Source organism: Colossoma macropomum, unplaced genomic scaffold (assembly GCF_904425465.1).
Source record: "Colossoma macropomum unplaced genomic scaffold, Colossoma_macropomum, whole genome shotgun sequence".
NCBI classification, from domain to species: domain Eukaryota; kingdom Metazoa; phylum Chordata; class Actinopteri; order Characiformes; family Serrasalmidae; genus Colossoma; species Colossoma macropomum.
This window is the reverse complement of record NW_023494804.1, coordinates 35,495,869-35,784,226: the sequence shown is the minus strand read 5'-3', so window position 1 is coordinate 35,784,226 and position 288,358 is coordinate 35,495,869. Positions and strand designations below refer to the sequence as shown.

Here is a 288,358-nt window from a genome sequence, read left to right as displayed (position 1 = left end):
CCTATGTACTAACATACCAATAATTCTGCAATATTAATTGATTGAATAGCAATTATAGGCTTTTAAATGTTAAACAGAATATAACGTGCTGTAGATCAGAATTATTCAATACTTATGTAATCAAGGATGTAATTAAATACAAATAGCTATTTAATATAAATTAGAATGTATAAAAACAGTAATAATTGTAGTCTTTTAAGAGTTAAAGTGAACAAAAATGTGCTGTAGATCATATAAATTCAATAATCCATGGCAAAAAAAGCTAAAAAATGCCACATGCAGGTAGAAAGAGTCTGGCAGTGAAGCATTTGGCCATCAACAGTGTTGCAGTTGATGTAAAGAGATTTTCCCCCCATCACGAGGTGTACAAACAGAACAAGAGGTGGAGAAACGCAGGCTAAGATGAAATAAACAAACCCACCTCAACTCCATCAGAGAGATCCAACTCAGATGAGACAACTTGGCAATGAACATCAAAGAGCATCATTTTGGCAAATACATTTTCAATTGCATTAATGAATTAATTAAATTAATTAGCCTGCCAAGATACGTGTATGTGGTCTGTTAACTTTCACCGAAAGTCCCCGGACGACGGGCCCGGAAACACTTTGATAATCAATTACAACAAATCCTGCTGCCACTGCATCATAAATTCTGAAATACTTAGTGTGGCTGGAGCAGCACCTGAAGGGCTATCCAGAGGGTCCTCATCATTCCACCATGTCTGCTCCCTGACACTATCTGCAGGAAGAAGGAGCACCTTGATGCTATCATCCCCAAACATCTGGGCCCAGGAATTAATCGAAAAGAAGGGTCGCTCAAGTAACCTGAACTTTATTGTGGCCTGATATGAACCTTAGCCTGCTTACTTCATGCTGATTGATAAAGCAGCTATACAACTGGCTGTCCATGTCATGTGCAGTGGTGCTTCTCACTCACAGCTCATTGAAAAAGGAAAAGAATTTTTACTGAAAGTGCAGATTCTAAACTTCTACATTTGTGTAGCATCGTGAGTTGAAGAGGAGATTTCATTAAGGTTTAAATTTGTTGAGAAGTTGTAAATTGTTGGATTGTTTTAAAAATCGTATTTTGCTCCAACAATATGTTTGCCAAGTTTTTCCAACTTGGTTGGAAGTATAGATTTGAACCTGCCAATATAGAATGAAAATAAAACGCAAATATAAAATTCAGGTAACCATGTAATAAACTATGTAATTATAATGCCAATCATGGCATGTAAAACAAAGCTCCCACTTTATATTGTGTCTCTAATAATTGTGTAGTTACACATGAATACCAAATGCAACAACTGTAACTACTGATGATTTAGTCAATGTAACAGATGGAACAGATGGAAGTACAGCCTATGTAATTACACACATGTATCAACTTTTGCTTAATGTAATTAATCAAGTATATCTTTTACACAGAAACTGTCCTGTAGTGTAGTGTTGAGGTTATACTTTAAAATAAGTGGACAGTTCCTGTGTAGTTGTTATATAGGTACTGTGTAATAATGCAGTGGTAATATAGACATTGCTTTGGGGGTAATGCAACACATTTAATTAATATCATAAAAGCTACATTTTAAGATAAGGGGACATTTGCTGTACTGTCACATATACATACAGACTATACCTGGTTTAATATTGAAACATTTACAATGTCACAGCACTAGCAGCATAAATGCTAGCTAAATGCTAGGAAAGCTGGCAGATACAGTGTAAGTAATACCTTAGTGTACATTATTAGATACTTCCTTTCACTGCTGGAAAAAAAGGTCCCACTTTATATTAAGTGTCTCTAATAACTACGTAGTTACACATGAATAACATATGCAACAACACTGTAAGTACTGATGATTTGAGTAATATTACAGATGGATTACAGAAGTACCGCCTATGCAATTACACATGTTATCAACTTCAGTTTTGCCTGACAAGTGTATCTTTTACTCAGGAACTTCCCTGTAGTGTAGTGTCAAAGTTACATTCTAAAATAAGTGGACAGTTTGTGTAGTTGTTATGTAGGTGCTGTGTGATAATGGAGTGGTAATATAGACATTGCTTTGGGGGTCATCTGCTGTACTGTCACATATACATACAGAGTGGTGTAAAGCTGAAACTGGATACAATGTCACAGCATTAGTAACGTAAATGCTAGCTAAATGTTAGCAAAGCAGATACAGTGTAAGTGATGTCTTAATATAAGTTATCACACAATTCCTTTTACTGCTGGGGGGTAAACTTCTAAAACTGCTGTTCCAGTCTGATTACAAATGTAATTAGATTTGTGTTATTACCCTTGTGCAACTACGTGAGAGAGAATAGGGTGTTACAACTATTAAGATACACTTGTGTAATTACATAAGGTGTATGTCTGTAATCCATCTGTAACAATGACTAATGCATTAGTAGTTATATTGTCGTTGCAGATGTTGTTCACATGTAACTATACAGTTATTAGAGACACTTAATATAAAGTGGGACCAAAAAAACTTCTAAAAAAATTCTGTTCTAGTCTGATTACAAATGTAATTACATTTGTGTTATTACCCTTGTGTAATTACATGAGAGAGAATAGGCTGTTACATCTATCAAGATACACTTGTGTAATTACATGAGGCAAAACTGAAGTTGATACACATGTGAAATTACATAAGGTGTACTTCTGCAATCCATCGGTAACAGTGACTAAATCATTAGTAGTTACATTGTTGTATATGTTGCTCACGTGTAACTACATAGTTATTAGAGACAATTACTAAAGTGGGACCAAAACAAACATACAACAAAACGGCAATAATAACTAGAATTCTAAGGATTAAGATCATTTTTGGTCAGTTCATTTGATGTCCATCATTATCAGTAAGACCATCAACATCACAACAGCAAGTTTGAGTTTCGCTACATGAATATGTGAAGTGGCAGAAAATCAATATAGGCTGCAATCTCAAGCAACCCTGCACACACTCCTAAATGAAGGGTATTAAAAACTGCAGCTCAAAAACAAGCCAAAATCTATTCAGTGGGAAGGTCATTACTGTATGCTGAAAAACTGAAGTAATGCACTGCATTTACATGATTGAAATGTAAATGAATGCTGCATTAATAAAATACATTATATCAACACAATTCAGTCTTTCAGTCTATTTATTTTTGCTAATAATTACACTGATATAACATACTGAATGGCCACTTCATAGACATCCTTCTATCTATATTCATTGTCTATTTTATCAGCTCCACTTACCATATCAATGCTATGCCCCTTTCACCTTGTTCTTCAATGGTCAGGCCCCCCACAGGACCACCACAGTTAGTGTGTGTTGTGCTGGATCAGACACAGCAGTGCTGCTGGAGTTTTTAAACACTGTGTCCACTCACTGTCCACTCTTATCAGACATTCCTACATTGTTGGTCGACCTTGTAGACCATGTGTTCATCTGTTGCTACACAGTTTGTGTTGGTCATTCTCAGTCCAGCAGTGACACTGAGGTGTTTAAATACTCTTGCAGAACTGCTGCGTCTGATCCACTCATACCAGTGCAGCACACACTAACACACCACCACTACGTCAGTGTCACTGCAGTGCTGAGAATGATCCACCACCCACATAGGACCTGCTCTACGGTGGTCCTATGTGGGTCCTGACCATTGAAGAACAGGGTAAAAGGGGGCTAACAAAGTGTGCAGAGAAACAGATGGACTTCAGTCTGTTATTGTAGAACTACAAAGTGCACCTATATGGTAAGTGGAGCTGATAAAATGGACAAACACTGAAGATCAGTGGTCACTGACCGTGGTTCTGGAAATCTACCTCCCGGCAAAGTGTGCTTTCAACCACAACCTGCCACCTCTGCTCCAGCTCATTAACCTCTTTAGAAGGTCTTGATTAGTTGGATCAGATGCATTAGTGTAAGGTCAGACAGAACACAATATGTTAGGTGCTAGTTGGAGCTAAACTCTGCAGGAAAGCAGATGTCCAGGAGGAGGGTTGGTGACCCCTGGTGTGGCCAGTCAGTGTATGTGTTATCCTTATGGAAATTATGAAAACATTTCAATCAAGTAAATTCAGTGCATTAATTGTTTTAAATACAGTCTCAGAAATTATGGTTCTTAAATGGTTCTTGGTTTGGATGTACAGTTCTAGGTAAAAACTTCATTGCAAAAGTTTGGGCACCTCTGGTCAAATGACACATTTTTGTTGATATTTTGAGTTCTCTACAAACTTACATATGGCATTAATTCTACATATGTGCAAACATATTGGGAAAAAAATGAAACAAAATATCAAATTTTTCATGATCCATTTTTCAATATGTTAAAATCAGCAAACAGTCTCACTTAGCAGCTCATAGAGTTGATTGAAGTCTTTGTAGTGTGTATAGTGAGGGCCACTCAATCCAGCGCTTGTGCTAAATCTGTTAGCTCTCCATCATCACTGTTTGACTCACAAATGTCTCTTATTAGTGCCACAAGCCTGGTAAGTGGTACCTCTTACCAATTCACAGAGGGACCATCCAGGAATCTTTATTCTGCGTCTGTTCTTCCAATACAGGTGGATGTTTATGACGACAAACATAATGTGGATGTGGACGGTTTCTCGGTTGATGCGCCCAAAGTCCAAGATGACCTGAAGAAGTCACAGGCCTCATTCAGGGGCAAGAAAACTTTTGAAAATGACCACATTTTCTGTGGAGGTTTTTAAACTTATTTTTAGCAGTCATTTTTACGGTTCTAGAGTTAGTGGTTCATTGAGCAAGTGAATAAAATCAAAGTTCCCACTTTTATTAACTCCACAGTGTGATATTCTAATTCCCAGACAAGCCATCCTTCCTTAAAGTGTTTAATATCATAGACCCCGCGCCCCACACAAACACAGCTGCGCAATCTCTCCTTTCAGACTGATCAGTTCTGATACCATCCAAATCAGAATTATCAGAGGTTACAATTTATCCATCTAAAGAATGTAAATGGAATGTAAAATCAGGATTATTTGCTCAGAAAGAGGCCGTCCCCTGAAGTATGCTCCAATTACAGTTGATTGCTGTGAGCTCTCGGCTTTCTCCCACTGATTACTGGCTGTATCGGCAGCTGCAGCAACTCCTGCTTCGCATTGCTGCCCACTTTTGGGAGGGGATGTTTGGCTGTGCAAGTGATTGGCCAACACAATGGCAGAGTGTTTAAACTGATTCAGAAATGATTCGCCAAGTTCCAGTGCGAGATTGAAATTACACAATGCCCCCTAACGCTAAATGCTAATCACTAAACATGCAAATGAATTTCAAACACATCACTAGTGCAGTTTGTGTTCATTTCAGTGTGCTTATCTCACGGCACTCTGACTTAATGAAATTTTTGTTCTTAGAGGCCCAGTAAGTGGTGCTGCGACTGGCATGCTGGTTTGTCGCCCTGAGATGATACCATGATAGAGAGAACGTCAGCAACATCACACTATTACACCACTTACTCTAAACGTACTAACGTCGCTGTTTTTTTACACCATCATCTACGCAAGGATGCTTAACACTAGCCACGGTGCTGTTTGTGAAATGATTGTGCTGAAAAGACTTGTCAGGCTTTATTAACTTCTCAGCAGGGCTGCGCAACGTGAAAACATTGTGTGAGGAGAAATTAATTTTCTGTGAATACAAAAAAGATCACAGTTGCACAAGTGCAAAAGAACTTCACGTGTAGTGTACATACATCCAAGAGATGTTCTGCCAAGTCCTAGTACACATGATAATTGTAGTACATTGAAATAAGCAAATCTAATTCATGAACCTCACCTCACTGTGTGGTGGTGACGCAGGTTAGGCTCTGTTGTTTATGGTAGTTGTAGTCCATCAGGTAGTTCAGACACTGCATAACAAAAATGTTTGTAAACAAATAGTCTCGCCATGTGCAAAAAGCGCCAAAGTTGTTCAGTTTGGAGCTGTAGCAGCGTATGTGAAGTCAGCTATGATTCGAGTTTTAGTGTAAGCCTGTTGATAACAAATGAGTCAGCCCAAAAACAACTCTGTTTTCAGAAGCCGAGGAATGTCCTGCTGGGCTCATTGCCTTTGCTATGTTTAGCCTAAATTCCTTTTCAGAATTAACTCAAGTTAAAACTCAAATATGAACTGCTTAAAACCCCAGGCTTATTACACGCAAAGGATTATTATTCAGTAATTACAGGGACTTCAGTGCAAACTGGTTGAGCTACTCTTAGGTTATAGAAGTGTGTAATAAAACTTTGGGTCTGCTGACAGGTTGCTGGCCATTTAAGGGGTTAAGCAACATTGAGCTTTCAGGCAGTGTGCAAAAATCTGCTTGGTATTTGGGGGTCCCATGTTGGCTCACCAACCCAGGGTTTGCTGGCTGCTGACTCACTCACCATAGCAGCATTGATGTTAGTTTCAATGGCAGCATGCTTGATTTAACAACTCTTGTTTTGGAAACTCTTTCTTCTAGGTTGGTAATGTGCTCTTCTACACATTGATTGAGATCTGCTCTTTTGTCTTTGCTTTTAGAAATGAGTAACAATGCACTTTTTCCACCAGTCTCTTGTGTAATTGGGCAAGTTTTCAGATTTACAAATATGTTAAGACACATTGTACAGTTTGTCAGAGGTGTCCCAGGTACTACAGTTGCAAGCCTTTTGAGGACCAGCTGGGTGAACCAGTCAACTACAGTGCCACCAGACCAGTGCAGCATCACTAGTTAGTTAAGAAAACCAAATACAGAAGCTTGAAGGGTGAAGACACTAAACAATGACCTTTCCCTCAATTGGTATTGGAGTGGCTGTTTTCCTTAAAGGACAGCATAACTTCATAATAAGTTTATTTTCAGGTATCCCCAAGAATTTTGATTCTGAGACATTCAGGGGGTCCAAGAGCTTAATTAGGGGGTTCTTGAGCCCCAAACCCCCCTGTATTTCGCCTCCTGTATTGAAATGTGGCAGCAACCATATGCACAATCCTGCTGGTGTGGGTACACGATGTGTGGGTTTTGTCTCACAAAAATGCTATGCTAACTTTTTGACAGGTTACTTCACTTTTATAATGTCATCTCCTGAGATTGAGGCTCAGGGAGGGAGTGGGAATGCAATCAAACATCAAGTTTGTTTATTAGGCTGTATTTTTTTTTATGAAGGACAGCCAACTCTCATGCTTTTGGGTTCTTTCTCAGGCTTTCATGCCATGCAAAGGCATGCCATGTCAGCGCACAGCCAACCAACCAACTAACGAATCACGGTTTTGCCTGAAGTGGGGAGAAGCTTTAGAAAGCTGGAGCGCCGGGTTCTTCTCTTGCTCCAAGATCACTCTGATAGTGCTCCACAACCATAACACGTGGTAAATTCATCACGCCTTCTGTTCAAATTCCTGTTTTGGGTTAACTTTGGCTCCTCATTATGTGCTGCCAACGCTACAACACATTACTCTTCTTCTGTCAGAAATGAATGCATCCTTATATCAAAGACTATTTTATGATTTCCAAGTGCCAAAATATAATTATTGTCAGGATGTGCCCAGACATTTTGGAGGGCAGGGGCTGTTCGTGGTATGAATCTCAGTTTAATTTATTGCATATCGCAGTCACTCACCTCAAGAGTGCAATTATGTTTCAAAAAAAACAAACCTAGTGTTATGAGTTTTTCCAAAGCAGCCAAAAAAACTGATGTTTTTTATTATGTGCATGAATTTGAACCCCAATCACCAGCATACACTGCCATGGTGTTAGTCATTGCGCTATGCGCTACTGCTGCTATGAACTATTTAGTTCATTTAAGAGCTCCACAGTATCTTGTATAAATTCTTGTTTTTTACAATAATGAAAACTTGGTGTAGCTATCAACACCCCTTACTGCCAGCATTATGTTTAGATGTTGTTTGAAATAACTCCATTATGAAATGTGAAAGCTTCCTTAAAGAGATTATCAATGTTTCATTGGTGGAATTTGCAGTGCTGTGGTGATGCATGACATGCCAGAGTTTCTGCGGTCAGTACTGCACCAGAGGGGCCGCTCAAGAGCAATGAATCTTGTAGAATCCAAGCCAACCCACAAGCTCTGTTCCCAGAGTGAGACTGAGCTGAAAAGGACCTTGAAGAATGGCGGAGACGATGTTAAATACAGTGACACATACCAACCAAGAGAGTGCTTGCTTCACTGCAAAGGCGTATGTGCTCGAGCCCCTCCTGTGCACATGCCTGATTATTGTGAAGAGTGTTTCAGGCCTGCAGCTCGAGCTGTGTCTCACCCGGTTCAAAACTGGCTTTATTAGCACAGAAACTCTGATTGCAAGAATGAAGCGTAACAATACCTGTGAATGCAAAATCTCATTCCAGTCTCACTTTAGCTACCTGGAAATATCACTTCGTTCACCTCATCAAAGATAAAAACCTTGTTAAGTAGTCATTGTAATTTTTACCCGATTTTCTCCCCAATTTAGTCGTCTCCAATTCCACCCGCTAGTTAGGACTCTCCCAATCACATGATACTATCAATGCTAGAAGGGTGAAGGCTAGCACAGGCTTCCTCCGAGACCTGTGAAACTAGCCACCGCATATTTTCGAACTACCGCTCACACAACGTCATTGGACAGCTGAACGCGCTTGGAGGAAAGCGCCAACCGCTGGAGCTGTTACATCAGCTAACAGATGCCTGCGCTGACTAGCATCGCGTTGAGTGATAGTTAATTTCTCAAATATACTGCCATTTACTGTAATTTAACAGTTAACCGTCAACTGTAGTTCTACTAGTTATTCTGACATACAGTATTTTACCGTAATAACAACACACACACACACACACACACACACACACACACACACACACACACACACACACACTTTCTAAGCTGCTTATCTTTCTGGGTCACAGGGGGAGCTGGAGTCTATCTCAGCAGTCAGTGGGCAAAAGGCCATTATAACAACGGTTACAACTAATTGAAATAAACACAAATGTCTGTAAAATGACGATCATTTGTTTGTGTGAATTTACATTATATTTCTGTAAATTAACAGCGTGTTAAAATACAGCATATGTATGGTTTATTTACATGCATTCAAACAAAAAAAGTGGTATTGATCATTAAAGTTTACAGTACTTTTACAGTAAAAATACTTTTTTCCCTTTTTTAAAACAATGTGTAAAATCTGAGGAGGGGCCCAAATTTTTCTTAGCCTCAGACAACTAAAAAGCTTAATCTGGCTCTACATGGATAGAACAATACATTGAACTGGGTGGTGCAAATACAGTACTCAGTTTAATACTGATTATGCTGCATGAAGTAAAATAAAAATTGAACTAGAGAGCCGACAATGAGGGCAGATAATGAGAGCAGACTCTCTCTCTGAGAAGAGAAATATTGCTTCTCTTTATCTGAAAATGGAGAAAAAGCACTCTCCTCATAAGTGTAAATTAGCTTGTGGCTAACTTGTTATTTTAAAATACTAAACTTTTATAATGCTAAATGCTCTAATAAACTGAAAATGGAAACACTGACATATTAACATGAGGTCCATTTTCAGGCACTTCTTATTTTGTTGTATCAAACTGAGACACTGCATCAAATCCAATTATGATTTCTGTCATCGTTACATCCTCAGAAATGGCCCATGATTACTTGGAATAAAATCCTATCACATTAATTTAAATTAAAAGTAAAATATGTTTTTCCTTCTACTATAAAGTTATGATTTGGACAAGGTTTGTTACAACAGCAACAATATTGTATTCTTATTGAAAGCATGTATTTGACTCAAATAAATCCAAAGCAGTAATGCCATACTTATTTCAGCTTTCTGTCACTTTAGGTGCTTTTACAAAGAAAACAAGGCAACAAGGCAAAGGGGAGAAATCTTAGCCTTGTCTCACTGTTCACAAATCTCCAGAATGGTAACTTTATAGGAAAATGAAAGAACATTCTTATCTTGTAATGGAAGCTATTGTAACAAGATTTTTTTCCAAGTAATTTGGGGCCGTGTCATAATATATTTATCATGATTCAAAGGGTAGTTAGCGGTTTCAAAAGATGAAAAAGTAAAAAAAATAAAAATAAAAATACCAAAGTGAAGAAAGTTTTCGCACGACACCAACAATTTGTTGGTTATCATTCAAAACTACAGTCAAGCGAATAATTCATCTCAAGAGTCCTGGTCCTCCACACCTGCCCTACCTAGGTAATTGCTTCTACTCATACATCCTGACACTAAATTGCAGACTTCTTTATCCAGCTTTCAGTCAACGAGATGCCCTGCCTTCTAAGAATAGCCTAATTAACAGCTTTCCAGAGGCAGGTTTAGGTCTGACACAATGAAATAAAAGTTTCAGATTCAGTAACTCTCATTTTTTTGTGATTTATTCATGCAGAAAAAAGGCAAACATTGGTTTTCCAAACATTAATTTCAAAGAAACATTTCATTTCGTCTGTACGATTCTCCGAAAGAATAATGGTGAATGTCTGAGTGGGTAAATGTTTGTCCAAAGCTCCTGCACTAAAGCACACTGACAAGCATTTTTGTCCAGTACATTTTATTCCACGTATGAACCTTATCAGATCCCATTAAATTAAAGCAGACAAACTCACCAAGTTATCGCCAATAAAGCGAGCGCTGTCTACAGGCATTACCTATATTAGAATCTAATAGCCCCAGACCCCTCTAAGAAAATGAATAAGCTCCCCTAGACACACAGCATATGAATAATTTAGGCTCTTTCGCAAACCTGAGCTGAATTAGACTGCGGTGCTTGGGCTCGGCTCAGCTGCACAGTCATTCATATTCCTGTACTGTTCAGCAGCCCTGCTAAAGGACCTCTTAGCGTCCCTAAAGGAAACAGCATGTCTGTTCAGAGAAGAGTGTGCTCCTGACATGGGCTTTAGTGATGTTTTAGCCACGTTGGCGGTCTCAAAGGCTTAGCTGGGGTTTTAGCGAGTTCAAGGCCCAGGAAGTTGGTCTCTTAAAGTTCACCCTGGGATTGACATGAAAATGGAAAAATCATGTGAAACTTGTTGGAATGGCGTAAGCAAGAGTCTTTGGAAAAGCAACATATACCCAACCTCACATCGTCTTAATCATTAATTGTTGAAAACTGTTTTAATGAAGATTCTAATGAATAATAGCATATAGTTGAATATTAAACACTCTAGTACTTTAATCCACATGATTGTGCACACGGGGAAAATATGTAGAAAGTAAAGCATTTATCAGTGAAGTATTAAAGTATTAACAGTAAAGAGCAACACAGACTGTGTTAGTGCCTAATGAGGCAATAACTGCATCATATTTTTGATGTCTATAGTTCACCCACTAAAAAGTGGCAGTTTTTTCTCCTGATTGCCACTGCAACCATCACAAAGAAAACAAAAAATGACTTGAAAAGCACCAGAGGGGTTCATGTCCGTAAGCAGGCAGTCCCTTATTAGTCCAAGAGCTGTTAAGGATCCAAGATCCTGAACTTAACAAGCCCTGGAGCAGGTTAGGCGTGCAGCCTAAGTTTACATGGTGATATCCTGCTAAAAAGTGATCCACCATTGTGTTACAGAACATCAAGGGTAAGATCGAAATAAGCTTGAAGTTAGCAAGCTAAGCAAGAAACCCTGCTTTATGAGACAAGCCCCAGGTCAGCCTGTATGACTGTAAAAAACAAAAAAAAAAGGTTGTTGATGGTCAGTTTAGTAGTCTTTGTAATCTTTGTAATCTTGTGTATCAGAGATGTTTGTTACAATATAAAACCTATTAAATAATGGTGGGATTTTGACCCCTTAAATGACCTGCTAGCAAGTTTTATTACACTCTTTTATAACCTAAGAGTAGCTCAATCAGTTTGCACTGAAGTCCCTGTAGTTACTGAATAATAAGTTTAAGTAAGTAATCAGCCTGGGATTTGAAAGGGTTAACTGATATCAATAAAACAGTAGCAGGGACCCGGGAAGTATGGGTGCCAAGGGTACGGCAGCATCCCCTGATTTCAGGACTATTTTACTGCAACTGCAAATATAAAAAGCACAATTATGATCTTTAAAATAATCATAAGAGACCAACTTGTGATTGTTTTAGAGTGGATTTGGTATTTTTGTGTTTTATACATATGTATTATATATATATTATGCAGTAAATTCTACTGTGGCTGTGCACTGTTCTATTTAACAGTACTTTTTCATTACAGGCCAGTTCTGGGCCAAACAATCTATTTAACATTATTGTGTAAAAAATGAAGACTAATGCAATAATGTCTCGTGTTTTAAATACATTTGTTTTTTTGTCAACCATTACATCTCCTGCTCAGTGTGCGAGTGTTTGAGTGCAGAATCTCAGTGTGACTGTGGGCATGACACACTCGGTTACACAAATGATTGGTCGCCCCCCAGCTCGTTTGCATAAAGTTCATCCAGAGGGAGTGAGAGCAGAATGAGCAGGATGTGCATCTGCGGTTTGATGTGTCAGTTAGATGTGTATGTTGTCACGTCTCACCACATTATAGCACATTATGACACGTTTTGTTTGATGTTTAAATGCTCAAAATGTCAGCACCTTCAACTTAACACACCTTCCTGTGTCCCTGGACAGCAGAATTGTTGACCAACATTAGTCAGGCCCTATTGAAAATATTCATAAAATGCATAGTCACATTTATGCATTTGAGAGATACTGTTTTCCAGAGTGGCTTACACTTGCATTCTGTGGCAGAAGTGGGTGAACTTAGTGTTAGGAGTCTTGCCCAAGGGCTCTTATTGTTATAGTGTGGTGTGCATGCCCGGGCAGGGATTCAAACCCCAGTCTGTTTTGTGGAGGTTGGTGGTGCCACCAACCATGCTACACCAAACCATATTCACTTCAAACTGTAATTGTAACTTTGTTTTAAATTAACATGAGTTCAAAGCACATTAAAGTCTGTGTGATGAAAATTCAGAGACTTGTTAAATGGTTTCCAACATGTTAAACATGCTAGAAAATAACTGCTGAAAGCAGGTGAAAAGACGGAACTATGTAGTACTGAACTACGGAGTTAGACTGCCAAACTGTTTTTCATCATTTTATTTTTCAGGATATTTTAGGTGGGCCTGAAATCAAAGCTCCATGACGCACTGGAGCCATACTTAGCATGACCCATCCCCCAACGCTGTAACATTACAAAAACTACAGCGTATTAGCTTCAGTGGTTCTCCTGCTCGATCACAACATATGTTTTGTCCTACATTATTTATTGATAGCCTGTATTGATAACTGTATTTGGCTAGGTTATTATAGTCAGTAATACCTATTGCTAACTGGCATATATGGGAGAAAAAAAATGACCATTCTCTTTCAAGATGAGAGGAACGAAGTTGATTCTTGGGCAAGTCAGTGAACTCTGGCTACGAACTGAATTCTGGGTCTGGTGACTCAAACATATATGGTTGTACAGGTCCAACAGAGCTGCTAGACAGAGCATTCATTTTTTGGGTTGTAGTGGTATTTGACTAAAGTGAAGGTGTATTCTGTGTGTCTGTGCCAGCTAAAGTGATGCGAAGGGCTTCATTTCAATCCAAGAGAGGCTTTGTTTCCTAACCTATTGAGCTAACAGATATGCTTACATTAGAAATTGGCTTCCTGCTCATCAGCTTCTTGTTCAAATATTCCCATTCCACCTTAAATGGTGCAGCAGTTACATTCTGGCTAATACAGAGCTGAAGTCAGCTTTTTGTTCAAAAATTCTTGTTCCACCTTGAATGGTGCAGCATCTACAGCCTGGCAAATGCGAAGCTGAAGTCAGCTTCTTGTTCAAATATTCCCGTTCTACCTTAAGTAGTGCAGCAGTTAAATACTGGTCGAATATGGAGCTGACGTCAGCTTCTTGATTGAATATTCCCATTCCACCTTAAGTGGTGCAGCAGTTATATTCTGGCAAATATGAAACTAAAGCCAGTTTCTTGTTGGAATATTCCCATTCCACCTTAAATGGTGCAGTAGTTACATTCTGACGAATGCAAAGCTGAAGTCAGCTTCTTGTTTGAATAATCCTGTTCCACCTTAAATGGTGCAGCAGTTACATTCTAGCAAATACAAAGCTTAAGTCAGCTTCTTGTTAAAAAAATTCCCATTCCATCTTAAATGGTGCAGCATTTTCATTCTAGCGAACACAAAGCTGACATCAGCTTCTTGTTTGAATATTCCCATTCCACCTTAAATGGTGCAGCATTTACACTCTGGCAATTGCAAAGCTGAAGTCAGCTTCTTATTCAAATATTCCTGATCCACCTTAAATGGTGCAGCAGTATACTGCTGTATACTTCGTATGCTGGCAAATACAAAGTCTTGAGAGAGGCTGCACCTTTCCCTCGATTAGGCATGAATTTAGGAGCTTCAGTGGACACGTCCCCAGCGTTTCAGAGCATTTTATGCATTTGCCAATTTTTTCAATTATTGAAATTTGGCTACGTTTTTAATGACACATTTTTTTTGTGGGGTGACAAAATCAGAACACACATTTACTACTGCTTTACGTGGTCTTTAAACTCCTCGCATAAAGAAGTGTAGAAGAATGGCATTTGTGTTCACATTTCAGAGACATCACTTTCTCCGAGGAAATTCTATGAAAATGGCATGAAAACAAGCTTAGCATATCAAACGGCATGTGTACCAGTGAAACTGTCCAATGTGCCCTGCTCTTGTTTAGGGAAATGGAAAAGTTGCTTGAGGACAGATATGTCAGCTCCACTAAAGGAAAACACTTTATTTTATGCTCCAGTGTGCTCTCACGGAACGCAGCTTAAATTTGCTGACTTCTGCAGAACAGCGGGCAATTTCATAAACCACTTACACTGTGCATAAATACTTTACTATGCAAATACAATTTACTAGCAACAAATGTGAAAACAACCTTAAAATAGAAATACAGCATATGATATGTAAACACTGCAGTCGTTGTCTTCCTTTCACCTTTTCTCCCCCCCCAAAGCGTATCCTGCTCCTGTTCATTCACTGATGGCTGGAGTACATTAAACATGATTAGCTCACTAGAAGTGAACAACATGGGACAGAACAACTTCAATACGGATAAACAGGAGCTTTACGACATCTAATGTCATTTGTGTCTCTCGGCGCCTCAGGCAGCACTCAAAATGTAATCATGTTGCGAAGGAACACAGACATCCAAATGAAACATTAATTAGGAATCAAATGGAAAACAAACAGGTCCTGCAATAGCAGGAAAAGCAAAGCAACTCGCTATAAAAGTGTAATTACTTGCCTTGTCATGTTTGACATGTTAAAGCACAAAGGTGCTCATTTAACTGCTTTTTAAAAACAGACGCGACCTTCACGGCGCTGCATGGCAGCACTCCATTACTCCACGAGTCGCTCTTTTATAGATTCAGCCCTGAGCTTTTGGGTAAGACGACGTTTGGAGTCAGACATGTCAGTACGGAAGCTGCCTCGGCGCTTTAGCGGTTACAGGCCACCTGCTGTCTGCAGGCTGTTCGAAAAAACGCGCCTCTCTTCTGTTACCCCACTCCCTCGACCGTCCCATCTGCTCTTTTCTAACAGAGTCGGCCGCAGAGGCATGCACACTCACTGCCGTTTAAGACCGTTCTCATCACATAATGTCACATCTTAACTCTGGGGCATTTTATTCGGTTGGTGCTCGTGGGAAGATCACTGTGTTTAAAGCAATACTTTAATTAAAAATCGAATCCAACTGTCTTTGTATCCAAAGTGCAGTTAAGATATATTTCATTTCCAATCAAAATGGTCATTAAATACGAATTATTCAGTTTTCAACATCAGCAAAAAGCAGAATATTTAGGATAAAAGAACAGAGAAGCCTCAACAACTAAACAATTTTTCACAATATGTTATTTAATGTGTCCATGTTTTACTTTTACTACAGCATCCATTCTTTTCTGGAGGCTTACGTTTTGTTTTTCAAAGAAATCTGCAGGGATATTTTTTCCACACCTCCAAAGTTCAGTCTTAGAAGTTGGTTGCATTTTCTGCTTCTTGTTATCTAAGAAATCCCAAACACTTTCAATAATGTTGAGGTCTGGACTCAGGAGTGGTCAGATCGGTGCTCCAGCAGCTTCGTTGTTTTTTTGGCTATTTCCTTTTCTCAGTAACAGCTTCTCAACAGCTAGATATCTTTCCAGACTCAGTGTTGAGTCGTCCTCTCACAGTGGAAGGATGGACAGAAATACCTGTCGATTCTTTCAGATCTGAAGTAAGAGGAGCTTGATTTTCTCCTCTTTCCTAAAAGGTGAAAGTACATTTTGGCTTGGTTTGATTTAACAAGTCTTGCACGATTGTTAGGAGTCCCATTTCTCTAAATCTTTGGGAATAGAGTTAGCCCCACATAGTCAATATAATTCTATGCTCAGACCAGTATTTAGGTAGTTTTTGGATTGCAATGTTGAAACCTGTGACGATTGAGTTTAGTATTTCTGCAGCTTGTTTTAAATTCAGCTTAGTCATTTTCTGAGAGGAAATTAAAATGTTCCTCTGAGACCCAAGAACATGCAAAGCAACAGACTCAAGATTCAAAAGTATAACACTGTTTCAAAGCCTCAAAAGGAGATTTACAGCAAAATGTGTAATGAAAATTAGCTTGAACAACAAAGTCCTGATAGGTCACCCACATGTCCACTCTGCCAACTGAGCATGTTCTCTAAATTCACTTAGAAATGTTCAGGAAATCTGTAGAAATGTATTAAAATGAAGTGCTAATATGAACCCAGCAGCTAATGAGCCTTGCATCAATCAACACAGTGCAAAAATGTCCAGCATCTATATCGCTGTTCAGGCTCATAGAGCAGGCAGCTGCTTGCAAAGGACAAGGAAGAACGTTCACATGGACGCGCAGATAGACAATCAGAATGAAACTGACACAATAACATTAGCTGTGGCCAGTTTAGTTTAGATATCGGACGTTTTGTCTACATGTCGGTGGAGACTATGGGTTCCTGGCACACAGCATAGAAGCTGCAGTCCTTCATTTTGAAAGCACTTCACAGGTTTATATGTTTAGTGCAGAAATAATGCTGTGATGGGATGAAACTGTAAATTCCTGGAAGGTCTGTATGCTGTATGAATCAGACAGTCTTTCCCATCTAAATGCAACCTATATATAATAAAATAAATATTAATAGTGGAAAGAGGCTGGGTCACATGTGGCAAATGTGTTTTTAACCATAGGAGAACAAATATCAGAACAAAAAAATGTAATAATACCAATATTGACACTAATACTAATACTAATACTGACACTAATGCTAATACTAATAATGAATACATTACAGGGATTGTTTATTGTGCACTGTCAGAAATAAGGTGCTGTGTAGGTACATTTTTTACATTTTCACAATATAAATGTACCCTGAAACATACAACAATAGTTTTAAGGTACTTTTTACCCCCAGAGGAAAAGTGCATATTTATACCTTTTTCCTTTACCTTTATTTATACCTTTCATAACCTAATGTTTTAAAACAGAACAACAAAACGAAAAGCTTGGAGACAAGACAGGGTGTGAGGAGTCATTATAACTTGAAAATACACATAATTTCAAAGGATTATGGTGAAATTATGCTCCGTAACTAAAGCAACTGAATACGTCGCCTTGAGGGTACCACCCTGGTGAGGAGTGTAGGATGCTCAGTTGTAAACACCGAATTTCAACAAACCCCACTGTGTAGAGGCTGTACTTCAGCCTGACTAGCTCTCACTGTGAGCTGTTTACATGTTTCAAACCGGTGCTATATGACAGCCACCAAGAGGGAAAATTTACGATGAAACTTAATTTTATGGTCTTCAAAGCGAATCCACTATCCACTTGCTGTCAGAATTTGCATGTAAACATTGCTATGGGAATACAAGAATGTGCAAAAATGTGCAACGATGTTCTACTTAAACCTCTTTAACTACACCAAATATCCATGTTCCATTTTACCTTGTGCTGTTTTGTACCCTGCCTTCCCTACATTTCATATAAACTGTGTAAATTTGACTATTTGACGAACCATCACCATCATTACATCAAAGTCATACGCCTGTTCTTCCACATAAATGAATTAACAACATTATAGCACGCATGTGGCTTGCATGGTTACCTTAGCAACAAGAAGGCCGAAAATGATAGGGTAAACGTCCAACTGGTGAGGGAAAAAATCAGTGCCATTCACTGTATGTTGGTGTGGTGTAGAGTACTCGCAATTTAACTGCTATTCCACATTCTTGTGGGATAATAGGGTTAAATGGGCAAATGAGAGATGATTGACTCAATTTGTTCCTCTCAATTGTGGTCATTCCGAAGGCAGCGAGGGAGTAAGTGACAGATAAATAGATGTAAGATGGACGTAAGAGCAACCTACATGTGATTCTTGAGAGGTCACATGCTCCTCACTCATCCCACACCGCCTGAAATAACTGACCCTCAGCTCCATCTGGTTCCACGTGTGTGTGTGTGTGTGTGTGTCTGTGTGTGTGTGTGTGTGTGTTTCTGTATGTACGTGTGCCTCCATGTTTCACTCAGTCATGTGGTGGGTGGTTTGGCAGTCAGAGATATTTGCATGCTCTCTGTCCCGCTGTTTAATTTGAGGATGTAATTGATGCTGGCATTGAGCACTCTAGACGGAGAGCTGGGCTCCATACTGCGCCTATCTCTTCCACCAGCTTAAAACCTGCCTGCATTACTCTCTCCTGACTTCTCCTCCGCTCATGGCAGCTGTTCTCCGCCAACATGTAGCTGAAAGGATCGATTCCACCCTGAAATCTGTGGACAACTCAATCTCGCTTCAGACTAAGACTGGACGATATAGGTAAAATATAATGGCATAATGTTTGAAGACATGTTTATAACAAATGATACAGTCGTGTCATAAAGGTTCAACACCCCTGGTGTCCATTATTAAAAAGATGGATCTTAAAGGGTTCTTTAGTAAAGACCAGGAAACTATGAACACTCAAAGCAACACTTGCACGCTTTAATAGTTCTTTGAATGGTAAAATAGTTCTTCAGATTGATGGAGAATGTATTGTATTATGGTTCTATATAGAATCTTTTAGAGATTTTTAAGGGTTCTATATAGCACTGCTATTGTTAATGTCAAACTTGTAACAATAGCAGAAACCTTTCTGGTGCTGAATAGAACCTTTTTCAAAAAGTCATATCTCTGAGTGTTCATGGTTTTATATAGAACCACGGTCTTTACTAAAGTACCCTTGAATAACCATCTTTTTAATAGTGTAAGTAAAGATAAGATATTGATATTGGATATTTCTATTTAGTTGCTGACTTTAACATACTGAAAAAAAACAAAACATGAAATATAAAATAAGCCATTTTTTGTGCCATTTTCCCCCTAATGTGTTGAATTCAGATAAATCAAATGAACAGTATTGTGTTTTAAAAGGTAGTGTGTTCTCTGTAGAGGATGTGTTAACTTGTTTTCACTTAGAAAATCAACAAAATGTGTCATTTGACCAGGAATGTGCAAACTTTTGCATTTGACAGCTGCTTTTTCTGAGGTTTGTTAAATTCAGTGTTTGCAAAATAAAACTTATCTAAGAAGGAACAAGTGGAATAAAACAATGAAGAAAAATCAAAATATTCATAAAACAGAAATACATAAGATCCAGTCCAAAAAATTGAGCCGACTTTTATTTAGCAGTTTACATGGTTCTTATTCACTGATTCTGTTTGGTCTTTTGTAGGACACATGCAGTTGTTCAGTGTTCTTGAAGGCCTACACACTTAAACAATGATTCTTCAAGGGTTCTTTAGAATATTTCTTCAGATTGATGGAGGTGTGTTGGTTCTATACAGCTCAAAAAAAGGGTTCTTCTACTGTTACAGGCTTGACATTGTAACAATAAAAGAACGCCTTTTGGTGCTGTATAGAACCCTTTTCCAAAAAACAGTGTCAAGCCTGTAACAATACAAGAATGGTTTTTGGTACAATTTGTTTGTTAGAGGCAAGACATTATTTTTTGAGAAAGGGTTCTTTATAGCACCAGAAAGGGTTCTTCTACTGTTACAATGTCAAGCCTATAACAACAAAAGAACCATTTTTGGTTCTACATAGAACACTTTTCAAAAAACCAATACCATCTACAGCACATTCTCCATCTGAAGAACCATTTCACCATGCAAATAACCCTTTTAGCATGCATAGGGTCCTGTGAGTGTTCATGGTTCTATATAGAACAATTTGCTAAAGAGAGTGTAATGATACCCATAAGATGTGATTTACTTACAATAATGATAATATATCACCACTTTGCTACTATAGCCCTACTATAGACTCAGAATGGAAAGTGCTTTGGCCACAAGGAGCTATCATATTCTCACAATTCAGGGACAAAGAATGGCAGCTCTGGTCTCAACCACTCAAGGCCATCACTTTATAAATACCCTGTCTATATTGTGACTAGTGAGGGAAGAGATGAAAACTTCCCATCATGAAATAAATGACCAAAATGATCATAATATTTTGCCATTATTAAAGTTGTTAGCATTCTAATTATTATTATTTTCTCTGGTGGTAAACAAAAAGTAATTATCTCTCACTCTTAGCTCATTAAAAGTGTCAGAATCTCTGTAGAAAATGCTGTTTCTAAACTTTCAATCAGCACCATGTTTGTGTTTGTAAATACAAGATTTTAATTTGAATTGAAAAAGTAAGAAAAGAAGAAAAAAAAAAAAAAAACATTATCCACATTTTCACTGTGTGTTTTTCATTTGGTGAACCAAACATTATGGGGGTTATGCCCCGCCCCCATGTTGAAATTCAGATTAGTAAATTACAGTGTCAATAATTTCCTCTTTCGTTCATAATCTGCTGTCCTGTTTGCAGTTTTATGTAAAAAGAACTGTCCATGATAGATTCATGGAAAGTCATCAAGAAAGCAGAGCTTCCCAGCGTCATTAGCGCTTTGTTGGTTTCTGTTAATTAGGTCTTCTTGTTCATCAGTTATCTCTAAAGTTACTTTTGGGCTGCAACATGTTCTATTTGTGCTAAAGGTTAGTTTTTAGGCATTTTACTGATATCTTTTATATTAAGCATGTTTTATATTAAGCAAGTTTTCCAGTTCAGCCTGTATTACTAATATAAAGGTAAATAATCAGCTAGACTGTGAACAGCTCCTGCATGGTCTGTCACAAGAACACAAAGGAGTGGGATCTCCTAAAAATGAACAATTCTGAGCATTTTGTTGCCAGTTGTGTTACTTATGGAGCATTTCAGTAAGTGATTTTGCATACCAATGTTCATGTAGTGCTATCATCAGCTGAGTGATTGCAGTAAATCACAGAATTTAATGTAGCTTTAATGTTTTGAGTAAGCAGTCGCATTGCTCTTGCAATTCGTACAGTACAGTGAAAAATATTTACCCCTGATGTCTTCTATTTTTGCATACTTGAGCAACTGAATTGTTTCAGATCTTCAAACTAAATTACAATAAGACAAATGGTGAATCTCAAATTGCTCCTTGCTCCCCACTCCCTATATAGTGCACTGCACTGGCCATGAAACTATTGCTGCTACACACTAATAGTGCACTAAATGTTAAATAGTTAGTGATACAACTTATGGCTACATATAAATGGCCTTCTGTTGGGCACATAATGTGCTATCTGAGTGTAGAAGCCTTTATTTCATGAGCTACATAGTGCCCTACATAGGGAGTGGGAAACCAAAGACAACCTATGTAAACACAAAAAAATCACATGTGTCAGGCTCCACTCTTCACAGGTCAGGACAATGCAGACTTCAGCACAGCCTCAGCTGATTATCAAGGCCTTTATGAACTGAATTCAGAGCACTAGATGAGGGTAAATGCTTATCTCCGCAGCACTTTGGCCCAGAAGGTCCCCAGTTGGGCAGGCCTGATTTAAGTGATCGTTTAATTCTTTAAAGGAACTTAATTATTCCAAGTTAACACAAACTAGCCCTGTGTGCAAAAGTAATCATCCCTTACTTACTCAATCAACCAATTAGCCGAACTTACAAGTGTTATAGAACTGAAAATTGTATTTACATTGGCATTTTTGATTAAGAAGAAATTCATACACTGAACTGACATTCTATGAACCTTGAACACTGTTGTCACCTCCCTTCAAATACCACACAAAGGCAAAATAGCACAGTACAACATGCCAATCCCAAAACCCTAAGCTGTTACTTAACCGTCTTGATACATTAATATTTACACCACAAAATTTACATACACCAGGGCAACGTTCTAGCCCAGCAGGTGTTGAGAAGAATGACACAATAGAAGAGCAACAGCAATGAAAATGGCAGGCAATGTGCAGAAATGCATTTTGGGCTGCGAACAGGATGTCGGCACTTTTCATACCCTTTCCTGTTCATCTTTGAACAAGACTGAAGTTATCAAATGAGAAAGCCAACTCCAGCTCCCACATCCCTTGTTCTGTATTAACTCAGCAACATTGTAAATGAGGGTCACCCTCAATGTTCTCCGAGATTAAATAAAGGTTGATTGATTGACATCTCTAACAGGATCCCAGACATTTTTAACTTAGAGTTGTTAGTTTGCTCTGCACATTTCACTCCGGACAGTTTCTTAAACCTTGGACAGTATCATACAGGTTTGGCTCAGCGTTTCACACTGAAGAGACTTAAGAGAGGGGCAGGTTAAACTCTGTTAGCATCACAACCCTGACCACAACCTATAAGTAGCCATGATTTGTAATTGTATCTACTTTTTGATATTTGAATCCAGATCATCTTAAGCTGAGAGCTTTGTAGTGAGCTAACAACTTCACAACTTTAATGTTTGCTGCTAGCAAGCTCCAAGTAACTAGCATTGCTAACTAAATAGTATGATTACCTAGCTTATTTACACAGAGGTTCATTTTATCTTCCTGCCTGTGTCTATTTTGACATGTTCTCACTGCAAACCAGCAAATCAGAGCAGAGCTCATCAAATTATTCATGAGCCCTCCAAAAAGGGAAAACAGCTTGTTTTACTTTAGGGCCAAATCATAAGGTTGTAAATGGGCGAGTAAAACTGCACCTGGGCATTTTTCACCATAAACAGGGTTTCTTCTATGTAGACATCAGAGAACAATTTAAAATACTGACTAAATGCATTCTATGGCACCTCTAATTTGTAATTGGGATAAATGAAACTAGACACCCACAAGCTTGATTACTGCCAGCACTGCTGAATCTAAAGATCACTGAAATAGAACATTTCTAGCAATGTGAGGAAGGCTAAATGTTCTCAACAAGCAGCACATTATACTGCAATCAGAAGAAAGAAAGTCATTGAAATATATCAGAAAAAGTTACAGCCTAGTCAAAGTCTTAGATTGAACCCCATTAAGATGCTGTGGCAGGACATAAAAAGGGCAGTACGTGCTCTTAAGCCCTCCAGTGTGGCTGAGTAAAATGAATTTTGCAAAGAAGAGTGGGCCATGTTTCTCTACAGCAGTGTGAAAAACTGATCTCCAGTTGTTGGAAAAGTTTGGTTGCATCTGCTGCTGCTAAAGGTGGAACAAACAGTTATTAAGTTTACTTTTTCATATGGGTGATATAGGTGTTGCAGAAGCTTTTACCTTCCAACAAAAGAAATGATCATTTGAAAACTTATGTTTCCTCATGTTCTCCTTATTTTACATTATATGTGAGGATTTGAAACCATTTATTGCAACAGATATGTACAAATATAGGAAATCAGGAGGGGGCTAATACTTTTTTCATGGCACTGTAGCTGTTCCATTAGTGGAAATCAACTGATTTGAGGCAATCATTTGCCACAAAATATTTAAGCAGTCATTTGTTATTAGTTTAACAATTTAACTACAGTGCTTTGTGACTGTGATGGTAACTTTACAGGAGAAGGAAACGACCGACTTTACTTTTAATGTAAGTCAATGGAACCAGAAATTTTTCCAAGTTGTTTTTGGCCATTTCTTTTGGTCCATTCTTCATGAAATTTACACACAATTACACACAATGCAAATGTCAAATATGTCAAAAACTGAAAAACCACAAATTTTTTACATATGAGGTTTATATATATATATATATATATATAGTTGTAATCCAATATATATGTATATATGTGTATATATATATATATATATATATATATATATATATGTGTGTATATATATATATATGTGTGTGTATATATATATATATATATATATATATATATATATATATATATATATACACACATATATATAGATTACAGCTATGTAAAGATGCTTTGTCCTGCCGAATGCTTTGCGCAGAGACTGTGGTTGTCGTTGTTTACTTGTACTACTCATATACTGCAATATATTATTATTAAAACTGATAACTGTCATCTCTAATGGAGGCTAGACAGCAGACTGAGTTGATGTGGAAGTTAATCTCAAATGTACACAAAGCATCCCTGTGATTTCACTGAACTGCTGACTGCCAATATGAGAATTATATTGGAATTCAATATGAATAACGTGCTCTTTAATCACGGCATTTTAAAAATCAGCCAACAGCTGTTACCATCAAGCTGTTTAACAAAAGCACAATATACACAATGCAACACCACAGATGGGCTCCAACTCACACTGTCCTTCCACTGAGTAAAATCACACTGCCTACTAAACACAGCTGTGCATCAGGTAAAAAAGACACTCGTTTATGAAAGCGAAGAGAAATTTAGAGTTTAATTTAGAGTTTAATGAAGCCACTGCAAGCACAACAGGTGAAGAATGATGGACGTAAAAAGTGAATTCTTTAATGATGCCACTGTCATGCTTGAGCATAAGAGCAGTTCTTTCTTATTTAAAGACAAATTTCAAAGCTTGGGAGAAACCTTTCATTTCAGCTGCTAAAACGTCAAGATGAAACACCTGACCTCCTTTCACCTTTCCTATCTGAGAAGATAAAAAAGAAAGAGGTAGGCCTACAACCCACAGACAACACAGAAAAAGAGAATTGTACATGCATCCGCCTACAACAGCGAAGCAGGAGATTTAATGTGGTCTGATTGTTATCAATTATGAACTAATTAATAATACTATAGCAACTATAAACATATCACTTCTAAGCCAGCTTAGAAGGTCTTCCATACATTAGTTAATGTTAATTAACTGTAATCTTTCAGCTGCATGCTTACTTGAAATGTTTTCATGTTACATGATAATCGATGAGTATAAACACTAAGAGTGTCACAACACTCCACATGACCACCAATGATAAACAACCAAACAAACAAAAGAAAACCCTACAAACTTTGCTGTGCAGCTCTTGAAAGTGGATAAAATGGGTAAGTAATGGTGCAGTAGTTACATTCTGGAACATGAGGAAAATTCTCAGATGATTAGCGAAGCTGTTTGAAATGGTGAGCGGAGAGATCAAACCTGAGCTGGAATAAAAGAAGAAATTCTCACATTTATCTTCTGTTTGGAAACACTTAACTTTTCCAGTCAACGGCAACACTAATAGGCAAAGAGCAGTTGACTGAATGGTGACAGTGTGCCAACATTGCACTAGTACTGGTGCGAAAACCTCAACTATGTTAAAATTATTTGTAAAGATATCACCCAAATGTCTCAGTTACAGGAGAGAGGAGAAAACATGAGTCGCAGCAGCTGCTTCTCCACACAGGATGCAAGCAGCCAATTCTGAACGGGTGAATTACAAAAACTCAGATGCTAATTTGCAAATGGCTTCTGATTTGCACCTCTGTTCAGTTGCGGAATCCTGGAATTTTAAAGTTTATTGGGAGTTTATTGTGATTGAGCCATATTAGAAACTTCTGTCTCTCCTCATTTCATCCAAAAGGTAAGAGACACACTTTATATAGAAACACAAGATCTGACTGTAAAAGAACTTGTAATGCTCAGTTTATTTAAGATGTAGCCACATTTTTTTACATTTATTATGAGCCGTGCAGCATCATATACATATAAATTTTGCACTGATATAATATTATTATTATTTCATTTATTTTGTGTCTTTGAAGACAATGACTTGTGCTAGTTAATCCTTTAACAAGCACAAGTCTTTTTGTTTTTTTTGTGATCATTTTTTAATTTTCTGTTAATCAAGCAGCTCTTCATAACAACAACACAAAGTCAAAGGCAATCAAAAACAACCCCCCTTCCCTCACCATCCCAGTGGTCCTTCCATCCCCTTCTTCTGTACATACACATCAAACCGTTTATTAAATAAATGAAGTTAATAAAAAGAAAAGAAGATGTTACATCATTTGTTCTAATCTTCCCACAACATCAATACAAAGCTGTCTCCATGTCTCAAGAGCAGATGTTTTAGCCTTATTGATTCTAGCTGTTGCCAATTCTAACAATGTTATATTGTTGAAATAACCAATGTCATCAATTATAAGTGTTTGTGGAGGGAAAAAAAATACATTTCTGGAATTAGATTAGATTAAGTGACCCTTATTAGTCCCACAATTGGGAAATTTCAACTCCGCAATCTAACCCATCCATGCAGTGAAACACCACATACACACTAGTGAAGACACAAACTAGGGGGCAGTGAGCACACGTGCCCGGAGCGGTGGGCAGCCCTATCCACAGTGCCCAGCAGTTGGGGGTTAGGTGCATTGCTCAAGGGCACCTCAGTCACAGACTGTCGGCTCAGAGGATTGAACTGGCAATGTTCTGGTCGCGTGGCTGGTTTCCTAACCTCCAGCCCACAACTGATGGATATTACCCAAAATTAAAAAAGAAAGAAAGAAATGTAAAAGTAACGCTTTCATTTCCTTAGTAATTCTGATTCAAACGTACCATATTGTTACGCAAAAATGGCAATACGTATTCTATTGTGAAGTTTGCATATCGTTATACTTCTAATGTACAGGTAATAACAATGACCAAACATATGGCAATAAATCCTAGTAGATGGTCATGTTTGAGTTGCAAGTTTACTTATATGTTATGTGGTATGAATATGCCTGTATGGACTGTCAATCAGACTTCATAAGCAATTGATAACTAATTGTACAATGATACACAGGCTTGTGTTTGAAAGAACAGTAATTAAGTGCTGACACATGTAACACATACACAGGGTATTACATTACACTGATCAGGAAACAATAACACTAAAACCTGTGTCAGCTTTTAACAATATTAGTCAAACACAAGTGCAAACAACTAATTGAGTAGAAATCACCTGAATTATTCCTATGACCAGTAACATTAATAAATGAAGAGCTAACAAATCTTTATAAATTACTTGAAAACTGTGCAAATAATTCTATACATTACGTAGATAAATTTGTAAAACCACAACTAAAGAAGAAATTAATAAAGTGTTACCAAAAAATGATCCAGGGAAAACTTTGTTAAAAACATTAATTTGGCCTGACAACGCTGTGCCATTAGTTTCCGGTTGGTTGCTAAGGTCTTGCTATGCTAACCCTTGTGGTTGCTAAGATGTAGTTAGGCCATTGGTATTGTAATAAAACATCATAGAATAATGACTATCTGACTTCAAGCCATGCATCCAGACTCGCTTTTGGTATTATAGTTTTATGAATCACAATGCATCAGTCTGAAATGACTTATCTACTGCACCAATTTTGATTATAATCAATTAGAATAATATTCAGTAAAGAATCCACTCTTTTGGCCAATATAACATTTTAAAATTGAAATAAAGGCTTGATGTCTGCATTCCACCACTATATAAAAAGTTCCTTCATTCAATTTTGATTGTCATTTCAGCCATTTTGAACTGAACCAAAATAGTCTAGTTGAATTGTGATCAAATTTGAAATTTTTATGGTGAATTGAGATGTTCTCTAAAGAATCGTCATCAAATAGGATTATAATTATTGTTGAGGATTTTCCACCCCAAGTGGTTTTGTAGTGCAATAAAGTGGAACTGTGGAATTTCTCAGTTGTGTGAAAAACAGTTTTGTGTGTGTGTGTGTGGATGAGCAGTGGAGGAGAGGTCAGTGGGAAATCACTGTGGCACTGCAGAATCATAGCCTGTCTCCTCCTTGTCTACTACTGCCACACTGTCAGACACAGGAGTGCAACAACCTCCTCTAGTCCGCCCACAGAGATCAGCCACAGCTCATGTAAATACGCCACGTCTAGCAAAGTTAAATGCGATCCAGTCCCAGAATTTCGGCTTATTTGCATTGCGTTTTCCAGGTACATGCACCCTGTACTGACACTAATTGTCTATTTCATCAGGTCTGCTTATCAAATAGGTGCGCCTTGTAGTTCCACAATTACAGGCTGTAGTCCATCTGTTTCTCTGCATACTTTGTTAACCTCCCTAACCCTGTTCTTTGATGGTCAGGACCACCACAGAGCAGGTATTATTTGGATGGTGGATCATTCTCAGCACTTGGGAAATGGGAAATGGGAATTTGAGACTCAGGAAATGTTGATGTGTGAGGAAATTTATAATAATAATGATGAAAAATAATATTTTAATAAAATCTATTTTCCAATAATTCACATGCTTGTACCACTACTATGCACAAATAGCTAAGGATGGAGGATTCAAGCAGCCACCATTTGACGATTCAGGATGGGCGAAACAAATGGCTCCACAGGGAAGCTTATTGCTTCCAATTTGCACCTTGGATACGGAGAGTCTTGGATTCTGCAGTTTGCCGGGAGTGATTGAGCCATGTTAGAAAATGCTTTCACACACAATTCAGACAATAAGTAAGAGTCACACTTTATACAGAAACAGAAGATATTTAATGCTCAGAGCTATAATAACACACTTCTTTGCCAAACACACATGTGCAACATCTAATATACACCTGGCACTTCTGTTAACACTGCTTTTCATTTATTTTATGTAATCTATGAACATTACTTATACCAGTTATTCCATCAACAAGCACTGCATTGTCTTTTTGGGAAAAAATACCAATGAATAAATAAATAAATAAACGCAAAGGCTACATTAGCATTTTATGTCAAAGTGTGTATTAAAAATGTATCATATCATGATGCAAGTATGGCAATATATATCATATCATATGACTTTTATATGACTACACCCCTAGCTCACAGCAACATCATATGACTTCAATTAATGAGACCTTCATTACAGAAAAACCAGCCCGATGGACAGAATGAAGTGCTACATGCAGTAAAAGTGATGTTGAAAGGAAAGAAGTAAAGCAACTTCAAATGGTTGGCTAGCATTTAGTTTTGATAGTAATGTACTAGCTAGCTCTTCGTATGTTTCAGACCACATTCCTTCAGCTGAATTAGCTTTTGAACTAGCTACTAGCATGTTTGAATAATCCTGTTTCTGTGATGTCAAAAAAAATAAATAAATAAATAATTAGATAATTATTTCACTCCCCCCAATTATGCTGAATTTATAAAGAGTGTTTCAGCCTAGGTTGCTTTCTGAGTGAAGGCAGCCAATTGGAACAGAGCTCATTTACATATCAGTCTTACAGGAAAACAGCAACAAAATGAGTCGGTTTATTTCAAAGGCCTGATTCACAAATACCACCTCTGTGTTGCTTGAGCATCAAGGCAGTCTGACTGATACAGCTCACATACACTGGCCTTTCATTAATACAGCTTTATGCTGCGGAGCGGAGTGGCAAGAAAGCTATAGTCATCTTTTATCCAAATGGATAAATATTCCAAATGATCACTCTGCTCAATAAAAATATCATCTGCAAATGAGAATGGTATATTTGTTTACCCTTGACAGCATTCTGACTTGTGATTGAATGTTGTTTGCTATCCAGTGTTGACCAGAGGAGGATGGGTTCCCCTTTTGAGTCTTGGTTCCTCTCAAGGTTTCTTCCTCTTGCTCTTAGAGAGTTTTTCCTTGCCACTGTCACCATTGGCAACGCTCATGGGGGCTTGGACCAGGATTTTTCTGTAAAGCAGCTTTGTGTCAACACCTGTTGTAAAAAATGCTATATAAATAAACTTTGACTTGATGTGACTTGATTGGGCAAATTATTCAAGCCTGGTAGACCAACTGGGAATTAAGTTGAATGAATTGAAATTAAATTAAAGAATCAGTATTTTCTGTTAAATTTTCATTTCTTATTTCAGTGTCTTTTGCTGTGTGGTGCGCAGAAAAAAACGGCTCCTGGTCTATTCTGTAAATACCGTGCTGCTTCAGTGCAGCGCCCTCGGACGCTCTGCCGCTCACACCACCTGTGTGAAAGCACCGAAATGAAAAGATATTTCGCTCACGCTATGCAGAGGTAGTATGTGTGAATAGGAACACGGGAAGGTGGAAATTGCCCTGTTAAAATGAATGACTGTTTTTCATTCATAACCCCACACAAGTGGATTTTAGGGACAAAAATAAATGAAAAGAAAAATGTAGGACGCAGTATACACCGATCAGGCATAACATTATGACCACCTCCTTGTTTCTACACTCATTGTCCATGTGGTGGTGGTGTGTTAGTGTGTGTTGCGTTTGTACAAGTGGATCAGACACAGCAGTGCTGCTGGAGTTTTTAAACACTGTGTCCGCTCACTGTCCACTCTATTAGACACATCTTCCTTGCTGGCCCACCTTGTAGATGTAAAGTCAGAGACGATAGCTCATCTCTTGCTGTACAGTATGAATTAATCATCCTCTGGTCCCTCATCAGTGGTCACAGGACGCTCCCCACAGGACGCTGTTGGCTGGATATTTTTGGTTGGTGGACTATTCTCAGTCCAGCAGTGACACTGAGGTGTTTAAAAACTCCAGCAGCACTGCTGTGTCTGATCCACTCAGACCAGCACAACACACACTAACACACCACCATGGTGTCAGTGTTACTGCAGTGCTGAGAATGATCCACCACCCAAATAGTACCTGCTCTGTGAGGGTCCATGGGGGTCCTGACCACCGAAGAACAGGGTAAAAGGGGGCTAACAAAGTAAGCAGAGAAACAGATGGACTACAGTCTGTAATAGTAGAACTACGAAGTGCACCTATGTAGTAAGTGGAGCTGATAAAATGGACAATGAGTGTAGAAACAAGGAGGTGGTCATAATGTTATGCCTGATCGGTGTATCCTTTTAAATAATCCTATGTTTATTGTTATCTCAGAATCAGAAATATGAGACATATTAACTAGATTTAAGATAATTTCATCTGCCAAAATATACAATTTTGCATTATAGATAGTTGCACCACTTAAGAGCCCAGAACCTCAATCAATTCAAAAATGTGCATTGAGGGAGCCCCCGAATCACTAATCCTGCCACTGATTGGTGTTGGTGCTTAAGTCTGCAGGAAAGCAGATCTCCAGGAGCAGAGTTGGTGACCAACACAAACTGTGCAGCAACAGATGAGCTGTCATCTATAAGTTTACATCTACAGGGTGAACCAACAAGGAAGATATGATGTCTAACAGAGTGGTCACACAAAGTTCATGAATGGACCAATAGAAATGGACCACAATTACGTCAAAAAATATTTTCCATTAACTTGCATTCAAAGTTAAGAAGATTTTTTGCATCATCTGTAAAGTTACCATTTTGAAGATACAAGGTTGTGCTTCACCACTGGCATTATAATGTATTATACTGCATTGTATTGTATTGTAAATAGTTTAATGCATACAGTTTACCACTTACAGGCATTGGCTTCTCTATTAGAAACACTTGCCTTGTAGGTTCACCTAGTTAGTGGACAGTCAGAGACTGCAGCTTATTTGCTGTCACACGATTTGTGTAATTCATCTATAAGGAGATAAAAACTTCATTTTCATTGCTTTGCTTGGTTGTGAACAGGCAGATGAGGCATGCCTGGGGCTTGACATACCACACAAACAAAACAAGTTATTAGGCTGTTGCATCATAATTTATGGCCAAACTAAAAGAAGCTTGTTAACTTAGCATAAATTAGCCTTTAAGGCATAGTTTCTTCTGAAGTTTGATTATTTTTTCTAAATTAAAAAAAAAAAAAAAAATCAGAAGGAAATTGTGGAAGGAAATTAGCCGAATATAACGTATCAATCTGTACAAATATTGTCCTTGCCACTAAATGAATTTTTTTTTCACTACTGCCTTCATTGAAAATGTAGTGAAACCAGCATCACAGCAACTATGCAAAGTCATCTGTCTCTTCACTACAAGCACAAATGCAGTATGTTCACAAAGTGCCTCTGTAGCTCGACTTCAATTATCAGGCCTTTGAACCAAATTTGCATAAGTACTCAGTGGTTGTTGTGATGTATAATTACTAGCTCTCATCCCCTTGTGTTGCAAACACGTATTCTCAACGTTTAGTTTCTTTAGTCTTTCGCTCTCCTGTGATTCTCTTTTTAGGTGTGCTGTGGCTCATTACTGTTCTAATATTGATCTTCAAATTTATGGCAGATTTATTGCTGTGAGCTCAATACCCACTGATTCATTAAGCATCGTGATATTGGTGCTACATATTTATATAAAATACTTAGCAAATGACTGGAAAAACCACTCTGCCTGATACCATTATACTAGCACCACACTCTACCATGCCTCTATAGTGTCACTGCAGTGTTGAGAATGGTGCATCACCCAAATAACATCTGGTCAGATGTCTTGGGTCAGAAACTGACCAGTGATGAATGGGTAGAGGGTGGCTGACAAATTGAGCATGAAAAGAGATTCAGTCTATAATTGAACACTCTTAGAAGCCTTTTTTTTTTAAGTGTTTTGGTTTGGAGGTACAGTTAGGATTTTTTTTTCATTGGCATAAAACATTACATTATGTGACATTGAGTAGGTCTGTGTCTGGTGATTACATTACAAATCTGACCTTTAAACATGTTGGTTGATGTGATATCCTACATTAATACCACATTTGTTGTACCCAACACAGATGAGATTTTTCCTTGAAAAACTTCTGGCGCACACATTTTCTAAACCGCTTATCCTTCTGGGTCACAGGAGCCTGTCCCAGTGGTCACTGGGCAGAAGGCAGGACACACCCTCGACGGGTCACCAGCACAAGGAGAAGATGCAAAGTCCACACAGAAAGGACCCTGGGTTGCCCAGCCGAGGAACTGAACCCAGGCCCTATCCACCTCGCCACCATTTTTATCCAATTTCATACCCTAACTAAATCACTGTGTTATGGAAAATTCCCACTTGCTAGCTAGTTCTCCACCTATCAATCAATGCTACCAAGCTAGAAGAATGAGAGCTACCACATGCTTAGTCCAAGACATGTGAATCCAGCTTTCATGTTTTTTCAAACTACTGATAATGCTACGTCATTGGACAGCTTATCATGCTTGCCACATTAGCTAACAGATGTCCATGTTTGCCAGCTTCACACTGAGTGATAGGGTAGAAAAATGGCCATCCTTCCCACCCAGAGAGAGGGAAGTCAATTATGCTCTCTTGGACTCCTGGCCACAGATGGCTGTGGCTTCACCAGGGATCGATCTCCTGATGATAGGGCAAACGCTTGGGTTGTGCCACTTGGAAGCCCCCATTTGAGGTCCTTCACACTCACACATGCTTGTTCATAAACCTGTGATATTTCTTTAGGGAACCAAAAGGTGTACTCCAAAGAATGTTTTTGTGGTGTTTTCACCGCAAGAGTATATGTAGTAAACCTGTGTTATTTATCCAAGAATTTGTAGACATCTGCTCATCCAAAGTGTCCTCTGGAATCAAAAGTATTAATATGAAGTTTGCTGCAGTTTCAGCCTCTACTATTCTAGAAAGGCTTTACACGTTGGTTTGAGTATTTGATTGAACAAGAGCAGTAGTGAGGTCACATACTGATGTGGGATGATTAATTCTGCATCACAGAATTCACATTATCTCTCCAACTCATCCCAAAGGTATTGGAGCTTCATTACTTTAGAGAACTTAGGGTCACTGCTAATGCTGGGCAGCTTTAAACCCCTGCAGCTGATGCTTAGCAATGGGGACCATGACCCTAGGCTCCTATATGGAATAAGTGTCTAAATACATTTGTGTCCAAATACAGGCAGGCTTATAGGATGTTTGACCTCACTAGTCATTATATTTTGCTATGAAGGTTGATGTTTGTTATATTATAATACTCATGCAGAACTCGTGCAGTAACAAAGTTCATGGCAATATGGTCAAAAAAGGGCAAGGAACAAGGTTGGCTTTAACACATGGGAATACAACAGGATATTGATCCAAATGTGCCTTTGGAACTATACTGCAGGCAGTGATGGGTCACATTCAAATAGCAGCTGAATTAAATTGCCCAGTAGGTCAGATCGCCCATTCTTTGAACCTTACAGACTCTATAAATACTCACTGCTATACAGTTTTCAACGTCCAGCCTGAGGTTAATTGGGATCAGGCAATAAGGTAGGTCTGTGTAGGTGGACGGCAACAACTGAGGACGGCAACAACTGAGATTTTATCCATCGGTGCAGTTCACTTTCTCTGAATCTCTGAATGTCCTTATCTCACATAAGGTTTTTTTCATGTAGTCCTGGGATTTGAAAGCTATACATTCTGTCATTCCTCTGAAATACCTTCTGCAATCCCTGTACTTGTAATACATTCAACATATCACATTCCTTTCACTTCTAAACTGAAAGGGAAGGGCATGACTGTTGAGGTCATTCTGACCACTCCTCCACCCCCCCACCCCCTGAGCTTTAGCTTGCTCTCTTAACAGTCCCCCGCCACTCCCTGTAAGTGCCTGGCTCAGAGCCATTTCAGCTGTAAGAGTCTCTTTCTCTTGGATCCTGTCCAACATAATCAATCAATCTAGAGCTGACAGTGCTGACACCATTGTGGTGCAGGTATCGTCCCTCATGCATTAGGCCAACAGGGAAAATGCTATGGTTATGACAAGGTCATCGCCAGAGATAGGGGTTGTCAAAGGTATTTAAAATATGCATAAGTAAACAAACAGATAATTACTGTTATGAGAAATCAGAATTCATTTACCAAACATTCCACTGAGCCACTGAAGAACAGGGTAAAAGGGGGCTAACGTGGAACTTCTTTTTAAAACCCTCTTAGGCAGTTTTCATGAAGATTCTGATATTCACCAGTGTTTTCTTATTTGGGATTTGTTCTTAGGTAAGAACAGAATCTACACACTCAAGAGCACAAAAGTGCAAACAATTCTAAGGTTTAAGAACTCAAAAAAAAAATCTGATTACTTTTTCTTCGGACCTTTAGGAAGATATTGGTAATCACAGCCCATTGTATCTTCAATGATGTGGTATCGATATAGTTTCTTAATATCTGTTAAAATAACTTACAGGACTATTCTAGCATTTTTTATCATAATCTCTATCTGCTGTATGTTAGCATATGGTTGATTACCACAGACAATTTTTCTGTGCTTACTGATCTGAAACATGTACAATAGAAGTCGAAGGGCAGATGCTGAAGTTGTTATTCTAAGTATGCTTAGAGTCAACAGGTTTCCTGCTCTTTATTAAGTACAGGGAGTATCAGACATATGGTGAATGGTAATCAATTATATACTACAGATGTGGCAGATTAAGATTAAGTTGGATGCTGGAATATCACATTAACTCCTTAAACTGTAGGCATATGATTGAGTTATTAATCTTATGTCTTACTATTCAGAAGATACCACAGATGTTCACAGGTCCAGGTCAAGTCTTGAGCCTGTGAGGTGTCCAGTCTCAAATCTCTAATGTGTAAGGGCAAGTTTTGAGTCTTTAATAGAGAACTTTAATTTAGTCTCATTATAAGTTACAAGCATTGCATTGCACAAAAGCAAACCCCTACTAAACAGCTGCCATGTGTTCAAATAACAAGCTGTCCAAATTAAAACATGCTGTACCTTCAAAAAGTGCATAGTCATTACTGCATTATTTAGAGGCTGAAATTGCCTATAGATAACTTAATTAATTAATTCCTAATAAGGTCAAAGTATCTATGTAGGTGCAAACCATAATTCAATTCCTAATTACTGTCAGGCTTTCTCCAGGATCTGTGTTAAACACAGGCAGCATGGGTTCATGGACTTCATTTCCCAGTATACAGAACAGCTCTTCTCAAAAGGTGGCTCTATTTGAACTCTAGTTTTCTAGCTAGTTCAGTTCATTTTATTGGATGTTCACCAGGGGTTAGAACTGTCTGAAGTCATGTCATCATGGAGGTCTGAAATTAACACAACCAAGCACGAATTTTCTGGCTAGCACTAAGCTAAGCTTGGAGCTAATGTTTGAAATAGTCCAACTGTGTCCAAGGCTCCAGACAGCGTCCCATCTGTTTCAGGATAAAATGTCTGTCAAATACGCAGTCATATTAAATCACGTGTATTACATAGTCATGTTTAATACAGAAACCTTTGAGTTCCCTTTGTAAGTAGCCTTTTGCTATACAGAGACTTATTAACTGATGACTTTAATCATGTTTGTCTGAATATATGAACACTATTTAAAGACTATTATTGCTCACCAGTCTATAGAAACCAGATGTGACTTGTAAACAAAGAACATCTTTTTGTGCAAACTTGAAGTTGTGTTTTTAATGTTTATTCACTGATAAATTCCATGAATAACATTTTATTGCACTCTACTGAAGTATCTGTATTTCAAAGTAAGTGACGTCTTTAATTTTAAAGTTTATTTTGAGATATTCAAGATCAGACAGAATATAAATTACGTAGTGGAAAGTGGAAGTGCTGGACAAGGTTGGGGAAAAAGCAGGCCTGGTTTATTGCTGTAATGCATTGCTGTTGGAACAAAACCTCATATCTCCAAAATGGTAGCTTTACAAGAGAATACATACATTTTTAATGTACGTCATTGTAACCAATTAATTTTGGGCCATTGATCATGAAATGTATATACACTGTAAAGGGTAACATTTTCAAGTTATGTCAAAGACTGAAAAAATGGAGATACACGGTTTTGTTCTGACAACAGTGAGTAGTAGGATCATGTAAAAGGCTGATCTATGTAAGATATCCTGTACTTGTAATTTAAAAAGTCTGTTTTTTTTTGTGTAAAAAGTCCTACCTCCTCTAGTAGGCTGTCTATGCCCCTACAAAAATAATTTAAATGATTGTCTAGTCTGTCGTTTTTTTGGTTGGAATGCATTCTAGCTAGATAATGTAATAGCTGATCCAGCTGAAGTATTAGCTAATTTTAAGGAAGGTGATCTGTAACTTACTCAAACTAGGCTAGCAATTGTGCTAGTGAGCTTACTTGCTAACTGAACTACATACATTACTACATTACACTGCACTGCATTACTTCTTTTAGCATGTGGTTCTGTCCATCTAACAGAATTATTTTATTTGTCTGTGATCAAATGTTTATTTTCAAGCTCCACTTGGCAAAGAACAAGTAGCAAAATGGGCCCCACCCACATGGCACCCATCAGTTTAACACTGATCAAGGGAAAAAAAGACCCTCAGATAAATATATAAAGTAATACAAAACAAACTAGTGCAGTACAATGAATATAATATAATACCAGCCTTATTAGCACAATACTGCTGCTAAAAATAAAACAGATCTCATAATAAGACACATAAGAATTCTTCTTAGCTGCACTTTCCAAAGCATTTAATGTCCCCCAACTAGCACCATGGACCCTTGCAGTTTAAAGCTCCGTATTAATAAAATCCACATAAGTGAAGATTCATTGCTGCCAGCACAGAGAATGAGGAAGCTGCCAGTGTAAAGCTAATATATTTTTGCTGGCTGTAAGACCAGCCAACCAGATTCGCTTTACAGCAATTTAAGTTATATTGAGCCATTTAGAAGCAAAGTTTGGACTGTGTTTGGAATAATTTTATTGAGAATATCTGAAAACTGAAGGTTTTTCTAAAATGAAAGGCTCATTATTTGAAGCCATGTCAAACATGGCGCCACTAAGAGCTGCTGGACAATGGCATTTCAGTACAAAGACTGTGTAGTAACGACCATAGCAAAACTGACAGGTAAACTCATACATGTAAGCTCGGACACAAAAGCTTTCATCTATTTACCTCATTGGTCGGAGGGCCAGTTTTGTTCACATTTTTTTTCCTCAGGCTGAAACTTTACAAGTCAAAAGTCACAAGTCTGATTTAAGTCGTGAGTCAGTCAACATGTGAATTGAGTATGACTTGAGTCTGAGTCACTGACTCGAGTCTTCATCTCCGCTAGCTAATGTGTTAACTTCTATGAGACTCATATGTAAGTGATATATGAGAGTAATGAAGTGTGAATCAACATATTGACCCTTGCAGTTTGAAGAACTAAAATATCCACTTGTACAGTTTTGAGGAATTTTTGAGCACAACGTAAAGGGCGACAGGGGTTTTCATATGTTGTAAGAGTTTTTCTTGTGACAGTGACCTCATACATGCAAGCCTATTTGTTTCACTTTTAACGTTTTCAAGATTGGAGTTTTTATCCAGTGTACTGTACATCACCATGCCTTGCACATGCCTCCTAAATATCCCTCATTTGTCATTCAGCCACCCCATGTCTTTCCTCATTCCATTCATTAAAATAACTTCAAGAGAAGAAACAGTATCAAACTGCAGCACGTGCATGTTCCCTGCTGGGGCCGAGTATGGAGAGAATAGCGGAACAGAGAAAGAGAAGCTGAATAAATAAGACACTGCTCTGCTGGGCCAACAGAGTTAAAAAAAAATAATAAATCAGATTCAAACAGCACAGTCCCTGTTGCTTTCACTCGCAGCTTGAGTTTCAGAATATATTTGGCCTAATTTAAATTTGGATAGAGAAAAAAAAATTAGCTTGGTTCTAATAAATGACTAAAGCATTGCTTTGTTAACTATCAGCAACATGTGTACTATACAGATACTGTGAGAGAGTTTGCAAGGTCTCAAACGTAAGACTGTTCCATTCTCTTTCTCTTTTCTTCATAGTGTGCTTTTCATTAGCCATCGTGTGTTTGCTTATATGTATTAAGAAAATTTCAAGGTCATTTGGCCTGTAAATAATTCGCAAGGTCTTTCTACAGTTCTGAATATAGAACAGCACTCTGCATTTAATGAAGAGAATGCGGCAAAACATAACTAGCATCATTCAGTAACCTGTCGTTTAATGGAGGTATGAGGCACATTTGCATGTACACTCTTATAGAGGTGGAGTGATGCCACAGAAGAACCACTTTTGGATGACTTTTTAGAGCAGTAGCTCTCAAACTGGTCATCAGGACACATAGACAATTCACATTTTTGCTATGTGTATCCCTAGGATTTGGGAGTGTCGACTAGCTGGAAGGTCATGAGGACCAGTTTGAGAAACCACTGCTTTATAGAACCATTTTGACAAGAGAGGTTTAGAAGTTTTAGCCTCCATTTGGGAGGCATCAATACCATTTTTTCAGACCAGGTATGTGTACATGTTTTTAGGTACTCGCCGATTTCAATCTTGGTGCCATAGTGAGTAACCTACCTAGAAAGAAGTAATTGTTAGTGTAAATGAGTGCAGCTTACTTATAATAATTAAGATCTAGCTGATTTTAACCCCTTACTAAGCCATGAGCCAGCCGGCAGACCCAAAGTTTTATTATAAACTTCTATAACCTATGAAAAGCTCAATTATTTTACATTGAAGTCCCTGTAGTTAATGAATAATAAGCCTTAGTATGTAATAAGCCTGGAATGTTAAAGGGTTAAATTAAGTGCCTTGGCCAGCTATACTATGTTAGTTACCTTGGATCGGGTGGCATTACAGTGAAGAAAAGTGGGCTTTGTTTCTTGTCAGAAAGTGCTTCTGTACAGCTGTAGGTAAGCACATTTCATAGTTTTGATCTCATTCAACACAACAGTCTTACACAGTAGCACAGTGTCAGCAGGAATCACATCAGAGGCTAACACATCTGAGGAACTCATGTTTCGAGTGGTTCGAGTCTTTTTGCCTGTTTTATTGAAGTAGCTGTAGCTGAATGTTCTCACAAGCCAGGCATTCACTGTGCGATTTTAGAAATCTTGTTCTTGGGTGACTCACACTGTAGATTTGAGAAGACCATCATGTACAGACAAAGCCTACAATTAATGTGCTCAGACTATAGGACAGTGCTCAGCCCTATTAACATGCTACATGAAATGCAGCCCATACAATCAACTCTGTCTACAGACAGTTATCAATAAAGCTGTTTCAACAACTGCCATCCGACTGCAACGGCATTGGAAACACTTCTCTGTGTAAGCAGACCCTCATTCACTGCCAGCTTGAGTCGTTTGTTCATTGGTGTGGCAGTGTACAGTAGGCTTATGTCACAAGGTATCAGCTGGTCTCAAATGTTGGTATCAGTGCATTTTTATGAGGTCGAGTATGAGTCAGTGAGTAGAGCATTGGCCCGATACCAGATACCAGTAACAGTGTCGATGCATCCCCAGCCTCCATATAATGTAAAGATATTATTCCTGAGCTGCCCAAGGTTGGTCCATAAGGACATTTGATTCAGCTCACCAGAAATCTCCCCCATCATCTCAACCAATAAGAGAACAAACAGATTGTTATACTACATATAAAACTTGATTTGCATTTTTGTTTGTTAAAATTGTATTTTCAAGCATTTTATTTACAAAAAGTAACGTAAACATTATAAAAGTTATAACCGATCTATCTTCTTTATTTGTATATTGTTTGGTCCTTTCTGGCCCTTGACCCACTACAGACATCGTTGACCCCCTAAGACCACCCTATTCTACATCAATTAAACTGTGTGTTGAAGCACTATTTAAGAACCTTTTTTAAGAAAAAAAATTAATTTCATCTAAAAATGTCAAAATTCAACAGAAATATCTTTATTTCAGAGTGTTCCGTGAATTTTACTGCACTTGCATCTAAATGAATTTTCCAAAAGTTAGCAACATTTAGCCTTAACTCAAAAAACTGTTATATACATCACTGAAAAGCTTGTTTTCTGTACAATCTACCTACAACATGTGTTCTGAGATTTCACAGGTAATGCAGCTCTGAGGCTCTTTAAAATCAGCTTTTCTTTACATTCAGAACAAAAAATCCTGGTTGCTAGCATGTGTATTCATGAAATTGTACCCCGTTTGGAGGAATATGCTGGATTTTGTACTACAGAATGACATGAAAAACATTTTCTAATAACGATGCAGAGTTTTTTATTGATTAAGTAATAAAACAAACAGAGGACATTGTTAAATAAATATTTTAATTTTAATTGTAACATCATCTAAAGGCTAGAGTTTTTCTTTATAAAAGATGCAAATGTACGCAGACATTCATCATTTGCATATTAACACATTTTTTTCAAAGCAAACTACAACACTTGTAAGAATATCTGCAATCAACTGATGATTCATTGTGATATCTAGTTTTAAAAAATGACCCGTAGTGTCTTGCCTTACGAGTGCATGTCTAGAAATGGTTAACCCATTTTTTTTTTTTTTTCCTCAGAATCACTCTGCATGTTAAAAGCACTCGTGCTGGAGTGTCTGGATGGCCCTAATTGAGCAGAAGGAAAACACATTCTTCTCCGAATGGACATTTAGAAAGTGAGACGACTGCACAGATTGAGTAGTTTGTGAAGAAAATCATGGCCATTCATGCTCCAATTTAAAGCTGAAATAGCATCCATCTGAGATGGAGAGGCTTCCACAGCTTCATCACAGCAGGCTGACAAGAACAGCCCACTCTTCGATTATCATACCTCCAATATGAAGCTTCCGCAGTTGTTGGTTTCATTCAAAATGCTCATGGAGGTAAGCACAATCAATTTGCAGCTATTTACGCTAGCTCAACCACAGCAACCGCTTCCAAAGAATATCAAATAGGCTTGGAGATGTAAGTAAGGGATACAGGTATGTGTACAGTAGGCACACCAATGTAATCAGAACTCTATTCTATTGGTTTGCCATAACGGAACTACATTGTATGGATTTAGCAACCATTTCCAAAGAGTGTAAAATCGCTAAAAATGTAAATCTGACCTTACCATGACCCTCTCACAAGTAAGTTCTTTCGCAGCCACTGTTATGAGGTTAAACAAGCTTTACAGAATGTTGGCACAAATCCTATTCAACCTAATGGGCAACAGTAGGGCACCACCCAGTTTTTAAACAAAATACCTTTAGAGTGTTATTAATATCAATTGATATTCATTTTCTATTGCATATGAAAGATCATACGCTTCTATAGCGTGGGTGTATTATGTAGGGTGTATTTATTTATTTATTTATTTATTTTTTTGCAATTTTTTGTTGACAACTTCTAAAGCTACCTAAGTTTAGTGTGTTATTAATATCAATTGATATTCATTTTCTATAGCATATGAAAGGTCAAACACTTATATAGCATGGGTGTATTATGTAGGGTGTATTTATTTCTTTATTTCTGCATTTATTTATTTATTTATTTAGCAACTTTATATTGACAACTACTAAAGCCTGGCATCTTAGTGACCCATAGCATACTGATAATAAACAAACACTGCACTTACCCGAATAATTAATAAAAAAAAAAAAATAATAAAATAAAAGTTTTACATGACAGTTTCTCATTAAACAAAATTTTGTCATCATTATGTAAAGCATGTCCACCTTCACAACAGAAGCCAGGAAAAATATAAGTACAGGTTAGGGCTGTCAAAGTTAATGCCTTAATAACGCATTAATGCTATAAATTATTAACAGCCCAACCCTTTGAACCATCTGTAGCAATGCAGGCTGAAAGCCAGCTGTTGATGCACTGCAGTGGGACTTTAGCCTGCATGACAGAATCCACAATTGTATCTCTCTCTTTTAAATACAACTTTTAAATGGCCTATGACAAATTACTCTGGACAATACACACTGAAGACCTATGGATAAATCAATGAGCAGAAAACTAACAAAAGCAATAGCAATTGGAAAACTAATATACAGGGGGATTCAGAAAGATTCATCCGATTTCATAACACCGTATTTTTACAACCATGAGGCACCTAGGAACCAATCACATACCAATTGAAAGAGGGGGTCATAGAGTTTCTGACTGTCACCGGAAGGTGGCTCCCTTCAGTCTGAGAGGAGATGGTGACCCCTGAGCAGAAAGCGTTTCGCGTTCTCCACTTCAATAAGAGTGAATCTGTCATAACTGTGCAACGTGATTTTCGTCGGCATTGAACCTCCAACAGCTCAGAGCGTTCATCGTTGGCGCCACATCACTGGATGATCTCCGAAATCGTATTGAAAGAGCCGTGAGTACAGTGACATCCAACATGCTCAATGGAGTATGGCATGAATTTGACTATGGTGTTGATGTTGTCTGTACAGCTGGAGGAGGTTCATATTGAGCACTTGTAAAATTACATAATAAATTTTATGCTCATTTAAACCATTTACAATTTGCTGAATTGTTCTGTAATGATTTAAAAGTGAAATAAACCATTTTGAAATCTGATGAAATTTTGACCTGTGCACCCTGTGTGTATATATATGTATATATGTATATGTATATATGTATATGTATATACACACACACACACACACATACATACATACATACATACATACATACATATGTGTGTATGATATATACACTCATTGGGCTTCATTCACCAACTGCTCTAAAGAAGAGATTTCTTCTTAAAACCCATTTATGCAGTGTTCACAAAGATTCTGATATTCACCAGTGTGTTCTTATTTGGGATTTGTTCTTAGGTAAGAACAGAATCTACAGACACAAAAGCACATAGGTGTGAACAGTTCTGCAGTTTAAGAACACGTCATGAATCTGACGTAGACTTTTTCTTAGTACCTTTCTCAGGAAGCCATTTAAGAAAAAACTTAGGAAGATATTGGTGAACAAGGCCCATTGGTCAGAACGTGCAGCCACTGTTGCTCTCACTGGATGTTGGTGATGAAAATTGGAAACAGCGTTCCCTCTTTTGGAAATCGTGAATTTCATGCTTTCATGTTAATGTGAACCCTGTAAGCACACAATAAAAAAATAATAGTCCTGAATTATGGAGAGCAGTAAAAACATTCTGATGTAGCTCATGTTGTTCACTCATATAGCTATAACAAAATGCATGGCCTTTAAAAAGGGGAAAAGAAAATCTTTCTTTAAGGTCAAACTTATCATGATACAATCAAAAAAAGTTTGAATACCTTGGACATGTTCATTTTCTAATTGCAAATAGACAAACATATAACACATCCTCTACATGGAACAAACTTTTTAAATATTTTAGCATTTTCTTACATTTTTTTTACATTTTTCTGCAAATTTTAGAGCACAATTTTTGTTTACATATTAAAAAAAAACAAACAATATATTGTTAGAAATAAAGGTTCTGTCCAGGTACATTTTCCATTCATCAAGGTACAAACAATGTAAATGTTCTCTCAAAAGGTTCAACAGTGGTTTTAAGGTCCAAACGTGTGCCTTAAATACGTTTTTCCCAGTGGAAAAAGGACACATTTATACCTTTTCATAACCTAATGTTTTAAAACAGAACAATAAAATAAAGTCTGGAGACGAGACGGGGTGTGTGGAGTCGACACAACTTGGAAAATATAATTTCAAAGGATTATGGTACAATTATGTTCCCTGACTAAAGGCACTGAGATGTACCCTTGAGGAGCTTGAGGACACTACCCCAGCGACAAGAGAGGTACTGCCCCAGTGACAGATTTGTACCTTTTCTTCTGAGAGTGTATTATAAAATCTCAAATGTGCCATAACCTTTCCACAAGCCTCATCACCTTCAATTCTTTTTTTCCAGTGTGTTAAATTCAGCACAATAAACAGTGATTGTGTATTAAAGTGTGCAGAGGTATTCTTTACTGAAGATATGTATGTATTTTACATAATCAACAAAATGTATCATATGAGCATATTTTATGGACCTTTAATCTTGCGATATTAATGCGAGCACAAATGCCAGATTTCGACCGAGCAAAGGACAAACCCAACCCCAACTCTTCCCTGCAGCGTTTCTCAAATCATGGAAATGCAAGAGACAACATGACTGTCTTCATTACACGCTCATAACAAAACTGCAGTCTGCGCTGTCTCCTTGTTATTCCGCGACTGTTAAAAACTAAACAAACTCGAACAAAGCAGCAGCATGCCCTCATTGCCTGTGACATTGCCCACTGGAAGATGTGCCTTTTTAGGAGAATGACATCCATGTTGAGCAGATTGCCCCAGAAAAAGATTTGCTTTCCACCAATCAAAACGGTCTTTTGTGTTGACTCCCTGACTGAAGGCCCAGGAGCCGCAGAGCACCAAATGCAAAATGACAGCTGAAGAAAATAAAGGCTCAGCTGGGCCGTCTGATTGGCCAAAGCTGACCTCCCTTATTCTCTCATTCTCTTAACGGCGCACAGCTTCCAAAGGAGGCAACAGGAGATCAGATATATTCTTTAGAGCTTTTGTTGTTTTCTGGAATGACTGTATTTGTGGGTGGGTCAGAGATAGTTGCTTAAATCGGATTTGAACGGATTGGTGAAATGACTTGAGATCCAACTGGCAGGACAGTAGTTGGAAAAAACAGTTCTGTAGCAGCAAAATGAGACTGGAGACAGAAGCTATTATGCTATATATTTTGACAAGACAATAAACTGCCAATGTGGGCACAGTTTTCATGTCCAATAAAGAGAATAACTGCTTTTTCTCCATTACTAACAGGCAGTAAAGGTACATATGGTGCCCTTAACATCGTTGCCTTAGGGGCTCCCCCGTGCGTACGCTGCCTATAAATATTAATGAATTGTACAGATGGTGACACCTGAGTTAATCTGACATCACAAATATGGTGAACCTGAAACCCCAGCTAAATAGGGAATCACCACAACACAATATCTGTATTATTGGAGAGTGCTTCGGGGCTATTTAAGGTGCTTCCAGCAGACGTGTTGGCTTTTCTGATGGCTGACGTAGACGTGATATGAAATTGAACAATTCTCTCTGATTTTCAGCAGCTAGCTGAAGCTCCCATTGTGTCTCCACAGAGTTCATAGAGATATAAAACCTTTGATGCCTGCTTGCAAATATCTGACCTGGCAACCATGGCATTTTTTTTTCTCTCTCTTTTTTTTTTGCCGATGACCTAATATCTACTCTTGGACTCATTCCGACTGTCCTTGAATACTGCAGAGTGCAGCAGCTGTCTAGATCGCAGTTCGAATTAAATGCTTGTTCTTCTAGTTTCTTTTCAGAATGAGATTTATCAGAACGCACATGCACTTTTTACATCTTTGTACTTTGCGTGTCTCTCTCAATTCATCATTTCCTTCCTCAGATCTATTATCAAAGAGTGGAGTTTGAAGGCCAGTGTGTTTATATTTCAAAAGGAACAGCCATCAGTTTAAAAGGCAATATCATTAAAAGGCCCCATCAGAAGTATCCAAAAAATGTCTCCTGTATTCAACTGGGGAAAAGCGCTGTATTGTCTTGAAGGCCACAACAGCACCTGATGGCATTTTCACTGAGTGAAATACATCATTGGATGTCGCAAACATGTTAAAAAGCTTCATCTAGCAAACGCAATCAAAGTGCCAATGCTTTCACAGGACTTGATTCTGAATTTGCAATTAAAAAGGCACACTATTGTTCTCTCACTACAATACCCAGCATGCCTTATGCAAATGCATCATTAATACTGTGGTGTCAGCAAATCGTGACTAAGTCTAGACACTGATATGTAGGCTAATAAATACAAGCAAGCTAGCATTACCTCAATCCTCCAATAAAATCATACAGAAAATCATGATTACCAATATTTAGTACAAAATTGATTCCATAGACGAGTAAAAAAAGAAGCAGAACTGAGGTAAGGCATCTAAATGGCCAGCTACCTTGCTAACTTTAGCTTTTAGCTGGTTGTCCTCATCTGACGAGTCATTTCTTTCATTCAAGTGTACGTTCTCACCATTGTAAACAAGACTTGATACTAATAATTGTTTGTAACCAATTATTGGTTAAAAGTTTCTTTTTTTTAATAAATAGGCCAAAAAACAAAAACAAAAAAAATAAAACTTGACTTAACAAAACAATTCCGAAAAGGTAAAGAAGTCCAGAAGCAGGGGCGCCTGACAAAACTCGCTAATTACCAGTAAGAAATAGCAAATGTTCTCAACGATAGTAAAATTCTCTAAAATTACAGTCATTGAAATTCTTAGAAATACTGCCTTTTACTGTAATTCAGCAGTTTTACTAGTTCAACTAATTGTCATACAATATTTTATTCTAATAATACGAGTACCAACCATTAAAATAAACACAAATGTCTGAGAAATAAAGGTGTTTTTGTGAATTTACATTCTATTTATGGTTTGAAATGGTTTAACCTTTTTTTTTAATTAAATATTATATGAATGGTGTCCATTGAGCTCTGTTTCTTACTTTGAGACAATGCATTAAAAAAAACTGCGCTGTCAGCATGCATAGTGCCAAATTACTGCTGATTCACTGAGGAGACATTTTAATTAATGACTCTTTTTCAACTGAGTAATCAATGAAGTTTAATCAAGTAACAGCCCTAGTTGTTGATATACCCACAAAATATCTCTGAAATGGTAAGGAAAAAAAAAGTCATTTACTTCAGCGTATGTTAATATAACAAGATTATTAGATTAGATAATTAGACTGTTAGATTATTTTGGCCTATTTCAGCTCCTGTATTCATCATGAAATGTTTGCAAAATTTATAAGGCATCTGCCATCTGAGCTTTTGATATGACGGCGACAATATATTACACACTCAGTACGATGCAGTCTTAGTGCTTTAATCTTTATGGTCAGCTGAAAGATTATGGCTCTAATCACTTGATCAACAAAGACAAATCTGAAGACCACGCATACAGGTTGCACAGATGGCATTGTAGCATTTGCAGCAAACAGACCGCAGTCGAGTAGTAAGCATGAGCTTTGTGACATAAGCCAGGGGCTGAATTTCTTATAATAGCCCTCTCAGTACATGGCCTGATGGACAGACCTTTGCACCACCAGCCTACGGCCAACTAACCAGACCGGGTAACAAATGACCGATGCTCAGCAAAACATGGAGCTCTTCAAGGGCACAAGCTCTCCTGATGGCATATGGGCCTTGGCATCTGCAGCTTAGCCTGCTGCCTGGCACCTCCTGCCCCCTCCTCATGCTTCCCTTTGGTCTTGGGTTCTGCCAGGGCGAGGGAGCAAATGTTTATTTACCAGTAGACTAGTAGATACAGAGGAGTGCTGCTATTTGCTTTTATTTTCCTGCCACTGCTCAGCGCACAGGAGCAGCATTTCTGCTGAGCTGACTGATTCAGTGCTCGCATGCATCTGCTCTTAAAACATACAGAGAGAGAGAGAGAGAGAGAGAGAGAGAGAGAGAGAGAGAGAGAGAGAGAGAGAGAGAGAATGGGTTTGTCATGGCACACTCAACACCTCTGGCAAGGTCATAAAAATATTATTATTTCATTTGACAAGCTGGTAGAATAGAAGCATTAGGGAGCAAAGACACTCAAAGCATACAAACAGCCAACAAGGATGTCCTCATTCAGTGCACTGGCTTTGTTGCTTGCAATTCTCTCCCAAATCTCTTTGGATGAAGAGGAAAAAGCATACTTATGCATACGTATTCAGTGGCTCATTTCCAACATATCACTGTTAGAAAACCTTGTATTATCTGACAACTTTAAATAAGAAGGGAAAAAATGTCCTTAACTTGATTGTATGTTAATATAACCAGATATTATTCCAAGTTAATTTGGATCATTTCTAGTGGCCCATTTGTCGTGAAATTGCACAATTCCATTCCATAGTTCGGATGGAATTCCTGTGTGTGAAAGTAAACCAGCAATGATGAGCCACTCCCCCCAAATAACCCCAGAATCTGTCCTGTGTGGACTCAAGTATTTGGGAAAGGGTGAAAACGTCCTTAAATAGAAACCATGGGCAAATTAAAATACGTCTGTGGGCCACGTTTGGCCCTGGGGCTGGATTTTGGACACCCCTGATCTAGCCTTCTAGTGAGGCGAAAATATATTTGCCTCAATTATAACATCATTTTCAATAATAAAAAACAAAAATAACAAGACTTTATTCCAATAATTTTGGACTATTTTTATCGACCCATCTACAATTTTTACACAATGTAAAGAACAGGTTGCTTAATTAAAATTGAAGATACATGATTTTCCTTGGACAGTGATAAGCTTCACTCATTCAAGAGACATTTCAGCTTAAAACTAGCATTTCTTTGTTCACGTATCACCATAATTAATTACCAGCTGCTCTTTACATTCTGAATTCATTATGAATGGACCAGTAGAAATTCTTCTAAATGACTTGCAATAAATAATTTCTCTATGAAAGTTCATTCAAAAAAGGACAAACAAAAATACACAGATGATACTGATAGAGAGGGTAATACATACAGACATGGTATTCAGCTTTCTTGCAGTAATGTTAACTGCCTGGCTTGATTCTACTTTATAGCCAAATAATAAAAAAGGAAGAAGGAAAAAGGCTCACCCTTATGTATCCATCCTAGTCTAAAGTCACTCTTAAGACTGTTGTGGCACCACAGAAGGAGGCAAATTTGCATATTTACCTCAGATGTAATGATAGTTAAAGTGGCTGAAGTGTCTCTTTGCCAATTAATACTCAGAGTATATATATATATATATATATATATATATATATATATATATATATATATATATATATATATATATATATATATATATATATATATATATATCTGTACAAGGAGGGAGAAAATTCCACTATACAAAATATCTGTTCTTGGCCCTCTCTTGTGAAATCTCCACAGTCAGTGAATATCCCTTTGTGTGGATTTGGAGATATGCTTTGGATTATTGTCCTGCTGAAGGATCCAACCATGACTCATTCTTTTGATGTAAAATCTCTTGGTATTTGATGCCTTATCCTAACAAGATTTCCAGAGCTTCTGGATGGTTCCACAACATGATCCACCAGCACACTTCACAGTGGACATCAGGCTCTTCTCTGAATGACTGTGATTTATCTTTGATGTTTGTTGCCAAAATGCTTAATTTTTGTCTCCTCTGACTATAGAACCCAGCCCAATCACGACTGAATTCCAGGCACGGGTTTATTAGGACTTAGAGTTCTATACAGAACCATTTGCATGCTTAAATGTTTCTTTGCATGGTGAAATGGTTCTTCAGATTGATAGTGAACGCATTGTATATGGTTCCATATAGAACCTTTTTGAAAATGGTTTCATATAGCACCAAAAAGCGTTCTTCTATTGTATCAAACTTGTGACTGTAGAAGAACCTTTTTGATGGCTGCTGATGGATGACTGGGTGTTCACACTTACAGGTGCACTATATAAGATATTTTGTTCAAATCTAAGGGAACCTATTATGGTTTTTCCAGTTTTCCATATTTCTTTGTGTGTTATACAGCTTTGTGTGCATGTAAATGGTCTGCAAAGGTGCAAAGCTCAAAATACACCCACAGGAACTACTTTTCTCAGCTGCCTGAAGTGCCTCGTTGGAATTCCAGCCCTGTTCCTTTGTTACAAGATGATGCAATCTCATAACATAAACTTTACTGCCTTGCTACTGGTAAGCTTGGCACACCCTCACACAACGCACAGCAACAACTGGAGGCTGGAAAGAGTTTGTTGAGTTTTGTAGTCGTATCAAAGATGATGACCTGACTTTCAGGATTGGACTCAAACTGATATGGCGAAACCGATAACCCTGGAAAAATTGCCACACTGGTGTTTACAGCTGCTCAGGAGAGAAGGGTCTTGTTGGGGGCGGAATCACTCTGGTGGTGGGCTAATCAGAACAGAGGCAGCGAAGTGACCACACTGGGATCATCAGGGTGGGTTGGGGGGGACACAGGAGCTCTAATGAAGCGTTTTAAACAGAGAGTGAATAGAGATGTACAGTATGAGGGAAAAAAATGCTTTTGGAACATTGAAGCATGTAAATCTATTTTGGCAGACCTCAAAAATAAAATTCTGAACACTGAAAAATAAGCTATAATAGATTCCCTTTAAAAGAAGTAGCACTACTGAGTCAGGAGGGAAAAAAACCTGATAAAAAAATTGGTGCCAGTGCGCAGCTACAAGTCACGCTGTTAAGCCTAGAAATAATAATTTAACCCTTTCACTAGTTCAGTCCCACCAGTGGGATTTTCCATGGCTTGTCCCTAGATAGTACAGTCCCACTGGTGGGATTTGAACACTGGATTTGGTTGCATTTAAACAGTGAAGCATTTAATGCAAAAAAATGATTCTGATCAGTAAGTAATCCACCTGTGCGAAGTGTAGTAAAGCAGAGAAAGAGCCGAGTGACACTTCACGGGCGGTGTTATGGGCAGAAAGTTCAACACCACATCACACATCCCACTAAATGTATAGACTAGAGAAACTGGCACTTATTGGGCTTTCATCAGGTTGAATTCTTAATAATCAGCCAATGTAAACATTATATGATATTATACACTTTGAACACCACAACCAGCAAAGAGACACAGTGTATATTTCTACATTAAACTACTCAATTACCAAGCCAAAATGATGAGTGGAACTAGTCATCTATTTCTATTTCTTTTTTTTTTTTTTCTTACAGCAAATTTGGTAATAAAAAGTGTACAGGACAGTACATACATCAGTGAATTAATATTTTTGATATTTATCTTCAAGCTGAATATTTTTAAACTGCAAATGTGAGCAAAACTGTCCTAGTGTACAGCCCCACATTCACTCTATGGTTCAGTTTTACCCACCCTAGGTTTTTTAATTGGTTACCTCATGAAATGTGACACATGATGAGTGTAGCTTTTTCACCGAAGTTGAACACTGTTTAACTTGACGTGAGGATCTGGAGCAGAAAAAAACATATTCCATGGCAGAAAGAATGGAGCGTGCAGAATCTGCATCCTGCTGTAAACTATAGTTGTGTTTTGGGTGGAATACCTTCTAAATGCAGCCTTAGAATGTTTAAATATATGTTTGAATAAAAGCATTAGAAGTTGTGATGTGTTACTACACTGGCCAATAAAAACTGACCAAAAAAAAGACACAGGATCCATCATCTGATCTTGTTTGCATGATTCCAGTGTTCTGCTGATAACCAGGAACTGATGCTGCATAACAATCTCATTCTAGAACTGCAGCTACTTGCAAGTTAAAAGGACTCACTCTAGGGGATAAGGGGTCAAGCTGGAGATTTTCTGATCATGTCATATGTCTTTGCATATTAAAGTCAGATGCACAGCCTTAAAAAGAAGGTCCAGCTTTAGGTCTCAAATGCAAGATCAACATTATACTATTGAAGATATGATGACAATAGTAGATCATTAACTCACATCCTCAGAAGACACGTCCTTCACCAAGTTCTGACTGGGATTTTTTAAAAATAGTATTTCAGGCATTGCATATAATCACATATACACATTCCTGCCAGAGAGGTCTCCAAATCCTCAATACTTACATAGTGTAGCTTTAAGGCCCAATCCCATTTCCCCCCTACCCGTACCACTTAGCTCTAATCCCTCTATTTTGCACATTCACACGTAGGGGTAGGGTGTCCCAATTTTTGCTGAGGTAGAGGGGTAGGGTGAAGTGTTAGTGCTACGTGGCCCTCCAAACAGAGGTTTTCAGAGGCACACTCCAAAAGGAGTGTTATGAGAAAAAAGAAAAAACTGGCAAGATGGCTGTGCAGGCCTCAGAAATGCTGCTCCATTTAAGGTGGTACGGGAAAATTCGACCAAGAAGCTGGCGAATAGCTGACTTCAGCTTCATATCACTGAAGAATTAGGGGTGGGTGATAAAGTGTCGCATCTCCCATCTTTGAATGCATATGATGTGCTAATTAAACTAAAGACTAGCAGAGAGGTTGCTGAAACTTACTGCTCCTCTGTCATCTGCAGACTGGCAGGGTCGCCTACAAAGCACCACTTGTATCCTGTTAATGGAGTAAAGTTCTTTTTTTATTTGAGGGTCCCATTTCGTTTCATTTTTTTCATTTTTACCTGCTACCCCTTGTAACTCAATTCCAAGGGGCAAGGTGACACTCGAAAACAAGGGGTAGGGGTAAAAAAAGGAATGGGATTGAGCCTAAGACTCCGTAAAGGTGTGCTTAAAAGATCTGCAGCACCGAGATAAAATCTAAATGGGATTATGTGTTGATTACATTTTGTGAAAGACAAGAATTTATATAGGTGACAAATGTTGCATATGCAGAAAAATGTGTTTTTTTTTTTTAATAAGGACTTAATTTTGCCACTCTTAAAGGTTCGATTTATCTTATATTTTCAGTCCAAGATCAACAAAGACAAATTTTAAGAGAGTATTTTGCTCATTTTGATCAAAGGCATCAATAATCCTGAAGGACACTGTACAGGCGCCATGTACACCAGAATTACAATAATGTGAGCCTACCAATTTTCTCTTCATAAACTTTCATAGATTACCATTTTTGATGAATGAAAAAGAGCCCGTTTATCATGATAAACTGTGTGGAACGTTGAACAGAAACAACCTGAGACTGTGCTAACAGGTTCTTTCGCCGTCAGTTTGATTAATGAATCCATTAACGGGGGGATAGGAAAGTGGGATGGCTTTAGATGCTCCAAAGAAATACTATATGAGCTGCAAACTCTTTGAGGAAGTATCAAGTTATCAAAAGCCAAAAGGTCATACAGACAATTTAACCTTTTCCTCCGCAGGGATAACAGGAATAATCAATATAAATGCACAATGCACTGAACTGCACAAAGAGCCTGAATGACTTTTATATCCTTTTCAGTTCAAATTGCATATCACGACAGAACGTGTGAGGACAGTCTTTAATGCCAGCAGCAATTAGATTTGCTCCAGAGACACTTCATATTTACACCAGCCTCTTTCCAGTAATTCTGCTGAATGCTTTTCTGAGCTGGAGAGACAGTGTTATTTCCAGGCTCATTATGCCACAAAAAGCTGAGGGAGCAAAACATTGTTCTCTAGAAGCACAAACCCATCAGCCATAATGAATCAATCATGGCAGTTGCAATTGATGAGAACAACAGGCGAAGGTGCTGTAAGTGTATGCTGAGCAGTATCATTGCTCTAAAACCTATACCACAAATCAATAGCTTGTTCTGGGATGGACTATGATGCGTTTGAGGTGAAACATGCTTTTAATTTCTAGAATGTCTCTGAAGTTCTCTAGTAACCAATTCAATTAACCAACCAACCAATCCATGCTCTGCTCGCAAATGTGTTATTTCTTAGCCACTGTTGTGAGGTTTGACAGGCTTTACAGAATGTTGGCAAAACTCTCATGAAACCTCAGGTGAAGTATGAACATTCATAGTGTTGTTGTAATCAGGCTTATGTTAGTATGATGGAAAATTCATTGTTTAGTTCTGATTATCTAGGATACTATGCAAAAGTGAGAAACCACCCTTTATTTATTTCAACATAAGATAGCTATTATGTACAAATTATTCACTTTTTAGAAGATATTTCTGAGGATATTAGATGTAAGACAATACACTTGCATAAGAGGAAAGTCAAATGAAAATGACTTAAAAAGAGTTTTTTAAGACTCCTAACAACCGTACAAGATGTGGTAGATCATCAAAGCTGTTTCCAACAAATAAACAGTACTTAAATCTTTCATTTTCATTTGAGTGATAAAAAAAAAACAAGCTTCACTTTTGTTTTCAGTTCTGAAAAATCCACTGGTGTTTCTGTCCATCCTTCCACTGTGAGAAGGCAACTCAGTGCTATGAGTCTGAAATGGTGAGTAGCTGTAAAAATGCCCATACTGAGAAAAGGAAATGGACAAAAACAATCAAACGAAGAAGATGCTGGTGTTCTCAGAACAATGGACTGACCACCCCAGAGTCCAGACCTCAACATCATTGAATGTGTTTGGGATTACTTGGATCATGAGAAGCAGAAAATGCAACCAACGTCTAAGACTGACCTTTGGAGGTGGGAAAAATATGCCTGCAGATTTCTTTGAAAATCTGTAAGTAAGGCCCAATCCCATTTCTTCTTTTTCCCCTACCCCTTGTTTTCAAGTGTCACCCTAATTGGTTGAAATCTTGCCCTACAAAACAGCCCGTCTTCAGTGATCGCAGAGAAGGGAAAGGTTCAGCGACCTCACCGCTGGGCTTTAGTTACGTTTAGGGCATCATATGCTTTCAAAGAGGGAGTATAAGACAATTATTTATTATTGGCCACAGCTAACTCTTTGGTGATATGAAGCTGAAGTCAGCTATTCACCAGCTTCTTTTTCGAATTCTCCCATCCCACCTTAAATGGTGCCGCAGTTACATTCTGGCACTTCAGGCGTCAGAACTGCTGGACTATTTAAGGTGGAACAGGAAAGTTTGCTAGCTAGCTACCGAGACGTTAGCATGCTATTAGCGATCTTTTATGCTTGTTATAAAGAAAACAAGCATAATACATTGAAACAACAATAAACTAAGATAATACAATGGTTATTGTAATTTTTTAACAGAGAAAATTTTCACATTTGTGGGTTTCTTCAGTTGCTCGCACAGCCATCTTGCCGGTTTTTCTTTTTTTCTCATAACGCTCTGTTTGGAGTGTGTCTCTGACAAACCTCCATTTGGAGGGCCATGTAGCTCTAACACATTGCCCTAACCCTCTATCTCAACAAAACATTGGGACACCATAACCCTAGATGTGAACACGCAAAACAGAGGGCTAAAGGCTAAGTGGTAGGGGCAAGGGGTGAAATGGGATTGGGCCCAAGTCTCCTGAAAGGAATAATAAATACTAAAACATAAATTGATTTTATTTAGTGAACATTTTAACTGGAAAACAAATAAATGAAGGTGGTCTCTGACTTTTGCACAGTACTGTACAACAACACAGTTTAAACCCGAAGCACAGCATTTAAAACTGGATCTCAGCACCATGTAGTGAATTTAGACTCTAACCCAATTCATTATATTGACAGGCTTTTCCGAACATTCCATCCAACATTTGCTACTAAAGTGTATGTTTACGGGCAGAGCATGGAAAGGTCCATTATCTGTTAAGAGATGTCAGTAACTAACACAGTAATGCTCAAAGTACACAACAGTGCTTCTGTTAATTCTGTGAACTGAACTGCCTGAGGACTAGTGGATACCTGAGGCTTTGGTTAATTCAATCAAAATAAACAATAACCTGGATTAATAAGAGCACAGCTATTAAACTAAAGGGGGCTTGCCTGAGGTATTTACTCCACATAAATGCGACACTACTTGATTTAATGAACTCACCCAGGAGGGAATCTAATAAGACTGATATTTTTAGAACATGCACCACGTATACACTATGTTGAGCGTCTCAATAAAAGTGTTGGATAACACTAAACATCCAGTTCGCCTATGTAACCTTGCAGATAATTGGCAGATGTATCGGCTAGCGGCGAGGAACGGAAGTGTGAAAATGTGGCCAGCTGCATTCTTTTAGTCCCTAGACCATAGATAGCTCATAGGACAGCTGAGACACAAACCTGAAACACAACTGAAACCCTCGAGAGAATCTGCATGAAACACACAATACGGTTTAAGCTGTGAATCGCTGTGAATGTGCTGCTGATTTATTCATTCCACAGTGAATTTTCGTGATCAAGTATGTATAAAGATTTAGCAGTTTTACACTTATGTACGAATATACTGTCAGTACAGATGGCCTATCAGTATGGATGGATACAAGTATCAGGCCAAAATCAGCAGAACATGCTGGATTGGTAATAGTAGGGAATAAAACAATGAATCTGATTCAATCGTGTAGTAAAATGTTTAAGTAGTTTGAGCATGAAAGGCTACTATTAGATGCTCATTTTAAGTAAAATATTTCATTTAAATATAACTCATTAGATTGTAGCAATATTGGCTGGTTTCAGTATTAATAGTTGGATTTCAAGAAGTGATTCTGTGCTCATTCATTCGTTTCTGAAGAAATGGCTTAAAAATTAGCATCCATAAACAGCACTGTCCAAAAGTCAGGGACCACCCTTCATTTATTTCATTGCCCGTTAAAATGGCCATTAGGCACAAGTTATTCATTTTCAGCATTAGGAAAATTACACAGATGCCTCAACAACTAAACATATCTATTTTTTTCAGTATTTAGTGTCCACTCTCTGTCTTTATCACAGCTCCCATTCTTTCAGGACTTGTGTTCAGTTTTTCAAATAAATCTGCAAGAAAATTTTTTCCACCTCCAAAATTCAGTCTTTGAAGTTGGTTACATTGCCTGTTTCTCAAGATTGAAGCAATCCCCAAAACATTCAGTGATGTTGAGGTCTGGACTGTGAGATGGCCAGTCCATTCTGAGAACACCAGCAGCTTCTTTGTTTGATTGGAAAATTGTCTTCTTTCCCTTTCTCAATAACTGTATCCTGACAGCTACACATCCTTCCAGACTCATATCATTGAGTTGTCCTCCCAAAGTGGACAGGATGGACAGAAACACCTGTGGATTTTTCAGATCTGAGGCAAAAGTGGAGCTTGATTTTCTCCTCCTGCTCAAAAGTGAAAGCTGTAAGTCCTGTTTGTCTGATGGGGATAGTGTTGGTGGTTTACCAGGTCTTGAACAGTCGTGCATCCTATTTTCTCTATATTTTAATCATTTTTTGATGTGCAGTTTTGGAAATTCTTTTTTCCTGCACTTGGTTTTATTTGACTTTCCTCATCCTAATGCAAGTGGATTATCTTATGTCTAATCTTCTCAGAAATCGCTCCTGAAAAATGAATAATTAAAATGAAGGAAGGGTGGTCTCTGAGTTTTGCACAGTACTGTTTGCTACATAAATCAAATTCACTGATGTAAATTCAAAACACATAAAGAGTCCAAATGTCAGTAAAAATGCATCAAGAGAGATCAAGTCTTATACCACACATGAAGCTTATACAAAAAAGAAAAAAAAAAAACATGGTATTTTGTTTGTCAGCAGCTTTTAAAAACACATTACTTACATTCTCATGCTACAGTTTAACATTGAGTCATCATTGAGTAAGCGTCCTTCACTCGCTCACTTTGCTCTATTCTCAGGCGCAGCTTTGTCTACTCTAGAGACCTCAGCAAGTTTGACACTAGTACTGCAACATAAAGACCATAAACAACTTCTGTATACAGCCTTTAGAACTGTGCACAACCTTCCTCCATCCTGGCACTTGTTGTTGTTGTTATTATTATTATTATTATTATTATTATTATTATTATTAATAATAATAATAATAATAATAATAATAATAATAATAACAACAACAACAAAAATTATTTTATTACTATAGTTATAATAATTATTATTATTAATGATAATAGCGGCAATAACTTTATTTTGCACTTTCTTCATGTTAATGTGTTATTAACATGTTACTATTATGTTATTACTATGTTATTACTATGTTAATCATAGTTTGTAGTCATGTACATTTTATGTTTGTGCTATTACATGAAAATCTCTGACACTTTTGACTGTACTTTAAACTTTAATCACAAACAACACACTAATCAAAAAACAAGCATAAATCCACATGTTAAAAAAGCAATATTATCCAGTTGTCAACTCTGCTTAACTCCTCTAAAAGCACAGCACTGACCAGCATGGGCATTCCCTGAGGCACCAGTGGCCTTCCTTACCTGGATAGACGAGCAGAGCGATGAGCCACGCCACGAAGAAAAAGCACACAGGCTTATGCATTCTTCAAAGTGTTGTGATGCTGCTACTGCTGCTGCTGCTCTTTCTCTAGTGCCACACAGAAACACGCACTCCTTGCGCTCCTCTTGCTCCTGCCACTGTTAGAGTGTAATTAATGCTGCAGAAACCAGCCTGTTTTCACCCTCTGCTGAGCATCTGGTAAGATGTAGAGGCAGTTTAAAATCCAGCGCAACTTCGATGGGCACAGCGACTGAGTTCCCATTGATTATTTTCACAGGCACGGAGCACTAGACGAGCTGCAGCGAAGCCCCACCCCTTGAGCGCGCTGATTGGCCAGTGCTGTTGGCTGAGTGACAGCAGCAGGCATCTGGTGCTCCAGAACCGCTTCAGCTAAGCTGTAGGAGATGGATCTACAGGAGAGAGAGAGCAAGTGCCTCAATAAAAGCAATAACCACCTTTTCAATATCTGCTCTGCCAGGGCTTACTTACTGGAGCTGCTACTCTTTCTCAAATAATTTAGCCTTTGTGTCTTCAGACAGGCAATTTCCTATTTGGGTAACAGTGTTGAAAATAGACCACTGGATGCTTGCCAAGACATTGATATCACGTTGTTGTGATAGGCATCATAGTGAGTGACAAAATGACAAGGTGACCTTGTGATTCCACACAGTTTTCTCATGCATTTCCTTCACGCACTCACCATGCAAACAGACATCATTTTTCCTTACACTAAACGGATCTCCCGGAACAAATATTGATGCACCATGTCAGAATAAGTCTTGGCAGCGGCTCAGAGATATGTACAAAGTTGAGAGAACAATCACGACTCCGGCTTACCTACTGCTGCAGTGTAGGCGGAACGTTTGCCAAGGCAAAGTGACAGTACTGCAAACAAAGCGAAAGCATAAATTAGTAGAAAACTAGATTACTCTTGCAGGCAGGACCGAACAGAGCGCTTAGTGTCTTCAGTTAATAACATACAAGTAAATAAATGCTGATTTGTTTTTGTTTTGTTTTTTTTTTTTGTTGCTACCACACTCTCAAAAAAAATTGACTGAACTGTCTGAGTGTTACCCTCAATGGTATGTGTTGAGTACCTTGGGTTAGAGAACATAATTGAACATAATATTTCATTGCAATTATATTGTAATTGTATTAACTCTACACATCTGTCTTAACTCATGCTTTTTTGATGGTGTTCTCTTTTGAAACATTAGGTTAAGGTACACAATTGGACCTTAAAAAGACTCCTGTACCTTTGAAGGTACATTTACATTGTTTGTATGTGCAGAGTACCTTTTTTCTGACAGTGCAGGAAAAAAACAACCTCATAATTCGGGAAAGAAAATCAAATATAACCAAAATATATAAAAATATGTATGATAATTTATCTCCTATAAGGGGATGACACATCCACCTGTGCTTGTGGATTTCATTAAAAAAAAACCCTGGGGATTAATACAGAGCTGGTCCCCCTTTGAAACAAGCCTGCTTTCTTCTGTGAAGGCTTCACATTTACATTACATTACAGGAATTATGGTCTGGGGTTGCTACAACATTGTCACATTCCAGGGAACTCTGTGGCAACAGTTTCGAGATTCCATTCGGACAAGAGCATTAGTTAGGTCAGACACTGATGTTGGGTGAGAAGGCCTGGCTTTGTTCGATGTTATTCCCAAGGTGTTGAATGTGGTTGAGTTCAGAGCACCGTGTAGGCCATTGAAGTTGTTCTACACCAAACTTGCCTCACCATTTGTTTATAGACTTCATTTCATGTACAGAGGCATTGTCATGCTGAAACAGGATAAGGCCTTTCCCAAATTGTTGCCATAAAGTATGCATGTCACTGTGTGCTGCAGCATTAAGGTTTTCCTTTAGTAGAACTAAGAGACCTAAACCAAACCATGAAATACAGCCCCAGACCATTATTTCCCCTCCACCAAACTTTACAGCATGATGCATAGTGCTCTCCTGGTATCAGTCGAACCCAGATACATCCACCAGATGGCGAAGTGTGATTCATTATCCACAGAATGCTTTTTTCATCAAATCCAATGGTGGTTTGCTTAACACCACTCCAACTCTTGTGTGGCTTGTGTGGCTTCTCAGTCATTTAAACCCAATCAGCAACTGCCAAACAGTTTTGGTGCTGATATTGCTCCTTGTGGCAGTTTGGATCTCAGGAGTGAGTTGCGACCAAGTACAGACAATTTTTACATTATATACTCTTCAGCACTGTGTGGTCCTGTTCTGTGAGCTTGTGTTGATTATTACATTACAGATGAGCTGATATTGTTCACAGAAGCTTCCACTTCACAATCACAGCACTTACAGTTGTCTGGGGTAGCTCTAGCATGGCAGACATTTTGTAACTGACTTGTTGGATAGAACGCAGGCTATGAGAATTCCTTGTTCTATACGCCACTGTACACTGATAAACTCAGTATGACTTATTCTACTGTAGATCGCACGACTGTAAGCTTGATTTTATGCACGTTAGCAAAGCAAGTGTCAAAAACAGCCAAACCCACTAAATAGAAGGGGTGTCTGTATACTCTTGGCCATATAATGTATCAGAAAAGCCTTTTGGAAGCCAAATTTCACCATCCAGTCCAACTGTTATTCAAACCTACCATTTCTCTTGAAATTGTATTACAGTTCTATCACTGCCTACATATATCTGCATCATTGTTACCATGATACTGTGCTTTTAGTAGATGGTAGGATTTTGTATTTGGGGTCATTTAACCTAAACTCTAATAACATTTCTCAAAATGCACAGTGTCAACATATTCTTATGAAACTGCCTTTGCTTGTGGTTTGGACCTGAGTCATGGTCTGTGCTGCCTTTATTTGTGTGGACTTACCCATGGCCGACGCTGTTTTCACCCCAGGGAGAGTATTACGTAATGGCCACTGCTGGGTGGCTGAGTCTGTCAGACGGTTAGAGGCGAATTCCGCCAGGCTGCCGCAAAAAGAGAAGACTATAAACAGACAATGGCCATCTTTAATCATATCAAGTGTGAGCCTGGACCTGTCAGCATCTGAGTAAACTGCTAATGGCCAACACTGTGGCCTCACTCAGCAGCTGACCTTTCAAACAACCTTGCAGTCGATTCTTTACATTCTGAGATGAGTTGCCTTGTTTTCCAGCGAGAGAAGGCTGAGAAAATTTCTTCAGAAATGTTTCAAACTCCTGTGGGTGTGTTCAGGGAGAAAGGACTGCTAACAACTTGATCTGCTATATCATAGTTAGAGCTCAGGGTTTTTTATGTATATGAAAAAAGGAGAAAACAAAAGGCAAAATAGTGTGATCTCACTTGGTAAAAAGTACGAATTCGATGAATATGGATGGCAGTCAAAGAGCCATGTTTTGAATTTAATTCCTATGATAATGCAGTGTTGTAGTTTCCACCACAGATCCTAACACTTAGTAATAATAATGACATAGTAGGTTTCAAAGTGCACATTTTTGTGTTTTCACTCTTCTAACACCTGAAACAACTCATCAGGCAATTATCAGGCCATTCATTAGCTTTTCACAAAGAAAGTACAAAAATATGCAGTGCCTGGAGTGCCATGAACTGAGATTCAGATCAGCGGGCTGCAAGTGATAATGCTTTTTTATTGTATTATAAGAGACCTTTTTAAATAACCACAAATCTACAAGGCCATTCTAATGTGACTTTATTCAGAGAAGTTCAGTATTATTTATGTGGTGCTTTTTACCACAGACAACTCCTAATAAGCCTGTTAGCGAGCAAGCTGAGGGCAAACAGTGGCAGGAAAAACTCCCCAAGAGCATTAGGAAGGAAAACTGAGAAGACCCAAGTGATGAGATGAGATACTTAAGAACCTTTTTAATGTTTAAAGAATCTTCACATAATGTAAATATCCTGGCTAGATGACATCCAGCTATAGACTATTGCCTGATATAACATTGCAGGACAAACAGGGCATTTGGAAATGGTGTCTATCAAGTTGTCCAATCCACTTCGTCATAGGCTTACCCAAAAATGTATATCTGCCTATGCCACTGGATGTCAACTAGCCAGAATATTTGCATTCTACAATATGCAATATGCTCTAATCATATTGACTACATGCATTAAAGACTGACAACAACATAACCGAGTTAAAATCAGAATGCTGAGATGTACAAAAATGAAGAAAAACAAAAGAGCAACCTTACTTTTGATGACAAAGTAGATGTTTGCTTTAATATTTTGACACAGCTTGTTTTACCTTTGCAGTAAAAGACCAATATACATACCGAATTCACAGAAAAAATGAAAACGATCACATATTTTACATTTGTTGACATTTTGGACATAAAAAGACAATCTGCTCTATTGGGATAAGAAAATTTCACAGGAACATCACAAAATTTTGTTTAATTATGTTTAAATTCAAACACTGATATGCTGATAAAGAACTGAAGGCAATGGCAGATAGCAACGGGTGCTACACAGTGATTCTAGGTCTAAGAAAATAGGGTGAAACTTGGGATTGATTGATTGGACTGTACCTTGCACATTCAGCAATGATTTGGAAAATGTAATGATTTTGATAGGCCATAATACAATGACTGGGATCATAAAAAACAAATCAAATTTCATTATCTTAAAATAGCTTTATTATATTATTTCCCCCATTTGGCTTGGTAGGCCTGCGATTAATCTGTGTTCAAACCCATGGCAGTGCCCCTGTTACCACCATTCACATTGATGAATGATGGTAACAGGGGCATTGCCATGGGCTTGATCACAGATTGGTCACAGGCCTCCCCAATCACATTTCATTATCTTGAAGAAATGCAGCTCAATAATACTGTTTCCTTGTTTGATTGCATATGGCTGTGATCAGTCTGTGATCAAACCCAAATCCTTTGTTACCATTCTTCATTTGTGCGAATGCTAGTGAACATTAGTTTACACAAGTACAATATTACCATTAGTGATCATGGTTGTTATTGCTCTTGACATGAACTGGCTGTTTATTATTCAGTAAATTCTCCTGTGAAATTAAATTATACCAACACAGGCAGGAATAAACTGCATAACTACCCAACATTAGATTTATGGCTAATACATTCCTTTCAAGCCTAAAACTGCAAGGTAATATTGTAGGAAACTGTAAAAAATAATTGTTTAAAGATATATGGTTTTGATAAGGTCAGTGCATAACTCTATAATGTATTCACAGCATTAAGAATTGCGAAGTGAAGTCAATACAGGACTATCATCATGCATCTATTGGTTTTGCACCAAATTAGAAATTGGATTTTCAGAAAATGCAACATTGTCCTATACATAATTGGAGGGTGCCACCCCCCTTGTGCAAGTCCAATGTATATAATCTTGCACATGGCACTGCATTTAATTGGTAGAGAACAACAACAACAACAACAACAACAACATTGTCCAAAAAAACATGCATCTCCATTTTTTTTTTTTTGTTTTCGTTTTTACATCATTTGAACAGCAGCTTCCTTACAATTGTGTGAAAACTGCATGATAAATGGAGCCAGAGAAATGTTCCAAAGCCACTTGGAATATCTCCCCTTTACATTAACCTACATAAAAAGTGAAGAACTTGACTAAAATTGTTATTCATTAATTTATTAATATATTTTTGGACAATTGATCATTGGAAAAAAATAATCATTTTTTGCAACATCATATAAAATGGTAGATGAAAATGTTTCTGCTAAAATTCATATTTAAAAACGTATGGGACAACTTTTTTTCCCCTGCATATCCCCCCCCCCTCCCTCTTGGAGGGGACCATCTGGCTAGTGACCCCCAAGGTAATTTGATTTGAGAGCCCTGACATAAAACATTTACATTTTGTGGAGGTTCTTTGAAAATATAATTCACAAAAATGGTCCTGTACAAAACCATCCACTAAAAGATTCTTTAGGGAACCAAAATTTGTGTTTCTATTGCACTGTTCTAAAGAACCCTTTTGGGAGCCTATACTTTGTAATGTGGTTGTTTGAAGACTCTGGCTTAGCACACCCTAATGTGTCATCCAAGCTCAACAAAACTGCACCTCTTTTTGGCTAAGCAGACCTGCTGCAGCAAAACTGGCTGATAATCATACCATCAGTAATTTTGGGTTGTGATTTCCGTGGTCCTGCTGATTGATATTCATGAAACTAATATACGACAAGGACATATTCTTAGGACTTTGGAGCAATGGCTGCATGATTAATACTAATGTATAAAACTGCTCAATGGGACTGGAATATTGATGGCACATAATTAATCCTATGATTAATTTATCTTAGATAAATCATAATGAAATCATGAGCTGGTTTGCCTTTCAAAGAACTCGAGGTACCTAGCAGGAACTTTGGAGCAGATGAAAGCATGCGGTGACCTCGGTCAGAAATCGCTTACACCTCAGATTCAGTTTGACTTTTGAAACATTTTGTCCTGTTTTTTGAACAATCCACTGAGTGCATCAAGGGGAATGATTACACGAGCGAGAAACCCCACATCTTTCATTGTCTTGGACTGGAACGACTCCAACAATAAACTACTTGATTGCTTGATTAATAAATTACTCGGAAGCAATTTCTTTTTATTGTGGGCCAATGCTGAAAGCTCTGCTGTGCCTCGTTCTTAGCGATTAGAGAACATAAGGATGGGTTTGAATTCCTTTAGAGTTGGAATGACAGTGAAACCAGCCTGCTGTGTTCTCCTGAGGGAAGTGAAAGCCCTGATTCTTCCAGGCCTTTTAAACCCTCAGTAGAGTACAGCTTTACCTGCTGTGACCCTGGGACAAATAACACCTGTTTGACCAGGGACAAACAGCACCTGTTTGGCTGAGGACAAATAGCACCTGGAAGTGCTGTGCTGCAGCTGTGCTCAGTGGCTACACCACAAGGGAAATGCGATGGTCTCTGTAATTATGGGATGCCACCTTTTGTTCAGTGGACTTCAATGGACTTCAGGGTTCTGAGGTGCAAGAGGTAAGCCTGCACTGAGATGGACACAGACAGAAGACACACAGAACAGACATTTTCTATAGTCCTGCAAGATGTTGACACACATATAAGCACACTACTACTCCTATTTTTGTGGGGCCTTTCCATTGACTTATTGTATTGTTGTAGTCACCATGTCAACCATTTTCTCTATATCTTTTAATATATATTTTTTTTTAACTTCTGTTTTGTCACTTATTTTTGTTTGACTTTCCCCTTCCTTATGCAAGTGGATCATCTTATCTTGGTGTGAAGCATGCCGCCAATGGACTGTTGAGCAGTGGAAACATATTCTGTGGAATGACTAATTATGCTTCTCTAGTCTGGGTCTGGTGAATGCCAGGAGGACGTTACCTGCCTGACTGTATTGAGCCAACTGTAAAGTTTGGTGGAGGAGGGATAATGATGTGGGGTTGTTTTTCAGGAGTTGGCCTAGAACCCACAGATCCAGTGATGGGAAATCTTAATGTTTCAGCAGACCAAGACATTTTAGACAATTCTATGCTTCCAACTTTGTGGGAAGAGTTTGGGGAAGGCCCTTTTCTGTTCCAGCATGACTGAGCTCCAGTGCACAAAGCAAAGTCCATACAGACATGGCTGGGTGAGTTTGGTGTGGAAAAAACGTAACTGACCAGCACAGAGCCCTGACCTCTACCCCATCGATCACCTTTAGGATGAACTAGAATGGAGATTGTGAGCCAGGTAAAGGACAATTTTGCTCTTCTGGATGAATGGGCAAAAATTACCACAGACAAAATCACAGAAAGCTTCCTAGAAGAGTGGAAGCTGTTATAGCTGCAAAGGGCGAACAACAACATATTAATACCTATGGATTTAGAATGGGAAGCTCCTCTAGGTGTAATGTGTAGGTGTCCCAATACTTTTGTCTATATAGTGTATAATCTCCTCAGAAATATCTCCTGAAAAATGACTAATGTGTACTTAATGGCCGTTTTGACAAGGTGATCTCTGACTTTGTGCAGCACTGTGAGTACTTTAAGTAGGTAAACTAGAGTAGGTAATAATGTACATTCTTTCAAAAATATGGTTCGGCAAGGGTTATTTAGTAGAGGCAATGGTTATATATAGAAACATGAGCATTCAAAGAACCATTTAAATCCAAAAAGAGTTCTTTGCATGGTCAAATCGTTCATCTCTATAATGGAAAACCAATTCTGTATAGCACCAAAAAGGTTCCACTATTGTTATTAGTCAAAGAACCATCTTTGCTAAGAGTGCATGCAAGTACAGTAATGAAGTGCATGAAATTGTTTTCCATGGTTATTTACTTAAGTCTGCTGATGCAGCAGACAGAGATTGGGCTGAAAAATATTTCGAGTCTCGTAATTTTCAAAGATTCATTAAAAAAGTATTTTTTCCTCACGGAGAACATCAAAATGTTAATTTTTCATCATCTTAGAGACATTTAGTCTTCAGAAAGAGCTAAACATGGCTACACATGCACAAACAGTTCTGGCATAATACATCTGAGAGCAATTGGACGTTTGTTAGCTCTAAAACACGTTTCAAACGGCATGCTACATTACGCGGCATGTCATTAAGACAAGAATATCATACTGCTGCAGTTGGCAGTGCTTAAATAATAAGAAAGAAAATCTCCAAACATCATCTTCCCAGATCGACCATGCTGTGCCGCTTATGTTCAAGTTAATGGCCAAGATGGGCAAGCTCATATTAAATGGGCTGGTATGGGGTCTGATATTGGCTGTGTGTGTGCAAGAAACTTCTTCAGGGGACGTTTTCAGTGCGTGTTTGATCTAGTGTGGGACTATTAGCTCTGCACACCAGCCGTAGTACAGATGGCACCAGCCTCTCCCACCTGATTTAGCCCCTAAAAGGCAGTGAGGGAGGAAGAGATAGAGAGATAGAGCGAGAGAGAACAAGAGAAAAAGGCAGAGTCAGTGAGCCATTGACTGTCTGAGCTATTCTAATGAGAAATGCCACCTTCGATCACTCACTGACAAAATCTCCATTCAGAGCACCGCATGATGCAAGAGAAGCTTCAGCAGCTGCAAGTACATACGAGCCTATTCAACTTTAATGGAAGTCGCATAGATTAAATGTCGCGATATCATGGCCGTATTGCTCATTTGAAAGTTATATCTGGTTCCATCGAAGCATCTTTAAAGAGAGGGTATGAATACAATAAATGCATGAACGAGGACTGGTTCTGAAAGTCTTGCAGGCACGCTCCAGCATTTTTCAACCTAATCTCCAACTGCTATTTCTGTAGTATCCTAGCAATTACCATGGACAGTAATCTCCCTGGACTTGAAATAAACAGAAAACATCTTGACAAAAAGTCACATTGTCAGTACTCTGCAAAACTGCTATTGAGTACAGGTTTTCTATTTCAACCTCCAAAGTTCAGTCTTAGAAGTTGGTTGCATTTTCTGCTTTTCACGATCAAAGTAATCTCAAACACATTCAGTGATGTTAAGGTGGCCAGTTCATTCTGAGAACAACTATGGCAGTGGTTCCCCAAAATTTTACAGTCCTGTACAACTTCAGACACTGAGCCTCTTGCTATGTATCCCCTCTCGCTCGCTCCTTACACATACACTTACAGGCATATTGCCACAATGCCATGTCATCGCCACACACCACACATCTCGTCAATTTTGAAGACTTTTATTTTTCTGCGCTGTTTGAACACAGCAGCCGTCCTTTACCTTGTGTAAAAAATTTCATGGTCATCATCACTTTGGAGATACTTCTCTTTTTTTCAGACAGCGACGATATGTAAGAAATTTAGCCTTAATTTCAATGCCTCAACCATGTTTATGATGTGAATGAACTAATCAATTAATTCTACCATCATTAGTTTCTGCTGAACTGGGAAGGTTCTCAAGTGAATCACTGCGCTCTCCAGCACAGCCTTTTATACAAATAATAATGGTGACATTTTATTTTGAGTGGTCCTTTTTAAACAAAATAAACACTCAACAGACTCTCAGTAACATATTAACACATCAATGATGTAGCAGCAGCGAAAACATTTAGAAGATTATCAAGAAATGTAATATTTGTGTAACTACAATTTGCTTATACTCTTCTGAATTCGGTTGTAATTTTATTTGGAGTCCAAATTATCTGTAGATGTTTAACCAGAGAGGAACTTTGCTCATGTATCAGGTTTAATACTGATCATCTCAACATCCTCATAAAGCTGTTATAGAAATGCTGCTCACACCATTCTGTACGTGGACTAGGTTTTGAGTTGAGGTTAAGGTTAGGGTTAGAATTAGGATTAGGACCAGGGTGAGAGTTTGGATTAGTAAGTAAGTAAAGTTTATTTATATAGTGCTTTTTACAACAGGTGTTGTCACAAAGCAGCTTTACAAGGAAATGAGCATTACAAAAAGAAATCCGGGTCCAAGCCCCCATGAGCGTCGCCAGTGGTGACAGTGGCAAGGAAAAACTCCCTAAGAGAAACAGGAAGAAACCTTGAGAGGAACCAAGACTCAGAAGGGGAACCCATCCTCCTCTGATCAACACCAGATAGTAAACATTGTTAGTATAAAGTATTGTAGTACAAAAACAGGGAAAGAGGTGGAGCAATGATTAATTTGAATAGTTTAGTTCATGCAGCAGCAGCAGCAGCAGCAGCATCAGTGGGGGGGATTAGGTTTTGAGTTGAGGTTAAGGTTAGGATTAGGACCAGGGTTAGGGTCAAAACTAGGTTTTGGGTTGAGGTTAAGAATAGGGTTAGGATTAGGGCCAGGGTTAGGGTTAGGATTAGGTTTTGAGTTGAGGTTAAGGTTAGGGTTAGGATTAGGACCAGGGTGAGAGTTAGGATTAGGTTTTGAGTTAAGGTTAAGGTTAGGGTTAGAATTAGGACCAGGGTGATGGTTAGGATTAGGTTTTGGATTGAGGTGAGGGTTAGGATTAGTTTTGGCTAAGGTTAGGGTTAGGATTAGGGTTAGCATTAGGGTTGGGGTGAGGGTCAGAGATTAAGTTTTGGTTAAAGTTAGAGATTGGGTTTTGGTTAAGGTTAGGATTAGGGTTAGGATTAGGGCCAGGGTGAGGGTTGGGATTAGATTTTGGGTTGAGGTTAAATTCAGGGTTAGGGTTAGGATTTTATTCAACCTAAATAAATACTTCTTTCAATCAACATAGTTTGTTTTTATTTTTTTTTTTTTTTTTAATTGAGTTGAATAAAACTAGTTCACTTGCTTGTTACCACATGTAGTGTTTTGTTTTTAGGTAAATCTGATGAGCCACTTTTTCACAGTGTATGCTTGACTGATAGTTGTAGACATAGTTCAGACAGTCTTTTTACTGTTTCAGTTTCACTGCCACTTAAGCAATATACTATATAACAGAAGCAAATGGGCAGATGATTCAGCACAGGCCCACTGACTTCCGTTATATGTGTGCTTTGAGTCAACAGGTTTTCTGTAGACAATTCAAAATGATTGTTCACAGTAATCAACTGTACTAGTATGGCAGTTGGACAATGCCAGAGTAGTCCTTTAAAGATAAAGTGTTGCTCAAACTGGTAGGTCATATTTTGGCTTTTTGAACCACAACAAATCTATAAACCTGCAGCCAATAAACTATTTTTATGTCTGCTCCCTAGCGACTTCATAGCTGTCCCCTTGGTGCTGTGGCAGTAATTCCTGTGTTTTAGGAGAATGTGTGCTAAATTGATGCAAATAATTAAAATTCAAGGTCAGCTGTAAGTCACAAAGATATTAGATCCGCACAGCATGTGTCCCTTCTTCCCTGAGAACCGTCCCGCTAGTTAAGGGCGCTAGCTCGTAATAAGAATGCCTAGACATTAGCGAAAGTGGCCTAAATGAATTTGGAATGAGAGAGAGTAAGAGAGAGTAAGAGAGAGAGAGAGAGAGAGAGAGAGAGAGAGAGTAAGAGAGAGAGAGAGAGAGAGAGAGAGAGAGAGAGAGTAAGAGAGAGAGAGAGAGAGAGAGAGAGAGAGAGAGAGAGAGAGAGAGAGAGAGAGAGAGAGGGAGAGAGAGAGAGAGGAGTGCAAGAGTGAGAGAGAGGAGCAGATGGAGCATGTAATTATAAAGGCAATGACTTGGCAGACTAAGGAGGCATGTTAAAGGAATTATTGTTTTCCCACGGATAATAAATCTTATTTTGCTTTCAAAACTTCCTCTCTCCCCGGTAATATGATTTGTCATTTTCACAGTAATTCTTTCACCCTCTACTGAGGAATAGACAATGTCTGAGAAAAGCGGGGAAGCACGGCTCCCTCTTGACTTTCAGAAGTGCAGACCTCTTGGCACGAAGAGCAATTGCTGCAATCAAGGAGTGAGAGGAGAGTCCAATAACTATACAAAGCAGCTACAGTTAGAGATGAAACCAGCATCAGTATCGATACCATCAGTCGATATCGGAGAAAAACAATCTGATCTGATCCCTGAATTTGTGCCAGAGGAACTTTACACTGGTAATGCATGTGCATTACTAAGTGATTAAGCTACTAATTAACATGTCAGGAACTTTATTCAGAGACACTTTGTTTGTTATGGAACCAATTTAAATCTTGGTAAATAAATAAATGAATAAACTATCATTATTATACTAAAAATATACTTTGCTTACTCATTTTGTAATAACTGTGAAGAATTCATTATCCACTTATTTTGGGAATGTAGATACTGTTATGATTTTGGACTGACTTGAGTAGAAAGAGTGACATTGCTAGTAGGCTAAAAGTTGAGTATATACTGTTTGGAATTGCTAAAAATTCTAAAGTAATTCGAAATAAACTTATGTTGTCAACCATCTCTTAATACTATCAAAAAAATATTTATTCAAGTAAATGTGGCACTATAAATGTAAAGTGAATTAAAGTGGTAGCAGTAGTCACGTGCAGTCAAACGTTAACATAAGAACAAATAGTTAAAGACTTTTAATGTCTCGGGTTACAAAAGTGGCCAAAATTTTGTTTTGAATTTGTGAAGCTCTAAAAGAGTTTTTCATTCATTTTATCATCAAAGACGTTTCTCATCCTAACCATAGACTTTCTACCCTCCTCCCATCTGGTAGGTGTTACACCAGCAGGCTCAGGAAGAGCTTCTTCCCTGAGGCTGTGAATCTGCTGAACTCCACACCATCACTTTAACCACATCTTTGCACTCACTGCACTGTTACCGTAATTTATGTCCTAGTACTATTGCACTATTCATATTTGTGCAGACAGTCACTGTACATGTTTTTACTCTGCATTCTTATCAGTTTACATAAGCTGTAATCTAATGTGTTTTCTTCTGACCGCTAACCTATTGGAGCTCTACAAAAGTAAAACATGTTTTAATGCAGTTAAACTACCAAATATGGTGCATGTAATGTTAAAGAGTCTACTATAGAGGAATAATAACTGCTGATAATCCTACCTATTAGTTGTTTCCTATCATATATCTTGATGCTGCTGACATTTTGGACATGCTAGATCATGGTGACCCAGTACAGAATACATGCAGCATTTCCAACATATCAATGTCCTGCCTAAGGTTTTTTCACTGTTTATTGTTTCTTTTTCTTTTTTTTTTTAATGTTTTAATGTTTATGAATGAATGATGAAACTTTTGACTGTGTAATTTCCCACTACAAAAACTTCCTTTCAGCTTTTCCAAAGCCCTTTCTAAAAAGGCATGAGGTTTATGATAGCGTTGTTGCTATACAAACAGAGTAACCATTTCAAGTTATTTTGTCTTTTCTTTAAACACTGCATTTACTGCATGCAGTGCTCCAGTTCCCTCCTACAGACTGAAGTTCCAAAGAAAGGCTCATTATATAAAGCCGTGTCGAACTTGACAGGTTTTACTAGGAGATTACTTTTATACAATGCAGTGCATGAAGCTAAGCTCAAATTCTCTACTAAGAACTTGAGGTCCCGACTTGCACAACATACACTGTACTGATACTATGTAGAGGGATATTATCAGGGCTCTATTTGTGAAGGGGGATGTGAAGGTAAAAAATGATCTCCAGGTTTGTGATGTTCCCAACCAATTGTGCTTCAGCTTCTTGTGGGTGACTTTGGCCTCAGGATTTTTGCTGGACCTGGCAATCCTGACGGCTACAAAGAACGGTAAAATACAGTACGGCAAGATCTGTAGACAAATACGCACAAGAAAACTGTAACAAAAAAGGACAAGTTATTATTAGAAAAGTGAAAGCAGTTCTAGTTTGTCACATAAAACATACTTTGTTCTATATAAATAAAGTATGCTCCATATACTGTACACTCCCTCTTTCCTTGAACCCACCTTCCCCCCATGATTTTTTTCATATTTTGACCACTTGATATTATAACAGGTTTTTTTTAAACTGCTAATTATAAAGACGAATGGCCCAAAAGAAAATGTGTGGCATACATCATAAAAACGTTACATGAATACTTGACACCAACATCAAGTGGGTCTGCGGGCTGTGTTATACTGTGGGAGGCATTTTGCTGGCATGGTTTGGGTCCACAACTCTGGACGCATGCCGATGCCCAGCATAGTTTGATTTCCCTGTATAATCACACCTGGTTCAGTTCATCTGTTAATTGTTAATTAGGTTTAGTGTTTGAGTAGAAGAACTGCCAAATTGTGCTGGACACTGACCCTTAAGGGCCGGAATTGTCCTCCTGCCTTAGAGTAAATGGTCACTTGAGATTATTATTACTGATCTCTTTTAACCTATAATTAAGCATTTCAATCCTGATGGGAGTGGCCTGTTCTAGGATGACCGTGCCCCACCCACAGGGCATGAAGGAAGGATTTGATCAGTATGAAACTTATGTTTGTGGGAGATTTTGGACGGATGTGTTTGGACTTTTGGAAGAGTAGTGTTCCCTGTGTAAACAGTTCCAGGTGCAATGAAGCTGTTTTAGCAGTCTGTCATGGCTCAACACATTACAAAGAAACCTTATGTTGTTTTTTATATTCATCAAATGTCTGATAGCGACTTCAAAATGGCAAATAATGGTAAACAAATAGGAACTTATAGAAATAAATGACCTTAAGGGGTATTTCAGAGCTAACGTCTGTTCAGCTATTTTTAATGTGTACTTTTCCATTAATTATTTCAGATAAAATCAAGTGAGGGGGTCATTTTAGGTTAATTTTAGATCACACCACAGTGAGTCACTACCAGTAGGCAAATACGCACACACACAAACACACACACACACACACACACACACACACACACACACACACACACACACACACACACACACACACACACAAAACACAAAGCGGAGCATGTGATCTCTAAGCACCCATTTGTTTATGTAGATGATTTAGCATTTGGAAGTTCTAAATTAGAATTAAAAGGGCTCCTCTAAGTCACTTAACCTGTGAGACTACATTCATTTCTGCACATTTACACGACGGATGCCACGACAGTTAGTGATTCTTCCCCAAGGGCTGCTGAGTGAACTGAGCAGAAATAATTATTTTCAGCGCCATGTTTCCTCAGACGTCTCATCCTCAGAATAATGAATGAGGAATTCAGGCAATGAATAAAAGTACACGCTGTGGAGACGCTGGTGTGTTTCTGCTTCAGCACCACACGCTTTAGGCTACATGCAGACATTCAGTTAAATCTTTGTTTAACCACCACAATATGATCTTTGAAGACTAAACATGTTGTGCAAGTTTTGCAAGATGTTTACCAATTAAATTCTCATTTTATTAGTGCTTGTCAAAATACCTGAACATTAGTTTAGATCACTAAGTTCAAAGGTTTGTTTATTTAGAATTGCCACACTGTTAGGATGGATCTATTTTTTGTTGGGTAACTATTCAAGCTAACATTAGTATGGTGGCAAGCTTAGTTTTGTTTATCAACAACAACATAGAAAAAAAACAAACAAAAACACAAAGAACTAGAAGGAGAAAGTTGGCTTGACAAAGCCACTCCTATGAAATCCCATAGCAAGTGGTTGCTAAGGCATTGATAGACCATTAATATTACATCCCCAGGTGGTTGCTAAGGTGTTGCTATGTTATCCCAGTAAGATGCTAAGATGTTGCTAGGCTTTTGCCCAGCCACTCGGGTAGTTGCTAAGATGTTGCTACAGTGTCCCAAGTGGTTGCTAAGGTGTTGCTAGGCAGTTGCTACGGTATCCCACGTCCCAAAAGCATAAGTGCACTATCTAGATATTCCTATATAGGTGTTCCTGAAATGTTTTGTGGCTCTGGCTCGAAAACTGTGACCCATGAACACAGCAGCACAAAAGGGGGCCCATAAATAAAATGAAGAACATTGTCAAGTTAATTTAAAACGTCTGTGCTTTTGTGAGCTGTGACCTACAATTTCTCATTAGGTTAAAAGGAATTTTGCCAATTTATCTGTAAAGCTTGTACAATCTAACAACAGTTTATTTGTGGATAAACAAAGTCTTTCACATTGGTTTGAAATGAAATGTATAATTATAGTGCCACTATTATTTACAGTGGTGGTGATACGAACCAGAGGTTTTAAGAGTTTTATGCCAGTGGGTAGTGCCTCACTTGCCTCACAGCAAGAAAGACCAGGGTTTGATTCCCCAGGTGGGCGACCATGGTCCTGTCTGTGTGGGTTTTCTCTGGGTACTCCTGTTTCCTCCCACAGCCCAGAGACATGAAGTCAGGCCAAATAGAAAAACTAAATTGGCCCTAGGTGTGAATGTATACGTCTGTAATGGACAGAAATCTCCACAATTAACCATTTCATATCAAGCCAATCTGAAGGACTTTGTTTACATCTCAGACACTTTTTTATCGATGAATTTTTCTTTTTTTTTTTTTAATCGATGAAATTCCCCTTTAATTGAGTGAGAGCTTTTGATTTCCACCCTAGACCGCATTCATATGCTTTCTTGCAAATGACCACAAGCTTGTCCAAGCCTGGGACACTTGATCAGGTTAAAACTAAATTTGATTGGAGCATTAGGGCCAGCCGCCTGTGGCACCCTTACTGGCCATTAGAATCTCTGTCCTGCTTCCATCAGCTTGCTATGGGCTTTTAAAACCACAGAACAGACGGTCACTGCTGGCGGTGGCCAGTCCATTTTTGTGAGGGCAAAAGGACCCATGGAGGGCTGCCAAAACATATGCACACTTATTCTTTCCAAACCAGTCACTCTGAAGTATGACTGTCTCTAAGGCTAAAGAGTAAAATGGACCTCATTTGATTTTAATCATAGTTTTTGTGCCTTTAAGACTGAGCTCCACTTAGCATATAGGTGCACTTTGTAGTTCTACAATTACAGACTGTAGTCCATCTGTTTCTCTGCATACTTTGTTAGCCCCCTTTTACCCTGTTCTTCAGTGGTCAGGATCCCCATAGACCATCACAGAGCAGGTACTATTTGGGTGGTGGATCATTCTCAGCACTGCAGTAACACTGATATGGTGGTAGTGTGTTAATGTGTTAGTGTGGTCTGAGTGGATCAGACACAGCAGTGCTGCTGCCTGATCAGTGTATATATACATGTAAGAGCAAGAGCACAAGGGTGACCTTTGAAAGGGTACAAAAAATTGGTGTAGATGTTGGCCTTTTCAAGCCACTTAAAAACATCTGTGGTTTTGCGAGTTGCACGTCTGGATCCTTTTGAAGGCAGCAAGCATAATTAAAATAGCCAGGAACAGTGTAACGTTTAACTGTTTTCTTCCAGGAATGACACTTCATTTCGGTGTGACACTGCTGTAGATCATCATATAGAAATGTGCCCATGGATGTGACATCAAAACCCTGACGAATTCAAAATAGATTTACAACATAGTTTCCAAACCCAGACTGTATAGTTTGGGGAGTGAATGGTATGTTTTGGAACTTAAACATTGTTTACATGGTACAAAAACAAATAAACAAATAAACAACTGCATTTTGTTTTTACATGATACAGTCTCTTTAAAGTCAAAGAAAATAGTATTCTGTTATACTCAGCAATGTGAACTCTTTTGCAAAGATATAATGCATTTATTCAGCATTTTTTCAGTATTTATTTTGTTCTCTGATGTCTACATAGAAGGTTTGCAACTTTGTTTGGGGCAGAAAACGCCTCAATGTGGTTTTACATGGGAATTTACAACGCTGTGATTTGGCCCTTGAATGAAACAAGCTGTTTTCCCGGGTTACATTGAGGCCTAGCAATGGTTCCCACAGAAGCAACATGTGCAGATAGACACAGGCAGGAAAATAAAATGAACCTCTGTGTAAATAATACTATTTAGTTGGCTATGCTAGTTACTTAGAGCTTGCTAACAGCTAACATTACCTAAAGTAGCTGCTTATGTTCAATCTCAACAACACACAGTAAATTAAAGTTGTTAGCTCACTACAAAGCTTTCAATTTAAGATTATCAACCATCAAAAAAATGGATAAAAACACACAGCATGGCTACTAACAGCTTGTGGTTGGGGTTGTGATGCTAATAGAGTTGGAACTGCCCCTCTCTTCTTAAAAGCTGTAGCATTTAATGTGGAATGGAACATTTGATTAAGAAGTTGGGGCCAGATTCACAAAATTGTCTTAAGAAAGAAAATCTTCTTAAATGTGTGTTTTTTCTTAAGAAAAAAGTTACAAGAAATTGTTATTCTTTGAATACCTTCTTAAGGTATCTTAAGGTGAGGCGTGTGGGGTCAGTGGTCGGTGTGGAACTGGACTCTGTGGTTAAGGTGGCTGAGAGAAGGACATTGCACAAACTGCTCTCCATTATGGATGGTGATGGCCACCCACTGCACACCATCATCATGGACAAGAGGAGCAAGTTTAGTGGCAGGTTGCTGTCACAGAGCTGCTCAACTGACAGATTCAGGAGATCCTTTGTCCCTCGAGCCATTAGGCTCTTCAACTCTTCCCAGTGGGGCCAGAAGAGAAGAGAGAAGAGGGAAGAGGAGAGATAAGGACTGAATCTCTCATGCTAAACTACAGGTTCATTCTATCTATCTGTACATATGGACACCTTACTGTATATATTGCACTTTCTGCACATCTTATCGCACATCTGGACACTCAACACCTAGACGCTTTATTTCAGTACCAGTATATGCACATATTTATTCAGTATTGTCATTAATGCTGTTCTCTGCACCTTCCTATACATTCATTCACTGCAAGATTCACTGCACTGCCTTTTTATCTCCGGTTATAGATCTTTATGCATATTTTTGTACATTTCTATATATGCCTGTATATAAGTTTTTTTTGTATATATTCTTCTTTTTATTTTGTATCACCCTTATTATTATAACTGTCCTGTGTTGTGTGACTGCTCAATTTACTTCGGGATCAATGAAGTATCTATCTATCTATGTATGTATTTATCTATCTATGTATGTATTTATCTATCTATGTATGTATCTATCTATCTATCTATCTATCTATCTATCTATCTATCTATCTTAAGAATTACCTTATTTTCTTTCCTTAACTATTTTCTTAAGAGTAATTCTGAGAAAAAGTGACATCCTTGACTATTATATTCTTAAATGTTTTCTTAACTTTACGATTGCCTTACACTTGAGCATTGGTCTGTCCTCCTTATTCAGTCATGACAACATAAATACAGTTTTCTGTTCTATGGCACCTTTAAAACCCACTATGATTGTTTTATATTAACCTGCATTTTTTTATATTCAATCATTTTATGCGGAAGATCTATAAACAAGAAAGGAGGAGAAAAAAATGTCCTACTGATAGACAATCTGTATTTCCTTTTGTTATGAGGAAATTATTACAATCCTGGCAGCACAAGAAAGAAAAAAAGGAGTATGGCCGCATTCCTCCAATTATCTGAGTCCTTGTGAAAGATAAAAGACACTCAATGAAATGATTTGTTAATAATCAGCACAACAGTTCCGCCTCAGCAGACCATAATTAAAGCAGACAGGCGGGATTGGGCCCATTTATCTTAAACATCAGTGATCTGTCTGATTCACTGTAAATCTGCAACATCAGAGAGAGGGTGAGCGAGAGAGAGAGAGAAACAGCGGGACAAATAGAAAGAGAAAATATGCAGTATGTGTGCAAGATATTATTTACACATTGTCTATAAATCTTCTATATCAAGACTGAATAGAAAACTCTGAGTCAATATAACTATATGTAAATATGAATAAACTGTATGCAAAATGATTCAAATATCTGAACTGCCCTGAAAGGACTCAATATTTTCCCCCCGTAACATTTGTTGGCTTTTGTGCACATTAACCCTTAGAATTAAGTCTCTACACTCCCCAGGATGGTGGCCTTCAGCCCTGGTCCTGTAGAGCTTCCTTGCTGCAGAGCCTAAATCCTACCACAATTTGTAACACCTAGAAGAGCTAATCGACCTCTTCCCAAGTCCCTGATAGGCTGGATCAGATGTAGTAGAGTTAAGTAAAGGGTGGGGCAACTTATTGGATACAGGTTGGAAGGAAACTCTGCATGAAGGTAACTCTCCAGGACCGGGATTGGAGACCACTGCCCCAGAATCTCTGGCAGTTTCAGACTTGCATTTCTCACTTCTACAATTTCAAAAAATGATTGGTGCAAGATCCGGTAGACCACCAAAACTGTCACCAACAGATAAACAGACCTTTCTTCTTTGAGAGAGAGGAGAAAATCAAACTGCTTTAGATCTGAAAAAATCCACAGCTGTTTCTGTTCATCCTTCCACTGTGAGAACAAGAACACTAGGAGTCTGGAAGGATGTGAACCTGTCAAGAAGGTGTTACTGAGAGAAGTAAGACACAAAAAAGAAGAAATCAAGCAAAAGAAGCTGCTGTTGTTTTTAGAACAACCACCTGACCACCCCAGGGTCCAGAACTGAATATGTTTGGGATTACTTGGATGGTGGGAAGCAGAAAATACAACCAACTTTTAAAACTGAACTTTGTTTTTGGAAAAATAGCCCTGCAGATTTCTTTTAAATCCTATATTTTCTATTTTTTGTATTTTATTTTTTCCCTTGAGGTCAACATAACGTTTGTGTGGTTTTAACAAAATGGGCTTTTTAAATTCCCTGCACAAGTTCAAAGCTGGAGAAGAACTGCAGTGCTAACACCAAGACCAGATTTGTTCACAGTTGGATGAGAATTCATTAACTTGCAGTGAGTGACGAAGTCGAGCACAGCTGTGGGATGCAGTCTTGAGTCAGCCTGGGGACCCCCACAAAGACTGACTGTCAGAGCTCATCACCATTCCTTCGGACAGGGGCCATAATTAGCCTGCATGCCGAATGACAAATTCTGCATCATTCAGCTCACATCTCTGCACGACACTGTGGCTAAGTAATGTTGGTCCTCGTCGTGTATCTTCTGTAATAATATCCTCTGAAATGTATTCCAGGCTTTGAAGGCCAGTCACATTACATTTACTGTTATGCAGCAAATACTATGGGGTGCAGAAATGATTCATTGCGATAAAATGATCTGAAAGCAGTGATTCAAGTGCATTAATAATATTTGGCAATATTCACTAAAATATGCCCTCATCTTTTAGCCAAAATAAAATTTTTCACCTATTTTCAAAACTCTAAAAAACCTTGAGATATTTTCCTGTAAATACTTCCCACAGTCACATATGCCTTAATCTCTTTTCACAGTAGCCATGAAATGCAATTTCCACCTATTATGAAGCTCCCTTAGTTTAACTGTGCAACTTTTCTTCAATAATGTTGAAGGAACACACTGACCGGCCACTTCATTAAAACCTCCTCCTTGTTTCTACACTCATTTTATCAGCTCCACTTACCAGATAGGAGCACTTTGTTGCAGACTGTAGTCCATCTGTTTCTTTTGCTACTTTGTTAACCCCCTTTTCACGCTGTTCTTCAAGGGTCAGGATCCACCAGAGGAACCACCAAAGAGCAGATATTATTTGGGCAGTAGATCATTCTCAGCACTGCAGTGACACTGACATGGTGGTGGTGTGTTGACCTGGTATGAGTGGATCAGACACAGCGGTGTTGCAAATAAAGTATAGAGAGAAACAGATGGACAGTCTGTAATTGTAGAACTACAAAGTGCTCCTATCTGGTAAGTGGAGCTGATAAAATGAACAATGAATGTTAAACCAAGAAGGTAGTTTTAATCAAGTGGCCAGTCACTGTATATTTCAATGTAATGCGTATGATTTATGCAAAAGGAAGTGAACTGGATTTTGTCTTTGTAGGTAAGCAAGCCAGTCAACAATGGTTTTTTGTATTTCAATTTTTTTGGAGCGACTGCACTTCATTTTTGGATGTGAGGAAAGCTGCAGTGGTGCTGTCTGTTTTATCTCATCTTTGTGGAGAGATGTGAATTGTTTTTACAGCAGGGGATTCCCTCCTCTTTCAACCCTCACTGCTCACTAGCAGCTCAACATAAAGAGCCAACAGTGTCCCTGTTAATCTGACAATGGCATTACTGGGACGTTATTAAAATGAATTGAAAATATTAAAATAAATTTGGGTTTGTGGTTTGTGAAAGTTTACCTAGATGGACTCGTAGTAACTAGTAACGGAACCGGTTCTCTTTCCCTTTCAGGTGAATTGGATTTTTCACCAGGCATATTTTACTGATGGTCACCATGGCTTGCTGGTCCATGAAAGGTTCATGCAACTTCAAAAATATGGTGTTTGCAAATGGTGAACAAAACAGAGATAAACTGATTCAAGATGTTGCTTATTACCTCAATCTTTGGTATACACACTGTATTAAAAAAAAAAAATAAAAAAAATAATAAAAAATAAAGATTCTGAATCGTACCTAAATAGTGGCACTGAATCAAATCACATGGTGAAATGTGAGGACTCATGATGCAATGAATCATTTACTAAAGAAGAATCTATCAAAAAAATCATTTACTCTGGAAACTCAGAGATTTACACCTCTAGTAAACTGTATGTAAACACCCTATGGGTGTTTCCTGCTCCTGGCTGAATGAGAGATGGAGAGATGGTGAATGACAAGCTGGACTGGAGGAGCAGTGACCCATTAGCATGAAGCACTAATCAGAACTCCATGTTCATGTATTAAAACTAAGTCTTGAACAGAGAACAGAGCAGAGCGAGTGGGCAGAGTGGGCGAGTTCAGCTCCTACGGCTGCGACTGCCTTCTCAGTAGGTGGTCTAGTGGCTGCTTTAACATTTCTAAGCCCCCAACCACGGGCATTCACACACCAAAACCCATAATCATTGTTCTACATCTATCTTTTCTTCCTCTATTTCTCCCTCTCTGACATCCTACCCCCTAACCCTTAGTCATCCAGTACACACACACACACACACACACACACACACACACACACACACACACACACTGTCCTGTTTTTGTAAGGATTTCCACTGACCACTGTACTCCAGCTAAATAATGCCCTGCTCACCCACTTCTAACTTTCACTTCTGCATAATTGCTGAGATGTAAAGAAAGTCATTGAAAGTGTTTTGATGTGAAATGATTGTACAGAAACTTACCAAATCAGATGCCTTTACAGTGGTGGTGATAGGAACCAGGGGTCATGATATCTATAACACAAACATGACCATTTTACTTACTAGCCAAAATCACCAGTGAACCTCAACACGTCTAACTGAATGTTTATGTACATAGTTTAATAATGGTAAATCTCAAATCAGTTTTCTTTTAGGGGCTACTTTGCCTTTCTGCATCCTGGATGTACCCCTTCACATTTTTTACTGTAATTCATTTTTGGCCAAAATCCTCTCAAAACCAAACCAATGTTTCAGGTATCAGTCAAAATATTCATAATCATTTAATGTAATCTTTTAACTTCCTGTTATGTAGCTTTAACAGGCATTAAACACATCAAACATCTGGTTCCTATCACCACTGTGAGCAATTTTGACTCAGTAAGTTTCTCTTGAGCAAAGCATTTTCTATCAAACCACTCTGAACGGCTGTGTTTACATCTTAAAGGTCTTTGTGCACAGAGCATGAATTTTTTTGTGTGATTTATTTAGACGTCACTAAATGAATTTGAACATGTGTAACTGATGATATCTTGCAATTTTTCAGATGGTAGTAGTGAGAAATTATTTTACTGGTCTTCTGTTTGATTTCTGCGAACTTTCAAAACATGAATCATGGTCGTCTATGGTGACAACCAAGCTGTCCAATTGTCCCTGCAACTACAACTTTATGACAAACATCAGAAGGATTAGTTCATTTTCATCATACGTGCTGCATCTCCAAAAGCAACTCATACTGAATTATTGATATAAAAGCTATATATGAAATAACTCAAAGTTTCAGCTTCTTAATGAGGAGGTAAAAGTGTCCATTCTCCTTTCACTTTTCCAAAGTAAAAAGTAGCCGACCCAATGTCACCATTTACCTTTGGGAGGAGCAAAGTATACATTAAAAAAAGGCTGGTGTATATAATCTTGATATGGAAAAATAGTGTCCAAATCTTTTGCATTTTGATGACATTTTCTGTTGTGTTTGGTGTATAAAGGCAAAAATGGTTCAAATGTCATCACTGTCCAAAAATCCCAACTACCTCCAAAATAGTAACTAAGCAAAATCATATTAACTTTAAATGCAAGTTAATGTAAATAGATTTTACTGCAGTTAAACTTGGATCATGGCTGTTGTTCCATTCATCATGAAAGAACAGCTGTTACATACAAATGATAAAAAAATAAAAATTTTAAATTCAAGGCAAAATAGATTCAATTATGCATTTAATTTATTTTATTTTTTGACTGTGACTTCCACTTTAACCTCAGCAACCAAAGGAAATCTCTCTTGGATATTACTTCCTCAAATATGTTTGCTCACCATACATGCTACAACTGATACATTTAAAGGAAAAAAAGAGCATTTTTGACCCCACAACCTTATAATTTTCATCTAGGAGACATTTGGTCCCCACAAATCAGTTAATACATGACCACACAAACACACACAACCTCCCTATCATCATCCCCCATTTCTGTCCTTCCCTCAATCTCTCTTGCTGTCCTTGATTACAGCCATGTGGCTCCCCCAGCATTGAGATTTCTCTGCTGAACCGACCCCAGTGCTCAAGCACCAGTTTCTTTCACTCACACACACACACACCTCAGCGCCGGCACAAAGCATCTGCTATCGCCGAGGATCATGCCGTGTTAATGTTAGCACAGGGCCTAGCGCTCATTTGCAGTGGAGTGAATAATGATGACATAAAGCTGAGAGATCACTTCCCTCTCAATCCTCTCCTTTCCTCAGTCATCGCTTCTCAAAGTCACTCTGACAAAACAAAGCCTGTTGATGCTCAAAGAAACCCACTTTACCTTCCACGCAGGGTAAATAAATACCTGCTAAGAGAAATAAGGAAATTCCTCAGTGAGCCTTGCTGTAACTGAAATGCTAATGTGTTCATTTGTGCTTGTCTCAAAGCTTGATGTAAAGGGGGTTAAAAAAAAAAAAAGAGGGCAAACTCCGTATATGACATAAATAGACTCTCGCAGATAAGAGTCTATCGCGCAGCACGTAGCCGCCTTCTGCTTATCCTGAGGGAGAAAATGTGGCAGCGAAGATGTTTACAAGAGTAAGGCTGGATAAATGCACACTTAAAGCTTACCAGAGACAGTTTTAAGTACCATTCTGTTTGTTTTCCTCCTCTAATGGCCACATTTTTAATCTTTCTTTTTGGATAGTGACTAGAGGCGAGCAGGCGAACAAGGAGCTCGACACATGGTGGGGTGTTGTGTCACTGTGACATGTCAACAGTGACTAAAACTAGACGTGCCCTGGAGATATTCACAGCTTTAATCTATTTTTTTCCTCTGGTGAAAAACAACATCGGAATCTGATTTGTGACGTCATAACAAGCGTGAGTTGTTTTGCTAAGGATACAATGTCCTGTAACCTACAATATTAACATATTAGCAGGCTGTTGCTGATCAAAACATGAGCGTGCTAATTATTACTATAATTGCTGATTGTTATCATTTAGTCATGGGGAATGGTATAATCATAGAGATCATAGCACACGGTTTATGGAACCCTACAGACGGTCCATGCAGCTTTTTTAGTCTCTTGAGCTTTGGGTTGTGTAGCGTTTTTGAGGCCAGCGCAGTGGTTTGCTATGGACAGCAGTTAGGAGCGCATTCGCCAGGCCTGAACTCCGCATGGACCTGCTTGTTGTCTGCTCACATTTACATCAAAGGTGTCACGCCTCTGATGTCTCATAATGTCAAGGTCGATTTCAATTCCATAAATCTGAGCGCAGTTGCTGATCTAGGGGGGAGTTTTTTGCAGATACCATCTTAATCCCGACATTGTTTTTTGCTTTTAAAAGAGATTGCCTTAATTTTCCATGCGCTGATAACTGTCACAGGCTTTTGTGCTTTTTTTAAATCTAGATTAGAGAACTTGAATGTTCCTCCAAGGCATTCCAAAACACTGGCAGTGAACTCTGTCTCTGTAAATTATGATTAACAGGATTTGCTCAAATGCTTTAAGCCATTGCCTCGAGCTGTTTGTCTTAATTTAGTTGCATAACTGGTGGTAAAATGAACAATATGCACAAATAAATTGCGTTAGGGCAGCACAAATGAGTTAAGGCAGTCACTTTGCATTGGCGTAACCTCGTCTACTGGGGTTTACAGTACAGATCGTGAGAAAGTTCTAAGAAAAAAGGCAAAAATCAGTTTCCAGAGGAACCCAAGCGTTTTGCTTTACATTTCATCGAAAGTAAATTACAGCTTTGGCGAAGTCAGAGATTAATTTGAAAGCACTTCTCAAAGCGAAGGTGTAGACTAGAGGAACGGAGCAGTCCGCTGACACAGAGACGGATGAAGCCATCTAACACAGCAGTAATGACATTTTCTGCTTACTCAGTTTGCACTCTATTGGCAAGCTCTCATCACATCAGCCCAGTGGGACAACGCTCATCTGATTTACAGCAACATCAGGCACTCTGTAATTGTTTGATTTGAACATGCGGGAATGGCATGATGGAGTATAATGGCTCATGACTAACTTTGCTTCAAACAAAAATCTACAAATGAAGAATTTGATTTGGAAATTTGCAGAGATCTATGACAATACACAACACGATCAGCGCAGAACTCCGTCTCCAAAGTACCAGACTAACATCTCAGCCTTTTTCACATTTAAAATGCAGTAGCATTTGCCAAAACATTGAGTAGGACCAAGATACTCGTGAGATTATTGCACATGAACTCCACAGTCTGGTGGAACAGTATACTATATAAAGACTATTCTGTTGCAGTGAACACACACTTTTATCTCTTATGCCTCTTTAGAGCTGCACAATACTGAGGGAAGAAGTCACATTGTAGTATTTTAGGTTTTTGCAATAAATATTGCAACATGACAAAAAGTCAAAATTTACCCAGATAAACTATTCCAAATGGAGCTTATTATTACTCTAACAATTGAGACGCAATAGAGTGGGAATTAAGGCTAATCTTTGCAGACATGCAGAAAGAGACAGATTATCTAATATATTTTATTGAAAGTCAAAGGAAAATTAGGGTTTGACAGAGAAAATGGGTCTCCTAACAACTGGGCAAGACCTCCTAGACCACCAAAACTGTCCCCATCAGATAAATAGTACTTAGTGCTTTCATCTTCGACAGAAAGAAGAATATCAAGCTCCAACTTCATAGATGTTTCTGTCTGTTTTTCCACTGTGAGAAGACAACTCAACACTAGGGGTCTAAAAGGATGTGTAGCTGTCAAGAAGAACCTCACTGAGAAAATAAAATACACACACAAAAAAACAAAGAAGTTGCTGATGTCTTTAAACTAGTGAACTGACCACCCCAGAGTCCAGACCTCAACATCACTAAATGTAATTGGGATCACTTGGATCATGAGAACCAACTTCTAGGACTGAACTTTGGAGGTGTGGAAAAACATTCCTGCAGATTTCTTTGAAAACAAGAATGAAAGCCTCCTGAAAAGAATAGAAGCTGTAATAAAGGTAAACAGTGGACACACCAAATTCTGAAAAATCTGATTTGTGTATATATGTATACATGATCTATGTTTTCTGCTTTTGCAGTATATCTTCCACTCCATTAAACCCATTGGTGAACCCCTAGATGTGATGTGGTTAAAGAACGGCCTGCATTATTTTGACCAAAATAATTTCTGTTTGTTAAATCACACAATTGCCTTGATTCATCCAAATGCCTGAAGAACATCTGTGATTGGTCAGGATGCTCACAGCACACAATAAAGCAGTCAGTGATTGGTTAGAGGTGCTTTTGAATATATTAAAGTTCTTCAATATCAGTATTATGAAAGCAAGGTCATGTGATGTATAAGCGCCATTAGTTAAGTACAGACAGACAGAGAATCTTTACAAGGCGGCTAAAACTTAACTAATTTATAACTCTAATAGTTGACACATGGCTGTGCCAAGCATTTGGATATTATTAGAAATACACACAGCTTATATGCAATCAAACACACATACACTCATGCTTTTCAAAAATAATAAGTGAATGGAAAGTAACACAGTTAAGTCTCAATATTATAACATTTTTAAACAATTTTTTAAGCAAATATTGATGGAAAGAGAAATCTGCTGTATTCTCAGAACTCAGAACTTTCTGACTCTTTGGCCACTGAAGTTGGAATTCCCAGTTGCCGACTTTTGACATTTACTCAATTCAGATCAATTTTTATTTCATAAAACATCATCTGTTGTGTTCTGGTTTTCAAGATGCCTATCATTTTTCATGACTTGCCATACATCACTATGAGGCAGACATCCATATTTATCTGAGCAGAAGCATTGAAATGCATTAAAATCAAGTCAAAAGAACCAACTTCTGAGTACAACACAGCAATAGTATAATAGCAAAAATAATGATTTCCTTTCTAGTGTAAAATGTCTCAAGCATCTTATATTGAATCTCACCAGCAAAGCTACATCACTGTCAGTTTCTATCAAATGGACCTCTTGGATTTTCTTTAAAGAATGCTAAAAGCATAGAATTCAGTCCAGTTCTGGGGTACTGGTTGACTTGCAAATTAGTTTCTATGACTAGTAAAACTGATCTCCAGGGACAAAAAACTCAACCCTGAAAACAAACATGACCCTTGTGGCAGATGCAAGTCCTAACCCACACTCAAATGAACATGAAGCCAGGCCTACTTCAAAGAAATAAGGACTTGAGTAGAATTAAAAGTAGCTTTGAATAGAAGAACAAAAGTAACAGATCAATAAACCACTCAAGTACTAAGATCCTTATAGAACTACAGCAGAACCTCTTAGAATATCCAGCATCTGAACTGAAATTTGCAAGACACTATTCTTATGTTTAATCTTCAAAATGAGAGGTGTAAGCAACAGCAAAGCAGCACAGATGCTGAACCAACACAAAGGAATGAAATTAAACCCATAAAGAAGATTAGCAGCTCAATGTGAATGGCTAACGTGGAAATCAATTAAATGTAGATTACTTACCTCACAAAAATGCCCATAAACAACAGTAACTGAGTAAACACTATTACTACCCAGCCCTGATAACATGCCTCTGTACACAAATTTACTACACCTAAGTCAAACGTAGGCCAAACAGGAAATAAGAATTATAAACTTTCCGGAAAAAGACATCGCCACCTAGCCTCCTGGAGCAGAACTTTAAACAAGTACCTTTAGTCAAAATGACTGAAGAAAGTAGAGTGTCATAGAATAGTTAGCACATTCATTTTCAATAATATCACTGATTTGGACATATTCCTCCCACGAGTGATTGCTTTGCCATGTTTTCATAAGCTTAAGAGCTCAGTGTACAGGGTATATTTGATTCTGTTAAATCACTCTATTAGATAGCAGTGGAAGTGCTACTTTACATGTATTAGACCAGCGACAGGCTTTTCACAGTTAGGTCTATATTTGCAATGTGCACTCAGAGAGAGGCCAATCAGTAAAGGAAATGGAAATTCCGAATGAAAATTGAGGGAAGCAGCCTACGGTGTTTAAAAAAAACATGGCATGACACTTCACACAGCTGGCGGTTTGGAATTCAGTTTTGTGTCCCACCTTTTCTCAGGCAGTCTCTCGAATCCGCAACCTTGTCAACATCATTATCTTTTTATTTTCTGGCAGATGAGCTTGGAGAATTGCCACACATGCCCTCCGACGCCTGTTCGTGCGACTGTAGCCGTCTACAGACACCGTCTTGCATTTGACCATGAATAAATCAAGCACGGTTTGAACGAAGCCGGCTGAAACCAAACACTTGGATCAATTTTTCAGCAATGCTCATCAGTCAGGCCTTTTACAGAATATAATCGAATTTAAAGGATTCTTGGGCAGCATGGAGTGGCTCTGGAACCCTGTGACAGACCCAATTTTTCAGAAGTTTCCTTTCTCCAAGACTGATAGCATTTGTGAGTCTCCACTAGCACAAAAAATATGGAAGACTCTCTTTAATTTCAAGACGAAGCGCACTGAGAATTTGAATATACCATTGCAAAATCACATGACTTCAGGCTTTCAGGTCTGGCAGATCTATTATCAGGGATGGCGCCAAACCTACTAATTAAGTGCACAATGAAAGAAGCTCAAAGTGCTCTCTGATTATACTGAATGTCACTTTGAATAAAGTAGGCCCAAATAATCATGTGCTATGTGTACCATGTTGAAAGGGAGAACTAAAAGGAGAAAAAGCGTTATTTGTGCATTCCACATGCTGGTGTTCCCTAGTATAAATCAGCCCTGCTAATAGATTTTTCACCCAGTGTTGTGTGTAGAAATATCCTGCAGTGAATAGCTAATGTACCGTAGCAAATTATCTCTGCAGTCAAGTCGCCATATTGTTACAGGGGAATGCTTTGTCACACAAAAAGGGAACACATAAACAGCAGAAAGTAACCTTTGAAATTATCCGATGTCTGTTAACTTAATGTGTGTGTCATCCAGCACCCACCTATACTATAAATCAAATTTCATTAATCATTTAAACAGGAAATCTGCCAATTTTTAATGCATAATTATAGGGTTAAGAATAATCTGTCTGATGCCTGAGACATTGTTTTATGTTAGTTTTGTGAGAAGCCTTTGGTCTTAAATGTACTGTTTTAAAGCACACTGATGGTGGAGAGGTACATGCAGGGCTTTGTAAGGCAAACTAGTCCCCAAATAAAATGTATTTATTTCACATTTACTACTATTTTGCCACTATCAACATTAAAAATGGAAACTCAGAAGACACATGAAGGTTAATTGGTCATATTGGATTGCAAGTAAAATGGATATTTTAGCATTGTGATGTCTGGTTACTATCACCACCACTTTATGGAAATCCCAGTCAGTGAGTTTCTCTACAATGAACCTACATCAAACCTCTCTGAATGACTTTACGTCTAAACTATTGAATTGAGCAGATGTTTGAAAAAAATCACTGGAGTTGCCCTTCAAAAAAATGCTGCTGGTAATCATGTATTGGTGTGTGTTTCAGATTTTCAGATGTGTACAGTGAATATCTTGTGTATACAAGATACAATGTATAATGCAGAGGGAAGACCTTCAGGGTCTTCTAGGCTATATATATATATATATATATATATATATATATATATATATATATATATATATATATATATATATAAAACATACTGCAATAATGCTTCTATTAATGCATTTAAACTCTACAAATACATTTTAGTTAATTACATTTCAAGTTGGAATCAAAGGGGTTTAATTATTTAAAAGCCCAACACAAAGTTATAAAATCAGGATTTATTTTTGTGTGTGGTGTCTAGGTATCCAAGCAAGCGCTCCCATTGGTTAGCTTTGTAGCTGAAATGAAAGCCTTACACATTAGATTAAATTACCTCTAACATAATAATGAGATGGGAGTATAAACAATCAATCACGTTTTTAATTTCCAGTGGGTGGGACAAGTCCCTCTTGTCCAGGAGTGCACAACTTTGGTCTTGTCCAGCACAGTTTAATGATTTACCCTCTCAAATACACTTAATTACACCTATCTGTTATTTAGTGAATGTGAAATCTCCAAACTGTGCTGGACATTGGCCCTCCAGGACCAGAGTTGTGCACCCCTGCTCTAGACTTTCTGGAAGTCCATAATGTCACTGACTGTTAGTATGAGCAGCAACCTGACTGGTGTTTTTTAGTCAGATATTAGAAATGGAAAACAGCAGCAGTGCTCTGCCACAGCAGGCCAGCCTCTTTGCGAAACTGCTACACATAAGGTAAACGTTTCCTACAAGGTTCAGATGTCCATGTTTAATCTAAAATAAATGGACAAAAATATTTTGGTGAATTGCCATTGGTTTAGCACTAACATACCACTTGAATCCCATAGGGGAGCTAGTAGAAATCAGCATTATTGTACAGGTGGGTTTTTTCCTTGTTTTTGATTGAGTTTTGTCATTTATGATCTCACTGGAGGGTCAAGCTCTAATAGTTCCCGTTTGTCACCGGTATAATGCAAAACTTTTTGTGCCTGTGTCTTTGTATTTATAGTATTACTTGTTTACTCTTTGGATTTCGTATGTGACCAATAAAGTGATTGTGAATCTGATATTGTGACGATGCAACAGAATCCAGACGCTTGCGGATAAAAAATGTACACCAGGCTTTATTCGAGCACGACAAAGAAGAGGTCAAAAAACATGCGTGGGTCGTAACCAGGAAGCAGTACAATATTACCGAAGTGATCATAACCAAAGCAAACAACACCAAGGGAGTGATCCGATATCGTAGTCAAAAAAACAGGCCAAAAAGTCAAAACACGTATCCAAAAACAGTCAGCAAAAGTACAAGAAGGGACAGGCAAAAATCAAGGTCAGTGAAACAAAACGTGGGTCATAACAGGTAGTGGCAAACAGATAATAGAAACGCTCAGCAAGTTCAAGAAGAAACAATACCTCGCAACGACTAAGACTAAAGCCCGGGCTTATAAACTATACTAAGTGGGTCATATGACAATAAACACAGGTGAATGTATTTAGTACTCCAGTGAATGAAAGCGCTGATAGGTGCGTGCACAACCCTCCACAGTCATATGATCTCCCGAGGGGTTGTGGGCAATGGAGTCCTCCTGAGGCGTGACAGATATGTAGTCTTGTATGCTTTGTTTTGTTGTTTGGGGATACTTGTTCAACAGTGACGATATGCTGTAGCAGTCTTAAAGGAACACAATCTTAACACAAACAGCATGTTTAATTCTAAGATATGAAGAGAGGTTATGTAAAAATGACTATGTTTAATGCATAAAATGCCACATAACATCATAAGTGGTCCTGAAAGACATGGCCCTTTAAAATACACAACATAATTGAAATCATCTTCGTGAATTAATTTTGAGGCACTTTTTCACCAGCATGTTGTGTCTTTTGTTGATTTCTGGCTGCTGAGGAGCAAAAGTGGGCAGGACGCAGACAATCGGCCCGAGCAGCAAGCCTTACAGAGTATTTGCTGCTGGAGAGTTAATATTCTGTGTAATCAAGGGAACTGCAAGGGATGGTCAACATAGCGGAGTTTGAATATTAATGAATATTTGCGAACGGAGCAATCCAACATTTGTCTGGCTGGAAATTATTTGAGTTGGGAGAAGAGAAATTAGCATACTCGCTAACAAAAGGCAGAGATAATATGTGTTAGTCAGGCTGATGAACTATTGATTGAGATTAATGCTTGTGCTTTTGGGAGTGAGCCGTAAAACAATAACCTATTACACGAGGTAATTGCTCGTATGAAAAATCTATTATATTTCTATCCCTTGGCCAGAGCAAACGACTTTGTAATATTTATCAGGACTCTGTGGACCAGAATTTATTAACTGACAAGCGAGTGGAAAGTCTTCCAGGGTAAAATGAAAGTTAGACTGTTAGAAAGTTTGTGGATATTCAATTAATTCATTATGAATATGTGCAACCACTATTATTGACGCGTATTAATGTGTCTGGATGAAGAAATGTGACATGAATCATGAATCATTTGAAAACAGACACTCGCTGAATGTTTTAGGTCTGCTCTGTTCTGCGTAAGAAATCTTGTGAGGAAAGAATTGTGTTGTGTGAAAGTTAGTGTGCGAGAGCAAAGTGATGAAGTGAAAAATATGATATATATCTTCTCATTCAGCTAAAATAGAACGTGTACTACTTCTTAACAAACCCCAGGGCATGTCACCGACAGCCGCCACTCTCTAGAGCCAACAGTTCAGGCTCAACTCAGGTACTTTACCTTAAGCTGACATTCCAGTTGTGCATTCATTTAGAAATGGTCAGTAGTCCCATCAAATGCATTTCATCTCGCTGCCGTCCTTAATCAATATCCCAATATCAACACAGTCATGTCCGACAACTTAATATGGTGCCATAAAAAAATGCTACTGAACTTGGGTCTAAAATGATGAACGTTTTACTGCATATGTTTAAATATCTTTCTTATGACGATCAAATTTGTGTTAAAACATCTGCAGTCTCATGTGACCAAAATATAAAATCAACAAATTAGTTAGTAAGTAATATGAACTTAAGTTTTAGTCAAATTGCTTGATCATTTTGAAAATTTTCTTCTGATTTGAGCTCAGACATCCTCATAGGACCAAAGGAAAATAGCATTTCAGATATAAACATTAATGGTTTAAGTGCAGCTGTATGCAAAAGTTGGCACATTTAAAGGACATTTTGAAAATAAGTACACATCCACATTTAATACACATTTACTGTTTATTCACTGGCCTGTGTAAAAGTTTTATAGTTTGTTTCATTTTCTTCCAACTCAGCCAATAAATGAGGAGTTTCATTCCAAAGTGATTTATATCCATTTGTAACAATTTTGAATTTTATTTTTTAAAAAAGCAGCAGATTTTCATTTGTCTAATGAAGGTGATATTAATCATAACGCAGCATTGATATTTCTTGTATGTGTAAAGCCCACTTTCAACATAGGATATCAGGAAAAAAATGTCTTGAAATGGTCTGTGTTTTGCAACAAATCCCTTCAAACAGAAATTGGGCAGTAAAATTTGAAGAAAAGTGCTATATTTGATTGGTTCTCTGTAAATGATGTGGTAACTTATTTTCACTTGGAAAATCAGTAAAACACATCATTTTGACCAAGAATGTTGAAACTTTTACATTCGACTGTAGCTAAGATGTGCAATAACCTCTCATTTCCACAGATACAATTTAACACGGTCAAAAGCCAAACAAACCCCATAGATTTAGTTTAAAAATGTTTTACCGACTCATACAGTTGTCAGTACACTGTCATAAGTGATGGCACTCCACAGTTTGCAAAGGAGATTTCCACCATTAATAAAAAAAATCATAGTGGTTACATGTGAAATGGTTCATTGTGGAGCAATGTACTAATTCAGATCCCTTTGCAGTGGTGGTGATCGGAACCAGGGGTCATGATGGCTACACCACAAATACAGACGTTTTTTATCTGCGATGCTGATAATGGTAAAATAAAAAATAAAAAAAAACTTGCCTCCCAATGCACTGCATGTATCTCTCTGTCATGAAAAAAAAAAGTTTCAGGCCAAGAAAGTTTTTCAAAATTCAAAATCATAAAACAATGTCTTATAAAAAAAAAATGTAAAACAATGGCACCAGGCAACGTATTCATAACTATTTTGTCTAATTACACTTTTTGAGGAGCATCAAAGAGTTTGGATGTCTGGTTCCTATTACCACTGCTACGAACAGTTCTGTCACTAGCTTTCTCTAGAGCAGACCACTTCAAATTAAATCACTCTGAATGATTGTTTACATCTTAATGGATGAATTATGCAGAAATTATATGCAGAAAATTCCTCTTAAAACTCAGTTAAACAGCAGAAATTTACAAAGTATTAACATAAATATAAAATTTTCTTATTTGAATTATTTTAGTGTTGTAATTTTTTATGTTTAGATAGTGGTGTTAAAATTAACATGCTAGCAATGCATTCATGTGATAAACGATTAAAACCATGATTTTTTTTAATGCCATAAATATGTTTGTTTCTGGTTAGACCCTTTGAATCATCCATAGTTCCAACCAAACCTCACAGCTCACTGTTACTATGACTCTGTGGCTGTAGCCCATCACATACAAATACAGATTTGAAATGGCAAGAAGTTCCATATAACAATAAGCTACTTCCATGCTGTAAATTTCTTAGTTACCAAATTATCATGTCTGAAGTATCATTTAAAAGCAAAACACATCACCCAAGCTGGCAATACCAGTTCTGCACTTTATGCTGGACAGTGCTCAAAGGACACTGTGAATTGTGAATAAATCAACAATCAGCAAACGAACAAAAGCAACAGCAAAGTGGAAAACTGCAGTTACGCTCGAGACAAGACATAGCGTAGTGGTGTGAGGATCAGAGGGAAACAATGGCAGAGGATTTGGAACACGATGATGTTCTTACTGGATGTAGGTAATGAAAATTGGACATGTTCACCCTACATTTCTGTGATTTTGAGGTTCAGCAATCAGCAGGACTCATCCTCACTAGCCAGCATGATTTCATCCAACTGCAGAAAAGTATCAGCCAGTAATCCAGCTTGAAAAAACACTCAGAATCTGCTCCAATTAATTTCATTATATCTCTATTTAAATCCCCCATTTCAACCCCCTACTGAGGTAACAGCAGGCATGTTCTGATAAGTAAGACTGGGTCAACTTTTACTCAAAACGACAGAAATCAGGAAAATATTTTAACAGATAAATATTAATAAACTAATCCAATACTACATGAATAACAATATTTAGCTGTCTTTCTAATTACATTGATTTTAAATTATTAAATAAAATTGAAAATAAAGCCTGTCTTGCTGTCTATCGGATTTTCAGCACTCAACATAAATCCAAGAGGACAGGAAATGGCTGTCTTTTTTTAGTCAGTAATAAGTTCTTGGTATCTCACCACTTTCAGCTCACAGACAATTTTATCTAACATGTTCTAAAAATCTGAGCTCACAACTCAAATTTTTTGGGCCAAATTTTAGAAAATAAGACAAATGCAATTAATCACAACTATACATGAAATAATGTGATTAATTGTGATTAGTCATTTAGACCGTTTCACAGCCATAGTTGTAACATGATTTCCTCACACTAAAGTTAATGCTAAAGAATAGTATATGAGCATGACCCCAATAAATCCTCTAAACCGAAGTTTTCCTTACGTCAGAGGTGTTTATGATGTAAAGGAAATCTCATGAAGATCATTACTTTATCTGATGGATTTTTTTAACAGCACCAAAACATTTGCAGGACTGAAATAGCAGCCAGTGTTTTTAGCCAACTGGTATATTGGACAAGCTTTAGTCAGCCAGTTTGCAAACATTTTTCTAAAACCAGGATTTAAAAACAATTGACATACTATGCTGTCAGTACACCAGGCTGCCACTTTGGACTTTTCCACAAATGACATTGGATATTGAGCCGTGCCAAGACGACAGCATTGTCTATTGATAACATATTGCAGAAATCCTTTTTAATGCTCATTGTAGGATCTTTTTTTTTTTTCTCCCAAAAAACAAACCAGTCGAGCAGACAGGAAAAAATTATGGGTAATGTTGGCCTACGGGAAGGTACATTAATTGATCGTGGAGTCTGTCTTGGGATGTTCTTGACACATCGACAAATCCTCACCAGACAGGTTGGAAATAAGCTTTTAAGGACAGCATACACTTACACCATTGATTATTCGTGGAAGATCAAAGTATGAGTGCATGCATATAGATAGGCTGAATATTCTGCAGGCCTTGTTTGGCTTGCGCAAACAAAACCACTCAACCTTGTAAGTAAATGGCGTGTCTGAAGGCAATCAAAAACGGCTCTGATTGCTTTTGGTGTCCAGTTGCTCTGTGTCAATGCTGTTTGGTCATGCATAGTAAGAGGCCCGTCCCACCTCCATAGCATGACTCACACATGGCTGATTTCACATCAGCTGCTAACTCCTAGGCATGTTTTCAAATCAGAACAGGTTGCCATATCCTCCAATCTGCCGTGCTTGGACGTGTTTTGGAATTGGCTGCATTTTTCGTATAATTTTAGTTATTACATCACGATCGATAAAGACCACCAGTGTTGCTTAGGGCTTCTTTAAAGATACTCCAGCACTAGAATATCCTTTGAAACTCAAGAAATCATTTATGGAAATAATCGTGAGTTTGAGTGACTCCCACAGTTCAGCACAACCTCCTCCATGACTTCTGTTCACGAAACACTGATCTAGCATCAACATCACTTATGTACTTTCCAGACTTTCATCACTGGGTTGTAAAACAGAGCGCTGATCCAGAAACAGTCCGCCCACACTGAGATTCTGTGTGAATATGACCTCTGGTCTTGTTCGCTCTGTATACTATTGCTCCAGCTTTGTGCATCAGACCTTGATATCTCCAGGATGCCTTTACACAGTTTCCAAGGTGACCGAACGCCCACTTTCTGTTGTATTTTTGGGAGCAATTAGCCTCCTGAAAAGGCGTTTGTCTAAGGCCTGTCTTTGTCCTTTAATGTCTTCCCATAATTTAATTGAACACAGAGCCACTGGCCAAATGGAATGCCCTTCTGGAGTAATAAAAGGAGGTCTAAAAAGAAATAAAGACTAAATAAAGACCAAAACCAATATGTTTGAAGCATTTAATCCAAGAGTTTAATCCAAATTATTTCAAAAGTATACACACTAGCATCTGTTGATATGGCAAATATAATTATGGAAATTATACCCATCCTTATGGTGCTAAAATGAATTATGACCTTCTAGATATGTGCCATAAGGACACCTTAATATGAGCAACACTTCTACCTGGTGGCCATATAGTGAACTACAAGCAAATGGAGGAAGAAGAAGAAGAAAAAGATGAACAAGGACAAGAAGAACAAGACTAAGAAGAAGAGGTTTTAATGTATAATAAACAGGCCAGAAAGACTAGTTCTGAGCTAATGCCTTAGAAGAACCACTTGTGGTTCCCTAAAGAACCTGTAAATTGATGGTTCTGCAAAGAATCATTTTTGTAAATGAGATGTATGCCTGTGAAAACCTTTTGGAACATTTAAAGGACCTCCATATCATGAGTTTGTTCCCAGAACAGTGCATCCAAGCAAAGAACAATTGAGGAACTTTTAAAGGGGAATTCTACCAGTTTGTCCACCAATTTCTGCATAATTCAATTGTTGGGTTGTCTTTCAAAATGGTTTGATGTGAAATCATACACTGTAGAGAAACTTACCAACTAATTTCTTTATAATGGTGGTGCCATGAGCCAGAGATTGTGATGTCTACAACACAAATATGGCCATGCACTATCCAAAATGACCAGTAAACATATATATATATATATATATATATATATATATATATATATATATATATATATATATATCATTTGTATATGTCATTTTGAAAATGGTAAGTGAGTGGGTAATGTCGGGAACTATTTTGCCTTACAACGCCTTGCATGAACCTCTCCACAATGAATGTTTTGTAGCGTCCTGCTACTGGTTGGCACTGGCGTTGAGAGATGCTGGAAGTGTGGCTAGGCAGATGACCACTCGCATAGGCTCACGGTAGCACATGCCGTCCAACAAAAGGACTTGTGTTGCTTGGTGTTGTTAGTTGTTAGTATAAGTTGTGTACATGTGTTTATTGTGTTATTATGTGTCAGGGTGTGTGTTTAATGTTTGGGCTTAGTGTGTGAGGGTTGGTCAGGGTGAAGCCTGTGGCTAGTGGTGACCTCCCCTCTGGTTGCAGTGTTCTGTATGCGCTTTTCTTGCTTTGTGTTCAATAAAGAGTACTTTTTTCAGCAGATCATGGCTGCACCTGTGTTTCTTTGTTCTACTGATGCTACAGTATTTTAAAAAGTGCACTTTAGGCCAAAAGCTTCTCTCAGAGCTACTGAGATCTATTTGCAACAATCAGAAATCAGGCAACATATTTGTAACTATTTCATGGACAGTTTTCTGTGAAGTAGCTTTTAGAGGCATTAAACACTTGGGACGTTGGTTCCTATCACCATCATAGTGAAACATTCTGACTCCTCGAATGGAATATATATATATATATTATGGCCAGCTAGTATATTTCATGGCCAGCTATTATATTTCAGGACAAACCAAATCAACAGAACATCTGCTGTTGTTCAAAAATCAGACACAACTAGATTTCTATCTGAATGCTGAACGTTCATTAATAAAAATGTCAGTACAGACAGTGTTGAGGTTTGTTTTTCTTGCTTCCACTCCCCTTTGTCAGAATGAAAGTTACACATAAAGCTGCACTACCACTGGAAGTGTGACAGGGCGACCTTATCTAACACAAGGCGCGAGGCGTATGACCCACTCTGCTATGCTTGGCCAGTCAGGGATTACTGCTCCGGCACACGACTCGAATTTAGATTTATAAATGTGGCCTGATAGTAAACACTTTCAGACTTCAATAATGGAAACCTTTAAAATGCATTCAGTTCAGGTCGATATGCTGGATTTCCTACGACAACATCAAAACTACTTTCATGCATTTGACTTGTAGCCACCAGCCATATTTTAAAAAACCAATATCAGTGTATGGCACATTGACAGGGTGGCTTCATATCATAAAGGAGCATCAAAGCATCACATATACACAGGTCCTTCTCTGGCTGGGTTGTAAGTGTCCATGTATGTATGTATGTTTGTATGTATGAACGTATGTATGTATGAATGTATGTATGTATGTATGTGTACATCTCAAAAATGTATGCCAACTATTTCAAGTGCCTTTAGATTGGTCTCTTTGGGGCAAATGCAACAATTGCTCACATCAGTTCTAAAAAAATGAAGCTGGGGGGTTTACAGGGGGCTCTCTGTTGAAATATTGTTCTTTGGGTGAAGGTAGTAGTCATTTCTTTTGTAATCTTGCCTCATTAATCCTGTTGCTTTCCTGTGGGGACAATCATGAATAAAGAGTAGCACTTTTCACAGAGTGAGAAGATTCATACTGTGGGACTGATGTTAAAGGAGACATATGCTATATTTTCTTGTAATTAATTTCTATGAGAGCATTTTCAACCTTTCTTTATCACTTAGACTCAAACAGATTTAGTTGCTGCGTCTTTAAGACTGATATGGATCATTCTAATGAACTGGTTCAAAGTCTAAGTTCAAAACAAATTTGGGACTTTTAACTGATTTAGATGTTAGACCACAATCCTTATTCTTTAGGTGACCATAATTATGGTTTGTGACAGAGTTAGGGCTAGAGTTTGAGACAGGGTGAGGGTTAAGGTTTAAGACAGCCACTTCCCAAGACAAAGTACCCTATAAATGATGATTTTGTATATATTTAGATTATTACAACCTCATCAACCTCAATTAATGCCTTGGGTTTTAAATAAATCATAACATAATCCTTGCAAAGAGGTCTGAATACTGAATTATTATTTAAATAGTTTGAGCAGCTGTGCTTGTAAAACCAATAGAAATGCTCCAAATTGCTTTGAGTAAAATCTCTTTACATTAACTTACATTGAAAGTAAAGTGAAATGGTTTTACCCTTTCCTGTACAGCTACTATTTTGGAGACATTTGTTTTTCTTTGGACAGTGAGAATATGTAAATAACCTCTGTTCTGATTACGTCCCCTCTTTCAGAAAGAAGTCCAGGCTGAAACAGTCCAAGCTGGGCCAGACTGAAATCATTTTTTCAGGTTAGGATATTTTTGATATTGTTGCTGTTGGAAGAAAAATTTGATTCCATTTTTGTTGTTGGGTTTTTTTCACACTGTGACAAAATTTCATGACAAACAAAGCAACATAATCTGTTCAAAAGGACTTACAAAAACATCTTGTCATGTTAACATTAAAAGTTAAGAAAGTTTTGTCCTTCTTCTGTAAAGTAATGTTTCTGGACAATATGTTGGTTAGAAAAATATAGTCTGAAGATCACAGCTTTGGTTCCTGACTTCTCGCTGCACTGATATGTTAATTTCCATCAGCAGCACCAGATTTACTTTAGTAAAGGACTGATTAAGTGAACAAGGTACTAGATGGTAATTGTAAATACTGGGCTTCCTTGAGAAGAACTTTAAAAACGGTTAAACTAACACTCTCATACATCCAATCAGAACATAACGCTTGTCTGCTTATTTATATTGACTCTAATGTTAGTGTATTTTAAAGAAAACAATGCTTACTGAGAGGATATGTGGATTTACTCATCATTATAATTGTTTATCTAAGCAAGTTAAGCTTTTTAAAGGGTACATAAGTCTTATGTTGTACCAAATGCCCTACATAAGTATGATACCAATCCATGAAAAATGACAGCACCATAATCAGCTCAGTCACCTAAAACTTTAAAAGCTGTGAACACTTGAATAAGTGTGTGAATATTTAAAGCGTTGTGTCAAACTTTGTTAGATTTGTTTTATAAATGAGAAAGCAGGGTATAAATTTGCTAACATTAGTCGCCAGTGGGCTTAAATGAGTTAAAGCTCAGTGATGACTTCAAACAGGCTAGGCAGAAACTACAAATGTAAGTATGTCTGCAATGTGATTAATCAGTTCTGTTGGCTTCTGATTGAGCAATATCAGCTGTAGTAATAGCAGGTCTGAGCTGAAAAGCCAAAACGGGGCTATTTTGTAAGCAAACGCTGAACATGCCAGCATTGATAAAATCAGTTAGCTAGTCTGAAAAACAGCGGAGATCATCCTTGTTGGTGGTGGGTTAATCTGATGCTTCCTGACAGAGAGAAACAGCCTCCAGCAGTAGCTAGCTAGCTGTATGTTGAAGTGCTGATGTGATTACAAGTGGCTAATGTTTTTTTTTTTCTGACTGACCTTTCGACATAAGTGTCAAACTGTATTGTTTACCTAAACAAAATGAGTTTTTTGATTATACATGGCTGTGTATGGCTATAATACAAGAAATATAGTCAGTTTTGCCCTTACGCTTTGGACAATAACGTCAGTAATTCTGTTGCGTTCAGATTTAGTTTCTCACTTTTTGTTTTTACTGCAGAATAATCAATGTGTTCAGACTGTGGCTGGTGGGGTACTGACAACTGTCAAATTGTGTTGTTGCAAACACAACAACAAAATAGATATTACCCCTAGTGAAAAATAACCCAAGGCTTCAAAGCATCTTTCCCCAGACAAAAGTATAGAGAGATGATGGTCATTAGAGGGACAAAAGTTTAGTTTCTGTGTCCCTTGTGACACGAAGATGCATTAGCAAAAATATATTTACTCCTAGATCTCACCCAGCTGATGAAGCCACAAGAGACTTTTTGTTCTGTTATGTTTTGTATGTGTATTTAACTGTGAGAGAGTCTGTTTAAGTTTTCAAGCAAAACAAATGTCTGATTCATTATGAAGAGATTAGCACAGTCTCAGAATAACGGTACTAAGCTGTCACTGGGGCAGTGCCCCTCTTGTCACTGGGGTGGTATCCATCAGTTCCTTTATTTAGGGAATATAATTTCAATGGAATATGGTACATATAGGTATGTATTTCTCTGTTGCACCATGGTGGCACACCTCACAGCAAGAATTGCCTGGGTTCGATTCCCCGGTTGGGCGACGCTGCTTGGTCTTTTCTGTGAGTTTGCATATTCTCCCTGTGTCTGTGTGCTAAACACACCTACACTGTTAGAAATAAAGATTCTGTGCATTTATGTTTTTTGTTCATTAAGATACAAACAATGTAAATGTTCCCTCAAAGGTACAACAGTGATTTTAAGGTCTAATTGTGTATATTAAATGTGTTTGCAGGTGAAAAGCACAAATTTGTACCTTTTCATAACCTAATGTTTTTAAACAAAACAATAAAATAAAAGCCTGGAGACGAGACGGGGTGTGTGGAGTCAGTACAGCTTAGAAAATAGAATTTCAATGGATTATGGTACAGTTATGTTCCCTGACTGAAGGTACCTTTATTTCTGAGAGTGTATAAGTGTAGCTGTGCTGTGCTCTACAATTACAGCTCTGCTTGTTCACATTGAAGTCAGGGTTGGACGGCACATCAGGAGTACCAGGCCTGGGTTGCATCTGTTTTGCATAGGTTTGTACTTAAGTTTGTGTGTAAAGTCTTTATTAAGGCTAATTAATCTTATTTCTTCTTTTTACCCCTACCCCTTGAGTGTCACCCTAACCCCTTGGATCTGAGTTACAAGGGGAAGTGGTGCTCTGTAGGTGACCCGGCCCGTCTTCAGTGATAGCAGAGAAGCGAAAAGTTCAGATCCTCGCTGCTGGGCTTTAGTTACATTTAGGGCATCATATGCTTCCAAAGAGGAGGTAAAAGACAATTATTTATTATCGCCCACCGCTAAATCATTGGTGATACAAAGCTGAAGTCAGCTATTCACTAGCTTTTTGTTTGAATTTTCCCATTCCACCATAAATGGTCCAGCAGTTACATTCTGGCACTTCAGGCATCAATACGCCTGTTAGCTAGCTAGCTACTGAGACATCAGCATGCTATTAGCGATTTTTTATGCTTGTTATGAAGAAAATAACCATAATACATTAAAACGACATTAAACTTAGATAATACAGTGGTTATCATAACTTTTTATGGAGAAAATGCTCACATTTATGGGTTTCTTTAGTTGCTCATGCAGCGTTCATCTTGCCGGTTTTTCTTTTTTTCTTATAACACACTGTTTGGAGTCTCTGACAAACCTCCGTTTGGAGGGCCATGTAGCCCTAACACTTCACCCTACCCCCCTATCTCAACAAAAATTGGGACACCCTTACCCTAGACATGAATGCGCAAAACAGAGGGCTATGGGCTAAGTGGTAGGGGCAAGGGGTGAAATGGGATTGGGCCTAAGTCTTTAGTTTCACTCCTTACTTTCAGACTATCCTTTTACTAAATTTGTACCACAGATCATTAAGTCATGTCTTAGCCACTAGCAACTAACTAATGTGTATGTTGCTTAAAATGATGATAACATGTTCAGAACCAATCTCTAAACCTTCTGTAATGGGTTTTTCTGTAAAAAAATAGAGAATAAAGTAGAGAGGAGAGCAATGTGCACATGTTCAACTGAATAAAACTCAATATTAAGATCCATTGTCTGTTTATTCTTTCATATTTCCTTGCATGCCTGGATATGGTTTCTGGAAAACTGATACAACAAACATTAAGTTTAAACAGTTCAGCAGCTGCTACATCTCATTGAACTGGAACCTGTTAGCTTCATGTTCTAAACCAGAAAACCAGAGCGATGATCAGTCTGTAAGTAACATCACAGTATATCTCTGTTGTCGGGAAGAAAGACTTGTATCTCCATTTTGTGACGTTCTTCAGTTTTTGACATAATTTGAAAATACCTGTTACCCTTTGCATTGTTTGTAAATTTCATGATGAACAGACTAAAAGAAATGACCCAAAATGACTTGGATAAAAGTCTGGTTCCATTGACTTACATTAAAAGTAAAGTAGGTTTTTTCTTCTCCTGTAAAGTTACCATTGTGGAGATATGAGGTTTTCTTTCCGACAACAGCGATATTCAATTTAGTGTTATTAGCTTAGTTAACCAGATTTTTCATGCTTACTTTGAGGTTTCCACTGTTTTCCCCTATACTTATACCTGCTTACCGGTAAGCATAAATACTTAGTAACTGTTAAGCTCAACATTAAAACTACTTTGTATGATCCAACATATTTTGATTTATTAAAGCACAAACCTGATCTTAGTAAACATTTATGTTATAACTTGCCTAAACTGGCTTACAGATGGTGCAAACAGCCCTGTGAGATTTCCCATTGGCCTGTATATTGGAGTATATTTGTCTCAGACTCAAGGCTGCTTTTGCCTGCTCTGTTCTCAGCCATGTAGCACCATGACTCAGGTGAACTCCAAAAAAATTCACACTCTTAAATGCCACGGAGCCCACTGAGAGTGACTGTGTCATGTTTCAATGGCTAATACAACAGATGCACACGCACATGCACTCCCCAAATGGCGCACACACATCACATGCAACAATACAACCGCTCTTCATGAGCCACTGACAGATGAAACTCAGGCAGACAGCTCATCTCTCAGCATGCATATTGCATCAGAGCTACACAGCTAACAAAACCAACACTCTGCTCTGCTTACTGCAGTGTTGGAGGACTGCACAGTGCATCGGTAGTACTGTAGAAAGCTCCTTAAAGCAATAGTTTATGGAAAAACAAACAAAAAACAAAACAGTAAATACATAGCTTTCTACTTAACTCAGATGTAGTCAATCAGCTAAGATACATTGGGTGTCCAGAGCTGTGTATTGAAGCTATAAGGCTAACGTAGTTAACAAATAATAGAAGATTATAACCACCAATTATCATTCAACAAACTGCATGCATAAATCAGAAAACACTTACCTCAAACCTTGTTAAATTGTCAAATTATCTCAAGTAGACTTGTTCATTTGGTTTTTGATATATGACATACTATTATCTACAAAACTCAATTCCAAAAACAGGTGAATATATGCTCATTCCAAATTGAATGCCTACAATATGTTCCAAAAAACTTGAGACAGGATCAAGTTTACCACTCTGTTAACAACACTTAATGATCGCTTGGAGACTAAAGATGCCAATTCATCCAGTTTTAAAAGCAGATTTTTTGCCATTTTTCCATCATACAAGTTTTCAGCTGTGCAGCTGCATGGGAAATAATACATAATACACAATACTCAATATCATGACAGACGCTGGCATTAATCTTTATACTTGTAACAATCAGGTATCTACTTTGGCGTGGCGTGCTGTGTAACAAACTGAAAGGCTGACTTGTCAGACCACAATACACGTTTCCGCTGTGCCTCAGTCTATTTTAGATAAGCTTGAGCCTGAAAAAGTCTTTTTTGAGCAGCATTTTTGACATTGTTGACATATGGCTTCTGCTGTGGATAGTACAGTTTGAACTTGCAATTGTGGATTCAGCAACAGTGTTTTCTGTTCCCCATGTGGTCATATCCATCACAGCGTACCAAGCCTGCCAGTTTTAGTGGTGAGCCTCGATCCATCCTTGCTTATAAAGGACTAGGCCTTTTCTGGATGCTTCTTTAATACCCAAGCATTATGGCATCATCTGTATGGGACATCTTGGAAAATTTCACATTGTCTTTAGTCTTACATTGTCCCTGTCTAAATGTATTTGAAATGTCTTGCAGGTGTTCATTTCAGAATAAGTATATATTTACAAAAAACAATGAAGCTGGTAAAGTAAATCTAATTAAGTATCTTGTGTTTGTAGTGCTTTTGTTTATATACAGGTGAAAGTGGATTTACAAGTTACTGCTTTCTGTTTGCATAACTTATTTTAAATTGAGATTTGCATAAAAGTGGGCAAAAGTACATTGCTTATCAGTAGCAGCAACTATATTTAAGCCTGAATTTTGTCCATACTTTTGAACGTTTTTTTAGATAGCAATAAGAAACCACACAAACAAGTCTGTTTGTGTGGTTTTGACATTACATACCAGCTCAATGCAGTTTGAGGCAAGTGTGTGCAGATTTAGATATGCAGTTTGCACAGTGCTAATTGCTTGCTATAAGCTCCAGTTGCATGATACATTAGCATTTTTGTAACTTCAGTGCAAAACTAAAGAGCCAATTTCGGATACAGCATGTCTTGACTGATCAAACACAGTCAGGCTAAGGGAGGAAATTCTGTAATTTGATGAATTGCTCAAACTAGATTTTCTTAACCTTAACCCATTTCACCAGTGCAACTCTTTACTGGGGTTAAAAAATATTTTGCAGCCCCCTTATTGGCTTAAACTGACAAACCCTAACCAAACCAACAGTCACTGCTTTACTGACATGTTAAACAGAAATTCTACTAATTTTTTTTTCTAATTGTTTGATGTAAGCAAATTCTAAAATGGGTTATTCTAAACTTACTGAGTCAGAATTTTTCACAGTAGTGGTGACAAGGGACCACACTTCTGAAGCATTTAATGCTGCTGGATACTAATATGTGACCTGATGTCTGATGCATTGTTTTCTGATAGTTTTGAGATATACTTTTAAAAACTGATTTTTGGCAGAGGGGTGAGGCAAAATAGTACCCAAAGAAAGCATATTTCTTTTGGATAAACCACTATTTTCAACATTTTATGTAAAAAATCAAAAGACACATGTAGGCTCACTGGTGGTTTGGGATAGTAAATAAAATGTCTATATTTGTGTTGTAGACATTGTGACCCCTGGTTCCTATCACCACCACTGTAAAGAAACCCTGAGTCAATGCACTTCTTCACAATGTACTAATTCACCTCAGAACACTCTGAATGACTTTGTTTACCTCTCGACCCGAAATGTTGAAAAATCATGGGAATTCGCCTTTAATGGTGTAATGTAAGCTTTGTGATTTGTGCTTTGTCTGTTGAAACTGTTAATAGGCCTATGTGCAAACCTCATTGACTAGCTGTCAGGACACATAGCACATTAATACAACTGACCTTTGTTGCACCTTTACAGCAGCTTCTAGCGCTGCTAAACATAGCTCTGTCAGCACTAACAAAGGGCCCAATGACAACCGTAATGGAACAGTAAGAATGTATAATTTGAGTAACTTTCTGGTCACCAATCATAGCTTTGACCCACAGTTTCCTTCCAATCTGTTTCCACATGAAAGCAAGCACTTCAATTCACCTGATTTTATCAGACCCACGCACACACCCAAGCGGGAATGTGAAGGAGCAGAGGATGAGCGGGGACCGTCCTCGTCCTGTGAGTGGCTGTAAACAGGCTGTCATTTGGCTTTCACTTCAGCTCCTGTTGACTGACTGCAAGGTCAGCATCTCCTGACTTCACACCTTTCAGATAACGCGCACGCCGCTTTGACACGGCTGCGGAGCTGCCATACCCGGCTAATGCCTTGAGACTGAAAAAGCCTCTTTGTAATAGCAGGGATCCAAAGTGGCATTTTTACCTTCCCTTTAACTTTGGGAGGACGCTGCTGAGCCAAAGAGAGACGGGGGGCGCAGGGGTTGGGGGGAGGGGGTGTTACTTTAATCTTTAAGTGGTGCTCTGGGTGAATAAATTTGAGGAAGACGCTGCTTTTTTAATTTGGACATCTGTCTTCATATAGAGGGCCCCTTGAAAACAAGGCCAGTGGGTATCGATCTTGTCATAAACTTTGCGAGGGTGCAGTAATTTGGCTCTCGCTGAGGTGCAGGTACTTTTCACCTTCCATTTCAGACTGGAGGAGTAACATTTAGCAGCAGTAATCAAAGCCAGCCAGCAGTGGAGCATGACAAGAGCTCTCTCTCTCTCTCTCTCTCTCTCTCTCTTTCTGCTGTGTCTTGGTCTGTTTCCCACTCTTTTTCCCTTCTGTCTACCCTTTTTTTTTTCTCTCTCTCTCTGCTTCTGTCTCTCTCTCTCTCTTCTACCCTCACATGCTTCTTTCTTTCTCTCTCTTCCTCTTTCTTTGTTTTTTTCTCTGTTTTTCTCTTTCTGTTTCACTTTGTCTCTCTTTTATTCCCGCTCTTCTTCCCTCCTATCTCTCTCCCTCCCTCCCTCTCTCTCTTTCTCTCTCTCTCTCTCTCTCTCTCTCTCTTCCATTCTCCTCTCTTTCTTTCTCACTCTCTCTCTTTCTGCTCTCTCATGGTGTCTCTCCTAGTCTTTTGTTCCCCACTCTCTTAAATCTCTATCTTTTGTTTCACTCTCTTCTCTCTCTTTCTCTTTCCTTCTGTCTTCTTCCATCCTTCTCCTTTTCCTTCCTTCTTTCTGTCCCTCTCTCTTTCTTCATCTCTCTCTCTCTCTGTTTATTTATTTATTTCCCTCTCTTTTATTCTCCTTTCTCTCTTTCTTGGTCTCTCTCTCTCTGCTCTCTCTTGGTCTCTCTCCCAGCCTTTCGTTCCAAGCTTCACTCTCTATCTTTGTTTTTTCTCTCTCTCTCCTTTCTGCTTCTGTCTTATTCTATCCTTCTCCCGCTCCTTCCTCTTTTCTGTCCACCTCTCTTTCTCCAGCTCTCTCACACGCATTCTATTCTCTCTCTCTCTCTCTCTCTCTCTCTCCCTCCAGGAGTAGGAAGCCATTACCACAGTCATGTTGGGCCAAAGCAAACAGGGTCCAGGCTTCACACAGTGAGCGCTGCATCCATCATCACACTGGCCCTATTATTTGCCGTTCCTGCACTCAAATGCGTACATCACTCTTAATTGGACAGTAGTGGGAGACCCCTCACGACGTTTGGCACCCCAGCGCCGCAAGTCACGGCCAGATACAAAGGAAACAAATTAGTGATGAGAGGAATAATTGGCTGTCATTTCCCATCTCGGCACTCGTGCTGCTGGAGCGCTTGCTGTGGCTCTGGAGAAAATAGAAAACGAGGGGGCCTGAAATCAGCAAGGAGCTCCACAAACAGACTCACAGGAGAGATTCTCTGAATATAAGCATTACCTGTTGGAGCACTAATTAGATAATGGGCTCAATCACTTGAGGAAGCTTTCAAGACCCTGGCTGAATACAGGTAGTTCGTAATGGGAGATTGCTTGTAATTAGACATGGGCCTTTTCAATGCACCATCTTCTTTCTGATGTACTCAGACAATCTGACATGAAGACAATTTTCTCCATATAAACACTGTGTTTCTTCCTAGAGGCTTTCTATGAGTGCACATTGAACTACAAACATTAGTCGAGGAGAAACAATTAGAAGTGCGGGGGTACCTTTCTGAAATGTGCTGTAATATAACCATGTGTTCTCTGTCAGTTTGTTATAACTTCATTAGACTAACCCATTTTATTTTGAGGAAAACATTGTTTGTGTCCTGGGAATGATTCCAAAGATTCTGCACATTTTGTTGCATTGTTGTAATGTCTGCACTCAGTTCTTTCAGCTGCTAAACCACCTTTAGAGCAGAAGAATTCCAATGTTTTCTTTTAACGTCAACATGAAATCAGAATAGACCTCTCTTTATCTAGTTAGTTCATGCTCATATTAAGCATAATTTATCATATAACACATTTAAAAGACAAAATTCTTGTTTTCTGTTCCCTCAAAATGTCGACTTTTGACCTCCTTTAAAACACCTTTTGGTTTCTGATTATGTCACTGTGCACCAGCAGGCAGGGAAAATAATATTAAACAGTAATAGCATATTTCACCCCACCTACCATTGAACAAAATACAAAGCTTGCTCAGAGACCCTCCCCAATATAGTTTTCACTTGAAAATGGTACAGATAGACAATGCTTTCTCATTCATACTGACTTCAACCATCTGGACCCCACAGCAGCCTCTGCCGGCCACTCTGCATTTCACTGTAACACCGTGGACAGCTGTGATTTAATGTGGTGAATTTTGACAGAAAAACACAACAATTACAATCATCTTTGACACAAATTACATTTTAGATTGTAGATATTTCATTTTCTAATAAAAATTTCGCAGTTTTTGATTTGTAACAAAAAGTTTTACACATGTACACAACACTTTTTTACGATGAATCCCTCTACAAGGATGAGATTGCATTCAGTTTATCAGATATGGAGACAGAACTGTCTTCATTACTTGTTGTAGTCAGTTTGTTTCATATCCATGTTACTGATTTATCTATATTCCCATTTTTATTACGTACTCTTAATATTACACATACAGTGCCTATTACAATTTCCTTTTTTACAATTTCTCTTCAGTCCTGAACTGATAACTGTGTCAATTTCTATGCCTTGGTTTTGCATTAAAAAGGTGGGACTCACCTTCAAAATGAACTTAACTATGATTGGTAATTGTCATTTTTACCTGGTTTCATGGTTAAACATTTTGTTTAATTTAATGATCAATAAGTCTCTTAATTTGGAAAATGATCAGGAATCCACATGAGTGCTCTAGAATTCTGTTAAAGTCTTAAAACAACAGGACAAGTTGCTATTATATTACAACGCCAAATAACTTCACTAAGATAGCCTATTGGAAAAATATGTTTTTTAAACTAATCCTCCCATATATTATGACCCAGTCTAGGTTTGGCCACAACATAAAAAGAGAAATCTGTTGCCCTCCTGGTTCCCCAACTTACACATACAATCAGTGTTGTGATTATTAATTTTTATTATTAATTTTAAAGCACTATTCATAACTCACACAAATGTCTGCAGTTACTCAGAATCATGTGTAGAATAAAACAAAGTTTATTTATTTCTCTGTTGAGTGTGAAAATATGAGCAAAAACACTTGTTCTGTGGCCACTAGCACAAAATGCTTATAACATTAGCTTCTTAGCTAGCTTATTTCACCTTATAGTGAACTCTCTACAAAGTAATAATTCTAAAAAAAGATCAAAACACCATCGTAGTTTACATTCTAATGAACCTATTGTGATGTTATAGTGTTACAGATGTGGTAGAGTATTGAATTTGCGAAAGTGTTGTTCAGCTGTAAGCATTACCAAAGACAGAGGACCCTTCAGTGGGATTAGTACTGCTTATAGCAGCTCTCCCTACTTTTGAATGCTGGAAAACAACAGTAAAGTCCATAATGTGCTTGGCTACATTTGACATTCCAGCCTTAAACACGACAGATTTTACAATTATTGCCAACTTTTTGTCCATTCTGCTTGTTTTTACTACATTTCTCTATATAATCCTTCATGACAACTTGACCCTAAATCTAAATGAGTTTGTTTTTGCTGTTTGACATGCTGAGCAATGAACAGACATTTTTAAGTTGGTTAATAATAAATAACTAATGGAGAGTTCTTAACAAATGAATCTCAAATACACTAAGCTACAAAATCAGTTGTCATAAAATGTTATTTTACCTCAGGAAGTGTCAGAAAAAAACAACATAAAAATCTATGCTGTCTGACATAGAAGGTGTTGTGTCAACACCTACAGTGCCTTGCAAAAGTATTCAACCCCCTTAAAAAGTCCTCAGACTTGCAAACCTATATGCTCAAAATTCAAGCTTCATTATTTCTTAGCAGATATTCAAAAATAAAAATAACTAAAAACTGAAAAATTCTACTTTCATATGTATTGTAGTGTTCAGCACTATTAAAAGAGACACTGCTGAAGTCACAGAAGTTGGGAATGGCGTGCAATAGCGGTTAACCTCAGAGCTAGCCGGCACTTTCAGGCTCAGCTCTCCTTCCACCGCCACAGCTCTCTCACTGCACGTCCAGTCCGACTCTCCAGTGGTAGTGACGCTCTTAAAGATACATAGTCGCCTCTATCCTCTTCTATTTTGACGCAAACAGAGTGCTCCATCTCTCTTCTCAGAGCCATGTAGCTTAGCTGAGCTGCTCTTGGCTGAATAGTCTGAATCTTTCCCATCAGCGAAATCTTTACTTCTGCCACCAAATGTTGGGTTCACCGCTATTAAAAGAGACACAACTTACCCAGAAGTTGTGCTGCTTTAATAACCAGCTGTTTTTGGCCACAGCTACGCTGTATGTAAGCAGTATGCTCTAGCCTGCCTCACTACATCTTCTATCTCTGCCATCAGTGCTAGATTGATACTCAGTTCTTTCCGATCTACACACCAACACAGTCAGCAGCTGCCCTTCCCAATAAGAGTGCTTGTAGAAAAACTCAGCTACAGTATTCAAACCCTACACACTAGTACCTGGTAGAACTACCTTTTGCTGCAACAGCTTTAAGCTTCTTTGGGTGAGGTTTTATGAGCTTTACACACTGTTTGGGGGAGATTTTCTTCCCAGCAGATTTTCTCCAGGTTGCTCAGGTTGGTTGGATCTCGCTTGTAGGCTGCAACAGCGCTACTCATTCTTGATTAGACTGAGGTCTGGACTTTGTCTTGGCCATTGTAGAACATTTACTTTTTTGTTGTTCAGCCACTCCTGTGCTGCTTTGGCTGAAAGGTGAAGTTTCTTTAGCAGGCTGAAGCAGGTTGTCTTGCAGTCTCTCTTTGTGTTCTGCATCATCCATCTGTCCTTCAATTTTAACAAGATGCTCAGTCCCCGCTGAGGAAAAGCATCCCCCCAACATTATTCTGCCACCATCCATATTTCACTGTCGGGATGGTGTTTGTTAAAGAATGGGCAGTGTTAGGTTTGCACCACACATGGTGTTTTTGAATTTTGATGCTTTCTGGCAAACTACAAACATGCTTTGATGTGTTTTTCCTTCAGTAATGGCTTCTTTCTAGCCATCCTCCCATTCAGGCCAGTTGTATGCCGAGCTCTTGATCTTGTTGACTGGTGCACCTTCACTCCAGCCTCAGCCACTGAACTCTGTAGCTCCTTCAAAGTGATTGTTGGCCTCTCTGTGGCACTCCTACTCTGATGCTGGGTTTTGATGGATGGTCTTGTCTGGGCAGTGCCTGGGTGGTATGATGCAGCTTCCATTTCCACACACTTGGATATTATGTTGTAGCCTTTTCTCATCTTGTGCATTTTTATAACTATATCTCTAATTTCGTTTGAATGCTCTTTGGTCTTCATTTTCACAGCTTTCCTTCATTTTCACAGTCTGATCAATGGTACTTGAATTAAGAATGTATTTTTTAATGATTCACCGGCAGAGGCCAGTTGTAAGTCAATTGTGTCCATATTGTGTACTTTTTAATGATTCACTGGTAGAGGCCAATTGTAAGCCAGCTTGTTATAATATCTAATAATATCTTTTATCAGTGTAAACTTGGAGCTTCCACAGCACAGGGGTTGAATACTTACGCAAACAGTATAGCAATTTTGTTACAGATTAAAATCATATATATATATATGATTGTCAGTGTTTCAAAGTAAAATATGACTCCGCACAAAATATCAAAGTGTCATTTGCAATGCAGATGAATCTGATGACTTTTAAGAAGATGAATACTTTTGCAAGGTGCTATATGTCATAAGTTGATAAAAGCAACCTTTATGACAAATGATGCCTGTTGGAAAAAAAGCCTTTAAAATTGGCTGTCAGCTGTCAAAAATGGCTTATGTAGGTATTATGTTGCCTTATGAAAACTGCCCTTTAGTAAAGTGCTGCCTATTTTTCAAACTCAAGTCAAGTCCAATCTCTTGGGCCTCACTAGGTCATGTAGCTAAATGTCATATAGCCCCATAGCCCCCCTTTCCAAATAAATGTACATTACTAGTTCAAATCATCTATAGCATGTTCTCTTTTATTCTTTATCATTCAACCACACCAACATGACTCCAACTTTACAATACACTGTGATGGCAGGGTGCGACTGAGGACAGCGCTGCTGCTGCTGTAAGGCTGTGCTGCCTCTGCTGTGCTACCAGAGATTTGCTAACGTAACATAAAAAGTGGAACCCCAAGCTCAGCTAGTCATATCAGACCTTGAGAGTTTTAAGACAATCATATCAGACCTGGGGGAGAATCTCTGGTTTTTCTCCCTCCTATGTGAGCTGGCAACTGCTGAAGTTGAAGATAATATGTTGGCTAAAAGCTCATCAAAATAAATATTAGATCTTATTCAAAATCTGTCATATACAGACTGAAACAGCAAGTAGTTACAGAGTGAAGATTCATCTACAATATGGATTTGTGGTAAATTATGGTCAGCATAGTTAGGTATCAGGTTCCAGCTCAGTTGCTTATTAGCTAGCTAACTTTGGGTTTACGTGAGGCAAAGAAAAGGTGGCTAAGGTTTGGCTAACACTAACATTAGCTAGCTAGCTTTAAGCCAACTACTTTAAGAATTTGAGGAAACTTCACTTTGTAGTGAGTGTGTGAGAGTGTGAACGAACAAGCGAAATAATGTTATTGACTTTATTGAGCTCTTGAAATTCTTTGCTTTTATATTTCACCCCTATTTGCCATACATTTTTACAGTAAGTTACTGCCAATGAAAAGGTCATATAGTGTTGATCATAACATCATAATGTGGTTTTATGTCCCTCAAGTCCTCAACCTGCAGATGGATGTTTTTAGTCAAACTAAGAGACAGATCTACTGTGTGCCAGTTTTACCAAATAGCCATTTTCTGGTTCATGATGAACGGACATTTCGATGCCATTAAAATATTGTCCTGGGGGACTGTCCTCCCAGTCCCTCCTAGTACAGACTTAGCCCTCCTATCCATAAATCTCTAGTGACACTCCTGTCCAATCCCATGACAGCCATAATTCCAACTGATTCATACATGTCATCAGTGCCAGGTGAATGAATCATTCAGATTAGTGTGTGGAGTTTGAGCATCTACACACATACACTTCCATCCACACACCCAAGCCATAAATAAATCAGTTCAGTGATGGGATTGAGTAGAAATTTTATCTTCTTTCATATCAGGATCTGAGCGTAAAATATTGTTCACAGATTCTGGATCTGGATCAGTGCAGTTATGACTTTACTAGGAATAAATAACACAATAAATAAATAACTGAACTAATATCTTCTACACTAATATGCTCTTACTTTCATATCAAATACCTTTTCATAGGAACATGTCATTTTTGAACTTTATAATACAAGAGAGATTGCGTGGTACCGCCATTGCTTTTCTAATACCAATACTGAAATGTTGACCATCTGCTGATGCTGATTCGGTATTTGCTTCACTAGAAAAATCACTAGAAAACCAGATTCTCCAGGCAGGATCCCTACAAAACTCTTGCTTACATCATTTTTTCACATTTCATACTGCAAAAACCAAAGAGTTCATTTCTGCTGTATGTGTCACTTCAAATGTAACTCAACCCTGCCCCCATGTGGGCATGCTTGAAGGTGCTATGTTAAAAGAAGGAAATGTGAAGTAATTGATTGAAGATTTTAGACTTTTAAAACTTACATCTTACATTACAGAGTCTTTCAAGTCCCTCCCTGATAGAATGGAGCTACATTGTCCCCCTCTCTCCCCAAATTAGTATACTGGCATCCATTACAGAGAAAAGCATTTATAATTGGCTTCACTGTCCATAACTGCCAGGAACAATGAATGTGACTTCTTTTATCAAATTAAATATCAAAGATCCAATAAAAGTAGGCATTTTCTGGCAATGCTTTTTAAAATGCAAGCGCTGTATGGTGTTAGAAAGCACTAACAAACTCCAAAAAAGGTTCAATATGGCATAATAATGTTCAGCATAGAGCTATATAACATTTTATCCGGTTCAAAAGATCTAGAACTTTCTTTGGCTGTGAGCGCAAATAGCTCCACTGAAAATGGCAATCTTTTTGAAAAGCAGTTTTTAACAACTCTAAATGACATTCAAATGATCAATATTTCATCCCAGCCCTCTTAATGGCCACCTCAGAGAGAGAGAGAGAGAGAGAGAGAGAGAGAGAGAGAGAGAGAGAGAGAGAGAGAGAGAGAGAGAGAGAGAGCAGGGGTAATGGCTCTCACAGTGAAAGTGCAGCAGATGGACCAATAGACTGGGCAAAAGAACAAAGTAGCACTTCTCCTCCAAACAGCCCAATTGGCCTATTCCATAACAGAGTGGAGACCAAAACAGCAGGAAGTAAAGCTGATGTAATATGTGAGGAAAATTATTACATTTTGTTGCAATGGTAAAATATTTTGATGAAAATGTTTCTACTTACAGTTCTCAGCCTTGATTCCTGAATTTGAGACTTCAGAAGATACTGCATCACTTTTGGGGCCAGAAAACTAGGACCCAAGCCTTGGGCCTGATGTTCAACTAACTAATATTTAACAGTTGAACTGTGTCAGTGTGGCCTCAATGTGTAAATCTTGCTTGTCCAAAAGGTGACACTTTATTTTGAGTGGTCCTTTTAGATGAAACAAACCCTGAACAGACTCTCGGTAACATGTCAAAAACATATGAGGGTTAGGATTAGGTTTTGGGTTGAGGTTAAAGTTAGCATTAGGATTAGAGTCAGGGTGAGGGTTAGGACTAGGTGTTTGGTAAGGTTGGGTAAGGTTGGGTTTTGCCTGATGGAAGTAACACATTAACAAAACATCTACTTAATGTAAGTAATATATCAACAGAACATCTACAAGATATTTACTTAAATGTATTCAGATGCTTCAATACTGCTACTTCACCGATATGTTGTTGCTGTGTTACTGATAATCTGTTAAGAGTTTATTAACCATCTACAAAGGACCACTCAAAATGGTGTCTTGGATTCATGAATAGTGAGTCACTTTTGACAAACTACATACAATTCCTGGCAAACATAATAGTATTGAACAATTTAGCTTTCAAAATTCCTACTTTACCTGCTAAAATATCATTGCTGTCCAAAACAAAACGTATCTCCATTTCTGTCAATTTTTATTTTTCTACATTATTTTAAGCCTCCTTTATGTTATGTGAACATTTCATGATGAATGGACCAATAGAAATGCTCTAACATCACTTAAAATGAGATCTCTTTACATTAACTCACATTGAAAGGTAAGAGTGTTTTTGCCCTCTCCTGAAAAGTTACTATTTTGGTAAATACTTTTTCTTTGGACAGTGATGATATACGGAATCATCATGTATAGGGTGCTTTCTATTGGGAGGCGTCTGTCGTAAACCCTAACCCATAAATTTCGACTTGTAAAAATAAAACTTTTTTATGTTTTAATGAAAAATATTGTTATTACATGTGTATTCACCTGTTCAAAGCTATGTTTGTTAGTCATGCACTGGCTAGCATTTTTGAGTTCTGCACCAAATGAGCGAAAAACAAATGGTTAATCCTGAAATCAGTGATCAGTGAAAGTCCTCTTGTTTATAAACCTTTCAGAATGTTTTGGCCATATTTTGGAGCCATAGTCTGTATTTTACAAAATTGTTAATAGCGCATTTAGCTGCTGAAACACTGCTAATTTCACAGAGCTGACATGAGTAAACCTTATCCAAGGTTAGTTAACATGTTGTACTATTAATCTGCTATACTAGCATGTCATGCTAATATTTATGATACATTATTAGGAGTTTTCAATCACAATAGCCTTTTGTCAAAGATCATTATGTCTGAAGGCTGTCCCATTTCATAGGATCCTCCAAGAAATGCATCCTTGTTTTGCGAGAAGTTGAAGAACATAGATAGTATATCTTTCAAAATCTACAGTCTCCAATGATCCAAATACGTTCCATGTGTTGAAGGCTCCTTGAAAGGCTCCTTAAAAGTAAAATTGTACTCACAATTGTCATTTTCTAAATAGTATGAACATTTAGCATGTTTCTTTCTTAACACAGTCTATGCTTTATAACTTTTTCAAACTATTTCTAGTCCCACACTCCTTGGAAAACTGGTGTAGGAGGCCTTGGGCCTGATTTTCAACTAACTAATATTCAAATGTTCAACGCTGTCAGTGAGGAGTCTAAATATGTAATCCTTGCTTGGGTTGTGCTTAGAAATATGTAATTTATAAGGTACCAGGAGATTGTAAACAGCTTTGAGGGAATTAAAGAAGGAGACTGAGAGCAGAGACTGAACACATTTGAAATATGAGCAGTGCAGACATCATTACAGGCCACTGATAGTTACAGTGTTTTAAAAAGCACTCTGAGGGAGTGGCTGCCTCAGGCTGAGCTGCTATCACGGGGGTGGTTTTAGAATCTGAGAAAGAGCCAAACAAGTGGGACGATGATTTCAGAGCCACACAGAGAATGCTAATAGGAGCGGGTGGTGTTTCCATCTGAAACATAACCTCGTTTTGTTTTGCCACAAAAACAAAAAAAAAAGCAAATCAGATTATATGTTGAGTTTGAAAAGCCACACCCCAAGGCTGGTTATGCTTGTCTGTATCTCAATAACACGAGCGAAGGTGTCAATTTGACGGCTTGGCAGATGTCTGAAATTGACTGAGAAAAGCATGAAAGTGAGCAACACTGTCTGTCAGCTCCTGAGGCAGGCCATTGCTGTTTACTCCTGATTGGATTTTTTTAAAAGAAGGCTTATTTGGCTCAATTTTTTTTTGCCTTGGATGGAAAAACAAATCAAAACCTAAATAAACCCTCCTTGAATTTAAAGATCCATGTTGTTTTTGCGTAAAATCAATGCGGTAGACTTCAGGTAAAAACACAAGTATAAACTTTATTTTAACTGTTTATAAATGGGGAAAAAGTCAAGTAAAGATCTTGGTCAAGAGCAAAAAGATACAACAAAGAGAGAGAATATCACAGACAAATAACATAAGAATAAATAAAGAAAACAAACATCTTCAAGCGATTCATTCTAATGGAGGCTTTTTTGGAGAATTTCCTGGGTTTTCCTGAGGTACTTTGGTCTATAAGGATTCGGTCTGAACCTAAAAAGAACAGTCAATGGAAAATCTCCATTCAAGATGTGTTTTTTTAAATCAAACTACAGAATAACTTGTAGCCTAGAGGGGATCTGGCTAATCTATGGTGCCTCCCCTTAATATGCAACCCTCTTACAATGATGGTTCGGTCCATTGGCGGATGCTTAGCCAAAACAACAAGTTGTAGTCTCCTTCAATTCATGGTACCCCTGGTGGTTAGGCTCTGTAAAAAAACAGAGAGGGCTGTTAGGGGTATCAATTCTACCATGGACCAATTTCTTTTAAAGCCTCCTTTAGAATTTGAATACTGAAAAATCTGATGTGATGTTTTTAAAAAGAAGGCTTATAGAAAACAACTGCCTTCACTCATTCGAGCCACCCAACAGTGAAAGTATTACTTCTGCACAAATTATACCAAAAGGCAACTTAAATGACTCGAGGCAATTTGTTTTCATGGCAATCAAAACACAATAAGACAGATGTTGCACTGGCCACTATTGATTGTTACTTGATTTACAACTCAATGTACACAAGTAGATCTAAGTTCACATTGATCAATGTCATGACAACCTAAATAATCTGTTTATCTCCACTTTTGATATACCCGGCCTTTTAAAACTAGGCTAAACCTCGGCTAAACATACCCTGATATCTTGCATTAATAATCTGAGGGAGAGATTACGTGAAAATTTTCTGAACGTCCCATATGATGTACACAAATATGCCCACCAGCAGGACACGCTTGAATATGTAGATGAGAGTAACTGTACCGAGCGTCATGTTCTCCTCCACCAGAGGGCGCTCTTCAGAACAGTTCACCACGTTCCCCCTGGCAGCCCCGAGCACGGTCATGATGTCCACCAGGTTGTGCTTGCCCTCCTCCCTGGCCTCCCTCAGCTCCTCCTCCAGCTCCTCGGCAGCCTCAGCTGCCTCCTCAGCCTGATCTTCCGTCAGCATGCCCTTACCCTTCTGCACCTGAGGGGGCGCCAGAGAGCACAGAGCTCTCAGGCGGCCATAGGAGCGAAGGTGTGCGATGTTAGCCCGTAGAAACAGGAGCAGTACGTTCAGGTCATTGAGCGGGCAGCCCAGCTTCTGGCCGCTTACAAGGCCCAGGGCAGGAAGCACCTCATACAGGGACAGTAAGTTGGTGTCCCAGCAGAAGAGGCGCAGCAGACTGAAGAGGACGACTGGAGCTAGTAACACGTAGATGGCACCGCTAGCCACGCTAATGACCTGGAAGACCATCAGGCTGGTCATCTTACATTGGACCAACTCCGGCACCCACGACTGCTCCCGGAGAAGGCCGGTGCGCACAAAGCAGCTGAACTCGTCCTGAAGGAAGGCCGAAAGGTGGAAGTAGACCAGGTACAGGCAGGCAGTGGACATGAAGGTCAGCAAGAGGAAGCCGCGCAGGAAGAGCATGCTGACCAAGAAGTAGGAGCCATGTTTGCACTGCATGTATCTCTCCAGCAGGGGATAATCAAAGTAACGTTTCCTCTTGGCTCTGGTAACAGCAAATTAAACAATTTCTTTGAAGCAGATGACCACTTTCTTTGGACAAAGAGATTTCAATAACAGTTTCAATAGTAGGCCTAATGAAAATCTTACAGCATATTCATATTGCTTTTATTCCCATCTTACAATAAAGTATCATAAGAAGGAGTGCCTTGGATTCGATAACAATGAGTGTCTTTCATCTCTGATAATCGACATTAAATTTCTGCCAACTTAGCACTCATCATGCAACTATTTAAAAATTCTGTCCAAATTCCTTCTTTCATGTTTGAAAGCTGAAACTGAGAAGAATCATAAGTAATTGTCTCTACTGGCAAATGGAAGACAAATAGAAGACCAAAGCAAAGAATGCCAACCCACTTGGCTTTCTCCCTTACCTCTGCAACTCCATCTGGAAATCCTGCAGGTTCTCTGCTTTTTGTTTGAGATCCAGGATGCTCTGAGCCAAGCGCACGGAGCGGTTGTAGGACTTGTCCAGCTCGTCGATGATGAAGAGCAGGTCTGAGCCCAGGCTTGGCATAGCCAGGAACTTCCAGATCAGAGCTGGCAGGTACATCATCATTGCCATCATGAGCAAGGAGTAGGGGAATATCTAAACAGTGCAAAAAAAAAATCAAAACCCTTCATTAGCTTTGCTTCATTATAATTAAAGACAAAGCTCACTTCAAAGCCATGTTGTTGACATATTTTTAATGCCTAGATGGGACTGTTAATTTCACATTCATTAGATCTCTCTGTCAGGAATAGACTCTAACACGTTTTCGAAAAGCAGCAAATTTCAAAGCTCAGAAGAACAAGTCAATATGTCTAAAGCTTTGTAGCTTTTCTTGTTAGCAATGTTGTGAAGAGACCCCCACCTTGTGCACCCACAGCGAGTGCTCTTCGAAGTTTCCATTTGTGTCAGACTCATGGTGCATCAGCGAGTCCCAGCAGTATGTGTCCACATATGCAGCCTGCTTCACTGTGAAGTTGCTGGGAGGAAAACAGCTAATCTGTGGACCTGAAATGGCAATGAAACAAAGTTGGCTAGTTTTAAACAGCCTTAGTTTAAGTAATCCTGGCCCTAAAGCAATAATTTACTCTGACTGTAGTCGATCTGCCAAGACAAGTTTACTTCTCAGCTTTTGTGCTTGAGCTGTTAGGCTAATGTAGCTAACGAGTAATGGAAACCTAAGCCTTGCTAATTAGCATCATGCAAACAGCATGCATAAATCATCACACACTTGCCTCAAATTGCGTCAAGATGTTAAGTAATCTCAAATAGACTTGGTTATGTGGTTCCTTGCACTGTATGACATGTAGTCATATGCAAACGTCTGGGCGCTCCTAGTCACAGTATGTATTCTGTTGATTTTCTAAGTGAAAAAAGGACATATCCTCTACAGAGAACACACTTTTGCACATTTCAATGGAAAATTACTTATTTAATTATTATTTATATAATTTGAAGTATTAGGGAAATAATGAAACCAAAATTGTGGCATATTTTTAACAGTACATTAAAATTGTGCATTAAAGTTGCATAAAAATGCCATATTTGTTTGGTCCCTTTAGAGGATTGCTAAGTTATTTTCACCTGGAAAATCAACCAACCATATAGTTTGACCATACTTTGTGTAACCCTGTCAGTCTGTAAAATCAACAACAGTTTGTTTGAAGATTGAAATGGTTTTAAAATGGATTTTCAGATGCAGGTTATGTCTAGTCTTGAATTCAAGGTATTTTCCACTGATGATTCCTAATTGGAAATGGATTAAAGAAAACCAGCCCTGAAGGTCAGTCTCCTTTGAAGCTAATTTTAGCTCAAGTTTAATGGCATGGTGCAATTGAAGTACCATGTTTTGTTCTCTAAAGGACCTTTCAATTGAGAGGTTTGAGTTGGGTTTTTTGAAGGACCACTGTAGTGAGAGATCATTTAATGAATCAAAAGTAGTTAGCTCTAAAAAACTCCTTTGGCACTGTTATCCCACCAATTTTTTTACAAATTTGGGAAAATGTAAATAAAATCATGGAGTGATTTGATGTGAAATATGCCGTTCTAGATAACCATGCTGAGTCAGAATTGCTCACAATGGTGGGGATAGTTATGAATATGCTGGATATGTATATGTTTATGACAGTTTTGAGGTAAGATTTTGGGTAAATGTTTTAAACCATAAGACAAAAGACACATATTGGTTCACTGGTCATTTTAAATAGTAAATTAAATGGCTATATTTACATCATACTCATCATGACCTCTGGTTCCTATCACCACCATAGTCAAGAAATCCAAGTTTCTCTACAGTGCACCATTTCAGATCAAGATTGAGAGTGTAGGCATGAGAACTACACCCTACTGTAGGCAACGTATCATCAGTGTATCATTGCTATCATCACTGGCACCTGGTGAAATGGAAAAGGCTGTGTGTGAGAGCAGGGTGGCACAGTTTTCCTAAATTCAGGGTTTATTTCAGGAGTACAGCTGGTAGAAACCACAGCAGCTGCAGCAGCAGGATGAACACCCTGACTGGTGTTTCTACTTTGGAGGAGCAGACCACTGGTCCATGAGGGTGTGACCCCACCACTGAGCACAAGCCAGGCCCCTGCTTTTTATAGACTGCTTAAATATCGGTGTCTCCCTCCAAAACGCACAGTCAACCCCCCAATTTACTTACCGTACAAGACATTCCCCACAGCCGCCCTTTTTAAGGACAAGTGCAGGGCAGAGAACATGTCTCGACAAATTACACGATACATGGAAGACAGTTAAAGCTGGAATAAACATTTCTTGTTTTCTTATTTCACAGTATTTGCCTAAGTGGAGACTGAAGTTTCAAAGATGACCCTATCAAGAAACAGAGCGTTAGCAAAATCAGTTTGTTAGCTGGAAAGGTCAGTATTTTTGCCAACATCTCCTCAATCAGAAAACTGGATAATCCCACCCCTGGATAGCTGTGTTTTGCAAACATTTCCGAACGCGGAACGTGACCAGGAACCAGCCTCTACCAGACTGTACCAGACTCTGCTTGCTCTGCACGTCTGCTGCTTTAATTAGCATATCCTCTGGTTAGACTGAAATAGAGAACTGGGAAAGAGCAGGCTGACTGTAATTACAGACCCTTGTCATCTTTCCACGTCTCTCTTAATCATCCTCATGCCAATTAACATCTGTGTGAGCTGATTGCAGACCAACTCCAGAGGAACTGATTGCAAACTCAAAGTCAGCTGCCTGCCCTGCACAGACAGTTTCCTCTGGCAAGATAATGCTAGCAATGTAGAGGCATTTGCATCTAAATCTCCAGTGGCCTGTCAGCCTGGAGCCTAACAACCTTCCAAAACAAATGACCATTACCACCTTGCAAAAGGTGATTAAATATGTTGATTCATGTTCCAAATAATGTTAAATCAACATTATGACATTAATGGTTGACATTTAATTGCAGAGCAAGCCAAATAAGCCCAATTTCCACCGGCCAAATGAATATCCAGCTAATATCAAAGCCAATATCAAAGGTTTAAAAAGCCTGTGCCGAGCAGTCAGTCACCAGCCCACATTAGTCTAACACCTCCTCGACATCAGCACCAGCTAATTCTATTGTGCTCTTATCTCCAGTATGTCACCCTTTACAGTTTTTCGGACAGGGAGCTAATTAGCTAACTCCAAGGCGCTAACAGTTCTTACATAAAACTTAAAAATAACTTTTAGTAGGCATACATAATTGCATCTACTGAGCTAATGTAGAGTTGGAGTTCATACAACTTTCTTTAAAAGACTTCTGAGCCAGGGAAAGTCCAGTGAGTCCCAAAGGTCAGCAATGCCAGTGCTATTCTGCTTGTAGGTTTGTGAAACAAATTAACAAGTTTGTTTTGTTCACTGTTTCTGTGATTCATACTACTGAAACTTGTTTTTAAGGAAGACTGTTAATCTACACTCTTAAAAAGATTAATTTAAGGGTTATTTAAGGATTCTTTAATGAAGAGAATGGTTCTAATTAGAACCATGAATTCTATAAATACCCATTTCATTCTTAAATGGTTCTTTGCATGCTGAAAATTGCTCTTCAGATTGATAGAGAATGTGTTATATATGATTCAATATAGAATCTTTTGGAAAATGGTTTTATGTAGCACCAAAATGAGTTTGGCATTGTAACAATAGCTGAACCTATTTACCATGCAAAGAACCTTTTAATCATCAAGTGGTTCTATATAACTCATAATTCTGTATAGAACCATTCCCTTTACTAAATAACAATCAAACAACCATCTTTTTTAAGAGTGTAGGATAATCGGTATATGGATATACGAATTGCTGATCCTAGATCAGCGCTCATACATATGGATATTGACAGCAAAAATGCTAACCGATGGAGATTTCTCGTGCAAACGCCAAAGACACCAGCAGCAGTGGAAGTCCCACAGACACAAACTTGATGACTTTGTCTAAGGGCAGCTCCAGTTCCAGGTGGCGGATGCGGTTGTCTCCATTGCTGTCCCGAAGCAAGGCATCAGACAGCACGGCCTGAGCGGCCGCGTTGGCAATGGACATGTCCGAGACTGTTGAGACAAAGATTTACTGATGACACACATGTAATGTTGAATAGAAATCAGCTAAACCAGCAAACCAAGCTACACTCTTAAAGAAAAAGGTGCCAAAAATGGAACGTTTGAGTGATGCCATAGTACAGCCACTATAAAGAACCTGTCTACGAACGGCTCATTAAAGACCAAATGTGCCAATCAGGTGTGTTAGATGGGTGAAGGTTCTTCACCTTTTTCAAAGTGAATGGACCTTCCACATTCTATCCAAATCTTATTTCAGCTAAAGTGTTCGCATAGAAGCGCATGTCTCAGAGAGCCATTTACACGCCTTTATTTTTAAGAGTGTATGTGCACATAAATGTCAAAACATAAAAAAGAAAAAGTAGAAGTGTTAAAAATGTCATTAAAACCCTGGATCATTGCATTAATTACAGTATTGTAGGAAAACACTGACTTGATTCAAGTCCCATGTGCTTTTTTTATAGCTCAATTCTGCTGCACTTTCTCTTTGTTGAGGAAATCATTACTACATTTTGGTTAATTAGAATCCATTGATTGCCAGTTTCTCGCATGGAATTATGGATTAATAACTGAGAGATGTGTGTGAAAAAAAGCAGTACCTTTAGTGCTCCTGATGCAGTGGCTCCAGCAGTGACCTGGTCCTGAGGCTAGGGAAGACAAGGGGGTGCTGGCGAGGACTTTAAATACTAGAGGAGGGCTGAACTAAACAGGAGGCTGGACTGAACAGGGTTACCGGGTAATTAAAGGGGTTATAGGACTCTGGAGAACCCATAGGGCAGGAGCAGCAGCAGAGAGAGAGACAGAACAGGGGAGCAATTAGAGAGAGAGAGAGAGAGAGAGAGAGAGAGAGAGAGAGAGAGAGAGAGAGAGAAAGAGAGAGAAAGAGAGAGCAGTAGAATAGAGTAGGGAAGGGCTACAGGGCAGTACATCCCTAAAATGCGTATGGGGCTGGTGGCGCCCTTCCACTTCAAACACGCCTGGCTTTTGTGGCTTTTTCTGCTCCTGTCATTGCCCTCACTATTTATATAACGCAGCCCAGAGCAGACCTACCACTTCACTGTTTCACCATGAGAAATCTGGAGAACTGCCACAAGTCCAGTTATTTCAGTGCTGCTCTCAGAGCTTTTTGGAAATTCAGTTACTCAAGAGTCCTGTTTAAATGCACAACAGCCAACATGGCTGCAAGTTGCACGGAAAATAGTGGCCTTCATGTTACAATGATCCTTATTTCCTGGATAAAAATGGCGACTGTACATGCTATTATGTTTCAAAATTATGAAATGGCTGGAGGTCTTTAAGGACAGCATTGTTTTTGGTTTGTCTCCATGAGCAGATAAGAAGTAAGGCTAGAGCAAACTGACCAAACACCAACAAAAACAAACCAACACACACATTTAGGTGGTGTGCCATATCTATATGACTGTTGTCAGAAGAAAAACTTGTATGTCCAAAATGATAACTTTACAGGACTTTACACTTTATTTTTAATGTAAGTCAATGGAACCAGACTTTTTCCTAGTCATGTTGGGTCGTTTCTTTTAGTCCATTCATCATGAAATTTACACACAATGTAAAGGGCAGCAGGTATTTTCAAATTATGTCAAAAACTGAAAAATGTCAAAAATGGAGATACAAGGTTTTCTTCCGACAACAGTGATATGTGGCTGTTGGGTGAGTCTAGTTCACTTGACTCATTTGACTTGGTATTCTAAATGAAGGTCAGTGTTTGTTGCAGAACGTTTGGTCAGTGTGCTCCAGCCTCAACAGCCTCTCCTCATTGAAACACAACTAAAATAATCCTGTATTTAAAGAACTATCGCCAGTTCATAGTTTTGCTCTGTAGTTTTACTCGCCAAATCATTGTTTTGCTCTCATAGCTCTACACTCTTAAAAACACTTGAATTTGTATAGAATCTTTACACTATGTGGTAATTCTGTAACCTTCAAAAGTTTCTTTGGGTTCCTAAATGCTTCAGTGTTTCAATAAGTTTCTTCTCATGCACACATGATTGGCTAATTTTGTTCTTTAAAGACCAAAATATAATTTAAACGATAATCAAAAGTGGTTTAATGGCATCACCCCAAAGAACCTGCATCTTTATTTTTAAGAGTAGCTTCTTTAAAGAAGAGTCCATTATAGATCATTTAGAGAACCAAAAGTTCTTTTATTGCTCCAAATAACTCATTTTGTATCGTTAATTTTGAAGAATGTAGAGCGAGGAGCACATCTAACATCTAAGACACCAGTAGGACCTGGAGCCAGTATTGAATGTGATGAAGTACACTGAAAAAAATATGCATTAGATTTACTTGGTCTAAATGTGTACATTATATATACATGAGAGATGGATGTAAAATGTTTTAGTGGAAATGGTGGATAATTTAATTCAAGTAAGTTGAGCGCATCACTTTTTTCAGTAGACCCAGCTCGACAAAATAAGAATTAACCACATACCGAGAAATACGAAGATCACATGCCCTGAAATACAGGCCACATGTGCCATGAGCAGTCTGTAATCTCTGATTATTTAAGGGGGAAACCTGGGCCAAAGCGATACTCTGATTTTAGAGAACTGTAATCATCATACTGCAAAGTGCCACCACCACCCTCCCACCACCCAGCTCCTCCTAAAACGACCCAGTAAACATGCACATGCTTCGCTCTTAGAAGACAAGAAACCGAATGCCTGTCCTGTGTTGGAAGACAAGATGTTTCAGTGCACTACACTGTTAGAAATAAAGGTTCTGTGCAGGTACATTTTTCATTCATCAAGATACAAACAATGTAAATGTTCCCTCAAAGGTACAGCAGTGGTTTTAAGGTCCAGTTGTGCACCTTAAATATGTTTTTCCCAGGTTAAAAGTACATTTTTGTATCTTTTCATAACCGAATGTTTTAAAACAGAACAATAAAAAAAAGCCCGGAGACAAGACGAGGTGTGTGGAGTCAATACAGCTTAGATAATATAATTTCAGTGGATTATGATACAGTTATGTTCCCTGACTAAAGTCACTGAGAAGTACCCCTGAGGGTGCCACCTCAGTGATAAGAGCGGAACTGCACCAGTGACAGTTTAGAAACTTTCAGGCTCTTTAAAGTAGCTTTACTGTACTTTTCAAAGTTCCCATAATTTACAGCATTTAGTACATTAGTAAACATTAACAAACCAGGAACTTGACATTAACCAGGATAATAATAATCCTGTGAAGTAATGCTGACAAACTAATTAAGACCCACATTGACGTATGTGTTTTTTCATCCATTACCAAAAAAAAGGGTGACAATTTGTTTGGGTGGTCCGCTTTAGATGCTTATTGATGCTGGTCTTTTAACTAAATATCTGTTAAACTTTGCGTTTCCAAAACCCAAACCTGTCATTCTAACCCTAATCTTTACCTCATACCACAACCTAAATCCAACCATAAACCATAATCAAGGTCCTAATCCTAACCCTCACCCTAATACTGTTGATAATCATATTATTTACACAATACAGTGTGTAAATGTTTTGATAAGTGTTTGTAGAAAACATATAGAAGACAAATATATTCATTATCAATGCTTCAGTTAGTGCCAGCAAACGCAGGTCTTCATTTAGTTCGAATTTAAACAGACATTAATACAGATCCTAATTACTTTGTTAACATCAGTAATGTTTATTGATGCTGAGATTCATGGTTTGTTACTGTCAAACAATGCCTGATAGTTAAGGGAGCTTTAATGTAAAGTGTGACCAGAGTAGATTTGATGTAGACAGAGTTCTTTAAAGTGCATTTGACGTAAGTGCTGTTCTGAGAGGTTTTCATTGCATCGAGTGAATAGCTCACCACCCACACACACACCACTCACCCCACACACTCTAATCTATGCTTTCAGTGTAATTTTTGACATATGATAATGTTGGCACACTGATATCTTGACTTACTCTCTAAAAAGGCAGCACAGTTCTAAAAATGTTCATAGAAAACAACAAAGCAGAGGATGGAGTTCACCTATAATCCTTAACCTGGCAGGTATTCTGTGTATCTTCGCTGCTAAAAATAGTAAAAATATATTACTCCAAAATAGAATCTTTACAGGAGAGGGAAAAAAAACTTAACTTATAATGTAAGATAATGCTTAGTTTTATGCTAAGCAATTTTGGAGCATTTCTATTGGTTCATTCATAACGAATTTTTACACAATGTAAAATACAACCACTGTGTTCAAATCATGTCAAAAAATAAAAATCAACAAAGACGGAGATACACGTTTTAGACAGTGATGATATGCTGCATTAGTAATGCAGCTCCTTCAAATAGGTCAGTTTAACTTGTATTTGACTGGGTGTTGTTCAAAGCCTTATGACTGAAGACTGTCATTTTGTAAGGCTTTGTTTTTGTCTTTTAATAAAAACTACATGACGCAACAATTGCAAATTGCAACTGATGCCAATGGGGGAAAAAAATAAAAACACAAACCAACCACCTATAGTTTCATCTTTATATCTGTAGTCTGTAGTTTTATCTCTCATGCCCTTCCAAGAGCTTTGTAGTTGCCTGGTAAAATGTGGATTAAGATTAATTAGAAATAAAATACAAATGCAATGTGTATAAAAACTATTTTTACCATCATTATTACATCATCATAAAAACCTCATTTCTCTGAAATGCTAACTGTATGGAGAAAAAACTGAAAAAAATGTTCAAAAGTTCTGCATAATTCAGTGATGAGATGTAAACAGTCATTCACAGTGCTTTGATGTGAAATGGTTCGTTGTAAAGAAATGTACTAAACTAATTTTATTTACCATCCAAAACCACCAGTGAGTCTAGAGTTAGGTTTTTTTTCTGGACTGTTTTTCATGTGTCTTTCTGTTATGAAAGGTTTGGAAAAATATGTTTAAGATCAAAACTTTATCTCAAAATTAATGTAAAGCAATGTCTCAGACATCAGACAAAGTCTTTGGTCTTTATTTCACCCTGCATGTACCTCTGCACTGTGAATGGATCTTAAAAAGGCCAAAATCTTATCTCAAAACAATGAATCGTGAATCAGACAGTGTATTCTTACCTATTTTATGTATTAACTTCTTGTGAAGAATCTTTTAGTGTCATTAAACTTTCCAGACATCTGGTTCCTATTATCCCCACTGTTGACAATTGAGACCCAGTAAGTTTCTTTTTGGAATAGATCTCACATCAAATCACGTCACTAAATGACGCTACTTATATCTAAACAATAAAAAAAGAGAAAAATCTGTGCAATTACAGTTTAATATTTGTTAATATATCAAAATTATATTCCAAGTAATTGAGGTGTTTACGACCCTGTTTGTTTTGTTGATTTTCTAACTGAAAATAACACACCCTCTACAGAGAACACACTTTTATTCTTCTCCCCAGTGCGTTAAATTCAGCACATAAACAGTATTGTGTATTAGAATGTGCAGAAGTGTGTTCTCTGTAGAGAGTGTGTTCACTTATTTTCACTTCAACAAATCAACAAAACATATAATTTGATCAAGAGTGGCCAAACTTTTGCGTACAGCTGTATCTATTGGTCCATTCATCATGGCATGTTAATACAACCAAAAAAAAAGGTTGGCTAGTGTTTTTAATTGGAGTTATGATGTATCAATATTGATGATATGCTACTTTGAAATATATAAGGTAGTTTCTTAAACGAAAGTAAGATTACTTTTAGAGAATGTGAAAAGTTGTGCAAACAAGTGTTGGACAAATGTTTTAGTGAGTTTCCAGACGATATAAGTCAACTGTTGTAACTCTCAGTTCATATCATGACACAAATCCCCATGTTTTTAATGTCGACAAAACTGATTGTTTTTTTTTAACTTGTTTGTTTTTGTCGCTGGTCATTTAAAAGATAAAATGTTTGTTTTTCCACCATTTTCCGCTTTTACCCTCCTCTAAGTTTTGATTACATCACCACACACCAGATGGTGGGGAATATATTATTGACCAATAATATGATCATCATTAAAGCTAGAGCAGGTGAGTTTGTAGAAAACAGGAAGTGTAAGTTAGTTTTTGAAACAATCCAACAACAAAAAATCCCATCCACTACTTTCAGCCCTCCTTCCAAAGCCACTCCTCTAAAACACATGAACATACTTGGCTTATGAACATATACACACACAGATCCCAGACAAGATGAACACAGCTAGCTTACATAGCCAGCTTAGCTAACATTAGCGTTGTACTAAGACATAATGTAGCTACAGAAGCAGCTGGCTATGTTGACTACATAATTCAGGAAAATAACAAATTCCCCCATGAACAAAACAGACCAGATAATTACCTGTCCAACAGAAAAACAGCAACCTTGACATCACTTTCCAGGCCTTTCAAGCCCTTCAGGTTGTACCACCATTAGACCGATGTTCACTGTGGTTTGACCTCTTACTTTATCTAACCTCTCGTTGTTCCAAGTTATTTCTACTTCTGTCTTTCTTTTCTTTCTTTCTTTAGCAGTTCAAGCTGTAGTAGGTACATGTGTAACTTTCTCTGCAAGTAGGCCATCTAATTGTTTAATTTGGGTTGGATGAAATGACTGGACTGGGTTTTTACACTCCTGTATCCTCCACAGGTAACGATTTTTTTTCCTTTTTTATTGTCAGGGCATTTGATTGGTTGATTTCTATCAGGATGTAAAGAGTATTTCAAGTAATAAAACAAAATATGTTTCTAAAATAACTCCACCTTTAGCCAATAATATCATCATTTCACCAGCCCATCACCACCACCTATCATCAAGCATATATACATATACTCATCTATTTAAGAGACCACCCCTAAAAGTGTCTTGCCCTCAGAAATACTTTTAAAGGCAAGAGTTTAAAATGCATTTTCAAAAAATTACCTTTTTATCATGTTAGTTTGTGTGGATGGTCACATTAAGCATGATTCATCATGTCATATTATTATTATTATTATTATTATTATTATTATATTATAATCATATTAATATTATTATTAATTTTCTCTTATAAAAGACAAAATTCTCACTATCCAGTAATCTTTGATCAAACTGCAGGGACTTTTTTGCCATCTTGAAAAAGTCTTCTGAGTTTTGATTACATCACCATGCTTTCCAGCAGGTGAGGAAAAATAATGTTAACCAATAATACCATGTGTTACCTCCCTCTCAGCCAGCCCAGAGACCCTGTCTACCATGTTTCACTGGTCAGTATTTCAAGGTACAGAAGGAAGATGAATTTACGTTGACTTCAAGAAAATCCAAAATGTTTTTAGGGGCCTGTACTAGAGCAGTGAGCAGTGAGCAGTGTGTTATGTAGAATAAGAGGAGTTGTAAGAAGTTAGACATTCAGCATCCACTAAAATCATCTCTTTTAATTATCAAAAATGGTCTATTGAAACACAATAGATTATGACAACGATGTGTACAAACAAAATAAAAAGCTCCCCTATCACCACTTGCTCTGGAAGATCCATTTAAAAAACAAAAAGACCAAGAAAAAGGATAATGAGAAACATATACTTCACAAAGACCAACTCCAATAACATCCAAGAACAGCTTCGTTCAGCTCTAGACATCACATCAGAAACAGGTGCTTTAGTTTTGGAGACTGATTAAGCACAAAAAAAAGCTCGGGAATATCTTCACAGCTTCTGTCCCTTCACAGAGAGTAGACAGAGGGGGTTCCAGCAGCTGAAACGTTCTGTAAAGACGCTCATGTTCATTCACTTAAAAGCAAGCAGTGCATTGGTGCTGCCTGATTCAAACGTGTGTATCGGCTGCACGTGAGAAGAAAATAAAAATACATCACAGCACCACAGTTATTTCCAAAAGAAGGTAAACCGAAAGACTGCAGTGGTGTTGATGTATTTTATTCCTGTGCTACTGCTGTCCACCTCTGAATCAGGCAGACTCAATGCACTGTGTTTTTCATTGTTCCTGCAGTAAACATCTTGAGGAAGTCTGTGGTCTGGAAGGAGCCACCGTTTTATTTTCTTCCGTGAATGAGATGCTTCGTGTGCCAGGTTGGCTCCTCCCACATTTTCCTTTTATTTATTTATTTGTTTGTTTGTTTGTTTTTCTTGTCATGAGCAGGAGAAAAGTGAGCCCGCTGAAAGTCTGAGGCAGGCGGCCTTCGGAGTCATTCAGGATTGCATCATCTGAGAGTTCCAGGCAAATAAGAGTCTTCTAAGAAGTAGCGCAGTTGAAAACCTAAAAACATAAATATCAAGCAACTGGGGGGATGCATCATAGTCTAAGGGGTAAACTTTGTGCTGTCTGGTCTGTTTTGAATAAGTTTGTTTGCTCTGAAAATGCATGCCCAAAAAACAAACAAACAAAAAAAAAAAACCAGTCATCTTGGAAGGTTTTGTAAAAATGATCTCATGCTGTGTGGGTTTCACCTGAGAACCAATAGAACCAAGACCAAGAAGAACCATTTGGGGACAGAAAACAAGGCATGAACGCATGAGAACGTATCAGGATGGACGGTAGACGGCGGGTTTTGTTAATATAACTGAAGCTTCTCTTTAATCTCCCAAGGCCCGACAGTTTAAAGTTTTGCATGTTTAATTTGAGCGCATTCATCAGCTCTGTAAAATTACGGAGTAATTACAGCACCGTAAAAAAGATTTACTGTTAAAACAGTGAGAAACTTGGCTGCCTTCAAATGCAGAGTTCATTGAACATCAAGCCATAAGTGTACACAACAATCTCTTATTAACTCATTATTTATGATATTAACTAATTATTTAGAATAATTATTATTTATTATTCTATTGAATTATTATTTGTCTCATACATTCTACATTTTGAGGCAGCCTGGTTAACTTACTTGGTAACAATTTATAAAAGGGCAGCATTCATAATACTTTATGACATATACATAGGCCTTTCATAACCATAACATCTATTATGTATATAGTCATCTGTTAATATTTTAGCTTAAATTGTACCTTGTGTTGATTTTTAAGTGAACTTATCCTCTACAAAGAACACAGTTCTTCATATTTTAATCCATAATTACTGTTTATTTGCTAAATTTACATGTTGGGAAAAAATAATCGTAAAATGGCTTGTGCAAAAGTTTTGGCTCACTTTATATTTTATATTTACTTTTTCTCCAATATGTTGAACTTAGACGTTTTTTTTAGAATTTATACACTACAATTGGCAGGAAAATGCCATTTTTTGCTTCTTCCCTGTAAATGATGCGTTATCTAGAAAGTCAGCAAAACATGATGACCAGCTGTGTTCAAACATTAGCACACAACAGTACATTAACCTTTATAAAGGCTTATTCCAACACGCATCAGTTTCTGAGGTGAAAAGATGTACAAAATGGACAAAAGTAGCTTCTGACTGATGCCTGCTAGAAAAAGCCTTTATCAGAGTTTATGTAGGTGTATGTCAGTTGTCATGAAAGGCTTATGTAGGTGTCATGTAGCCTTATAAATGCTGCCCTCCAGTAAAGTGTTACCATTTTAACACCAAATCATGTTTACAGTGTGGAATTCACAGCCCATTTCTTTTTATGGGAACCTCCCTGTCCAACTGGATATTCCAAAGCACTTGAGTGTCCAGTGGAAACCTCTGGGGGCATCGTTTAAATAATGTGCCATGACTGTGTGTCAGGGCACTGATGTCATTTCCTGTGTGTTACTCCAGCGCCTCGCTGTGATCGAGGCGCATATCTCTTCTGCCAGACAGCTGCCTCCCTCCCTCGCTTTCTTCCTCCTCGTCTTCCTCTTCCTCCTCCTCCATCCCTTCTTCCTCCTCTTCCTCTTCTTCCTCATCGTCTTCCGTGCCGTCCATGGAGTCGTCGGCCCCGGCCAGCATGGCCTGCTGCATGGCCAGGGTGGCCGAGTCGGAGGAGAGCGGCTGCAGGCTGTCCATGCCCAAAGAGCCTAACAGAGACACAAACATGCTTTACTACATGATGGATAGAAATCTTAGGTGTGGAACTGTATGGAAGAACATGCCATCAGAAACTTAATCATCAGCTTATTTACTATCATTTTATTCACAGATTCTGTTTATCTTATTATAGGTGCTACCATATCGTCACTGTCAAAAAAAAACAAAAAAAAAACAAAAAAAAAACTTCCATTTTTTATTTTTTGACATCATTTAAACATGATGGCCAGTAGACCAACAGAAATACTCCAAATTACTTGAATTGAAAGTTCTTCACATTAATTTCCATTAAAAGTTAAGAATATTTTGCCTTCTCTTGTAAAATTACTATTTTTTTCAAGGACAGCAACGTTATGTTTCTCATCCCACCCACCCTTGTACTTTTTGTTCTGATGGTAGATTTGATATATTTTCACACACTTACTGGGAGTTCTTTTGGACTAGAGTTTTTTAAAATATTTTCAGACATTTACAGCAAAACTGTTCCAAATAGAGCCCATCCTTGCTCCTAAATAAACTCTGAATATAATTTAAATTGTGCTAAAATTGTGCTATACTGAGGGGTGCTGTGAGGGTGGGGGGTGCTGTGAGGGTGGGGGAGTGGTCTGGTTGCTGCATTCTGTAACATGTACTCTGCTTATTGTATTTAATATTAATACATTGGAGCTTTTCACAAAAAAAGCACTGTAAAAGTGTGCATGCCTACACTTTACCTATTCATTGTTATGCACATACTATATAGAACTGTATATTTAGTAGAGTTGTGTGCAAAAATCAAAAAAAAAAAACCCTCAAACACTTTAATGATAAAATTTCAACTCTATCAATATTTAATTTGTCCACTCTTCACTTTTGTGTACTCTGCTGCCCTTTAACTTATCCATGCTTCGAGTCTTAAAACGAACCAGTAGCAGCTGACATTCTGTTCCCCTTCAAACAGACATGAACATTCACACAAGCAACTACACAAACACACCTCAGCTGCCTTGCAGATGCCTTTCTCCTGTGCATTTAAAAGACTATATTTCTGAGATTAGAATTCACTTGCATAAAGAAGTGAAAAATTGAAGGGAAAAAAAAGTCACAAAATAGGAGTTTAACAGGAGTTCAAAATATAGAGAAGATGAGTCTCCTAACAACCGTGCATGACCTGATAGACCAGCAAAACTGTCACCGTCAGAAAAAAAACACCAAAACTGTCACCATTAGAAAAAACACCAAAACTGTCACCATCAGAAAAAATACTTTCACCTTTAAAAATTAGGAGAAAATCAAGCAATCAATTTTGCTTCAGATACGAAAAAAATCTGCAGGTGTTTCCACTGTGAGAAGACAACTCAGTGCTAGGGGTCTGAAAGGATGTGTACCTGTCAAGAAGCCGTTATTGAGAAAAGGAAATAGACGAAAAAAAGAAAGTTTGCAAATTTTCAAGAAACACTAGCCACGTCTACATGCAGCCTAATAATTCGACTAATAGCTCAATCGGAATAGAATACGTCCATGTATACACCTCAGTCGGAATAGACTAGCCCGATTGAGGCCATTCGGAATACAGTTTCTATCTGATTGAACAATTGATCCATAATCCTGTAAATAATCTTTCAAACAGAAGAATAATATCCATGTAAGCGCCTGTATCTGATTACATTCCCAATAAAAAAGTTTAAGTACGTTCTGTGCATGTGGGTCATAGTGAAAGTTTATAATGTTCAACATGGCAGAGCAGAAACTGGTCTGCAGAGGAGGTGGTGGGACGGGCGTCCAGCTTATGTGTCTCAGAACACGACGTCTTCCTCTCGGCCTTCTTTAATAAGTACATGTGAAGTACGTTTTCCTGAGTCTGACATCATTTTAAAGTAATTAAAAACACAAGTGCACAAACTGAAAACTCGTCTCACACTGACTGGACCTCCCATGATGTTCGTTGTCATAGTAACGTTTACACTAAGTGGTTCATGGTGCATGAGCGTCATTTTGGATCTGATTACTGGTAGTGAGCATGTAAACAGAGATTTTCCATCAGATTGTTGAGTAGAGTGAGCATATAAATACCTCAGTCTTAATCTATAATCGGAATGTATTCAATCGGAGTGGCAAATCTTTGCATGTAAATACAGACACTAAAACTAGGCATCTGAGATGTGGAGTAAGATTTTATAGACTTACGAGCCAAAATTTGCAGTTGGAATTACTTGGATTGTGAGAAGCAGAAAATGCAACCAACTTCTAAGACTGAGCTTTGGAGGTGTGGAAAAACATCCCTGCAGATTTCTTTAAAAAGCTGAAAGCAAGCCTCATGAAAAGGATGGAAGCAATAATAGCACTAGTTGCTTGATGTTGTTACTGTGTTAACATTACAAAAGTGGACTTCATTATAACTGTTTCCTCACTGGTTATTAAACTTGGTCCATTAAATAAATGTACACTTGCTTTGTTTTCTCAGATTGAGTCTGTGATCTTTACAAACATTGAACTGCATCTGCGTTAGGTTTGGGCTTTAATTAAGATTTAATTTGCTGTTATTAAGTGCAGTGTTGGAATGACTGACTGTCTGAGTTGTTGGCGGAGTGCGGGCCGTGCGTCTGCAGCACTCCAGCCACGATGGAGTCTGGCCAGAAGCGCTGCGTGGGTCTGTGCTGCGACTTCATCTTCTTGGCTTTTGGGGCAGGGTCAGGGTTACTGGCGTCGAGCATGGGCTGCAGAATACGCCTGCGGGCATTGATAAACCTGTCAAAGGAAACAAAACAGAGGGAGACACAAAAAGAGAATGAGAAACAGTCCTGTTCTGGCCATCGCATTGACAAGTACTTCATGTTAATGAGCACTAGATGGAGCCACTTTGCTATACATTGCAGTGGATGAACCCACACCCCTACTACATAGCACAACAGCACGTCAGAGCTGGTTCTACTCTCAGTCTTACCAGTTGTTCACTTGCAATAAGGTGAGGTTAGTTTGTGCAGCGATCTGTCTTTTCTCATCTTCTGTGGGGTACGGGTGCTGGAAACAAAAACAAAAAGAAATTTATAATTGTCATATGATCTGTATAAAGTAATAGAGAAGCGTTTACTATAATGTAATGGCTACATAATGTAAATATACTGGCATATCATTACTGACATATTAAAACCTTGTAACTCCATTCTATTTCTTGAACCATTAAAATATACCAGCTGTTGCTGAGATTGTGTGAAGGATTTGTGATGAATGGACCAACAGAAGTAATCTGTTAATGTTAATGTAATAGGCTTTGTTAGTACAGCATCGATATCAGTGAACAGGTACAGACATTAAATCCTTTAAGACTCTTTTAACTACAGCTGTATGACCTATTCCAGCTCCATGAACAGATCAGGGCTCTATCAATCTAATCAGCCCAGTTCTACGTCCAAAGGAAATGGCTAATCTGCCATTAATCATGTAACACTCAATGTGATTAATTCATCATGTTATATTCACTGATCGCACTGAAGAATTTTCAGGAGAGAGATGAAAGAATGGAGCACGTCCTCCATCCCTCGCCCTTACCATGAGGTGCTGGAAGAGCCAGGAGCGCATGATGTTGGTGGCATGTTTGGGGAGAACGCCTCGCTTGTTCTTCGACTTCTTGTCATCGCTGTCCAAGAGGGAGGAGAGATCCAGATTCACCTTAAATTACAGACAAGAGAGAGAGAATGAGAGAGGGTGAAAGAGAGAGGCAAGAAAGGGGTACAGAAAGAAAAATACAGAAAGAGATGAGATAGGGCAAGAAAAAGTTGGAGCAATAGAGAGGGAAAAAAGGAGTGGAGGAAGGAGAGAGAGGCAAGAAAGAGGAGAAGAAAGTCAAGGAGAGTGGAAGAACGGGAGATTGAGAAGTAGAGAAAGAAGGAGTGGAAAAGAGATATAAAAAGAGAAAGAAGAAGGAGTGAAAAAGAGAGAGGGGCAGAGAAGTGGGAAAAAGGGAGAGAGAGAGAGAGAAGGAATAGAAGGAGAGGAGAAAGAGAATTGAAAGAGAGGGAGTTGAAAAAGAGCGTAGAGAGAGAGGAAAGGAGAGTGAGAGAGAAAAAAGAGAAGAAAGAGGGAGAGACCAAGGAAGACAAGAAATAGAGAAAGGGAAAAGAAAACTGGACAGAGAGGGAGAGAGAGAGAGAGAGAGAGAGAGAGAGAGAGAGAGAGAGAGAGGAAAGAAAGAGAGGAAAGGGGTGTACAAAGGCAGAAAGAAAAAAGAAAGAGACAGAGGGAGAGAGAGGGAGAGAGAGAGACGAAGACAGTATTAGAGAGAGAGAGAGAGAAAGAAGAAAGAGATATACAGAGAGAGAGAGACAGATAGAGAAAAAGAAATAGTCAAAAAGGAGGGAGAGAGATAGAGAGAGAGAAGAAAGAAATGTAGAGAGAGAGAGATAAAGAGACAGTTTTCAAGAGAAAAGGAGGGAGAGAGAGCGGAAAAGTGCAGAGAAAGAGAGAAGAAAGAGGTAGAAAGAGAGAGAAAGAGAGATGAGACAGTATTAAAGAGAGAGAGACAGTAGAAGTGGAAGAGAGAGAGAGAGGGAGAGAGAGAGAGGAAGGGACAGTGAGAAAGAGAAAATAAAGGAGCGGAAGAAAGATGGAGAGTGATAGAAAGAGAGAAAAAGTGAGAGAGAGGGGGAAGAAGGAAGGGGAGAGGGAGTCACAGAAAGAAAAAGAAAGAGAGAGAGGGAGGGATAGTTGTTGCCACGGAAACAAAGAGTCGCCACTTGCCGTTCCTTTGCCAGGGCCAGAAATGCCCTCAGTCACCATAGCAACGCAATCGGAGTAATGATACCTAAAATTAAAGCCGGGGAGGGAGCGTTTATAGAGGCCTTTCATCACAAAGAGCGCCACAGCAAATCTGCTCTCCTTTTAATCAAACTTACTCAGCCTCCACTGCAACAAGACCCAAATCTAGATACCGAGCTGCACACAGACAGGAAACACACACACTCACACACACACTCACACGGGAAACAGCAGAAAGTCTGTGCAATAATGTTGCTGTTTGAAGGTTTTCCACTCACCCATTTAACTACAAAGGCCAAAGTATTCAAATGAGTTAAATATTATTATGCAATTTTTGCCCCAGAAAAAAAGTCCTCAGTCATTTGGAGATTGCGAAATATTAACATTTCAGAGCGGCTTCAGATGCATAATCCAGCATGGCCTCGCGTGCTGATAAATAAATGAATAAAAATAAATTAAAAAACATTTCCACTTTAAAAATGAGGATAATTAATTTCATGCCGCTGCCGCAACCGAAAGTCATAAAAAGCGAAAAGCCTCCCTACTGACTTTTGAAATAAATAAATAATAATCAAGATCGGTAAAAAAAGAGAAAAAAATCTCCACATTATATTTGCAGCTGAGTGTCACGTGGCTGTGTTCCATCCCCCACCATACCCCACACACACACACACTCACACACACATATATACACACATACCTCAGCCCTGGGAGTGTGTAAGTGTGTGTTCCAGGAAGCAGGGTGAATTAATTGGAGGCTCCATGCAGGGGTATCATTACTGGGAGCTTGTCAGGGATGTAGTTATGGGCTCAGCTCTATTCCCAGCCTGCGTGTAGAGCAGAGTGTGGGCCTGGGCCCTAGGTAACTCACCCCAGCTCCGGCTGTCTGTCAAAACCTGCCTCACCTGCCTGCTACTGCTCCGTACAAACACACGCATGCAACATGCATACAACTGGCTACTCTGGAACCAACGCCAAACAAGCTCGAGGATGCTCAGCCAGTTCTAGCAAAAAATCAGCAGCGCAGCTTTACTATTCATCTATCTATGCTCCGCCCACTTGGCCAACCTGGCAACTATCAAGGTTGTCAAGAACAAGCTTCATAGAACATGCAGGTTTTGCCCAAAAATCTACATTTAGAATGCTGTATTTTACTTTGTACACGTGCGAAAGGTCTAAAATTGTTATTTTTATGTGTAATCTATTGTATATTATCAGGATACTTGAGCCATGATACAATTCTAAAGATTTTTGATATGCTAAGTTTTGCACTTTATTGTTTTGACTGCATGTTATTCCTCCAATATAGAACTAGCATGTTACAGAGCTGTAATAAGTAGGTAATAACATAGTAATATTGTTGTAACAATATTACTATGTTAATGGTAACAAGTTGTACTTACATAATAATTACATTAAAATTTTCTAGTTGTTGCTAAATAGTACGTTAGTAATTTTAGTGGTAAAAGAGCAGTAACAAAATGGTCAAACAATGGTAACAAGTTGTACTAAACTAAATATTACTATCTAATTGTCTAATTGTTTCTAAATAATAAGGTAGCAATTGCTAAGTTGGTTATAAAATGGTAAAATAATATTAATAAATTGTTCTAACCTAAAATTACATTCTAATTTTGTAGTTGTTACTAAATAATAAGTTAAGATAAAGAAACACAAACATGATGTGTAAAAATAAGTGGTATGCTGTGAGTTTCTTCCATCACTGAACTCATTTCTGAGCCTTTTGCCGGATCTGTGTTTAACAATAGAGAATTAATATTTTGTTAACTGTAACTACAAAAGGAACATGTGATGTTGTATTTTCCAGCCCTGATTCTGTGAAATATCAGTATATTTACCTCATCTGTTCCTGGCTAACAACACTAGTATATTGGTCAGCCTACACACAAAAGTAATAGAACAACCAAACAACCATGAGTGATTATAATGCATTAATGTCATCAAACTTTCGGTGCAATTACCCACATTATTTGCAAGAACCAATGTTACCACCTGATGTGAGATGCAGTGACTGAGAAGATGGAAAGAAGTAAGTTCGCATTTTACAGCTCCATTTAGTTTCTCTATAATTACAGCCTGTAACTATGTCTGTACATCATACTGTGACTGACCACTTAAAGTCATAATATGTAAGACACAAAGTAGAAACAAAGTGATTTAGTATTTTACAGCACTAATAACACATGGCTTTAGCAGAACCACTTCACTGTTTTTGGAGTAACAACCCTTATATTATAAGCCCCTAAAAGGATGTAAAAAAAACTGATGGGGTGATTTGTTGATTAGGCAGAGATGATGCTATAAGAGATTCACTATTTTTTCCTATAAATGTATATATAAAAAAAGAATTTTATTTAGAGGTAACTACAGTTTGTTCTCCCACTTTTATCCACTGTTGTGTGTTATCCACTGCACTATCAGAGCATTCCTAATAATAACCCTACTAATAGACACCTTGTTCTTATTAGAAGGAAACAGCACCACCTTGTGGATTGTGACAGAAATGCAGTTTAGTATTCTATTAGTTAATTAATTGGGATGGATATATTAAAATATTAAAAATTAAATAATAAAATATCAATTCTTGAGTATCAATGCAATTTTAAATATTGTGATATTATACTGTATGATTTTTTTTCTCCCAACCCAATCAAGCTAATCGAGCTAGTTTTGAGTAGCTATAACAACATTGTCCAGCTTGGTAGTGCATTTTAATCTGGAATCCAATGTTATGTAGAGAATCTAGACAAAAGATCACTACAATTACTTTTAAATCATTTTTGCCAATGTTCTCTAAAGCTTTTCCAACCTCACAACAGTTGCTACAAAAAGGGTGGTGCTTGTGGTATTATCAGGCTGCTCTACGACCTATAAAAGGATTTCTGTAACTTTCCATACCTCAAACAATTTAAGTTCTAATCCACTTCTAGAACTTGACGAGTGTGTGTGTGTGTGTGTGTGTGTGTGTTTGAGTCACCTGTGTGTTCTGGATCTGGATGGTCCCCTGTGGTAGAGTCTGGGTTAACACCTGCCCCTGAGAGGTCACCATAGCAACCGGCTGATACAGGGTCCCACCTGCGGGAACCATTCATACACATACACATACACACACACGTAAAACACAGCAGATTGGTAAACAGCACCATCTTTAAGAGCTACAGTTCACCATGCTAATGTCTTACACTCATATCAAACTAAGAGGAACTCTAACAAGCCACTGAACAGAACTGAATTCAGCCAGTGTGGGTTTATTTCACAGGAGTGTATTATATGGGAAAAAACATAGCTATGTAGAATACAGCACATTACATAGTAGGCAGTCTTTCTAAAGAATCATCTAAACTATTGAAATAGGTCCCATATTATTTAAAAAACTTTCAAATTTTATTTTATTTTTTAAATAAAAGAGTTTGGTGCAGCATGTAAACACTGGTTCATTCTCCAGCCCATATAATTCTCGTTCCCCAGTCTCATACAAAATGTCTCATCTTGAATTCGGCTTTTTTGTCACAAAAATCACGCTGAAGTTATAAGGACAGATGAGGCACAATAAATGACAGCCAATTAGAACTATGATCATTTACATATATTAGTCTTGAAGGGGAATTCCACAGATTTTTCTACATTTCTGCATAACTTAATGACAAACAAAGTCATCCAAACTGGTCTGAGGTGACAGTGGTAAATATATTTTATTTAATATCCTTAAAATGATCAGTGAACCTACACATGTCTTCTGAATATTTAGATATAATCCGGATAAAAGTATAATCATAATTAATATTTTCTTACTACACTATTTTGCTTTACACAACCCTACACGTACCTCTCCACAAAAAATGTATTAAAAAAAAAAAAAGATTTTAGGCCAAAACCTTCTCTTAGACCTATCATAAAACAAATGATCAGGCATCATGCAATGTATTCATAACCATTTCATATAATAGCTTTCTGTAATGAAGCTTTTAGACAAATTAAACTCTTTAGATGTCTGTTTTCTATCACGACCACTGTGACAAATTCTCTGAAAGTTTCTCCAGAACTGGGCATTTCAAATCAACCCACCCTGAATGACTTTGTTTATATCATAACAATCAACTTTTTCCATCACTGGAATTCTTTTTTATAGACACAATAACTAAAACAGCCTGTTTATTTCTAAGGGTTCAAGAGAAGTTGGAAAATGGTCATGTAAAAATGAATTATGACCATTTTTGGTACAGAAAAAAATTAAGTACAAGAAAAATGTAGGATATGGCTCCATAAACAAACACTGGAAAAGCTTTTGTTAAGCAGTAAGTAGCAATTACTATGAAGTTATGAGGAACTGAAGTGGGGACCCCCAGGTCCATCCCTCTATCTCTCTCTGAGCAGATACATCCCTAAGCTGTCTTACCTGACACCACCTGTGAGTTAATGGTAGTCATGGTGACGTTGCTCTGAGGCAGAGAGCCGGCAGGGACCACGATGCCTGAGGGATTAACCGAGCTGGACACGTTAGCGAGTGAGGGAGAGGAGTTCTGCAGGAGATCCTGGAGAGAAGGGAAGGGAAGGGAAGGGAAGGGAAGGGAAGAGAAGAGAAGAGAAGAGAAGAGAAGAGAAGAGAAGAGAAGAGAAGAGAGTTGAAGCCATGTCCATAAATGACCTGTTTGTCTTACACACTGAATGAACACACTACACTTCTTTGTCTCTACCTGCGGTAAGTTTGTGTGTGTTGGCGAATACGGCCCACCCAGGTCATTGCGTAGCAGATTGTCACTGTGCATCTTCGTCTTCAGACAGGTAATGTAGCGGTTGCAGAAGTCTTTACAGAGCTCATTCACCTTCTCCAGCTCCAGCAGGTGGATCCGCAACACCTGAATCGCCTTCACCATCTGACACACATACACAAGAAACGGTCAAGAGAACAGCTGTGCACGAGACACATTTTATTAAAAGTAGAGTTTCCTAAATGTTTCTTCACTTGAACCTATGTTTCTAAGAAATACTTTAACCCTAATGAACTGAGTGTCTCCTCAGCAATCCGATCTGAGAAATATGTCGATAGCCAACTGACAACTTTACAGGAGAAGGAAAATACCTTTACTTTTAATGTAAGTCAATGGAACCAGACGTTTTTTCCACGTCATTTTGGGTCATTTCTTTTAGTCCATTCATCATGAAATTTACATACAATGTAAAGGGCAGCAGGTATTTTCAAATTATGTCAAAAACTGAAAAACGACAAAAATGGAGATACAAGGTTTTCTTTTGGCAGCAGCGCTATGTATGTCCACGTTGGTCAGAGTAAAATGCATCAATGGCTATCGCGTTTCCTATCACTGCATAAAAGATGAAAAGGCTTCTTTTATTGTTGGATGTACTTTGATTTTTTTGAGCACTTCAAAGCATAATACTCAATCAATTCTTATTACTGTTTTGAGTAATGATAAAACGTGACATGTTCCTATTCATGCATTTTCTTGCTCAATAAGATCATTAGTGAGAAAAAATGAAACATCTATGAATTTTTGGATTTGTTACACCATGTTCTTTACATTTCAAATAAAAGGAACAATGACAACACGGAAAAATCAAATGATTAAAGGGAGGAGCAGATTAAATGACAGAAATAGCCATGTTTTTGCACTGGGCTTAAACAGCTACTTGATGTAGAAACTTTACTATTATGTAGACCAGGGGTGCACAACTCCAGTCCTGGAGGCCACGGTAGCACAGTTTGGTAGCTTCCTTACACAAACATACCTATTAAAACCTTCCAATCAATGGATAAGTATAGTCAGGTGTGTCTGAGCAGGTAAATCACCGAACTCTGCTGGACCTGGACAGGAGCTGTGCACCCCCAATGTAGACGTTACATTATATTACATTATGCATATGTTCTTTACATTTTTACAAAGGTTCTTCATAGAGTGGACAGAATCCCAAAGATGTAAAGTGGAGCTGAGGTCAGGGCTCTGTGCAGGCCATCAGAGTTCCTCCACACCAAGCTCATCAAATCATGTCTGGACTTTGCTTTATGCGCAGTGGCACAGTCATGCTGAAACAGGAAAGGGTCTTCCCTGAACTTCTGCCACAAAGTTGAAAGTATATATTTGTCTGAAATGTCTTTGTAAGCTTTAGCATTAAGATTACCCTTCAATGGAACTAGGGGGCTGAGCCCAAACTCTGAAAAACAGTCCCAGACCAGTATCCCTCCTCCACCAAACTTTAACACTGGCACTAGTGTTCTACCAGCATCCACCAAAAGTGAAGATTCCTCAGTCCAGAGAACATATTTCCACTGTCTTGTGTTGGCATTCTTTACACCACTCCAGCTGCTGCTTGGCATTGCACCTAGTAATCTTAGGCTTGTGTGCAGCTCCTCAGCCAATGAAACCCATTTAATGAAGCTCCTGACACACAGTTCTTGTGCTGATGCTGCTTCTAGAGGCAGTTTCGAACTCTGTATAGAGCGATGGCCTACAACTTTGTGGCTGAGCTGTTGTCCTAGTTGCTTCCATTTCACGATAATAACAATTACAGTTGATTGAGGCAGATCTAGCAAGGCAGAAACTTCAGTAAATTACTTGTGGCAAAGGTCACTGAGCTCGTCAGTGTGACCCATTCTACTGCCAATGTTTGTCTATGGAGACTCGATGGCTGTGTTTGATTTTTACACCTGTTAGCAATGAGTGTGGCTGAAACAGCTGAATTCAAACCAATATAGTGTAGACAGATAAACTCCAGCAACACTGCAAGGTGCACCTATATGGTGAGTGGACCTGATAAAATGGACAACAAGTGTAGATACAAGGTAAGTGTATCTAATAAAATAGCCAGTGTGTGTACAGGAGAAGCTATAAATATTTACTGAGATTAGAAGAAAAATAAAGAAACTTATGGGCTCACAAATGCGTGCTCCAATATTTACATATAGAATTTAACCTTGTAAATAGCCAGGACCCGCCACTGGGCCCAAAGTTTTATTACACACCTCTAAACCTAAGAATAGCTCAGCCAGTTTGCACTGATGTCCCTGTAGTCACTGAATAATTAGCCTTAGTAAGTGAGATTTTAATGGGTTAATAATGTGTAGGTGGATATTGTGCATGTTTGCAACATTTCAGACGAGATAATGAGCAAAATATCAATGAGAGACATACGAGAATGATTGCAGACAACTATTAACCAATAAAATGCCCATGCAATACAGATGACAACTGTCTATCTAGCAAGTGTGCTGAGAGTAATTCCACTCAGATATTTGAACAAAAGAACATAACGCAGAAGTAAAACTGATTATGAGTTCCAAGTGCATAAGAAATCAGATACCTTGTTCTTGTACAGGCATTTCTGCACCCAAAAAAGTATCTGTTGAGACTATCACAGCTCTTTTTCTTCTGGTCGTGGCTAAACTTGCGTGGCTAACTCCCCCATTTCCACAGATCACGTGCCTTCAAAGTCAGCACTCAAGGACGAGCGAATGGGCTAAAAAGTGCTTTGCCAAGGAGGAGATAAATCTGCCAATTACTGCGGCTCGTTTCGTCGGGGCACCGTGCCATCCCTCGCCCGGCACCGCAGCGGCACGGCCGCCGTAACCGCGCCAATGAAGGGGGGCCCTGCGCCACTGGTCCATCGTAAAGCACACAGATGCAGAGTTAATTGACTGAGCCGCAGTAGTCGGCCGAGAGACCTGGTAATGATGAACATTGACCTTTCCCCCCTTTCCTCATTCGCCTAATTTCTAATTACTGCTAGCTGTCAGGCGGGGGTGGGGGGTGGAGGGTCCAGGAGAAAGAGAGAGAGGGAGAGAGAGGGAGGGTGAAACAAAGAGAACAAGGGCTAAAGGAATGCGACAGTTCTTTGGTTTAAAATTCTTAGCCCTTTAAACCTGAAGCTTCTTATTTAGTTACTAGTCTTATGACATATTCAGGTACTATTATAAATAATTCGGTAGCTCCTCTAAACTAGTTTGTAAGTGGAACTGTGGAGCCAAATACAAGCTTTTGCAGTTTAAGGGGTTAAAACTCCCATGCAAATATCTATCCAGTGATACAAAGTATTGTGATTGCCTCTACCAGCAGGGGGTGCTATAGTTGTGTAGTGCAGAGTGGATGGGGCATGTTGCACAGCTCGGTAAACTTCAATGTGGACAGAGAGACAATATCACTCGTTAAAGCCTTGCATCTCCAAAATGGTAACTTTGTAAGAGAAAACAGAGAATAAAAAACTTAACCAAACCTGTGTTAACATAGCTAAAAGATATGATAAGTGTACTTTTTAAAAATGTCCATTGTCCATTAAAGTGTTCACACAACGTAAAGTGCTGCTGCCATTTCGATGTTATAAAATAAAAAGTGGAATTATGAGGGTATTTTTTAAATAATACTACTACTATACTGCAATAAATAATATTTTGTGAAGTGAAATGATCTTAAATCTAGTCTATCTGTCTAATATTTCCCATTTTGAGAGGGCTGTGCACTTATAATAAGATTATCTATCTTATTTCTAGACATTTTTACTTATTTTAGGTCATTTTATCAAGTAAAATTATCTCACTATACTGGCAGATAATTTAGCTGGTTTCAAGCACGTTTCTTAAAACAAGCAAAATTATCTGCCAATATAGTGAGAAAATTTTACTTAAGAAAAGCACTTAAAACAAGTATAAAATGTCTAGAAATAAGTTAAATAATCTTAAATCAATCTTACAATAATCTTAACAGAAGACTGCTGTGCACTGCTGTTGCTGCTACTAATAATAATAATAATGATAATAATAAGCCTTAATTTATATAGCAATATTCACTGTACTAACAAAATCTTGAAGCAGTATAAGTTAAACTTTGAAAAGATAAAACACTACGCTCTATATAAAATAATAACACAATCACGAACGGGAGAAATCAGGACACAATACGTCCAGGCATAGCCTAAACAAATATGTTTTTAATCTAGTTTAATCTTTGTTTTTAATCAAAAATTGATATTCCAGAGTTTAGGAGCTGTACAAGAACAAGAGCTTCCACCAACTGAGGTGTAAGAGACCTTAAGAGTTTGCAGTAAACCTGCCTCAGCTGAGCGAAGTGGACTAGGTGGGATATGTTTCAAAAGTTCAGTAAGGATTGCCAGAGTTTGGCCATTAGGGGCTTTAAATGTTGTAAGCAAGACCTTGAGGCATAGGCATGTTTAGCCCCTTACAGTGTAACTAGACAGTTACAGTGTGACTGTGTGGTGTTTTGGCTCCAGTAAGTAGTGCAGACGAGGTTTTCTTATCACTCAGCACCAACACATTACAGTCATTAGCAGTATTCCTCATTTTTGTTGCACTGAATCTCAGATCCCTCTTTATGTTGTTCTTGTTGGCTATCTGATGTTTTTTTATCTAGCAAGCTAACATTGCATGTTGTCAATCAATGACCGTCCACTGTTTGAATTCGAGAGGGAGAAGTGAGCTGTTGTGCCATTGGTAGGCCTATAAGTTGATATTAAAGCCAGGGTGCTACACTTGTACTGCCTGTATGCATATCAGCTAATTGATGTTATAGAATGATAGAAGATATGATGACACAGGGTGGGGGCTTGGCTGGTCTCATTTAGCACCCCTAAAGCTCTGATCTGAGAATCACCCCTGCCTTGAGCTAAATGTGAAACTTAACAGGAAGCCAGTTTAAACTGAATAGGACTGAAGGGGAAGGTTTTTTCCTGCTAAAGGATATTCTGCTGTATTCTGAACTAGCTGGAGCCTATTTAGAGAGATTTACAGAGACAACAGGACAGCTATTAATATGTTACAGTAATTTAACTAGCTATGACATCATGAAGAGTAGCGACTGCTCCCAAACTCTTGAGCTCTCTACCTCAGTCTCTTCGTGACTGCTCTACTTCCTCTTCTTTTAAAGTTCAACTTTAAAAACTTCTCTCTCTTCACTGCTCACTACTTTTCTTCTCCAAAGTGTTAGGTCCTTTTTTTCTCCTCTTTGTGAAGCGTCCTTGGGTTTGTGCGCTATATAAATTAAACTTATTATTATTACTTTAGAGAAAAATGTGAACTTTTTGGAGACACTGAAAAAAAGGGACGCACTGAATTCACTTGATTTGAATTTGTACATTGCCACATTATTAAGTACATTGCCAAAAGGAAGTACAGTTGTGTTGATGCAATATAGGTCCTGTTTACACCTTGCATCAACAAGCGTTTCTGGTGATTGGATCACATTTGGATTTCACTGGTCTGCATGGAAAGCCAGGTGTAAACACACCAGGAATAAATGTGATCGCATTATGATCAGTCAGTTAGATCAATCGTAGTACATTCGGAGGTGGACAGGGACAGATCATGACCACATTTAACAAGTTAAGTGTAAACAGAAGCATTTTTATAGTCTGCATACAATTACATGAGCGGAGTTGAGTTCTGACTAGCAGGTAAGAGAATAAACAATGATATGAAAATTGGAGGAGACATGAGGCAAAAAACCAATAGCCTTCTGGGGAAAAAAGCAAACAAAACCAAAACGGAAATGATGCATGTGTTGATGCGCTTTTCATTTCGGGAAAGTAAAATCGGACCTCATTTGGCCTCACTGGGGACATTTTTAGTGAAAAGTATAAATGGAATCTGTAGCATATCCAGATATGATCCTTGGGGTAACATACATTAATGCAAGGTGTAATCTTCTGTGTACACATCAGTAAAATCAATCACTTTAATCTGTGCTTAGAGATGTGAAGAGTATCTTGATTTTTCTGTACTGACCAGGTTGTCCAGTTCAGGGTCCTCGCTGAAGAAAGGCTTGTGGTCCTGCTCCTGCTGGTGCACAAAGTTTTCGATGTCCACGTCAAAGCTGGCCGAGGTGATGCACTCGGAGCCCTGCGTGGCCTGCTCACACTTCTCGAACAGCAGAGCCAGCAGAGGGAACAGGGGGTGCCTGCAGGAGAGCACCAGGGTGGACATTAAGGACATCGTCAGTCATGACAATCATCACAAAAATGCTAAGCTGTTTATAGAGGTCGTATATGTTTTTGAGTAATGACATATGTTCATAACAAGAAAAACTTGTATTCCTTTCTTGGAGAAGGAAAAAAAAACATTCTTAACATTATTTTACATTAATGCGATGAGATTTTATTCCAGTTCATTTTGGACCATTTCTATTGGTCCATCCCTCATGAAGTGTTCACATAATATGAAGGGGCAGCTGTCACTCTAATCTAGTCACAATAAATACAAAAGGTATGCATTTTGATATGGCAGTGACACAATGTGTAGAATTTAAAATCAATTTTGTTGATCTAGATCGTCTTTACTTATTGTATGAAAGCCAAAACTTGATTCTGGTGATATTCAAACAGTATTATCAAGATTAGATCATTTAGACCATATCCTTCATTTTCTTATATTTTATTTTTGCCCTTGAGATCCATTTTGATATTTAAACAGACTGTTTTCGTTATAGTGCCTTTAAGACTGATGTATGTAAATAACCTCTCTTCTGATTCGCTGCTCTGTATTGTGCCTAATTCAAACAGCAGCCAGGACTGAAACACTCCATATATCTTCAGTGTGAGTGGGTGGAGCTAAACTGCTGTAGAATGAATAAGTGGATATACGTAAATGTGTCCGTTTGCAACATCACAAAAAAATGGAGTTCAAAACTAAGATGTTATAGTTTCCATGTAAAGACTGCATGGACTGTGGCATCAGCAATATGTTTTCAAACTTTAACAAAGTTTATATACTACATCAAACTCTTTTATTTAAAAAGAAAGAGAGAGAAATGTGGTTCTCCATAATACAGGCCCTTTGAAGCACCTTTATATCTCCCAGCAAGTGTCAACGCCTTGAGATGTTGGGCCTTTTCTCACTTGAATCTTATTTTGAATCTGACCAGCACTCTTTGTCTCTCTGATCAATGTACAAGTTCTCAAACATTTCTCAGATAATACAGGCAAATCTCAAATGTACACTCTTAAAAATGAAAGTTCCCAAATGATTCTTGCACCTTTTTGTAATTAGATGTATGAAAAGTTTTTCTATGCACAGTAAAATATCAGTCGAACCTTAAAAATTTACTTTATGTGGTAAAAAGCAATTAAACTGGTTTTGCTCCATTTAAATGAAACTTTTTAATGAATCAATGCAAAGAAAACTTTTAAAGTCTTAAAAGTAGAGTAACAAAACCCGGTCCTCAGAGTCCCCCATTTTTGCTTCATCCCTTTGTGTTGTGTTGTGAGTCAGGCTGGAGCAAAAAATGTGGACCATCAGAGCATTAAGCTATGTTCTTCTCATTTCTTGAAATCATAGTAAATAGAAAAGGTCAGTACAGACTCAAACCTGTTGATACAGAATGTAAACTGAACATAATATATAATTATGTGCAAAAGCTTGGGCACCAAATTATGCTTTTCTTGATTTTTTACATGAAAATAAGTAGAATAACACATTCTACAGAGAGCACACTTCTCAACATTTTAATGTATAATTACTGTTTATTTGCTGGGTTTAATATATTGGGAAAAACATATATAAAAAAGGAAAAAATGCAATATGTAAGTGTGTTCTTTGTAGATGATGTGTTAACTTAGTTACTGTGTTTTCACTGAGAACATCAATAAAAAACATAATTTGACCAGGAGTGTCACTTTACAATATGACTGCATATAGTTACATTCAATAATATTTAAAAATGAAAATAGTAACTCCAAGGGTTAAAGCAGAAATCCTCCTCTTTTTTCTATCCTGCAGTAAATTAAGGATCTTGAAGCTGGGTTCATCTGACTCACAGAATTCTTCATCATATAAATTTGTTCCAATATCACTTACAAAACAGCTGTAATGTTGTACAGCAGAAGCTTCAGATTAAGCAGGGAGACATATAACATCATAAAAGCCACTGTGTGTGTATGACAGTGTGTGTACGGTGTGTATGTGCCTGTGTCTGTGTGTTTGTGCTGTGAGCTGAAGGCTATAGAGGCGGTGGGACTGGGTGAGGGGCCTCTGCTCCAGCTGTAACCCACCGCTCTCATTTGCAGCCTTTAATAGCCCGCTATATTAGACTCTAATCTGCCTGATCCCAATTTAATGCGGCTCCCTCCAGTCGACGTGAGGCGAATACTAAACAGGCTCACAGCGGAACACACAGACGATCCTGCGCTCCCTCTGGGCTCGTACGGCTCTCCTCCGCCACGCCGGCCGCCTCCACTACAGCGCACCCTGGAGGCCATGAGCTTACTTATCTCTCCCCCTCCATCCCTTTAGCTCTGGATCATAACCCCGACACAGCCTGCAGCACCACAGCCTGAGGACACTATCAGTTTAACCCCCAGAGGCTTGTTTTAGCAGGCCTGGATGAGGGGAAATGACCCTGAGTTTTATAATTACCATTCAAATAAAGGAATAAATGCCAAACACACAGGACCACCAAAAAATATCTCGTTTGCTGTATTATCATCCTCACTCACACTCGCTGCAGAACAACTAGAAACTGAGCAATGACAAAACTGTGTGGATAAAATAAAGCTAGAAAGGGAGTAACTCTACTATTCTGTTTGAATGTAGCTATGTAATTAATACTTAATTACATAGTTTTTATGTCATTAAGTAGTAATTACTAATTAATTATGTAAAGTACTCTTTAATTATATAGTATTTATGCCGAATTGTGTAATTACACACTAGTTATGTAATGAATTACATGTACATTCAATTTTGATTTGATTTTAATGCTGCATTTCTGACGTTTTTACTTTAAACATTAAAAAATGGACAAAAAGTGGCAAAAAGTACATGACAAAAAGGCTGCATGAACTTTAGAACTTTAGAAAAATAACAATAATCCCCTTTTATACTTAAAACGCAAACGTGGTATTTACTAAAAGTTCATAATGTGCCCAAGGACCAAGGTATGAGTGGGGGCCATTGCTCTTTAAAGTTGTGCAGATCTGTTAACTCTTTTAATATGTGCCAGCCAAATTAAACTCTTAATGCTGTTTATCTCACAACACATGCAACTAATCATCTCAACCTCAATCTTCCAGCCAGACACACACAAATACACACATATTTACACATATAGATACATTCACACATGGGACTGGACTGTCAGTGCAGACATGGAGAGAGAAAGAAAGCATCTGCATGGTTTAGAGACAGTTAACCTGAGAAATTGTAAAAAAAAATAAAACAAAATAAAATAAAAAATCTGATCTGAGATCAGTTTGTGACTTTTTGTAATTATACAGTTAAATGAACAGTGATCAGCTGACCCTAAATCAGAAGTGGTGCTCTGAGGCACGACACATGCTATATGAGCCATGGTATCATATGTTGTAGGAAAAATATTGTTGTTCTATAAACAAGCCTGCAACACTAAAGAAAAACTGACAGAAGCTCCACCTTGGCAATGATGCCAAAGCCCATATATTTTATCCCCTTCTTGTGACGTCAGCACTCATAAGAACAACACTTCAGCTATTTAAACCACTTTTGGGATGAAAAGTATGCTTAAGTACTGAGTGATGTACTTAAAAATACTTGAGTATTTATGTCAGCAATCGAAAGATGACATTTTATGAATTAAATGGCATTGTATAGACATAAGGCCCTTATACTAAAATGATGGACATGTATAACATGGCTATAACACAGCCTTAAAATGATTACAAATGATGTTTAGGAATTAAATTCCATTGTACTGGTATAAGGCCCTTATATTGAAGTGATGGACATTTATAACACTGTTATGACACAGTATTCAAATCATGATAAAAGATGTTCTATTAAGTAAATTCCATTGTATTGATATAAGCTCTTATACTAAAGTGATATATATATATTTATAACATTGTTATAACAGTATTCAAATGATGACTTTTTTATAACTGCCATTGGACTGACACAAGGCCCTTATACTAAAGTGATTTTAACACTGTTATAACACAGCACTCTAACAATGACAAAAGCTGTTTTATGAAGTGAATTCCATTGAATTGACATAAGGCCCTTCTACTAAAAAGATGGATATTTATAACACTATTACAACAGTATTAAAACTGTAACAAAAGATGTTTTATTAGGTAAATGCCACTGTACTGTCATAAGGTCCTTGCACTAAAGTGATGGACATTTATAACACTATTATAACAGTATTAAAACAATAACAAAAGATGTTTTATGAAGTAAATGCCACTGTACTGTCATGAGGTCCTTGCACTAAAGTGATGGGCATTTATAACACTGTTATAACACAGTATTAAAACAATGACATAAGATGTTAAAATAAATGGCATTGTATTGACATATGATCCATATACTAAAGTGGAACATTTATAACACATTTGAAGTATCATTCCCAAGTAATACATTTATAAGACAGACATAAGAACAATGCATATTAGTTCTAGATTTTAATGCCTCATTTTTTACACATATCTCACACCTCGGAAATACTGACATTTGTTGTACCTAAATACTCAAATATCACTTTGTACATATAGTGTTCTATATTTCTGCTTGTGCTATAAGGTCCCTGTGTTGGTAACCTTTGAATAAAGTGTGATCAGATGTGTTTTTCGCAATATTTTGGAGAATAAAATGATCAAGACAAATTTTTAATAGGCAGTGTAAACATCTGACTCCTGAAACTAATCATTTTCTGCTCAAAGCGCTGAATACTTGTCTGAGACTGTTCACTGTCTTACAGAAGCATGTTTAATAAGCTGACTGTATTATACTTCATGCTGACTGTGGTGCACGGGTTCAAATAAAAACAGATGCTGCAGCCATAACCCTGTAGTGGGAGTGTGAGGTGTTGGAGCTCCTGGTAAAGAGCCAGAAACAGGCCCTATCTGCAGTGCAGAGGGGGCTGGAAATCCACAAGCGCCTTGGGGGCCATTACCACGCCCGTAAAAAGTGCCATTTACAGAGGCAGGAGTCAGCAGAATCACTCCAAATCTGATGCAGAAAAGAGACAGAACTCTCCTCCATCAATACCTTGAAGGCTCTGAGATGGGTTTCCAGAGTTTGGTGACTTCAAAGGCAGAAAAACACTGAATTCATCAAAAATGTCTTATTTGTGTAGAACTCATGAAGGATATATATATCTCTAGTGTTAAAAGTGCCTCTGTTTTATAGTGTTACATTTTTCATGAGTTGATTTTACTGGGAAATCTTACTAGGCTTACATAATCAGAGCGCTCAGAACACTTTTGAAGAAGTGGCTGCAGTAGAAATGCAACAGCTACAGGCTTTACACATTTTTCCTCCTACCCCAAATGTAGATGATCATCTCAAGACTTGTTTGGTGTCTGAAGTTTGCTACCTTAGTTTTGCACTGGAGCTACACGGCTAAAGTAGATAACGTAACCAAGGCTTCCGGCCACTGGTAGCATCATGCAAGAAGCACTCCTAAATCATAGCACGCCTGCCTTAAACTACACTCGTACAAAAGATGGTTCTTCAAGGGTTCTTTAGTAAAGAAAATGGTTCTAAATAAAACCATGAGCACTCAAGGACCCCTTTGCATGACTGAAAGGTTCTTTGCATCACAAAATGATTCTTCAGATTGTTGGAGAATGTGTTGTATATGGTTGTATATAGAACCTTTTTGAAAAGGGTTCTTCTATTGTTGCAATGTAAAGCTTGCTACAATAGAAGGACCCTATTAGTGCCATTGAGAACCCTTTTAAAAAAAAGGTTCTATATTGCTGCTGTCGGAACAAAACCTCATATCTCCAAAATGGTAACTTTACAGGAGAAGGAAAAAACATACTTTACTTTTAATGTAAACCAATGGAACCAGACTTTTTTCCAAGTCATTTTGGGCCGTTTGTTTTGGGCCAATCATCATGAAATTCACATACAATGTAAAGGACAACAGGTATTTTCAAATTATGTCAAAAACTGAAAAATGTCACAAATGGAGATGCAAGGTTTTGTTCTGACAGCAGCGATATAGAACCATATACAATACAATCTCCAACACTTTCACCATGCAAAGAACCCTTTAATCATGCAAAGGGTTCTTTGAGTGTTCTTGGTTCTATAGAGAACCATCTTCTTTACTAAAAAACTTGAAGAACCATCATTTTTAAGTGTGTATGTTGAGTTATCTCAATAGATATTTATGATTATGTGGATTCTGACACTGTATGATATACTGTTTCTTCAAAAAATGCACAAACGTACAGACAAAATTCAGGCTATTAAAATGGCTGCTATTTCTGTTACAATAGACCACACATCTAGGACAACTTCTTAAACTTCTGGTGCTGGATTGCAGTGAAACAAGGGTACATCCCCCTCTAAAACCTTCTCCAAGTCCCCTATTCTGTGCTCTTTTAAAGTCTGATATAACAAAAATAGTTGACGCCGTCACAAGTCGATGTGAGATCTCTAAATGTTAATGTTGACACTGAAAAAAAGGTGGCACAGCCTAAATGTTTATTCCACTGTAGCATAACTACATCACTGCATTTAGCCTGGCAACCAGGTGTTTAAGTCAGCGTTTAGTAAGGGTACAAAATAAAACAGCCAATGAGAGGTAGGCAGCTCAGTGCCTTCTCACTCAGTTACTACTATTACTTTCCTACAAAGCACAAGTGCCTTAACATGAAACAGATATGATTGAGAAGTCTGAATTAACTTAGTGCAGCATGTTTAGCCACACTGCCACAAACAACTTGTTGTTTTTTGGTTTTTTTGGATTGTAACCCAATTATCTCCCCAATTTAGTCATCGGCAATTCCACCCGCTAGTTAGGCCTCCCCCAATCACACGATGCTATCAACGCTAGGAGGGCGAAGGCTAACACAGGCTTTCTCCAATTCCTGTGAACCCAGCCACCACATCTTTTCGAACTGCCGCTCATGCAATGTCATTGGACAGCTGAATGCGCTCGGACAAAAAGCGCCAACCACCAGATCTGTTACGTCAGCCAACAGATGCCTGACTAGCATCGCGTTAGGTGGTGGGGGGAGAGGGAGGGGCCATCCAGAAAAAGCGAGGCCAATTGTGCTCTCTTGGACTCCCGGCTATGGATGGCTGTAACATCACCAGGGATCGAACTCGCGATCTCCTGATGATAGGGCCAACGCTTAGACGGTTGCACCACTCGGGAGCCCCAGCGACAACTTTTAACACGAGTTAAGTCATAAGTACACTGAACTTCTTTTTGAAGTGTTCGAAGTACACATTAACTTTGGCAGTGTGAACTAGTTCCATTACAATGGAGTGCAATTGCTAAACAAAAGCAGCTAGACAGCGAAATGCGATTGATAGCTAATGGAACTGTTTTTCCTCGTAAGAGGTAAAAGAGGTATAAGAGGTCCTATATATATACCTATATAGATAGGTTTTATCTATCCAGGCTGATGACAGGCCTGTTTCATTGGAGAATGATGATGAGCGCAACATCACTCAGAGTTCCTCCTCCATGAAGTGTTCGATTGGTTTTGAAATTTAATGCAATTTGAAGTCTTAATACCACTCAAATTTGCCTCAAAACATCTCATGATTGTGCCCAGACATTCGTGTTATGAGATGACGCTCGGCCCAACGAGACTCACTGTGTTAGTTATGTCCATATTTTGAAAAGTGATGTATTGAATTTACTCATTCCCACATAAATAAGTTACACTATCTTAACACAATTGCCTCAAGTAAGTAAACAGAAAGGCCAAATTGTGTAGATGTAGTAGATTCATGTGGAAATGATTCACACATTTAAATCAAGTCAATTTAATGCATCACATTTTGCAGTGTATGTAGATATAAGTGTGGAAGGAAAGGTTGGACTTGCTCACAGATCTTTAGAGTTTAAGGGGTTAATATGATTTGGCGTGTGAAAACGAAGCGTGTTTTTTTCAGAGCGAGCGGTAGCTGCTGTTGTTTGGGGAGCGCAGTGGGCCACCCACAGGCTGCAGGGCGATGGGGGCGTGCTACCCGGTGTGTTTGCCATCCTAATCAGGGCGAGCCAGTGGCTGCTGCCTTTATTAAACCCAGTCTGAGGTGCCCCCACGCTGAGACTGCTCATACACACAGTCTTTCTCTCTCTCACTCACTCTCTCTCTCTCTTTCTCTCTTTCTCTCTCTTTCTCTCTCTCTCCCCTCCAGGCTACATGTCTGGAGCTAACCTTGCACAGGGGGCACACACACATGCACACGCACACACATACAGCGTTCACCATCAGGGTTTATGAGGGACCCCTGCTGCTGCATTTCAATCAGTTGCGCAGTTCTCTCTCTAGCCTGTTTTCATTTCTTCTTCTTCTTTTTTTTCTTCTTCTTCTTCTTCTTCTTCTTCTTCTTCTTCTTCTTCTCTCTCTCTCTCTCTCTCTCGGGGGGTAATGGCCCATAGTGATACACAGCCATGTCTCTTCTCTGGTTTACAGGCATAAAGGGTTAAATAGAGCTCTATAATACAATAATACAGAGGAAACAGAAAAATAGAAAAATAGGGGAAAAACATATCAAGGTTTTCCCAGAATATGAGGTTTGTTAGAGAGGGGCATAGGGGGCCAGCGGAGTCTCCTGTCTCATCAGCCTTTTATTACACAGGGTGGTAAGCTAGTGTTCATTTGGCAAGTTAGTCATATAGACAGGACATTTAGCTAATTTTGTTATAATGATTCTCTATGTGACAGATTGGAATCATATGGGCACAGTCATTTATACTCTGCAAGAACATAGGTATGGATGGCTGTAACATCACCAAGGATCGAACTCGCGATCTCCTAATGATAGGGCCAACGCTTAGACGGCTGCGCCACTCGGGAGCCCCAGCGACAACTTTTAACATGAGTTAAGTCATATGTACACTGAACTTCTTTTTGAAGTGTTACACGTTAACTTTGGCAGTGTGAACTAGTTCCATTACAATGGAGTGCAATTGCTAAACAAAAGCAGCTAGACAGAGAAATGCGATTGATAGCTAATGGAACTGTTTTTCCTCATAAGAGGTAAAAGAGGTATAAGAGGTCCTATATATATACCTATATAGATAGGTTTTATCTATCCAGGCTGATGACAGGCCTGTTTCATTGGAGAATGATGATGAGCGCAACATCACTTAGAGTTCCTCCTCCATGAGGTTTTCGATTGGTTTTGAAATTTAATGCAATTTGAAGTCTTAATACCACTCAAATTCACCTCAAAACATCTCCAGACATTCGTGTTATGAGATGACGCTCGGCCCAACGAGACTCACTGTGTTAGTTATGTCCATATTTTGAAAAGTGATGTATTGAATTTACTCATTCCCACATAAATTCACACTAAACACAGTCATTTATACTCTGCAAGAACACAGCTCCTTTCACCAGATAAGGTGTGTCAGAGTTTCCTTAGCCAGGTTTCACCCCTATTTATATGGTTGGTATTATAGGTACCACTCTGCTTGCTATGTTGTAGACTGGGGTTTGATCCCCCACCTGGGTAAGCACCCTACACCATACCAATAAGTTCTTGGGCAAGACTCCTAACAGCACATTTGCCTATCTGGTTAAAAATGATACAACTGTAAGTTACTCTGGACAAGTGCATCTGCCAAATGGCATAAATGTAAATGTGCATGATTCCTTATACTGGTTCCTCTAGTCTTGTCTCTTTCTCCATCCTAGCCTTGCTTACCTTATTAGTATTTCCAACATTTGTATGTTTTTTTCTATATTTCTGTGGTTCATTCAGTGTTCTTTAGATTTTTTTTCATCAGTTTTCTACCAGTCTGTGTTCTGATTTTGTGTTTCTCTGTTTATTAGTTTGTTTCAGTGTGAGCCTAGTTCATTGTATTGTCCTAGCTCAGTGTTTGTTTCATCTCCTGCTAGCCAATGCTCCTGTGTATCTCAATAAAGTTCAGCACTCATGCTCACATCCTCCAGCCTGGTAATCGTGACAGACGAAGAAAGCTGCATGACAGATAAACCACTATTGCACTGTGATGGCTGAGCGATATGTGAAAATCAAAAGCAGGACAATAGGATATGTGAAGATGCTCTTTGGAAAGCTTTACAGCAGAGCTTCATTCATCCATGAAATAACTACCATGAATTTTTAAGTAAATACTACAAAACTATTTGATGCTTTGTCTAGTTATAAGTGTGAGAAATTGAAACTTGGGCCCAAATCTAGTCTGTTAGAGGTTAAGGGGTTAAGAATGTATCAAGACATGTAAATCAGCCTTAAGGTTTGTGTGGCTGTTCCTAACAAAACATTCGTGAAGAAACTGGAGCCCTACATGTTCACAGAGAAAGGCCTCCACACACAGTGGAAAACAAGCTGTCTTTAGGGCATTGCAACACTGGCCTTTACAAAATGTTAATTAAATGTGCACCTACCACATTTCATTAAGTCGCATACCCAGTGCATGAAAAAATAAGTAAACTAATTTGTTTAAAAAAGTAAAAAGAAAAAAAAAAAAAAACTACAATTCACCAACTCTTAACACATGGATGTTAGAATGTTAGATGCTATAAAGCACGTTTGCCTTTGCCATATTGTTTCAGTACATTAAATTCCGTATATTTGTTATATGACATTATGTGATGTAGATGTGGACCATGAAGCTGCGTCACTGCATCTGATGTAGATTTACTATATCATAGAAATCATTGTCAGCCCTCTGTTAAAGGTGAAAAATGTAAAAAATAATTCTACATAATCAAACATTTAAGATGTAAAAAGATGAAGCATTTAGTGGCTCCACAAGCTCAAAATGTTTATATGTGTGTATTATATATAGATTCGTCCTAGCGAGAATTATTACAGAATATTAGGGGGCCTCTTTCGAGTAAATCTCCCTGTATGTATGTCTATATATATATGTATATATACATACATACAGGGAGATGCACTCGAAAGAGGTATCAGGCATAACCATATATATATATATATATATATATATATATATATATATGGTTATGCCTGATACCTGGGACGCTGTTTTACAAAATTTTGGAGGTAAGATTTTTGGTCTAAAATACATTCATGGAGGACCGATACATGCAGGGCGTGGTAAGGCAAATTAGCAAAAAAACAAAACTATTTTAACATTATCAGTAAAACATATAAAAACTGAGAAGACAAACGTAGGTTCACTGATTGTTTTGGATAGTAAATAAAATGGCTACATTTGTGAAACCCTGGTTTCTGTCACCATCATCATAACCATTATAAGGTAAAGTTGAAATCTTGTATTGTTTGTACACACTATTATTATAAATAATAATAATAATAATAATAAGAAGAAGAAGAAGAAGAAGAAGAAGAAGAAGAAGAAGAAGAAGAAGAAGAAGAATCAGTGCTTAAAAGTAGACCTGGGACACTTTTGTCATCGTTTATTTTTCAAAAGTTTTTATTTGTAAATGTACTTTGCCATATTCAGAAGTACATCATTTCAGCTTTGCTTTACCTAAAAAAATCAATAACTTTTGGTCCAACTGCACAAGAGAAAACTAAAACACTAAAACACACATGACCATTCATACCAGAGATGAAACGCTGCTCCAGAACACCTTACTTAAAATGTCATTAACATTCTGAAATTTATGGCTTTAGAAAACTTGAGTATAGAGTTGAGTTGATCTTTGAAAATATATTGTCTCTTAGTAACAAAATGTCTGTGAGAAAAACAAATATTTTAAAATCAAGTGTGAAAAATTCCAAGAGATTGGAGATTCAACACCTGCCGTACTCTGACTATCCAAAAGAAAATATCCAAAAAGCCTGGTGGAGCTTCAGTGCACTCCTGCAGTCCATACCTAAAAGACTTTGAGCTAAAAGAAGAGATGTGTGACAAAATACTGAGCTAAATAAAACACTAAATACTGACTTATAGAAAGGAAAGAGACACTGTTTGTCCCGCTAACGTGAGTATTTTTACTACCTTACTTAAGTTTTCAGTTAATTATCAGTATTATGAGGTTCAGTCAGTAAGCCTGGCCATTATTGCTGATTGTTATCATTTTCTTGACGGACGGAAAAGAATAAATGATAACTTTAGCTTGTAAAGTAACATATAAAAAAGTCCCAAGACTAATTTTAAACATTGTATATTATTTTATAATCTTATAGTAATTAAATTTTTATTAATTTATTCATAAATTGATTGATTTAGTTGTTTATCGACATAACATGGAAAATACTGGAAAATATTAATATCAGTGTTCATATTGCCCACCCTCAATGACTGGCTTGAGTTGAGTGACTCTGATGGTGCAGGAATCTGAAGCCCTTGGCATAGCGTGAGTGGTTGGGATGTTGGGCACCAAACGACAGTGAAAGCTTCCCGGCAGCGAATGTAAACAGACTTTATGGTGCATTACTGCAGCTGGGAAGTGCTGCTTCACCGCTTCCCCTCACGCCAGCAAATTAAAAGCACTCCTGATGGGTGTGATATAGGCAGCTGCTGCTGCTGGGCCTCTGACATTCTACTCTATGGAGGCCTCTTTCTCTCTCTCTCTCTCTCACTCACTCTTTCTCTCTCTCATGAATCTCTACATCCACTGGAGTTCAATGAGAAGCAGCATGACTGTGCACCCCGAGTCCTAAAATCCAGTCTCAATGCAAATACACTCTGTACCGGGAAAAAAGAAAGAGAGGGATGAAGAGAGTAAGAGTTGTGCCGAAGGTGGTGAATATCGATAAACTTCATGCAGAGAATAACACTCTGGGCCTGATGAGCACATGTGAGAGTGCACAGCACAAAATGTGGCTTGATGCGGCCACGATATGCCCTCATAATGCATCTGAAATGAACATGTGGTTTATAAAGCATGTAACTAATCAGGCAAACTGCTAATTGCACTATGCTTTTGAGACGCAGGGTTTAGAAGGCGCTGTAAAATAGTGGAGCCATCAACAAGACGAGAGAGGAACAGTATGTTCAGTGGTGAAGGGACAGCAGTATTAATAAATGAAGTTCTTTCCCACCAAAAGTTGTTATTCTGGTGAATATTTTTCAGCATAATAATTGCTCTCATTATTAAACGGTCCAAATCATGAAACACTGAATTGTCCTCACTTTTTTAATAAGAGGTTGATGTAGTATTTAAATCTAAACAAGTTTCAAAATGTAGTACTCACTCCTGAGCCAATACAGTCGATATATGGTATCTTAGCTGGAACAGCCCGTTTTTGCATTCACTGTATTTGTGATGTCACAAAAAAAAAATCACATTTGTGATGTTTTTTAAGTTTAATAAAACTAGTTAAGTTGCTTTTTACCACATGAAGTAATTTTATTAAGTAGATCTGGTGAGCCATGTTTTACAGTGTATACTGACCTTTTCAGCCTACTGCTGTTTTGCTCCGCACATTCATGCCGAAGTTATATGCAGTGTTTCAGCTGGGGCTGTTTTTTGAATGAGGAACAATACAGGGCAGCCAATCGGAATAGAGCTTATTTACATATATCGGTCTTAAAGGCGCAGTAACATAAGCTGTCTGTTTAATTCTAAGGGGTTAAGACAGGTTGTGCAATGGTCACATAAAAATTAATTATGACTGTATTAAGCGCATAAAACCACACAAACGTCATAAGTGGGCCTTGGTGGAAAACAATAAAATACATGATAAACATAGGGCTCTGTAATTTCCCAACAGCACGCATGCTTTTGAGACACTATCACTAATTTATGCCTCGTTTTAAGAAATGAAGAAAATTCCAATCAAACTGGCCACCGCTAGCTGTCCAAAGTTTAGAAAATCAAGCAGACTATATAAACACTTTTCCAATATCTCCACCTATTTTTTTGCAAAGTGAGAGAGAAATGCAGCTTTTGTGTGTGTATGTTTTTCCATTTATACAACACATTTAAGCTCTGTTGTTCTGGGGTAGAATAAATCCTATTTGTGACTGAAACTGCTGCACAAGTCTCCTTATATCTGGCCCTGAGCCAGTAAAGGTTCAATCTGTGAGTGGCTACGTGTTAGGGATATGTCTGTGACTGGAAAACGTCAGCTGATATTAATAGGTATCTGTAGATTTCCCACAAATAAAGCCCTGATAATTAGTGGCTTAACTTACAGTGCAACAATCCACGCATATGAAGAGCAGCATTCACTTCTGAGGATTGAATGGTTTCCAGCAAATGTTTGTAGACAGTGCTCTAATGACCGTCATCATCTGCTCAAAACTATCATAGCAGTACAGACTTAACTGGTGTACATAAACACAAAACATCATTGTGGTTAATATAATAGAATGTATATTATGCATCGAAACCAACTTTTTGCATGAGGATGAGTTTCTTCTATGAAGAGCACTGATGAAAAGTGAGAGGTGAAGGCAGATAGAAGGTAATTAACCTTAGATTACTATAAAAATAATAGTTCTTACGTAGAAAATCCAATTTTTTCACTTTCCCAAGATGTAGTCGATCAGCCAAAACATGCCTAGAGTCCAAATTTTACATCTTCAGTTTAAAACTGGAGCTACGAGGCTAACATTGCTAACAAACACCAGAATAGTCACCCAAATAGCCACAATCGTTTTTGTAAAAATATACATCCCCAAAACATCTCAACCCACTCACCACATCAAGATGTTCATGGAGGTAGTGCAGACTCGCCAATGTGGTTTAGAGCAGAGTATGACTTACTGCGAGCTATAAACATTAACAAAACTTCACTGCTACAGCCATTTAAATTCAGACAACACCAGGGCAGGTATTTATGAAGTAGAACTGATGTTGTATCAGATTCCTCTGTATTATGATTTCAGTATTTTCACAAATACTGATCAGCACTCTTACTCCTAAGGTGGTTTATGAATACAGACCTTGTTGTCTGAAGTGGCTGTTTGCAGTTTTGTTCATTTTTATCATTCACAGTCAGCCACACTGTGTCTTGAACCACATCAGCAAGTCCTGGATGTGGAGCGAGTGGGTTAAGAGATGTTTAGATGATGTATTTTTACAGAAATGCTTTGGGCTATTTGGGTGACTACTGAGCTCCAGTGTTTGTTTGCAATATTAGCTTTGCTGCCGAACATGTCTCGGCCAACTGACTACACCTGGGGTAAGTGGAAAATTGTGTCAATCTGATTTTTTGCCGAATCATTCCTTTAAGCCTAGGCTCAAGACTTTTCAGTAGGGAATCTCCATTGACATTCCAATTTAGTCCAAGATTAGGCTTAATCCATGTCGACCACAGCAGTGGAATAAACTGGATGTTGATTTTTTTTGGAGAGCCATGGACGCCAAATGTCTCGAGTTACAGATAAACTCTGTTTTATATAAAAAAATAAAAGCATACAGAGCATCCTGCTTCTGCTTTTCTCCACCTTAAATAAGCAATCTACACTGCTAAAGCTCTCCTCCGATAATCTGATTTTTTTTTGCTGGCACCACGGTCACCATGGCAACATTTGCATGGCTTCATGTCGCTGTTGGCCACGTACCACTATGATGTGTGAAATGACATTTTTATCAACGCAAACATGTGAATGCAGCATCAGATAAAATAGAATCAAACATTCAATACTCTAATATAAAATTACACCAGCCAATATTTTAGGTTGGAATATTTAGCCCCTTAAAATTGGTATCTGTATCTGGGGTGGACAACATGATGATATAATGCGTTACAATATCATTTTCTGAGCATATTGTGGATATTATTCGTACTTAAAGAAAACTCACAAACTGCAAATTTCATTACAAAGACAGCATAAATAGTACAGTTTAATTAGGCCTATCGTCAATCCCACCAGCATCACATCATACACATCATACACACGATATGCATTACTCACTATCAAAACCTTGAACGCATTCTAGTACTGAAATGACCAGGCTGGACTGAAACTACTGCACGCTATTACATACATACTCCCTTCACTGAATGATCATCAGGGCTACTCACTGTTTTGCCCTGATTGTGGCAAAAGTGGCTTGGACTTGCATTAAATTCATCTTTTTTAGCCTAAAGATGTAGCCCCCCTGCTGCGAATCTGATAGGAACACAAGATCCTCACAATGTTTTATTAGAAGCACGGCTCAACTCGTTAAGATAATTACTATATCATACGTCTATTCTACTGTTAATAATTAAGCCATGCTAGTCAGAGAAGAGTCTAAACAACACTGCAAACCCACAAACAGTAAACAACACCATACACCCACAATGCCGGCAATTAGAGCGATGAGAAATGCAAGCATTTACTGCTAAAGAGTAAACAACCTGCCAAGATAAATTACACCGCTACCAAAGCTCTCAATCCAAGCCTATAATATTAGAGCAACAATCAAAGCCTCTGCAAATATGAAGAGAGGGTGGTGTTTTCTGTGCTTCACAATGATTTCTTTGTTCTCTTAGGTGTTTTATTCTACAGTGTGCAAAGCCAATATGGTGAACAAACTGACAAACCAAAGATTGATTTTCAATTCAAGAAAATGTTTATTCTATTATGGTTTTTATTCTTTAATAAATGAAGTGTCTACTTAAACTGACCAACAAAACAGACGCATTTACTTCATTTGAAGGGCTGCTTGCTCTCCAGTTGCTTTAGATGCACAGAACAATGAGATGTCATATCTATTATATGCACAACAAACCGTTTATCATCTACACAACCTTTCATATTCAGAATTAATACCGCATACTGCAGTGTGCTCGGATGCTGATCTGAATAAGCAGACCGTGCTAGATGTCAGTTTAGCCTGTAGACATTTAGAGCATTTATAAAGTGTCATGAAGGATGCAAACACAAAGCTGTAAAGAGCCATTTACTAACTAATGACTGACCGCTTAACTGGGCCTGTGAGAGCCTATGCACATGTGTGTGAAAGACAAGAGTGAGAGTGCGACAATAAGTGTGTGTGCATGTACAATACTGTGCAAAAGACCAATAATATGATTAGCATAAGTAAGAAGAAAGTCAAATTAAAACAAGTGCATAAAACATAAGCTTACTACGGAGCCCCGGAGGGGACGGAGGTGAAAAAAAAATTAACTAGAGAGAACGTTTTGCAGTTTGTATGCACGTTTTCTTTTATTCGTGGTCACGATTTCTTAAATCATTCCCTCGTTTTCTCTTAATCGTCCACACGTCTTCTTTACTTTGTGAGTAGGTTTTTTTTATTTCGTAATCTCGATTTTCTAATTCGTTCTCTCGTTTTCTTTTAACCGTGGTCATGTTTTGTTTTTAACTGAATGCACATTGTTTGTGTTTTGATAACAGCTCCCTGAGACTGTCTGATGGGTTTTGATGTTTTAGATTGATGAGATAATGAACAGAGATGCTCATCAGGTCTGATTTTGATGTGGGGGGTTACAAGGAAACTGCAGCTCCTCTTCACAGCAAACAGCCCACGGTGTTTCTGCTCCCGCGTCAAGCTGCGGTGTTAGAGACCATCACACAATTACAGAAAGAAATGATCAGCATTTCAACATCCTCACATTAACATATCTATATCTAATCCATAGATCTGTTAAACTCTCTGACCATTTGACCTCATCCCACATGAATGTGTCTGTGTGTGTTTAATTTGAGTTTGTTGAAACGTCGACGCTGATCATTTCTTCCTGTAATTGTGTGATGATCTCTAACACTGCAGCTTGTCGCGGGAGCAGAAACAGCGCTAAGCGGCCGCGCTGCATCTATATCTCTGTTAAATATAATCATTAGCAAGTGAAGTTTAGTGACGATTGTGGTTGTAGTTTATTGTCTTCCTTCATTTCACCACCAAACTGCAGCTGCACTGATGAATCTGTGGGCCGTTTTCTGTGATGAGGAGCTGCAGTTTCCTCATAACGCCCCAAATCAAAATCAGACCTGATGAGCATCTCTGTCCATCATCTCATCAATCTAACACATCAAAACCTGTCAGACAGTTTTGGGGAGCTGCTAGTTACTTCTGCACAGGACAAATAACACAACCTGTATCTACTACATTTAAGAAATCGTGACCACAAATAAAAGAAAACGTGCGTATGAACTGCAAAACATTCATTCTAATTAATTCTGTTTCTTCCGGGGCTCCATAGCTTACAAAAGTGGAGTTTAAAAAAATTATTAAGGGGGGCTCCCGAGTGGCGCAACCGCTTAAGCGTTGGCCCTATCATCAGGAGATCGCGAGTTCGATCCCTGGTGATGCTACAGCCATCCGTAGCCGGGAGTCCAAGAGAGCACAATTGGCCTCGCTCTACCTGGGTGTGATGTGAGTGTATGCATTAGTGTGCGTGTGTACATCTTTTAATCAGTGTGTTCCATTACATATCACTTGTTACTTATCTCGGAATTTAATGGAAGTGCTTTAATTACTACTTCCTGGAAAAGGTACTCTCATTACTTCCACTTTATTTTTTAAACCACATACAAATCTGTAGCAACCACAAAGTACAAGGGAAAACTCAGAAACCAGTTTCAACCACAGTAAACATCATTTAAAAGGCATTTTATTATCCCTGCCTTTACTTTATCTCACCACGACACAGCCTGTTGTGCTTGATTCAAATCATGAAGGCTAATGCTGTTTAGAAATCTAACAACTATTCAGTAGAAACAGTTCAAAAACAGGTGCCTCGAAACAAAATCTTTCAAAGAAAAGGCTTACAGAGCTGATTCATAGTGAATATCAAATCCAGCCTGTTTAGGTGAGTTGTGGGTTCTTTCTTCTTCAGCAAGGGAGTCTTTATCCATCACGTTAACATTTGGATGATGAAATGCTTTGACATATTGCTCATAAAGTTTACAGCAGCTACCAGTGCTTCTCACGCTTGTGCTGCACTTCTCATATTCACAGTCATGCAGTCAGTTGACTGTTTTTACAAATGAGTGCAAATTATGTATAACAACAGTCATGGATAATCTATATAGAGGAAATGTATGTTTTAAATGCTTTGCATGTAATTAACAATATTCTGCTAAAGACATATAAGTAATGCAAGTAAGTTGTGAAGTCAGTATTTATATTGTGCTTAAAAGAATTTAAACTTTAATCTGTTACACTACACTACAAGAAAAAGTAATTACATTACTGTAACTCATTATTTTGTACCATGTTACCCCAAACACAGGATATAACTGATGGTGTAGTGCTTGTGAAAATGTGTGTGTGTCTATGTATCTAGGTGTATGTGTGTGTGTGTGTGTGCATGTGTGTGTGCATATATGCATATGGACTATGGTTGTGTGTGTGTAAGTGTTTAGGCTGTGTTTGTACATATATGTATATGTTTATGTGTATGTTTGTGTATATACGTACATGCATCTATGCTGTATGCGTGTGTGTATGTGCGTCTAGGTTGAGTATGTGTGTACATGAATCTAGACTGTGTTTGTGTGTATACGTATATGCATATAATCTGTCTGTGTGTATGTATATGCATTTAGGCTGTCTGTGTGCGTATGTGTGTGTATGTGTCTAGGCTGAGTGTGTGTGTGTGTGTGTGTGTGTGCACGTCTAATTTGTGTGTGTCTAAGCTGTGTTTGTGTGTGTGTGCATGCATCCAGGCTGTGTTTGTGGGTGTGTATGTATATGCATCTAGGCTGTGTGTGTGTGTGTGTATATGTGTGTGTGTGTGTGTGTGTGTGTGTATGCGTCTAGGTTATGTTTGTGGGTGCGTATGTATATGCATCTAGGCTGTGTGTGTGTATGCATCTAGGCTGTGTGTGTGTGTGTGTATATGTGTGTGTGTGTGTGTGTGTGTGTGTGTGTGTATGCGTCTAGGTTATGTTTGTGGGTGCGTATGTATATGCATCTAGGCTGTGTGTGTGTATGCATCTAGGCTGTGTGTGTGTATGCATCTAGGCTGAGAGTCTGCATCTGTTTGTGTGTATGTGAGTGTTTGTGTGTGTATGCATCTAGGCTGTGTGTGTGTGTGTGTATGCATCTAGGCTGAGAGTCTGCATCTGTTTGTGTGTATGTGTGTGTTTGTGTGTGTGTATGCATCTAGGCTGAGAGTCTGCATCTGTTTGTGTGTATGTGTGTGTGTGTATGCATTTAGGCTGTGTGTGTGTGTGTATGCGTCTAGGCTGTGTTTGTGGGTGCATATGTATATGCATCTAGGCAGTGTGTGTGTATGTGTGTGTGTGTGTATGTGTACGTCTGTATATATGTGCCTAGGCCAAGTGTGTGTGTGTATATGTGTCTCGGCTGTGTTTCTGTGTGTGTGTGTGTGTGCGTGTATGTCTGTATATATGTGCCTAGGCCAAGTGTGTGTGTGTATATGTGTCTCGGCTGTGTTTCTGTGTGTGTGTGTGTGTGCGTGTATGTCTGTATATATGTGCCTAGGCCGAGTGTGCGTGTGTATATGTGTCTCGGCTGTGTTTCTGTGTGTGTGTGTGTGTGCGTGTATGTCTGTATATATGTGCCTAGGCTGAGTGTGTGTGTATATGTGTCTCGGCTGTGTTTCTGTGTGTGTGTGTGTGTGTGTGTGTGTGTGTGTGTGAGTGTGTGAGTGTGTGTGCATCTAGGCTAAGACTCTGTGTCTGTATGTGTGTATGTGTGTGTGTCTACATCTACCTATGAGTGATTCAGGAGGGAGAGGACTGTAAGAACAGGCTGTGTGTGTGTGTGTATGTGTGTGTGCCTGCGGGCTGCCTCAGGCAGGCTGCTCACATCAAAGGCTTTGCTGTGTCTCTAGAGGAGCCGAGAGATCCAGCCTCAGGCCTGCCCAGGCCTTCACACACTCGCCTGAGGGGCCGCCGCCACTGCTGCAGCGCTGCCACACACTGCTAATCACAGCCAGCTCCATGCTCCGCCAAACCAGCCGCACACCACGCATCACACTCACACACACACAAAGGTAGTAGCCCAGACAGAATGAACTGAGCAGCCCAAGAACCACTGTCCTGTAATGAACCAGGACACGGAGGGTTAAAAATGAAGTGTTAACTACTAAACCATCAGCGTGTTGTGTGTTATTGAATCTGGGAATGAAGAAAGAAAATATGACCAATGCATGTGTGCCGCTATTCAGACTCTGTAAGAAGCACTCGTGTCGGTATGAATTTGTTATGGAAGCCGTATGTAACTGTGACACATCTATCCTTTGCTACCTGTAAACCGCGTAAATCAGTCTCCACAACTGAAACTCTTCACTGTTCTAGCCTGATTGTCACAAGACTTTGAGATGTCTAGACCTGACTGCTTGTCTTCCACAGCCATAAAGTGAGAGCAAAACTCCAAACCCTGATTTATGATCAAAATAAAAGCAAACTGTGCAACATGGAAGGTTTTTTTTGAGACATCTACCAAATGTTACATTGATATTTCTATTCTGCTGACAAAATATTCATGACTCATGGTCAGGAAGGTGCTTAGGTTCTGTGTTGCTTTGCAATATTTACAGAATATAGTAGTATCATCATAATATCATAGAAATAAGAAAGCATTTGGCATGTTCCATATGAGGACATTTATTTCAATACTCATGGATTTTTAATCTTTCATAAATTTTATGTATGAAAATGGTGTATTCTTTCAGACTATAATAAGCAAAGTCCAGACTATGGCAAAGCAGGACAATTTTGACTTACTGGACAATGACATAAGCTTTAGCATTTCACAGTGAGGAAAGCATGTTGTAATTTCATAATTATTACATTAAATTACCTCATATTTGTATGAGGCAATACAACATAAATCTGATCAAATATTGTTGTGCATATAGTCATTGTTTGGAGAAAAGAACCATCTTTTCAATTTTTAGCATGCTTTGTCATTTAATGACAACAAAACAAGGAGAAACAAATCAGAAGTGTAGATGATAGAATGAGAATTAAATGCAAACATCATTTAACATGTAATAAACTATGTAATTAATTATACAGTTATAACTCCAGACCTCTATGGGTTAAACAACATCCAGATTTTATTTCAACCCTCCTGATGAGCAAAATGTTTGACCACTCTATAACTCTGTATAACATGACCCTGACCACAGCTCACCTGTAAACGGCCCGTTTGTCTGACTCCAGCTGGGCCTGTGGGTCAAGGGTCACACTGACCGGAGTGGCCCCGGCTGTGGATGATGCTGAGATGTGGACCTGCTGGGCCTTCGAGTTCTGCTGCGTGGTGCCCGTCATCTGGAGGGAGAAAACAACATATATAAGCTGCAGCCTACAGCCTGAAGACACCAGTACAAGTGCAATCGCTGACTCTGCAGGTAGAAAGACGCTCACAGACTTTTCTCTTCACTTCGCCTCGGGAGAATCTCTGCCACCATCTTTAACTACAAAAGCATCAAAGGAAGTTAAACCCATCAAAACCCTGATTTAAGTCAAGGGAAGAAGTCTACAAAACTGTAGAATTCAGGCTGGTCCATATTCTGAGACGTATTTAGATTCTTCATAGTTTTCATCAAAAGAAAATAGTAATTTTACAGGAGAAGGAAAACATTTCTTAGCTTATAATGGAAGTTAATGTAAAATGATTACTGTCTAAGTGATTTTGGACCACTTCTGTTTATTCATCATATCATTTTTACACAATGGAAAAGTCAGCTGTCAGTTTCAAATTATGTAATAAAGTAAAAAATGACAAAAATGGAGATTTTGTTCTGACAATATTCTTTTAGTTAAAATGCCACATCTTATTATATATATATATATATATATATATATATATATATATATATATACACATACAATTTCAAGAATATAAAGTAAACCTAATTCTTCTAGCTACTTACAGAACAACTGCAAGCATTTTTTTTGTCTTTTGGCTGAAACTGTAATCCAAGTGATGAACATGTTTGCTTACCTCACCCTGACAGCAGCTTGGTTTGCTAGTTAGCTAAGTGTAGCTTGGCTGTTATCAGGCACACAAACCACTGATTAGGGCTGTTCGATTCCAGAAATTCTGGACTCTGAGCTCCATTAAAAGTAATGGAGTTGATTCCAAGAGTCGATTCCACTCAAAAATGAAGACACAATCCCCATTTGTACATCCACTTTTATTTTTCAATTTTTTGGCTTTTCACTTTGTTAACTTATTAGTGTGTGTTGTGCAAGGATGCATTTTCTCAGACAGGCTGTCACAACAGTGAAAGCAAAATCTCACTCCTACTTTGTGCTCAGTTGCAAGTAAACCTGAACATCACTGTGTGGAACAGAGTGCAAAGCTTGAGGTGAACTCTTGATTCCTACATTGTTAGATTCCTAGATTCCTAGATCGACTCTTTTTGGGATCGACTCCAAACCCTACCACTGATCCACGTTTGCAAGTTTTTGAAGGAGTCAGTCCTTTTTATTAAAAAAGGGTCCAACAGCCCAGTTTCAAGGTTCTGGAGATGTGCATGTCCAGACAGTTTTCAAATTGTGCAGAAGACATGAAGCATGCATAAAACAGCCCAAAGGAAAAGTCTAGGATCAGGTTCCTCCACACATTTCCCATCCTTAGGACAGTGTTTCCTAGCACAGGAAGGGCAAAACATAGGCCGGGCTACAGACTTAAACTAAGAGGCCTATATGGAAATACTATTTAGCATCTTTTCCTGGCTAGCTGCCAGACACTGGCGTCTTATCAGATTTTGCTTAAGAGAGCCTCACTTTTGAGCTTGTAAGGACATCTTTTAATACAAAAATGAGTCCATGATAGTGAACTGTCAATGCCTGAGTTATTCAAAGAACTGATCTGGCAGCAATGGTTTTATGATTATTAAAGCAACTGAAAAAGGAATTCAAATAAAAATAACAGGAAAGGAAAACCAGCATAAAAAGATTTAAAATTGGAAAAATAATCCAAGCCATTCATCCAACTCATCCAAATAACTGGTTTGTCCATCATTTTAAGAGTTTTGTTTACTGTCCCACCCTTAACATGATAAATGTTGTCCTGCCATCTATCCAAACAATGAAAACAAACCCTTAGAGATGAGTCTAGTGTCTAGACTACACTGTTAAAAAGGAGTAAAACAAAAGTTTGTAAAGTTGCCAGTACAAAACTGTTAAATAACAGTCAAAAAACTTTTTGCTTTTTATCCAGTGTTTCTTCCACTTTAGTCATGGTCCTCTAGTAAGGACTATTTCTCATAATGCTGCTAACATGTGCCTTCTTAGTAGAGCTTTTGGCTTTACATTAATAATGAAAAACAACATATTTCTGGATACACAGTCATAATAGGCCGCATTTACTGATGTTTATTGTAGAAAGGGTTGAGTTTTTGTATAACATTTCTGATAGCCCACACTTTTATGCTGTTAAATGTTTCCCTGCACTCTCAGAAAAAAGGTACGAGACTCTGGGGCAGTACCCCTCTTGTCACTGGGGTGGGACCCTCAATGGTACATCTCAGTACCTTTAGTCAGGGAACATAATTGTACCATAATCCACTGAAATTATATTTCCTAAGATCCTCTATTTTAAACAATAGATGATAAAATGATACAAATATGTACTTTTTACTTGCAAAAAACTTTTTCAAGTTACAGATTTGGACTTAAACCCACTGTTGTACCTCTGAGGGAACATTTACATTGTTTGTACCTTGATGAATGAAAAAATGTACCTGCACAGAACCTTTATTTCTAACAGTGTGCCATCTAGAGAATTGCACAATAGCTAGTATGGCACGCAGGTGCATGGTCCGTTCTGAGGTTTTACAAGGTATATAATTAAGAATGTACTTTTCTGTCTGCCTTCTTTGAGCTTCTTGCTTGAGGTTGTGCCTGCCTTGAGCCCCTTCTTTGGGGTTCCTTAAAGTTCTGCCTTCCTTGAAGTACTTCTTTAAAGTTCCTTAAAGGTTCTGCCTACTTTACATTTCTGCCCTCTTTGATGTTCTTTAAGTTCTCCTGTCTTCCTTCCTCCACAACCTGCCTGAACTCTGAACTCTCCTAGCTCCAGAAAGCCCATCTTTCGACTCTGTGTATCCCAGGACTCCACATCTCTTATTGATAACGTTACGATACCAGACAGAATGTACCTTTCTAATCTATTGCTGACCTTAAGGTACTCTGTACTGTGAAGGGTCACACCATCCTCACTGAGAGACACATGAAGCCAGAGGAAAAAACGAATGGTTGGCAGATGTTCAGAGGTCCACTGCCTTAATGGTCAACATACAGAGAGGAGGTGGGTACAAAATTAGCTCTCCAACTGTAGAAGCTAGAAGACTCCAAACAGTACACAATAAGAAACAGTTCAAAAATCTAATCTACACAGTTTTCCTCAAACTGTTGTTAAAGAATCTCAGTAGACTCACCTGTGTGGTGTCTGACACTGTGTAATATGAACTGTTAATTAAAGCCAGTGTTCATCATTTCATTGGGAACTCAAGTCATCTTAAGATACTACTGTGAGACATAAAACATAAAATGATGTAAACATTTTAAGTAAAAACATTTTAAGGGTTTTTTATTCTGACGATTCTGATTGTACTTTCATTTTTTTCTATCAAGTTTTATGCTTTTTTTATTTATGCTTTATTTATGCTTATTTTAATATATTTTTATATTATTAATGTTAGGACACTAAATTGTTGTCAAGTTGTATTGTTGTGAGTTTTGTAAGGTTCTGGTCATGTTTCTGTAAATTATAAGCAATGTTAACCTGTCACTAAAAGTGTATTTACAATTATGAATGCATACTAGTGCATATGCAGTGCAAAACATGGTGAATATGCTAATTGATATTTTCTTGAACAACATATTTTTAGGTCTGTTAAAATGAGAAGTCCGTTTTTTATATGTAAATGTTCACTAAATTACTGGAGTTGCATTAAGAACAATGGTTTAATTTCAGTAATGGGGTATTACTGTAAGTATTCAGAATAAAGCTTCCTCACAGTAATCTTGTGGTGCAGTTCACTGCAAAGTCACAGTATAAAGTTGCTATTTGACTTTTATTTACAGCTTTTATGGTAAGGTAAATTACTACACCATTAATGCAACTAGCTAGTAATTTCAAAGACTACATATTTATTGCTTAACTACAGTTTGCACTTGAAATTCTACCCCGCCCTTCTGACCTACAGTTACTACTCATGCACATATTCTGTATTGACTGGCTATGCACCTATTGTCTTTGTGTTTTTGCCTACTGTCTTTACACTATTATGTTTTTTTTAATTTTTTTTTTTTATCTATACTTTATCACTGCACCAGAGAAGTAGCCTGACAGTGCTTCCTAAATACTGTACAACCCTGTATTGATATAATGACAAAGTTGAGTTGATTTTTTAAGTGTGACACTTTCGTAGCTTCAGTGCAAAAATAAAGAACAAAGTTTGGACACAAAACATGTTTGAGCTGTGTGACTATATTTTGGGGAAAATTCTGGCATTTGTTGACATTAAAATGGAACAAAGTCAGAAGTGCAGACTTGAACCTGTTGAGTCATTGACAAATAAGACTTTCAAAGTGCTAAAAATATTCAAACATTCGTAAAGAATTCATTGCATGTTTGATATTTATTTCATAGCTTTTATAATGGTATTAATTGATTTGTAAACAGGGTCATAAATTTTACCACCCAGATAATGTCAGGTAGTGCAACCAAAATAAAAGTTATTTATCAACACTGAAAACTAAACTAGTCTTTCTACTTGGACACTCATGTAAAGCTTTGTCCTTGAACTCAAGGTCATCTTTTTTTTTGTTTTATAAACAAACATTATTACAATAATAACAATTCTTTTTGTGATTGTCCTGGGTGACTTGGTAAAGTGAACCAGCCTAACCATGACTCAACTGATGAATTATGTATTTGTGAATGACCTCAGCATTGCCCAATGAAAGTCAAATGGGGTCTTCCTTATGGTGCACGACCGTACCCACTTTCTTAAAAGCATGTCAGAATAAAAGGAAATCAAAATTTACAGACAAAAGTTTTGAGAATAATATATTAAAGCTGCCCTATTTTGCCATATGTTACGATTTTAAAGGTTTCAAACATAAAACATAGCTGACTATATTATTTAGAATTTTTGTACAACAAAGTTACCTTTTAACATTGTTTACTTAATTTGCATATATGGTTGGACAGTCGCTCCACCTGACATTTTTAGAATTTGCAGGTATAAATGCCTAAAAGGGATTTTATTTTGATCTGAAATATGAAAATACTGAAAATGCATTTACATAAGGAGGTACTGGAGAATACGGTGACGTGTCATGTATTTATTAAATGATTTAGTAGGAAAATAATAGACTTGGACACAAAAAAGGCATGTCCGTCACTGACTCTGATACAGAATGTAAATACAAAGTAAATGCAATTCATATGAACCTATGTAATCAATCATGTAATTACATTATTAGATATGAATCATCATGTAAACATGTGAACATACAGCAAAATTGGATGTTTTTGGCAAACTGTTCCTCTTAATCATTCCTCAAGCACTGTTACTAAGACCTATATACATTGCAACTTACAACCTTGTATAAAATTAAATCGAAATTCAAATAACACCAGAGATAAAAGGTGAGGAATCCTTTTCTTTCAGCTTGTCTATTAGATTATGACTCCTTCATAGGTGTCAGAGCTGATATGTGTGCACAATAATCTGATTTGACATCTTTTGCTGAGACGAAAAGGACAAAAAAAGATGTTTCAATATTTTCTCTGATATAAACTACATGGAAAACATTTTTTTTCGCACTCTTATTCGTCTACACAGTATGCCGGTGGTGTCTCCTGTATTGGCGATATAACATCACTGACAGCAGCATATGGTCCAATTAAATAGTAGAAGCTAATTTGCAGCACTCGACCCCTAAATTTTAATGTAGGTCAAATCCTGCATGAAAAGTACTTTTCCCATCTTAGTCATCGCATAAATCTCCGGTATGAAAGCCCTGCCCTTTCTTGCCCTTTGTCAATACAACAAGTGGATGCGCTGAAATCTGTTTATCATGCATTATTTGCTTGTTTACAACGCTCTCTGGCTTCTTCTTCCGCTCTCTCTGGTTCCTTCCTGCCCCCTTTCTTTCTTTCCCTCCTGATGAGGCTCTAAAAGCAAGACCCCTCCCCCCCCGTCCCTGCTGCATGGGCTTTGGGCGGGGGTGGTAGTGGTGGTGGTGGTTGTGGTGGTGGCTGGGGGGGTTCCTGGGGGCTGGAAGTCTTAATCCCAGCCTCAAATGGGAAATAAATTAGCTTCTTCACACTTAACTAGCTCTCATTTGCATGTCTCCGCCGCTGCGCTGCGTTCCTCTCCCCCGGCACTAATCCTCAAGGAGGAGGGATACACCAGTTGGACAGGGTGGAGGAGGCGATCTGGTGAAGTTCCCTCAATGTGTATCCCTCCCCGTGTGCTCAGAACAAGGGAAGGTGATGACCTGACAACATATACAGGTCACACCTGACTTCAGGTACCTTTATGTGCATGTACTTCTTTTCACAGCTGACTTTGATGACTTTAACTCGCCTTAATCCCCCACAGCGAACGTTTTCATACATTTTGTTTCTCACTAATAGCTCATTGAGACAAGTGAAGAAATTGACCTATCCAAGCTCCTCCCACAAACACATTCTAACTTTCTGAACAAAATCTTGTATCTCCAAAAAATCTATTTTTGGAGATATTTTTTGGACGGAGATGGAAAAAAAACTTCTTAACTTTCAACGTAAATTAATGTAACCAAATTTTGTTATGAGTCACTTTGGATTGTTTTTATATCTCATTTTATCATGAAATCTTGACACAGTGTAAAAGGCAGCTACCGCCCTAGTGGAGGTCCATAGACATGACTAATAGTAAATAATTAATAGTAATACAATATATTCAGTCATATGCAAAAGTTTGGGCACTTTTGGTCAAATGACATGTTTTGTTGATTTTCTAAGTAAAAATAAGTTAACATAAAATAAGGAAACATGTCTGCACAATATAATGCAGAATTACTGTTTATTTGCTAAATTTAATATACTGGAGAAAAAACTAATTCTGACCTGTGAAAAAGTTATGGTATATTTTATATTTTTGGGCAGATTTACTAAGAGAGGCACAAATTACTGACAATCTACCAACATTGTGTGCCAATCGGGGTCACCAACTTCGTAATTAACATACGACCAGCGCAATATAACCATAAGCTTTGCGTATGAAAGCCTGTTTTCACCAGTTATATCTTCCTTTGTTTCATTAGATTATTTTCTCAATATTTTGACCTACTCAGAATAATATGGAACTAACCTGAAAACAAATAATTATTACTCGTCAAGAAAGTGCTGTGTAATTAACATCGTAAGTAATTATTTAGAGAAAATAAAATTTTCATTCATAATTATTCATAAAAATGATGTTTTTTTTACTTTCTGTGTTGAAACATGATTATTTCACAACTGGAGAGATGAGCTGACTTGTGTGGCAGTTCTGGTTCTGTGCCGAGCGCATTTGGAAACTGTGTGATAAGCTAAAATTAATGCTGTAGTAGCTTTAGTAAAGCAGGGGCTGCAGAGCCAGAGTTTCAGTAAGTGCTTTTAACAACTGTTCGGAAAGGAAACCTGTTGGATGATTATTTAGGCAAACCTGCTTGCTGATGATGTTGTAAAATATACTCACAATATTAAGAATATTGCTAATTATATAATGATCTCATTAGATTTAAATAATCATGTAATTTAACTCAATTCAACTCCAGACGACTATGGGTTCAAATAGATTTTGCTTGACAAATCGCAATTACTGACAAAAGCAATAAAAAAGTCATTATGCAACTTGATTTTAATACATTTTCCTTTTCTGCTCTCATAAACACAAAATTCCGTTAAAAATGCTGAAGTTTCATTTGAAATCATGCATTTGAATGTAGGCAGTAGATGTCTTTGTTGTACAGAAAGAAAAAAATGCATTATGCATATTTTTGTAGGAATAACATCTGAAGTAGAGGCTTGAACTTACAAAATGTAAATAGACTATGAAAGTAATTCATTAAGTAATTGTGTCCTTTATTATAGAATTATCTGCAATATTACAGAATTGGACTGTTAATATCTCCACTTACACTGCAAACTGTAAACCATCAGTATCTCTACCAAATTATAATTATCAGTAGTAGTATTTATAGTAGTATATATAGTAGTAGTAGTCAAGACCTTCTATTTGAACCTTCTCAAATGTATTGATGATCATCTTGTCTGAAGTTCTTTGCTGGGTCTGTGTGAAGTGCAGGCTATGCAGTCTCTCTGCGCTGCTTCCTAATCCAAGTCTTTAGTTAATAATGATGGGCAGGTCACTTTCATCTCTTTGCCTTTGCTTATTGTCTGTTTACCATTTGGTTATTGGCTATAGCCTCTCTGTTTGCTGACTGACCTGTTGGCTCTCTTGATAGGACGGTGGAGGGACACTCTGTGTGGCCATCATTGTCAGTGCTGGTGCTGGAGGCACATGTTGCATCATGGGAGAGCTTCACATGGAGACCCTGTAAGAGGCAAATGAACACACACCATGTTACAGACATTAGCAAACACTGTAGAAACTGATTTAAAAAAGACCCTTTTAGGACTGGTTTCAAAGTCAGATCTCATCCTTCGTTATCACATTAAAAAAACAAACTGATCTCAGATCAGTTTCATTGCTGCTACAGAGAGAGAGAGAGAGAGAGAGAGAGAGAGAGAGTGAGAGACATCCACTGTTCATATCTTTAGCTGTTAATCTTGTACACAAGTACTTCATTCAAGTACTTTGAACTGTACATAACCTTGATACTTACAATGTAGGTGTGCTTAACACTCAGAGAGACAATCATTTATTTATTTAATATTCAGTCAAAACAGCCAAGGTACAAGGTATTACTGGACGTTCTGACATGTTGACACCTGACAAATTCCATGTACGTCTTGTACTCGCCAAATAAAGATTCTGATTTCGATTCTGAATAGAAAAGGAGTTATTGGAGGAACTAATTACACTGTGGTAGTAATACATATATAAACAATGCACCAATACAACAGTAAATAATAAACAAAAAAACAACACACCAAGCTTTTTTAATAAAAATAGCCCAAGAGTTTTATTTTGGCCAAATTATTTGCATAGTTTACTAAATATTATAACTTATTATAACAGTAACACATCAAAACCGAATGCAGCTGAATAAGCACTTTCAGATCACTGCATTTTTACACTCCTAGCAATAACTGAATCATCTATTATACTCATGAAAGTGTTATTGGTCAGAGTAATTTTGATCATTGATAACAACTATATGCCAGTAACTGTCCCATTAAAAAGCCTGTTCACCAGGACATACACTTGAAACATGAATCAGGGTGCAGGAGCCACCAGCAGGTGCTGCTGTACTTAAAGGAGAGGTTAGCAGAAAGCACTCTCTTCACACACACTCCACACGACTCCCAACTGTCCAGAAGTGAGCACTCAAAGTAGATTCTAAACGGTCAATTGTCTAAACGCAGCAAATGTCTGTCATTCATTCTCTAATATATGAGTTGTATGATTTTCAAAGCTAAATTAAATGATGATTGACCAGCATTAGGTTGTACAGCTGAGATCAGGACAATAGCTTTAATGTGGGAGCCACTGTGTTTTATCATGTACTGTTGATTAAAGACTATTCGAACTGTTAGGATTAAAACCTGATGCTTTTGCTTCATATTAAAAAACTGGCTAAATGGTTTCCATTCGAGACCAATAGTTTCCTGTAGAACACCTTTAGATCTCATCAAATGCATCTACGATCAGTCACAGGTCACCTGTTAAATCATTAGGATCCTTTATATTTTGACATCAACCCATCAAGAAAAACCAAAACTCCTTACAAAACCACCAGGAACTAACAGAAGCATTTAATTGCTTCTGTTTTTTCCACTGTAACTAATGCACAATGCTCAAAATGCAGAGCCGTCATCACACTTATCAAACACTACATCTGCCATGATCCTAAAATGTGAGCAGGGTGCGATGCTGTAAATCCACAAAACAAACAGCTGCTCTATTTTGAGGGTTCACCTTAAATGAGCGTTTTCTGCAGGTAAACACGGCAGCAGCACCAGGCCAATCAGGAGCTCATTAGCTGTGTTGTCAGAGGGGTATTTGACACCGGGTGTGGGCAGGACAGACCCAGGGGATGGTGCATGCTGGGACATCCCTATTGTAGATAATTGGGCCCGTGGTGCCACATATGAACCCCTGACCCCCCACCCGAGTCACACATTGAGAGGCTAGCACAGTATCACCGCTCTTATGTCCAAACAATTACTCATCTTTATGTTACGAAGAAGGATGTAATGCTTGATGTTAACCAATATGTTTAACAATACACACTACTGTTCAGAAGTGTGGAATTATTAGTGATATTAATTGTGCGTCTATCTGCAATATTTTTAAACACTGATCCCAAACTTTTGAACGCTGGTGTATGCATGTAAATTAAGTGCAAGAGGTTTTAATCCAAGCAATTTGTTATGGCTCATTCTTTATGAAATTTTCAAACATTGTAAAGGGTAGTTGGTATTTTGGTGTTAAATACATACATAAATAAATATAAAAAACAAAATGGAAAAAAGGCTGCCGTGTCTGATCCACTTGTGCCAGTGCAACATACACTAATACACCACCACTGCAGTCCTGAGAATGATCCACCAACAAAATAATACCTACTCTGTGGTGGTCCTGTGGGGGTCCTGACCATTGAAGAACAGGGTAAAAGAGGCTAACTAAGTATACAGATAAACAGATGGACTACAGTCTGTTTAGTAGAACTAAAAAGTGCTACTATGTGGTAAATGGAGCTGATAAAATGGACAAAGAGTGTCCAGGAGATGTTCCTAATAAAGTGCTAAGCGAGTGTATATATAATATACCACACTATATCATATAATATATATATATATATATATATATATATATATATATATATTATATATTTATTAGGGAAACAAAATTGAGTTTTCCATGATGTATCAGCTGTTACTTTTTTAAAAACTTATTATGTCTAAGATTGGATATACAGCATTTTGGAACAAAAGCTTTCATGTATATTTCACTGCGTGTGTATAAAATAATGGCTAACAATGAATTATGACTTAGTTGACTAAATTATTACTGTCTATAAAATAACAAAAAAATAATTAAAAACAATAGAAAGTACAAACCAACCTGCAAGAAATTTGTAATAGTGGGTAAAATGCAAATAAATCCAGAAAGCAGTGATTTATAAATCTACTTCGACCTGTATTTGGACAAAAACAGTATAAAGACAAGATATGTAATGTTTTTCTTATCAGTTTCATTGCTTTTTGTAAATATATGTTCATTCTGAACCTGATGCCTCTAACACAGTCCAGAAAAGTTGGGACAGGGCTAATTTAGGACTAGGAACATTGTGGAATGTTCATAATACGTTCAAACATAGTGGTAAATATGCTGCTGTCGCAACCTTTTTAGAATGTGTTGCAGGCATCAATAACATGGAATGAAAGTATATTTACAAAAAACTAAATTAAAAAAAGGATAATAGGGTAAAAGCTAAAATATTGTCTTTTGCATTTTCAATTTAACAGAGACTAAACAGAATTTACTAAACACTGCTTTCTGTTGCTATTAGAAGTTCACATACTACATACACACAAACTTTTTTGGAATTGGGTTTGTACCAGAAAAACCTCTGAAAACACTAAAAACACTAAAATAGAATCTTCAGTGCACGAATGAGTGCCACTTTGGACAAAACCAGATAAACCAATTCTTAACCCACAGTGCCTTCTTCATTCCTCATACATTGCAAATTCCATAAATCTCTCTTTTGGTGATATTTCTGAGCGTGTATATGTGTCCTGATTGCCATGTAAACATTGTGTGCACCCCTCCCTTTGAAGACCTGCACGCTCTGCATGCCATATTGATCTTTCCATATAACAAATTGTCTTTGCTTCGCTCATTAAATTCTGTTTAGTGTCATACAAATAAACAGAGACAGTCTTTCAACACATACAGACCCCCCTAAGCCTGCGTCTGTGCACAGAGAGAAATCCATTACACCATAATTCACTGTCTGATTATGGAAAGGCAGCCAGTGACCGCATGAGCTTTAAAACAACAATCTCTGACACGGATAAACACCTAGATTGACATCCAATATATAAATAAACCATCTAACAGGGATACAGGATTAATCCTGTGCATCATAGAATTAATATGTGCTAGGAGCGGGAATCACTAAAAGCTCTAAAATACATTCACAATACTTCAGTTACAATACAATTCTGTTGTGATGTGTAAATTTGGAGTCTAGCCCAAGGTTTCTTATTGATATAGCAGTGCTCTACCTGCCTGGGTGGAAAATCAAACCTAAAATCTTCAGGGGAAAGGTGTTATCTACCATGCTATCCAAACAGAAGCCTTGGTCCACGTTGCTTTTGGTTTCTTATTTGACTAAAATGTGTTCAATACACTTAAAATAAATAAATAAAAATAAAACAGCAAAATGTGGCCCTCTGAGCATCAATACTGTAAGCAATATATTGCAATCCTATTGTATTTTGTAAGAATGGCCAATATTGCAAAAATATAACATACGAATACATGACAATAGATTTATTTTCACAATACACATGATGCTTCACAATATTTAGGTTTTATTTTTTTTAAGTTTGTGAATAAGTTGGAACAAACAAAATGTGCCAAGAGAAAACAGTAGTGCTACATTTAAAAAGGCCACAAAACTGTGTGGTATAATTGTGCTAGAGTGCACTGAGTTACTAAATACTGATTGTTGCTTCAAGTCTCTATAATTGGTTTAGATTTCATGATATATGCAGTGCTCTAGCAGAGATGTTCAAAAGTCCTGTCATGTTTTGAAAGTCTCAAGTCTCTATGGTGTGAGTGTGAGTTGAGCCTCAAGCCTCTGTGCAGTGAGTGTGAGTCGAGTTTTAAGTCTTTGGTAGATATTTATAGTTTTAGTTTAGTTATTAGCTTTGCACTGAACAAAAGGAAACCCTTAATAAAAAGCTGACACAGCTTCGAATAACCAGCTTTTTATTATAAGAAACCTTCAGTCTGCATGTAGTGCCTTAGTCTGCAGGATAGAACTGAAGCACCACTTGCAGTAAATTTAGTGTTTAACTTGAAATGGTTGTTTAGTCTGTAGTTTGCATTGCAGGTGATTCAGCTGCAGTTTGAAAAGAAATGTGATCTGTTACTTACTAAACCTTCAGAGAGAAGCTGAGAACTTCAGCTATATTAGCTATTGACTAAGCAGTGGTGGATCTAAAACAAATTACCAGGTGTGGCAAAGGGGTGGCAGGGAGTTCGGCAGGGTGGCGATGTGAGTGTGTGAGTGGGGACACTCACACACTCACACCAGGGGGTTGGAGAGAGGTCGGCCAGTTCACCAATAGCAAAACAATTCTCCTCTTTCAGGCAAAGCGGGACAGATGAGACGTACTCACAATGTGAATGCGTGGGGGGTGGGGGGTGGTTCTTAAAGGCACAAACACCTGCCCCACAGTGAGGTGGAAGCCAATGACGTGGCAGAAATTCTGGGGTGGCTAATCAGATTTCAAGGAAGGCACTGGCCACCCCAGCCACCCCTTTAAAACAGCACGCATGAACTAGCTAGTATACTTGCTATCCAAACTACAAGCTAGCAAACCTATTCAAGTTGTGTTGCTTCCTGCATACAGCACTTCTTTCTGTCCGTTAGACTGAAGGAAAGTCTTGCTGTTTGAATCTGCATCAAACCTGGCGTGGCACCAAGCTGAGGGAGAATGACCCTGCAGACTGTGCGAGGCTGCAGCAATACTGACAGCAAAGCTACATGCGAATAGGTTCTATTCATTTTCCTGCATTAAAGTTGGCCGACTTAATTAATTCACTTTTATTTGTATATTTTTAAACTTCACAAGTTTTAAGTGTAGAGTCTGACAAAAAAACAAACAAACAAAGACTTACACTTTCACAAACAGCTATGAACCTCCTGAGAATAGAAAAGACTCAACTTTAAAGTCTGAAGGACTCTGAAGAAAATTCCAGATAACAACACAATGGAAGCTTCATAGCATGTTGTATTAATTGCAGTGTGTAGCAGCTTAGCTGCATTGGGGTTTATTTGTTTGCATCATGCAGTCATAGTAACCGAGGACTGGAAGCTAATGGTCAAGAGTTCTGACTAATTGCTCATATTATTATGTAATTATGAAACAGGTCAACAGAGTGAAGTATAAAATCACACTCATGGGATCTATTTTTCATTCTTTCTGTAATTACATGAAGGCTAAATTTCTTTAATATAAATTTTGACCTATATAGTTTTCAGCATGCTGCTCTGAAGTTCTCCTGTGAGAGGGTCTACTGTAACCTCACAAAGTGCCTTTGGCTGTCTGTCTCTTCAATTACTGTCAAAGAACATGAGTAGTGCACAGATCCATGTGTTTTACAGTGCAGCTGAGGTAAAGATAATGCATATCTGCACTAAAGCTGGGCAATATTGCAAAAATTTAACATGATGATACTTGATACTTGCATATAACATTCACAATACACAATATGTATTATTTTAAAATATATGTATTATATTTCATTTTTCTGAAGATTGCAGACAAGTTATTCTGGACAAAATATCATTAAAAAAAAGGGGGGGGGGTACTGTGGGGCGGAGGAAGGTTATTTGTGTATGTCCGGCATTAATGTTAAAACCTCAATATTTTTGTTTGTTTTTATATGTGAAGAACCTTATGAACATGGCTAAAGTCAAAGTTTAGGTTGCTGAAATGATCACAGGAAACAAGTAAAAGTGATTATTTCCATCATTGACACTGTGTTCCATTGTTTATTCATAAAAATACAAAATATTTTCTCTTTGGAATTAATTAAAATGGGCCAGTGGGGTTAAAAGACACAGTATAGTCACAGTATAGTCTATATATATATATATATATATATATAAATATATATATATATATATATATATATATACATATATATATATATATATATATATATAACTATGAAGTTTATGCAGCTATAATATGCTTATTAGTGTAATTTATACGTTCTGTATAATAATATCTGAGCCAATCCTGTGACAAATCTAAATTATAGCCTGAGATATCACACATCCATACGTTAGCAATGTGCAGATCGACAGGGCAAGAGACTCTTAGTGCTTGGTTTAAACACATGAACTTTGAAAGTTTTTACATGACTTAATGTGCTTTTCTATAGGAGCTCAATTCAGGCTACAAGCATAATGTATCTCAATGACAAATTAATATTTAAGACGTGTTTAATTACTGCCTTATTTATTCTTTTGTTAAGTGTTTGTGTTTGTCTGTCCTGTATGTCCAGTTTGTCATTATTATTATTATTATTATTATTATTATTATTATCATTATTATTATCTCATCCTTTCTCTTTACTTCTTCTGTTTTGCCTCTGTTATTTCTGTTCATTGTTTCACTCAAAGCAGGGGCTGGGTGAGAAGGTGGGGGAGGGGGGTGTTTAGAGGGGTGTTGGGTGGTTGTGGTGCCACATCACCTTATATCTATATGATCATCAATAAACGATGAGTTGTGACATTAATAGCGAAGTGAAAAGAAAAAAAAAGAATATATATATATATATATATATATATATATATATGTATGTCCCCTGGAAAAGGGGGGGTGGTGGTGTGGCCAAGGAATGTTGGCCCGGGAATATACTTAAATTAATAAACAAATGTATTTTACTAACATATCTGAATATCTGCAGCCTTGTGGTCAGTTGTGGGCTGTGGGTGTGCCTTTTGGGACTGAGCTTTTCAGTAGTTTGGGCATGAAATACTGTGTTTAGATGCTCATCTTAAGTGAAGTCCTTCAATCAAAAATCAGTAAAGTTTAGCAGTTTTTAAAGAAAAATTTCAGATCTGTTTCAATATTTGCCAATATTAAAGGTTTCAGGATCAGTATTGGAAGAAAGTATGGTATCGTCTCATCTGGAATACCATTAATATAGTCAGGAAACTGTATTCTGACATGGCAGCAATAAAATATTGTCATATGGCCCATCCTTAATCTACAACAACAGCAAACACAACACAGGCACTGGGAATATTCAAGAAAGAGGCTTGTGAGCAAGACCAAATATCTGCCACGCATATATTTCTCTCCTTAGACAGCAGACAGACAAACAGAGAGACAGGAAAGACTGTGGGTCTGCTTGTCTATGTCTCTCTCCCTCTTTCTCTCTCTCATCCTGGCAGCCTTTTGTGGAAAAGGGACAGCAGAGGCCAACACAAACTAGTAGCTATTTCAAGACGTCGCTCGGCGAACGCTTGCATGCACAAGCGCATGCGTGCACACACACAAACACACACACACACACACACATAAGCAGAAAGATTTGGGGTCATTATTATCATAAACACCATCAGCACCCCTGTACTCTAACTGTTTCATGTAGGACTTTGTAGAAAACGGGAAGACTTTTCCAGCACAAATTAGATTCTGGCTCGGCATTGCATATTTCATGAAGCTCGTCCAAATCATACAAATTGAGGATGTTGTGTGTATGTGTGATGTGTATACTGATTACACACTAAGCCTGTGTTCTCATTCCAAGTGCTATCAGCCGAAAGGCATCTTCGCTGTTATCTCGCCTCATTTTAATTGCAAATTTTGCAAGCGAGTTGGTAATTAAATGGAAAATTGCACATTAATTGATGAGACTAAAGATAAAGCAATTCCAATTATTGCACAGTATTTTAGGAGGCCTCTCAAGTCTTGCTCCCTCGAGTAACGCACTACCTAACACCACAGCACCATAATAACACACACACAACACACACTGGCACACAGGCAGACGGAGCTAACATAGACCGAGGCGTACATGTTGCTGCCGTCATATCAAAACTGCACAGCTATTTTTTGGCCTGCATATTTAAAAAGGCTGGTCTTTGCACTGTGTGACCATTTCATGATGAATGGACCAAAAGAAATAGGCCAAAATGACTTAATCTCATTATGTTAACGTATCTTCACCCTTGGAAGTCGCAGTTGTTGCTGGAGATAACAAAAGTACACTAGTGTTCAAATGTTTAGAATAACTTGTCATATTTATCATGGCTCTTTTATACGCAATATTCTTATACTGTGCAGAATTCAATATTATTAACTAGACATCAAAAGGAATTTTTAGATATTTTATTCAATATTTAATATGTTTTGGAATCAACAAGAAGTTATTAAATGTTTGATCATACACTGTAGTTCTCAGTTTGCAGTAATTTGTCATAATTTGTGAAAGCAAAGGAGGAATTCTGCATATTGCTTTTATTATAACCTCATTCTCAATGCTCTCCAGCTTTCAGAAGCATTTCAGAATCAGTTAAAACTCAAATATCATTATTCTGGATGGATGTAAAATTTCTGGACCATTTTATTCATTATTAAGTAAGAAAATAGTTTTTATTTTATTGCCAACATGGATTATAAACATTGGAACAATAGTCTTAATATATATATATATATATATATATATATATATATATATATATATATATATATATATATATATATATTCCAATGTTTATAATTGATTAATTGATTGGTTAATAAAGATTTATCATTTGTAGCTCACTGCACTGAAACAAGCAGAGAAAGTCAGTTTAAAATTTGGTGTGGATTCTAAACTTTCTTTTTTTTCTATCTAAATCTCCCTCTATCACACACTACTTCCAAGCTAGGAGGGTCAAGGCTGGTATGTGCCTCCTACAAGACAAATGAAGCCAGAAACTGCATCTTTTCTTTTAAAACTGCCGATAAAACAATGTAGTTGGACAGCTCAACATGCTTGGAGGGAAATTAAATTGCTAATTCTGTTACTAACCGAGATAACAGAGAAATGCATTGGTTAGCATGGCAAAGCAAAGGGAGGGTCATCCAACCCACCCAGAGAGAATGAGGCCATGATCGCTTGGACTCCCAGCTACGGATGGCTGTCAATGGCACCTCCTAGGCTCAAACACGCCATCTCCCAATGATAGAGCCAGCACTTACACACCCGGGAGCCCTAAACTTTCAAACGATACTGCATTTGTATTCGTAAGCAGCCGTGGAGATCTTTCATTATAATTTACATTTGATGGAAAGTTACTGTCAACTGTACAGTCTTGTTTTGTGGCATTTTTGCCATTTTTGTCATTTTCTGACATCAAAATGAACAGGAGTGCAGACTCAAAGCTGCTGAGAAGGAATGTAAATAAAAGATAAGTATAATTCTTTATGTAAGTAGATAATTCATTATGAATGTGTGTAATTACATTGAAATAAATGCATAACATGAATCAAATGTACAGCAAAACAACCAACTAAACCTTTAAGGCTCAAAGTTTTTTTCCTTCTCCAACAAAAAAGTTACTGTTTTGGAGATTTTCTGAGGACATGCGCATATACATACGCAAATACAGTACTGTGGAAAAGATGTGTAGCTGTAAAGAAGCCATCAATGAAAAAGGAAATACACAAAAAATGGAAAATTTGCATATCAAGTAAAGAAGATGCTGGTGTCCACAGAAAAATGGACTGACAACCCAAAGGCCAGACTTCAACATCACTGAATGTGTTTGAGATCATTTAGATTGTGAGAAGCAGAAAATGCAACCAATTTCTAAGACTGAACTTTGGAGATTTCTTTGAAAAACCTAAAGTAAGGCCTTTATAATGGTTTGGAAGCTGTGAGGCAAAGGATGGGCACAATAAATGCTGAAAAAATATATTATGCATATAATATATCACATTTAGTTGTTGAGGCTTCTGTGTAATTTTCTGTTCTGTATCGTTGCTGTTGGCCCAAAATCCTGCATCTCCAAAACAATAACTTTACAGGAGTAGTAAAAACATCCTAACCTTTAATAAAAGTTAATGTAAATACATTATATTCAAAGTGATTTTGGGTTATTTCTGTTTGTCCATTTACTATGAAGTTATCACACAGTTTAAAGGGCAACTGGTATTTTCATATAGTGTCAAAATTGGAAAAAAATGCATTAAACAATATTTAATTTTTTTATGCTTAAAAGTGAATAACTTGTGCTTTAATAAATAAAGGGTGGTCTCTGTCTTTTGCACAGTACCGTACAGTCTATAACGAGCTGAGAAATCTCCAAGGTCATCCTGCGGCTTTTCTGGGTGAAAGGTGGTTTGCTCTTTTAACACACATCATGACTCTCTCGGACTTAACATGCAGCCCATTGATCTCATCACATTTGATCGATAACAACATATCGACCCCCATCCACTGATACACAGCAGGCATCTCTCACTCTTGCCATTCACCTAATGGGCTAAACAGGCATGTGTACAATGAGAACATGCACTCTTCACCCCCCTCAACACACACTGCTAATTACTACATCACACACACGCACACACACAGTGTCAGAGATAGCACATCGCTGCGGGGAAGCACAGGATATTACTGCGGGAGAGCCTCTATACAACATGCGTGCTGCATAAAATCGCTTGGCTGTTAATTCTGCCACAGAGCACGGCGCATGAAAAAAGGGAAATAAAGAGGGAAGAAAAGCAGAATTATGCAGCCAACGACATCAAAGGCTCATGAATGTGGAGCGAAGGGAGGAAATTTGGTGCCTAATCAGAGTGTTGTGAATGACATTAAAGTCTCTGGAAGGCTGTCTAACCGACTTTCTCGCCTCATGTTTACGTCTACAGCAACAGAACGCTAAAGGCAACCATGTTTCTGAACCTTCCCACCATGTTCACCACCAGCATCATTCTGGATTTTGGACAATTTGCTCACATTATATGACTGCACTGTAAAGCCACTAGTTGTAGGATGACCTACTGTACTTCTTCTTGTAATCTCTGTAAAATGGTTCTTGACTTGAACGTACAGTTCTAGAAAAAAACCCTTTATAAAGTATTTTATGAGTGTACATTTTTTGACCTTAAAGGGTCCATATCCTATATTTTTCTTGTACTTCATTTATTTTCCTGAGGACCTTTTATAGGACCTACATCTGTGTAGATTTACGCACTAAAAACATCCATCATTCATTTTTTACACTGACATTTTCCAACTTAGAATTAAACAGGCAGTTATTGTTACTGTGCCTTTAAGACTAATTATATGTAAATGACCTCAGTTCTGATTGGCTACCCTGTATTGTACCTTATTCAAAAAAGCAGTCCAGGTTGAAACACCCCTTAAAGTTTTGGAATGAATGGGCGGGGCTAAACTGCTGTAGGCTTAATAGGTCGATATATCCCTGCTGTCGGAACAAAATCTCATATCCTCATTTTTGTTGTTTTTCAGTTTTTGACATAATATGAAATTGGCTGTGGCCCTTCACATTGTGTGTAAATTTCATGATGAATGGCCCAAAAAACGGCCCAAAATTACTTGGACAAAAATTCTGGTTCCATTGACTTACATTAAAAGTAAAGTATGTTTTTTCTCCTCCTGTAAAGTTACCATTTTGGAGATATAAGGTTTTGTTCCGACAACAGTGATATGTCAGTGTGTCAGTTTTTGTGACATCACAAAAACAGTGAAGTCAAAAAAGAGACTGTTTTGCAGCTTAGTTTATGTTGAGTGAATGATACATTTTGAAACTTTAACAATATTTACATACTACACTGTAACAAAAAATGGCTGTATTTGACTAAAGACTTTAAATGAAACATTGACTCATGACTTTTTTACACTGACTACTGACTTCCTTATACTTGCACATGACATTTAGAGCAATTATTCTTTGAAGAACCATCAGTTTAGGGAATCAAAACAGATTCTTTTATGGTATCTTTCCAAAGAACTCTTGACACCTTTATTTTTAAGAGTATACGCTGTATTCACATATTCACATAACAATGTTATACAACAATATAAGTGGCCATTATAATGACCTTATAATGCTCTTATTAAGATTTATCAAAACAGTAGCTCACACTTAACTGACTACTTATTCCTACTTTATTAAGCAACAACTAGTGTGAATTAAGCATTTTCCAGAGCAAAGAAAATGTTTAGTTTGTGTACCAGACATCATAAAAATTTGCACATTATTTATTGACATGAAGATGTTACACTAGTGCTTTGCTAAGACAATCTGATCATCAGGGTAGGAACTGAATACAAAAGATTTTAATAAGCCCAGTTCATGTCAACCCCATGCTCAGAAAAAGGCATATGCACCAGAATTTAACACCTTCTTAGTACACAAGACCAGAATCTTCACTTTAGAATTCAGGGTCAGTTTGTCTTCATTTAGAGCTCACTGGTGATTTACCATTAAGGTATTGATATAATGCTAAAGCAAATGTTGTGCACAAGATAATGATGTACAAAACACAAATAAAAGTGCTCTGGAAACTGCCTCATTCACACTAGTTATTGCTGAATAACATAGTGATCGGTCAGTTAACTATCAACTACTGGCTTAATAGAGCACTACAAAGGCTTTATAATGTCTCTATATACTGAAGAGTCACTTAAAATAAACATAAAACATACTCAAGACATGTTCAGACCCAACACAAAGCAAACAGGCTCATATGTTGCTTCAATCCCTTCTTTTTCCCGGCATATGTTCTTAAAAATAAAGGTTCTATATCAATTAAAAGTTTCGGATAGAACCATAAGTCCATTCAAAGAACCATTTAATAACCCAACATTTTTTAAATATGTATATAGGGCTTCTAGCCAAAGCTAATTTGGCACCCCTGTTGAAAGGGTAATGCTCCTAAGGCCTGCTCAGTGACTGCATGGAAAATAATACAAAATGTCTGAGTTAGTATGAAGTTATAGGACAGGAATGGACCTAACTGGACCCACACTGGCATGTCAGTGAATGTTAAGGGACTGAATGTAGAGCTAAAATCAGGGATACTCTGAAGAAAGTGTGTGGTTTATCGTCAATAACCCCGCATTACTCGACCCTTCAGCACTAATCGTTAGCCTGTCTGATCACTACAGATCATTCAGACAAGCGTCTCGGGGAGAACAGCTATCGACAAGAGCCATGGACCAGCGTCTGTGTGTTTGTGTGTGTGTGTATGTTTGCTTGTAAACGTGACTACATAAGACTATATGAGTAAATGCATGCAAATGTTGGTTGTTTAACTAGCAATTACATAAACAATCACACATTGCCAAACAATAGCTTAACACTGGGTCTCTATACACACTATATGCATGCATAAGAATGTCAAGTTCTGCTTAAAAGTGCTTTTTCTTTTCTTACTAGTACAAATAATGTGGAAGGTATACACCATGGTAAAAGTAATTATTTTAGTAACGGCATACTAAGTAGCTAACACATAATGACAGTCCGCTTAGAGCTCATTACAAAGAATAACTGGACAGCGAAGACACTCCACTATTCTGGCCACTTATAATGATGTTATGCTGTTCATTAGGGTAAATAAAGTCAAAGGTCAAAGGAAAGGTCATTGCTAAGCCTGCTCCACCCACGGAATGGCAGGCTTCTGTGTGTAGTATTCTTAACTAAAGATGCAGCCTTAGTCTGCCTCAGGGTGGCGCTGTAGCCACTTGTTTCACCCAGTTGGTCCTTCATGGCTTAGCAACTGTAACTAATACACCTCTAAAAAACTTCACCGTATGCCGTAGTGTATTCTTAAATCTGAAAACTCTGAAAAATCTGAAAACAGTTTTTCACAAGGAGATGTGTAAGATGTCAGGTAATGTGTGGAAGACTGTCAACATCATCTCTCAAAATTCGCCCCGAAGACACCACAGATGTTTTTTTCACCATAATTATTGTTTGATTATTGAGTTTTGTGTATAAGTCACGGAACCTACACTTCTACTTCTGAATCACCCTCTTGGTGGCTGTAATACAGCACTGTTATGAAGTATTTAAATAACTCACAGTGGGAGTTAGCCAGCCTCTTCACATGGCAGGGTTAGTTTTAACGCAGTGTTACTAAGTGTAACTAAGCCTCCTACATTAAACAATGAGAGAAGCCCATATACATTCAAACAGTTACTTTTCAAGCACAGATTCTTCCAAAAAACTAATACACGGTGTTGTATTGTATACATTTCTATTTTATCGTGCAGACATTTGCTTGCCGGCTTCGTGGTCAAAAGAATTTTGCAGCATTTGACCCAGCCTCCTTTCACTAATACTATTTATTTGAATGCAAACATTTTTATGTATTTTGTTTGGATCAAACAACATAGAACTGTATTGAATTGTGCTTTGCATCAATTTACTAGACTCTTAGCAACTGTTACAACTAGCCCAACAGTCTGTTACAATTAACCCCACCTAGGGGGTTATCTGGTTAGCTGTAACATTTACACTCACTGCACATACCATTTATGAACAATCCAGCTGAAAGTGAAGTGAATGCAAAAAAAAATAATAAAAAAAAAGGAAAAAACAATATGTGTTGTCTGTGCCCTGCTTTTCTCTATATAAGATTACATGAGCTATTTTCTTTATCAGGTCTTACCATTAGATGGAAATAACAGCTAATGGCACAACTGTTAGGAGTATATTAGAGCTCCTAAAAGCAATTTTGATTGTCTTGTTGTTTGCGACATTGAAGCCTAGGGGAAGTCATTTGTGCACTGTATTGCTTTTTTGAGGCATGCATTTCAAAAAGGGGGGAAAAAGCAGAACATCAAGATTGTTTTAAAAACCTCAGGACTGGTATTTCCTTAATGAACCCAAGTCTGCTTGTAGCACAGCAAAAACTGAGGACATCTATGAGAACTCATCTATTGTGCTGTAGCAAGCATCGTAGAGTGAGAATGCTGATTACAGACCAGCTCACTATGGCCCATATTACTATATTTATTGGGACATGGAAGCCAAACACTGATCTGGTGTTATTTAGCTATATAGTAGTCGTGAAGTGCAGCAGGAGTGGCCATCATGTTTACAGAGCTTGTTTATCATGCACAGACCCCCTCTCTCAGTCTCCAAGCCAAATTTCACATCTGTCAAGAGCTGCTTTCTGGGTACGTACTCCTGCACAGATGGACAGATTATAGCAACAATAGATGTCAACATGTCCTCAACACACTTACAAGCTGAAATAGCACTGGATGATACTAACATTTAAAGAGTCCCTATCTACGTTTCCCATAGTACATTTATTTCTCTCTGATGACATTTGAGTACTTCAATGTACAATTGTGCCTCATTCAAAAAGCAGTCCAAGCTGAAACACTGAATATAAATTCAGCATAAATGGGCGGGGCTGATAGGTAGATATTTGCATGCTGTGTTTTTGTGACATCACAAAAACAGTGAATTTAAAAGGGCCTTTTTTGCAGCTTAGTTTACATATATTGCAAGTATGGACTGGGAAACATGCGGTATGTTATGAACCATGTTTATATACTGCATCAAACTCTTTTATTTCAAAAAAGTGTGGAAAATTAGTTTTTCCACAATATGGGCCCTTTAAAAAGAAAATACACATCCTCCACTTCTAAGCTGAGTAGCAGATCTGATAAATATAAGGACGCTTTGTAGCATAAAGGCATGTGCGCGCTGAGCTAGAAGTGTGTCCAATTGTCATTTTTCCACCTCCCTTTCAGCGTAACCTGCTCGGAAGTTCGTCAGCCGCTGATCCTGCGGGGGGAGAACGCAATGAATAATATTAAAACAGCGGGTGCGTCACAAACGCCCCAAATATCATGAATCTTAATGTCCTGAGTCAGGCCTTCTCCAAAGTGCATAAATAAAGCGGCCCATCTGAATGCATCTGCTCCATTAGAGGCCAGTGTGCAGGCCCATTTGCAATGCGCACCGTGCAGAGTAGGGGGGCTGAGTCAGAGGGGAAAGGAACGGTGGGGTGGAGTGGGGTGGGGGTAAAGAGGCCCTGCAGAGTGGCTGTGGGTCCAGCCCAGGGCCCCTCAGGCCACACACACACTTACAGATGCACACACACACACACACAATCCCAACACTGCTCATTAACCTGTATGAGCCGCAGGTAGGAGATTAAATCCCATGTACTCATAAAAACAAAACACATACTCATATACACAAACACAGATGTGCAAAAAAAGGACACACGCAGATGCTCTCGGCTTGCCAGCAACAAAAACATATGCACATACATGCATAAGCAAACTGTTTTTCCCAGTTGTGAGCCATTATGAAAATAGGTACATATATATGTATTATTTCATAAATACATATGTATACACATATACATGTGTCTATTACATGCTTTGTTCCAAAATGCATTACAGACCACTTTCAAGAATTTTCTTCTTTTTCCACAATATACACTCCCATGCCAGGCCTAAAATGGCAAAACATTATGCTTTTAATGGTCATAACAACAAATTATAAGTCAGTAAATGAGCAAGAATTAAACAAATTCATAAAGTGGATTAGCATGAGCTTTGTGGGTAAATTTGCAGACAGCCTTTTAGAGAAATAAGAGTTAATATTGTTCCACTCAGCATTGATGGCTATAAACAGTTGAAAAACACTGCCAATCTACTTTGTGTTTAATGTGAGATCAAATATTCTCTATAGAGTTGAAATCTGGACTCTCACCAGTCCAAACCACAAACCAGGTAAAAATCATTAGTATTCTGGGCTTGACCCATTTTCTTTTGCATGAGAGGCTATGTAGTTACAACAGGCATTTTCACATTGTCAAAAACTAAAAAAACGACACAAATGGAGAAACAAGGTTTTGCTCCGACAGCAGCAATAGATAAATATGTGACAATATATAGCAATTTATAGAAAAATGAAAAATGCGACATTATATATATATATATATATATATATATATATATACTGTTGCATTTTTCCATATTTACATATCCACATAGGTGTGTGCACCTTTTGCCTTTATTACAGCTTCTATCAGCTTCTTTCTGGGTCACTTTCAGTGTTTTTAAGAAATCTGCAGGGATATTTTTCCATGCTTGTTGTAAACATTTCAAAAAGTTTAGTCTTAGAAGCTGGTTGTAAATCTCAAATACCAATGTAGACATACCAGACCATACAAAAATACTCTACCTCTGAGTGTTCTAGTGCAGTTTATCATTATTATTATTATTATTCATTTGTGTATTTTCTCTTGACAGATACACATCTTCTCAGACATACATAGTGTTGAGTTGCCTTCTCAAAGTGGAAGGATGGACAGAAACACCTGTTTTTCCAGATCTGAAGCAAGAGTGGAGCTTAATTTTCCCCTCTCACTCAAAGATGAAAGTCCTGTTTGTCTGATGGTGGCAGTTTGCTGGTCTACCAGGACGTACAAGCATCTTTACTCTCCTCAGAAATATCCCAAAAATACTTGAACTTTACATTATTTTGACTGGACTGTTTACAATTGAATGGTAGTCTCTGATTTTGCACAATACTGTACACATACTGTGGCTGTTGGTTACTAGAAAGAAAAGGTTTGCAAGAAGAGGAAAAAATGTACTGAAATGTTACTGTAAGTTGAAATTGTAAAAAATTGTATTGGTGCGTTAGTTATGAAATGTTTACACAATACGAAGGCCGGCCAGTGTTTTGAAACGGTACCAAAAACAGCAAAAAAATGGGTTAAGAGGCTTTTCGATATGACAGTGATGAAATATAAATTCAGCTCATCTTCCTCCTTTTCTAACATCAGTGATCTTCTCAAGCTCAAGAGAGGCTAAAACAAGCTCAATGCATTTACAGTGTGAGCATGAAATACCCCGACAGAGCCTACAAAGGAACGATCACGGCACCATCCTTCCAATCTATCTCCAATTTCTGCTTCCTTTGTGTTTATGCTAATGATTGTTTGGATATCGCAGATCTGGAAATGATTGCGCTGTGTCCTGCTTTTTAAAATTAGATTAAAGTCTTCGCTGAAACGGGTGTTGTCAAAACTTAGTCTGTGGTGAAATTTCGTAATTCCCCTCAGCCTGATGGATCGCATGCAAATGACCTCATTAGCATGGCTAAAAGCTTCTATTATAATTAGGATTTTCTCAATAGAACGCTCGAGCATGGCGGGGATGAAAGTGAAAAGAATCTGCATGTTTACAACTGGATTTCTCCTCTAAAAACTTCAAAACAAACAATGGCTATTGTGTGGATGTGTAGAGAACTCTCTCTCAATGCTCCCCGCGAACCCGCCCCTACACCACGCCCTTTAAGCGCTGCTGACGAGGAGATGGAAAGCGTTAAGGATATCCTCTGGTTTATTTTAAACAGCTTTCCTGGCACCCCGCTAAAGGAAAAGAGAAGTATGCACGTAGCCATAGTGTACATACAGCACTCATCTGCACTCATTGTTGGGGTTCTTCCTCATTCACAGTTCTATTCTCATTCACAGGTTCCTGCCGGAACATTCCATGATCTGCTGGGACTGCATGATCATTCAGAGTCTTAACCTTCTATTCTATTCTATTCTATTCTATTCTATTCTATCTTGTGTCCCAGTTCACTTATCAATACTGCACCCTTCATAGAAACTGATATGAGGCTAGACAAGCTTCACAGGGCATTTAGAAAAATTCACACAGCTTTTAGGATAAATACATAAAGTATTCACTTTGCAGCACTACTATGTTTGTTAAGAGCAGGACCACTCAAAGTGAGGCATGCGGGCCAAAGTTGGCTTGCCAAGACGTTTGATTTGGCCAGAAGGTGGCCCAACTCCTGCACCCAATCCAAATATTTTATTTAATTTCTTATTTGTCTTTTAAGATTTAGGATTTTTTTATGTATAAAAATCTATAACAACACATTACTAACTGCAATGCTGTTATAACACCTATGTAGCTACCAGTTATGATCTAATCACAGAAACAGACAATGGTTATAAAAGGTAATGAAGGAAGTAGGAAGTAAAGACAAAACAGGCTGTTTTGAAAGGAAGGAAACTGTCACAGTATTTAAAGATTTGTCAGTGTTATAATAATTTTTCCACATATACCAATGACATATGAAAATAAGGCTAACAGGCTAGCTACCTGTTATGCATTTTTAGCCCTTGGCCCATCACAAAAATTACACTTTGCTGACCCAAAACAGAAATTTTGGGTGCCTCTTGTTTAGAGTCAGTACATAATCTTGAGTCTCCAGTTAAAATGGTGGGGCATCAGCGCAGAGTAAACCAGGGAAGGCCATGATTCTGCAGCAAGAAGTTCTCTTTATTAAACACCTGGCTAGGAAGGCATATAACATACAGCCAACCCTGTGAAGGAGATCACCATCACCTTTTTAGGAGGGCATACGCCTACCATGAGCCTTCAGCATGGCTGCTCTCAAGGCCACGCCACCCACGCCACTCAGAGGGACAGTAGTGGATCGCTACAATAGGACAATACTGAGTTCAACTATGCTATTCTTGCAAACTGAAACAATGTAGGTTGGAAGTGGCAATGACTTTGCCTTCATACTAATATTAGTTCAATAACAACACAAAAAGATTACATCTAAACTAGCCGAACACTGTGACCTTTTACTCAAACAAAATTAACCGCATTTGAAACTAATAACACACTCGGAAATTGAGGTATTTCGACCAAACATCTGAGGTTTTTTGCCAACATGCTGTAAAGTTCATCCAACTTGGCAACACCTGTAAGAAAGGAATACATTGTACACTGTGCCAACAGAGACATACATGCAGTGTAATTATTCTGGCAGCAGATTTAAACAAGTTTCCTTTTTATTATGCCCTGTTCCAGGGTTGTCAGGTCCCTGTGATTAAAATTAATACATAGTATACACCCCATAGTGTTTTCTATACCATACAGAGTTTAAGTAGAGAGGGTTTGGCATCAGTAAAAAAGCACTGAATTGGATATCGGAAGGAAATAAATGAATCTGACCCTATCCTGTAACAAATCTAGCCTGAAATAGCAAATGTTCACAGAGGTTTAAGCATTACAGCCTTCTTAAAGCGATTTACAGATTAGTTCAAATTAAAATAAGTAGCATTACTGAGTCCAAAGTAAAAAATAAAGCTAAAATATAATGTGCGTGCATTGCTGTAAGTTTAAGAATTTAAAAGACAGAGGTGTTGGGTCGGATTTTGTGAGAGTTTTTCAGACCACATCATACATCTTCATGCACTAATGTCACACACAGAGGCAAAAAGAAGGTCTCTCTCGATTTTTTGGTTTCAAATGCAGAATCAATGTTATACTGTTCAAGATATGATGACAATAGTGGATAATTCACTTATATCCTCAGAAGACACGTCTTTGAATGCTCTTTTACACGGCAAGCCGTTTTAACTTTCAATCCTTTTTTTTCCCTTGATATCAGGATTTCAATTTACATGTGAAAATTTCATTCTTACTAGTAAAACCTGGATTTTAACACGTAGAAATTTAATTCTACATAATAAAAATTTCATTTTTACTAGTGAAAATGTAATTTTTGATATCAATAAAATCAGTAAAAATGTTTCCCCCATTATAATGAATGGGAAAACTCATGAAAATAAAAATAAAATAAAAAATAAGAATTACATTTTAAGTAGTGGAAACTACATTTAAAAAAAGCATGAAAATGGTTTGCCATACTTTTAACAAATTTACAATCATCCATTCGGGATGTGTGTGGGGGGTTCTGATCACAGCTCATGTTTTAAACTCATGTTCTTCCACACATTGTGTGCAATTACACTTCTACCAGAGAGGTGTCCAATTCCCCAACTCTTACATAGTATAGTTTCAAAAGAAGTGCTCCAATCAAAAACAGCTCATTTTAAAGAGCAGTCATTTTTAAAGGAAAAATATCGGATTGGTATCGGCCGACTTTCACGGTTTCAATATCAGCATCGGTAGAGAAAGTTTAGTTGTGCTCTATAGTTTTTATTTTCACCAGCACATCATGTGAGTTCTTTTCAAGATACCACATGCACAGGATAGAGTACAGATAATGCCTGACTCTTTTCAACATTAGAAGAGCAAATTACAACTGCCTCAAAATGTTCAGCAATCTGGCGATATAAGGAGATTACATTCTCCATAATTAGCTCTTTTTCCTTGGAACGAACAGACGCATAGCTTTCATGTCCATCCCCGTTTTAGGCCTCTGGCATGTGTGGGTCTCAGTGGCAGCATTTTTTTCCTCTTTTTTTTTCCAGTTGGCAGTGAGCGCGGCGGCATCTTGATGTTATTAGCGTGCACCAGAGAGAGCGCCACGTCCTGCGGTTGACACGCAGTGGTCACATTTCCTCTCGGAGCTGATAAAAATCGGAATATCGAAGGCTGGAATTCCACCGAAATTGGAACTCCAGAGCTGGCGGAGAGGGAGGGTAATCTTCAAGAGTTTTGCTGTCAAATCGTTTCCCAGCGCTGTCATGTTGAGCGGAGATACGGCATGGGGACAGTAGGGGGGTTTATCTCTCTCTCCATCTGCAGCCATTTTTTTTTTAAATGGATACCTCCTAATCTTACCACCAGCCTGCCAGCTCCGTGTCACTTTAGCGAGACAACCAGCAAAAGAACAGGACAACTCTGTGATAAACTTGATGTAACCTGCTCTAAAGCATCAGTCCAACTCTTCCATGCCTGCCATGTTGTACACGGTTTAAAAACCTCTTCTTACAACTTGTTTAATCATTCTTTTTTCACTTAGCTTATTGAAGCTCACATAGACATTCTGTCAAAAGTGCAGATTCGAAAGTTTTTTTAGTCGATACAAAATTTTGTTCAGTGGTAGAAAAGATGTTCAGATTTTTCAGTGTCTATATTCACATGCACTGAAGGACTTTTAATCTATAAACAAACTATACAAACTTAAAAATGCATCACATTGTACTTGTTTAAGGTCTTTAGGATGAGTCCTATGGCAAAGTAGAGCACAATTAGACTGCCACAAAACAATATGAGCTGTTACAGATTTTGCCAATAAAAAAGCATTCTGTCATTTTCAAAACAACAGTTAGTTTCAGCGGCGTAATCTGATTGGCTGAGTAGCAATCTACTCTTTCTATTATTTCTGATGACAGCACAGTTTTTCACAGTAACTGTATCAGCTGCAGCTGCTAAGTAAGGTTCTGCTTTATACTGTTTAATACATACAAAAACAGAAAAGGGACACTTTCAGAGGTGCCCAATACGTGGTGCACGTTGGTAGATAGCGCCTCATTCAAACAGGCTATCACATTTCAACACTTTCTTACTGCTGCTGGTGGCGGGCAGGTCAAGGTAATTGACTGAAGCCAAATGTGGCCAGTGTCTCTTTAATTTACTGCTTGTTACCATAGCTACATCACAGTCTGCCTAAAGCACTGCTGTGAGTTTGCCTAAAAAAGTGAACTTAGGAAGAAAAAAGTTGTCCACACTACACAAACCGGCTGATACCATTCAGTGCAAATCATCAGAATTAGGTTAGTGTGATTTTCAGTCGTTCGCCCTGTAATTCTGAATATCAATAGAGGCCAACTTTTTTTTTTCATCATGACCTGTCAACTGGAAAACGTAGATCTCAGAAGTACTGGCACCCCTGCCTTAGACAATATAACGTCTATGAGATAAAATTTGACCTGCATCTCATTTGGATCGATTCTGAAAAAGAACGTGACATTAAGACTACATCACATTCTGAACCTGTTGCTGCTTCTAAACAAGCTTTTTGGTCAGCAGCTGTGATGGCAGAACAACCCAACAAGCTGGAATTATCCAGAAATAAACAGAATACGATTCAGCAAACAAGAAGGGCGGTGAAATGCTTTACAGACCGTCTACAACAAAAGGACATTCAGATTAATCTGGCAAGTGTTGAAAAGGGTGCAAATGTGAACACTAAAGGCCACAATTTTTAAGGAATTTAAAGTATTCAAGCACTTTTGACACAACATTCAGGGCTTATGTGCTTTACTTTTTTCTTTTTTTTGTACTTTTCAGAACTGTTGTATAAAAGCAACCCAGCACTCAAGGCTGCGAGTTCTCATGAATGTTATTTACAAAAATGCACTTACGCTCATGTTCTATTGCCTTAATAATAGTTATTTCTCACTCTTAGCTCTTTGAAAGAAGTGGATAAATTATGTATACTGCGGATTCTAAACTTTCAATACCACATCTGCGTTTGTAAGTAGAAGAGGGGATTTTACTGTGGTTTCAATTTGCTGAAAAGCTGTTGTTGTAACTATAGTCTTGTGTCACAGGAGGCAAAACCGTCCTTAACATGTTTGTCGCAAGTGTCTCATTCTTTGACTTCAAAGCAAATGTAAAATGTCAGAATAGCAGCCTCAAACTCACTGATGCAGTATGTAAATTGAACATATCGCTGCTGTCGGAACAAAAACTTGTATCTCGTTTTTCAGGTTTTGACATAATTTGATAATGCATGTTATCCTTTATATTGTGTGTAAATTTCAAGATGAATGGACCAACAGAAACAACCCAAAATTACTTAGAAAAAAGTCAGGTTCCATTGACTGACATTAAAAGTAAAGTATATATACACACACACTTTTCAATTTACATACTGCATCATCAGGCTGACTTTTTCTGACTTTTTACATTTGTTTTGAAGTTGAAAAACGAAACTAAGATATATAAAAATGTGAGATATATAAAATTCATTGTGTAACAACTTTGTAATTAACTAATTACATAATTACACATTAATAGTGCAGCAAAACAACAGTAATAACTCTAGATGTCTAAAGATGTCTAAAGGTTAAAGATGGGCTTTTGCTTAGTGAATCACTCATCGATGGAAATGCAGGGACGTTTTTTCGGCCAGATTTTCTCCCACTTAATTTGTCATCAATCATTTTCCATTGCTTGGACATTAATGGAATACAGCGCCAGTGCTGGGAAATGGGCCGCAACGAAAAAAAAGTCGGCTTTCGGAAAACCGAGGGGGCCGAACCACAGCACCAGAGCGGTGGAGAGAACGTAGTGATGTTAGAGGTTTGAGAACTAAAACAAGTGGAGAAAGAGAGAAAGAGAGCCGTATTGGCAGTGCGGCAGGATTGCGACAGTGGGATTAGGAAATGAGTGATCTACATGCAAAGGATTTCATCGCATTCCCATTCCCGAATCCTCATCGGAAAAAAGTTTGTGTGCATGTGTGGATGAGAGAGAGAGAGAGAGAGAGAGCAATAGGGGGCTAATGAGGAGGCAGATTATCACACAGTGCCTCTGAGTGCTCTGATTGTCAGCAGACTCGTAATGAAGAGTTTAGGGTTGAGTTTCAAAAGAGCACCCAGAGAAAAGGCCGCAGCAGGAGTGTGCGCACGGACCAGCCAAGAGGCCAGAGCAGAAAAGATCAAATGACCACCATGGAGCACATGTGGTGAAAGGGTTAGGACTATATATATTCACTTACAGCTGAGTTTTATAATATCTTACAGGTATAAGGAGACTTACAACAGGATGTTATACAAGGAAGGACACTCTGGACCACACAGTGTGACTGGTTGAAAAGCATTCTACTCATTCTGTTATATCTGATAACAGCATGTTTTTTTTTTTTTCCACCATACTTTTATCATTCCACTGACCACCGTTTGCTAAGAGTGACTTGATGTGAAATGCATTTCTCTAAACATACCAAGTCAGCATTGTTCACCTTGATAGGAACCAAACATCTAAAGTGTTTAATGCCATAAGCGACCTTACAGAATGCTTTTTACATAAAACGGAGATGAGGCTTCGGACTATTTATTTTATTTATTTATATATATTTTTTACATTCATTGTGGACAGACACATACACCGTGTTTTTTTTTAATATTTTACCATTATCGGTATTACATAAAAAACTTAGACACACGTTGGCTCATTGGTTGTTTTGGGTATTAAACACAATTGCTATATTTGCACTACAACCCCGAGTCCCCATCACCATCAGCGTAAAGAAATCTGAAATTTTCTCTACAATGCACCATTTCATATAAACCAAGATTCTGCTCACATCAATGATCGAATAACTTTTACTTTTACTTTGCAAAACTGTTTTACAAAAGCAGTACAACAACCAAGGTTGCCTGTTTCAAATAATATGATGGATGTGATTTGGTTGGACTGCTATGACGTTATTTGCAATACCACACAACCTTGATCACAGTATTGTGATAGTAAAACAGCTTCGCAAAGTAAAGAAAAAAATCCAAAAATTCGATGTGAGCTAAATAGAAATTTGTCAAAATACCTAAGAAAAAATGAGTGAGATGCCTATTCTTTCTCTACGCATAGGGAGAGAATAGGCATCTCTCTCTATGCCTGTTCTCACATTGTTAGAATAGGCATAGGCATTTTTTACTGTGCAATGGAGCGAACCTCAGCACAGTAGCAAATTCTGTGCTCATTTCCAGTCTGTCTAGTTTCAGTTAACTACAACAGCATCTGGTTTGGTAGCATAGCTTTTTAAACCGGAACCTCAAAATTATGCACACTGTAAAATAAGTAAATAAAAACATTTAGTCTTTTAATTGAGAAAAGAAATCTACCTTAAATTTTGACTTAATTGAACTTCTAATAGTAAGAACTAGCATCTGCATCTTCTGCTTATCTTCGTTAACTCAATGTTAAGACAGCCTGGTTACTAACTTTTTGAAACAAAAACACCAAGATTTTTTTCAGTGTAATGAAAATAAACAAAAATCAGCTGCTATGAAGGAACACATTTTTGGGAGGAGCATGGAGAGAGAGAGAGAAAGGAGAGAGAGAGAGCGAGAGACAGAGCGAGAGAGAGAGCGAGAGACAGAAAGAGAGAGAGAGAAGAGAGAGAGAGAAATACGCAGTTGTTTAAATGACCACAGGCTATGAGGGAGGTGGAATTGTGGACTTGGAGGTGTTGTACTTGGCCATAGGAGCTTTCAGGGAGTGAGCATGAGGAATAAATGTCAGATGATCTGCAGTAGCAGATTAAAAACATTCACAGCTCCATATAAACCCCTGAACTAATGCAAGTGCCTGTCTAAACAAGGCCTAATCATTTACTAAGTCACACAATCATATTACTAGAATTAATCATCTTTGTGTTACATTACCAGAATCAAATCCATCAAAGAAAGTCATTTTTCGCATCCGCTTTCCTCCTTAAACATCGACTTCTACCGGACAGGCAGGGGGAGTCACATTAGCAACATATCATCAGTCCTTACCTGAGCATAGAGAGTTGAATATACAGATATTCAAATTTATCTTTGTATTCGTTTACTTAACTAGATATTTGATTAAGGCATGAAAAAATAAATAAATCATGCATTATCTCATAGGCTTTAAGTACATTTTTGAGCGAACATGTTGAACCACAGAGGCTGTCGCAATTAGAGTGATTAGCACACAACATGAACAGTAAACAGGGTCTCCGCAAAGTCAGTATAAAGCCAAGTTTAGCAGTCTGAGGATTCTCCACAAGGGGGAGCTATTAGCACTCAAGCCGCTTTTGTTCATTGAAAGAGAGGAAATCCACACCAGAAGGATCTCATAAATGAGCATATGTTTATAATGTGTAATGTAAGATTTCAGATTAATCTGGAAAATAACAGCAGACTGCTTGTTTACAAATATAGTGACGGTACCTGTTCCATGTTTTGTTTTGTTTTTTAAATTTATGACAAAATATTTTCCCTGTGTGACATTTGAACACTATTTCTTTAAACATGCAGACAGCAAAAATAGTTCAAATGTCCATCCTCAGCAGGAAGCAAAGGGAGGTCAAGGGACACATGGAAAGTCAGGAATGCTCTTTATGGCCACACAGGCCCTTCGCCATAGCCTATCCGAACACTTTCAGCGTCGACCCCTGCAGAGCTTTAGAACACTCAGGACTGAATGTACAGTGCAGACCTGGGAAGTGTAGAAATTCTAGAGCTCCAGTTTTTTGGAACGGTAGGTTTACTCAGCCTGGCCATGGGCAGGATGCTGAGGGAGAAGGGATCACTTGGAGGAAAGGAACAGACAATGAAGAGAAAGAGACACGGCGCAGAGGCGAAATGAGCACGGCAGGATAATGAGGCCGTGTTTGCTGCTCTTGGCCCCCGCAGCTGATGTTTGTCTTTGTGCGCAGCCCGGAGCTACACCGAATGGAATCCTTGGAAACTCCAAACAATCCAATATTAAATTTCCTCTGCAATGCCACAGGGAGACAGGGAAGCATGCACAGGGGAAAGAGAAGACAGAGGAATGGAGGAAAGGAAGAGACAGAGAGAGAGAGAGAGAGAAAGAGAGAGAGTAAAAAGAGAATGAAAACATGAATAAAGACCTAGAGGCGAGAGAGAGCGAGGGACAGAGAGAGAGATGAAAAAGAAAAAAAGGGAGAATATGAGAGTGAAGAGAGAAATAAAATGTAAAGGATAAAGACTCAGAGAACGAAAAGAGAGAGAGAAGAAAAAGAGGTGGACAAAGAGAGGGAAAAAAGACAGTGAATGTGAGGTATAAAGAGAAGGGAGAGAAAAAAGAGAGAGAGAGAGAGAGAGAGAGAGAGAGAAAAGAGAGGTAGTGAGAAGAACAGTGAGAGTGAGGTGAGAGAAAGAAGAAAGACAGAGAGACAGAGAGAGACAGAGACAGACTCAGAGAAGGGAGAGAGAGATACAGAAAGAGAGAACATAGAGAGAGTGAGTGAGATTAGAGAAAGAGACACAAAGAAGAAAAAGAGAGACAGTAAGACAAGGAGAGCAAAAAGAGAATGAGTAAATGAGAATGAAAGACACAGAAGACAGAAAGAGAGAGAGAGAGAGAGAGAGAGAGAGAGAGAGAGAGAGGGAGAAAGAATATAGTCTGGGAATTGGCAAGCCTGTTTTGAATGGAAAGCCCCTCTGTCCATCCTTGGCTCTGTGCCAACTTTCTAACCTGCAGGTGCATCAACAACGGCGGCTGGCCGGCTGCCTCGCTCACATCTAATATTACCCAGAGAGCTTCCATGTGGACCTCAGCCGAAAAACACACATTCCTCCATGTATCTATAATGCTTTAAATAACCTCCAGTCCAATTTCATCATTATAGCCCCTTTCTGAATATTTATTTTACTAAAAAGGAAGGTATTCCCCCACCTAAAGGCTCATAACCGATATTACATAAACTGCATTTTAAGGCAAGCGTGTAAACTGAAACTAAAATCTAACCTTTCTCTTCTAGAAGCCTGCATATTCTGTTGAACCCACAGCAGCACTGCAGTCAGGGCTATCATGATTAATCGTTTAAACACAAAATCAGGCATTAAAATTGACTTTCCTGATAACTCTGCAATGTTAAATAATTTTTGCATTATGACTGCACATATAATGAAATTGCATTATGATTGCACATGTTTTACATTCTACTACTTTTTCTCATAAAACTGTGCCTTGTCACTGGTATGGTCCCCTCAAGAGCTTGTCTTCAGTGTCTTTGGTCAGGGAACATAACTGTACCGTATGTACAGTATTTATAAGTTGCACTTACTTCAAACACCCTGTCCTAAGTTGAGGCTATTTACTTGGTTACTATTTTCATTTCTATTTTATATCAGATCATAATTGGATTTCTGCAGTTACCCAATTATTCAGATGGCCATGTAAACACTGTACTCCTATCTCGAAATCCCATTAAAAAAATCCAAAAAAAAGAGAGCTGGATTTTAGCTCAATAATCAGATTTCTCAGTGTATGTAGACCCTTACTCTGATTTCTTTCGGATTTCTCAGTCTGCACATGCACGAGAACAGATGGCGGTACCAGAAACAAGCAAGCAGCACTGCCGCGAGACTTTTGGAAAACACTTTTGGAGCGATGCTGAAACCAAATATGAAATAAAGGATTTAAATATTCTTCATGTTCTAGATGATGTATGTTCATATTTTCAGGTAAAGTGGCGTGATGTTAAAAAAAAGCCATGGCATGAAGTCTGAGTTTACATTATGTTTATGTCACGTCTTCTTCTGTGAGTTTATTGGCTGGTTGCAAAGCAGAAATCCGATTACTGCCTGACTCATGTAGACCAGGAGTTTCCCCATTATCTAATTACTCAAGTGCATGTAAACGTGTTGATCGCATTACTGACAAAATCTGATTTTTATCAATTTATAAAGTACACTTTTTTATGAAAAAGTGGAAGTAGAAACAGAGTCTGATGCACATAACCAGTTTTGGCAGACAATATTTTTGGGAGTACTTGGATGGCAAAATGCAGAACATGCAACCAATTTCTAAGACTGAACTTTGGAGATCAGCTACATACTGAAAAAAATATATTGGCCCTGTTTTCATGCCAAAAAGTCATTTTTTACTGTTTATCAAGCATTAAAATAACCTGCGTATTAATCAGCTACTAATGTAATTGATACTGAAAATCCGAATTGTAATACTTATGTAAGAAAAATATATAAGAAGGCAAAACATACATGTGTGTGTGTGTGTGTGTGTGTGATTCCCTTATTACACACCTGATGTACCTCAAACACACACCATTACCACCAATACACTTTAAAACACAGTAATGACTCCAATGTAAAACATACAGGGTTGAAGACAGTTGAAACGGTAAGTAATCCCCCCGGTGGACGGAGAAAGGCCTGCCCGACACAGAGCTCTGCTTGGGCCATCTGGAGCCCATTAGGGCCAGGGGGATATCAGATCCCCCTGCTGGAGCAGGCTGGCTGGGTGGCCTGGCTGCACACACTAACTTTCAGCAGCTCTGTGTGATTGATAGGAGGCCTCACTCGCTAACTCCCACAGCAGTCCCCACACACACCACGAGGCTAAAACACACACTACTACTATTTCTATACACATGGTATCTCTCAGGCCTTAACATACACACGCTCACACACAAACCAGGGTTATAAAACTGCTGTGGTCACTGTATAGAATACAGTAACTGTAAAATACAATGGGAAGAGTGCAGAGTACTATTTCACTGCGTTCTTACATCGGCACATTCATCAGAATGTGCAGGATATAACATAAAACATATCCAAAGCTTTATGGACTTTTGGTTTTGGTCTTATGATTTTTGTTGCAACATACATGAACATTTTCAGAGATCAACCTCATAACACATTTATGGCCTTTCTACTCTAAAGGCAAAAAAATCAAATTTACCCAATTTCCCTTTTACCCCAGATGTAGCCAATTAGCCAAGACAAGTTTGGCGTCCAAATGTTGCTTCTTTAGTTTAGCACTCGAGCTATGATGCTAACATTGATAACAAACACCATAAATCTAGTCACCCAATTCTTTTCCATAAATACATCCCCAAAACGTCTCTCAACCCACTCAAACCACATCCATACTCTTAAAAGTAAAGGTGCCAAAAGGGTTCTTTGCATGATGCAATAGAAGAACCATTTTTGGTTCCATAAAGAACCTTTCAACGGACGGTTCTTAAGAGAATCATTTTTGTAAATGAGACTTTTTAAAGTTTAAAAAATCTCCTCATGATGTAAAGATTCTGGGAAGAACATTTAAACTGGTAAAGAATCTTTACACTATTTGAACATTCTTTAAATCCTTAAAAGGTTCTTCACACTCGCACGTCTCATTTACACAAATGGTTCTTTAGGAGACCAAAAGTGGTTCTTCTATGGCTCCATTCAAAGACTATTTTGTGGCACCTTTATAAAGAGCACAGGTCTTTATTAAGGTCAGTGACTATTACACTGTGAACTGCAAAAATAAACAGCAACTTTAGACAATAAGTGTGTTGTGCTTAAGTTTTCACACAGGCACACGGACGCTACAGATTATATTTGTTATATCTGTTGTTTCTTTTTATAAATTACTGTTAATCTTGAATTTTTTAACTGAAAATACATGTTTAAAAACAGAAATTGCGAACATAATCTAGCATCCTTATGCCTGTGTGAGGTATGCATGTATGTAAAGAGGAAGATGAGTCAGAATTCGGCACAATGGCTTTTTCTACAATGGCTACCCACAGAATTCAGCAACACAGTGAAGTTTTGTTCATTTTTATAGCTCACAGTAACTATTATTGTGCACTACAAACCAACATAATCAAGTCTGTGCCACCTTAATGAAGACCTGATTGTGGGGTAGAGATACCTTCAAACGGAAAAGAAGTTTTAGGGATGTATTTACAGAAAAGATTTGGGTGACTATTGACTTCCAGTGTTTGTTAGCAATGGCTTTTTCTTCCAATGCTAAGCGGATGGAGCAAAAATGTCTTAGCTGATCATCTATCTAGAAGTCGGAAATAGTTTAAATTTGATGGAATACTCCAACAGATTAGGTCTGAAACCTAATCTCTATGTGCTGCATTAGTATTGCATCATCAATTACCATGAACAATAATTTCAACGTTTCCTCGTATCTAGAAAACAACAGAAAATATGCTCAAAAATCACTTACGATAGAATTCCACAAATACATTTCTGATGATTACATACTGCAACTTTGCATCTACAACCATTTCACTATTAAAAAGAGGTCTTAAGATAATAGACATGAGAGAATGCCTTACCCAATCTGTTCTTACTAAGTTTTATCCAACTTTTGAACACTGGAGCAACAGAGTAAAAAAGCAACTTGTTACTTTTGCTTTCCCTGAGGTTTTCTGGTATCCATGGCGATTAGGCAGTTACACAGGAATAAAACAGCACCATACAACTCACCACAGCTTGCATCGCACTCACAGAATACTTCACATCCAAACTGGGCACTGCTGACCAATTTGTGCCCAGACAGCACTCAGCCGTCTAGCTTTCATTTTGAAATCTATATCACAGGAACCAGAGCACCGCTCACCCCGTAAAGGCCGAAGTATACTGCTGTGTCAGTGTATCTGCGAACACATGCATGCATTGTGTGCCGTTGTTCATATAGGTGCCTGCCAACATACCTGAAAGCAACATAAACACATGCACTAGGAGGCAGAATCCAGACCAGAACGTCCAGAAAATGAAGACGAAATTCTTAAATTTTCCTATTTCTTTTTAAAATGAATACTTGCTCCACTTTTTTGAATACTTGAAATGTAGTTGGTTGCACAGGTTGGACAGTATATAAAATGTAGATAAAAACAGAAAGTACTTATTTAAACAAAACCTGTAAAATGATATCTGGGTCATTCTACAGAAACGTCCACTTCTTATTTCTATCCTTAGGAGTCACTGGTGTTACTGATTGTCATTGGTGTTACACATAAGAAAGGTAACACCAGAGACATTTTTAATGAAAAATGCATTTTACAAAATGGCTGCTACAGAGCATCAAACCACATGCTGTCAATCATGGAATATCCACTAAAATGTGTAATTTAATCCCTTTGTATTCTATTTTTCACAATTACCTAAGAATAAAGTAAGTCACACCAATGACTTCAACTAAAAGCTCATGAAATCATGAGAAAAATGAAAAAAATTCTGATAACTGAAAAGACACAGTGGACTCACCACGTGCTTTTTTTCATTTAAAAAAAGAGATTTTTTGTTACACAGTGACACCAGTGACACCACGACTCCTGGGAACAACAACTTTCATTATATATATATATATATATATATATATATATATATATATATATATATATATCATAATATTTACTTGGCATTTGTTTTCTTTATGTCATTTAAATCATATATTTCATAGTCATGCATAGATTATTACAGTTAAAATTGCAGAAAAATATTTTACCTCAAAATATAGCACTCATCCTTTACACATGACTGTGAGGACAAGCTCTTCTGTGATACTTGGAATTCTATAAAATTTATTTAAAAAACAATATTGCTAAATTGATGCTCAAGAAGGTGCAATTGTTAAAATAACTTATTGTTTTATTTTAAAATGTAAATAAATTGTAACCCTAATATGTTTTTCAAGTGTAATATATCTGTAAATGCTAGGGACAAAAAAATGTATGTTTCCATAGAATGACTCAGCAAACGTTTTACCTTATCAACTTCATTGCTTTACAAATATTCACTTATTCTGAAATTGATGCCTGCAACGTGTTCCAAAAACATCAGGACAGCGACAATTAAAGACTAGAAACATTGTGGAAACATTAAACAAGTGATGCAATAATGCTGGGGTATAAATAAGGCATCCACGAATGGGCTTGAGCAAGCATGGGTTGAGGCTCACTACTTCGTCAGGAAATGCATCAGTCAATAATCCAAACCAAATTCCTCAGTGAGTGCTTGCAAGGATTTTAGGTGTTTCACTTTCTATTGTGCATATTATCATCTAAGGACTGAGGGAATCTGGAAAAATCCCTGTGCTCAAGGGACAAGGCCAAAAACCACAACTGAATGCCTGGGACCTTCGATTCCTCAGAAGGCTCTACATTAACGACTGGCAGTCTTCTGAGATAGACATCACTGAATAGGCTCGGGAATACTTTGACAAATCTTGGTCAATAAACACTGTTTATCACTGCATCCACAAATGAAAGTTAAGACTGCACATTGGAAGCCATTTGTCGACAATGTCCAGAAACACTGCCGACTTCTCTGGGCTTTGAGCTCTTCTGAAATGATGATACATGGTGGAAATGTGTATTTTGGTCTGACAGGTTAATCTTGTTGTTTAAGGAAATAATAGACGTGTGCTGTCCAGGCCAAAGAGGAAAAGGACCATCCAAATTGTTGCCAGCGTAAAGTTCAAAAGCCAGGGTCTGTCATGACATTGGGATGTACTAGTCCCCATGGCATGGATAACTTGCACATATGTGAGGGCACCAAGATCTGATAAAGTTGTGCAGCTGAAGACTTGTATAATGTGAGAATGGCAAAAAATGGCTTTCAAAACTGGATCATTGTCTGCAAACAATCATTAAGTGTTGTTAAAAGTAAGGCTGATGCAAAGGAAGAGCACGGTAGATCAGTGGCTTCTGTCCCACCTTTTCTGAAACATGTTGTAGGCATCAAATCTGGAATGAGCATATTATAAAATATAATAAAGTCCATAAGGAAAACACACAAAAATATTGGGTCTCACTTTATTTGCATAGTCCACTACAGTCCCCTATAGATTGTCTACAGATGTTCAAATTATTAACAACTTATCTGCTGCAACTTGATTGTGAATTCTAGGGTTAGGATTTGGACCAGGGTTATGGCTAGGACCAGGGTGAGGGTTGGGTTTAGGTTTTGGGTTGAAGTTAAGGTTAGGGTTGGGATTCAGTAGTAAATTAAGTATCTACAAAGCATCTAAAATGGACTATCCAAATAAAGTGTTACCAAATATTGTGTTTTTTATTGTTTTCTTTTTTCATACAGGTCTAATAGATTTTACATTTTGTTTTCAATCCATACTGTCTCTTAATTCTTTGGAACTGAGGTTTGTAAGGTTGCTCTCTTCTGCCAGCCAATTCAACAACTCCTTCTAATCTCCTGCTAGTTCTGATTGGGATCAAACATTGCTTGGGTCTCCCAATGGTATCAGGCAGCCAATCAGCCGTTTCTTGATACAACTCTGGAGATCAGCATAACACAGAGTTGAGGTTTTAGAGGTATGAATGCTGCGGCCTTTGCGAGCTACTCTTGTGGGCTGCCCATGAACCCTTTCCCTTCATCTGGATGCAGACCTGCTACACGCAGCTTCACAGAGGCATAAATCAGCCTAAACACTCATGAAATAGAAAAGGTGCTCAGCCCATGAAAATGAAACCCAGAAGCTGGGAAAAAGTTGGGAAAGGCAGTTGCGCGCACTGACATGACTAATAAACTTCACTGTCTGAGTGTCATTCGGCGTGCACTCCTGTGATGAGTAAGGAGCACACCTGTACAGCATAAACTTCAGGTTAATCCCTCTCTACTAAATGAGGAGGGAGACATGGAGAAAACGAGAAAATGTGACAGAGGAGAGATGAGTTTTTTTTTTAAGAAAGAGAAAAAAAAAAGAAAAGAAACCGGCGACATTTCGAGTAAATGGCATCCAAAACCCTCTCCAATTATCTTTGGCAGCCATGCCAGTGAGGCTGACTTAATTAAAGTGAGAGAGAGAGAGAGAGAGAGAGAGAGAAAGAGAGAGAGAGAAAGAGAGAGAGAAAGAGAGAGAGAGAAAGAGAGAGAGAGAGAGAGAGAGAGAGAGAGAGTGATTGAGGGGGCAGACGAGTGCGTATCAGCACTGCGCACAAAGAGCCGTCCACCACTCTTCTCTTTTCAATTCCACTTCAAAGCAGCCGGAGAAATAATAATAATAAAAAAGGAAGAACTAGTCGTTTTTTTTTCTTCTTTTTTTTTGAGCCGCGTAATTGCGCGATTCATATCCAGTGTTTCTCTCTTTTTTATCATCATTCAGATAGGACAGAAATACATAAAAAGAGAATAGAAATGATTTTACTCTGCACTAAATCCCCAATAATCCTCTTGTGCCTTTCCCTGTCTGCCTTCAACGTTGACCTTTTCGCGGGAAGCCTGTTGCCATGGAAACGTTCACAACCACCACCACCCCCCCCCACCCGCGCCACCCCTCCTCTTTCACGTTTTCTGTATAGACTTCAGCACGCACACTAAAAGTACCTATGCAAACATCATTAGCAGGAGCGAGCACACCTTGCTGTGTCCTTTCAACTTGAGCTGGGTGCTGTAATTGTTTTGACGTTTAGACTTCAGTCTGGGGAAGCAGACAACTTAGATTTTGACCCAGTTAAAAAGGAATTCAATTAAATAGGATTCTTCTAAATTACCACAAAACTAAATTTTTGGATGTAAACAGAGCTTTTCAGAGTGGTTTGATGTGAAACGCAAAATCCTACAAAAATGTAGAGTCAGAATTGTTTACAGTTGTGTGAAGTTGCCCCTGCTGTATATAAGTGGGCTGGTGGTAATAGAAATGTTTACTAAATTCAGTTTTATGCACCGCTAAATCAAAACAGGTTGTACAACTCTAACTCAAACTAGTTTTAATGTTGAGATCAGTAGTTAATAAATATTTACACCTCCCATAAGCAGGTGTATGTGTGGGGAAAACCAGTGAAAAACACATAGAAAGCTCAAAGAAGAGCATAAACATGAGATAAGCTAAAGCTAAAATGCTACCGTAAATTTACGTATAACTCTAATCATCTCCCTGGTTTTATTTCTAAACATGCAGCTAAACACCCAAAGCTCCAGTTCAGTGAGACTCAACATCCAAACTAATGCTGCTGTTGTGTCTGTTAGACAGAAACTTTAAAGCTGCAGACTTGGTCATCGCAAGGAAATATAAAGAATAAGCAGACAATGGCTACATGCAAGATGCTGTAGAGGAACAATAGTCTCCAATAAAAGCTTTTTTTCAAGATTTACCACATTGAATGGAATGATCTGTATTATTATTCTCATGAATTATGCAGAAATGTTTAAAAATCATTAGTATTCCTCTTTAACAATAGAACATTTTGAGAAGGAAAATATTCTGGAGGATTTGCATTTTTTCTTACTCTTACTTGTGCTTTGACTGCTTTGTTTTTTGCTTTGCACTGTAACTCTGCTAGTTAGCAAGCTAAGCAATAACAAAAGAGACAATGCACCAGAGTTCTCGTTCTAAACCTGAAGCTTAAGCCAGATGATTAAGCTATTATTCATAATGCACATTACAGTCAAACTTTTCCAAAAAGTTTGCCTAATTTTGGTTAGCTAGCCAGTTAGCTCACTAAGGCTAGCCTATGAGATGGGCAAGTGAATTTAGACTGAAAAATCTGTTCCTTGTTCAGTTGAAATGTTGCAAGTGGCCATCTGAGAAACATACACTATCTGGCCAAAAGTGTGTGGACACCCAATCATCACAGCTGTTTGAGGTTGTTGGATATCCCATTCCAAAACCATAAGCATTAATATGGAGTTGATCCGCCTTTTGTGATTATAACAACCCCCACTTGTCTGTGTGAATTTGTGCTCATTCAGCCAAAAGAGCATTTGTGAGGTCTGGCACTAATATTGGATGAGAGGGCCCTGCTCTCAATCCACGTTCCAATTCATCCTATAGGTGTTCAGTGGGGTTGTGGTCAGGGCTTTGACTCACAAAACTCATCAAACGATGTCTTTACGGAGCTCACTTTGAGCAAGGGGCACAGTCATGCTGGAACAGGTGACTTACAAAGACCCTTGGTAAGTCACTCTGGATAAAGGTGTAAATTTAAAAGGGCTTTCCACAAACTGTTGCCTCAAAGTTGGAAGCATATAATTGTCTAAAATGTCTTTGTATGCTGTGGCATTAACATTGCCCTTCACTGGAACTAAGGGGACCATTATCCCTCCTCCACCAAACTTTACCGTTGGCACTATGATTCCAGTAGGCAGTGTTCTCCTGGCATCCACTATGTCCAGATTTGTCCATCAGACTGCCAGATAGTGAAGCGTGATTCATCACTCCAGAGAACACGTTTCTACTGCTCCAGAGTCCAGTTGTGGTGTGATTTACACCACTCCAGCTAACACTGGGCATTGCATATAGAAAGGCTTGTGTTCAACTGCTTGGCCATGGAAACGCATTTAATGAAGCTCATAAAACTGTTCTTGTGCTGATGTTGCTTCCACAGTGCAAATGCATGGTCAAGTTATTCTTGCACTGCGATGTTTTCCTTACACAAAAATAGCACTTACAGTTGACCAAGGCAGATTTAGTAGAGCACAAATTTCATGAACTGACTCAGGGTAAAGGTAGCATTCTATGACAGTGGCATATTTAAAGACACTGAGCTGTTTAGTATGAAGTGTTTGTCTATGACGATGTCAATGAGTATGGCTAAAACACCAAACTCAATAATGCAGAGGTGTGTCCACACACCTTTGGCCGTTAGTATATATTATATGCTTCCAAGTTGGGGTGAGCAATATAACAATATTTTATCAATCTTGTGATAATTTTTGTGATAATTTTTGTTATTTTGGTAATATGGAGATATAATCAGTACTTAAAGAAAACTAACCAGCTGTCTTATTCATCATAAAGAGAGCATAATTAGTCATGTTTAAATGGATGTGGTGCAGAACAGTGAAATGTTAAATAATAATCATGTTGATTAGTTTTGATGGCAGTTTTAAAATGTCACACTGTTAGTGCATTATGGCTGTGTGTCAATATATAGTGATATGTATCATGAAAATCTAGTTAAGTACCATGATATGTGATTTTTTTCCCATATCGCCCACCTCTACTTCCAAGTGGTGAGGCAAGGTTGGTGGGGCACGTTAAGTCCAGTGCTGAAATTGAGGCCTTGGCTGTGTCCACATAGTTTCCTCTTTACTTTCTTTGATTTTGCCTTATGTGATATTTATATGGATTTACATACTATTTAACTCTGCCAGTGTATTTTTTGAGTCCATTGGCTAAAGATCAAGTTAAATCCAACAGCCTAGACTGAAACACTTAGTCAGGGCTGAAACACTCCTTATAATTTCAGTGTCAATAGGTGGATTTCTGTGACATCACAGAAACCATTAATTCAACACGGAATGCTTTTGCAGCTTAGTTTCCATATACTGACTATACGGACTGAGGAACGAATGTTTTTATTATTATTTTTTAACTTTACATAATACATATTACCTTTTCATTTCAAAAAGCTCTTTAAATACATTTTTTCTCACAAATTGAACTTGCCATTTTCTACTTTTACAGAGCCATTTTAGCAATTGTTTATGTTATTTCATTTATTTCAACTTTTTATAAGAGCAGGCTTCTGCCACCTCAGTTCTCAGGGTCTTCTAGTGCACTATTTATCTCCACATCTACCTGTTTTTAACGTGAAATCTCCAGTATATGTAAGACGTATGAAGGCAGGCAGGAGGCAGCTGGCTGCGAAGGCCTCTCCAGAAGGAGTGTGGGAGGCAGATCCATAATTCAGCTATAACGTGTGACTACAAAAATAAACACACTTTCGCAGATGACAATGGCCATCTCAGAACTGCAGCTATACTTTCAAAACACAAGCTTTGTAGCCGCCTGTAAAAAGTGAACTTAACGCACCGCAGAAGATCAACAAAACAAACAACAAGGGAATACATTATCCTATTAAAACGCATGTGGAGTGCACAGATGCTGCTTTACATAAAACTGTTGCTGAGTGAAAATGTGGTATAGAGTCTTGAATGTTTTTAAGGGAAACAACAAAGTATGCGCTGGTAAAATATGAGGAATGCAGTGATTATTTAATGTAGTATAACACTGAGGCATACAGCACGTTCACAATAGATGCATGTCCAGGGAAGGTCAACATAGATTGTGTCACTTTTAACACACTCAGTGTTATAATCTTATTTAACACTGGCAGCATGTTCGGATTTCTTCTATTTACACAATCTATATTGGAGATATGCTGTATGCTGTTTAATATGTTATTTGTCTACATAATATACAGTTTTATGTACCACAGCACTGCAATCCTCAGCCTTATCAATTTGACAGAATTCATGATTTTATTTTGTTTTAATTTTTTGTTCATCAGTGTTCTCTTACTACAATACCCAGCATGCATTATGCAAATACATGATACAATATTAGAAATCTCTGTGGTGTTAACCAATCCTGACTGCTAACCTAGCCACCAGTCTATAGGCTAATAAATTAAACCAAGCTAGCATTAGTGCAATTCTTACCTACGTTATTGTATAAAACTATAAAGAAAACACATATTATATATATATATATATATATATATATATATATATATATATATATATATATGTATTTAGCACAAAGTGGATGAAGAGACAAGTTTTGCCTTTCAGACAGAGAATACTGAGGTATGGTATCTAGCCTTGTAGCTACCTTTCTAACTTTAGCTTTTAGCTTGTTTTCTTTCTATTTCTGTCAATCCATTTTTTCCACTGTTAAGAGGATCTGAAGACTAAAGTTATAAGGCTGCAATAAGATGGTTGGCTTGGTAGCAGTAACATTGGCTGTACTCACAAGCTAATGGCAAAATTAGCCCAACACCAAAAATCTCTATCTCAAAGCAGCTGTTTTTCAACAAGCTCCTCCCACCTTCAGGATGCATCATCAGAAGGGTTTTTTTCTAATTTTTAAACCAGGAAATCTCTCTCTGTATGATGTGAGTAAACATGTTTAAAACAAATGTAACAGCAGTTTAGTTTTTCATTTTGGCCAGAGTATCCCCGTAATTCATTTTGAATTCATTTTGAATTCATTACTCTTATGATGTCACAAAAAACAATGCATTTACATCCATCTGATATCCATTCAATCAACATCCATCCAACAGCCTAGTCCCACCCATTCAAGTTGAAGTTATAAGGAGTGTTCCAGCCAAGATTGTGTTTTTAATGAGGCAAAACACAGAACAGCCAATCAGGACAGAGATCATTTACTTCAAAATGAATTTCTGTGATGTCTGTTATGTTGTTGGTACATAAAACTAAACGTCATAAGTGGACCTCTGGAACCAATATAAAGTAAAAGAAAAATGTTGTGTGCAAGTTCTTTAAAAAAAGTGTTATTAATTAAGACATCAGTTTTAGAACGCAGTCAGCTTGTTTTTTCCCACGCTGGATTAACAAGACAAAACAGAACAAAACTGTTTCTTGTTGCGCTGCTCTAAATCTGCGGGTCCAAATGAGTTTAAAAGCAGACGAGCGAAGGCTCAGGCTGAGCACATGTGTGTGTGGAGCAGGGCAGAGGCCCATATTGAGCACTGTGGGCCAGAGCGCTGTGGGCCCGGGCTGGAGCTGGGAGATAAGCCTGCCTCCAGAGGCCTCACTACAGGGACAGAGAGAGAGAGAGAGAGAGAGAGAGAGAGAGAGAGAGAGAGAGAGAGAGAGAGATGGAGGGAGCAGTGGCTAAGCAGCCACTAGTCTGCTAGGACAGAAGCAGATCCTCTCTCTGGGTGTCTGTCTGGATCTTTCTTTCCTCGCTGCCTGATTACTTTTTCATTATCATCATACTCTTTCCTTCTCAGCAAGTCCAGTCCTCCTCCTCCTCTTCCACTTTCTCTAAACAACCATTGTTCTCTGTCACTCATCAATCGTTAAGTCTATTTCTCCTACTGTCTGTTGTTTGCACACTTTTTGTTTAGCACAGTGTGTGAGCATTTGCGCTTTCAAGGCCAAAGGTGTCCTGACTTTGTAGGAAAACCAGAGAAAAACAGGCAGAACTGACAAAGCAAATTCATTTCTTTTACGTCACTGAGGTTTATGGTAGGGTTAAAGGGCCCATATCCTACATTTTCTTGTTTTTTTTTTTTGTTTTTTTTTGAGGTCCACTTCATTTGTGTGGTTCTATTTACTGATCTTTCTTCTTTCCTGTAGATTTAAACAGACTGTTTTTGTTACTGTGCCTTTAAGACTGACATACGTAAACAAGCTCTGTTGTGATTGGCAGACCTGTACTGTGCACCATTCCAGAACCAGTCTGCAACACTCCTTATAACTTCTGTGTGAATGGGCGGGGCTTAACTGCTGTAGGCTGAATAGGAAGATATTTGTAAATGTTTTGGTTTTTGTGACATCAGAAAAAGAGTGAATTATAAACAGGCAGATATGGATTGTATGGATTGAGGAAGTGAATAGTATGTTTTGAAACAGGTTTACATACTACATCAAACTCTTTAACATTCAAAAAAGTGAGAACATTTTTAAATTTACATGATATGGGCACTTTGAGGTTAGACAGGAATTTCTAATTAGGTACATATGAAGGGCTTGGTTTTAAAACACATTAAATTTTCCTGATATACTATGTTGGGGGAGGGCTTTACAGAAACAAGAAATACCGAGCAATATTATGATCAATACCTTTTTAGTAGAGCACACTGATTCAGCTCATCAGCTAATTAGCAAGGCCTTCACGAAGTATATTCAGAGCCTTAGACAAGGGCAAATGCCAATCTCTGCGGCACTTTGGCCCGAAAGATCCCCAGTTTGCCTGGAAGAGGAATAAAATTATGCTTTTTGACAGTGAATTATATGTCAGCTGTTATTCCTTTCAAAACCTATTACTGTTATGGCATGTTGGAATGAGAAATTTCATAAATATTGTCACTATCATCTCTAACCTTACAAGGGAATGAAAGCAATCTTAAAGGGGCATATCGCTGATTGTTAAAAATCATATATGCAGGGTATTGTAGGGCAAAATAGTCCCCAAAGAAAATTTATTTTTTTCAGATTTACTACTATTTTACCCTTATTAACATTACATATCAAAACTCAGAAGACACGCGTAGGTTCACTGGTTGTTTGGGATGTTGAATAACCCCTGGTTCCTATCACCACCACCGTAAAGTACATTTTTCTCCACTGACTTAATGACTACGTTAAGATTTCGAAGACTATGTTATCCAGACATTTTGAAAGATCATCTTTTTAAGCTTTTAATATACACTGATCGGCCACTTCTTTAAGTACACCTTGTACCTACGCTCATTGTCCATTTTTATCAGCTCCACTTATGCTTTGTAATGCTGCAATTACAGACTGTAGTCCATCTGTTTCTCTGCATACTTGGTTAGCCCCCTTTTACCCTGTTCTTCAACGGTCAGGACCCACACAGGACCACCACAGAGCAGGTATTTTTTGGGTGGTGGTGTGTTTGTGTGTGCTGCGCTGGTACGAGTGGATCAGACACAGCAGTGCTGCTGGAGTTATCAAACACTCCCTGTCCACTCACTGCCCACCTTGTAAATGTAAAGTCAGAGACAGTAGCTCATCTGTTGCTGCACAGTTTGTGTTGGTCATCCTTTAATCCAAAAGGATGCGTTTGGCTGGATGTTTTTGGTTGGTGGATTATTCTCAGTCCAGCAGTGACACTGAGGTGTTTAAAAACTCTAATGTGTCTGATCCACTCATACCAGTGCAACACACTCTAACACGCCACCACCATGTCAGTGTCACTGCTGGACTGAGAATGATCCATCACCCAAATAATACCTGCTCTGTGGTGGTCCTGTGGGGGTCCTGATCACTGAAGAACAGGGTAAAAGGGGGCTAACAAAGTATGCAGAGAAACAGATGGACTACAGTCTGTAGTAGAACTACACAGTGCACCTATATGATAAATGGAGCTGATAAAATGGACAATGAGTGTAGATACAAGGAGGTGTAGTTAATGAAGTGGCCCATCAGTGTATGTTAATGTAATAAGACTTTATTCCAAGTAATTTTGAATTATTCTATGGGACTGTTCAACAATATTGTAATCAAAAATGTAAAAAATTATGAGGTTTTGATATGACAGTGATGGTATAATACATATGAGACATATAAGCAACACTTGAATGAATGTCTTGCTGTTGATATAAAACAAGTGTGTGTGTGTGTGTGTGTGTGTGTGTGTGTGTGTGTGTGTGTGTGTGTGTGGATAGGACATTCCGGTGTGTTGAGCTCAGGCTGCAGTGTTCTGCTCTCAGTGGCAGGATTGTTCTCACTGTGCAGGCCCAAAGCCCGTTGCCACGGAGACCGCCATACCACAGGTCTGACCCTGGAGGACTGCGGCTCTCTCCCTCAGCGGGAGACGCTGGCAGCTGCAGCACAGCTGCTCCAACTGGACAACACACACACTCACATGCTACATTACATTATGGCTGTTAGAAACGGGACGAGGTTACTCAGCTCTGTCTGCTCACACACTCATACTGACACAAACACACACGCACACACATACACACACCCACTCACCCATCCACGCACACACACACACACACACATACACATGCACTCATGTGCAGCCATATGTTTACATACAGGCATACAGTCATATGCAAAAGTTTGAACACCCCCAACAAATGACCTGTTTTGTTGATTTTCTCCTCTACAGAGAAAACACTTAAATATGGCAATTTTCTATATAATTCCTATTTATTTTCTGACTTTAACCACCTAAAATCCCAGGCTTATTACATACTAAGGCTTATTATTCAGTAACTACAGGGACTTCATTGCAAACTGGCTGAGCTATTCACAGGTTACAGAAGTGTGTAATAAAACTTTGGGCCCACCAGTGGGCCCTGGCCATTTAAGGTGTAAACATAGTGGAAAAAAAAAATAAATAAAATAACTGCAATGAATAAATGAAATAACCCACAATGTCTTAAATACAGTGAATAAACAATAGTTATGCATTAAAATGTAGAGAAGCGTGTTCTCTGTAGAGCCTGTGTACTTATTTACACTTAGAAAATCAACAAAACATGTAATCTGACCAGGGGTGCCCAAACTTTTGCATATGACTGTATGCAAACACAGTTCACCTGCAGCTCAGGTGTGTGTGCTTCAGTAAACTATACACTGAGCTCGGAATGGTTCACTCGTTAACTCACTCACATCCACTACAAAGCGTTTGTTTAACAGGGTGTTTTTCAGCTGCGCAATCAAAGACAAGAACTGACCCAAATGAGCCCAACAGAACTTATGGTTCTAGTTCTATAGTGTAATTTCCACCTGCATGAGAGACAGCTGGAACCATTATAATAACCAGTGCAAAGCATCTAATTTGGCTAATTAGCTATCTCGCTTGCCAGTTAGCTTAACATATTGGCTGATATGAAATTATATACTGCACTGCTCTGCGTGCACACACACACATACATGCACATACACACATACACACACACACACTGAATTTATACAGACCTGTGTGTAGAGAGAAAGGCAAGGAAAGCTTCATTTGAGAGTCTGTGAAGTAATACATTAGCCTTCTTGCTTACTGCAGTTTAATGCTATCTGTCCATTTGCACATTTTCTCGTTGCATGCCACCCTGCTGGGTCTCTCTGCTTGCCGCTGGTGGGCATTTCTATACTGTTATGAAAATGAAGGAAGTGTACTGAACTGTTTACATCTGGGGCCGTAAACAGTCTGGTACACATTATGAACATTTAATTGAAGTAAAGTGATTCTGCTGATGGTAAAGTTATTATTTATTATAAATAAATTATAAGGTACTATAAACTGCAATGTAAGGTGGAAACATTTAATTCCAAACTAATTTCAAAAGCACAGACACACTACTGTAATCAATTATTATGTTTTTTTAAATTGCTTCTCAAAATTTCTTCTTAAACCTCACACAGTTTTCATGAAGATTCTGACGTTCATCAATGTTTTCTTCTTAGGATTTTGTTCTTAGGTCAGAACAGGATCTACATACACTCAAGAGCAAAGGTGTGAACAGTTCTGCAGTTTAAGAAAACGTCATGAATCTGATGTAGACTTTTTTCTTAGGATCTTTCTCAAGATCAAATTTTAGAAAAAAATTAGGAAGACATTGGTGAAGAGGCCCAATGTATTATAGGTGCTTTATAATTAGGCCATTACCTGTTTAAAAGGCATTAAAATGGCTAGTGACATTTGTGTTACAACATGTTTATAGGTCATCATAAAATGAATTATTATGCATTATTACAGCTTTATGAAGTATTGTTAAAGTTTATAAGCATGCTTGCAAAAGTTACAAAGAGTTATAAGTGCTTTCATAACTATTTATGAATAGTCTTCATAGAAAGTGGTCCTAAATTTTGCCTTTCCATTCAAAGCATCCAAACAAATGTGGTTCCTCTAAATCTTCACAGTCAACAGTTCTGCATAAACCACTCAGACCAATGTCTACAATTACACAGAACAATGCAGAATCAAAGAAAGATTATATTTTTCATTTTAACATGTGAAAACATGAGCAAAAACATTCTGTGGCAGCTATCATAAAAGCTAATTGCATTACCATTCGATTCATACCTTACATAGTTATAATTCCAAAAATAGCAGTTAACATATCAACATACCATCGTGGCTTACATTCTGGTGCACTTATTACATGTAACAGTGTTGGTTACTTTATCCTGACATGTAGGAGTAAATACTTTCTAAATTCTCACTGGCTTCAGTTGCAAATGGAGACAGATAAGAACATAATAGACTACTATTACATTCTGTTGGTACCTTCTTGAGCAAGTACCAAAAAAAAAAAATCAGAAAACTGGAACCTTTGGTGTTGGACTGATGATGATATGTGTGTTCTGACGCCAAAACTTCTGTTACTTCGTGCAGTAAAAAAAACAGCCAATGTGAACTGACTGGAGAGTGACCAAAAGATTTATCATTGAGAATTCAAACAAGACTATAAAATGACTGACAGGCTGTATTAAATACTACTTTTTAATTCTGAATGTGATCCCAAGTTCACCTGAAGTCTTGAAATGGGTGTAAAATGATTCTAATGTGAAAAAGCAGATGTGTTCAAAACGATGAACGATAACAAAGAAAGCTGTATAGCACTGAGAATTAAGTTATAAAATTAGTATCCAGCATTCATCATCTTTCAAAAGTGGATCAAATCTGAAGGCAAACAACAAAAAAATAAAGGTAAGCAGAAATTAACAGTATATATAGAATTCTCAAAATGCTGAAACATCTAACTTTATACCTTTAATGAATATTTTGCACTATAATATAATATATTGTATAAAAAATAATAAATTGTTAGTATGGCAAGTGATTCCAAACTTTTGAACAATAGAAGTGGAACTTCCAGCCTGAAGTTAGAACTTTACCACTGAAGTTGAAGATGTAGAAGTGGTGGACAGCTTTTTCTTCCTTAGATCAATTATTAAAAGGATCCAGAAGTCAAGAAATACAACACAGATTGATGCTTGGCACAACAAGGAAGAAGAAGCTTTAAAACGATCTTCAAAGCTAATGATACAAACAAAGATCCGGACTGTCCTGGCTATGGTCTTTTCTGTGCTTCATTATGGATCTGAAAGCCAGGCAATAAAAAAGCAGGACAGGAGAAATATTGATGCCTTTGAACTTTGGTGCTGGTGAAGACTTTAGAGAGCAGCTTGGTCAGCAAAGAAAACAAACAAGGATTTGGGCCCAGATTTCCAATCTGAAGCTCTCTAATTTTGAACATAACATGAGAAGAATCAATTCATTGGAAAAGACAATTATGCTCGGAGCAGCTGAAGGTAAAAGAGAAGGAGGACAGACTACATCAAGAGACATCATGAAGAAGCTGTTAAGAAGCCTAAAGAGCTGAAAAGAAGATGAGACATTCTATGGAAACACTATCCATATGGGAACCAACTTGGCTATAGTATATAATCATAAAATCTCTTCATTTTAAATTTAAGATTAGCCACTACACTCTCAGAAATAAAGGCAGTAAACTGTCACTGGGGCAGTACCCCTCTTGTCATTGGGGTGTTACCCTCAAGGGTACATCTCAGTACCTTTAGTCAGGGAACATAATTGTACCATAATTCATTGAAATGATATATTTCTAAGTTGTACTGACTCCACACACCCCGTCTCGTCTCCAGACTTTATTTTATTGTTCTGTTTTAAAACATTAGGTTATGAAAAGGTGCAAATATGTACTTTTCACCTGGAAAAACTTATTTAAGGGGCACAATAAGACCTTAAAAGCACTCTTGTACCTTTGAGGGTACGTTTACACCGATCAGGCATAACATTATGACCACCTCCTTGTTTCTACACTCATTGTTCATTTTATCAGCTCCACTTACTATATAGGTGCACTTTGTAGTTCTACAATTACAGACTGTAGTCCATCTGTTTCTCTACATACTTTGTTAGCCCCCTTTTACCCTGTTCTTCAGTTGTCAGCACCCCCATAGACCCTCACAGAGCAGGTACTATTTGGGTGGTGGTGGTGTGTTAGTGTGTGTTGTGCTGGTATGAGTGGATCAGACACAGCAGTGCCACTTACTGTCCACTCTATTACCTTGTTTTTCCACCTTGTAGATGTAAAGTCAGAGACAGCAGCTCATGCGTGTCAGCATAGTTTGTGTAGGTCATCCTCTAGACCTTCATCTGACCAGTGATGAAGGTCGAGAGGATGTGGTGATTCTTTGTCACTGACCACTGAAGAATAGGGTAAAAGGGGGCTATTAAAGTATGCAGAGAAACAGATGGACTACAGTCTGTAATTGTAGAACTACAAAGTGCACCTATGTAGTAAGTGGAGCTGATAAAATGGACAATGAGTGTAGAAACAAGGAGGTGGTCATAATGTTATGCCTGATTGGTGTACATTGTTTGTACCTTGACAAAAAAATGTACCTGCACAGAACCTTTACTTCCAACAGTATAAAATGTCTGGAATTATCCAGTTTCTTGGAGTTTAAGGGGTTAAACCAAAGTCCTTATAGGTAAGTCTGTCCACTCTGCAACTACCTTAAACATACCCTCTGGCAGTTTTTTCCAGTTATACAAGACCAGGCTCCTGTTTTCTTGGATTGGAACAGAGCTACATGTTATGGAAACCTGTGTCAAAAATTGTATTTGAAATCACTATTAAAATCTGACAAAAATGTCATAAAAATGTATTGTCTTTGTCTAATACAAAGAAAAAGGCATTTCTCAGGTTATTCTGACAACTGTGTGTGTGCACTGTAGAGATTTATCCATTAAAGATTATGCCTTTACCAACAAGGTTATTGGCTCTTTTTATTGAAAGGCGGGACCTTTTACAATACAACTGCTTCGTTGAGTGTTACAAGCGACCCCATCCATTCTTAGACCTCTGATAATGTCTTCGATAATGCGCAAGCACAGACATACTCATCCACTCATTTGCTACATTATAGCCATTACCATCAAGATAAAGCTCAAATGCCAGGCCCTTCAAACACATCACTGATCCCTCTTTAACTCTCTCTTCCTCTCACCCATTCACTCTCCTATGCACTCGCTAATACAGTTCCGCTACCTCATTTACTTACTCTCTCATTCACTCCAGTGCAGGGGTAAGGACACTCCAATAGCTCCTCAAAGCTCCCTACCTACCTCATTCATCCACTAACTCAACAAATGTTAAGTGATAAGCTAACACACAGCCCACATACCCACTGCAAAACCTCCAATGGAAGCATCTGTGGAACAACAATGTGCAGCATTAGCAAAGATCCCACCTCTGCATACTGTCACTGTTGCAATGAAACTCAAAGATTTATAGGAGGAGGAACATTTCTTTACATAAAAGAAACAACATTTATCTTGTATTTAATTGTTTTGCTTGAGGTTTTCCCTATTTATGATGGTTGTGTGGCTTATATAGCATCCATTACATTTTCCAACCTCTCTTTATCTATTAGAATGAAATAGGCTGTTTGTGTTACTGTTCCCTCTAAGACTGATATATGTAAATGACTTTGTTCTGATTGGTTAGCCTGTAATGCACTTCATTCAAAAAGCTCTCTAGACTGAGCTAAATTGCTGTAGGCTGAATTGGGAGATGTGTGTAAATTAATTTTTTGTGACATCACAAATAAATCAATTTAAAATGGGCTTTTTTAGCAGCTTAGTTTCCATATACAGTCAGTATAGACTGTTGAGTGAAGTTTGCATTCTACATCAAATTGTTTTATGAGCGCTTTGTTATAAGTTAAAAGGGAATTCCACAGATTTTTCAAAATTTCAGCATAGTTCTTATACCAAGATGTAAATGAAGTCATTTAGAGTGGTGATGTGAAATGGTTAATTGTAGAAAAATTTACTGACTCAGATTCGTTTACAGTGGTGGTGATAGAAACCAGGGGTCACAATATTTACAACAAGTACACAGCCCTTATATTTACTACTCAAAGCCACCAGTGAGCCTACATGTGTTTTCTGAGTTTATTATGTAATGCTGATAATGGTAAAACTGCAAGAATAAGTTTTCTTTGGATGCTATTCTGTCTAACAGTGACCTGCATGTACCTCTCTACCATAAATGGTTTTAAAGAAAGACATTTTTGGCCAAAATCCTATAGCAAAACTATCGTACTACAATATCTCAGACATCAGGCAGTATATTACAATTTTATGCAATAACCTGCTATGAGGGAGGTTTTAGAAGATTAGAACATTAAACTGCTTAGATGCCTCGTTCCCATCACCACCAGTGTGAACAATTCTGGCTTGGCTTCGCTACAAATGAGCATTTCACATCAAACCAATCCGAATAAATTTGCTTATAGCTAACAACTAAAATTCTGCAAGAATTTTGAAAAATTGGTGGAATTCCCCTTTTATATAACAATATCATATTCCAGGTCATTTGAACCATTTTTACTGATCTATACATCCTGAAACGTTTACACATGGTAGTCCAGCCGTTGTTTTATTTATTTTTTTTTTTATTAAATGAATGCCAGGTTTTGTGATTATAGTGATCATACACTACATCTTCCCCACTTCCCTCCGCATCCAAGAACTCCTTCGTATCATTCCTGACCACCTTCCGTATCTTTCGAAAAGATGCTTCTGTCTACCATCTGAAGTAGAAAAAACATAACAGCAGCACATTGATACTACACAGTGCTATATTTTTGACATTGACCGTCCTGTGCAATGTCACCCACTGAGGTTTGACGTGATAGCTCCGAGCTGTGCCTCTTATCTAATCAAAGTGGAGATTTTCCTTCTTCCCACCTCACAGTTAACGCGATTACACGGCAATACTCTGTCTGAAGCAGTTAAGGAGCGTGTTTCTCTTCAGCGCTCTAGATGATCCTCTCGCAGGACGAGGTTTACTGTTATTCTCTGTCCAGTGGCTGATACGGGAGGTAGGCTTATGTTGCATGTGATGGCTATTTATTGATCAATTCCATGGCGGGCTCAGTTGTATAGCTGTGTTCAGCTAACAGTCTAAGAGCAGTAAGAGAAGAATAACCTCAAAAACCCCTCACTGACCATGCCCACAGCTTTATTCATCCATTTCATCATGCTGGCAGGCAGAGGAGTTCAGGTCATGCTATGGCGCATCAACCCTCAAACATATAACTATGTTTGCTTCATAGGGCGTTTCCTCCCTGGAAATATGTTGTACAATATCCTTTAAAGGGTCCTACATTTTATCTTTATTTATTTTTCCCTCAGGTCCACTTATGACATTTGTGTGGGCTTATGTACTAAAAACAGCCATAATTCTTTTTTCCAACCTCTCTTTACTCCTCAAAATAAAAAAGGCTGTTATTGAGTTGGCTTGACAAAGACAGCTTATTGTTCTCAATTGTATTATTGTAATCCTACTTACATAGAACCTATACAAGAATAATGTGCTTGTGCTTTGGGACCAATCACATATATGCTTTTCATACAGCATTAATTCAAGCATAATTTTTTCCATAGGAAATGAATGTTGAAATGTTGAGAACTCACACTCACATAGACATTACATAGAGTCTTACAAACACAGTAGCACATATACAGTATACATACATATTAGCAACCATCTGCAATACCACATAAATAGGCTAGCAGCACCTTATCAACCAGCTGGAATACTTCAGTAATGGCCTGGGACACCATGTCATGGCCTGGAAAGATCTTAGTAGCCACCTGGAATCCCATAGCAACAGCCTATCAACACATTAGCAACCACCTGGAAATCCTTTGCAATAGCCTAGCAACATGCTAGCAACCACCTGGAATACCATGGCAATGGTCCGGTAACACCTTAGTAATCACCTGGGGTACCATAGCAATAGCCTAGCAATGCCTTAGCAACTACCTATGATACCATAGCAATAGCCTATCAACACATTAGCAACTACCTGGAATTTGATGTTAAGCCAACTCAAGCCAAAAAAGTTCATACAGGAACTTTCCACTAGTTGTTACTGTGCTTTTAACAGTATTATATGTAAATGATCTCTGATCTGATTGGCTGCCATGTAATACACGCCACTCCAAACAGTCAGAAACACTCCTTATAACTTTAACACAAAACCTGCCATAGGCTGAGTACACGAATATATGTAAATGGGTTGTTTTTTTGTGACATCATAAAATGAATAATTCCAAACAGGCATCCTGCAGCTTAGCGTGCACGTATAGACTGCATGGATTTAGGGAGTGAATTCTGACGTGAAGCAATGGCAACAATAAAAAATGTAAATGTTCATTTTTCTTTTCATAAAACTAGACTGTATGCACAACCAGAACGTTTCATCAAATTACATCATAATAAAATATCTCCTTTCCTACAGACAAACACAACTGTGGTACCAGTTAAAAGTTTAGAATCCCCACGTTGAAAATAATTTATCTGCTTGTTTTAATGAGCTACGTTTAAGAAGTAATTTAGATTAATAATTTGGATTATATCTTTTTATATAGACAGTGATAACTGCAGCTTCTAAGGGTTAAATTAGCCACTCTGCCACTATTTCATCCGTGTCTCAGGTTATGTGTCTTACAAGGCTGTAAAATCCTTGTAAATCTCTCTCTCTCTCTCTCTCTCTCTCTCTCTCAATATATATGGTACAAAATAGGAAATGGCACATCAACATTATTGCTACACGCTGTCTGACTGGGAGAAGTGGACAGTACAGAAAGCATCTTAGCCTCGAATTTGTGCTAGGTTTCTCCAGACACCTAAGCAAGTTGCATGCGTTATGTTTTATGACAGGTTTTTGATGAGAAACCTCTCGACAGACACTGAGAGCATGATAAGCACCTCAGTATAATTGCTCTATTACATGCATATCTAAAAAGATGCAAAGTGCTCAGCAATTCATCATATTGAAAGCACTGCTGAAAGTCCTTCATTCATGTTAGGGAAGGAAAAAATACAGTAGATAGAAAGTTTGCTGAACTGAAGCATCATGTATGTTATATTGTCACCACCGTAAGAAAACCTAGTTCAGGTATTTTGGTAACACTTTACTTGAACCCTGCTAAATAACACTGACATAATCATGCCATGAACACGTCATGGCAGATGTCATATGCTTTCATGAGTTGTCATGACATATTATGGTCAGTTATATAATATAATATATATATATATATATATTTAACATATAACATTATATAATCTTTATGAGCTTGATGGATACCTCATTCCAAAACCATGGACATTATTGTAAAGCCAGCCTCCCAACCTGACCACTAGAGTTCCTCCACACCAAACTTGCAAAACCATGTCTTTATGGACCTCGCTTTGTGCACAGGGACACAGTCATGCTGGAACAGGTTGCAACAAAACAAAGTTGGAAGCATAGAATTGGCTAAAATATATTGGTAACAATACCCTTCCCTGGAACTAAGGGGCCTAACACAAACCCTGAAAAACAGCCCCACCCCAGTAGCCCTCCTCCACCAAACTTTACTGTTGCCACTATGAATTCTAGTAGGAAGTGTTCTTCTGGCATCTGCCAAATCCAGATTCATCTACCAGACTGCCAGATCCAGACTTCCACTACTCCACTGAGTTTTACACCAGTCCAGATGATGCTTGGGATTGTACATGGCCATGGAAAACCATTTCACGAAGCTCTTTATGCACAGTTCTTATGCTGATGTTGTTTCAAGTGACAGTTTGGAACTTACTTACAGAGGATGGGTGACTTTTACACGCCATGCACTTCAGCACTCGGCCCCACTCTTTGAGTTTGCATGGTCTGCTGCTTCATGGCTGAGCTGTTGTTGCTCCTGTTTGCTTCCATTTCACAATAATAGCACTTACAAACTTGTGGCAAAGGTGGCATCCTATGGCAGTGCCACATTTAAAGCCAGCAAGCGCATTCTACTGCCAGTGTTTGTCTATGGAGGTTGCATGGCTATGTGCTTGACTTTGCACACCTGTCAGCAGTGGGTGTGGTTGAAACATCAAACTCAATAATTAAATAAATACTTTTGGCCATGGCATGTTTATGTCAATGTTATGTAGCACAGTGTTACCCTTATTTCTAGCTTTTTTGTACCATTTGGAAAAAAAACAGCTACCCAGGCAAAAGCAGCATTTTAAAGACACATTAACAGATGTTAAGAACATTAAAGCATTATGGTTTTGGAGATAAGTGCTTTTCTCACCTCAGTTACAATATGCATTTTAGGTGGATCTGAGGAATTGCTATGAAGCAAATCCAATCAGCATCCTCACATATCATGTAATCTTATTGTGTCCTTTATCTACTTTAAAGTCTCTGCATATGTATGCATGCACACGTGCATTTATGAGTAGAAACTGCGGGAGCTGTTAGAACTTGAAAAGAGCAGCCGCGGCGGCCGCAGCGGCGGCAGCGGCAGCCTATAGAGCTCTCGCTGCCTCTTCTCCTCCATCTGTTCCGTTTTTCCTCCAACTCTCCTTTCTGATGAGCCGGGTCCTCAGTCCCCCCAATAAAATCCCATTAGCTCTTAATGAAGTCGAGCTCGCTGCCTCGCGCCTTCACCTCATTTAGCACGATTGTCTGGCGGCCATTAGCGCCGAGGCAATTACAGCCGAACGGCGAGAGTAATTGGAAATGCCGACAGGGACCCTGAGAAAATGGGAATAAATAATACAAAAAAAAATATTCAAACTAATAAGCTTCCATCGAGAAGGGGGGGCGGGGGCTAGTAAGCTAAATCAACATAATTTTAATCGTGCCTGGCGAGGCAGAGACATAAAGGTGAAGGCCCAGGTGGGGGCACAGATGATGATCATGATGAGGATGAGGATGAAGATGATGATGGCTGAGGTTCAAATGGAAGAACGCATCAAACAATGTACAATCAGTGCTGAAATACTGCATTCAAATATGAGAGTGGAACAAAGAGATAATCTACAACCTATATACAACATACACAAGCATAAGGTATTATTATACAAGCATTTTTCCCAAATGTAGCCAAGATACGTTTAGTATCTAAAGTTTGCCTTTTTGGTTTTGCACTGGAGTTACAAGGCTAATGTAGCTAACAAATAACATAAGCTTAGAGCCCAATGAATTCACGCTAACCGCATGCCTAAAGGGGACACCTTTTCAAACTCTTTCAAGCACACTTCTTATGGAGGAAAACGCCCCACGGTTGACAAGTGCTCCTCGCATTTGAGTCAAAAATCCATTAACTTTTGTGCTAATAGTCCATGGGAGAGTGCCTTATGTCATCTACAGCTGACCAGTCAATATTACAGATACGTTCTCTCTTGTCAGTCCCTCATCCAACATGAGAGGAAAGCTTGTTTTGGCTGTTTTCAAACACAATGATTTGTATGATTTGCATTCCTGCTTTTTTTCTTTCATCTGTGTTTTTTAACAGAAATATTCCAATTATTATCATCAGAGCGCAATTGCTGTCCTTTATATAATGCAAACTTTTCATGATCAACAGAAATGTTCCAGAATCGCTTGGAATATAATCTCTTTACACAAACTTACATTAAAAGTAAAGAATGTTTTCACATTTTTCTGTAAAGTTTACATCTTGGACAGCTTGGAAACACTTAGCAATTGTCTCAGTCTTTAACATTGACTCAAATAGCTGTCCTGTGTTCACCTACCTGTCAATCAAATACATTAACCCCTCCCCTAGAAAGCATGTTTTGTTTGTGGCGCACCTTGTGTTCATAAAGACATCATCTGAAATCATCACATACTTGTCTCTGGGTTGCTAATGTTGTTTCTGAATAAAAAATATGGAAAAAAGAATCTTAGCTAACAGTACTAGCCACCATCTTGAAGCCTGATTTTTGCCTATTCTTTTGTCCAGTTTTATGTCACAAAATTCAGGCCTCCGTGTGGTTGTTACTGCTTTTTTAGCTTACAAACTTTTGTCAATTTTTCTAGAGTGTAAAGTGTATCACATACAGTAAGAAACCACATAAGAAAGTCTGTTTGAGCTGACTAGATAACTCAAAGTGGTTTGGGGCAGATGTGTGACTTAGACATGCTTTTTTCATAATGCTAATCAGTTCTAAGCCAGTAAGCTTCCATTGCTTTGTAGGTACTTTAGCCTCACTGCTACACTGCAGAACTAAAGGAGCAGACTTTAGACACCAAACACTTCTTGGCTGATTGACTACAATGCATTGCAGGAAAAAAATGCTTTTCCATTAAGACTGCTGGTTCATAAGAATATAGAGAGTCAACTCAGAGTACATTAGTGTCAAATGCAAACTGGTAAACTCACAAAACTCTGCAAGAGAAGCTTCATGAATGCAGAGATTTGAATAGTGGGTCCAGGGTGGTATTTGGAGTGTTGGTGTGCAGTCTAATGGTGCCAGATGCCAGGGCATCTCTGCGGACCCCCTCAGCCCTCCCGGTACGGGGCAACAGGTGGCAGAAACCTGATCAGAGGGGGCAGAATCAGAGGGCACCTTTCACAAGAGACTGGGCATAATGCCCAACAGTCCACCACAAGGCAAGCACACTGCCAGGCTGTGTGTATGTGTGTGTGCAGTATGAGTATGAGTGAGTTTGTGTGTGCTGGGGAGTAGGATTAGTGGGGGGCATGCGTGTGTGTGTGTGTGTGTGTGTGTGTGTGTGTGTGTGTGTGAGAGAGAGAGAGAGAGAGAGAGAGAGAGAGAGAGAGAGAGAGAGAGAGAGAGAAAGAAAAAGAGAAAGCAAAGCGCCTTGGCACCAGTCATCCTTAGTCCAAACGGGAAACATAAGGTTGGAGTCCCACAATAACAGTGTCCCGAGGGGGAATCCACAATAGCAGCCCACTGCCTGCAGTCAACAATGCTTTCAAGGCCTCTCATTGGGAGAGCTCAATGGAGCAGACCCACCCAGCGCCACTTCCCCACACACAACAAAACACAACATGCACAAACTCAGCTACACCCATACATATTCATACACCAGTGGTTGCCTTATATAAATGACAATACGGCCTCTTCACCGAGTGAGTGCAGTCTCAGCTCTCTCTGGAATAACAAAGACATTTACTAGCTGACAATTGTCCAACTTTTCCACTGTTGCAATATCTTTGAAGCATTATTTCCTAATTTTCTTTCAAGTGCATGATGCCAGGGCTCCTTTTCATGCAAAGTTAGTGCTAATCTCATTGGAAAAAGGCAAGCTAACATTAATGAAGCCTGCCACCAAAGAACACAGCCAATGCTACCTGCTACTGCTACTTTTCACAGGGACAAACAGAGTAAGTACGCAAGTAAAATCTGTACAGCACTTTAGAACCAATGTTGAGCCATATGCTAATGTCCAGGGTTTGGTCAGTCACAGAATGCATGTAACAGGATTACGTAATTGACTGTGTAAAAAAAGTAACTGTTACAGTAAAAAGACAGTAATCAGATTATGGGTACATTAACAAAATAAGGTGATTACTGGATGCATGCATGCATGCAAACATTGGCCTTTCATTGAAATTTGCCATTTTGAATGATAATATGTTACAACAGTCATGTAGACTTAAGGAGTTTTTTTTTTTTTTTCTTTGGGAAGGGGTTGGCTCTGCCAGCAGGAGAACAAGCCCCCTCACAAGTAGCAGTTCAGGAGTTCACAGTCTTGTATTTGGCCAATAGAAATTTAAGTAAATACGTTTATTGGTGGAACTAAGATCTGCAGCATTTTCCTGAGCATATCTGAATCAGGTGTTTCCTCTTATTTTACATATTGCCCGATTCTGCTTCAGCAAACTGGAATTAAGCTCTCTTATTTAAATTTTTTGCCACATACAATTCTACAGTTTGCTCACATGTTGAGGCGAGCTAACATGAACTAACAAGAATAATTTGCAACAGAGGAATAAATGTGAAAACAGTCTTGTGAGCAGTAAAGTTGGTCTCATTTTCGCATATATGATTTTGTTCTTCAATAGTTTCCGATCAATAGGTGCAAAAATGTGAAAATAGGTTATTCACCATAATTGGTAACTAAAACAATCATTTCCCATTTTTCTGTATGAATTGAAAGCCTTTTAAAACTCACAGGACAGGCTGATTTGTATGAACTGACAAAAGTGCTGACAGCTGCTCACAAAGTCTAAAGCAGGACGCACCAATATGAAGCTTTATGAACCAGAACAGACCTTTTAGCAGGCAGCAGACAAATGATGTCAGTTAGAATTTTTATAATGGCCACTATTTATAATTATTGTTGATGAGGGTTCTCAAAAGAAGACATCTACCAAATTGACCTTTTGACTTTGCCGACAGTAAAATCAGTTATATAAAAAATTAAGCTTTATAAAACAGTGCAGTTTTCTGTTTTTGCCCTGTGTAGAGTTGAAGTCATCTTGTTGAAATAATTTTTCACTTGTCTGGATTTAATGACCTAAAAAATCTAGGCAATTGTTTTTTAGAGGGAAATCCAAATTTAGTTGTTGTGCACTGTTTCTATGGAATGTGCATGAACTGAAGTGGTGTTTAATGCACCCAAAGTCCAACTTACAACCTGTCCAGCCAATGGAAAGTCACGGTGCATGCATGTATTTTTTTATTTAAAATTTGTGTATTGTATCATAATGTATTATGTCGCCAAATTAAACAAGCAATAAACCACTCAGGCCTGTGCATTACAGTGATTTTACCATGGTGAAGCTGCTTTAGTCAAACCTTATACTGGATTCTGAAATGACCAGGAGGCCAACGAAGCTGTGCTAAGCCTTTGACGTTGCTGGACAGACGGACCCTGCCATCCATCCCCTCCAACGAGTACATCTGGCCTCCAGCCATGCTTTTAACTGATCTGTCCACAGGGCTGGTTTACTGATGTTTACTTTTTCACTGTAATGTTACATGTTCCATTAAAATCCCAGCGATGAAGCAGTAGGAAAACATCTTAAATCTTAGAAGTGTGGAAAAATACTAATAACAGGGGCTTATCTGAGGGCCATGTAAGCGAACACGAGCGTATCAGGCCTCTATCTGATTGTAGCAAGAAGAATGGAAAGCGGGAAGTGTTTCTCTCACCCCACGCTTTCGCGATGAAAATGTTTATTTGTCTAAAAAGATCTACAAACAATCACTTCTCCCGACAGGAGCGAGAGATTTCCAGCCAGGGGGAGATTTAATTAGCAAAATCTCGTTAGGTTTAACAAAATTAAGCGTAAAACAATCCTCGGCAGGGCGCAGGGCTCGGGGAGACAGAGCGAGAGAGAGGGAGAGAGGGAGGGAGAGAGGAGGGAGAGACGGGGTGGCGGGCGCTGAGCGAGCGATTAGAGCCGAGAGGATATTGAGACAGTCGCTTGTCGGGCTTGCGGAGGGGGGGAAATGGCTCCCAACACCCAGCTGCTTTCACACTCAATTAAAGAGCCTTGCCTGTCTTTTACCCCCTTTAAAAAGCTGAGAGTTAACCTTGCTTCGTTCTGCCGTCGCTGCACACTCGCACACTCTCACACCCCCAGCCTTGCCCTCTCTCACTCATCCACGGCGCAGGCAATTGCATCCCGAGCCGCCGAACCATTAAAAGGCACCAAATTGTGTTTTTGAACGAATTTGCATTCTATAAGGACGCGACCAAAAAAAGAGCTATTAAAGTGAGGAAATAAACGCTTAAGCAACGCAGCTGGAGTGATTGGAAAAGAACAGCAAGTGCTCCACCTGAAATTTGCCGTTCATCTATCAAGGCCCAATTGCTACTAAACCAGCAAGGAAGAGCTTGAGAGAGATACTGTAATGGAAGGATTGCCACTTCCAGCTACGTTTCATATCTCTGCACGGAGGCCACAAAAGTCATCCAACTCACTCACAATGCCGTCAACACGTCTGAAGTGAATACGGTGGCAAGTCAGGCACCGTGAAATTCTTTGTACAAAATAAATAACCAACTGATTTTTTTTTTTTTGGAAGGGGGGGCTTTGTCACTCACCATGTACTGACTGTATATAATCAGTTTTCTTTGCTTAGCACTTCAAAACAATCAAAAGCTCTTATAGCCTTTAAATGCTTTATGGCCTTAAAACAACATGTCACAAAACAGATCAAATAAAGTTATTTCACCAAACATTCAGTTGTTTCCATATACTAATGGTTAAAAACAGGTATTGGATTTTGACTTAACAAAGAGGAAAGAAGATACTTTTTGTGTTTGTGTCAATAGTTTAGGCTAATCCTATTAATAATTAGGAATGTGTATCAGTCTCAGCAGAGGAGTGCTTAAAAACTGATCTGCATTGAGCAGATGTTTAGATTAGACCCACATTTCCAACCGATATTTGATGACATATTTCTTATGCTCTGGAAGAGCAGGACATGTAGGCGACGCTGGCCTACTGTGCTAAAATGTTTGCATTTTATTCATTTTACCTCATTTATAACCCTGTAGAAATAAATGATACATTCTCTGCAATGCTGTTCTGGCTAAAGCTAGTCCCAGTTTCTACATTCTATATATGTTTATGCATTGGCATTGGTATCATACCTGGCATATGGACATGAAAAACATACCACAATTGCCATATCAGTGTATCCCTGGTAAAAATTAAATGAAAATAGGCAGCCAACAATTAGCATATCATGCTAATTGCTAGCTGCTAGCTTCTATGTATTCATAGCCAAATTAGTCTGGTAAAGCTATTCTGATAACCGAGACCAGGGAAAGCTCATAAGAGGCTAATCAGACGACCTCAAAGATGTAGAGGTTCTAATAGATTGAGCAGATAGGAACAGTGCAAAAGTTGGGCACCCCTGGTCAAATTACATGTTTTGATAATTTACTATGTGAAAATGAGTTTACATCATCTGCAGAGAACACACTTCTACACATTTGTAATGCACAGCTGCTGTTTATTTGCTGAATTTAATGTAGAGGGAGAAAAAAACAGACAAACAAACAAAAAGAAACAAACTGTAGCCTGTGCAAAAGTTATGGCACATTTTATATTGTATGTTTTATTGTTTTCCAATTTGTTAAACTCAGCAAATACATAGAAATTATGCACTACGATTTGCAGGAAAGTGCCATATTTAAGTGCATTCCCTGTAGAGGATGTGTTTCACTTATTTCAACAAAACATGTAATTTTATGTACAAACACATAACTTTTCTATATGATAATGTAACAGACAGCACGTCCATTAAGAGCTTTAAACAGTCAAAACATGATTCTACAACGAAGCTGTAGTTACATGAGACCAGGATAATTAAATAGGAGAAAAAAAATCACTGCAAAACTTACAGATATTTTGTCCTCAGCATTAGAGCATTTAAATGTTCCAGTCAGCTCCACCCGATACACTGTGGTCCTCTTTCTGATAGTCTGCAACACAACAAGACAATGCAGCAGTTAAATAAACTGGACAAGTGTATTAGATGAGTTGGACAATGGTATTAACCCCTCAAAGGAAAGATTCAGTCAATAACACTATCTTTGCTGCTAGTGAATGAATGTGAAAAGTCACTGATCATCATTATTCACATCACATCTGGCTTACTACTATTCATTGTTAGCAACTTTAGCTTTCAACTATTTCTTTAAATTCTGTTAGCTACATAACTTACATATTAGTCTGACTGTAGTTCAGTCAGTTGAGTAATTCATAGGGACTGAATAATAACTCTTAACTAAATAATAGGCCTAGGAGTCAAGGAGTCCCATAGTCATCAACATGATCTTGATCTTGTGCACAACTGGTTTAGTTACTGTACTGGTAGGTTTGTTGTGTTGGATAATGTCATTAATAATGTGAAAGTGCTGTGATGTTACTGGATACTAAGCCTTAAGACTAATAACAGAATAATAAGCCTAAAGTTTAATCTATACTGATTATCAGATAAACATTTTAACTATTTTAAATGGTGCTGAATGATCCAGGTTGGGACAACGGGTGGGACACTCCATTTACGCTCTGTGATTACCCATTGGCTACTGACTTGCCAGAAAAATAAAGGAATAGAGTGTGTGTGTGAGGTCTGTGTGCAAGGCCTCAATGGGAGCTGTGTATGTGAGGCAAAAGGGGAACACAGAGATGGGCTGAGAAAGGCGGAATGCCGATTATAACGGCCCACCCCGCCCCCATCCCCCTCTTTGGGTCAGTGACGCTGGGAGGTTCATGGAGAACCTTCCTCGGGTTTCTTCCAAACTACAAAGAAAACATTTTAGCACCGGCTAATCCCTCCTGCAGCCTCCTTAAGCTACAGAGCCCCCAGACCCCACTGGCCGACCACCCCCCCGGCCCACCTCCCATTTTCCCCCGAGAAATCGTCCGGCTTCCTGTTGACGTCAATATGAATTAAAGCTTAGAGCGCGCAGCGGCTCCCCCCGGGGGCCGGAGGGCTAATCGCGCTGTTCCTCGCTAACCTCAGAGGAAGCATTAGCATTCCTGCCGCAGCACACTACCACATCTGCCCACACAGCCAGCCAGAGTCCAGCCGGGCCCCTGCGCAAACACGCAGGCCCTTTATACACACACAAGAGGGAACCCACACCTTCAAACACACATACATGCATGCATGAATTAGGAGGGGAGGTTTACCAGTACAAAGAGAACACTACTATAATCCAGGACATTGTGGATTTGATCATTATATCTTCAGCTAAAAGTGGAAACATTAGCGTTTTTTACCTTCTGAAAGTGTTGCTGGGTGGTATTAATACGTTTCTATATCACAATATTTTCCAAGTATCTCACAGTCTCAGATAGTATTCAGGCTTTTATTAATAAAGTTAGCAAACCCTTTGTGTACTGTTGATTCTTGGTAAAGATTCTTGGTAATTCTTGGTAAAATTTTACTAACCAGACACAGCTTGCTTCGAGACTGCACTAAACAGTACCTTATGCAGTATTATAAATGTTAGCCACACTGAAACTGATTGTGAGGAAAGAAACAGTTTATTTATTTATTTATTTATTTATTTAAAGAGTTAAAGTTTTTGTTATGTATCAATACCACTAAAACTAAAAAAACAACAAACTTGGCTAAAACTAATATCATTATACCATTATATACTGTGCGAAAGTCAGAGACCACCCTTCATTTACTTAATTTCCAGTCAAAATGGCCATCAAGCACAACTTATTCATTTTTCAGCAACAGAAAGTCTCAGCAATTAAATATAATATTACAGTTTTCATTGTTTAATGTGTCCACGCTTTACCCTTATTACAGCTTCCATTCTTTTTGAGAGAGTTGTTTTTAGTTTTCATGGAAATTTAGGGCTATTCTTCCACACATCCAAAGTTCCGAAGTTGGTTGCATTTTCTGCTTCACAATCCAAGTAATCCCAAACACATTCAGTGATGTTGAGGTCTGGACTCTGGGGTGGACGGTACATTGTTCAAATTTTCTCCTTTTTTTTCTCAGTAAGAGCTCCTTGACAGCTTCACATCTTATCAGACTCATAGTGCTGAGTTGTCTTCTCACAGTGGAAGGATGGACAGAAACACCTGTGGATTTTTCAGATCTGAAGTAAGAGTGGAGCTTGATTTTCTCCTCTCACTCAAAGATAAAACCTTTAAGTACTCTTTATCTGATGGGGTCAGTTTTGGTGGTCTACCAGTATCTTGCACGGTCCTTACTAGTTTCCTTATGAAAGTGGATCATACCATGACTGACCCCAGCTTTGTAAGCTGGGATACGCAAAAGAAAGAGCTTTGTTGTACTGCAAAGTGTATAAGTATAATGACAATAAAGGGACTTAATGGCCATTTTGACTGGAAATTAAATAAATTAAGGTTGGTCTGTGAATTTTGCTCAGTACTGTAGATGATCAGCACTGCCTGAAAACCATAAAGCTAAGAAGCAAATAAAGTACGACAGTTATCATTAGCACTATAAAAGAATTAAACGTTTTTTGTTGTTTCTCCACATTTGGTTTTATGAAGTTTATTTATACATTGACTTCGAAGAGCTGGCTATTTATTTGTTTATTTACCATGAAATCATACCATTATTGCCCAAACCATAATATGAATTTCAGTTCACCCACTCTTAGCACACACTGCATACCATGCAGGATGGTCTCCTGGTGCCCCCTATACTCACACAAACACAGCAGAGGTGTGTTTAACTTTCTACCCCTCATTGAAAAGCCACACTGGGAGGTTTCGGGAACCCCTCCAACATGCACCACCACCAGTACCAGCACACATTTATGCAATACACTGAGAAAAAGCAGATTAGTGAGTTACCCCCTCCTGTCATTCAAATATACAGAGCAAGCAGAGTTATGTGGTACCCTGTTCCCCTAAAACACAAGGAGCTCCACAGTTTTCAAGCTCACAATCCTGGTCTCACTCTGTCTCTGTCCAGTTCTCTCCTCTTCCTGGAATTCTCCTCAATTTGCACTGAAGCTCAGGGGCACACAAAGTCTTTGCTATTTGCCAGAAATTCAGAAATTCTTCATTAAGTCGATCAGTAGGAGGACATCCATTTGCATTTCCCCTCCGCACTTGCCTCTGCTCAGTCCATTTTCAGAGGAACACACACTCGAAAAATTAACCAAGAGAGTCGATTCAGTTACAAACTGAAAATATATTCATATTAGTTGCACCTGAGTTGTTCATGCTATCCATGTTGCCAAGTCAGACAAACTTTGTCAAACGCTGACAAAATCCAAATCTACCTAATGACACATTACAACTCACTTTTTGGCAAAATGGCTAAATTTACAGTGAGTTATATTAGATTTGAAATGACATTTATTTTATATGCATGTGAAAGATGACACTGTTAGTACAAACTGCATGTCGTGTGTTGTTGTGTGATCAAGCCAATGTTAGCATGGTGGCAGATTTGATTAACTACAACAGATTACAGAAACCACAACTGTGCTATGACTAAAAACTCTTTTACATTAGACTGAATGGGATTTTACCAGCATTCTGTAAAGCTTGCCCAACCTCACAACAGTTGCTATGAAAGAATGCAATTGTGGGTGGGGTACAGACAGGTCAATTGTATTTTATATTGAGGTAACAAATAGGGAGGCCACTGAAAACTGAAAGAGCCAAAAGAGAAGAAAGGTTTAAAACTACGTGTTAAAATCTAAGACTTTACAAATAGTTGTAACAGTAATGATAATGATACAGGGAATAAGAACGAAATTTGTTCCCTTCACTTTCCTGTGTCGGTCAGCACAGATGCATTCAAACAGTTTAAGCAGCAGCAAATAAACAAAGAAAATGTCAGCTGTGTGAAACTGTCACTTTTACACAAGGTTTTGTAATCACTGTTCACAGCAGGTATCAAGAGGTGGAACTTCCCCACTATAAGTGTGATACCATTTGAAAACACAACATCCTGCTTGACATGCAAAATATATAAAAATTACAGAAGTAGAGAAGAAAAAAAGTCCTTGCTAGCATGCTAATGCCATCAGTTTTTTTTTTTTTCAAATGAAGAAAAAGCTCACAAACAACAGTGCAAAATCTAACCAAAAAATTATGGAATGTATTGCCTTGGATGACCAGCTGTTCTCTGTTGTCCAGGATGTTGGATTTTGTGGCACATACTGTAATAATTTTATCCTGATTTTATTTATTGTCTGTTTTTGTTTCAGATTATGGTTTCAGTTTTCAGGCCAGAGAGTTCTGAATTTCGTTTCTGAGTTCACCCAAGAATGTTCATTTCATGGTAGCACTAGTAAAGCTGTAAAGGCTGACGTCATTTGGCTTGTTCTATTTGATTAAGTGGAAGTACATGGAATAATTAAACAACTTTTTTTGAGCACACAATTTGTAAAGATTCTCTCTGATAAGTCACACAATTTTCAGAATATACATGATAACTAGTTTTGAGCAAAAAGTTGAGGAATAACATTTGTCCTGGTGTACAAAGCAGAACTGTAGAACTATGACTCAGTTTTCCAACCACATCTATCTCTTTGCCTCACATCACGGTCGTTACACACTGCTTGAGCTACCAAATCCACAAATCTCAGCTTCGGCCATACCAAGGCACGAACTGGCGGACACAGTCACTGCCCACAATGTCTTGCCAACAATAGCCCTCCAGCTGTTCAAAGGCTGTGATAACAACAGCTGTTGCCAGGGTTTTGAGCTTCCTGTTACCATGACAACAGCAAAAAAAAAACATTCCTAATGCGCATAATCTCTCTTCTAATAAAATCAGTTTACATTGAAATAGTATAATCACAAATGTATGATAGTCACCTTGCTGTTCGCTTTGGAAGACTGGGATGCTCACTTTATTTTTATTGACTGTGCACAAACTTTCACTGGAAACTCAATAAAGTGGCTAAAAACATTTTACTGAAATAATCTCACACTAACATTAACGTCATGCATAGGTTAAAGATCTCTTGCTAACACTAGAGAGCTATGTGAGGAGGGAGAGGTAAAATGACCATTTTAAAAGACTTTTAAAAGACTAGTGCAGCACCATCTGCCTATCAATTATATTAGTAATCCAGTAATTTATCATTAGCCTTATTTTGATCATTAATTGAGTAATCAGAATTTTAAGAAAGTGCTAACAATGAAAACTGGCTTAGCGGAACAATAAATTGTACGGCCTTTTGAAGATTACAAACCACTTTACAAACACTCACAAATAACCAAGAAGCCTTTATAAAGACTTAAAGAAAATGTCTTTAAAAAAAGGCTGCGTGGAAGAAAATGCATATAAATTGGTGTGTCCACCAATCTCCATTTTATGTTGTAGAAGAGTTTCAAACATACATTATCATGACACAAATTGCCAAGAATACATTGTTAATTTATCAAATAAGTAAATTTTTATCAAGGATAATTTTAACCAAGGTACTGAGTTCACTTAAGTAATCCAGACAGTACTAATCACCTGTAGAGGCTGCCTAATGCTAGAATTGTTCAAGTCTCAAACAATAAGCAAGATAATTTGGTAGGATCAACGGAGACTATCAATCGCTCTTATAAAGACACCAAAGCAAAGGCTTAATTGTATTCTAGTGGTGAGAATGACTAACACAGCCACCATCTTTAAGGCGAGCAACCTCTGCGGATATTAAGCAAGGCACAGTTTGTCCAGTTTAAGGGAAGGATGGCAAAATTCCTGGGAATTAGGGAGGGATTTGGAGCACAATAGCAGGTATTCCCACTAGTGTAACTGGACCCTAGTTGGCGTCATGAAGGGTTTAAACTTCACATTAAACCAGGCAGCAGCTGACACATGCAGCTGCGCTAGACACAACACGGGGCAAATGAACCAAAACACACTCACTCTCACACACATACACTCTCACACAGGGTGTGCCTGTCACGTTAGCAGCAAACGGTGCATATATAATTTTCATGTGTTCTATCCACCAATAAAGCATGGTGTTATTCTATTAAACTGCTTAAACCTTGGGAAGATTTGCTCTCCTCTAGCCTAGAAAACTCTGGAAATCCAAACAGGAAAAGTACTTTGCCGCTAAAAATATCTCGCAGCAAAGTGATGAGTCAGGTGGAACTGAGCTCTTGTCTGAAACAAATCCTTTTATATCTCTTAAATAGCGCACTACTTCACCGTGTAATTTTTATTTCCCCTAGACTTTTGGAAGACCATTCACAGGGAAAAAAAGATAAAGTGGTCATGTTTTTCTCCTACATCTGAACATGTGGAAGGACATCTCTCTGTATCTTAGGCAAAACTATTTCCACATCATTGTCATTAGCATGATAACACCACCATCATTATCATGACCAGAATTCCATTATTGTCTTTAGACACTCCAGCCCTTGTTTACTAGCTTCAGTGTGCACACAAGTCTTTTAGGACGTTACAGATAGGAGATGGAGCTGCTGTAGGTTTTCTTTGTGCCCAGCCTGCTGAGACTGAAGCCGGATGCCATGAAGACCATCTCTCTTGTGTCTAATCCCCAGCACACAGCTCATATGCTCTTTCACTTCTCTGGGCCAGTGGAGCGTCCTGGCACTCATCCAGGCCCAGTCTCGCGTCTCCCCAAGCCCAGACGGCCTCCGAGGCCTGCTGCTCTCCAGCTTCCTGTCCTGGGACTGCAGGAATGAGAGCTGTCACCAGGGAGTGAGCCATGGAGCTTTCATCAGGCTTTTCTCGGCTCCAGCGGCATGTCTGACACACATCTACACTCTGGGATGCACCGATCTTACTCTTTCTGATTCTGATATCTGAACTCTGAGAATCAGCTTTTACTGAGTACCGATCCAATACCAGTGCTCTGTTAATGCACTCACGTATTGTAGCAGCAAAGTACCTAAACATAAATATAAATGCATATACAGCAGAGGCTAATGTACTGTAGCGGAGACAGTAGCAGCAAAATGCTTTTTGGGATTATGCACATTTTTAAATTATATTCTTTTACAGTTTTAGAATGAGCATCACCAAGAAACTGCATTGAATGTGGATTGGTCACTTCTGACTATTCTTCTTAACCTATATGTGTTTATAAGTTTTATTAGGTTTGTAAAAAAAATATGGGTAGCTCCTCTTCCAGTAGTACAATATTTATAGTATTCAAGGGGCATTCCTGGGTAAAACTAGCATTTATTATGTGTAATGTTATTTAAAATTCTGTAATGCAGCACTGTACCCTTCAGCCTCAACGGTTTGACAGAAATTCTGATTTTGTATCCATTTTGTGTTTTTGTCCAATGTTCTCTCGCTACCAATACCCAGCATGCATTCCGTAAATATGCCATACAACCCCCCACCCACACCCTGCCCCCCAGCAGTGATAAAGTAATGCACTGATGGCTACAAAATACAGAAAGATATTCAATTTCATAGAAGTAATGTTTTTTTTGTTTTTTTTTTAATCTGGCTTCCTTCTGCTTTAATCAACTAGTGAGAAAAAAAACAGAAAAAACATTTTAAACCGTCTGTCCTCAAGTATCAACCACAAAGCGGCTCCTATCTTCAAAATATATCATTATATAGCGTTTTCCTAATCTTTAAACTGGAAAATCGCACTTTCAGGACTATTGTTGCACCACAGTAAGACACAAATAAGCATGTTTAGAAATTTAGCAATTAGCTACTGATAATTATATCAGCCAGTAAAGCACTTTTTAAGTAAAACTACTGGAGTAAACAATAAAAATCTAAAATTTAAACCACATAATTAACTGCCTTCTTTCTTACCACCAAGCTATTTGTTTGGTCATTTATTTGGACTGTGTGTGAAAGTACCCATAATGCTCTGCTATCACACATCATTCCCTGTGTCCACCTATAGAAGAGCATGGCATGAACTGAAGAGGGCAGACTTAAGAGGACAGTGAGGAATTCCCCTGCAGTGTCTCAATTCATGATGACCTTTCACCCTGTTTTTCCCAGCCTCGTTTCAGAGCAGGAAGTTAAAGGTTAACCCTTTCCCTGCCACCCAGGCCAGCTGTGGTTTTGGCTGCGGGAGCGAGGCATCTTCAGCTAAAGACTGAAAGCCGAGAGGCGAGGTGTGATCGACTGGATTGAATGTCCATGACTGTTTATAAATACCACCGGAGTGTGGAGCCAGCACCATTTCAGCAAGGCCTCCTCACCACACCACACTGCCCCTGACTAAGGTTAACCGAAAGTAGAGTTTGAAATATTTGTCCGAACGCGACGGGACCCGACTGCTCGTGGATTTGGAGATAATTTTCCAAATATGAGCCAGCGTTGAGTCAGGTTCCAATTTCCCACAGGACTCACAGCCAACCTCCCTTTTTGACAGATTTTATGTGCATTTTCCTGTGATTTACATTGTCTCCTTATTCTTCCTCCCTTCTTTCAGTAGCTTACAATGTTTTTAAGTCCTGCATGCTGGGATGACTCATGTTGACAGAATTTAGCACTTAGAGGAACATTTAGAGGTCTACCTGGGCAAGCACACCAATAAGAGTCTATGGGAAAGACCCCTAAATTGTAAGTCACTGCGGATAAGAGCATCTACTAAATGCATAAATAAATACAAATGCATATTTCTATATTTCTAATAATATTATTTTTACTTTATTATTATGGAATCTATTGCCCACAATTACTATCATTACATGCTGACAAATCCAACGCTGAAGGTTTTTTTATATGCCACTTTGGATGATGATGGACCAGTTTGGGTCAGCTTTGCACTGAGCCTGATTAAACCTTTGACCAAAAGGCCTGGTTCCACACTAACAAATCACTAATAACTTCCTATAAGTTTATTCTTAAATTTGTTCTTGAGAATGGTCCTCAGTATAAGTGTCGTGACGTGTTCTTAAACCACAGTACTGTTCACATTTTTGTGCTCTTGAGTGTGTGTAGATTCTGTTCTTACCTAAGAACATTTACGAATGTCAGAATCTTAGTGAAAACTGCATTAGCGGGTTTTTAAAGAAGAAATTTCTTTATAAGAACGGTTGGTGAATGAAGCCCAATGTCCTTAAAAAGGCTAATAAAATAAATAACATAACATTGGTCCAAATAATCATGGCTGGATACAACTTCTCATGTTGATTACTGTAACTTCCTCTTCAGTGGCCTCCCTGGAAAGTCTATACAAAAGCGACAGTATATTCAGAACTCTGCACCTAGAGTTCTTACCCATACTAGGCGTTCAGCTCACATCACCACCGCTCTCTCTCAGCTACACTGGCTACCGGTCCTGTCCCGTATAAAGTTAAAAATTTTACTTCTCACTTTCAAAGCCCTGCATGACCTTGCTCCCCTCTACTGCAGAAGACTTCTGAAGTCTTACACTCCCTCTTGCTCTCTCAGGTCTTCTTATTGTAACTTATTTGCTGTCCCATGCACCAGACTTTGGGCGGTAGGTCCTTCAGTGCCATGGCCCCCAAACTCTGGAACTCTCTTCCTCAGTCTCTCTGTGACTGCTCTTCTTTCTCTACTTAAAATCTGATTAAAAGACTCTTTTTCTTTTTCATGAGCATTTCCCTTCATCTTTTACTGCTTAGTCTAAGCTTCCTTTTTTATGTAGTATGTTAAAGACCACGTTCAGAGTTTGCATTACACCTTCCTCTAATTATCTTTTATCTGACTTTTTCTTGTGTGTGTGTTACATCCATGTTTTCCATGTTGTGCCCAGGGTCTTTTCTTGCTATAAGTGGTACAAGCAGTTGTTTAGAGTCTTCTAAGCCATCAGTCGGCCCCGGGTATGTACTTTTTAAAATTTATTCAATATTCTTTGTAGAAAACCAGAGTCCAGAGATGTTCTTGGTTTTTTCTTTATGGAAATTAATTAGGTAGTAATTCTCAATCTATTATTGCACACAAAAGAGTATGACTCCCTCCCTTCCCTCCCCAGAAAGATATTGTTTCAGGCCCTCAAATGTTCAGAAACCTCCCTGGTTGTACCCATTTAGCTGCATGAATGATGCTTGTGAACAATGCATTCATTAAAATACAGCAATGCTTAAATTTAGACAGAAACTTCCTACATGGTTTAAAGTTTTATTTGCAGAAATATTAATCTCATATATTTTTCTATAATTCACTTGTAGAAAAACAAACAAACAAGTAGATGAATAAGCAAGGACACCAAGTGCCACTGATGCAAAGCACCAGCATGTAAGACCCTAAAAGTACACACATCTTGCATGTCCACTATGCTCATTAGACTCAGAAACTTCAGCTAACACAAAGCTGTTTTCACTAATTACTAGAGTGCCAGTAGCACCCCCTTGTGTACAATCTTGCTAAACGTGAGTAAATGACTGAGTGAGTGAGTATGTGAGTTACAAGCCAAGTTCATTAGGTGCTTCTCATCTAAAAAGAAAGAAATGCAATTAGTCGACTTTAGTCTTCAAGAGCATTATGGCTGACTCATTGACTCAGATCACCACACATAACGAGAATCAAAAGGCGGGTGTAGGCCATCTCCAGTGGCACCAACACCTTCTAACCATTAACCCTCCCTTCTTTTCCAACTGCACTGAAACAATTTGACCCAGGCCAACCACGAGGCCTCGCTGGCTCAGCTCAAGCTCGCTGGCCGGCAAAGCAGACCCTCACTCTCTTCTCTCACTGTCCCCATGTCATCCTAGCCAGGCTGTGGCAGAGGGCCACATCCACATTTACCCGAGCTCTGGGCCTGCAGCTGTTTATTTTTCACTTTTAGCCTGGAGCTGTCATCAGAGCTTTCTGAAGGGCAGCGTTATAAAGTTATACTCAAGAGCACAGGAATGCTTTCCAGGCTGCCATGGGCTTTGAATGCCTGGTGGTCAGTTGATTCTCACTTTCAACCATGCCAAGAACGCTCTATTTCTCACTGCTGATCCACCATTAATAAACGCATAGATTTCAAAACTATCGATTGTTAATGCTCATGAAAGCCTGAGAACTACTTTCTTAAAAATAAAGGTGACAAAGTGGGTTCTTTGGAGCGAACTCACAGAAGAACCACTTTTCATTCCTTAAAGAACTTACCAATGGACGGTTCTATAAAGCAGCAGTTCTCAAATCAGTCCTCAGAACCTCCCAGATGGTCCACATATTTGCTTCATCTCTATGTGTTGCATGTTTGGTTGGAGCAAAAATGTGGACCATCTGGGGGTCCCTGAGGACCAGCTTGAGAACAGCTTTAAAGAACTATTTTTGTAAATGAGATGTATGAAGAGTGTTTTTAAACTTTAAAGAACGACCACAACATTTAAAGCAACTAAATCACTTAAATATTTTTATCCAGAACCATACATCAAACTAACCATTTGGAATTTTTTTTAAGCATTCTTGACAAAAAAGGTACCACAAAGGGTTCTTTGAGTGATGCCATAGCAGAACCACTTTTGGGTCCCTTAAGAGCGATGACTGAAATAGAAATTTGTGAAGTTTTTGCTAATCCAAGAACCATTCAGTATCTGTTATTTACGTTTGGGAGCAGGTAGCATAACCATCACGCTCAGAAAGGTGCCCAAAAGAGCTTAATTGCACATTGTCATAGAAGAACCATTTTTGGTTCCCAAAAGAACCTTTTAAATGATGCTTCTTTATAAAACTGTTTTTGTAAATGAGATATGTAAAGTGTAAAGAACCTTTTTGAAGCCTAAAGAACCTCTTGGTTTTGAGGTTCTAGATGGAACTTGCTACAGAACCTTTATTAAGTGAAAATACTTCAAGCCTTTTAAAAGGTTCTTCACACTCACACATTTCTATCTCGATGTTGTTTAGAAAAAAAGTAGTTCTTCTATGGTAATGTGCAAAGAACTCTTTGTGGTACCTTCTTTTAGAGTGCTTATAAAAATAAAAGTTCCTAAATGGTTCTTGGCTCGGACGTGCAGTTCTAAGAAAAAAACAACCCAAAAAAATAGTCCTTTGAAAAACTATCCATTAAAAGGATATTTAAATGAGCAATGTGTAAGAATATTGGTTTCAAAATTAACACAAATTTTAAAATTAACTAAAAATATCAACAGAAAGTGAAGACATTATGTCAAAGATGTCTACGTATCGTGATACTGAGTCACTGTAGAATTAAGTCAGCCATTAGAAAAATAAACAAGAGATAACTTTGGTGTTGCTTTCCACCATTGGACACAGCTTTTGGTAAGTAAATGATGAAGTTTGATGCAATGTTTCTTCTAGACTGGTAAGTAAACAGGAGAAGGACTGAAGAGGGAGGACGACAGACTGTGTGGAGTATGAATTCGACACATTGCATCATCTTAGATATGGCTCCTTTAAGAGACCAAAAAGTGGTTTTGGATCCATCTGTCTCCTTTAATTTTATGAGTGCATGAGCACATAATTTATGATATAATTAATGTAATATTTACTGTACATTTTATTGCTGTTGGCTAAGAGTCACCAACAGTGGAATTCTGAAGATGACTCCTGGAAACTTTTGTGTAACCATAATAAATACATCCTGAAATCAGCCTCTTTTGAAGGATGTCGGATGATTGAAAATAAATTGAAATAACGAAAGTTCAAACATACAAAATTTGAACTGTCACTGTGTACACATATTCTGGCCAGTAGACAGCATTTCTCCCTGACCACACCAAGCTATAAACTGAAAAACTATCCTCCTTATCAAATTACTGAAGACGCCTTGGTCAGAGAGATGCTGCTGTCCATCCGACCTCTAATTTGTTCTGTTGAAAACAAACAGCTCTTGGAACGCTGTGAATGCCAGTCCTATGATTATAAAATTAAAGAAACATCAAAATCTGGCACAGAGTGCTGAGTTTTCTGCTCCAGAAGTTTATGAATAAAAGATGGGTTTCATGTTGTAAAAACTTTCCTCAACAAAAGCCCCAGAACGCATACTGCACGCATCTGCAATCTTATTGTTTACATCTCCACTTGAAAGGAAACAGCTCGAAGCCTTGAGGCCCATCAAATCCGACCAAAGCAAGAGACAGAGAAATGTGGGGCAGCTTGCCCTGGAAATCCATTAGAAAACCAAAAGTATGTTGTCGAGGCCTCAAATAGAACCACTTCTTAAATCAGAAGCGACATGAGGTTTTCCCTAAAATGTCTGCACATACTGAGAAAGCCTAACTGAGCCCAGTTGGCAATGACCCTTTCAGTGTTTGTGCATGTCTGCGTGTGTGTGTTTGAGTGAGTGTGAGCAGATTTGAGAACCAAGCTGTCCTTTGGAGTAAACTTGGCTTGTTAAAATGTAAATTACCAAAAATATGTTGTTTCTTTTTCCTAATTTGATCCACAACAAGCGATAACATCAAATGTTAACACATTAACACATCAACACGACAACACAGAGGCATTCAATAACCTAACTTAATCAAAATGCCTCGCTTCTGTATAAACTGCAGTCAATTTACAAGAGTGGATAATTTAACAGAAGAGAATGTTAATTGCAAACAAGGTAGAACCAATGAAATTCACTGGAAATAAGGATTTATAAAGATATTTTGCTGATTTTGTAGTAACATTTAACATAATTAGGACGGTTTCCATTTGTGCCAGCGAAGGCAACAAAGCCTTAAGGCCTTTAACATGCTGAGTCACATTATATACACCTTAAAGCTGCACTATGTAAGCTTTTTTTGTTAAACCTGAAAAAAGTAACATTACTGAATGAGAAGAAAAAACACATTAAAATATGATGTCTGTTCGTGGCTACAAGTCGACCTAAAAAGCCTGAAATAATCATTTAAAAGTCAGAGGTGACTGGACGGATTTCACAGGAGGTTTTCAAATCATGTCATACGTCTTTATACATTATCGTCTCACACATACAGACTCAAAAAGAAGGCCAGGCTTGATGTTTAGGTCTCAAATGCAAAATCAACATTATACTGATGAAGATACGATTCATCAGATTCATAGATTGATCCACTCGTGGGGGTCCAAAGCAAAACTAACAATACAAAATGATCCTCCACACGTTGTTTGCAATTACACATTTCCATCTGAGAGGTCTCCAAATCCCCAAGAGTTACATAGTGCTGCTTTAACAGTCTCTTTCACATCAGAGCTCATGGTTTTTTCACATGCTGAAGCAGAGCCTCAAGCTCCACCACACATACAGTGCCTGTTTTGTAGAGTTTTAGATCTTGTTAGAGTCATGTGGTGACTTTTTTTAAACAGAATGAGCCATTAATTGGTGCCTTTGAGTCACAATGGCTAAAAGAGAAATGATAACCTTATTATTGTTACTACTCAAAGGACCAATTTTTCTTCATCTTCTTCATGTGTCTGCTTCATAATAAAGTGCATTATAGCATTTCACTGTATAAAAAATTGCATTCGCTTTATCGGTAAAAACATTAAGAATAAAAAATACTGATTTTTGATGCCATTTTTTCTTTGTAGCAGCACACATACAACATAGAAGTTACAAAGAAAGAAAGAAAGATTATAAATGATAAATTCTACTTTGCAATTTCACGGCCAGTGTTTATAAATCAATAAGTGGTCCCAGCCTTACAATGAAGTGCTATTTGGGTTAGCACAAAAGCCCAAAAAGTATATTGATTGGCCAATAATATCAGCCAAAATTGATGAGCTGCTGTGTTCTCAGTTTGGCAAAAACACTGCCAATAATGACAGAAGTTTTTGGCATGGGTGCGAACTTGCAATCTCCCAACTATAGGGCAAAACCTTATGTGTTTGGGAACCTAAACAGAGTCACTTTCTCTTTATGATAAGAAAACATGTAATATGTAACATGTACTATGAGAATAATATTTTACTATGAACACTAAAAATTTTCTTATGAAGAAAACTAATGAAAAATAAGACTGATAAGAGTTAACCTAAAAACACAAAGACTTCTGGGTAGCTCCGCCCCCTTGCTACAATATTTGCATTATTTAAGACTGAGAGTTTCTGTTGTTTATTTGACTTTTAAAAATTTTGACATTAACAACTGACAATCATGTCAATCAATACAACACTGTTTAACTAAAACCATAGTCATATAGAAAACACCTCTGGACAAATGACATTGTAGATTTTCTTAGTGAAAATAAGTTCTCTATCCTCTATAGAGAACTTAAACATGGCTTTTTTTTAGCACATTTCTATTTTTTGCTGATTTTAATTTTATTTTGGAGGGAAAAAGAACATAAAATAAAAAATGTGAAATAATTTTTTTCAGGCAATTTTTCTCCCAATATGTTTAATTTAACAAATAAACAGAAATTGTGCATTGAAATGTGTAGAATAGGATGTATTAACTTATTTCAACAAAACATGTAATTTGACCAGGAGCATCAAAACTGTTGCACACAGCTGTATAAAAGTATGTTAAAATCTAAAATTAAAATGTAAAATTTTATCAACCACTAAATTTTCATATTGGCCGCACCCTAATTAGCGCATCACTTATGCTTGCTATGCTCCACAAATGATCTGCTGTAATTAATGCACAGAAACAGCATTCTCCTGTATAATACACTGAAAGAAAAACTGTTTCATGTTTAAGATTCATTTCTATTAGCCGTATGAAAACTGCACTGAAAAAGGATGTTGTGTCTTTATTGGACGAACACACAGAGCTGGAAACTAATCAAAAGGAAAAAGTGTGCATTTTAGTTCTCAGTCCTACTCAGACATAAAGCTCTGTTCTGTGAGATTTAAGCCATTCTCCTCATTCGACTCAGTTGCTAAGTTATGCTGCTCTGATAAAAATATCTTTCATGTTGCAGTTCTTGAATGCACTCATCATCTGGGTGCACCAAGTTTTCTTGCAGGCAGAAACGAACAACAAAAGAGAACAAAGTTTTCCGAAGCGCAGAAATAGGCAACAAAAGTGTAGGAGAGTAAACGGATTGGGATCATTGACTACCTGCTTAGAAACCACCAGGCTCAGAGGTCATTTGTGCTAAATCTGTCAGCGATTCCTACAAAATCTGCCATGCCAAATCCTGGGCACGAGTTCCAAAGTAAGGTAGAGTCAGACTTTTTTCAAAAGCTGGACTTCACGCGTGCTGTAAATCATATATTATGTCAAAGCCAGAGGAAAGCCACGGGCTTTACGGTCATCCAGAGGCCAGGCGGCCCTGATGCTTTATATCAGAGGGATAAAGCACTGCTTCTTAAAGTATTTTCGGGAATAACGGGGCAATAAAACAGGGAAAAACACACCGCTTAGCAAATAAAATGCACATCCACTTAGCTGGATTGATATACAGTAATGGTGCTCTTAAAGGAAGCGATTGGGAGCTCATTCAAGAGTCACTTACGTTCCATATAAGAAAACACATTCCAGTGCATTAACACAGGGAAAGAATTCCATCCAGGCTGTTAAGTGATGCTTCCTTGGATTAATGTTATTATGAAGCATTCAGCGAACAATCAATGCCTTTAAATGGCTCTCTGGCAAAAAAAAACGACAAAGATGGAGGAGATGTCTGGGCTGCGTACAGAGAGCAACAAAAGATGCTCAAAGAGAAGATCCGCAGGGGAGGAAAGTCTGATATAACCCTATGTCTGAGGGCCAAAAGAAATCAGGCCGTCCAAATCAATGGCGATCTATGTCAGAAGACAGAAGAGTAGTGAACAGGAAGCGTGAAACTCAGGATAGACTTTCTGAAAGATGACATTCAAGTAGGCCTGAGACAGAAGGCATTCATACTCAAGATGGGTTTTACAGCAATAGATGGAAATTCAGGCCATTCCAGTTCAAACAAACGTCAGCATTTTAAATCAGCTTCATGAGAAACAGACTTCAAGAGAGCTTCTCATAGGTAAACTAAACCCAAATTCCAGTAAGTGTATTATTACTTCAATTAAATAATGACACAACTACAACTGGAGAAAAGAAAAGGTACAGAAATACCAAGTCAAAAAATAACTTTAAAGGGAATTTTTGTATAAGTAAATGTAAAAAAGATTCAGAGTGGTTTGATATGAAATGCAAACTTAGCAAGTCAGAATTGTGCCCAATGGTGGTGATAAAAGAAGCTGTCCAAATCATGTAATGTCTGCAAAGCTACCTCACAGATTTTATAAAATGGTTTATAATAAGCAGTTTGATGCCTGAGAATGTTTTACAATAGTTTTGAGATCAAGTTTTGGCCTTAAACTTCCATCCATGATATATGCAGGGCAATATAAATAATATAAATTTCACCATTATCAACATTACATATAAGAAGATGTGTATATTTATGTGTCTTTTTGAATAGGAATCAAAATACATTTGCATTGTAGACACTGCAACTCATAATTCCTATCACCACCACTATAAAGAAATTGGAGATGGCAACTTTCTATGCGAAGCATCATTTCACAGCAAATCACTCTGAATTAGTTTGTTTACAATGATTGAATGCATTTTTAAAGATTGGTGGAATTCCATTTACATACTGAGTAACTTAAATAATAAAACTGTAGTGGAACTACATCCAGCATCTATCAGTATAGCAAGTGAGGTTTATTCTTCTCGCACTGTTCTTCTCTTGTTGATGCAGGAAAATAAAATGATAAAGCTCAAAAATCATAGGCATGACCAATCGCAAAGCCAGGCAGATGTTGTAACTCAAAGTGAATGGCTAAAACGTAACTGAGTAAAAGTCGATTCCTTTCCTCACTAAATAAAAGCATGAACAGTGAGAATACTCCAAACAGTATAAACTTATCAAAATGCATCAAAAGTACATGGAGCTACTTGCTACCCACCTCTGCTCATGGGGTTATCATATAGAGGAGAGAAACTGAAGAAACACCAGCATACAGTATGTCTCCTGCCCGTCTCCATACCGCACAAATGTTAGAAATGTGTAGAATATGTGAGACTTACTCTCCACACATCCAGTCTAATTGAGAAAATGTTCACCAGAACCTGCTCCTCGAAGTCTTCCTTCAAAGTCTTTCATACCCTGAGCTATTTTTTAAATGGAAACTGTGAAGTTATAATATTCACATGTATATTTATGTATTTTGAGGGGGAACAGATGGTCTTGGGTGGTATTTTCTGCCCTTTGATCTCCAGATGAATTTGAATCAAATATTTTTAACCTTCGCCTGCTCAGCAACTGCTGAAGAGTATAATAAATTCAGGATTCGCAGGCAGGGCCTGTTTCTCTCAGCAAGGCGGTGTTCATTTATTAGGATTAGCAGCATTCCACCAGAGATAAGAACAAAGGCGCTCTGACGTTTACAGCCTTGTTAAAGGTTTTTAAATTCAGAATTGATAATAAGCCCCCGCTAATTTGAATCTGCTTTTGATCTTTATGTAGTAATTATTTCTTCCTCATAAATGAGGTTTTATGCCATTTGCATCTGGGAAAATTATTATTGCCATTATTATTATTATTATTATTATTATTATTATTATTATTTCCATCTCCTTTTTGTGTTTGCACATACTAGTACTATAATTATTATTATTAAGGCTTAAACTCTGATGATAGAGTAATTGAAAAGTCTGTCCGTCTGTAATAGTGCCTGCTCCAGCTGTTAAACTTGATCTTGCTATTTCTATTAGCCCTGCATTACGAACACAGTGAAACAAGTCTGCTGTTGTCTTTCACGGACGCTATAAATAATATCCCCTTGTACTTCTAATGCATTTTCATGGCATATCGTCCTTTCGTCCCTGTACACACAGGGGATAGCGCAGGCGGCACGGCCTGTGATGTGAGCAGTATAGGTGATCGTTAAATACCTCCAGCCGCCAGTTCCTGGAGCATAAATCAGGCAAATCTGCCTGTACCTCCAGCGCCCCTGGGGAGGAACTGGACTGTTATGCCAAGCAGCCGAGAGGCTGAGTGAGGAAAGGGGAGGAAAAGTAAGGCGAGGTCGTTTGGACACACTGCAATAGCAGGCCTGCACTCCTCAGAGACCAATTGGGATCAGCAGGGCTTAGTGGACCGGTCCAATACCAGCCCAGCACTGCCTCCATGCATCAGAATCACCTGGAGGTGTGCTATAAGGTAGAGCCATGTGCAAATCCTCACATCCACTCACAAACTCGCATAAGACCTTGGCTGTCTAAACCACAACACCCATAAGACTGCAGGCTGATGAATAATTCTGGTTTGATGTTTCCCTTTTTTCCTCAAAATTCATATAGAAACCCGCAAAACGATGAAACGGCGCCCACAAAGTTCCATAAAATAAGCTATTAGTCCTACAGATGCTAAAAGATCCAGGCAATATGAGTAGAAAATAAAGCATTCGAATAGAGAGGCGTCAACAAGAAAATGACAGACACTAAGGCCAAGCTCAATTTTCTAAATAGCTTTATGGCCGTGCATAAGTGCGCAAATTGGTTTATAACATATGCTGTTTCCACTCTGTTTACGGCCCTCATCAAGGCAAGACCGAATCAGTTTATTAGTGATTAGAACGAAAAGCTGCAGGACCGCATGAATTGCACCTCAGCCTGCAATTTGCTCCTGACTCAGGCAATGAGAATATGCAAATAAACTTGGGTATTTTTTTTTTATATATTTGCAGTTTTGCCCAAGGGTGGCTTGTCCCATGACACGTATCATCAATTAAGATCACAGCAGGGATCTCAGCATTTAAATTGGCACTGAACAGCAACCACCCCCCCCCACCACCACCAACCAAAATATCACAGCCTCATGATAGCCCAAACCACTGAAACACAATACCTGATTATCAGAGGCCTGCCTTTGAGAGGACAAAGGGACATACAGTCGCACAGACACACACACTCCCTCCTTCTCATGCTGAGAAATTCCTCATCCAGCTTTTCTGACAGTCAGAAGGCATGGACTCATGTGTCAGACACTGAACGGCATGGGAAGACTCTCAGGGTTATGTGCGCAATGCAATCCCCGTGTCAGTAACACAGAATTATGCTTCTTTAATAGCTTTTATAATATCTGTCATGGCTACCAAACACAGGATATCATCTGGGTCGCTTTGATGCAACTTAAGTACAAAAACATGATGTTGGTAGATGTAAGATAAGAGTTGATTTATTTTTTTCTGTATTTACTGCTGAGTAATACATTGAACACAACAGCATGACATAATTTCGCACTGAAAACTAAAGTAGAAATGAAGCTCACGAACTCACAAAACTGTGTTGTGTCAAAACTACACACATGGCAGTATTTATTAGAATATATTTATATGTTATAAGTGTTAAGGGGGTGGGGGGGGCAGTCTAAATTTCTTATAATCCAATACATTTAATAAAATGAAAAGGACCGGAATTCTGGCTAACACGCTAACTCATATTAATTCTAATTTATTACATATTAACCATACTTTTAAATTATATATTATACACCAAGCACCCTAGTCAATCACATGAATGCCATTTTTCATTAAGAGGTGTTTTAATGTAGTAAAAAGTGTCAATTTTACCAGAGAACTTTTCTACACCCTTAAAAAGATGGTTCTTCAAAGGTAGCAAAAGGGAACGGTTCTATTTAGAACCAAGAGAACCCAGTATTCTATCTAGAATCATACTGTATGTGTTTCTGTATATAACATTTTTGAAAATGGTTCTCTGTAGCACCAAAAAGGGTTCTGCCATTGCTATTACAAACTTGACACTGTAAAAATAGAAGAACCCTTTTAATGCTATATAGACCCATTTTCAAAAAAGTTCTAAACAGAACCATACACAACACATTCTCCATCAATCTGAAGAACGATTTCACCGTTATCCACAAAATAGTTCTATAGGGAACTCCTGGGTTAAACAGAACTATTCCCTTTACTAAAGAACCCTCGAAGAACCATCTTTTTGAAGGGAGTACTTACAGTACAGGTGGACTTTTTCACCAGTTTCACTAAAAGGAAGTTGAACCCCCTTTTCCACAAAAGTACACTGAAGTAAAACAAGAAAACAAAGGTGTAAAACCCTTTATATGCAATTAATACAAATTCCCAAAGACTAATGAACAGCAAACAATGAGAAACAATGAAAAAAATTTACACAGAAGAAAAAGAAACGTCATTAGAAACTCAAGATGCTGTCAAGTCCATTATTACCGTAAATTAACTTTCAGGTATCTCAGTGAAAACCAGAGCACATTAAATGTCTAGTTAATACAGAAACAGAAATAAAGAAATATCTTAAATGAACAGTTCTGTATGGATGCATGCCGTCTTCCTCGCCATGGCGTTATTTACTAGCAGTGGCCAAAAAAAGTTCACGTTAAAAAGAACTAAGAAAGAAAAAAAAAGGTAAAAGCGCTATTTTCACCACACATTAAACCATGCAGAAATAGCCTAACAAAGAATAAGGCACTGTAGTCAGAAAACACACAAAAAAATGCAGACAGCGATCAACTTGGTGCTAAAACAGTTAGTTAACTAGCTAACCGACTAGCCTACCGTTACTCTTATTCAAAACACTCAGAGTGAGACTCGACAGCAAAACATACAGCATTTTAGTGACTGAAACGAAGAAAAAAAGGACTTAAACAGACAATAAAAGTGTTCTGAATAAAAAAGCCTCCTGCTAGATGCCACAGTGCGTTAGAAATGACTGCCTCATGCCGCTATCAGACCAATAGCCTCATGACCAAAGGATTGTTTTTGACAGCCCAGCCGCACAGAGAATTACCACATTTCACAAGTCCACAGGCTTCAAGGAGCAAAACAAGCATCCAAGAATCCTAACGCGCCTCCAAATATCGTATCTTCCCCTCGTTTCCCTCTTTCCTCTCTTCCTTCTATCACTCTCGTTCTCTCCCTCCTCCCCTCCCTGTCTCCCTCCCTCCTGCTCTCTTCCTCTCTTCTGCTCTCTCACCCCTCTCTCCTTCTCTCTCTCCCTCTCTCTCTCTCCCTCTCTCTCTCCCTCTCTCTCTCTCTCTCGCCCCTGCTCTCCCTCGTCCATGGCCCTGTCTGTATGAATAATGTCCTGCCTTTTGTAATGAGAGGGGGAGAGGGAGAGAGAGAGAGAGAGAGAAAAAAAGATGCTGGAGTGTTAGCTTCTGCGGTCTGACATTGAAAATGAATGACAGCTTACCTGAATGCCAATCTTCATCAGACTGACACCAGGCTGACAACACAGCCTATACTCCCCTACACAACTAGTGACGTCTGCCATGTAAGACCCCTCCCACCACCCCCCTCCTCCTTCTCCTCCTCCTCCTCCTCCTCCTCCCTCTCTCTTTCTCTCGCTCTCTCTCTCTCTCTCTCTCTGCCTCCCGTACCCCCCTTTGCAGCACCTCCGCGGCTCCTCTCTCGGTGCTGTACGGAAAGCGCTCAGTCCAGTCTCGCGCTGCTCCGCCGTGTGGAGTCCGCTGGCCCCCTGTCGGCGCGCGCTGAAAATGTGACAGTGACGAGACCGAGAAGGCAGACAGCCCTGCTTCTGATGCTCTTACCCTTACAAACCTACACCTATAGTCATACTATAAGACTCTTAGCTAACTATAGTGCTGCACCATACTTTTATTATAATATATGTCATATAGTGTCTGTAATAATCCATAATTTAGTGTTGTACAGTACATGTGGACCTATAATACAGTGTCTCTAATAATTTATTATACAGTGTACAATACTCCTATTTTATATATATATATATATATATATATATTTATATATATATATATATATATATATATATATATATATATATATATATATATATATATATATATATATGAGTATATATATATATAAAACAGTGTCTTTATTGATCTATAATATATTGTTGTACAGTACTTCTATAATAATATACATAATATATCTACATGAATTTATAATTTGGAGTTGTACACACATGCACACATTTTCTAAGCTGCTCATGCTGGAGCCTGTCCCAACGCTCATTGGGTGGAAGGCAGGACACACCATGGACAGGTGGCCAGGCCATCACAGTGCAGACACACAGATAACAATAACACCTAGAGCCAATTTAGCATGTCCAGTTGGCCCTCCGGAGCGCCCAGAGGAGACCCACACAGAACCGGGGGTAAACTTGCAATCTCCAACACAGAAACGACTTTGGTCGCCCGGCTGGGGGATCGAACCCAGGCCCTTCTTGCTGTGAGGTGACAGTACTTAGTGCAATCTTTAATATAACAAGTTTTTGAACAGAATGACAGCTGAGGTATAACAAAAAATACATTTATTTTTATGTTCATTTCTCAAATAAAGGTGGTATTTATTGTAATATTGCATTAATATTTCTTGTATGTGTTAAGCCCACTCCCAACAACATATATCATATATAAAAATTACTGAACTTTTTTCTTCTAGATCCACCGACTGACAGAGAAGGGTAATGTGTGTGTACAGATTAGTGAACATGCCATTGCAGCCATGAGCTAACATGTGTAAGCTCAGAGCTAACAGACTAACCGCTAGCTATGATGCAACAATACGATATGATATATCATGAAACAATATGATACAATAAGAAGTATTAAAAGACATGATCTGTTTGAGAGGCTACAAAACCTTGGGGTAAGGTTATGGTAGTCTGTTTATGCTGTTTATATTTTCAATCTATTAACCCTAAGAAAATACCATACTATAGTAATACTATAAGAAACTAGATGATTTCTATAGTGCTATTTTATACTGCTGTTTAATATACAAGTCTCAAAAAAGTCTGCCTCTGCATACTATTTTAATACGATAAATATCTTATATTAAGTTTTGATACTTGTGTAGTGTCCAGCAGCAAACTGTTAACAGTAACTGTGCAAATTTACCAAAATTTACTATAGACTTTATTTTACAAGTCCATTTATTCCACACTGTTTCAGAGACCTCGTTGAAGTCTTTCACTTTTACTGTTGTTTAAAACATGTTTTAAATTAAACCGATTTAATATTTGCTTGATATGATGCAAATGAACGGTTAAATGCACAATTAAAGCAAATAAAAATGATCTGACATTACTACTCCGCTTCTCTTGCATCTCTGTGGTCGTAAAAATGGACTACAACTCCCAGCATCCTGTTCATGTGAGTAAGAAACGCTCTGATTGGCTGTTTTTGTAACATAGGAAGTGTGGCTGTACTGTATGACGCCGCTTTGTATCCAGGGAGAAACAGTTACGATAGACTTTTTTTGCTTCGACTCCCAGAAATATGAATTCGTACAGACAAACGTAGCTAACGAAGTCGAGAATCAGTGAGACAATCAGGCAGAAGCAGAAATGGCTAATTTAGCCTACGAGAAAAAAGCTAGGTGATTAATACGTTCCAGACGGTTACTCGGCTAGGTTAGCTGGCTAGCTCGCTGTTGTGTTTACTTATTTTTCATTAGATTACAGTTTAAGCGAAGCCTAACCACTTAACACTGACGTAAAGCCAGCTGCTCAAACTGGCTTTAGATGAGACTTGTTTGAACGGTGTTTAGCTCATACCTTCGTTCGTGTAGCAGGTGAGGTGAGGTGAGGAAAGGTGAGGTATGGCTGGAGCGGTTCTGGGTGTCGGTACCGGAGTTTTCCTCATTGCCCTCATATGGATCGTGACTCTGGTTCTCGGCCTCCTTCTGTCTCGAGCCTCCGCTCCAACAAAGTGAGTTACTGAAACGGCACCACACTCTTAAAAAAAGATGGATCTTTAAGGGTTCCTTTGTAAAGACAATGGTTCTATTCAGAACCATGAGTTCTCCATAGACCCGTTTCATGCTTAAATGGTTCTTTGCATGGTGAAATGATTCTTCAGATTGATGGAGAACGTGTTGTGTATGATTTCTGTATAGAACTTTGTTGAACAGGGTTCTATATAACACCAAAAGGGTTCTTCTGTTGTTACAAGCTTGACATCATAACAACAGAAGAACACTTTTTGGTGCTATATACAACACATTCACCATCAATCTAAAGATCTGCAAATGGTCCTATATAGAACTCATGGTTCTAAATAGAACAATTACCTTTACTAAAGAATCCTTGAAGAACGATCGTTTTTAAGAGTGATAAGCAATGAAACTAGATAACTAATCATTTTTCTCACATTAATCACAAATTGTGGTTCTAACTTTGTAGTGAGGCCTTTGAAGGGACAACGTCCTAATCCCCACACCGCCAGCACAGTCCACTTATTTGTGCGGTTTTATGTGGCAGTTACATAATTCATCATTTTTACATGACAGTTTCCCAATCCCTCTTTATCTCTTAGGAGAAACAGCTAATACTAATATATGTAAATTGTCTCTGTTCTGATTGGTCTCATTGGCCACAAAGCAGTTGAGTCTTACACGCTCCTTATAACTTCATTGGGAATCATGTGAATCAGCAGAGCTGAACTGCTGTGGGCTGTACGCAGAAATAGGTATATCAGAGGTGACCAATCCTGATTCTGGAGCTCTCCCACCCTGGAAAGTTCAGATCCAACACACCTGACATTTGGATTCCACTGAAGGCCTACCTGGATCAGGTGTGTGAGATCAGGGTTGGTGCTAAACTCTGCAGGGTGGTAGATCACCAGGATCAGCATTGGGCACCCCTGATGTTAATGCTTTGGTTTTTGGTGACATTTTTATTAGCTTAGTTTCACAGAGCACAGTATTTTAAAACTTTAACATTGTTTATGTGCTGAATCAAACTTTTATTTTAAAAATATTGCCTCAAAATGGACACTTTAAGGCATTTAAGGCTATGAATGTTTTCAGTGTTTTTAGAAACACAGCCATTAAGCTGTTTGAGGCCTTAAGTGCAGAGCAGAACAAGCTTTGTTTAGTCAGCATTACCATGTAACATCAGACATTTCAAATGCCCATTACTGTTGTGGAATATTTATTGGGGAATATGAAAATATCTATCACTGCTAATATGAAGGGGCATCAAACATGGAAAACAATTTTAGTGGTGAATGAAACATTACAGATATATCTATTTGTAAACAATAAGTACTTTTCCAGCTTAATATGTTAAATAATTTAGTAGTAGTAGATTTAACACATACCTCACATTTCTCTTCACAGGAGGTTAAATGTCTTAATTGTTCCGCTCCTAACTGAGCATTTTGGGGAAAAAAATGTGTGGATAGTAGGTGCCATGCTGTTAATTTCTTAGCTCATTTCATGCTGTCAGTGTCATTAATTTAAAGTGTAGTCTACTTATGAAAATGAATGTTTATGTGGTTCTTTAATCCCTTGCTTGTTCTTCACTCAGTGTTCGGCTAGTGATGGAGCCTTGCTAGCGTTCATGTTTGTGTGAATTTGTGGGTATTTTTAAAAAATTAATAATACTATTTTTTTTTCATCAGACTGGTGATGATCCCCATAGTACTTTTGGCTTTAACCATCACCTTGATCCTCGTCTTTTTCCCACGAGCTGCTGAAGTCCCGTCCCCTGTAAAAGAAACACAGGTCAGTGCGTTTGATTTTAAAGATAGAAGACATGTTGACTTAAAGGCTGCACTTCTGTCCTTCCTATTAAAACTGTATTCAAACATTTAGCCTTTCAAGTCAATGGCATAGAACAGTATTGTGTCTTGAATGTTATTCATTTAAATTGGTGTATTAAGACAATGACCTTACATTAGACTGTAGATGTTTATGCTAGCCAGAAATATGTTAGTATTACTGAATTCCATGTACTTAAATTTTGATGAATTTGTACTTTTTAAAGAATTTTGAAAAGATAGTTTTACAGTTGCTCTGATGAGGAGAGGGAAATGAATCAACTTTGTGCTCTATTTTTCTTACTTCTTTTCATTCTGTTTTCTTATTCATTTTATTTTGTTCTTTAGCACTTTTGCTGTTGCTCACACCCCTCATTTTCAAACTTTAGCATTTTATGTTACACCAAAAGGATCCAAAAAGAGAAGAATAGCACCTAAAAATTTTAGTTCCTATTCTGATAGATGCTGGATGAATTAAAAAGTTCCAGGTTTTGAGTTAAGGTCTTCTCACTTCCCTACTGGAGATGGTATAGATCTGATACGAGGTATCAGCATCAGGACAAAATCAGCAGAAAATGTTGGATTAGATATTAGAGTAAAAAATGAAGGAATCTTGTCCCATCCTGTAACAAACGTAGACTGAATTGTACAGCAGTTTGTTCCGACAGCACAGTCTAATTGAATGTCGGATTTTTGGATGTGCTTCGTTTAAGATTAGCTCGTTTTAAAGCACAGTGGTTTTAAAAGAAACAAATTGGATCTGTATCGACCGATACAAGAAAAGAAAAGGCACTATTGTGCCTTCTTTAATAGCTATGTTTACTTGTACTTGGATCATTATTTTATTGATGTAACAATTAATGTTGTAGTCAAGATCATTAGAGACGAGTCAAGACCATCTCATCATTAGAGGCGAGTTAGTATTCATCTCTTCAGCATGTACAACTTCATTTCAGCAAGACAAGACACAAGGTACAGAATTTATAAAGCTTCGTTGTAGTTGTGGCCTTTAAGAAATTTTCATGATACACAATATTAGGGGTGTCACAATGTAGGTGTTAATATTTAGTTCTGATATGAGGGTCAAGAGACGATATGAGATGTGAATTGAATACAGTTAAATTTCATGCTTTAAAATGCATGCTACAGGCAGTGGTCGCTGTAGTTGTATTTAACACAATCAGTGATATTCCTAAAAGGACTAAACATCAACATAAAAATAACATCCACTGCGTAGCTCTCAGTAAAAACCTGTGATTCAAAAACAGGTAAAACAAATAGCTTGACATGGGCGTTTATAGTTTCTGATAGCTACTCGGTGTTAAAGAGTCCTGGATTCTGCAGTTTGCTGTGAGTGATTGAGCCACATTAGAATATTACCTCTCGCACTCATTTCAGCCACAAGGTCAGTGCCACATTTTGTACAGAAACATGAAATCTGACTGCAAACTGCTGTAAACAAACATATAAAGCTCAGTTTGCTTAATTTGGAGATGCCCATTAATCCAGAAGAACATTTGTCAGGTCAGAGACTGATCTAGGACAATAGGGCCTGGCTCGCAATCTCCATTCTAGTTCATCCCAAAGGTTCTGGATGGGGTTGAGGTCAGGGCTCTATGTAGGCCAGTCAAGCACCAGCCCCTGAAAAACACCCCATAGCATCATCCCTCCTCCACCAAACTGTACACCTGGCACATTGCAGTCAGGCAGGTAATGTTCTCCTGGCATTTGCCAAAACCAGACTCATCCATCAGACTGCCAGATAGAGAAGCATGATTTGTCACTCCATGGAATACATTTTCACGCCTCCAGAGTCCAGTGGCGGCGTACTTTACACCACTCCCCCCTATGATTGGCATTGTGCATTTTGAGCTTAGGCTAGTGTGCATCTGCTCGGCCATGGAAACCCATTACGTGAAGCTCCTAATGTGCGGTTCTTCTGCTGATGTTGCTTCCAGAGGCAATTTGGACCTCTTTAGTGAGTGAATTAACAGAGGATAGACACTCGGGACAGAAATTTACAAACTGCCTTTTGGCAGAGGTGGCATCCTGTGACAGTGCCATGTTTGAAGTCACTGAGCTCATCAGTACAACCCATTTTACTGCCAGTGTTTGCCTATCGAGACTGTAAGGCTATGTGCTTAATTTTATCCACCTGTTAGCAGTGAGTGTGCCTAAAACACCTGAAATTAATAATTAGGAGGGGTGTCCCAATACTTTTGTCCACATACATATTATTATTATTATTATTATTATTATTATTATTATTTTAATTATTATTATATTATAGTCTTAGTGCAACTTTGCATTGTGACTTTAAAAGTAAATGATGGTCAGGTTGTTCTCCATAACCACCTAAAGTCAACTGAATATAAACCAAACAACATACCTCAATTTTCAATATTATAAAATAAAGACATATAATAACCTTCAACTTGAATTTTGTAACCAGTGAACATCAGCAGACAAGTAATACCCAGTTAAGCCATCATGAAAAGGATTTGGAAGTGAAGATTTTTTAAAACCTGTAGGGCAAATTGGGGGCACTGGGGGGAAAAAAGTTCCGTTTCTAATTACCTCAGACAGTGGCATCGCACTCGGCTAGTCTCGAAAACAACTTCCAAGTCCAACTTACACTGAGACAAGACCAAGATAAAAGGATGTTGAGACAGAGACTGTTCATGTACTTCAGCACTAGTAACAATACCTTTACTTCAGTGTGGCTTTAGGCTACTTTACCCACTTACACAAAGCTCTACTATTACACTCATGCAGGGCAATAGCGCAAAAAACAGAGGATGACCTCTTTTCAGGTATGTCTGCAATATTTACACAGATGTAAACCACACTGAAAATAGCATTACACTCTTTAAATCCACAAAACCAGCCAGTGCCAGCATTTAGACGTTCCACACAATTCTTCTTCGAATGGTAAAAATGTAGAATTTTATCAAACGTGGTTTGAAGTGCTGAAGGTTCTCTAATTGTCATGCTGCTTGCATTGTAATATGTGTGTGTGTTTTACACAAAAGACCTGGTGTGGTTTATCTCTCTCCAGCAGCAGAGTAGCACAAACACACAGCAGCATTTTCCCCCAGTGTGCTTCTGCCAAAACCACTGCACCTCACTGCCAAACGCACACATACAAACCACACAGTTTACCTTTCAGCCTTTCAGCCTGAGATTAGAATAGAAAACACAGTGGAATATTGTTAACTGGAAGAAAAAAAAAATGTTGTAAAGCTTTGAAAAAATTCACAAGGCCTAAACAACACGACTTCTTTTTAGTGCAGCCAATGGGGTCTCGGCACGCAGTTGCGTCGGCTCATTTGTAATTCATCACTGAGCGTTAGCCCATACTGTAAGATCCACAGGGTACTTTGCTGTGGTGATGCTGATTTGGGTCAGGGTTTTCTTCTGTTTCCTCATCATTACTGTGATGTTTATGTGCTTCCACACAAGAAACGACACCTCAAAAGCTTTGGATGTAGACAAGTGAAGGGCTTTAAACAGATTAATTTAGATCTCAGCTACAAACAAAAAGAGTTCTGCATGTAGAGTCGGTATAATATGCTTCTTTAGACTGGTTCTTTATTGTAGAGCAGTGTGTTTTTATGTGTAGAGCTAGCCACACTGAAGCTAGCCCTGTTTCTGCTGGCTGCAGTAAGTTTGAGCAGATCGTCTGCTTCTCCTGATAAGTGGCCGTCTGCTGTATAAGAAATGGCTAAGCCCTTGCTGTTGTACAAAAACATATCACAGTGCCAATTAGGCTGGCCCCAAACAGGAGCTGGGCACGGCACACTCAACGCCGCATTAATAAAACATGGCCTCCGCTCTTTGCTTCGCTAGCCGGCTAATTGGCAAATTAGAAAGTGAGATGCGTTAAACGAGAGAACACTGCATTCACTGGAGACGACGCCCTCCCCCATTCTCTCTCGCTCTCTTTCACACACAACAGACACGGACTCGCTCCCTCTCTTTCTCTCTTTCCCCCACTCCGACTGTTTCACACAAACAGTCACTGTTTCATTCTCACACCTCTTTCTCCCTGGCACGGTTCTTAAGGTAGCTTTCCTATGATCAGGCCCACATACATTAGCCCAGGCCTTTAGGGATGGCTGCTGCCATAAGTACACAATACACAATATTGTTTTGAGTTGTCACAATGTGCATGTTAATGTTATTTATTTTTTTTTTTTTGAGACAGGTTCACGAGACGATATGCTCTGTGAATCGAATACAGTTAGATTTCACGCTATCAAATGTGCGATATTTAACACAATCCCTGATATTCCTGAAAGGAATAACCTTCAATGTAAAAATTACTCCACTGTGCGGCTCTCTGAACTGTGAAAAACTTCACTCTCATACTCATTTCAGCCAAAAACATCAGTGCCACACTTCATATAGACAAATAAGATCTGACTCTAAACTGCTGTAAATGAACTTGTAAAGCTCAGTTTGTTTAATTTAGGGATGTAGCCTTGTTTTACATGTAACGTGTAATATATACCTTGTATTTTGTTTATATTACTTTATATAGTTTTTTTTGTTTGTTCATTTAGTATTATGCAAGTTATCCCTTTTACAAGCACTGTTGTCTTTTATGGGGTGAAAAAAATAATAATATGAAATAAATAATGCAGATGTTATATTAGCTTTTCTGTCCTAATTCTAGATCATAAAACGCATTGTATTAATGTGAAAATGGCAATATTGTATTGTAAAATTTGCATTACATGCACTGTGCACACAGTGACTTTCATATTAATCTGAAAACTATTTTGTGCATATGCAGACACAATTTCATATTTCACTTTCATAAGGAAATAATCAGAGTGGGGTCCAAATGTCCAAAATCACAGTGAAAATCTGGGAATGTTTTTTTCATTCAAGCCTGGAAATGAATAGAATCGTTTAGAATTTTGAAAGTTTCGAGACAATGAAAAGGACAAGCAAAATATATTCTAGATTCTGCTCTATTTCTTCAAATGTAAGCCTTTGTACAAAAAAATGTCGATTTTCTTATTAGTGTTATTTCTTCCATTGAAGCACATGTTCAGACATCTCTCAGGAGGATTCGATCTGCTCATCAGAGGCTTCCACACAAATTTATGTAGTCATTCCCAGAGTACACGTCTTTAAAACAAAAAGAAGATACTAAGATCTTCTGCAATTCCTGTTAAAATTTCATTTCTACTTTTCACTCAAATTGTTATGCTTCAAGTTTTTTATTTAGTTAAAAAAGAATGTATAATAGAAGCATTTTCACTAGTGGTCTCAGACTCTGGGAACCCGCCATAGAGTTTGCAAAGCTCCAAATTGTTCAGCTTAAGATAAAAGCGATTGTTCTTTTGTTTGCCATACTGTGCAATACAGCAACTCCCAAAGGAGGGACTTACATATGTTCATTCTGTACAAACAACTAAACAGAAGCCAAGTGTATCTATAGCATGTTTTTACAAAGGTTACATCTCAGAGTTTTTGTAAGACTGGTAGAACTAAAGTGGGATACTTTTTGCTTCCTGCTCCTCATGAAGGTGTTCTACTGACCTCTAGTGGACAAATCTGACTTTCTCCCCTGCTTCTAAATAAGGATTTCTGTCGTAGCATTGTCCTATTCAGGTTATTCAGGAAACACATTTATAAATGTATAATGCTTCCCTCTGCTTTGTTTCAGATAGTGGACACATTCTTTATTGGCCGCTATGTCCTGCTGTCTATAGTGAGTGTGGTGTTCCTGGCAGCTCTGTTCACTCTCTTGCCCTTCCACCTCCTGGAGCCAGTGTATGCCAAGCCTGTGAGAGCCCACTAGAACAGAGACTGGCACATGCTAAACCCCAACGGACCCAGAGGGCCTGTCTGGCTCAGCCACTGTCAATGGGCCCAGCTTTAGAAGAGAGGGTCCTACAAGAGCCTCCAGTGTTCCCCTAGTGCTGTCCAAATCAGAAGCACCGACTTATGTCCGATTGTGCAGAACACAAGGGGACTGTTAATTACATTGCTGAAAACAATGATGTGCATTCAAGATTTAAGGCTAATGTACATTGAAAAAGTGATGCTTTGAATTTACTAATTACATCAGCACAGTTACTGCAAATGTTAAACAAACTGAAAGACAAAATTATATTTTATTCTTGTGGATAAGATTTGTAAAATGTACACATGTAAATCAAGGCAATTTTCAGTGTAAATATTGTTTTAATTGATTGTAAGTGTTATTTTTCTACTTTTCAACCTATAAATTTCACCAGTTCTTTAATATTTCTGCCTAATTAGGTCATTAAGATGTAAATAAAGCCATTCAGCATCAGGTTTGATGTGATGTGCCATTTTAGAGAAACTTACAAAAAAAAATTGTTCATAATGGTGGAGCCAGACATCTGAAATATGAATGGCTCCAATAGCCTCCTCTTTGAAAGTCATTCCACTAAATGGCTATGAATATGTTGCATGATCCCTGAGACTTTGTTTTGGTGTACAGCGTATTTTTAAGTACATTCAAGGCGGTAAGGTACATCCTGGCATCATGAAGGAAAAATAGTGCTCACGTTTTTCTTTATTATTCCAAATGTTTACCCTTATCAGCATTACATATAAAAACTCAGAAGACTTGTTTACTGGTCATGTTGGATAGTAAATAAAATTATTTATGTACAGTGTCTGCATGTTGCAGGCAATAAGTGTATGTATCATATATAGTCAATGAGTGTATATATCATTTACATCATATACACAGTCAATGAATGAATGTGTAATTTCCATCATATATACAGTCATTCAGTGTATATATCATATATTTCACATATACAGTCATTGAGTGTAAATATCATATATGTAGTCAATGAGTCCATGATATTTGTATTGTAGACAGCATGACCCCTGGTTCCCATCACCATCACTTTAAAGAAATCTGTATTAGTGCACCATTTCACATCAAAACACTGTTTTTGTTAACATAACAATGATAGAAAAATCTGTGCAAGTCATTTCATGTGTATTTGTTCATATGAGATTTCTTGATGAAGTTGTGTAGTATTTTATTGGTTAATTTGAAATAGTCTTTTGAATAAAACCACGACTGTGCACAGTAGCTGGTATGTCTGTGATGTAGTTCTGAGGTGTACTGATAGAGCTCTCTGTTAACTGATCAATTACAACGCCACATTGTGCTTGTTGACAACACAAACCAGACAAATTTCATCAGCTCCGCACCATATTGACATGCTAATTTGGCCCAGTGGAAGCGTTCTTTAAGAGACCGTCTCGCTCTCCGCACAATGCAACAAAAAAACGCAGGGAGCAAAGTTGGGCGGTTCAACAGAACTTCAAGCTGTGCAAGTTGATTATTTTGATCGTAACAAGGCAAAGCTCTGTGAGGGGTTTTTGTTGTATCAGATGTTTGCCTTCAATTTCATACATCTCTAAAGGAAGCACACTTGGAGATGGACATCATTACAGTGCTTTCTTCACATGAAATGTTTTGCATGTGTAGTGTCTTTGCTGCATTCTGAAGACATTAGGAAGCTGCTGAGGTTCAGTGTTTGCAATAAAGACAAGATTGTTCCATCTCACCTTAAACACTTTCACATCTTTGAGAGACACTGAAAGGTTCCATTCAGTCTTTTTGTTGCTATTTGGTTCAAACTGCCAGAAACATTATTGGTAAATTAATTTAGAGATAGAATCTGAAAGATGTGAAAAACATATCTTTAAGGCTGGCTTTACATGATGAACGTTTAATGCAACTATAGTGGCTTGAAACTTACATAAAAAGAAGTTTCAGTTGCGTTGTGTAATGTAAAGCCTCCCGCAATTCTCTTGAAACTTAATACAGCCTCGCGAGATGTAACCATCTCAAATTTGTGAAATACATTTCATTGAATGGTGATAATGTACCATGTATTGATTTCAAATGATACAATTAAGTTGGCTTGACAAAGCCAACCTACATAGCAAAGGCCAAGCAACGCCTTAGCAACCACCTGGGATACCATAGCACTGGCCTAGCAACACCTCACCAACCACCTGGGATAACAGCAACAGCCTAACACCTTAGCACCCGCCTCGATTACCACACAATGGTCTAGCAACAACTTAACCATTCCCTGGATACCATAGCAACACATTAGCAACCACCTGGAATACCACAACAACAGCACAGCAGCACCTTAGCAAGCATCTGGGATACCGTTGCAGTGGTTTTAAAGCCATCTTAAAGTTCATTCATAAACTTTATTCTTCTAGTTTCAATTGAAATAACATTTCTTATATGCTAGTAACCAATTAGCTTATGTAGCTAGCATTTTTCTAAATCTTACATCGTTAGCTTAACTATCGAACTAATTTTACATTCCTTTGGCATCCAAAGAGTGAACGTTATTACAAATGGCGAGCTCAAGATATTGTTGCGGATGGTTTTAAATAGCCAGGATGTTTTGATAGGCTGTAAGAAGAATACAATATGCTGATCTTGCTGACAAGTGGAATAATAAGATAATAAGTTGTTATATGTGACAGTGAGTATTTTTCACTGTTTTGTGTAGCTTTTTAATTGCATGGAAATTATGTTACATGCAGCCCATAACCTAAATTATATGAAAACCTCACCACGTAAAGCCAGCCTAGCCTCTTTTTCCTTATTATGCTGTAATATTTCTGGGAGATTATGGGATCAGTGTGTCATTTAGCTCTCGTAACTTTTGAAAAAGTGAACTTATTTTTTAAAATCATTTTTCAGAATTGAATCTAAGAAAATCCATTTTCAATTTATCCATTCAAAAACGTGTTACCTCATCACAATTACGTATCTCCACCTATACAGCAGTTTAGCGTCAGTCTGAGCTGCTTTTTGAAAGAGACACAGCCAATCAGAATGATGTTTCATTTACACAGAACAGTCTTAAAGATGCAGTGACAAAAACAGCCTATTTAATTCTAACAGTCAAAGAGAGGTTGGAAAATAGTCATGTAAAAACAAATTATGACTGTTTTGGCACCTAAACACAAACGGCAAACGTGGACCTCATCATTTTTAAAATGAATTAATCACTGTAATGGAGAACTCATGTTAAATGCACCCACATCTACATGCTATAGATATGTTTTATTAATATTAATTAAAGTTATTTATCTGTGCAAATAAGCTGTTGTAAAGGACACTGTACCTGTTTTTAAAATGTCTTTTTACCGATTTTTAGTTTTCTACATCATTTCAAGACACCAGCTGTCCTTTATGTTGTGTGAAAATTTCATGATGAATGGACCAATAGAAATGCTCTAAAATCACTTGGAAAAGAATCTCTTTACATTAACTTACACTGAAATGTAAAAGTGTTTTTGCTCTCTCCTGTAAAGTTACTATTTTGGAGATACTTGTGGACAGCGACGGAATGTAATATCAGTGATGAAATCATCCTCGTCACCACATGTTTTTAGGCTGGTGTTTAAAAGGGTTTTCAGAGAAAATAGTCTCAGTCTGAAACTCTTTGATCCTTTTAGCTCAACTTTCCATTTTCAATGAAATGGAAAAATAGCCAAACAATGAAATCTAAGATTGCACCATTAAATTCTAAACTGCCAGGCTCTTCCAAGCAACTGCATCTGTCTTCTACAGTTCTGGTGAGATTGTGTTTAACATTGAAAAGTGATGCAAATGTGTACATCACTTCCACACAAACACAACACATGACATCTCTTTTTTAGTACTAACAGTATCATAATTGTATTGTATTCATGTTGAAAACGATATTATAAACGATATATATAAACGACACATTTGAATCTAATAAATTCTCCATTCTTTCAGTTTAGGATATAACAGTCAGGACTGTAACCATATATCAGCTTACAATGAAAATGCTTTCCTGTGTTATCTACACAGTCATTTTATCAGGTGCTGTATATGTGAGTATTCCCAGTCGGTGTGCGGTTTTGTTTGTTTATCAGATGAAGCGGATGGGGGGTATAATATTTGGCCTCAGTTATGTGATCTCTCACACCCCGAGTCTTCACAACCTCCTTTAAAAAAAACAGAATAGGAACGGGGGAGCTCAGTGGGACGTGCAGTGAAATTCCAACCAGTGTGATGAAAGAGAATCTAATGAATCAAATCCAATCCTATTAGTTCCGGCCCACATCTCAACACTGAGGCTTTCTGCTGGACCTCTCGGAGCTTGAGAAACAGGGTGCAGGGTGGATGGATGGATGCTTGGATGGATGGATGGATGGGTGGATGGACGGACGGAGGAATGGAGGAATGAACGTTATCTGTTACACTGACCAGCCTTCATGACCATGGAATCATGAAATTACACACCTTGCATTTGTAGAGCACACAAGATGTTGGGTCCAGATCCACAGGCCAGAGCTCCATGTTTGGGTGGGTGTGGGTGGGTGCAATGCATGTGTGTGCATTGTTTGTACACATATAAGCCATTCATAACCAGCGCCATATATAGCAGTATACGTTATAAGTAAGAACACAACAATCATGAATTTTTGTGGCTGATTCCAATTTTATCACAGCAAAATTGACCGATTTATAGGTGTATGGACTAAATGAACACATTAAACTTATTAGCATATTTCCAGTACTTTTCTATTAGCCAAAGTCACAATATAAATAACATTATTTGCTCTTAAATGGACTAACCTGGCATTTTAAATAGGTATGTGAAAAATCAGCTGGCTGTTTTTAGATTGACAAAAATCTAAATAATAAATTTGCTGACTGTTGATCACATATCTGGAAAAAAAACTGCTGGTTCCAATTTTGGCGATTATTAGTTCCTAGCAGTCATTTAGAATCAATTTCTGCCATTTAAGCTGCTCTTCTCTGTTAATAATATGAATCTTCAGTGTTGTTGTGACTTTTATTTGATACGTAAAGAACATGATTTAAAGGTTATTGTATGTGTGTGCGTCAATAACTACCATTTTGATCAAGCAAACACTTATATGGGAATATAGCTCACATCACTCACATTTTTTGTTACTCTGATAAACGTTCAGAGTAGTTAATACGTCTATATTTGGTAACAAGCACTTACTGATCCAGTTTCAATTTGAATGTTCTTGCATGCTCACTTAGCAACACAGTACATTCACCAACAGAAGCAACCTTATGATTCTTTTGTATAGTGCTAAAAAACGTTACCACACACAAAACTCAGATTATCACATACTGATGTCCAATATAGACATGCATCATAACTGGCCAATGCTTGTTCATAACACCACAGTGGCATAAACTACCATTTAATATTGTTGCTGTCAGGACACAGCCTTGTATCTCCATTTTTCATTCTTTTTTAATGAAAATTTATTTATGTTTTTAATTTAAAAATACCAGCTGCTCTTTACACTGTAGTTCAATTTTCATGATGAATGGACCAATAGAAATGCTCCAAAAGTACTTGGAAAAAACCATCTTCTAATTTGTGACTCCGGTGTCTCCAGTATAGACATAGAGTGAAGATGTCTCTCTCTCTCTCTCTCTCTCTCTCTCTCTCTCTCTCTCTCTCTCTCTCAAGTCTTGGTTGGTTTTCATGCTGGTTGTGACTCTCTCTCTCCAGGGAGTGGGAAAAAGGGGCGAACAAAGCGTCCGGGGCACCGGCGCTCATTGGGAGTCTGAGCGGGAGCCTTTGTGGCGCAGCCAGCTGGACATACAAAGAGACGTGAGAGAGAGAGAGAGAGCACGAGAGAGAGAGGTGCAGGGATAGAAGGGTGTTAGCTCAGGATGTGGTGGGTGTGGGTGCTCCAGGGCAGGGGAGGAGGATAGAGAGGGAGAGAGAGAGAGAGTGAGGGAGGGAAAGAGAAGAGTAGATCCTCCTTTGTGATCCACTCAAGCAGAACTCCTGCTCCCACACCCCCAACCTCCTTTTTCTCTGCATCTTAGCAGCCTGTTGGCCTGCCCAAGACCTTTTCAGTCCTAACCCGAGCCCCGAGAATCGTGTATCATGCTTTACAGAGCAGGAGAGCAGGTCTATCATGCTATGCAGAGTAAACAAGCCGATCTAGGGTCAGTTTTTACATCTGTATCCTATTACATTAAACAACACTGACAGTGAGAAGTGATGGTAATATCCTCAACAGTTGTTTGCCTTTAATTTAATCAAGTTTGACATATATGGAGCCAGAGCTAACACTTGCTTTGATGATAATGTGTTATAATTGTGCATCTTAGTCTATGCTGTAAATATATATATACATATATTTACAGAATAGACTAAGATGCACAATTATATGTATATATATAAATGCTGTTTTCAGAAAAACACCTCGTATCTCCAAAATGATAACCTTACAGGAGACATTTTTGTGTGGTTTTTCCCCCTCTGGACTCAATAATGCTACTTCTTTCAATTAACAAAAAACTTACATAGTGCAGCTTTAAATATCTACAAAGCATGAAAAGTGCAGTAATAAAGTGTTACCCAATTGATTAGCAGCATTTTAATCAGGACTAAGGTTAGGTTTAGGTGTTGAGATGAATATTAAAGCTAGATTGAAAGTTAGGTTGAACTTAGTAAGGATTTAGTTAAAGACAAGGTGAGTATCTACAAAACATCTCAAGTGTTGCCATCAGTTCCTCTGATAGATCACTGTAGATTGCACAGACAACTAATGTAAGATGTCTGATGTCACTTTTAAGTGCTGTCTGTGAGGACAGATGAGGTTTAAGTGGAGTGCACAGCACTCTCTGGCTGAGGGAATCAAGATTACTTTGGGTGACATTCCTTCACTTAAAGCTTAAGGCTTGGAAATGTGTTTTTCAAGATGGGCAGGAAGGGGTTGCCCAGGCAACGACTGATGTATTTTGGGCAATAGAAGTGTGGATTTTCTCACTGCTTCTCAGCCCTGCACCATTAGTCCCATTGTGTGAGACCTGAGGTGCCGTCACAGCCTCACGCATCCCCCATCGCTCTCGCCCTCTCACTTTCTCTCTCTCTTTCTTACCATCTCTCTTTTTCTATCTCTCTCTCCCCACACAGAGGGGATTACCCCGATAGCTCATACTCCTGGGCTAAAGATCAAGACCGTATCTGAGGGTCAGCAGAGGCAGCTATAAACCCTCGCTGCCCAGCCCTGACGCCCTGTGGTGGGTTGAAGCGTGGCTTTTTCGGTTCTCAACAGGGAAGCAGTGCATTGTGGGGGATGTTTACCCCAGCGGTACCTACGCCAGGCAGGGGGCACAGCGTGAAAGCGGGCAGAGCTGAATAAAGGGGTCACCCCTGGTGAGGCGATGATATGGGTGGTCAGGGCACGAATCACAGATGATGTATGAATATGCTAATAGTGACTGAGGCACTTGCTAGTTTCATGCAGAGAACTTGGTTGCCACATTTCCCTCAATTTTCATATCAGCATTGCTAAAGGAAAACTTTGTATTGCCATTATTTCTGTTTTTTTTTTGTTGTTGTTTTGTTTTACATGCTTGAGAAAGTTAGTTATCTTTTACATTTGGTCAGTAAACTAAAAAATTGGAAAAGCAAACCCTTCATGTTGTGTAAGTTCCACTATAGATGTTACGCTGAGAATGCTTTTCCTACTCAAATAATTATAGCATTTTGGAGATACAAGCTTATCATCAGACAGCAATGATATACAACTCATTATTCTATGATATAGAATAAGATAGATGCTTTGATCTATTATGAGCAAAACATCTCTGGTGCTTGGGTATGATAATTATAGTTTATGCCACAAAATGTCTGAAAATTGTCCCCCCCAGACTGTTAGCTCCTGTATTATTGCTGATGTAGTAATGTTAATGTAAAGACGTTTTATTGCTAGTAATTCTGGGCCATTTTTATCGGTGGTTTCATAATGAAATGTTGACCTGATATAAAGGACAATTGGCTTTTTGATATTGTGTGATATCGACAGTATGGTAGGACACACTCATTCAATAACTTTTAACCACACATTGTGTAGGCTAAGGTCTGAAATTAGCCAGGAGGTTGTGGGTTTTAAACCCCAGAGCAGGTCAGGCCTGTTAGCCCAGCATGGTCCTTGTGTTCACACTGAAGCGAACCAGCGGGCCTGGAGAGAGTGACACTGGGCCTGCCGGTATGAGACTAATCGCTTTCTCTCTCCTGTTTGATTCTGATCACTCAGCCACAATGATGTATGAGCCTCATACTGTGCGAACAGGCAAGAACAAATTTCTCCTGGCTCTCTTTTTGCACTGGGACGAACACTTTACAAACTAAATATGGCTCTTTTGTGCCCTTTTTCAAGTCCTTCTTCCTCTCCACAATCAAAAGCCACAACGGGCCTGCTGTCAGATTAATTGATATGTTTGGGTGTGAAAATTAAAATAGTGTCCACTTATAGCGAAACAACCTCTGGGTAACAATCGAAAATGTTCCAGTTGCATTAGCGATTTTGGCTGCATGGCTCAACGTTTTCATCGGCCCCAAGAAGATAAAAGCCGAGTGTGAGATAGAAAGCCTGAGTTGGGAAACTGTGAATGCCTCACAACAAAAGCGGGGCCTTTCACGCTAGGCAGGCTACTAAAGGCATTGGGGAAGGTCAGTTTTGTTTGAAAACACACCCACTTTGCCTCTCTAAGGCCTTTGAGTGAGTAGCAAGTTGCAGAAATGCAGGGACTAGAGAGTGTCTAGTTGTCTGAGACCAAGAGTTCTGGCAAGATTTCATGTGATAAGTAGGAGAAATGTCATTGTAAAGCCCAGTGTGTGTGTGTATGAGTGAGTGATGGTAGGAATGCACGTTTTATTTAATTTAATTTTATTTTATTTTATTCAGTACATGTAAAAGTCTGTCTGATACTGTGCACTGTGAGCTCCTGTAACCAAAATCAAATTCCTTGTATGTGTAAGCATACCTGGCCAATAAAGCTTGATTCTGATTCTGATTTGGTCGATAAACTAGTAGACACTAACAGCAGCTGAGGCACCAGCTAGTTTCATACAAAGGTCTTTGCTATATTTATTTTATTTTATACTGTCGCTGTATGAGAAAACCTTACAACTTTTATCAGCCACTCATCACATAATGTGTGCATTTCATGGGAAACTGACTAATAGAAATTTTGGGAAAAAAAAAATTCTTGTTTTTAAAGTAACATTAGCAGAAATTACAAGAGCATTGACATGGAACACAGTACAATTCTGTTGTCTATGACAACTAAAGCATTTCCTTGCTTGGGTATGACCTTTATAATAATTTCCTTTTTCTCTTGTGCTACTTCTGAACTTATAAAGGTCTTGCATTTTGTCATAACAAAATAAAGTATTCTTCACTGCCCTATAACCTCCAAATGCATGGACTGCACTGGAATGTGCCTGGAATGTGGGAGGTTTGACGTTTTAAGAAGCAGAAACTGTAATTGTAAAGGATTTAATCAAACAAGTTGTACTGGCTAGTTTCATCCAAAGAACTTTGCTTCAGTTCTTCTCTCAATTTTTCTATTTATGATCACAACTTTGCATGACAAACTGACATATAAAGTTACAATTTTGGAGGTAAATCATAACAAGAGCAACAATATGGAACTCAGTTCTGTAGTCTATAATGAGTAAAGCATCACCATTGCTTAAGTATAACCATTACAATATTATTTGTCTCCTAGCTTGAGCTTCTGAACTTATAAAGGTCTTACATTTTGATTAAAACAAAGTTTTTCACTGCCCCTACATACTAGGTCCAAACTTCTCGAACTTCTAAATGCAGAGGCTGGCATGTGCCTCTGCATGCCTACTTGCCCAAGACCCAGAATACTACTAGGATTCTAGGGTTTTGGGGGGTATTTGATGTTTTAAGAAGCAGAAACGTTCTCATTGTGAAGGATTTGATCAGTCAACTAGTAGACACTTGATTAATGGAACTGAAATGGAAATAACCCATCATCCCCTCCCTTTCCTTCTCCTCTCAACCGTCCCCCCTTTCTCTCCCTTCCCCTCCCCTCCGCTCCTGGCCCCAAGTCCTGGCCTTGTTCTCTATCTGTGGGACGTGCAGAACGAATGACACAGATGTTGTTGGAGGAGACAGCATCCCCCGTCCCTCTCCTCCTCTCCTCCTTCTCCTCCTCTCCCTCACTCCCAGCATGGGGTCTCCAACTTGTTTTTCAATCATTGTTTCCTCCAACTTCTTTCTTTCCCCCCCAAAAGAGAAAACAGAGAGGGCTAGAGGGTTAGAGGGAGAGGGAGCAAGAGAGCAAGAGAGGGAGGGAGGGAATGTGAACGCAAAGCATTATAAAGAAACATTCTTTAAAAAAAACACACATTCTTTATAGCAATCTCTGAATAACTTAGCACAGGTCAGAGGGAAAGAGTTCTGCAGATTTAGATCGCTGGGTTGGCGCTTGAGGGGAAGCCAGCGCCTCAGATGCTTGTGTAAACGTGAAACGAGGAAGAGAAGGGAGTTCCTGAGAGGAGCTACTCCATCTGAAGATGCATCTCTCAGCATGGCTTTTCTGGATGGCATGCTTGTGCACCTGGGTGGAGGCTTCTGGCCGCTGCCAGTGTCGCTGCACCTGCTCACCGGAGGAGCAGCAGCCACAGGTGGGACAGGGGTCAGAGAGGTCAGAGGGCAGAAGGCGTGACCACCGCCGCCTGGCACACGAGCGTCCGTCATGGAAAGACAAGGGTCATCGCAGGAAAGGTAGAACGTTTTGTTGCTTTCTAAAGACTTTCACTCTCACTTCTTTGGATTCTAAGCATGGGTCCTTGCAGGTTCTACTGCTTTATTAGTTACACTGGCTTTCTCAAGATGTTTTCCATCCCTGCATAAGGCAGAGCTGATCATTATTTTAGTCATCACCCCTTTAAAAGTTTCAAGTTGTAGTTCGCAGCGATGTGTTCAGGTGATCTACATACAAAACATGGCTTTTCGGTGCTTATCATAATAAGAAGATTGAAAAGATGATTGGTTATGCATGGATTAGGTTCTGCATGCTTGTTTCCGCTGTGATCTGAGAGAATTCCATTTTCCCATCTCCGACGGCAATGTCACGGCTGCATTTGCAAAAGCTTGAAGAGAATACCTCTCGGTGTGTCAGAATGGGGGCTAGTGCATGAAATCAGCGTTACAGATAAACTCTTTCAACAGAGTGATTTTGCGCTTGGTCACTGATTTCTCTATTTATTATTACTGCTTTGAAGAGTCTGTAGTAGTTATCATGGTTCAGTTATACAATTCAAGCAGATGGCTGATGATGTTGGAACCCTAACCTCATATATATATATATATATATATATATATATATATATATATTAAGTGGTTGCTGGGGATTATGCCACATAATAATAATGTTGGGACATAACTGCAAAAAAGTGCATTAGAAAATCATTGGAAAAGTAAATGGTGAGGTTTAAGCTTCTCTAACTTTGGGTCATTGACCTCTGTGGAAAATGTTGTCCATATAAAGATAAATGTATTGACTAAAAAAGCTAAAAAATGCCATTTTTAGAGCTGTTATCCTAGTGAATACTTCAAGTTGTTTTAAGTTGAATAGGATAATAAGAAGTCATTTTAAAAAGGTTTAAGTCAGCTATTCTTTGGATCAACTCTCCTGTGAAAAGTCCAAAAAAGGTTATGTATCAATGTACTTAACTCAATTTTTGGAAGACTTGTTAAACAGCAAATGATTTCATAATGACAATTCTGCATTACTTTGGTTTAACTGGTTTATAAGGCAAGCTTAATATTAGTATATTAATCCTTAATACTATCACTATAAAGTTTGTGCAATAAGAAATGCACTAGATATTGCTTTGGAAAATAATTTACAACAGCAGTTTTCCCAACAGACTGTTTTTAGTTCCTGACTAGAGTTAACCTGTGTGCAGAAATCATTTGGTTTGCTCTTTGCTGCTATTGAGTAAATCCTCTTGCAGGCCTTTGTTGCTCTTTCTCGTTGAGTGGCTGTGTGGTGGAATGCCGTCCGATCCACTGCTCTGTCTTTTGTTGCGTCTGAAGGCTGGTCGATGTGCGGGCCATCGGGGCAGTGATCTCGGGATCAATACGCGTCTATCACTGAAGCCGAGGCCATTTAAACTCACAATAGACACTTCACTAAACGGCACTTTATTTAGAGCTTCCTTAAAGGAAAATGAACTGCCACTGCCTCTGTCTTTTTCTTCCTCCTTTCTTTTTGCTCTCCCTTTTCTCTCTCTTACTCCATTCTCTCTCCCGCTATTCCCCTGAGAAGGCATATTTACATAGGCTTTAAAGTAACCGGGGTCAGCTAGTAGTAGTCTGTAGTAAATGTTTAAGGTCTTACTAAACTTATTAAACTAAATATTTTATTAGTCAGTGACGGTTAAATTGAGTGAGATTGCAGCTTTTCGCTATGCCAAAATCCTTTTTTCTTCTCTTTTGCATTACATTCTTGTCCTGTTGCTAAAGCACAGAGGTGAGGAGTAACCGGTTATATTTACTACATTTACTTGTCAACTATTTGTCCAAAATTATCCTCTCTTATCAGTTGTTTGTAGTCTAATAGTTTTTAAATTCATACATTTCTAAATAATTAAATCACGAAGATGTTCAAAATAGCCATTTAAAGAGGCCTAAAATGATTTTTTTTAAAATATGTTCTTGGCATTCAAAGTGTTATAAGCCATTATAATAGTACCCAAATAAATGCAATCTTTCAGATTTACTGCCATTTTACCATTTTCAGCATTACATGTAAAAATAGGGACCTGTGGTTACTATCACCACCATTTCAAAGAAATCTTAGTTTGTAAGTTTCTCTCCAGTGCACCATTTCATACCAGTCCACTCTGAATGACTTTGTTTACATCTCAATGATTGAATTATTCAGACATTTTTGAAAAACTGGTGAAATTCCTCTTTAAGGTGCACTTATTACTGACACAGGCATTCAGTTCACACAGCTTGTAACATCTCTATAGAACAGCATTGCCAACAGAATGGGACACTCTGGAGCTGCTTCACATGAGCCTTAGGTCACCCTACCCAATTCTAAGGGCCAGCTTAGTGGAACTGCTTATTAATGCCCATTATTTATAAATACAGCAGGTGTCTACAGACATTTGGACATGTAGTGTACTTAAAGAATGATTTGATGGATTTCTGCTTCTCTGAGTATTTACAAATGTCTCTTAACTCTGTTCCACTTCAGCCATTCACTTTGAATCACTAATTCTTGACAACAGTTCAGTATAGGAGGCTTTATAATGCCTTTGTAATGCACTAATTAAGCCTTACCAAGCCAGTAGTTGGTAATAAACTGGCTGCATTTTTCAGCAATAACTAGGGCACTTCTATTTGTGTATTATGTATCATAATCTTTTGCACATTTAAGTGTTCATTATTGTGCCCTTAGCAAGCCTTATCATGCCAATAGTAATAATATTCTTATTAAGCCTTATTGAGACCAATTCAAGACCAAGACCATGAAAAAATATGGGTTTGACATTTCTTCATGTTTTGGAATTGCATTGTGCATGATAGTTGTCATTATAATAAATTATTAAATAATATTAGCCTTAGTTCAACTGTGCATTTTGACTTTTGGAAACAAATGACAGTTGATGACGGTTAATTATCAAATCATCTCTTGATAAAGCGACGCAAGTACTTTCTAAATACTTTATTTACCTTACTCACTGTTTAATAAAGTAGTAATAAGCAGCAAGAGCTCACAGTGTTCATTTTCAAGATTTAGCTTCTTTTCTTAGACCAAAAGTAACCCAAAAAGAGAAGCTTATGACCTACCAAACTTTAGTTCCTATGCTGATCCATTGCAATTGTATGGGAGATTCATTTTTAGACTACTTTTGCTTCTGTTTGAGTCATTATTTCTAACTAACATAATTTTTTACGAGATAATGTGTTTAGGCTGCTCTACCAACCTATGTTGAGAACCATACATACTGCAGTGACTCTGTCTCGCATGACATGTCAGAGATTTTCAGCTTGTGTCATTGCAGGAGCTGAAGGCATTTCCATGTATTGTCTTGGAGCTGAGAGCCTCTGCGCTTTCCTGTTTCTGAGGCAAAGTAAATGGTTGTCATGTTTTCAAAACTGAGGAAAACACACTGGAATTAAATGATGACATTTGGGCTCTTGATTTTAAGTGATTACATCTGGATGGATTTCCAAACAAAGTAAGACCCTGCTGATGTGCACTTTTAGTTACAGGGTCTGGGTTTAGGATTTATTCTGTGTGGAAGATTCACGAACAGTTCATAAAAGCTACAGCACTATTGGACTGATGAATCAAAGCTGTGAATTAGCTGTGTGGTTGGCAGATGAGAGAGTAAACACACC

The 288,358-nt window shown here is 38.3% G+C and overlaps 3 protein-coding genes across 5 annotated transcripts; 1 reads left to right on the top strand and 2 right to left on the bottom strand.

Annotated features, from left to right (window-relative positions):
• Positions 1-118,259: 118,259 nt before the first annotated feature.
• Positions 118,260-125,349, bottom strand: panx3 (pannexin 3). Of its 2 annotated transcripts, XM_036595739.1 has the most exons (6): positions 125,147-125,342; positions 124,350-124,541; positions 120,860-121,002; positions 120,380-120,594; positions 119,258-119,991; positions 118,260-118,710 (listed from the first exon to the last, which is right to left on the bottom strand). In XM_036595739.1, exons 2-6 carry the CDS (start codon positions 124,531-124,533, stop codon positions 118,652-118,654), a joined length of 1,335 nt encoding a protein of 444 aa, XP_036451632.1. In that variant the 5' UTR covers positions 124,534-124,541; positions 125,147-125,342; the 3' UTR covers positions 118,260-118,651. The 2 variants fall into 2 exon arrangements, with proteins under 2 accessions (XP_036451632.1, XP_036451631.1); XM_036595738.1 differs by lacking the exon at positions 118,260-118,710 and having other exon boundaries at positions 118,717-119,991; positions 125,147-125,349.
• An 8,277-nt stretch (positions 125,350-133,626) lies between these two features.
• pknox2 (pbx/knotted 1 homeobox 2) lies at positions 133,627-263,805 on the bottom strand. 2 transcript variants are annotated; one of them, XM_036595477.1, is made up of 12 exons: positions 263,749-263,805; positions 241,672-241,752; positions 180,380-180,488; positions 172,075-172,211; positions 149,942-150,113; positions 143,892-144,071; positions 143,594-143,729; positions 142,175-142,272; positions 137,971-138,090; positions 137,366-137,442; positions 136,991-137,169; positions 133,627-134,432 (listed from the first exon to the last, which is right to left on the bottom strand). In XM_036595477.1, the coding sequence occupies exons 3-12, from the start codon at positions 180,464-180,466 to the stop codon at positions 134,185-134,187; spliced, it is 1,434 nt and encodes a 477-aa protein (XP_036451370.1). In that variant the 5' UTR covers positions 180,467-180,488; positions 241,672-241,752; positions 263,749-263,805; the 3' UTR covers positions 133,627-134,184. The 2 variants fall into 2 exon arrangements, with proteins under 2 accessions (XP_036451370.1, XP_036451371.1); XM_036595478.1 differs by lacking the exon at positions 263,749-263,805 and adding an exon at positions 263,344-263,473.
• A 1,945-nt stretch (positions 263,806-265,750) lies between these two features.
• Positions 265,751-274,401, top strand: tmem218 (transmembrane protein 218). The gene is made up of 3 exons (XM_036594993.1): positions 265,751-266,257; positions 267,953-268,055; positions 273,771-274,401. The coding sequence occupies exons 1-3, from the start codon at positions 266,148-266,150 to the stop codon at positions 273,903-273,905; spliced, it is 348 nt and encodes a 115-aa protein (XP_036450886.1). The 5' UTR covers positions 265,751-266,147; the 3' UTR covers positions 273,906-274,401.
• The last annotated feature ends 13,957 nt before the right edge of the window (positions 274,402-288,358 follow it).

What these genes read in the sequence shown, in the direction of transcription:
- panx3 (XM_036595738.1), bottom strand. Translation starts at nt 124,533, where the DNA reads ATGTCCATTGCCAACGCGGCCGCTCAGGCCGTGCTGTCTGATGCCTTG. An exon ending in ACTCGCTGTGGGTGCACAAG is followed by an intron (nt 120,595 to 120,859) that starts GTGGGGGTCTCT and finishes TGCACTGTTTAG; the next exon opens with ATATTCCCCTACTCCTTGCT. An exon ending in TTCCAGATGGAGTTGCAGAG is followed by an intron (nt 119,992 to 120,379) that starts GTAAGGGAGAAA and finishes TGCTGTTACCAG; the next exon opens with AGCCAAGAGGAAACGTTACT.
- pknox2 (XM_036595477.1), bottom strand. Translation starts at nt 180,466, where the DNA reads ATGATGCAACATGTGCCTCCAGCACCAGCACTGACAATGATGGCCACA. An exon ending in GACAAACGGGCCGTTTACAG is followed by an intron (nt 150,114 to 172,074) that starts GTGAGCTGTGGT and finishes GCTCTCCTGCAG; the next exon opens with GCACCCCCTGTTCCCTCTGC. An exon ending in GGCTCTTCCAGCACCTCATG is followed by an intron (nt 137,443 to 137,970) that starts GTAAGGGCGAGG and finishes TTTTGTTTCCAG; the next exon opens with CACCCGTACCCCACAGAAGA.
- tmem218 (XM_036594993.1), top strand. Translation starts at nt 266,148, where the DNA reads ATGGCTGGAGCGGTTCTGGGTGTCGGTACCGGAGTTTTCCTCATTGCC. An exon ending in CGAGCCTCCGCTCCAACAAA is followed by an intron (nt 266,258 to 267,952) that starts GTGAGTTACTGA and finishes TTTTTTCATCAG; the next exon opens with ACTGGTGATGATCCCCATAG. An exon ending in CCCCTGTAAAAGAAACACAG is followed by an intron (nt 268,056 to 273,770) that starts GTCAGTGCGTTT and finishes GCTTTGTTTCAG; the next exon opens with ATAGTGGACACATTCTTTAT.